The following is a 287985-nucleotide window of genomic DNA, read 5'->3' as shown; positions in this document are numbered from 1 at the left end:
CAACATTTGCCATTCTACAAATGCGACGAAAAGACATTATGTATGGCCAGAGGCCGCTGTCTGCATGGCCATTCACATGCAGGATCACATTGAATTTGGGCAGACAGTAAAGAAACAGTGGAGCCAAATAATGGTGGACCATTCCTTTATTAAAGTCTCACACTGGAGAGAAGACAAGATGGAGCTGGAGTAGACGGACGTACCAACACCCACCTCCCAGAACCAAAGTGGATTACAAACTAATTTTAAGAACTATCATCTGGAAAACCCAATTTTGGACTAAACTAAGAAGACTCTTCAACCAAGGAACACTGAAGAAGCCACACCAAGACTGGTAGGAAAAGCAGAAACACGGAGAGGCTGCCCAACTCCCCAGAGCAAACAGCAGCCGGGAGAGACTCGTGTTGCGGGAAGTGAGTTTAGCAGAGAGGGGAGGGTCCTGAGCCCCAGGAACAAAGCCCCAGCCTGCAGCCCCAGAGCCCAGAAGAGGCGTAAGGACAGTATTTAGCTGCAAACAAGTCAGGATACTGTTTGTGAGAAAGAGTCTGATTTCTCAGACCCAGGATTCTTCTTAAAGGGACCACACAGAACACCTCTCTCACAACCACTCACCTGGGGCTCTAGGGGACAGGGAAAGAGGAGAGTACCAGAGTAGCAGGAAGAGAGTGTAATCTAGGAGGCACAGGGAGAAACATTTTGGGAGATAGCCACCCTAACCCCTGGGACAAGTCATTCCCCAAATCTGAAGTGAATATTTCCCCCGGAAACAGCAATACCAGCAAAGGGAAGCAGGACACCAGCCAAACAAGCTCCCCCCGTGGCACTCAGAGCAGAGTTGCTTAGGAGGAGGGAGCTTTCGGGTCTACAGTAGTGAGTGTTAGGGTCTGAACTGCAGCGCCCCCACCCATACGGCTGAGGGCTCGACCGAGGGTGGGCAGCGGTGGGATGCAGAGGCGGGGTTCTGTCGGCAGGGGCGGAAGCCTGCTGGCCACCACTGGGGTCACCTGTGAGCTCAGCCTTGCCCTGCTGGAGAGGAGTAGGCGTGCAAAAGCGGTCAAGCCCAGCTGCCAGCAGCCTGTAATCCAGCCTGTGGGAGAAGGGCGGGAACCCTGGAAGGGGTGGAGATCTGCCCTTGAGCAAGGGCGCAGGAGCTCAGCCTTGCCCTGCCCGCGGAACCCAGGCTTGTGATCTGACTTGGGAGCCGGCTCCTCCCACGGGGGTGGACCCAAAAGCCCAGAACAGGTGGAGTTCCGCTACTGAGCTGAGCGTGGGCATGCAGTTCTGCCCTGCCGGGTAGAGCCAAGGCTAGCAGCCGTCCCACCAGTGGGCTCCCCCTGCAAGGGCGGGGCAAAAGCCCAGAAACAGGCAGAGTCCCGCAACTGAGCAAAGGTGCTCGCCACTGCCCTCAGGGCCGAGCATAACGCCACCCATGAGGGTAGGGTAAAAGCCAAGGCCACCAAGACTTGTGCACCCAAGCACGTGATCACAGCCACTCCCATGAAGGAGAGGTGAAAACCACAGCAACAGCCCCAGTGGGCAGGCACCAGCAACACCCAATCCCAAAAGCCCTAAGCAGCAACAGAAGAGGGGGTGGCGGGCCTGCAGACAGACCATACCTGGGGAACAGAGGCCATACCCAGTGGCCAAAACCTTTACACAGAGAAAATGCGAAGGCAGAAAAATGCAACACAAGTGAACCAAGAGAAATCCCCAGAAAAGGACCTAAACGAATCAGATATAACCAAATTACCAGATGCAAAGTTTAAAATAACAATTGTTAGGATGCTTAAAGATATTAGAAGATCAATAGATGGTCATTACAAAAACCTAAATAAAGAATAGCAAATATAAAAAAAGGACATTGAAATAATAAAAAAGAATCAGTCAGAAATGACAAATACAATATCTGAAATAAAGAACACAATGGAAGGAATTAAAAGCAGAATGGATGAAGCAGAGAATCGAATCAGCGAGTTAGAGGACATGATAAATAAAGGCATGGAAGCAGAGAAGAAAAAAGAAAAGAGACTCAAAAAGTCTGAAGAAACTCTAAGAGAGCTCTGTGACAACATGAAGAGAAATAACATCCGCATCATAGGGGTTCCTGAAGAAGAAGAGAAAGAACAAGGGATAGAGACTTTGTTCAAGCATATCATAGCTGAAAATTTCCCTCAATTAAGGCAGGAAAACATCTCACATGTTCAGGAAGCACAGAGAACTCCATTAAGGAGAAACCCAAAGAAATCAACACGAGGACACATCATAATTACAATACCAAAGCTAAGTGATAAAGAGAAAATATTAAAAGCTTCTAGAGAAAAAAGGCTATCACCTACAAAAGAGCCCCCATAAGGATGACTTCTGACTTCTCAACAGAAACACTTGAGGCCAGAAGGGAATGGCAAGAAATATTCAAAGTAATGTAGAACAAGAGCCTACAACCAAGACTACTTTATCCAGCAAGGCTATCATTTAAAATTGAAGGAGAAATAAAAAGCTTTACAGACAAAAAAAACCTCAAAGAATTCACTGCAACCAAACCAAGGCTGCAAGAAATGCTAAGGGATCTGTTGTAAACAGATCAAAGGAGAAAAAGAATATAGCAAAAGAGGAACACAGTTTTAAAGAATAAAATGGAAATAAACAATTACATATCAATAATAACCTTAAATGTAAATGGATTAAATGATCCGATCAAAAGACATAGGGTAGCTGCGTGGATAAGAAGACAGGACCCATACATATGCTGTCTACAAGAGACACACCTTAGAACAAAAGATGCACATAGGCTGAAGATAAAAGAATGGAAAAAAAATATTTCACGCAAATGGAAATGAAAAAAAAGCTGGGGTAGCAAAACGTATATCAGACAAAATGGACTTTAAAACAAAGACTATAGTTAGAGATAAAAAAGGTCACTACATAATGATAAAGGGAGCAATCCAACAGGAAGATATAACCATTATAAATATCTATGCACCTAATATAGGAGCACCTAAATATATAAAGCAGACTTTGATGGATTTAAAGGGTGAGATCAACAGCAATACTATAATAGTAGGGGATTTCACTACCCCATTAACATTATTAGATAGATCCTCAAGGAAGAAAATTAACAAAGAAACAGCAGGCTTAAAGGACATTTTAGATCAACTCAAATTAATAGATACCTTCATAACCTTTCACCCTAAAACAGCAGAATATACATTCTTTTCAAGCGCTCATGGTACATTCTCAAGAATAGACCACATGTTAGGGCACAAAAGCGGTCTCAACAAATTTAAGAATATTGAAATCATATCGAGCACTTTCTCTGATCACAATGGCATTAAACTAGAAATCAACCACAACAGAAAAACTGAAAAATACTCAAACACTTAGAAACTAAATAGCATGCTATTAAATAACGAATGGGTAAACAATGAGATTAAAGAAGAAATTTAAAAATTCCTAGAAACAAACGATAATGAGCATACATCAACTCAAAATTTATGGGATACAGCAAAAGCAGTCCTGAGAGGGAAGTTTATGGCATTACAGGCATACCTCAAGAAGCTGGAAAAAGCTCAAATAAACAACTTGACCCTACATCTAAAAGAACTAGAAAAAGAACAGCAAGTAAAGCCCAGAGCTAGTAGAAGGAAGGAAATAATAAAGATCAGAACAGAAATAAATGACATAGAGGCTAAAGAAACAATACAGAGGATCAATGAAACCAGGAGCTAGTTCTTTGAAAAGGTAAACAAGATTGATGAACCTTTAACCACATTCACCAAGAAAAAAAGGGAGACGACTCAAATAAATAAAATTAGAAACGAGAGTGGAGAAATAACAACTGACATAACAGAAATACAAAATATTGTAAGAAAATACTATGAAGAACTGTATGCCAAAAAACTAGACAACCTAGATGAAATGGACAAATTCCTTGAAACATATAACCTCCAAAAATTAATCTGGAAGAATCAGAAAACCTAAACAGACCAATTACAACAAATGAGATTGAAACAGTTATCAAAAAACTCCCAAAAAAGAAAAGTCCTGGGCCTGATGGCTTCACAAGAGAATTCTACCAAATATTCAAAGAAGAACTAACTCTATCCTTCTCAAGCTATTTCAAAAAATTCAAGAGGAAGGAAGACTTCCAAGCTCCTTTTATGAGGCGAGCATAATTCTGATTCCAAAACAGGCAAAGACAACACAAAAAAAAAGAAAATTATAGGCCAATATCCCTGATGAATTTAGACGCAAAAATCCTCAACAAAATATTAGCAAACTGGATCCAGCAATATATGAAAAAAATCATACATCATTATCAAAAGGGATTTATTCTTGGGAGGCAAGGCTGGTACAATATTCGCCAATCAATCAATGTGATTCATCACATAAACAAAAGGAAGGAGAAAAACCTTAGATGCAGGTATTTCCGTAGATGCAGAAAAAGCATTTGATAAAATTCAGCACCCATTCATGATCAAAACTCTCAGCAAAATGGGAATACAGGGAACATACCTCAACATGATAAAAGCCATCTATTACCATCCCACAGCCAACATCATACTCAATGGGCAAAAATTAAAAGCAATCCATCCCCTTAAGATCAGGAACAAGGCAGAGGTGCCCCCTTTCACCACTCTTATTCAACATAGTTCTGGAAGTCCTAGCCACAGCAATCAGACAAGAAAAAGAAATAAAAGGCATCCAAATTGGAAAAAAAGAAGTAAAACTATCATTATTTGCAGATGATATGATATTGTATATAGAAAACCCTAAAGTCGCAGTCAAAAAACTACTAGACCTGATAAAAGAATTCAGCAAGGTGGCAGGATACAAAATCAATACTCAGAAATCAGAGGCATTTTTATACACTAGCAATAAACTGTCAGAAAGAGAAATTAAGGAATCAATCCGCTTTACCATTGCAACCAAAAAAATAAAGTACCTAGGAGTAAATTTAACCAAGGAGACTAAAGACTTGTACTTGGAAAATTACAAAGCATTGATAAAAGAAATCAAGGAAGATATAAACAAGTGGAAGCATATACCGTGCTCATGGTTAGGAAAAATAAACATCATTAAAATGTCTATATTACCCAAAGCAATTTATAAATTCAATGCAATACCTATTAAAATACTAATGACATACTTCAAAGATATAGAACACATATTCCCAAAATTTATATGGAACAAAAAAAGAACACGAATAGCCTCAGCAATCTTGAAAAGGAAGAATAAAGCAAGAGGTATCACACTTCCGGATATCAAGTTATATTATAAGGCCATTGTACTCAAAACAGCCTGGTACTGGCATAAAAACAGGTATATAGATCAATGGAAGAGAACTGAGAACCAGAAATAAACCCATACTTTTATGGACAACTGATATTTGACAAAGGGATTAAGAGCATACATTGGAGTAAAGACAGCCTCTTCAACAAATGAAGTTGGGAAAATTGTACAGCTACTTGCAAAAAAATGAAACTATACCACCAACTTACACCATTCACAAAAATAAACTCAACATGGATAAAAGATTTAAATGTAAGCCGTGAAACCATAAGCATCTTAGAAGAAAACATAGGCAATAAGCTCTCTGACATCTGTCGCAGCAATATATTTGCCAATTTGTCTCCACAGGCAAGTGAAACAAAAGGCAGGATAAACAAATGGGACTGTATCAAACTAAAAAGCTTCTGCACAGCTAAAGACAATAGAACAGAATAAAAAGACAAACTACACAATGGGAGAATATATTTGACAATCCATCTGATAAGGGGTTAATAACCAAAACTTATATAGAACTTGTAAAACTTAATACCAGGAAGACAAACAATCCAATCCAAAAATGGGCAAAAGAAATGAATAGATACTTCTCCAAAGAGGACATACAGATGGCCAATAGGCATATGAAAAAATGCTCAACATCACTAATCATTAGAGAAATGCAAATTAAAACCACAATGAGATATCACCTCACACCAGTCACAATGGCGCTCATCAATAAAACAACACAGAGTAAGTGCTGGCGAGGATGTGGAGAAAAGGGAACCCTCCTGCACTGCTGGTTTGAATGCAGACTGGTGCAGCCACTGTGGAAAACAGTATGGAGATTCCTCAAGAAATTAAGAATCGAACTGCCTTTCAATCCAGCTATACCACTGTTAGGAATATATCCCAAGAACACCATAGCACTGTTTGAAAAGAAGAAATGCACCCCCATTTTTATGGCAGCATTGTTCACAATAGCAAAGATCTGGAAACAGCCCAAGTGTCCGTCAGAGGACGAGTGGATTAAAAAGCTTTGGTATATATATATATATACACTATGGAATACCACTCAGCCATAAGAAATGATGACATCGGATCTTTTACAACAACATGGATAGACCTTGATAACATTATACTGAGCAAAATAAGTAAATCAGAAAAAACTAAGAACTATATGATTCCATACATACGTGGAACATAAAAATGAGACTCAGAGACATGGACAACAGTGTTGGGGTTACAGGGTCGGGGGAGGAGAGGGAGGGGGTGGGGGAGGAGAGGGGCACAAATAAAACCAGTTAGAAGATGAGGAAAGACAATTTTATCAATGTCACCCCATCAAAATTAATAAAATAAAATAAAAAGTCTCACACTGGCCAAGGAGCAAACAGGCAGGGAAAACACTTCCCTCTCATTCAGGGCTCCCAAAGCCACTGATGCATTCTTCAGTTCCACCACCAGGAGAATCTTCTCCGTTTCCTCCTGGAGTTAAAGGCCCCACCAGTCTTAGTGGAGCTCACAAAAGCCCCTCAGCTCTGGTTCCCCATCTGCACACCTTCTCTTTCCCTGCTAGCATGGCTTCTTCTTCAGCACTCTGCATTCTCTCTCCTCTCACTCTGCAAACATGGCTTCTTCCCCCTTCTCCTTCTGCTTTCTCTCTTCAGAATTTTCTGGCGCCAAACCTCTCCTCCAGCAAACGTTAGAAAAACAATGGCCCTTCCCAAGCCAGAAGGTAATTTGCAATTTCACAGACCACATATATCTGGTGCTGCTCAGCCCCCAGTGCAAACTATAAGCGAGCAAACATAAAATCATATTTTACAAACTTATTAGACCAACACATAGTTTCCAAATGGGCACTTAAATTTAAGGCATGAATAAAAGACTCTCCTCCATGTCTTCTTCCCCTCCACACCATGCTTGCTTTAGAGAAGTTTCTGGCTCATCATAATGCAGATGTCTCCCCACAAGGCCACACAGGGAGGATCACTGTCTGTCTTTTTCCTCTTTCTCCCAGCAAAACCCGACTATTGTGCTGTCCGCAGAAAGCCAGAACCTTCAGCACATTTTAACATATACAACTCATTTAGGATTACAGAATCATAGACCAAAACATTTGAAAAGGCTCAGAATCTCTATTACAGTGTGAAAAACTTCAGAATACAAATTAAATAGCGTTGAGGTAATTTGGAAATACACAGTCTCGTATTCTTTAATAAACTTGGCACAGGTTTAAAGCCTTAAGCAGTCTTTTCTTGGATAGTTTCACTTTTATTCCCCTTGGAGGCAGCTGGTCCCTCCTTTGGTCTTGACCCAGGGTCACTGTCCTTTCTTGTATGGCCTACTATCATCTGAGGCCTCTGAATTTTACTTCTACAGGTTTCTTAGGCTCCTAGAGAGCTAGGATCCTTTCCAGCCTGGGTCCGCCAAGTCAAATTCTCTGCACTCACATGGAATCTGTCTAAGTGTGGGCTGAGATCTTTCTGATCAGTCTTCCTAGGGAGTCTGCGCAGGCACAATTTACCTGAGTTAAGCATCCTCCTATAACAAATAATGTTTAGTCTTTCTGTATGGCCAGTAGCTGCGGCCACCATCACAGCTGCTTGGCCCATGCAGGTTCGCATTAGATTCGGACAGATGGTAATGAAATAACAAAGCCAAGAACTGTTGGGCCATTACCTTTAATACTAGCTTGCACCCAGCGGGCAAGTAAAAACACACACTGGGCTCCAAAACCCACTCATTCAGTGCTCACAAAGCTACTGACTTATCCAAATTTTCTAGAATCAAAGGTTTCTAGCTCACTAGCCTTATTCACCTCTGTTCCTCATCTCCTTCTCTCTGCACAAACTGGCTTCTCCTTTAACATTCCACCATCTTGGGTGCTTCTCCTGGCCTCCTCCACGTGATCTTTCTCTGCTCTCCTCCCTGCTCTCTCCTCTAATGCTAATCTCAGGAACTGAGACAGAGCAAGCTCCTGGTCTGCCCCACTTTATAGTGTAGAAATCAAAACCTTTAATCCAATATACAAACAAAGAAGTCTCTGATACAAAGTCACTTATCTGAGCATAATGGGATTCCTCATGAGAGTGCACCACCTCACATCAAAAAGAGTGGGAAAGGCTTAGTCCTAAAACCAAGCCCCAGGCTACAAGGATCCTGCCTGCCCACAGCCCGCCCCCAACACACATTAATACAATCACATCCATCCCAAGCAAGAAGGGCAACCAATACCATCACCTGGGCGACTGGTTTCCATGTGGGCAGCGCCATCTTTAACAAAGTGAGCATACTATATTTTATCTGCCCAACACTTTCTCTTAATTATTTTACTTTTCTCCTTTCTTCTTATGCTTCACATTTTTGAAGAACTTGTCTTTTCACTGCTCTCCTTTTCACTCCTGATCAAATACACCAAAGTTTTCCCCACCACCACCCTTGACTCCAATCACAGTTCCCATGAATACGCCCAAGTTCAGAGTGCATCCTTGGACGTGTAATCTCTGTGTGACAGTTGAACCCTTATCACAGACTCTTTGGCCCAACAAAACATGGAGAATCACATTTCCCAACTTAAGTGCAGATTTGTAGCAGCTTTTGTGACAGCCACGTGTAATAAACATCCTTAAGGATTTCCCAGATCCCCTTGGATCCTTTCTTCAGAAGACTGACCATGAGCTGCTGAAGACCCTGCTTTCCTTATTTTTTTGTACAAAGAACCAGGAATGCCTGAGAGGCACTACATTCCTGTGAAAACCCATAGCCAAGTACTGTCTAGTGTGGGAGTTTGACAGCCCGTTATTTGCCTCAAAGTGAAACAAATCTGAGATGTTATTTATGTTCCAAAGTACGTTGTGGAATCGGTCTGAGGCTGAGAAGTCACCTGGAATTTCTCTCTTGCTTATTTTCTCCCTCCTTTCACTCCTGCTTCCTCGTTCCTTTACCTGCTTCTCCCGGGAGCATATCCTTAATAAATCTCAAAGGTTTACACATGCATCCCTATCTCAAGCTCATTTTCTGGAGAATTTAATTAAAGAGTGTGTTGGGCAGATAAAATATATTATGCTCACTTTGTTAAAGTTGGCGCTGCCCACGTAGAGGCCCATCACCCAGGTGATATTAATGTATGTTGGGGGTGGGGGTGGGCTGCGGGCAGGCAGAATCCTTGTAGCCTGGGGCTTGGGTTTAGGACTAAGCCTTTCCCACTCTTTTTGATGTGGGGTGGTACAATCCCATCATGCCTCAGATATGTGACTTTGTATCAGAGACTTCCCTATTTTGTATATTGGATTAAAGGTGTTGATTTCTACACTATAAAATGGGGGCAGAACAGGAGCTTCCTCTCTTAGTTCCTGAGATTAATATTAGAGGAGAGAGCAGAGGAGAGCAGAGAAAGGCCATGTGGAGGAGGCCAGGAGAAGCAGTCAAGATGGTGGAGTGTTGAGTGAGAAGATAGTTTGTGCCGAGTTTGTGCAGGGAGAAGGAAGGAGATGGGGAACAGAGGTGAATAAGTCTGGTGAGCTAGAAACCTTTGATTCTAGGAAATTCGGATAAGTCAGTAGCTTTGTGAGCACTGAATGTGAGTGGGTTTTGGAGTCCAGTGTGTGTTTTTACTTGCCTGCCGGGTGCAAGCTAGGATTAAAGATGATGGACCACCAGTTTTTGGCTCCATTGTTTCTTTACCGACTGTCCAAATCCAATGCAAACATGCATGGGCTGGGCTGCTGTGATGGTGGCCCTGGCTACTGGCTTTACAGAGTTCATACCATAATAATATCAACATTAAATTGGAATTGACCCCCTGATGTAAAGCCAGAAGCCGTGGCCAGGGCCACCATCACAGCAGCCTTCTGGCCCATGCAGGTTCGCATTGGATTCGGACAGTCGGTAAAGAAACAAAGGAGCCAAAAGCAGATTGGCTGTCATCTTTAATTCTAGCTGCACCCAGCGGGCAAGTAAAAATACACACTGGGCTCCAAAACCCAGTCACATTCAGTGCTCACAAAGCCACTGACTTATCCGAGTTTCCTAGAATCAAAGGTTTCTAGCTCACCAGACTTATTCACCTCTGTTCCCCATCTCCTTCCTTATCCCAAATACAAACTCTACATAAACTGGCATCTCACTCAGCACTCCACCATCTTGGCTGCTTCTCCTGGCCTCCTCCACGTGGCCTTTCTCTGCTCTCCTCTGCTCTCTCTTCTAATGATAATCTCAGGAACCAAGAGCCCAAAATCCCGTTTTGCCCCCACTTTATACTGTAGCTTCACAACCTCTAATCCAATATACAAAGTAGGGAAGTCTCCAACCCAAAGTCACCTTCTGAGGCATGATTGGATTGCACCACCCCACATCAAAAAGGGTAGGAAGGGCTTAATCCCAAAACCAAGCCCCAGGCTACAAGGATTCCGCCTGCCTTTAGCCCACCCCAACACACATTAATATCACCTGGGCGACGGCTTCCTCGTGTTATCTTTAACAAAGTGAGCATAATACATTTTATCTGCCCAACACCCTGAATTCTGCAAAACTGATCATTTCAGATTTACCAAAAATTGGAAGGAGAATACTTGTACTTCTATTCCAGCTCCCCAGATTTAGAAATAAGATTCTATTTTGTTAATTTCTTAGAGTGTATTATTTTCTTGGGTGATAGCTTCTTTTAAAACTCATGACCCATTATGTATTTTTAAGAATCAAAGCTTAATCTGTGTGAGTTTTATTTTTAGTATCAATTACCAAGAAAAAAAAAGGATATAATTTGTACATATAGTAAACTGAATACAATCTCTTGACCTGAATCTTTGTCTCAAATATTCTGGATTATTTTTCTTTATGCTACATGGTTTAGAAATATGATCAGTTCCAGAAGCCATTTCAAATAAGTGGCTTTGGTTTAAGTCAAACTTTAACATGTTTCCAAGTTTATTACATAATATTTAAATATATTTATATACTATTTTACATTTTATATTTTTTCACTTAATGTTATATCCTTAAAGATTTTTTATGTTACAAACATATTTTCAAATACATCAAAATCATATTGATACATTTTAATGGTATATTTTAATTTTACCATTTTTTTCTGAATATAAAAATAATAAACATTTTAAAATTTGTGTATAAAATACCTGAAAGAAGCCATGGCTGGATAGCTTGATTGGTTAGAAGGGGTAGTCAACCTTTTTATACCTACCACCCACTTTTGTATCTCTGTTAGTAGTAAAATTTTCTAACCGCCCACCGGTTCCATAGTAATGGTGTTATAAAGTAGGGAAGTAACTTTACTTTATAAAATTTATAAAGCAGAGTTACAGCAAGTTAAAGCATATAATAGCAATTACTTACCAAGTACTTTATGTCAGATATTTGCTAAGTTTGGCAGAATAAATCTTTATAAAACAACTTACGATAATTATATCTTTTTATTTATACTTTTTTTGCTCCACTCCCGCCCACCATGAAAGCTGGAACGCCCACTAGTGGGCGGTAGGGACCAGGTTGACTACCACTGGGTTAGAGCATTGTCCTGAAGCACAGAGGCTACCAGTGCAATCCCGGATGAGGGCACATACAAGAACATTGCCATTCCTGTCTCTCTCCCTCCCTTCCTCTCTCACAAAAATTAATCAATATATATGTATATATATATTGATTATATATATATTATATTATATTATCAATATTAATCAATATATATGTATATATATATACATATATATATTTAAATCTGGAAGGAAATATACTAAAATAGTATATTTAATATGGAATATTTCTTTCTACTTGTCTATATTTTTTAGATTATTATAAAATATTTTATTTTAATAATAATAAATTTTAAACACAATGTGGACAATAAAATCAAAGAAAATATAAATGTTTAAAAGGCAAACTTTCTACACTAGCCTATTAAAAAGCTAGTGTAGAAAAAATTCTAGATTATGACTGTTTATATTGAAAATCACAAACTATATTTACTCTAGCTCCTATATTGCCTAATACTTGAGCACAATATGCATACATTATATAAATGATATTTTATGGTAAAAAAATATATAGCTTTTATTTATTTTTGTGTTCATTAACTGATGGGAAGATATTTCACAGTGAGCATCACTGGAATATGAAGAAGGTTGTTTGGCACTTATATTACACATAGAAATTTAAAATTATTATGCATATATAAACCCCCCCAAAAAATGAATATGTACTTACATAAGCAGATTGAACATTAAACAGAAAGAAGATATAAGATTTAATATTTGTCTTCCCTAAATGCAAGCATCATTACAGTAATGATTTATGTTTGAGATTTATACATCTCATCATAATTTGGCTATCATTTTAAGTGCTTTACATACTGTTGAGTACCTTTGACTTCAATTTCAGACTCATTCTTCAAATGCAAACACATCTTAATCCATTCAAAAGAATGTAGAGATTTATTGAGCTAATTTAAGAAATAGAGCATTTTTACTGAGAGTTGTGTTCTCATATCAGCACTAGGTAAATAATGACTTAGTATTGATGTAAAATTTTTAGTCATTTGTAGAAAAGGTCCCACAATTATTTTTCCCTTACATTTATTTCAAATAAGTTAAACATGTGATGTCTATTTACTGACCCTCAAAAAAGCACTAAAATATCTAAAATAGCAAAATATTACCAAACCTTAGCTCCCCCTCAATTTTCGTTTTTTTTCTTTTTTCTTTTTTCTTTTTTGGTATTTTTCCGAAGTTGGAAACGGGGGGGGGGGGGGGGGGGGGGGGCAGTCAGACAGACTCCCGCATGTGCCCGACCGGAATCCACCCGGTATGCCCACCAGGGAACAATGCTCTGCCCATCCAGGGCATCACTCTGCCACAATCAGAGCCATCTAGTGCCTGAGGCAGAGGCCACAGAGCCATCCACCCAGGCAAACTTTGCTCCAATGGAGCCTTGGCTGTGGGAGGGGAAGAGAGAGACAGAGAGGAAGGAGCGAGGGAGGAGTGGAGAAGCAGATGGGCGCTTCTCCTGTGTGCCCTCGCCGGGAATCGAACCCGGGACTCCCACACGCCAGGCCGACGCTCTACCACTGAGCCAACCGGCCAGGGCCACCTCAATTTTCACACAGTAATCACTGTCATAGCATTTCTCTTGTCCAGATGTTCTGTCTGCCAAAAGCAAACTTTGGCAAAAATGGGCATAATTCTCAGTAATAATTTAGACAAAGCTTCATAGAAAACAACAGGTTGATTTAACATGAGACTGGCTACCATAGAAATAGGATCCAGATAGTCTGTCTTGGGGGGTCTGAATAATAGAATAACTGTCAGTGTGGAGTGGACCCATCTGGATTTAGGTTGAATTGTAACATTGCTTTAAGATCTTTCCAAATGCATGAGCTTGTGACTATTCGTGGAGGCAAGCCTTCCATGTCATCTACAAAGTTAGACCTCTACAACTTTTGCTTTATGGAAAAAGTAAGACAAATTTACTTTTCAAGCAATGATTTAAGAAGAAAAACTATTTACGAGGTTCTAGATTGTGACATCTTGCAATGCAAGGTACAATAAAACAAATGAGTTTTTCACCTAAGAGGTAGTTTTCATTGATTCAGATTAAATATGTATATTTATATATATGCACATGTACATTAATGAGGAATTTGAGATGAGTTAATGTTTTAATAACACATAATTAATGTTGTCTTGCATGAAGTCAAAACAAGAAAAATCAGTGTGAGTGACCTTTGAATTGAAAAAAGGCAGGCTGAAATGTCTTCAGTAATTATTTTGTCTACATAAAGTCTAAATCAATGAAAGAGGTTTCAAAGTTCTTTTACAGAATCCATAAGACAAAATACAATTCTTGAGCAGTGAAATCTTGGGAAGAATTAGGGCAATTTATTTAGACTGAAATACGACAACTAGTAATAACATTATTCTAGTTATAGTCAGCATGCATATCCTGCCTTTGCCAACTTTATGAAACAATTAAAAACAAAAGCAGAAAACTTGTTCTTGAGTTATTCTAGTAATTCTGATCAGCTCTGAATAGTCTAAAAACATGTAAATTTTTTCCTAAGATATGTTTCCATGCCCTTTATTTATCAGCTAGTAAATATTCCTTATATTTACATACTAATTAATCTTCTTTCTAATTTTTCAGAAGTATGAATGGCAATTAGATGGGCTGAAGATAGTGCCAAGCTTTTCACACTGTCCCTTATTTATTAATCATATATACGAAACACTGGAGATATTTCCCTAGTTACGAGCAGCACTTAAGTTGAAACCCTGGCATGGGCCATTGCCTCAGGGATGACACGTAAAGCACCCCGGGGACCATGCATTTCTGCCAGCACTTTAAGGCCCATTGGAACATACTTTTAGCTTTTGCTGTTTGTTCAAATATAAGCACATAAATAGTGACTTTTAGCTCATATATGTCTTTGCCAATTTCCTTTGCCCTATACCCCTCTCTACTACCCCAGCTGCCTCTCCCAAGTTTTATCTGAGGAGTGCCCTTTATTGCCCTGGCTGCCCATCAAATTTACCCAGGAAAAGCCAAAACAAATAGCACTTTTGAGAGACATTACAAAATGGCTGTCACTCTGCCAGAAGTTTCAAGTAGGGGTCTCGAGGGGTAAGTTGAGTCTAACATACCAGACTTTCTGGAGCTCTCCACTACCTGAGGACAGATACTCTTCTCATAAGCAGAAGGTGAGAATAATTTCAGGATGACTTTTCTGACTCATTTATAGAGCTTTCCTTGGCCTCTGAGTATAAGAAAGGTAAATACAACATTCCTTAAAGAGGAGACTAGTGTAAATAAATGGCTTCTCAGTCATACTGTTATAAGGTTCAAAAAAGCTGAAAATTGATATTGATATTTTGGGAGGAAAGGTCAGGCTTTCCTGTCCTGTCCCTCCTTTAGGGAGGGGAGGGAGAAGAATGTAGAAGTTTCTGGCTTGCAAGAACAATAGGTCACTCAGTTTTAAATCTAAAATAAAGGTTAACTTAGAAACTTCTCTTTCAATAGAAGGCAGAATTTACATACCACTTTGCATTGATTATTGTTCCTCCCCCTTCCTGAAATCTTGAGGGTAAAATACCTGTAGGCTAGTGAGGGAGATGAACCCTGAAAGATTTGTAAACATCTTTGATTGTATTACCTTGAGAGTCTTAATGTTTCTGTGTATCCCCTTGTACCATGATGTCATGCTCCCCCCACCCCCACCCCACGTATTGAGCAAGGGTATATAAACAGCCCCTGAACTATTTTTGGCACTGCACGATTTGGGTTTGCAGATGCCTTGAGTCAGCCATATGCAGCTGGCATATTAAAATTTCCTCCTCTAATAAAACTCTTCTGTTGGGCAGTGTTGGTCAAATAAGTTTGTAAATATGATATATATGTTTGCTCACTTATAGTTTGCATTGGATGTGGAGGGACAAGCTGTAAGCAAGCAGGTAAGCCTTTCCCACCCTTTTTGATGTAGGGTGGTGCACTCTTATGAGGAATCCCACTATGCCTCAGATAAGTGACTTTGTATCAGAGACTTCCTTGTTTGTATATTGGATAAAAGGTTTTGATTTCTACACTAAAAAATGGGGGCAGAACAGGAGCTTGCTCTGTCTCGGTTCCTGAGATTAGCATTAGAGAGGAGAGCAGAGAAAGGCCATGTGGAGGAGACCAGGAGAAGCATCCAAGATGGTGGAGTGCTGAGTGAGAAGCCAGTTTGTGCAGAGTTTGTGCAGGGAGAAGGAAGGAGATGGGGAACAGAGGTGAATAAGTCTGGTGAGCTAGAAACCTTTGATTCTAGGAAACTCCGATAAGTCAGTAGCTTTGTGAGCACTGAATGAGTGAGTTTTGGAGCCCAGTGTGTGTTTTTACTTGCCCACTGGGTGCAAGCTAGGATTAAAGATGATGGCCCACCAGTTTTTGTCTCCGTTGTTTCTCTACCAACTGTCTGAATCCAATGTGAACCTGCATGGGCCAGGCGGCTGTGATGGTGGCCATGGATACTGGCTTTACATCTTCAAAATTCATCTGGACTCGGTGTCTCTACGTAAACTCGATGAAATGAGGTACAGTGCCTTTCAGAATCTGGGGTGTGGTACTTTATAACAATACCAGGAAGGCAATAGCACTCCAGATGCACTGTGTTATGCATGGTACCATATTTTTCAGTAGTGTAAGACTTTACTAACAATGTAAAACCGTAGAGGGTTTTGACATGTAACCCATTTTAGAAGAATTTATCTGATGACCTTTTTTGTAGCAATAAACCTGTAGCAGAGCTAATCACAAAGGCCACTTCTAATACACCAGAACATATGGGTGTCATCTCTGTAGAACACTGTGCCCAGGAACTAACTTCTCTGTTCTTCAACTTTTCCTTAAAATGAGCTAATGGCAGTGTTATAAAGTACTGCACCTTTTGAAAGGCACTATACCTCACTTCATCAAGTTTACATAGAGACACCCAGTCCAGAAAAGTTTTGAAGAGTTTTATTAAAGGAGGATATTTTAAATATGCTGGCCGCATATGGCTGACATGGAGCATCTGCAAGCCCAAATCGTGCAGTCCCAAAAATAATTCAGCAGCTGTTTATATAACCTTGATCACACATGGGCAGAGGAGAGCATGACATCATGGTACAAGCTGACAACATTTGTTTAGGGCATACACAGAAACGTTAAGACTTTCAAGGTAACACAATCAAAGATGTTTAAAATCTTTCAGGGTTCATCTTCCCTCACTAGCCTAGAGGTATTTTACTCTCAAGATTCCAGGAAGGGGGAGAAACTACAGCAGGGGTCGGGAACCTATGGCTCGCAAGCCAGATGTGGCTTTTTGTTGGCTGCATCTGGCTCACAGACAAATCTTTAATAAAATAATAATAACGTTAAAAATATAAAACATTCTCATGTATTACAATCCATTTGTTTCCTACTGCTCATGTTCATGGTTGCGGGTGGCTGGAGCCAATCACAGCTGTCCTCCGGGAAAACACCAAATTTTTATTGGATAGTGTGTAACATACATGGGTTGTTGTATGACTTTCATGGAATTACATTTTAAAATATGTGGCATTCATGGCCCTCTCAGCCAAAAAGTTTCCCAACCCCTGAACTACAGCCAATGCAAGGTGGTATGTAAATTCTGCCTCCTATTGAAAGAGAAGAAGTTTCTCAGTTAACCTTTATTTTAGATTTAAAACTAAATGACCCATTGTTCCTGCAAGCCAGAAACTTCTACATTCTTCTCCCTCTGCTCCCCAAAGGAGGGACGGGACAGGAAAGCCTGACAGGTAAGCCTGACCTTTCCTCCTAGAATATCAATATCAATTTTCAGCTTTTTGGTACCTTACAACAGCAGTAACTCATGAGGTTGTAGTAAGAATTTAAAGCATTAATACATGTAAAGCTGCTAGAGATTTTCACATAGAAAGTATAAGTATAGCTATTATTATTAACTTTCTATTTTCCATGCCAGCATGACAATTGGGAAGTCATAAATCAAAGTCTTTCAGAATTTACATGAAATCATTACATTTTACATTATAATGCAAAAAGAAGATAACAAGACAGCCTTGCAATACTCCACAGGCAAGCACTATCTGATCTGTAAAGAGCCAGGCCTCTGCTTCCTGACCCTGACTCTGCAGCACTGTGAATGTTTCTAGTAAACAGAATTCAGTTCGGCTCATGGCTGAGTCCTGCCTTCAGAGTCATAACACAGGAGTCTTTGAGAGACTCAAGCAAGATTTTGTTATCCTAACAGAGTTTTCTTATAGGGAGATATTAGAGTATTTTTTCCCTTCTCTCCTTGAGTAAGAGGGAATCTCTGACAGTGTCCACGTCTCCGCCACGGCTCCAGCTCTTGCTAGACAGATCACCCACCTGCAGACCTGCCTCCAGAAATCACTTGCCCACGTCTCATTTTTGGTATTATTTCCAGCCTGCATACAACTTCTGTTTTCTGGTCACCATACAGTTATCTGTTGTCCTTCCAGTATATGGGTGATTAGAGCTTCTTTCAGGAGCCTTCACCCACCCTTGTTTGGTTCCTCTGTTTTCCATTACCTGGGTGATCAGTTTTCTGTATTAACTCAATCTATCTGAAAGATTAAGGCTAGGTGCTGAATAATAGAATACTCACAGAGTTGATAAAGTAGAACACTTCACTTTGGCAAATGTAAAGCCAGTAGCCACGGCCACCATCACAGCAGCCTGGTCCATGCAGGTTCGTATTAGATTCAGACAGATGGTAATGAAACAACGGAGCCAAGAACTGGTGGGCCATTAGCTTTAATCCTAACTGGTGGGCAAGTAAAAACACACACTGGGCTCCAAAATCCACTCATTCAGTGCTCACAAAGCTGCTGACTTATCCGAGTTTCCTAGAATCAAAGGTTTCTAGCTCACCAGACTTATTCACCTCTGTTCCCCATCTCCTTCTCTCTACACAAACTCTGCACTAACTGGCTTCTCACTCAGCATTCCACCATCTTGGCTGCTTCTCCTGGTCTCCTCCATGTGGCCTTTCTCTGCTCTCCTTTTTCTTCTCTCTCTTCTAATGCTAATCTCACGAACTGAGAGAGCAAGCTCCTGGTCTGCCCCACTTTATAGTGCAGAAATCAAAACCTTTAATCCAATATACAATATAGGGAAGTCTCTGATACAAAGTCCACCCCAAATCAAAAAGGGTGGGGAAGGCTTAGTCCTAAAACCAAGCCCCAGGCTACAAGGATCCTGCCTGCCCACAGACCACCCCCAACACACGTTAATACAATCATGCCCATCCCAAGCAATCACCTGGGTGACGGGCTTCCATGTGGGCAGTGCCATCTTTAACACAGTGAGCATAATACATTTTATCTGCCCAACAGCAAAGAACAAAGCTCACTACTTAATAAATTACTTAAACATTTAAAGGCAGGAAATTTTATCTCTCATGAACTTTCAAAATAATTTTAAATAATGCTTAAACTTTTGTTATAAAGATAAAAACTGCTTATTTTAGAAAAAGTGGAGAAGTGTCAAAATAAAACTTTTTTTAGTTAGTATTGCTACACCTCTCCTATATAGTACTGTGTACTTCACAGTAATATTTTGGGTGGGGGACAGGTTTTGAGCTATTTTAGAGATAGTGTAGATTCCAACTTAACATTAATTCTGTTGAGCTTAAGAGAGATGAGAAGTAAAAGAGTGAGGGTCTATTATTAATCAAGACTCATTTGGTTCCTCTCATGCTAAAAATGAAGGGCCAGCAGAAAGCAGTGCCAGTTACTAAGGAGGAACAAGCAGGCTTTATAGTCCCAAGCTTTCTGCTCTCATGAAGCAAGAAAACACAGGGAAAGAGAGAAGACAGTTCCTTTCAGGGGCAGAATGAGTATATTCCTTTGGTATATACACTGAGGCATCCCACTTCATATTCCATCATAAGTAATTCCCAAATATTTTCCCTTCAAAGTATATCGCCTAAGCTTTCTCTTTTTATCCATGAACACAGAGCACTGTTTGTACACTGCACTTATGAATATCAGGTTGTCCTCTGGCCAGTTGGCTCAGTGGTAGAGTGTCAACCTGGTGTGTGGATGCCCCAGGTTCAATTCCCAGTCAGGGCACACAGGAGAAGTGACCATCTGTTTCTCCACTCCTCCTCCTCCTCTTTCTCTCTCTCTTCCCCTCCCACAGCCATGGCTTGATTGGTTCCAGCAAGTTGATTGGCCCCAGGTATTTAGGATGGCTCCTTGGCCTCCACATCAGGCACTAAAAATAGCTTGATCATAGAGCAATGGAGCAATAATAGCCCCAGATGAGCAGAGCTTCATCTCATAGGGGGTTTACTGGGTGGATTCAAGTAGGGTAGCATGTGGGGTATGTCTCTCTGCTTCGTCACCTCTCACTTAATAAAAAAAAAAAGAATACCAGGTTATGCTCATAAGACTTTACTTAAATCTTACAAATCAATTACATTTTTCATGGGAATTGATACATTTCAAAGACCTCAAAAATGTAAATTAAATATTTAAGAACCACTGAACTTGAAAGTTTCCCTCTAAAAATGTAAAATATTCTAGAATTTGAAAGAATGTAAAGAGTTTATTATATCTATCATTTAGCCAACCAAGAAGGTCTACATACAAACCAACAAAAATTACAAATTTATTTATAAAAACCATCATTAAAATGTATCACTCAACTCCTTTTTATACTTGCTTTCTTGATAGTCAGTGTCTATTCTATCATCTTAGATTTCAGAAGGGATCAAACATTGAATTACCACTTTGTTCTCAAAGGAAAGAACTACCTTACATTTTACAGAGTCTGCAGACAGCCCGCTATCTGTGCTGGAGGCCAGAAAAGAGTGAAGTAACCGCATTCCCCTGTTAGTAAGGCAAAGTTGGCTGCTGTCTCTTAATGACTGAATTCCAAGGCCAAATAGCTCTGCAATTTCTTATTGCATAAGCCTTAGTCCTGTGGAGCACATCTGAAGTGTCCCTATTTCTCAAAAGATTTAAAATAATCATATGTTTTACCGTTTTCTACTACAGAGTTTAAAATCAGAATACATTATCAAAGCTATCTCAGTTTGATAATAAAGTATCATAAAGCATTATGTTATCAACAAACTGGCCAGCATATTACTGAGAAAAGATAATATGGCATAGAGTACTGGCCATGTTTAAAAGAACCCAGTTTAATTATATTGCTTAGAAAGTTATGGAAATTTTGGTGGTAGGGTGGGAGTCGGGGGATGAACTGCCCTGGCCACATGGAAGGTCAGGAAAGAGAAAGCTAAAAGTCAATGCATCTAGGCCTAGAATAATTGCAAATATTCTGTGTTTTCCTTCCATTGCATCATTCTCTACTCTTTTGCTCTTTCCTTTGAAGTACAGCCTGGTCTCAGTTGTGCAATGAGTAATAAGAAAAAGATCTGTGCCTCAGCATGAACTAAAGGGGTAGTGAGAGCAGCATTTCCTTCCCCAGGTCTGGATGGGCAGAGTGGCCATCTCAGCAGCAGCTAAGGAAAGGAGAAGGAGGCTGAGTGGATGGGGTTTGCTTCTAACCACCCTGAAGCAACCAACTGGGAACCTCTCAGAAAGAGCTGAGGCTGTGGATTTCTGGCAGACTGAATGGGAGCTCAAACCAGTGTGGTTGGGGTTGCATTTACTGTATTTCCCCATGTATAAGATGCTCCCATGTATAAAATGAACCTTAATTTTGGGGCCCGAAATTTGGGAAAAAAAATGTATTACATAAAGTAATTGAACTCAACTTTTAATCATCATAAAATTAATACAACTCCTCATCACTGTCCAAACTCCCATCTATTAGATTGTCCTCATCCATGTCTGATGACGAATCACTGTCTTCAACAATGAGCTCAAAAACAACCATGAGAAAGCAGGAAATGCAAGTAAAAAAAAACACAAAAAACTACAACCACTGTGTAAGACGCACCCAGTTTTTAGACCCCAAATTTTCCCCCAAAATGTGCATCTTATACTTGGGGAAATATGGCATATTTATATTAAATTTAAAGAAGATTAATAATAATTCATAGGAGACTTAGGTAAGAGAAAACTATTAGTGAATTTTATGGATTTTAATTCAATACTATATGTTAATTCAATTTTTTATGTACAGGGAAGAAATTTATAGACAGTGTTCTTGAGGGAGTTATAATCTACAATAAAAATTTGAAACATAAGGAGGAAATCATAACAGCCTTAAAAGTATCCCAGAATTTTATGGGAGTACAGAAGAAAAAAACTTATTTGTAAGGTGGAGAGTCAGTAAGATTTAATCTGATCCACAAATAGGCAGGAATGATATAAAGAAAAATCCAGGTGACACAGATCTAGCTATAAAACCCATTTTCATCTTGTACCAGATAGGATTTGTGTTCAGTCATGAGCAACAGAAAGCCCAATGTATAAGCTAAGCAAATTAAACTTCAGTAGCAGACTGTCATTTAAGTCTTTGGCTAGAACTATGTGAAAAGGCTCACTCCTTGCTATAAGGGAGGTTGGGATATGCAGTTTTTTACTTTCTGTTTTAGTTAGTCACACTGTTAAGCCACTTCTTCCTGGTCACCAAAAAACAAACAAACAAAAACCAAAAAAAACAGTATTCTGTAAAAGAAAAAAAAAAGGAAGAAAGGTTATGTGCCACATACCACTTATAAGCTGTGTAACCTAGGGTAAGTATCACTAATGTTTGGAAATGTCAGTTTCTTCACAGAGAAATAGTTATAATAGTATCTTCCTAGTAGGTGTTTTGGTAATGATTAGAGATTGTGTATTTATATTTAGGATGTTCAGTATGGTCCTGACATGTTAGGGGGTGCACGGACATTTTGGAAGCTACACGGTAAAGTGTAGCTGCTGTTATTGTTTGCTTGTCTGGCTGTTTGTTTAGTAAGTTGGTTGATTAGATTCCTTTAATTAAAAATTGAAGGAGGAGTCAGATTTCAATAGGTAAATGTTAGAATAATAAAATTTTAGATAAAGAAAACAAGATTGCAAAGACATGGAAATAGGAAAAATATGTTAGAAAATTTAGAGTGTATTCAGGAAATTCTGTATAGTTTAGGAAGACTATCATCCATCCATGTCAAAGAGAAAAAGTGGATGGTACAGCTAAAAGTTAGGCTGGAACTGGGAGATGAGTGTTGGGGATGGGGGGTGGAAGGGGGTGTAAGAGTGAGGGGGAGGAGTTTGAACACCTTGGCAGAAAGTTTGGAACCACTGAGGTTTTCGATGCAGGGATTAAGTCTGAGCTGTGCTTTACAATAACCACTTTGGTAGCAGTAAATAAGAATATATTTGGGAGCTGGAGAGAAACCAAAGCAAAGAGAAGAGTAGAGGGGACTAATTTATATCTAAGCAAAACTTAATACAAAATAGAAATAAGATAGTAGCAACAGGATAGAATAAAAAAGACTCAGGAGTCATTTTTGGAAGCATTAATTACAGACTTTGGCATCCAAAAGAATATCAAAGGTTAGGGGAGAGACAGTGCCAAGGCGGTGAGCTAAACTTTGAGGTTAGCCGGGGAGAAAGAGGACTGCCTAAAAAAGAGAGAGGAGAGACTAGAAAGGGAGGCTAAAGGTGAGGTGGGGGCACGGAAAAATACCGAGACTAAACATGTTTATTCACGTTAAAAAGATATATAAAAATGGTTATATTCTATGGGGTTGTTTAATCCCTAAAAGGAATTTTCTCAGGCAAAGTAATGACTCCGTAACAGCTAGATGCCTAATCCTAGTCATGCGCTACTCTGGCTGTGTGGGGGAGGGAAAGGACACCACCCTACACACAACTGCATTAGCATAGAAATAGTCCGAAAGTATGCAAAAGAGTTTCTGAAGGAAATTCCCACTCCTTATTCTCTCACTCTCATTAAGGTGCAACATTATTACTCTGGAAACACTTGGGCACGACTGCACTTCCTAGAGGCAGAAGAATGAGTTAACTCACCTCTTTGGTATCTCTTGAAACGTTCAGACCATGTGATCATGGGCTCTGGGCTCAGTTTCAGCACTTAACGGTCACAAAAGAAACCCAGCGCCACAGCAGACAAGAATCACTGCTGGAATCAGGCCCTTTGTCAGTCTGCGGAGCACAGAGCAAGGGACATAAGCAGTCTATTGACAGAATTGTTGCTTATCATTTTTAGCACCAGACATTTAAAACTAGGCAGGAAACACCTTTGAAAAATGATAATCCCAAGCAATTTAGAATTAATAGGGTGCTTTTATCATCATTTCTGGAATTTTTGGTCATTTAGATGCTAACATTGCATATAGCCTCAACTTATCTAAATACATTCTGAAGGTGGCAGAAAGGGATAATTAGAGTCTAGAAACATATGTATTTTTGAAGAATTATTCTAAAAATTGTTTTAGTAAAATCTTTTATACAGATACAATTTTTTCAGTAATTATTTGTATTATTTTAAGTAAAATATTTCAGTAAAATGTTCATTTTAAGTTTTATAAAACTCTTTTTAAATATCATATGTGTTTTCTTCCAATATTTTGGTTTGCCTTAGAGATAATTGTTTCTCCTTAAATGAAGTCACAGGAATTTACTACAGTATTTAATTTGGTACCTGCTGTGCCTCGGGCACTTAATTAGCACTGACGAAAAAAAGCAGAATTTTATTATAGTAAATTATCTCACTCGTAAACTTGTAATATGCAATTAGGACTAAAATGGTTTCGGGAGTCAAAGTGGCTTTACATAAATTCATATTAGAGGGCTGAATGATTGGTGTAAAGTCAGGGGCCGCCGCCACTATCACAGCCACCTGGCCCATGCAGGTTCGCATTAGATTCAGACAGTTGGTAATTGTTGGGCAGATAAAATGTATTATGCTCACTTTGTTAAAAATAGGCGCTGCCCACGTGAGGCCATTGCCCAGGTGATATTAATGTGTGTTGAGAATTGTTGTAGCCTGAGGCTTGGTTTTGGGATTAAGCCTGTCCCACCCTTTTTGGTGTGAGGTGGTACAATCCTATCATGCCTCAGAGAAGTGACTTTGTATTAGAGACTTCCCTATTATGTATATTGGATTAAGGGTTTGGATTTCTACATTATAAAAGGGAGGCAGAACGGGACTCGGCCCTTGGTTCCTGAGGTTAGCATGAGAGAGCAGAGAATAGAGCCAGCAGCGGGAGGAGACCACGTGGATAAGGCCAGGAAAAGCAGCCAAGATGGCGGAGTGCTGAGTGAGATGCCAGTTTGTGTAGAGTTTGTATCTGGGATAAGGAAGGAGATGGGGAACTGAGGAGAATAAGGCTGGTGAGCTAGAAACCTTTGATTCTAGGAAACTCGGATAAATCAGTAGCTTTGTGAGCACTGAATGTGACTGGGTTTTGGAGCCCAGTGTGTATTTTTACTTGCCCGTCGGGTGCAAGCTAGATTAAAGACTATGGCCCACCAGTTTTTGGCTCCATGGTTTCTTTACCGACTGTCCGAATCCAATGCGAACCTGCATGGGCCGGGCGGCTGCTGTGATAGTGGCCCTGACCCTGCCTCCTGGCTTTACAGTAATGAAGCAACAGAGCCAAGAACTGGTGGGCCATTGTTGGTCAAATAAGTTTGTAAATGTGATATATATGTTTGCTCGCTTGTGACTTATATTGGGTGTGGGGGACAGGCTATAAGCAGGCCAGGTCGTTGTAGCCTGGGGTTTGGTTTTGGGACTAAGCTTTTCCCCACACCCTTGAATGATTGTATTATCTGGGTGGTGCACTCTCATGAGGAATCCAATTATGCCTTGGATGGGTGACTTTGTATCGGAGACTTCCTTGTTTGTATATTGGATTAAGGGATTTTGGTTTTCTACACTATAAAGTGGGACAGACCAGGAGCTTGGACACACAGTTCCTGCTATCACAATTGCAGGGGCTTCCCTGATCCCTTGCCCTTCATGGGAAGAGCTAGTTTTCTGCTTTTCCCTTGTCTTCTTTTGTGGTTTGCCTGTCTTGGTGAGACACCAATAAATAGGATGGCCCCCCGTCCTCTGACTCCGCCATTTCTTTATCGTCTGCCCGAATCCAATGGGAACCTGCAAGTGAATGGCCACGATGGCGGTTCCTGGCCTTACAACTGGCGTAGTTTCCGGCAGGATTCAGAGATTGGTATGGAGCCACCACCCTTGATGGGTGGGATAGAGTACTGGTTGCTGCTCTGGCTCCCCATGGCTGTCCTTTTAGGGGCCATGGGCTACATGTTTTTTACTCAAGAGGAAACTGCCCGAGGTCAAAAGCTTCAGTATGAATTGAAAATAGAACGGCAGAAAAGGCTGGAATTGGAGCGAGCACTGGAGAAGGAATTACGGGTTCGTGAGTTGCAGTTTACCCTGGAAGTTGAACGTGTTCACCGGCAGTTGTTGGAGAAACAACTGCGGATTCAAGAGCTCGAGTCTCAGCTTCTGGCCAAAAGCCAGCAGCCACAGGAGCCTAAACGGTCACTAAAGGAGCAGCAGCATCCGTGCCGGTGGATTGGCTTTGAGTCAGCGGGAGCAGGCGCTTGCGACTCCTCTTCTGAGGATGAGAAGGCTCAGGCTGAAGCTGCCATACGCACACTGAGAGCCCGACCAGTTGTCGCCAAGAAGGTAAAAACCCAGCAACAAAGAGTCCCTCAGGGGCAGCCACAGCCTCCAGCCCAGGTAATGGAACACTCTGTGGTCCGGCCCTATACCCAGGCAGAGCTGATGGAGTTGGGGGCACAATTTAGGCAGAAACCTACTGAATCCCTGGTAGCCTGGTTACTACGATTATGGGATATAGGGGTGGATGGCATCATGCTCTCCGGAACAGAGATGGAGAAATTGGCCGCCATTACCACACACTCTTCCTTGAGGCAGCGTCTTCAGAACTGCCATGGCAACCCAGGAGACCATACCCTATTAGAATGGGTGATGGCTGCCATTCGTATGGTCTGGCAGAATGCTGGAGAACTGCCGGGGGCAATGAGTCGGTGGCAGTGCTACAGTGAGTTAGTAAAGGTCCTTCGAGAACTAGGTATGAAGAATGCTGTTTTCAACCCTGGGTCTCGTGGGCCAGACGAGGAAGTGTTTACGGCCAAAATGAGGGAATTTGTCCTTGCTAGCGCCCCGTCAGCCCTTTTTGGGTCACTTGTGGCTATCTTGGGCCCCTATGTGGGGCAGCCCATCAATGCAGTTACACAGATGGTAGCAGATTTGGGAGAGCTGGAGGCCGCTCGGGATCATAAAGCAGTGAGGGCTGCTGCCTATGTTTTCCCCCCAACTAACAAGGGAAACGGGCCTGTAAAGGTTACCCGAACACAGATGTGGGTAGACTTGATTGCGGCTGGAGCAGATAAGGGGAAATTGGATGGCCAGTCTAATAAAATTCTTTTGGAGCTTTGGCGGCAGCTTAAACCAGAACAGAAGTTCCAGCCACTGAGACGAAAGGCCCCAGCAGCTACCAATAAAACGTTTGGTGCGCGCACAGCTCGGTTACAAGATTATATGATAGAGACGGTGTTGGGCGGATAAAATGTATTATGCTCACTTTGTTAAAGATGGTGCCGTTGCCCACGTAGAGGCCATTGCCCAGGTGGTATTAATGTGTGTTGGGGTGGGCTAAAGGCAGGCAGAATCCTTGTAGCCTGGGGCTTGGTTTTGGGATTAAGCCTTTCCTACCCTTTTTGGTGTAAGATGGTACAATCCTATCATGCCTCAGAGAAGTGACTTTGTATTAGAGACTTCCCTATTATGTATATTGGATTAAAGACTATGGCCCACCAGCTTTTGGCTCCACTGTTTCTTTACCGACTGTCCGAATCCAATGCGAACCTGCATGTGAATGGCCACGATGGCGGCTCCTGGCCTTACAATTGGCGTAGTCTGTGGCAGGATTCGATACAGATTGGCAAGGAGCCTTTGAGTGGTGGAGTAGAGAACTGGCTAGTGTTAGGGTTCCCCATGGCTGTCCTCTTGGGGATCGTAGGCTGGCTGACTTTTACAGCCATGTGTGAGGAAACCAAGAGCTCTGTGGAAGAGGCTGCCTGGGACCTGCAAACTGAGCAGCAGAAGGAGCCGGAGCAAACACAGGAGAAACCGATCCTGACCCTGGAGCTGAAGGAAGTGCTGGAGGAGGAGGCCGACCAGGCTTGCGAGATTCGCCTGGAAATGGAGCAAACACTGGAGGAGGATTCAGAGGTTCGTGAGTTGCCGATTGCCCTGGAGGTTATGGAGAGCCAGCAGCGGCGGGAGGCCAGGGCTGAGGCTGAGGCTGAGGCTGAGGCTAAGGCTGAAGCTGAGGCCAGGTCTGGAGCTGCAAGGTCTGCGGAGCAGAAGGCGGCAGTGGCCCGGGGTTCGAGCCCGGCAGTGGGAGCTGGTGTTTTCAGTTCCTCTTTGGAGGATGAAGAGAATTGGGCTGGAGTTGCAATCCGCAGTCTCCGGAAGGTGAAAGCGCAGCTGGAAGGAGCACCTACTTCGGCCCTGGTAGGTCCGCGATTTTGGGAAATAGGGCTGGCCATGCTTTCCAGAGCAGAGATGGAAATGCTGACTGCCATTGCCACGTGCCCCTCTTTGGGACAGTGTAAAACCTGCCAGGACGGCAGGAATAAGGGGGGTGGCTGATGACCCACGTGCGTGGACTGATTCCTGGACTACGACCGGAGTGGGCATTGGCTCCTTTGTTGGATGGACTTACGGATTACGGATTTTGGACAATGTAAAATACCCTGATGGGGGTGGGGGGTGGCTTTGCTGGAAGCGCTCCCCTACCCCGGGAAGCTTTTCCCGTGGCTAGAAAGAAGACCGAGGACATTTTGCGCTTTGGGCTAAGTGCTCAGAGACTGGTGAAATGTACCTTTGTAATTGTTGAAACTGTATGATTTTTGCTGTTGTAATCTGTGTAATGTTCAAATTTCCTTGCACAGGAATGCTGGTGATGTAAATTGTGGGTAGTAAAGTGAGCATAGGGGTGGATTGTTGGGCGGATAAAATGTATTATGCTCACTTTGTTAAAGATGGTGCCGCTGCCCACGTAGAGGCCGTTACCCAGGTGGTATTAATGTGTGTTGGGGTGGGCTAAAGGCAAGCAGAATCCTTGTAGCCTGGGGCTTGGTTTTGGGATTAAGCCTTTCCTACCCTTTTTGGTGTAAGGTGGTACAATCCTATCATGCCTCAGAGAAGTGACTTTGTATTAGAGACTTCCCTATTATGTATATTGGATTAAAGACTATGGCCCACCAGCTTTTGGCTCCACTGTTTCTTTACCGACTGTCCGAATCCAATGCGAACCTGCATGGGCCGGGCTGCTGTGTTAGTGGCCCTGGCCACGGCTGCTGGCTTTACAGACGGCCGAGGGAGAGGGGAACTCCCAAGACCCACTGTACCAGTTTGAATAGGAAAAAGGCCGAGGGACCCGTCTAACGGGGATGGGCGGGGACCGGAGGCCACATGTGGAACTGGCTATTCACTGGTCCCCTTCCAATGTACAACAGGTGTTGGCCTTGGTGGATACAGGTGCAGAATGTTCCCTTCTCTATGGAAACCCAGAGCGGTTTGCTGGGACCCCAGTGGCCATTGACGGTTATGGGGGCCAAACTGTTCAAGTGAAGCCAATAACTATTCCATTGGGGATAGGGAGACTGCCTCCTAAGCCATATAAGGTGTATGTATCTCCTATTCCTGAATATATTTTGGGGGTAGATGTCTTGCAAGGACTGTGGTTGGAAACTACAGCTGGGGAGTTCCGGCTGCGGATCAGGGTTGTGAAGGCAGTATTGCGGGGACATGCATCACATTCCCCTTTGCAATAACCCGTCCCTCGGCATGTGACTAACACCAAGCAGTACCGCCTGCCAGGTGGTTATGAAGAAGTCACAGGGACAATCCTTGAACTAGAAAAGGTGGGGATCATCCGGCCAGCACACAGTCCTTACAACTCCCCAGTATGGCCTGTGCGCAAAGCAGATGGAACCTGGAGAATGACAGTAGATTACAGGGAACTTAATACTTAATAAAGTTGTTCCCCCTTTGCACGCTGCTGTTCCTTTGATAGCTAACATGATGGATCGGCTAAGCCATGAGTTGGGGACATACCACTTTGTGGCAGACTTGGCCAATGCTTTTTTCTCTATTGATATAGCCACAGAGAGTCAAGACCAATTTGCCTTCAGTTGGGAAGGGAGACAATGGACCTTTACAGTGTTACCCCAGGGCTATTTGCATAGCCCCACCTTGTGCCATGGGCTGGTGGCTGCTGACCTGGCTAAATGGAAACAGCCAGAGATAGTCCGCATGTACCATTATATTGATGATATTATGCTAACTAGTGATTCTCTTTCAGAATTGGAGCAAGCAGTCCCTACCCTGCTATCCCATTTGAAAGCATGTGGCTGGGCAGTTAACGAGAACAAATTACAAGGACCTGGGTTATCTGTTAAATTCTTGGGAGTTGTCTGGTCGGGTAAGACAAAAGTTATCCCTGACACAGTTATAGATAAGATTCAAGCCTACCCCATGCCCACTACGGTAAAACAGTTACAGGAATTCTTAGGTTTGTTGGGGTATTGGCGAGCATTTATACCGCATTTGGCTCAGTTACTACGCCCCTTGTACAACCTTATTCGAAAGGGGGTTCGCTGGGATTGGACTGAGCAGGCGCAAGGTTCATTTGCAGCTGCTAAGAGAGCTGTCAAGGTGGCACAGGCCTTGAATGTGTTTGATCCTGCCAGGCCCTGTGAGCTGGATGTTCATGTAACCTCGGAGGGGTTTGGATGGGGCTTGTGGCAGCGGACAGAGCGCCTACGGCAACCTATTGGATTTTGGTCCCAATTGTGGAAAGGTGCTGAAGTTCGTTACTCATTAGTAGAGAAGCAGCTGGCAGCTGTGTATGCTGCCCTCCTGGCAACTGAGAGTATTACAACCACAACACCAGTTACAGTCAAAACAACATACCCTATAGCTGGATGGGTGAGAGATTGGGCAACTAAACCACGTAGTGGTATGGCCCAAATGTCTACCCTGGCCAAGTGGGGTGCCTATCTGCAACAACGCTGTGCTCTTAGCACCAGCCCATTGAGGGCAGAACTGCAGGAAGTCTTGGGTCCAGTCACCTATGCGACTTTAGAGTCAGGTGCAACTGGGGCTCAGGAGGCAGAACCTGAGGTCAGTCCCTACCAGGAGGGGCGGGTGCCCATCCCCGAAGATGCCTGGTATACTGATGGTTCCAGCAGGGGCCAACCTGCCAAATGGACGGCTATCGCCTTCCATCCGGCCACTGAGACTATTTGGATGGACACGGGTACAGGCCAAAGCAGCCAATGGGCAGAATTAAGAGCTGTTTGGCTAGTTGCCCATAATGAACCTTCACCTCTGGTGATCTGTACTGACAGTTGGGCTGTCTATCGTGGACTGACCCTTTGGATTGCTACTTGGCACATTAACCAGTGGATGGTAATGCACCGTCCATTATGGGGTCAGGTCATATGGCAGGACTTATGGGAAATAGGACACCAGAAGCAGGTGACAGTATATCATGTCACAGGGCATGCCCCTCTAGCCCATCCTGGGAATGATGAGGCAGATACGTTGGCAAGGGTGCGATGGTTGGAGACTGCACCTGCAGGTGATGTGGCACAGTGGCTCCACCGGCGCCTGCTCCATGCAGGACAGAAAACTATGTGGGCTACGGTTAAGGCTTGGAACTTGCCTGTGTCCTATGCAGAGGTACTTGCAGCCTGTGAGCAATGTGCAGTATATTCCAAGGAACACCCTCGGAGACCACTGGTGTCACCTGGACAGATCCAGAGGGGTCATGTCCCACTGACACGATGGCAGATAGACATCATTGGACCCTTACCAAAGTCAGAAGGGTACCAGTATGCAGTCACTTGTGTAGATACTGCCACCGGGCTGCTTGCTGCTTACCCCACTCGTAACCCTGACCAGAGGGCAGTCATACAGGCTCTGGACCGCCTGAGTGCTGCATACGGGCGACCGCTGGTCCTTGAAAGTGACAATGGTACCCACTTCACTGGTTCAACGGTGAGGCAATGGGCTCAAAAGCTGGGGGTGGACTGGAAGTACCATGTTCCCTACCACCCCCAGGCTGCTGGTATCATTGAGCGTTATAATGGACTCTTAAAGCAGGGACTGCGACAGGAGGGGGGCACCGGCTCTCTTACTGGATGGACACGCCGCTTATGGACAGTACTTCGGATTTTGAATGAGCGACCTCGACGGGGAAGCCCAGCTCCAGTAGAGGCCCTCCTGCATCGGACAGCTGCCCCTATTCAGTTGCAGATACGCACCAAGGACATTTTACTCAAGCCAGGTTTCGGACAGCAGGGCAACGTGCTCTTGCCTGCTCCAACAGCCCTTCTTAAAGGACAACGGCTTCAATGGACTTGGCCCTGGACTGTACAGGCCCCCCATCTGAGATGGGTGGCCTTGTTGGCACCATGGGAAAAGGGGTTAGAGGTGGACCTCCAGTTAACTCCTTGGGCAACCAGCACCTGGCCACCTAAGGTAGAAGTGTATTATCCCTTGAGTGCTCAAGGGGACAGCATTTTGAAGGGCACCTTTGTAATTTCTTTATGGCCAATAATGAGTTCCCCTATTTTACTACACATAGAACCAGCAGATGCTGGTGTATTGGCCAATAAGGTTTGGTATGCCCGCTCAGGGCGGCCTCTGGTGCCAGCTACGGTGCTGTCTGCAGACAAAACTCTGGCCTGTATTCTGCCAGAGGGAAAAGATTTGCCTCTCTTGGTGCCACTGACAGCTCTCTCATTTCGCCCATAGTTTTTGATCTGTTAATCCTATTGCTGTAGTTGGTACTATTTCTGTTTATGCAATGTATCCTACTCCTTGCACAGTGACCATCATGGAAGATGCCTGTGGTTTAGATTGTAAAGCGAGCAAAAGGGATGGAATGTTGGTCAAATAAGTTTGTAAATGTGATATATATGTTTGCTCGCTTGTGACTTATATTGGGTGTGGGGGACAGGCTATAAGCAGGCCAGGTCGTTGTAGCCTGGGGTTTGGTTTTGGGACTAAGCTTTTCCCCACACCCTTGAATGATTGTATTATCTGGGTGGTGCACTCTCATGAGGAATCCAATTATGCCTTGGATGGGTGACTTTGTATCGGAGACTTCCTTGTTTGTATATTGGATTAAGGGATTTTGGTTTTCTACACTATAAAGTGGGACAGACCAGGAGCTTGGACACACAGTTCCTGCTATCACAATTGCAGGGGCTTCCCTGATCCCTTGCCCTTCATGGGAAGAGCTAGTTTTCTGCTTTTCCCTTGTCTTCTTTTGTGGTTTGCCTGTCTTGGTGAGACACCAATAAATAGGATGGCCCCCCGTCCTCTGACTCCGCCATTTCTTTATCGTCTGCCCGAATCCAATGGGAACCTGCATGTGAATGGCCACGATGGTGGTTCCTGGCCTTACAGCCATCATCTTTGATCCTAGCTTGCACCCACCAGGCAAGTAAAAACACACACTGGGCTCCAAAACCCACTCATTCAGTGTTCACAAAGCTAGTAACTTATCCGAGTTTCCTAGAATCAAAGGTTTCTAGCTCACCAGACTTATTTACCTCTGTTCCCCATCTCCTTCCTTCTCCCTGCACAAACTCTGCACAAACTGGCTTCTCACTCAGCACTCCACCATCTTGGCTGCTTCTCCTTATCTTCTCCATGTGGCCTCTCTCTGCTCTCCTCTCTCTGCTCTCTCCTCTAATGCTAATCTCAGGAACAGAGAGAGAGAGAGAGAGAGCTCCTGGTCTGCCCCACTTTATAATGCAGAAATCAAAACCTTTAATCCAATATACAAAATAGGGAAGTCTCTAATACAAAGTCACTTATCTGAGGGATGATGGGATTATGTCACCCCACATCAAAAAGGGTGGGAAAGGCTTAGTTCTAAAACCAAGCCCCAGGCTACAAGGATCCTGCCTGCCCACAGCCCACCCCCAACACACGTTAATACAATCACGCCCATCCCAAAACAATCACCTGGGTGACGAGCTTCCATGTGGGCAGTGCCATCTTTAACAAAGTGAGCATAATATATTTTATCTGCCCAACAATTGGAAATCTTTTTTTTTTTATTTTATCTCATCTTTTTGAATTTTATTTTATTTGAGAGTATAGATCCCATGAGCTTATGGTACTTAACCTTAAAGTGTTCATCTGGTATATGACAATATACCAGATATATATTTGTGACACAGCCTTAAATTGGCAGCTGTCTGGAGTAAAACTAACCAGTTCTCTAGCCTCCTCTACATTCACGGAATTACTCAGACTTTGACTCTCACTCTCATGTTTCTATCTCTTAAGTAATAATGTCTTGAATGTATATAGGACTTTCTTGTAGAGTTCTTTTTACCTAAATAACAATAAGGAAATAAGAGGTATTTATTATAATTGCCTTCTACATTCCCATAACCACATATGTATTTTATAGACTTAAACAGTGAGTGTTAAGTCAAGGTCATCCAGTTAGAGATTAATTTTTTAACACAGAGTCTAGTGTTCCATTCATTAGCTTATCTTTATAACCTTAAAATCACACTCATCATGTACTATAAGTTTAAACTTTAGTGTTAGTCTCTGAATCAAGGTACCATACCTTATAAGCAGCTTGCCTAAGAAACCCATTTCCTCAACACACAGCACCAAGTTAAAAGAATTCAAAGAAATCGGATTAGGTTACTTTCAGTAATTCTCATTATGACCTGCTAAATTAAATTACAAATTGAAATGTAGCTGAAATAACTCTGTAACTGGTGCTGTTACGGCTAATAGAAAACTTTCAAACTCTAACATTCATCTCTGGACCATTTCTTTACATGAAAGTGTGACATCTGTAGGGCTAAAATCTTGCGTTTGAATTCTCCTGAAGAAAAGCACCAAACTCAGAGAAGTGCAGGATGAGGATGGGATTTCAGTTTGTGCTATTCCAGTTAGCACCAATTTCAATTAATGTTATTGATCTTCAGTTGCATTCCAGAATCTATGCAAAGTCCCTGCATGATCACTATGACATTTAATTTTCCCTCAAACATGGTGATGGAGGCATGGCAATTCTCACTTCACAAAAGATGAAATTTCATGATTCTGAGACTTAAATTTGGCGTTTTGTCCACCAGCTTAATTTAAGAGTCATAAAATAAGTTGATGTTACCTGCATCTCGCGTTGAAGCCCAAGGATATGCTAGTATATGATGAAATTTTAATATTGATCATAAGTTGGTTAATGCTTTTATAAATCAGGCTGACATTATTAGCAAACAGATGAACTTATACTTGAATAAAATAAAATCTCACCTGGATTATAACAAGGAAATGGACTGTGGAATTTTATATATTTTTGTATTGTTTATTTATTTGTTTTAAAGATTTTATTTATTGATTTTACAGAGAGGGTTGGGAATGAGAAGTAGTTTCTTAACTCTAGCTGTTCATTGGTTGCTTGTCGTATGCGCCTTGACCTGGCAAGCCCTGGGTTTCAAACCAGCGACCTCAGTATTCCAGGTCAGTTCTATATCCACTGCACCACCATGGGCCAGGCTATTTCCATATTGATTAAATGCCTATTAGAGTAAATATTATTTGTAACTAGAAAAATATAAGAAAATTGTGGGAAATATTTTATTAGATTTCTTTAAAATTTGGAAATGTGTATTTATTTTAATTTGATGCTGGGCCTCTTATATATATGTGGTAGAAATTAATAATAATAATAATAATAATAGCAGCAAACATGTATATTATACTTACTACATGCCACCTATTCCTGTGTGTGTGTGTGTGTATATATATATATATATGTATATATATATATTAACTCATTTGATTCTCATAATAACTTTTTGAGCTAGACATTATTATTATCCCCATTTTAGAGATGAGGAAATTGCAGTACAGAGATGTTCCAAATTCACACAGGTAGCAATTAACATACAATTCAAGCAGTATGCCTCCTGCAAATTGGCCTTTTAACTCCTACTCTATTTCTATATATGTTTGAACTGCCCAATAGTCTAAGTTCAATGACTTCTTGGGTAATATATCATTTTATTGTTGCACATGGGTACTGAAATACCAAATTTCTAATCCTTACCTATTTTAGCAATCGGAAAACCAAATTATATTAAATTTAATGCATATTTATTGAAATTTTGTTATATACCAACTAATTTGCTGAAATCTTAAAATATAGTAGCTGTCTCTGGGCAACTGAAGTGGTAGAAAATAGAAACAAAAAAAATTCTTTGCCTGAATTCTTTATAAAGCAAAGCCTACCTGTGACCGGGACTGAATTAAGTATAAATTGTTAATATGCAGGAGGCATACTGCTTGAGTTGTATGTTAATTGCTACCTGTGTGAATTTGGAACATCTCTGACTGCAATTTCCTCATCTCTAAAATGGGGATAATAATAATGTCTAGCTCAAAAAGTTATTATGAGAATCAAATGAGTTTATATATATATATATAAACTCATATGTATATATATATATATATACACATATACATACAGGAATAGGTGGCATGTAGTAAGTACAATACACATGAGTACGATCTCAGTGGACAGGAGTTAGGGACGGGAGAATAAAAGATGAATGGTGGAAGAATTAATTAATGGATACGGGAAGTTGGTCACTGCTCTGGTTGACTAGGTATTCTATCCCATGGGACACTCTGCGGAAAGCATCCAGGACACCTGGCTGAGGGAGGACAATGCCCATCACTTGCAAGACAAGGAAGCCCTGAAGGATTAACTCCCCCACCTTCAGGTGATACTAAGTGTGTGTCCGGCAGGTTCCCAAAGGCACTCTGCAATATCAGAGAAGTGCTAAGGCAGGAATTTAAGATGTGGGTCCCAGGCGAGGCACTGTCAGTTTGCAACTGCACGAAACTGGTCAGGGCGCTGGAGGAACCAGTGAGCGCTGCCAAAGCTGGACTCGTCAGTGAGGCTTGCGGGATTGAAAACTGCACAGGCTGTGCTTGCTCAAGGCAACAGTGAACAAAGATAAGTAAAACATGTGTTTTAGAAAGTGATAAGTGTATTGGTAAACAAAAAGAAAATAAAGCAGTTTAAGGAGATTTCATGTGGGGGAGCGGGGAAGAATTAGGCTGAGGTTTTTTATGTTTGTTTGTTTTTTACAGAGACAGAGCGAGAGTCAGAGAAAGGGATAAATAGGGACAGACAGACAGGAACAGAGAGAGATGAGAAGCATCAATCATTAGTTTTTCGTTGCGACACCTTAGTTGTTCATTGATTGCTTTCTCATATATGCCTTGACCGTGGGACTACAGCAGACCGAGTGACCCCTTGCTCGAGCCAGCGACCTTGGGTCCAAGCTGGTGAGCTTTGCTCAAACCAGATGAGACCCCGCTCAAGCTGGAGACCTCAAGGTCTCGAACCTGGGTCCTCCGCATCCCAGTCCAATGCTCTATCCACTGTGCCACCGCTTGGTCAAGCAGGCTGAGGTTTAATTACATTGGTCAGGGTGGCCCTCATTAAGACGGAAATATTTGACCAATGACATGAAGGAGGTGAAAGAACAAGCCATGCAGTTAACCGAAACTTAAAAATAACCTGAATACTATCAATTATTAAAAACTCTTGGGCCTGGCCTGTGGTGGTGCAGTGGATAGAGGTCGACCTGGAACGCTGAGGTTACCAGTTTGAAACCCTGGGCTTGTCCAGTCAAGGCACATACAAGAAGCAAGCAATGAACAACCAAATTGAAGCAACTATTAGCTGATACTTCTCAATCCTCTCGCTTCTCTTTCTGTAAAATCGATAAAGAAAATCTTAAAGAAAAAGAACTATTGAATAATTTCCTTCTGTAATCTTTTCACTTTAACATTTGTGGTTGGGGAGAGATTTTAAGTGTTCATTAAAACCTATAAACTAGATTTCAGTTTAGTTTTCAGTCATTAATTTCTTTTAGTTTATTCTGGTTTTGTTTCTTTCCTGTCAAATGAGGCATGTGTCATTAGGTCTAGGTAAGAAATTAAGACTGACATGGCAGTAATATAAAAACTATGCTTCCGGCTCAGACCTCACCCTTAGACTGCAAGCCTACAGATACAGTTGCTCATTTAACCTCCCACTTGGATGTCGGACAGCTCACCATGTCCTGATATCCCTCCCACCCCTAAGGTGCTCTTCTTACTTCTAGGTTCAGTACAATTCCACTTTTTAAACATTCAATACCAAAATCTTGGTGCCTTCCTTGATTCTTTTCCTTCTCTTACTTTCTTTTTTTTTTTTTTTAATTTATTTTTTACAGAGACAGAGAGTGAGTCATAGAGAGGGATAGACAAGGACAGACAGGAATGAAGAGAGATGAGAAGCATCAATCATTAGTTTTTCATTGCGCGTTGCAACACCTTAGTTGTTCATTGATTGCTTTCTCATATGTGTCTTGACTGCGGGCCTTCAGCAGACCGAGTAACCCCTTGCTGGAGCCAGGAACCTTGGGTTCAAGCTGGTGGGCTTTTTGCTCAAACCAGATGAGCCCGCACTCAAGCTGGTGACCTTGGGGCCTCGAACCTGGGTCCTCTGCATCCCAGTCCGACGCTCTATCCACTGCGCTACCGCCTGGTCAGGCTCTTTCTCTTACTTTCCACTTCTGGTTTCCTGATGTCTCTAACTTCAAAATATATCCAGAATTTGGCCACTTTCAAACAGCCAGAGGCTTGGACTTTCAACCACCATTGTCTCTCATCTATTTTACTATAACTGCCAATGTTCTTATTCCCCCTCGCTCTCCCCTTACAGACTGTTAAAGCTTACTTCAGCTTATGCCAATTCTCACATAAAAGCCTCCAATGGCTTCCTGACCTGCCCAGAGTAAAAACCAAAGTCCTACTGGAATCTGCAAGGCCCTGACTCTTCTGACACCTTATTTCCTGTCTGGCCTCATCTCCCACCCTTTTCCTGTCCAAGCAAGCCCACTTTCTATGCATAAGCCTTTGAACATGCTATTTTTATTTTCTGCCTGAAATGATCTTCTCACAGGTATTGGATGACTAACTCTTTCAATTTCTTCAGATTTTATCAAAAGCCTTCTCAGTGCGGCCTCCCCAACCCTCACCCCACGGAGAATAGCACAATTTCTCCTACCCAAAACTTCCTGTTGCTCTTCTGTTTCTCTGTTGTCCCTCCTTCCTTATCACTCTCATTTACTGTCTGCTTCTGCCACTAGCACATTAGCATCTGAAACTGTGCCAAAAGCATACCATATGCTCAATTTTTACTGAATAACAGAATAAACAAATGGTTTCAGAGGCATTTATTGGTCACCAGATAGTTACGATGATTACAGTACAAATTCAAAGAAAAAGACAATGCTCAAGTTTCGACAACCAAAATGTAATTTTTTAGCTAGTCAATAGACTGGACTATCAACATTTTTGGGGAATCAATTTTTTTTAATTTCTTTAGCTCCTATTAATATACTAAGAACAAGGTTGAGCAAATTGAGTGCCAGTGTTTTATTATAGATAATAGAGAAGAGGAAACCCATGATCTGGCATCAGCAAGCTTTTTTTGGGGGGTGGGGGGATGGACAGCAGAAAGCCTTTCCCTTTCAGGAGTGGTGAAATTGGGAAGGACAGAAGCAGAGGAATAGCCCTATATGGATAGCTCAGTTGGTTAGAGCTCTTTTTCTCCTGAAGCACAAAGGTTGCTGGTTCAATCCTGGATCAGGGCATATACAGGAAAAAATCCATGTTCCTGTCTCATTCTCTCTTCTGCCTACACCTCTCAGAATTAAAATTATGGCTGGTGGAATATTAGTTAGGCTCAAAGGAGAGTCAAAAGTAGATCTTTGACTCTCTGATCTTTCATTTAGTCCCCTGGGTATAGGTTACCATTAGACCAGCCTCAGATACTGGGGCAAAGAAGGAAAGTTGGAAGTGTGGAGACAGTGGAAGAAAGTGGTTCAACTGGTGGTGACAATGAGGAAACCAAAGCACTCCTTATCACAAAGAATTCCCAGGGGGCACTCAGACCAGAGAGCCAGAGGGAGACATACTCAGAACAAATGAGGGATCTCTAGTGTTATCTAGGATCAACACTGGATATAATTAAAGGAAAAAGCATTAGCTCCTAATTTAGTCAAGATATATAAATTATAATTTCCTCACCACAGATTTCCCACTCTCATGAACTAGACCAGTCTGACCAAAAATTTGAGGATATCAACTATTGCAAACCCAAGAGCCAGACCAGCAGAAAGACCACCATGAAGCATTCCACTCCCTCCGTGAAGATCTTAATGTTTCCCCTCATCCAGATGCCCTCTGATAAATTAAGTAGGCACAGACAAATCATTTCGATAAAGAGCTGATTTTTGAATTGACTAAAATTGTTCTAACAAGAAATAGAATAAACTGGAAGAAAAGAGATACCTTGGATTGGCAAATTAAAATTTTGGTCCTTACCCCAAGTAACCCTACTGAATAAACTGAGTGCTCAGGAAAATTTTATCAGTTATTGATAAATAAAAAGCCAAACATTCTTTACACATCTGTATAATATTGAATTTTCTACCCTACAATCAGAGCAGATACATCACCCTTTACCTACCTAACAGTTTTGAATGAAAATACTAAGTCTCATCCAAAATCAAACTACTTAATTCTTCATGTGTTAGTTCACACTGAATCAATTTGGGGACCAGATAGACTCTCAGCCCTGTCCAGTGTCTTAGAGACTACACTCCTGAGAAAAGATATGTAAACATAAAAAATAGGTTTTTAGAATGATGAAAATATTGGCTCCAACATAACCATGTAGCAACTACAAAATATATATGTAGAAAAAGAATATACATATAATTTAGTCTACTTTCTTCTTCTCCCATGGTTCCATGGAAATTCAGGACATACTTTCCTCAATATTACTCATGCGGTCAACCAATATCCAAAGCAGAAACTGACACCTGGAAGTGTTTTCAAAAGGAATACCAACCAAACATATGGTTGTGTGACTTCAGATAAAAGAAAAGAATCAAAATATCTCTTAATAAATGTAATACTTCTAAATGAAAATATTTTCTTTGAAAACAATGTTAAATATCTTGTTTTTTATTTGACGGCAGTTTCTTTTATTATATCTATGTTTATTTGGGAAAAACGAGGTCAATGTCATCTATAACAGGAGCTATGATTTTGCACTGAGCATGTAATAAAGTATTTTAACCTGTCATCTGCTGAATCTAATTGCTATTTTTAAAATAAAAAATAAGGAGTTACATCTTGTTGTTATTTTTGTTTGTAGTAACTGATTAAGAAGAGTTTCCTGAGTAAGCAATTAAGCTAATGACATAGTAATTACTTAAATTATAGACTGGTGTCTAAGACCCAGTGGAGAAAATTGATGGTCATGAAGACTTACTGACTAACCAAGAACTATTTTATCTACCTAATGATATCTTTCTACAGATTAAGACAGGCACCAGTTGGCTCAGTGGTAGAGTGTCGGCCTGTGTGTGGATATTCTGGGTTTGAGTCACAGTCAGGGCCACAGGAGAAGTGATCACCTGCTTCTCCACCCTTCCCCCTAAATTCTCTCTCTCTCTCTCCCTCTCTCTCTCTTTCTTTCTCTCTCTTCTTCCCACAGCTATGGCTTGAATGGTCAGAGCAAGTTTGCCCTGGGAACTGAGGATTAATCCGTGGCCTCAACTCAGATGCTGAAATAGCTAGATTGCTGAGCAATAGAGCAGCAGATGGGCAGAGCATTGCCCTTTAAGGGCCTTGTTGGGTGGATCAGGTCGGGGCACACACGGGAGTCTGTTTCTCTGCTTCCCTGCCTCCCCACCTCTCACTTTAAAAAAAAATATTTTTTTTACTGCTCTATTTATTGTTCGTACTGACCACATTCTACACTTGATCTTTAATAATTTTCTTGCTTTTCTCTTGGGCCAGTTCTCACTTACACAATTACAACTGCTCCTAAATATATAGTAGAATGTCATACTCAAAAGGCATCCTCTCTTGAGTTTTTTTAATGTAAAAATGATAAGAAGTGAATGCAAATATCAGAGTTAACAATGAATTTACTTATTGGAAAATACTCTTGCAAATTTAAGACAAGTAAAAAAATGACAAATTACCAAGAAATAGATATGGTGGTTTTATGTTCAAACAGACTAATAATCAAAATTAACCAGTAGATTTAGAGAAATACAATATTTACTCTCATTTAACATTACAAAACTTTACAAGACCAATAGCAAGGTAATCATCAAATTTTCAATATTTCCTTTATAATTTTACATTTATTTATTTATTATTTATTCATTTTAGAGAGGAGAGAGAGAGAGAGAGAGAGAAAGGGGAGGAGCAGGAAGCATCAACTCCCATATGTGCCTTGACCATGCAAGTGCAGGGTTTTGAACCAGCGACCTCAGTGTTCCCAGGTCGACGCTTTATCCACTGTGCCACCACAGATCAGGCCTATAATTTTAAAAAGTGGTAGTTTAAAAAGAAAAGTTAAACAATTTTTATGTTGTAGTAAAATTTCAAAGTTAAAAAATTATCAGCTACAGTAAAATTATGAAAAGTTAGTGAAGCCTAAGTAAATTTAATTATATTTTTTATAATGTATCATTTTCAAAAAGTTGAAAACATAACTCTAATATGAATATAAAATGATCACGTCAACAATTTATTTTAGTCATTACTAAGGGAAACAGGGTATTAAATCTGGTTCCAGGCCCTGGCCGGTTGGCTCAGTGGTAGAGCGTTGGCCTGGCGTGCGGGGGACCCGGGTTCGATTCCCGGCCAGGGCACATAGGAGAAGTGCCCATTTGCTTCTCCACCCCCCTTCCTTCCTCTCTGTCTCTCTCTTCCCCTCCCGCAGCCAAGGCTCCATTGGAGCAAAGATGGCCCAGGCGCTGGGGATGGCTCCTTGGCCTCTGCCCCAGGCGCTAGAGTGGCTCTGGTCGAGGCAGAGCGACGCCCCGGAGGAGCAGAGCATCGCCCCCTGGTGGCAGAGCCTCGCCCCTGGTGGGTGTGCCGGGTGGATCCCGGTCGGGCGCATGCGGGAGTCTGTCTGACTGTCTCTCCCCGTTTCCAGCTTCAGAAATAATACAAAAAAAAAAATCTGGTTCCAGGACAAGAAGTACCAAAAATTACTAGTAGGGGTCTCAAAACATATTTTTTCAGTGAGAATAAAATGCTTTCTAATTCACTTAAATTCACAAATATACAAACAAACAGTCTCCTAAGATTTTTGTTGAAAACAAAAGAAGATTGGTTTCATTTCATCTTAAAATGTGTGTATAGCATATATGTTAAAAACCATATAAACCACCTGACCAGGCGGTGGCGCGGTGGATAGAGGGTCAAACTGGGATGTGGAGGACCCTGGTTCGAGACGCCGAGGTTGCCAGCTTGAGCACAGGTTCATGTGGTTTGAGCAAAAGCTCACCAGCTTGGACCCAAGGTTGCTGGCTTGAGCAAGGGGTTTCTTGGTCTGCTGAAGGGCCACAGTCAAGAAAATATGAGAAAGCAATCAATGAACAACTAAGGCAGGGGTAGTCAACCTTTTTATACCTACCTCCCACTTTAGTATTTCTGTTAGTAGTAAAATTTTCTAACCGCCCACCAGTTCCGCAGTAATGGTGATTTATAAAGTAGGGAAGTAACTTTATATATAAGCAAAGTAACTTTACTTTTACAGCAAGTTAAAGCATATAATAACAATTACTTACCAAGTACTTTATGTCAGATTTTCACTAAGTTTGGCAGAATAAATCTTTATAAAACCACTTACGATAGTTAAATCTATCTTTTTATTTATACTTTGGTTGCTCCACTACCGCCCACCATGAAAGCTGGAACACCCAGTAGTGGGTAGTAGGGACCAGGTTGACTACCACTGAACTAAGGTGTCGCAACAAAAAACTGATAATTGATTCTTCTCATCTCTCTCCATTCTTGTCTGTCTGTCCTTACCTATCCCTCTCTCTAACTCTCTGTCTCTGTTAAAAAAAAAAAACACCAAAAAATGAACAAACAAAAAAACCCATATAAACCTACTTGCTGAGAGGTCAGCTAATCTAGAGTCAAATAGTATTGAACAATTATTCAGGCCGGAAAATTAACTTCTGCAAAGGATTTTATAAAGAATTGCAGATTGCATTTTTAAGAGCCTCTTTTAATTCAAATATATTTGTGTGTGTGTGTGTGTGTGTGTGTGTGTGTGTGTGTGTGTGATGTGTTGTGTGTCACAGAGACAGAGATAGGAACCAATAGGGACAAATAGACAGGAAGTGAGAGAGATGAGAAGCATCAATTCTTTGTTGTGGCATCTTAGTTGTTCATCAATTGCTTTCTCATATGTGCCTTGACTGGAGGGATATAGCAGAGCAAGTGACCCCTTATTCAAGCCAGTGACTTTGGGCTCAAGCCAGCAACCATGAGGTCATGTTTATGATCCCACGCTCAAGCCAGCAACCCAGCACTCAAGCTACTAAACTCGCACTCAAGCTGGATGAGCCTGCGCTGAAGCCGGTAACCTTGGGGTTTCAAACCTGGGTCCTCTGTGTCCCAGTTCAACACTCTATCCACAGCACCACCACCTGGTCAGGCCAGATATACTTTTAATTGATGTAATTGACTATTTTATTCTGAAATTAAGAAACCCAACCTTCAAAATTCATATCAACAAAGTTCACCTGTAAGATCTAGAAATTTGGATAAATATTTCCCTCCTCAAAAGACCTAAACTACAATGAGCTGCCTGACCTGTGGTGGCACAGCGGATAAAGCATCAAACTGGAATGCTGAGATTGCTGGTTCAAAACCCCAGGTTTGCCAGGTCAAGGCACATATAAGGAGCAACTACTATGAGTTGATGCTTCCCACCTCTCCTCCCTTCTCTCTCTCTCCTCTCTCTAAAATCAATAAATAAAATCTTTTTAAAAGCCTGCCAAAGAGTGACATTACTTATAGTCTAAAAGCTCTAGAACACATATCAGACCAATTTTCTGGGCCTTTGGTTTCACCTAGGAAGTACAACCCTTGTTCCTTCATGGTGGACTTATCAGAATTAATGGAAGGAGATTTGGTCTTATATAAGACACTTTCAGGTATGGTCTTGGCTACACAATCAATTTATTCAATTATGTTGTGGTAGAAAGGAGGACAGATTCTTACTGAACTGGAGCAATTAATTATATTTCCATAATAAAACTAAAAGACTCAGGAAGGTATTTGTTCTTGAATTCTGAAGCCTCAGGAAGAATAAGTTACCATTTAAAGAATGGTTTACCTCAATTTGAAAAAAACAGATTATACTAAATTGAGGGCTAGAGAGAGATCAGGAAAAAAGGAAAAGAATTTCTTCCACCCTAATCAGAAAAAAAAAACACTAAAAATAATATCAACATTTAGATTTCCCTTCTATTTCAATCCTAGGTATCATATCAGGTCAGCAGTCTTCTTTCATGAAGTTGTCCCCATCAAAACTCAAAATGTATTGATAATCCTGACTCAGTCTTTTAGTACCATCAGACAGTAGTTGTCTAAGCGGTGACACTTTAAGATCCATATCTAACATTCATAAATCTGTATGTTGAGCCTGACCAAGCAGTGATGCAGTGAATAAAGCATTGGACTGGGATGAGGAGGACCCAGATTCAAAACCCCAGAGGTCTCCTTGAGTGAAGACTCACTAGCTGGAGCATGGGGTCACTGGCTTGAGCGCGGGATTATACACGTGACTCTATGGTGGCTAGCTTGAGCCCAAAGGTCGCTGGCTTGAGCCCAAAGGTCACTGGCTTGAGCAAAAGGCCACTCTCTCTGCTGGACCCCTTTCCCCCCCACCCCCTCACCCCCGTCAAGGTGCATATGAGAAAGCAATCAGTAAACAACTAAGGTATAGCAATAAAGGATTGATCTCATCTTCTCATCTTTCTCTCTTCCTGTCTGTCTGTCCCTATCTGTCCTTCTCTCTGACTCTTTCTCTGTCTCTATCAAAAAAAATAATAAGTCTGTATGTTGAAATATCAATATTTAAGAGTATATAAGGCCCTGGACAGTTTGCTCAGTAGATAGAATGCGGGCTCTGTGTGTGGACTTCCTGAGTTGGACCCCCAGTCAGGACTCACAAAAGAAGCGACCATCTGTTTCTCTTCCCCTCCCCCTTTCTCTCTTTCCAGGGGTGGGACTCAGCCGGTTCTCACGGGTTCCGCAGAACTGATACCTCATTTTTTGTTAAGTTCAGCGAATCAGTTGTTAAAATGGCACTTGTAATCAGAGTTCTAAGGTGGGCGCCTGGGCAGTCACTCAATGTGGAAATTACAAATTTATATTCCTTATTTTTTCTTTTTTTCTTTTTTTCCTTATTTTTTCTTAATGCTCATCTGTGCAACAGCGTATTTGAAACAACCATAGTAATGTTCATTTCTTCCATAAGTAAGGGAGTGGGATTCTACTCCTACAGTGAAAAGATGGTTAAGGATAAATCACACTGCCAATAATGCTTGGATAAATGTGAAGAAAATTACAGTACAAGTGAGGATGCCAATCAAGAAACAATATAGAAATATCTTAAATAACAGTTTTATTGTTTTTGTCAGGTATTATTTAATATTTTTCCATTAATATTTTATAACTCTTTCTTATAACATAATCTAGTTTTGTGTACCTCTCTTATTATTCTTATTTAAGTATTAAATGCATGAAATAATAAACTAACTTTTGGTATGTTGTTTTTTTATATTTAAAATGGTCGTTAGGGCACAGAACCAATTGTTAAATTATTTGATTCCCATCCCTGTCAGTTCCTCTCTGGCAGCCCAGACAGTGGCTCAATTGACCCTCGGCACTGAGGATAGCTCTGTGAATTCGAGCATCTTCCCCAGACCAGCGTCTGTCTCTCTATCTCCCCTCCTCTCACTTATAAAAGAGTACATGGTTCAGTCTGTATTTGTTTTCTATTGCTGCATAATAAATCACAAATTTTGCAGCTTAACACAACATCCACTTATCTTAACAGTTTTCTGGGTCAAAAGTCCTGGTGAAGCCCTGGCCGGTTGGCTCAGTGGTAGAGCATCGGCCTGGCGTGCAGGAGTCCTGGGTTTGATTCCCGGCCAGGGCACACAGGAGAAGCGCCCATCTGCTTCTCCACCCCTCCCCCTCTCCTTCCTCTCTGTCTCTCTCTTCCCCTCCCGCAGTCAAGGCTCCATTGGAGCAAAGTTGGCCCGGGCACTGAGGATGGCTCTGTGGCCTCTGCCTTGGATGCTAGGATGGCTCTGGTCACAACAGAGCAATGCCCCAGATGGGCAGAGCATCGCCCCCTGGTGGGCATGCCGGGTGGATCCCGGTCGGGCGCACGTGGGAGTTTGTCTGACTGCCTTCCCATTTCCAACTTCAGAAAAATACAAAAAAAAAAAAAAAAAAAAAAAAAGTCCTGGTGAGCTCATTTGGGTTCAATTCTGAGATAGATCAAGGTTTTGTCTGGGTAAGACTCTCTGGAAGCTCTGGCGGGGCGTTTCGCTTCCAAGCTCATTTAAGTTGTTAGGGCTGAGGTCTTGCAGGCTGTCAGGGTCCACTCTGCGCCTAGAGGCTGCCTGAATTCTGAATCCTTCTCACACTTTGACTATATCCACTTTGTCTTCTGTGGCCAGCTAGAGAAAACTTTCTGCTTTTAAAGAGCACTTGTGATTCAATTAGACTCCGGTAAATATTCTCCTTACTTTAGCTTAACTGGTTAGTAATCTCAATTATCTCTGCAAAATCCCATTTGTTATGTAACGTAACATAATTAACAGACCTGAGAGTCATCACCAGGGGTACCCAAACTATGGCCCCGCGGGCCACATGCGGCCCCCTGAGGCCATTTATCCGGCCCCCACCGCACTTCCAGAAGGGGCACCTCTTTCATTGGTGGTCAGTGAGAGGAGCATAGTTCCCATTGAAATACTGGTCAGTTTGTTGATTTAAATTTACTTGTTCTTTATTTTAAATATTGTATTTGTTCTCGATTTGTTTTTTTACTTTAAAATAAGATATGTTCAGTGTGCATAGGGATTTGTTCATAGTTTTTTTTTATAGTCTAGCTCTCCAACGGTCTGAAGGACAGTGAACTGGCCCCCTGTGTAAAAAGTTTGGGGACCCCTGGTCATCACATTCACAGTCCTGAGGATTAAAAGGGACATCATGGAGGCTGGGGCAGGGTAGCATTTTAGGATTGTGTCTACCACACAACCTTTTTCACAAGATCTGAGATAGACTTCTCTTTCTTGTTAGCCTATAGTTTAGCAGGGGTCTCAAACTCGCGGCCCGCCCACCAATTTTGTGTGGCCCGCAGACTAATCAAACTTCGTGGATTAGTCTGCGGGCCAGTCAGCGGGCCGCACAAAATTGGTGGGCGGGCCGCGAGTTTGAGACCCCTGGTTAAAGCAAACCCTTCAGAGAAGGAGGAAAGGAATGGAAAAGCCTCATGTTAATTATATGACTGGATGTTTGGGATTACTTTATTATAATAACTAACAATAATTGAATGGAAAAGAGTAAAAACCTTTATTGGGTTGTTAGGTATAAATATTTCATATGGAACTGTTTGTTTCTTTTAAGAAAGAGAATATATTGATAATGTGGGAATTGACAATTCTACCTAGAAATACCTATTATGAGTGTTACAAATAAATTACTACTTCATATTTTCACACTCAATGCTCCTTATCTATAAATGACATTTTCAGAACCATTAGTGGCATCAAAAATATTAGTGTGGGAGATTTTTATGTTTTGTTTTTTTACAGAGACAAAGAAAGAGTCAGAGAGAAGGATAGACAGGGACAGACAGACAGGAACGGAGAGATGAGAAGCATCAATTATTAGTTTTTCGTTGCACGTTGCAACACCTTAGTTGTTTATTGATTGCTTTCTCATATGTGCCTTGACTGCGGGCCTTCAGCAGACCAAGTAACCCCTTGTTTGAGCCAGTGACCTTGGGTCCAAGCTGGTAAGCTTTTGCTCAAACCAGATTAGCCCGCATTCAAGCTGGAGACCTCGGGGTCTCGAGCCTGAGTCCTCTGCATCCCAGTCCGATGCTCTATCTACTGTGCCACCACCTGGTCAGGCAGATTTTTATGTTTTATACTAGTCTTAAACCTTTCTCAGTAACATGGAAGATGCTGAATTTGAATACCAACCTCTGTCCCAATTCACAGCTTCCCTTCTCCAGCACCCTTTCCGCACTGCCACAAAAAATTTTAAAGGGGAAAAAGCATTTTCTTTTTCTTTTTTTGAGTTCTTGCTTATTATTGTCACATCAAATCATTATTTCTTTTGAAAACCAATCAAGCAACAGTAATTTCTCTTGTGAAATAGCTTCTTTGTTAAAAGAAAGAAATGTTGTCCCCAAAAACTTCTATTTTTTAGTCCTTTGTTCTCTTCTTTTCTTGTCTGTGTCTCTCATTTTTAATTCACAGTAGTATTATCCCTCCACATCAACCACAGAGCGCAAAATGCCCTACATTGGAATAGCACAAATTCTGCTGTATTATTCAAAATGTTTGAAATGCTCATGATTATTGAGACCCCACAGGTAAGAGGTGCTTTGAAGTATTCATATGCCTCTTCAAAGATGATGCTATCAATTACACTCAGTAGAACAGTGAACAGTAAGTTATAACTCAAACATTGTTGATGAAACTACATAATCCACTTACAGTTTTGCACCCTACATTTTTATGACTCCTGCCTAGAATTCATGGTGATTAGCAATCAGGAAACAAAGGGATCCACATGAGGCAGAAACCAAAGTTTCATGAAAGAATAAGTAGCACTGGACTTCCCATTGTCCTTCCCTGGTCATGTAGATGCTAAACCATTGTGTGTGATAAGGTGCCAAGGAATTGCAAAAATTGTTAACATTAGTGTTTTAAAAGGAAGAGTCAGGCCCCATTACCCTTCCTTTCTGAGGAAGAAAAAACAAGAAGAAGAACTTACAAGGGCTAAAGTCAGCTAATCATACTTTAACTATAGTTCTCTGGAAGGACTGACGCCACTTGCTAGACAGAGCAAAGAAGATAGAACTTATCTGAAAACTTCCTCTTCCCCTTCCTAAGAGCCTTTAGGAGGCAATGTTTACATATCTTAATTAAAAATTCCTACACTGGCCCTGGCCGGTTGGCTCAGTGGTAGAGCATCGGCCTGGCGTGCAGGAATCCCGGGTTCGATTCCCGGCCAGGGCACACAGGAGAAGCGCCCATCTGCTTCTCCACCCCTCCCCCTCTCCTTCCTCTCTGTCTCTCTCTTCCCCTCCCACAGCTGAGGCTCCATTGGAGCAAAGATGGCCCGGGTGCTGAGGATGGATCCATGGCCTCTGCCTCAGGCGCTAGAATGGCTCTGGTCACAACAGAGCAATGCCCCAGATGGGCAGAGCATCACCCTCTGGTGGGCATGCCTGTTGGATCCCGGTCGGGCGCATGCGGGAGTCTGTCTGACTGCCTCCCCATTTCCAGCTTCAGAAAAATAAAAAAATAAAAAAAATCCTACACTAATCCTAAATTTTCCTCCTGTCCTGGAGTCATGAGAGTGATATATACCTCCAGACAAAGGGATCACGAGCTTACTCCCCTTGCTGGAAAAAACCTGTATTCTGTAACATTTTATATGCTTTCTAATAATCATCCTTCTAAAATTCTTATATGTACAAAACTTGTAAATTAAGCAAGCGGGTTTCCTAATAAGCTAGCCCCAACACTTTTAGCAAAGGTAATTTCATTTAGCTTTTCTCCTTATTGTAAACTAAACATTTCATTTCCCACTATTATGGCGACAAGGATAAGTAGTAGATCCTAAAAGATCTGGGAATGTCTTTGTCGAGTATGTAAAACATTTATCACTACTGAGTTATCTTGTGGTCTTAAAGTATAGGAACATCTTTCCTTTTAGATAAATGTTGTAAGCTTATTAGTAAGTGACTTTTGTACCATGCTCCCTCTCCTTTTCCCCTCAACTAGTATGTGGTCATGTCTATATAACCAGCCTCAGAGCTAGATTCTGGGCTGCATGATTTTGGTCAGCTATACCCTGTGTATGTTGCCAGTTAATGAATAAAGCTCCTTCTGATATTTCTCCTACAATTTATCTTGATGTCACTATGTAACCTGTAGATTACGCTACTTTACAACAGTAGAAAACAAATAAATAAATAAAAACTGTTGTACCCATGAGATTTTTTAAAATTGAGATTTACACACAGCCTATCCTTCTAAACTGTAAAAATAATTACAAACTCAAAGTTAAGAGATATTATTTAGTCAGAAGAGTCCTTATTCGGTGTCACTTGAGGTTTTACAATGAGCCATTAAAGAAACAGACCTTGCTTTCTCTCAGATGGTACTTTTCTTACATTAAAAAAAAAAGCTGACATCCTTTAAAAATAAAACATAAAAATTAAATTAAATAAGATTTACACAATAAAAACATTAAAGAGAAAGTTTGATATGGCATATTGACATGACATATTCACTCTATCTGGATTGGCACATTTTTTTGTAAAGGATCAGAGAGTGAATATTTTATGCTTCAGAAGTCATACCATTTTCATAGTAGCAATTGCTTAATTCCTTTATCCCATAAATACAGACATAAGATACAAAAAAATGAGTGCATTTGTTCCAAAACACTCTCATTATTGACATTAAATTTTTAATTTCATATAATTTTCACATAGTATTATTTTTCTTTTGCTAGTTCTCAACCATTAAAAAAATGTAAAAAAGTCTTTCTATGCTTGCAGTTTATTGAGTCCTCCAAAGTGCTTTTCAAGCTTGTATCTTGGAATTCTGGGGCAGGGCATGGACTCATGGAACACCGCAGACACAAACTCAACCTCTTTTTAAGGTTGATAAGAATGAACAATAAGGCCTGACCAGGCAGTGGTGCAGTGGATAGAGTGTTGGACTGGGATGTGGAGGACCCAGGTTCGAGACCCCAAGGTCGCCAGCTTGAGTGCAAGCTCATCTGGTTTGAGCAAAAGCTCACTAGCTTGGACCCAAGGTCGCTGGCTCTAGCAAGGGGTTACTCGGTCTGCTGAAGGCCCGTGGTCAAGGCACATATGAGAAGGCAATCAATGAACAACTAAGGTGTCGCAACGAAAAACTGATGATTGATGCTTCTCATCTCTCTTCGTTCTGTCTGTCTGTTCCTATCTATCCCCCCCCCCTCTCTCTCTCACTGTCTCTGTAAAAAAAAAAAAAAAAAAAAAAGAATAAGAAGTCTACCATCATTTCTTGAGTTCTTATAGGAAAAAGTAATGTCAGTAATTGTCATTATTATATTTGTCACTCATTTTTAAGTGTTGTTAGTACTTACTTCTTACAAGTCACTAAGATAGGTACTTTGGGTGCCTGACATCAAGGGTTTATACACCAAAAAAGAACAAGGAAATACAAATAAAGACAGTACAAGACAGCCTGTCCAGGAAGTGGCACAGAGAATAAAGCATTGGCCTGGGATGCTGAGGACTCCCATCTTGAAACCCTGAGGTCACCATCTTGAGCGTGGGCTCACCAGCTTGAGCCTGGGGTCAACAGCTTGAGCGTGGTAACATAAAATGACCCCATGGTTGCTGGCTTGAAGCCCAAGGTTGCTGGCTTGAGCAAGGGGTCACTTGCTCTTCTGTAGCCCTACGGTCAAGCACATGTGAGAACACAATCAATCTAAGAACTGATGCTTCTCATCTCTCTCTCTCTCTCTCTCTTCCTGTCTGTCTGTCCCTGTCTGTCCCTCTGTCTCTCGCTAAAACAAACAAACAAACAAACAAAAAACAATACAAGACATAATAAACTAAGAGATTATGCAGCTAATAGGAAAGCAAGAACATGTCTGTTTGGGGATGGGAAGTAGATTTTAAGAAAGCTACTGGAAGGAGGTACAATATGATCTGGGCTTATAGGAAGGGTATGATATCAATATTCAATATTGAAAATGGAACTTCTAGTTATAATTTAGTTAATGAAATTGAATGAAAAGCCCTGTGCACATGTCCAAATTCTCTCTTAACAAGTGGTACTTACCCACTAATAATCTGTGAACTGAAATATTAGGATTCACAAAGAGAAATACTATAGGCACCCTAAAAACCCTGAAAAGCCTATGAATATTCACAAAAATTACCAGTAATTACTAATTACTAAAAACAGAAAAATCCATCCACCTTTACATTCAATTCAATTCAGTATCTAAACCAGTGAATTTCCAGTTTGTGTCTATCTGCATAATACTTCCACTGTGTTTCGATTTGGGCTGTGAATTTAGTATATATAAATAGCACTAGTTATGTAAGGATGTTTGTACCTAACAATAACAATAAACTAGCTGTTGAGTAAATAGATAAATTTTTCCATTTGTTTATTGTGCATTTGACTTTGTTTTATGCATTAGAAATATTCTACTGAATGCTCACAAAAAATCTGATATAATTTTTTTTTTTTTTTTTTTTTGTATTTTTCTGAAGCTGGAAACGGGAAGAGACAGTCAGACAGGCTTCCGCATGCACCCGACCGGGATCCACCCCGCACGCCCACCAGGGGCGACGCTCTGCCCACCAGGGGGCGTCGCTTTGCCGCGACCAGAGCCACTGTAGCGCCTGGGGCAGAGGCCAAGAAGCCATCCCCAGCGCCCGGGCCATCTTTGCTCCAATGGAGCCTTGGCTGCGGGAGGGGAAGAGAGAGACAGAGAGGAAGGAGAGGGGGAGGGGTGGAGAAGCAGATGGGCGCTTCTCCTATGTGCCCTGGCGGGAAATCGAACCTGGGTCCCCTGCACGCCAGGCCGACACTCTACCGCTGAGCCAACCGGCCAGGGCTGATATAGTTTTTTAATTGACTTAGCAACATTTCAGAGCTGCTTAAACACTGAAGAAAGTTTATCCTAAATATTGTTAAAATACATTTAATCCTAGCATTTATTTTAAAAGCCCCTTTTACACCAATATTATATACATTCTCAAGGTTTGCCTACATTTCCACTGACATGTTTCTCTAAACCAGAGAAGGTAAGTAACCTTTAAAAAATCTGATTCAGGCCCTAGCCGGTTGGCTCAGTGGTAGAGCGTCGGCCTCGCATGCAGAAGTCCTGGGTTCGATTCCCGGCCAGGGCACACAGGAGAGGCGCCCATCTGCCTCTCCTCCCCTCCCCCTTTCCTTCCTCTCTGTCTCTCTCTTCCCCTCCCGCAGCAGAGGCTCCATTGGAGCAAAGATGGCCCCGGCGCTGGGGATGGCTCCTTGGCCTCTGCCCCAGGCGCAAGAGTGGCTCTGGTCGTGGCAGAGCGACGCCCCGGAGGGGCAGAGCATCGCCCCCTGGTGGGCAGAGCGTCGCCCCCTGGTGGGCGTGCCGGGTGGATCCCGGTCGGGCGCATGCGGGAGTCTTGTCTGACTGTCTCTCCCCGTTTCCAGCTTCAGAAAAAAAAAAAAAATCTGATTCAAATCAGTCACCCTATTCAACAGTGATAGCAATGCCAATTTTCTACAAGCACTTTTTTAGTTCCATTCAAAAAATTTTTAGATGTATTTTATTATGATGAAGTTTAAAATATTTTCTAATTTCTCTTTTTATCCCCCAACTATTTAGAAATGTGTTAATTTCCAAATACTGAACATTTTCTCTAAACTTCAGATTGTTACTAATTTCTAGTTTGATTCCATTGGAATTAGAGCATATACTTATTGCAAATCTTTTAAATACACTGAGGTTTATTTTATTAGCATATGGTCTATACCGGTAAAAATATCATATACACTTGGAAATGTGTATTCTGCAGTTTGGGGGCAGATTGGCCTTTAAATGTCAATTAGGTCTTAATGTTTTACAGTGTTGTACAGATCATTTCTTTCCCTCTCTCTCTCTCTCTCTCTCTCCCTCTCTCCCTCCCTTCCTCCTTCCCTTCCTTCCTTCCTTCCTCCCTCCCTCTCTCCCTTCCTTCTTTTATTTATTTATTTTTTGACAGAGACAGAGAGAGGGACAGATAAGGACAGATAGACAGGAAGGGAAAGAGATGAGAAGCATCAATTCTTTGTTGTGACTCCTTAGTTGTTCATTGATTGCTTTCTCATATGTGCCTTGACCAGGGGGCTACAACAGAGTGAGTGACCCCTTGCTTTAGCCAGTGACCTTGGGCTACAAGCCAGTGACCTTTAGGCTCAAGCCAGCGACCGTGGGGTCATGTCTATGATCCCACGCTCAAGCCAGTGCACCCGTGCTCAAGCTGAGGTGCTTGTTCTCAAGCCAAATGAGCCCACGCTCAAGCCAGCGACCTCATGGTTTTGAACCTGGGTTCTTTGCATCCCAGTCCAATGCTCTATGCATTGCGCCACCATCTGGTCAGGCCAGATAATTTATTTCTTTACATTTTTTTGTCTAGTTAATTAGAACTAAATATTATCATCTCTCTTCCTTTGCCCCTGTCAAGTTTTTATAGGCACCATGCAAATAAGCAAGCAAACAAGCAAAAGAGAGAGAAAGAAAGAAAGAGAGAGAGAGAGAGTGAAAGAAAGGGAGAAAGACAAGAAAGCAGTAACTAGCTTTAGAAGAAGTTTAAAAAAAAAGAGAGAAATGAATCATACACTTGTTGAAATATGATATTTTGGTTTTGTGGTTTGGTTTATTTGGTAAAAAGCAGGTACAGTACTTGCTGGAGTATTTCTTAACAATAACAACAACAAAACTTCAACAAAGAGATCAAGGAGAGCCACCCTTGCATTCTCAGCCAAACTTCTCTTAGGTTAAACCAGCCAAACCTTTTCAAGTGGAAAGCGAACAGGTTTGAAAAGGAGGGTGAGGATGGAAACAACTGCACAGAATTGGAAGACTGGGTACCAACTTCCTCGTTCTTTCTCTCCAGACTGAAGCAAACAGTTGTTGCTCATCCCTTATTCTACCTTGTCAAGAATAAGCACATTCTGCTTGTTTCCCTGTGTGCTTAATGGAAGGGTGGCTGAATCATTCTAATCCTCTTGAGGTCCCACCTCTGACTGACCTGGCAGCATGGCAGCAGGGGCGAGGACGGGTGGGTGGGGGTGGGGTTGATGAAGTAATCTTGTTGCTCCTTGTATCACTTTTAAATGATTCAGTCTTTTTCCAAAAATTGTTCAGATTTTCAGATTTTTATCTCTACTGTGGCCTCTGGGCATATACAGCCTTACGTGAACTCATGGAGAAAAGAGACAATGGTGCAGAGATGCACTCGATGCTGTCCTCTGGATTCTGCTGGGCCAGGCTGATGCCTGTACTTGTTGCCACTATGATGCAACAGAACATTTATTGCATTTGAGGCATCCCCATTCACAGGTGCTCTTTGTCCTGACTCCAGGCCAGTCTCTGTTAGCCCCTGGGCTCTCTCAATACTTTTGTGTGCTTCAGCCAAGAAAGACTGCAAGAAGGAAGGAGCATTGTGTTGAGCTCATTTATCTCACCAATTTTTTATACCAAGGTCATTCCACTGCACCTCAGTGGTATATCACCATGCTGGCTCCTTTCAGGGGTCTCAGAATACAGGACACATGCTTAAGTGTTTTCAGGCTATCTTATATTTATCTGTTTCTAATACATTTCCTTTTCTGGAATGTCCATTTTTGAAGAGGGGAGATAAGGACACAGAGATCTTATCATCTCCCTCTGTCTCTATCAGTTACCATCTTCCCCTAGGCTGGGAAAGCTAAATTCTCTACTTTTCTTCTCTGGCAAGCCATTCAATGTAGTCACAGCTTCTTTCTTCAAGGAACACTTAGTCTGTTAACTTAGGCTCAAGAGTACTATTGTATTTCTCTACTCAAGGGGAGAAACTCTATAATCTGGGCATATCAGGCATGTGCTTAAATGGAAAGTGCTGTATCACTGGAATCTGGAATGACTAAGCATGAACACACACTGGTGTATAGTGCCAAATATAGCCTTTCTCTCTCTCTTTCTCTTTCTCTCCTCTATCCTCCCTTTCTTTCTTTCTTTCTTCCTTCCTTTCTTTCTTTCTTTCTTTCTTTCTTTCTTTCTTTCTTTCTTTCTTTCTTTCTTTCTTTCTTTCTTCTTTCTTTCTTTCTTTCTTTCTCTTTCTTTCTCTCTCTCTTTTTTGACAAGGAGAGACAGGAAGAGAAATGAGAAGCATAAACTCATTGAGGCACGTTAGTTGTTCATTGATTGCTTTCTCATATGTGCCCTGATTGGGGGGGGGGGCGCTCCACCTGAGCCAGTGACTCCTTGCTCATGTCAGTGACCTTGGGCTTCAAGCCAGAAACCTGGGGTTCAAGCCAGCAACCATGGGGTCATATCTATAATTCTACACTCAAGCCCATTACCCCGTGCTCAAGCTGGTGAGCCTGTGCTCAAGCCAGAGACCTTGGGGTTTCGAAACTGGGTCCTTGGTGTCCCAGATCAATGCCCTATCCACTGTGCCACCACCTGTTCACACCAAATATAGTATTTCTATTACAGATGTTTAAAAGTTTCCAGCATTTGGGAATGCAGTGGTTTTTTTAAAGCTGGGTTAAATATTGTGGTAGAGACCATATAATTGATTCCTTTTCTCTTAAAACATGAGTGAGGTTATTATGGATTATGTGAGAATGGGAACTATAGTATTTAATAAATACATATTGATATGCCACAAGTAATTAAATTATATTCAGTGGTGGGATTCAAATAATTTCTTTTAACAAAGGCAGGAAGAGAGACAGAGAGAGGGACAGATAGGGACAGACAGACAGGAAGGGAGAGAGATGAGAAGCATCAATTCTTCACTGTGGCTACTTAGTTATTCATTGATTGCTTTCTCATGTGTGCCTTGACCGGGAGGCTACAGCAGACTGAGTGACCCCTTGCTCAAGCCAGCTACCTTTGGGTTCAAGCCAGCGACCTTGGGGTCATATTCATGACCTCATGCTCAAGACAGCGACCCAGCACTCAAGCTGGTGAGTCCGCACTCAAGCAGGAAGAGCCTGTGCTCAAGCCGGCAACCTCGGGGTTTTGAACCTAGGTTTTCCACGTCTCAGACCAATGCTCTATCCACTAAACTACTGCCCGGTCACACTCAAATAATTTAGCAACCAGTTCCCTGCCCTAATGACCATTTCAAGTATAAAAAAAGATATACCAAAAGGTAGTTTATTATTTCATGCATTGAATACTTAAATAAGAACAATATAAGAGGTACACAAAACTGGATTATATTATAAGAGTTTTAGAATATTAATGAAAAAATACTCAATAATTCTTGAAAAAAAACAATAAAACTATTATTTAAGATATTTCCATATTGCTTCTTGATTGGCATCCTCACTTGAAAATTTTTTTATCACCTATGGATGGAATGAACATTACTATTTGCACTTAGAATACGCTGTTGAACAGATAAATGTTAAAAAGAATCAGGCCCTGGCCGGTTGGCTTAGTGGTAGAGCGTCGGCCTGGCATGCGGAAGTCCTGGGTTCAATTCCCGGCCAGGGCACACAGGAGAAGCGCCCACCTGCTTCTCCACTCCTCCCCCTCTCCTTCCTCTCTGTCTCTCTCTTCCCCTCATGCAGCGGAGGCTCCATTGGAGCAAAGATGGCCCGGGCACTGGGGATGGCTCCATGGCCTCTGCCTCAGGCACTAGAGTGGCTCTGGTCACAACAGAACCATGCCCCGGATGGGCAGAGCATCGCCCCCTGGTGGGCGTACCAGGTGGATCCTGGTCGGGAGCATGCGGGAGTCTGTCTGACTGTCTCCCAGTTTCCAGCTTCAGAAAATTACAAAAAAAAAAAAAAAAAAAATCAGGTATGTAAATTTGTGATTTCCACATTGGGCGGCTGCCCAGGTGCCCACCTTAGAAAGAACCCTGATTACAAGTGCCATTTTAACAACTAGTTCACCAAACTCAACAAAAAATTAAGTATCAGTTCTGACAAACCGATGCAAACCAGCTGAAACTTACCACTGATTATATCTAATAAAAATCATATTCATAGTTATCACTTACTTGACAAATACTGAACACCTATGAATTGCAAGAAAATTTACATTTCTTTAAGTTTATGAATGGAACTGAATCTCTGTCAACCTTCCCCAGCCCACCTGGAGGGAAACCTATTACCAGCCAATTTTGGGGTTGCTCTTGTGCCAAATCCCATTAGTAAGAGCTGAACACATGAACTTAAGCAACCCAAGAAATTAGGAAAGGCCTATCTTTGGCTTCCTTTGGTCAATGGTGTTTCCGTAACTACTTTCTGCTCTGAGAGGACAGTGGTTCCCCAGTGTGAGCCAGGGGACAGGCCCACACTTTCTTTTCATGCCCTGTTTGAAGGCCTATAGGTGGAGGACTGTCAAAAACAATTAGAACTGTCACGCTTATGGAGCTTTCGTGTGAAACATGAAGTTGTACATTGAAGAAGCATAGAAGTATAAAATAGAGTACCCCCAGAACTTTATTATACCACTGTAGGAAGCATGTAGAAAGGATTTCCAAAGCAACATTATTTTATTGCCTTACAGGAAACACTGTGATCCTTTCAATGGAGTTAAGCTGCTATCAAATAATACTTGTTGATCTCCTGCCTTATTGGGGTTGAACAAGTCTATTTAAATCTCTGATAGTCATAACCTAAAATATATTTCCTGACCACTGTAATGATTACAAGTTACTTCCTGCCCCCAGGTGAGGAGGTTGGAAACATGTTTTAGTTAATTTAATTTTGGTGAGGCATACACTACTACTAAATAATAAATGCTTGCTAAATATTAGATTTAGTTATTTGTTCATTGCCATTATAGACAAGGTGATGTGAACCAAATACTAATAGATTTAAAGACTGAGAGCTTGAAATATTTCTGAAAGTTGGGAAGATAAGAGATTGGTAGGATAAATGAAGATATTGATTTCAAATGTTAGCTATCTATATTATTCAAAAATAATGATTTATTAGTAATAGAAAAAGTGTGAACACAGTGATGAACTCAGATTTTAACTTGTAAACTATTGTAGATAATTTAAATATCTAATATATTAAATAATTTAATTTTTTGTAAATGGAGATGAAAAATTGGGAGAACCAGTAAGTGTAGATTTGCGACCTATTAAAAACAGATGCTAGGTGAAGCCATGAAAATGAATGAGTTTACTCAAAAGGTGTATATAAAACTGAAAATATGGGTCCAGCATTAAGATTGAGACCATAGATGAGAAAAATAAAGTTAGCAAAGATATTTCCATTCAGTTAGCAATAACCTTTAACTGTCTGCCAAACAAGTGTGGAAATGCTAGGGAAAAAATAACATAAATTATTAATAAATTTATGTCTTCTTTCTTATAAGTGCTCATCAGCAAGAGAACATATATTATTTTCACCATCTGTCTTCATGATCTTCTTACTGAGGTAGGAGGGGAGGAGATGCTGTTACGTTGTTTTGGAAGGTAATGCCCATCAGAGATTTAAATGGATTTGTTCAAGAAATAAGAAGCCATGTACACTGAATTTAAGTAGCTGATTAACCCAAGTCCATTGATACCTAAGCTGTGAAAGGGGCTGAGATTTTTTTCAAATGGCAGGAGCCATGGAGCTATTCATGAACACAATAAAATGATATGAAAAGGTTTTCCAGAGGAAGCCTTTGGGAACTGATAGTGCATCAAACTTGCTAACAGTGGAAAGACAGGGGACAAGGGCTATCCACTAGCTCACAATGAGGAACCACTGTCCCCATAACAGCAGAAACCTGAGCAGAAAGGAGCTATAGAAATATCACTGACCAAGGAAAACGAATGATGCTTTCTAATTTTCTTGGGTTGCTTAAATCCATGTGTTGTGCTTCGACTAACAGGACTTTACCTGGGGGTAAAGCAGTGTTAGACTGGTGATGAGTTTCCCTCCAGGTGGGCTGGAGAAGGTTGGCAGGGATTCAATTTAGTTTCTAAACGTTTTAAATGTAAATACTCCTTAAATTTATAAGCTACAAAAAGTGAACTAAGATATAATCTCTGCCTGAAGAAAAGAATAATGTCTGGACAAGTATAATATAATAAATGTTATGTACAGGGTGCAAAGAGAGAAGAATATCATTGCTTAAGAAGAGCATAATGAAAAATATCAAAAACCCAAGTGATGATTATTAACATGTTGTAGACTGCAAGTGGCAAAAAGCCTTTGTAAATTCGAGGCTTAGCAAAAGGCTAAGTTCTCCTCCCCCCCCCCCACCTCCATATTGGCTATGATATTGAGTATTTGCACCCACTTCACTTGCTTGCTTAAGTTGCTGGAAGTAATTTACATGCCCTTCCTCTCACTCTTTGTTTGTTCAGATGTTGGTTGATTTCGCTTGTGCATGGTAGGGGGACTCCTGTTTATGCTTTGGGAGAGTTCCTGTTTTTGCCTCAGATGTGTAACTTTGTATCAAGGTCTTCCTTATTTGCATATGGCTATAAAATAAAGCAAACTGGGGCTATAGGGCACTCAGATATTGTCATCAGCATTGAAGAGGCCTCCCGATCCAATCCTTTTTTCTTAATAGGTCTGTTTTCCTAATTCCGCACTGTTCTCCCTCAAGACACAGAATTATGAGCTGCATTGGTCCATGGCAAGTGGTGCCCAAACAGGGACTTGAGTACAAGAAAACTAAACTGAAAGCAGGTGATGGAACTCCCCAAGTGAAGTGTGCACAGTGAGTAAAAAAGTTTTTTGGGGGAGTATAGTTGGGAGTAGTAAATTATGGGACAATTAAGGTCAAAAGTAGGGGACCTTTTTGTAAGAATAGTTATGCAGCTAGAATGCTTTTTACAATATATTCAAGATGTGTGCTCCTGGTTCCCAGAGGAGGGAATGGTTATTTCTGCTACAGGGGAGCAAGTAGGTAAAGTTCTGAGAAGGCAGTAGTGCGAAGAGACTATGGTAGGAGGAATGAAAGTGGCAGTCTCTCTGGAAGTTGGTGCTGTACTTTGTGGCTTGGGGGCCAAGGAACATAAGACAGTGTGGCTGCCTCTGATTCTCTCTGGCTGTTTAGTCTGCTGCTCAGCTGAAGTTGAGGTAGGGGAGAAATCCCAGCATAGTCAACCTGAACTACCGGTTAAAGCAACTGTAGAATTTGAGAATGAATAGGAGACTCGGGTATTAGGAAAGTTACAGCTTTTCGTGTTATGGTCTGATTTTCTTTAATGTTTTAACTACAGTCCTCTGAACTATCATTTTGGTTCTTTCTTATTCTTTGCCTGGAAATTGAGGCAGGGCACCTGTGTTGGATCTGACTATAGAAAATATCCCAGCAGCTGCCAAGAAAATTTTCTTGGAGAGATTTTGTTTAGTCCCATCCTTCAGTCCCTCTATCAGAAAATGCCTTAATATCAGGCAGGCATCTTTCTAATCTCTAATTCTTCTTTCTGTTTAGTCTTTGTTTAATGTTGTCTAAAATGTGTCTGTTTTTAAGGCCTGAATTAAGTTCTTGCATGCAAAAATTGGAAATGCTGGATCTAATATTGAAAAAATAAAATGATTTTAGAACTTGTAAGGAGCGCTCATTTAAATTTAAATAGAATAGAATGCATATCCTTAAGACTTGCTAATTTGGTTAGTGCATTGCGAGGTGTGTTCAGAGTTAGGAGCCAAATAGCAATTCAGGTATTAGGATTAATCAAAGTTATATGTTATATTTGTGTTTTTGTGTACAAATTGTCTTGTTTATGTGTAAGGCTACACTCAGGTAGGCAAAACAAAGGAATTGAGCAAAATTAAGCAGGGCCCTAATAAGTCATTTCAAGAATTTGTCTCAAGCTGCTTCAGGCAGTTAGAAGAATAGTATAAGAATGCTAATTCTGCTTCTCAGGCCACATCCTGCAAAAGGGGCCCCGAGGAAATTGGGGATTTGGCTCCACTGATGCTGCTTATTGGATTCAAAAGATAGGTCAGGAATGCCCTGAAATAGAACTAACAATACAAGAGTGTAAATTTAAAGGACTTTTAGATACTGGAGCTGATGTATTTGTTATTGCTAAGCTACCTTGGCCTTTTTCCTGGCCCACTTATGCAGCAGCCACAGAATTACAAGGTATAGGACAGAGTAAATCTCCTCAACAAAGCTCTAGTTTTTTACAATGGGAAGATAAAGAGAGTCAATTCTGGACTTTTTCAGCCTTATGTGCCCCTTGGATTGCCAGTTAATTTGTGGGGTAGAGATATTTTGAAAAATATGGGAGCATTGCTTGTCAGCCCTAACAGTTTAGTCAATACTCAAATGATTGATCAGGGATTTTTGCCTACTAAGGGACTAGGGTCCCTGGCCGGCTGGCTCAGTGGTAGAGCGTTGGCCTGGCGTGCGGGAATCCCAGGTTCGATTCCCGGCCAGGGCACACAGGAGAAGCGCCCATCTGCTTCTCCACCCCTCTCCCTCTTCTTCCTCTCTGTCTCTCTCTTCCCCTCCCGCAGCTAAGGCTCCATTGGAGCAGCGATTGCCCGGGCACTGAGGATGGCTCTGTGGCCTTTGCACTAGAATGGCTCTGATTGCAGTAGAGCAATGCCCCAAGATGGGCAGAGCATCGCCCCCTGGTGAGTGTGCCGGGTGGATCCCGGTCGGGTGCATGCGGGAGTCTGTCTGAAAGCCTTCCCATTTCCAGCTTCAGAAAAATACAAAAAAAAAAAAGGGGGGGACTAGGGAAAGAATACCGAGGAATTCTCACCTCCATAGAAGTGGCACCCAATACCAGAAGGTGTGGATTAGGATATCAAAATTTAGCATAGGGGACTTGGTAGCTCCTGCTACCCCATTAATGCATTGTGCAGACCCAATTACTTGGAAATCAGATAATCCTATATGGGTAAACCAATGACCCCTTTCTCAGGAGAAATTTAAGGCAGCTGCTAGATTGGTACAAGAGCAGTTACAGCTTGGGCATGTTGAACCTTCTAATAGTCAATGGAATATGCTTATATTTGTTATTAAAAAGAAATCAGGAAACTGGAGATTATTACAAGATTTGAGAGCAATAAATAAGACTATGGAAATCATGGCTCCTCTCCAGCCAGGACTCCCTCTCCTACTGCCATTCCATGGAATTTTCACCTTGTAATTATTGACTTGAAGGATTGTTTTTTATTACTTCTTTAAGCCCTCATAATTGCAAGCATTTTGTATTCAGTGTTCCTTCACTTAATTTCCAGGCTCCAATGGAGCGATACCAGTGGAGACTTTTGCCTCAAGGTATGGCTAACAGTCCTACCTTGTGCCAAAAATATGTTGCTCAAGCTATCTCTCCAGTATGAAGGCAGCACCCTAAGGCATACATAATTCATTATATGGATGATATTCTTATTGCTCATCCAGATAAAGACATGGTGTTGACCGTTTTGCAACAACTAGAATATTTTTTGAAAGAATCAGGACTTTATATAGCTCCTGAAAAGGTATAGCAATCTTTACTTTTCTCTTATTTAGGACAAATTATTGAGGGACAACAAATTCATCACACAAAATCAGAAATCAGGTAAACAATTTCCAGAAATTATTAGGAGATATTAATTGGCTTAGACCTTCCTTGAAATTAACTACCAGGGAACTGAAGCCACTTTTTGATATTCTTAGAGGCTCAGCTGAACCAGCTTCTCCTTGGTTACTTACAACTGTGGAACAAGCTTTAAACCTTGTAGGAAAAGCCTTGCAACAAGCACAACTAAAACGCATAAATCCTGAAGAGTCAATTGCCTTACTAATTTGTCCCTTGAGTTACACTCCAACGGGACTATTGTGGCAAGCTTCAGGTCCTATTGAATGGATTCATTTAGCTGTTACTCCTAAGAAAGTTTTATCTTCATATTTTGATTTTGTTGCCTCCTTGATTATCAAGGGGCGTAGGTGACTTTTACAGCTTATAGGTATTGAGCCTCAAATTATTGTTGTTCCTTTTTCAGAGTCAACAACAATGGCTCTGGGAAACTTCCACTAAATGACAAATTTCTTTTGCAAATTTTACAGGCCAAATTGATTCTCACTACCCAACTGATAAAATAGTTCAATTTTCATTAATTACTACATTTGTCTTTCCTAAGACAATTGTTAATGAGCCCATTCCTGAAGCACCTATAGTCTTTACTGATGAGTCCAGCTTAGGAATAGCAGGCTTAATAATTGATGGACAAGTTTATACTGAAACAGTTGCCTTAAAATCAGTGCAAAGAGTAGAATTACATGCCATTATCATGGCTTTTCAGCATTTGTCATGTTTCTCCTTTAATCTGTATACAGGCAGCAAATATTTACTTATGGTTATTTTCACTATAGAGACTGCTGTTTTAGGGACAACCACTGATTAGGAACTATTTCAGCAGTTTCTTCTTCTTCAAAGACTTGTATGTCAACATAGAGCTCCATGTTTTATAGGACATATTCAAGCTCACTCCACGCTCCCTGGAGCCTTATAGCACAAGGGAATGCCCTTGTTGATCAAACTACAAAAGAAAATTATTGGAGCAACCATGACAGATCAAGCAATCTAGTCTCATACTATTCATCATCAGAATGCTGAAGCCCTGCATAAACAGTTTCAACTTTCTTGGGAAGCAGCACAATAGATTGTTAAATCCTGTCCAAGGTGCCCTATACTACAATCTGTTCCTTCATTTTGGAATTAACCCTCAAGGTCTCCTACCAGGACAACTTTGGCAAATAAATGTTACTCATATACCTTCATTTGGCAAACAGTCCTTTGTCCATGTTACAGTGGATACTTAGTCTGGATTTATAGTAACCTCTGCCAGAACAGGAGAGGCTGCTAAGCATGTAATAGCTCATTGTTTGTATATATTTTCTATTATTGGACTTCCTAAACTGAATAAAACTGACAATACTCCTACATATGTAGGAAAAGCATTTACTATATTTTGTCAAACCTTTCGAATTACGTGTATTTCTTATAATCTTTAAAGTCAAGGTATTATTAAAGTGTACCCAGCAAATATTTAAGGTCAATTTTAAAAAATATAAAAGGGGGAGTCATATCCTGGAATCATACCTTTTACTTTAAAAAGTTTCTTTTGAATGCTGATGTACAGGAGATGCCAACCATCTTTCTCCTGCAAACATCTACCCTCTTTTATTTGATCCAGCTAAAAACGCTGTTTTGTCTTTTTCCAAATAGCTCCAGATATATGGAAAAAGTTTATATAGGCAGATGAGGACCCTCAAAACCCTCAGCAATATCTTTTGAGCATGCCTTTTAAGGTCTATAATGACCAAGAAGCAGACAAAGCCCAAAAGAGATCAGGCAAAATATCAGCTCTTGGCATATGGCCTTAAAGGCTCCAATGCCCCAAAGGAACCTCATAGGATTCTAACTGGGCCCTGCTTCAATAGTGGAAAGAAAGGTCATTGAGCTAAAGCCTGCCAGGTTTGTCGGCCCCCACAAGGGCCATGCCTTTGCCATGGGAAAAAGGGACACTGGAAGGGGACACTGGAAGGTAAGCTGCCCCCTCGCTCCTCTAAGGGAGGGTTCAGTCTCTTCCAGCCCTGCTCCAGCCACCTGTGACCTAACCTTGCCCAGCTTGCTGGAGCTTGCCACTGAAGGCTAAAGGTGCCCAGGGCTGTTGGCCCCCCATCTTACGTCACTGTGGATGACCCTAGGGTATTTCTTCCAAGTAGCAGGTAAACTAATCTCATTTCTTATAGAACCAGGACCACTTACTATGTCTTGCCTGAATATTTGGGTTTTTATTCATCCCTCAAAGATCTCTGTTGTGGGTGTTGATAGTCCTATTTTCTGCTGCTTATAGTGTCTCCTTTATTTCTCTTACCTCAATGTCCCATGAGGCTGGGACCTACTCCTAATTTAGAGCTCTTTTTCTCCTTTTTTCCAACTTTTTACCTTGTTACAAATGTACCTTTGCCACCCGGCATAGTGTATCCCAATGTTCTCCTCATCACCCCACAACTGTAAAGCTCCAGGAAAAGACCCCCTAGGTTCATCTCACCAGCTTAAAGAAAACGGAAGCTCCATCTCCACACATGCCTGCAGATAGCTTTTCCAGTCTACCTGAATCGTTACCCACTAGAAGCAGCGGTCATTGGGACTTGGACGAGAGCTGCGAAGTATAGAAATGTGACAACAATTCCAGTGCCATGAGAATTTTTCCTGGATTCCTGCTCCTTGTGACAGCTCTTAATGGACTGAACTGGGGTTGGGTTGCATTTGCAGGGAATTCAGAATTATGATATGTCAGCATGGACTTGGTGAACATGTTAAGGACATTCAAAACAGCAGAGACTCTTTTATAGATCCTGTTATATTGGCTAAGAATTTGCTTAAAGGCTTTAATCCCTGTAATGTATTAGATTACTTGTTTGGGTATCTATTAGCATTGACTATATTAATTTTGTGTTTATTCTGTATTTTTTCAGTCTGCCTCCAAATTAAAATCTGGGAAACTAGGAAATCAGATGAGTGCAAATCTTAGCATACAAATTAAAAATAAAAAAGAAAAGGAGGATATGTTGTAGACTGCAAGTGGCAAAAGCCTTTGTAAATTCAAGGTTTAGCAAAAGGCTAAGTTCTCCCCCCCACCACCTCCATATTGGCTATGATATTGAGTATTTGCACCCACTTCACTTGCTTGCTTAAGTTGCTGAAAGCAATTTACATGCCCTTCCTCTCACTTTTTGTTCAGATGTTGGTTGATTTCGCTTGTGCATGGTAGGGGGATTCCTGTTTATGCCTTGGGAGAGTTCCTGTTTTTGCCTCAGATGTGTAACTTTGTATCAAAGACATCCTTATTTGCATATGACTATAAAATAAAGCAAACTGGGGCTATAGGACACTCAGATATTGCCATCAGCATTGAAGAGGCCTCCCGATCCCATCCTTTTTTCTTAATGAGTATGTTTTCCTAATTGCGCACTGTTCTCCCTCAAGACACAGAATTACAAGCTGCGCTGGTCTGCGGCATTAACATTTTGATATATTTAAATTTCTAGATGAATCTGATTTTTCTGGCCTACTCACCCTATCATCTTCTTGCCCACAACAGCAATAGGAGCCAAGGAGACAGGTTATTGTATTGTAACTGTAATTGCTCCTTGTAATTTGGAAATATGTGGTAGCTCAGAGCACAGACAGAAAGAGAATTCACCTGTTTTCAGATTGAATCAGATTCACTTCTAAAAATAAGATTCTAAAGTTTGAACTGTATTTTATTTGTATCTGGAGTACTAAAGAACCATACATCTTTTAGATCTCACTTATGATTGCAAACTCTAAGCAAGGGATAAATATAAGAGGAAAAGACTGGAGTGAAAACTCAACAAAGACTCCTGTGTAAAGCTGTAAAAAGAAAATATGCAAATTGTATATTTGCATTAAAAAAATTTATAGCCTGGCTAGGCGGTGGCGCAGTGGATAGAGTGTCGAACTTGGATGCGGAGGACCCAGGTCCAAGACACCGAGGTTGTCAGCTTGAGTGCGGGCTCATCTGGTTTGAGCAAAAGCTCACTAGCTTGGACCCAAGGTCACTGGCACGAGCAAGGGGTTACTTGGTCTGCTGAAGGCCCGCAGTCAAGGCACATATGAGAAAGCAATCAATGAACAACTAAGGTGTCGCAACGAAAAACTGATGATTGAAGCTTCTCATCTCTCTCCGTTCCTGTCTGTCCCTATCTATCCCTTTCTCTGACTCTCTCTGTCTCTGTAAAAAAATAAAATAAAATGAAAATTTTAAGTTGCTCAGAGCACATACTGACTCCTTTATAGTCTAATAGGGATTAAATTGTAGACCCCCATATCTGAAGGAGATTGAAATGAAACTGATAGAGGGAGACTAAAGAGGGGAAAGTTGGAGAGGAGTGAATTCTTTTTTTTAAAAGATTTTATTTATTCATTATAGAGAGGAGAGAGAGAGAGAGAGAGAGAGAGAGAGAGAGAGGAGGCAGGAGCAGAAAGCATCAACTCCCATATGTGCCTTGACCAGGCAAGCCCAGGGTTTTGAACCGGCAACCTCAGCGTTTCCAGGTTGACACTTTATCCACTGCGCCACTACAGGTTAGGTGAGGAGTGAATTCTTAAGAATACAGAATTGACTTACCTCTTTTGTGTCCTAGAATATGAATACTTTTACCTCATTGAGGAGAAAGTCTGGGATCACAGAGAAGGGGCAGAACACTGTGGGGAACATTAAATTTATGAAAGAGTGATGAACTCCTACTGCTATTACGCTTATTTTGTTCCTACTTTTATATAAATATGCAATAATTAACTTAAAAATAAAACAAAATCCCTGAGATGAATGATGAGCATTAAGCCATCTGATCTGAAAGACAATTCCCTGGTGCCACTGGCTATTTTTCTTTTGTTGATTTGTTGACTATTTTATCTTTACATACAACTGCACAATTGTAGTCAACCAATCTAAGAGATAGCAGTTATTTAAACTGTAAGTCACCTCCTTGTGCTGTTCCTTGTTGTTGTTGTTAAGAGATAGAATAAAAAAATTGAACCTAGCCTAACCAGGTTGTGTCTCAGTGGATAGAGCATTGAACTAGGGTATGGACAACCCGAGTTCAAAACCTCGAGGTTGCCGGCTTGAGTGCGGGCTCATGTGATTTAAGCAAGGCTCACCAGCTTGAGCCCAAGGTCACTGGCTTGAGCAAGGGGTCGCTCAGTTTTCTGTTGCTCCCCAGTCATGGCACATATGAGAAAGCAATCAATGAACAATTAAGGTGCCACAACAAAGATTGATACTTTTCTTTTCTTTTTTTTTATTAATTTTAATGGGGTGACATTGATAAAATTGTCTTCTGTCACCTTCTAACTGGTTTTCTTTGTGCCCCTCCCCTCTCCCAACACCCTCCCTCCCCCCCCACCTTGTAACCTCAACACTGTTGTCCATGTCTCTGAGTCTCATTTTTATGTCCCACCTATGTGTGGAATCATATAGTTCTTAGTTTTTTCTGATTTACTTATTTCGCTCAGTATAATGTTATCAAGGTCCATCCATGTTGTTGTAAAAGATCCGATGTCATCATTTCTTATGGCTGAGTAGTATTCCATAGTATACATATACCAAAACTTTTTAATCCACTCGTCCTCTGACGGACACTTGGGCTGTTTCCAGATCTTTGCTATTGTGAACAATGCTGCCATAAACATGGGGGTGCATTTCTTCTTTTCAAACAGTGCTGTGGTGTTCTTGGGGTATATTCCTAACAGTGGTATAGCTGGGTCAAAAGGCAGTTCGATTTTTAATTTCTTGAGGAATCTCCATACTGTTTTCCACAGTGGCTGCACCAGTCTGCATTCCCACCAGCAGTGAGGGAGGGTTCCCTTTTCTCCACATCCTCGCCAGCACTTATTCTGTGTTGTTGTATTGATGACCACCATTCTGACTGGTGTGAGGTGACATCTCATTGTGGTTTTAATTTGCATTTCTCTAATGATTAGTGATGTTGAGCATTTTTTCACATGCCTATTGGCCATCTGTATGTCCTCTTTGGAGAAGTGTCTATTCATCTCTTTTGCCCATTTTTGGATTGGATTGTTTGTCTTCCTGGTATTAAGTTTTACAAGTTCTTTATAAATTTTGGTTATTAACCCCTTATCAGACGCACTGTCAAATATATCCTCCCATTGTGTAGTTTGTCTTTTTATTCTGTTCTTATTGTCTTTAGCTGTGCAGAAGCTTTTTAGTTTGATAAAGTCCCATTTGTTTATCCTGTCTTTTGTTTCACTTGCCTGTGGAGACAAATCGGCAAATATATTGCTGTGACAGATGTCAGAGAGCTTACTGCCTATGTTTTCTTCTAAGATGCTTATGGTTTTACGGCTTACATTTAAGTCTTTTATCCATGTTGAGTTTATTTTTGTGAATGGTGTAAGTTGGTGGTCTAGTTTCACTTTTTTTGCAGGTAGCTGTCCAATTTTCCCAACACCATTTGTTGAAGAGGCTGTCTTTACTCCAATGTATGCTCTTACCCCCTTTGTCAAATATCAGTTGTCCATAAAAGTGTGGGTTTATTTCTGGGTTCTCAGTTCTGTTCCATTGATCTATATGCCTGATCTTATGGCAGTACCAGGCTGTTTTGAGTACAATGGCCTTATAATATAACTTGATATCCAGAAGTGTGATACCTCCCGCTTTATTCTTCCTTTTCAAGATTGCTGAGGCTATTCGTGTTCTCTTTTGGTTCCATATAAATTTTGGGAATATGTGTTCTATATTTTTGAAGTAAGTCATTGGTATTTTAATCGGTATTGCATTGAATTTATAAAATGCTTTGGGTAATATAGACATTTTAATAATGTTTATTCTTCCTAACCATGTGCACGGTATATGCCTCCAATTGTTTGTATCTTCCCTGATTTCTTTTATCAATGTATTATAATTTTCTGAGTACAAGTCTTTAATCTCCCTGGTTAAATTTATTCCTAGGTACTTTATTTTTTGGTTGCAATGGTAAAGGGGGTTGATTCCTTAATTTCTCTTTCTGACAGTTCATTATTAGTGTATAAAAATGCCTCTGCTTTCTGAGTATTGGTTTTATATCCTGCCACCTTGCAGAATTTATTTATCAGGTCTAGTAATTTTTTGACTGCGACTTTAGGGTTTTCTATATACAATATCATATCATCTGCAAATAATTATAGTTTTACTTTTTCTTTTCCAATTTGGATGCCTTTTATTTCTTTTCCTTGTCTGATTGCTGTGGCTAGGACTTCCAGAACTATGTTGAATAAGAGTGGTGAAAGGGGGCACCTCTGCCTTGTTCCTGATCTTAAGGGGATTGCTTTTAATTTTTGCCCATTGTGTATGATGTTAGCTGTGGGTTTGTCATAGATGGCCTTTATCATGTTGAGGTATGTTCCCTATATTCCCACTTTGCTGAGAGTTTTGATCATGAATGGGTGCTGGATTTTATCAAGTGCTTTTTCTGCATCTATTGAAATTATCATGTGGTTTTTCTCCTTCCTTTTGTTGATGTGATAAATCACAGATTGATTTGCGAATATTGTACCAGCCTTGCCTCACAAAAATAAATCCCACTTGATCATGGTGTATGATTTTTTTCATATATTGCTGGATCCAGTTTGCTAATATTTTGTTGAGGATTTTTGCATCTAAGTTCATCAGGGATATTGGCCTATAATTTTCTTTTTTTGTGTTGTCTTTGCCTGGTTTTGGAATCAGAATTATGCTCACCTCATAAAAGGAGTTTGGAAGTCTCCCTTTCTCTTGAAATTTTGAAATAGCTTGAGAAGGATAGGAGTTAGTTCTTCTTTGAATATTTGGTAGAATTCTCTTGTGAAGCCATCAGGCCCAGGACTTTTCTTTTTTGGGAGCTTTTTGATAACTGTTTCAATCTCATTTGTTGTAATCTCCATACTGTTTTCCACAGTGGCTGCACCAGTCTGCATTCCCACCAGCAGTGCAGGAGGGTTCCCCATTCTCCACATCCTCGCCAGCACATATTGTGTGTTGTTGTGTCAATGAACACCATTCTGACTGGTGTGAGGTGGTATCTCATTGTGGTTTTAATTTGCATTTCTCTAATGATTAGTGATGTTGAACATTTTTTCATCTGTCTATTGGTGATCTGTATGTCCTCTTCTGAGAAGTGCCTATTCATTTCTTGTGCCAATTTTTTTATTGGATTGTTTGTCTTCCTGGTGTTGAGTTTTACAAGTTCTTTATAAATTTTAGTTATTAATCGGTCTGTTTAGGTTTTCTGATTCTTCCATATTAATTTTTGGAAGATTATATGTTTCAAGGAATTTGTCCATTTCATCTAGGTTGTCTAGTTTTTTTGGCGTATAGTTCTTCATAGTATTTTCTTACAATATTTTGTATTTCTGTTGTGTCAGTTGTTATTTCTCCACTCTCGTTTCTAATTTTATTTATTTGAGTCCTCTCTCTTTTTTTCTTGGTGAGTCTGGTTAAAGGTTCATCAATGTTGTTTACCTCTTCAAAGAACCAGCTCCTGGTTTCATTGATCCTCTGTATTGTTTCTTTAGCCTCTATGTCATTTATTTCTGTTCTGATCTTTATTATTTCTTTCCTTCTACTAGCTATGGGCTTTACTTGCTGTTCTTTTTCTAGTTCTTTTAGATGTAGGGTCAAGTTGTTTATTTGAGCTTTTTCTAGCTTCTTGAGGTATGCCTGTAATGCCATAAACTTCCCTCTCAGGACTGCTTTAGCTGTGTCCCATAAATTTTGAGTTGATGTATGCTCATTATCATTTGTTTCTAGGAATTTTTTAATTCCTTCTTTGATCTCATTGTTTACCCATTCATTATTTAATAACATGCTATTTAGTTTCCAAGTGTTTGAGTATTTTTCAGTTTTTCTGTTGTGGTTGATTTCTAGTTTAATGCCATTGTGATCAGAGAAAGTGCTTGATATGATTTCAATCTTTTTAAATTTGTTGAGACCGCTTTTGTGCCCTAACATATGGTCTATTCTAGAGAATGTACCATGAGCGCTTGAAAAGAATGTATATTCTGCTGTTTTAGGGTGAAAGGTTCTGAAGATATCTATTAAATCCAGTTGATCTAATATGTCCTTTAAGTCTGCTGTTTCTTTGTTAATTTTCTTTCTTGAGGATCTATCTAATGATGTTAATAGGGTATTGAAATCCCCTACTATTATAGTATTGCTGTTGATCTCACCCTTTAAATCCATCAAAGTCTGCTTTATATATTTAGGTGCTCCTATATTAGGTGTGTAGATATTTATAACGGTTATATCTTTCTGTTAGATTGCTCCCTTTATCATTATGTAGTGGCCTTCTTTGTCTCTAAATAAAGCCATTATTTATCTCTAAATAATGGTCTTTGTTTTAAAGTCCATTTTGTCTGATATAAGTATTGCTACCCCAGCTTTTTTTTCATTTCCATTTGCGTAAAATATTTTTTCCATCCCTTTATCTTCAGTCTGTATGCATCTTTTGATTTAAGGTGTGTCTCTTGTAGACAGCATATGTTTGGGTCCTGTTTTCTTATCCACACAGCTACCCTATGTCTTTTGATTGGATCATTTAATCCATTTACATTTAAAGTTATTATTGATATGTAATTGTTTATTGCCATTTTATTCTTTAAAACTGTATTCCTCTTTTGCTATATTCTTTTTCTCCTTTGATCTGTTTACAACAGGTCCCTTAGCATTTCTTGCAGCCTTGGTTTGGTTGTAGTGAATTCCTTGAGTTTTTTTTTTTCTGTAAAGCTTTTTATTTCTCCTTCAATTTTAAATGATAGCCTTGCTGGATAAAGTAGTCTTGGTTGTAGGATCTTGTTCTGCATTACTTTGAATATTTCCTGCCATTCCCTTCTGGCCTCAAGTGTTTCTGTTGAGAAGTCAGAAGTCATCCTTATGGGGGCTCCTTTATAGGTGATAGTCTTTTTTTCTCTGGAAGCTTTTAATATTTTCTCTTTATCACTTAGCTTTGGTATTTTAATTATGATGTGTCCTTGTGTTGATTTCTTTGGGTTTTCTTCTTAATGGAGTTCTCTGTGCTTCCTGAACATGTGAGATGTTTTCCTGCCTTAATTGAGGGAAGTTTTCCACCATGATATGCTTGAACAAAGTCTGTATCCCTTGTTCTTTCTCTTCTTCTTCAGGAACCCCTATGATGCGGATGTTATTTATCTTCATGTTGTCACAGAGCTCTCTTAGATTTTCCTCAGACTTTTTGAATCTCTTTTCTTTTTTCTGATCTGCTTCCATGCCTTTATTTATCGTGTCCTCTAACTCGCTGATTCGATTCTCTGCTTCATCCATCCTTCTTTTAATTCCTTCCATTGTGTTCTTTATTTCAGATACTGTATTTGTCATTTCTGACTGATTCTTTTTTATTATTTCAATATCCTTTTTTATATTTGCTATCTCTTTATTTAGGTGTTTGTAATGACCATCTATTGTTGTTCTAATATCTTTGAGCATCCTAACAATTGTTATTTTAAACTTTGCATCTGGTAATTTGGTTATATCTGATTCATTTAGGTCCTTTTCTGGGGATTTCTCTTGGTTCATTTGTGTTGCATTTCTTTGTCTTCACATTTTCTCTGTGTAAAGGAAGGTTTTGGCCTCTGGAGCCCACTGGGTATGGCCTCTGTTCCCTAGGTACAGTCTGTCTGCAGGCCCGCCATCCCCTCTTCTTTGCTGTCTAGGGCTTTTGGGTTTGGGCATTGCCGGTGCCTGTCCACTGGGGCTGTTGCTGTGGTTTCTGCCTTTCCTTTACGGGAGTGGCTGTGATCATGTGTTTGGGTGCACAAGCCTTAGTGGCCTTGGCCTTTGCCCCACCCCCGTGGGTGGCGTTATGCTCAGCCCTGAGGGCAGTGGCATGCATCTTTGCTCAGCTGCGGGTCTCTGCTTGTTTCTGGGCTTTCGCCACGTTCTTGCAGGAGGAGCCCACTCCTGGAACGGCTGCTAGCCTTGACTCTACCGGCCGGGCAGGACTGCGTGCCCACGCTCAGCTCAGTAGCGGAAATCCGCCTGTTCTGGGCTTTTGGATCCACCCCCATGGGAGGAGCCGGCTCCCCTGTCAGGCCACAAACCTTGGTTCCATGAGCAGGGCAAGGCTGTGCTTCTGCACCCTTGCTCAAGGGCTGGTCTCCACCCCTCCGGGGTTCCCACCATTCTCCTGGAGGCTGGATTACAGGCTGCCGGAAGCTGGGCTTGGCCACTTTTGCATGCCTACTCCTCCCCAGCTGGGCAAGACTGAGCTCACACGTGAGCCCAGTGGCGGCCAGCCAGCTTCCGCCCTGCCGACAGAACTGTGCCTTCATGTCCCACCACCGCCCACCCTCAGGTGAGCCCTCAGCTGTGTGGGTGGGGGTGCTGCAGCTCAGATCCTAAGACTCACTACTGTAGCCCCAAAAGCTCCTTCTGAGTGCCGCAGGAGAGCTTGTTTGGCTGGTGTCCTGCTTCACTTTGCTGGTATTGCTGTTTCCAGGGGAAATATTCACTTCAGATTTGGAGAGTGACTTATCCCAGGGGTTAGGGTGGCTGTCTCCCAAAATGTTTCTCCCTGTGCCTCCTAGATTACACTCTTCTCCTGCTGCTCTGGTCCTCTCCTCTCTCCCTGTTCCCTGGAGCCCCGGGTGAGTGGTTGTGAAAGAGTTTTTCTGTGTGGTCCCTTTAAGAAGAATCCTGGGTCTGAGAAATCAGACTCTTTCTCACAAACAGTATCCTGACTTGTTTCCAGCTAAATACTGTCTGTACACCTCTTCTAGGCTCTGGGGCTGAAGGCTGGGGCTTTGTTCCTGGGACTCAAGACTCTCCCCTCTCTGCTAAACTCACTTCCTGCCATGCAAGTCTCTCCCGGCTGCTGTTCACTCTGGGGAACTGGGCAGCCCTCCCCACGTTTCTGCTTTTCCTACCAGTCTCAGTGTGGCTTCTTCAGTGTTCCTTGGTTGAAGAGTCCTCTTAGTTTAGTCCAAAGTTGGTTTTTCCAGATGATAGTTCTTAAAATTATTTTGTAATCCACTTTGGTTCTGGGAGGTGGATGTTGGTACGTCCGCCTACTCCAGCGCCATCTTATCTTCTCCAAGATTGATGCTTTTCATCTCTCTCCCTTCCTGTCTGTCTGTCCCTCTCTCTGTCTCTGTCACACACAGAAAAAATTGAACTTAAACTAGGGTAAATGTTCTAAAAATTTTCAGGTATACTTGTATGTAATATACAGGTATATTCTATTTGTAAATATATATGGGTATAAGCTAGGTGCTTAGTTTTGGTTGAATAGAATCTCCAGTTTTATTCCTGCAATAATTAACTTAATAACTAAACAACATGAATAATTGTTAGGGGGTAGTTTCTGGCTGTATTAGAGTCATTTATAGCGGAAGCATTTTCATAACCAGTGACAAACAAAAGACCAGTTGTCTTGGCCACACATGATACATACCAGAATTGACCTGTTTTCCTTGTGTGGTTTTTCACATTCTGAATCACAATTATTCATAATTAGGTTAAGTACCAGTAATTATAAGTGACAGATACAAATCAGTTGTGGTATAACTATGACTCATTTTCTTATGTGTACCTTGCATAAGCAAGAATCTTTAAAGAAACGTTTGACTCAAAAACATCTACCTGGATTTATCACTAAGTTGACTTTACCTTTAATTTTATAATGAATCATTGGAGTTAGACAGCTTTGCTTATTTATTCAGTAAATAAATAAGTAAAAATATAAGACAATATTTGCATAACCTCGTCCTCTCAAGTAGATAAGTACCTCATGTTTTGCAGTACTACATCAAGAAAAGTCATCCTAATTTCTCTCAAAAAAGAAAAACTCCTGTCTCATGTGTATATAAAATACTTTATAAGTACAGTCATTTATGTATTTTTGTTTAATGTTATCTTTTTTTTTTTAGATTTTTTATTATTCATTTTTAGAGAGAGGGGAGGGAGAGAGAAGGGGGAGGAGCAGGAAGCATCAACTTGCATATGTGCCTTGACTGGGCAAGCCCCGGGTTCTGAACCAGCGACCTCTGCATGCCAGGTTGACACTTTATCCACTGCGCCACCACAGGTAAGGCATTTTGTTATCTTTTAATGAAAAAATGATTAATATTATAGAATTTCTTATTGAGAAGAATAACAATTAGAAAGAAATCTTTAAGTGTAGCCACAAATTAAAGTAACACAATTTCCTATATTTGGACAGATCCAGTATTGCGACTGGTGGATGGAATTTACACTTCTTGGCAATAGAAATCCAGCAAATCCCTATTTTACAGGGTAGTTAAAAAGGACTAGACCTCTCTTCAATACTGACTAATAATTTTGGTAATAAAGCAATGCACATAGAGACTTCTCTGATTTTTAAAAAATAATTTTTAAACTCATTCCACAGTAAAGGTGAAAGGTATGTTCTTCAGGAAACAGACAGTTATAGAACTCATCTGAGGCACTAAGTCCAGAATTACACAATAAAAGTTCAATAACATGTTTAATTTAATAGGAAATTGGAAAAGAATAAATCTCATTTGTTTCCATTTTGTCTGAACAAACCCTCCTTTACTTAAATATCTTACATAAAGGCAAATATAGCTATATAATAAAAATACATTGAAATGAGAGTGAAACAAATTTAAAAAGAAACACTAGTGAAAGATCTGTCCTTTATTTTTCAGGGGTCATGGCCTTCTTTTCCTATATATGAACTGCTATGTGTCAATATTACTATTTGTATATAAAATAAATAGCATCTTCTAATAGAGTCTATTATAGTTCTGTGCTACCCACTTTACATTTGTTAAAGAGATACCACTGGCTCATTTTTTATTATGAAGTGCTTTCTACAAAAGTGATTTTAGTTTTCTCATTATTCATATAAAAATATTATTCTATAATATTAGCCATACTTATTATTTTTAATTTTTACTATTAAATAATGTTCACAAAGTGCTTTATACAGTGCTGGGAAACTAGTAAATCTTTACCATATGAAACTTATTGCTACTGTGAAAATGAATAAAGGAATAAAGGAAACCTCATTTAAAATGGAGTCAGGAATGCTCTCATGCACTATAACTCACTGCACCTTGTAGACTCCAACAGGTAAAAGCTTGCTTTACTACTGTGGCAGGAGAAAGGAAGATTTTCACTTTGCAGAAACAATCAGAAGCCACGACTCAGCCAATGGGAAGCCATAACACTTCAAACTCCTGGTTTTCTCCAAAAGAAATTTTGTTCATAACAACCCCTCCCATCTTTCCCCTTTTATGAATAAAAGAAAGCTCCTCTCCTTTGTTCTCTAGCCTATGGTTTTGCTATAGCTTGGTTGTCCTGAATTACAGTTCTCTGCTGTTCCTGAATAAACTCATTTTTGCTGGTAAACAACTGGCTATTTCATTTTTTATAATAAATTTTCATTAATATTAATGGGGTGACATTAATAAATTAGGGTACATATATTCAAAGAAAACATGTCCAGGTTATCTTGTCATTCAATTATATTGCATACCGATCACCCAAAGTCAGATTGTCCTCCATCACCTTCTATCTAGTTTTTTTTGTGCCCCTCCCCCTCCCCCTCTCCCTCATTCCCCACCCCCCGTAACCACCACACTCTTGCCCATGTCTCTTAGTCTCGTTTTTATGTCCCACCAATGTATGGAGTCATGCAGTTCTTGGTTTTTTCTGATTTACTTATTTCACTCCATATGATGTTATCAAGATCCCACCATTTTGTTGTAAATAATCTGATGTCATCATTTCTTATGGCTGAGTAGTATACCATAGTGTATATGTGCCACATCTTCTTTATCCAGTCTTCTATTTTTTTTACAGTGATTAAAGCATTTAAGCAAACTCTTGGCCAATACAGCAAGAATCCATAAAAGAGTAGTGTCCTTAACATGTTTACCAAGTCCAAGTTGGCACCAACACCATGCCAAATCCCTGCAAATGCAACCCAACCCCAGTTCAGTCCGTTAGGAGCTGTCACAAGGAGCAGGAGTCCAGGACAAGTCCACATCCAGGAAAAGTCCGTATGGCACTGGAATTGTTGTCACAATTCTATACTTTGCAGCTCACATTCAAGTCCCAATGACCTCTGCTTCTAAGTGGTAATGATTCAGGTAGACTGGAAAAGCCATCTGCAGCATGTGTGAAGATGGAGCTTCTGTTCTTCTCTGCCTGGAGAGATGAGACCAGGTTGCTTTTCCCTGGAACTCTGTGACTGTGGCATGGTAAAGAGAACCTTGGGATACACTAAGCTGGGTGGCAAAGGTAAATTCATAATAGAAGTTGGCAAAAGGGGGAAAGAGAACTCTAAATTAGGAGTAGTTCCCAGCCTGAAATATGAGTGGGGCATTGAGGTAGGAGGAATAAAGGAAACACTATATATTAAACCAGGGGTCCCCAAACTATGGCCCATGGGCCACATGCGGCCCCCTGAGGCCATTTATCTGGCCCCCATCGCACTTCCGGAAGGGGCACCTCTTTCATTGGTGGTCAGTGAGAGGAGCATAGTTCCCATTGAAATACTGGTCAGTTTGTTGATTTAAATTTACTTGTTCTTTATTTTAAATGTTATATTTGTTCCCTTTTTTTTTTTTACTTTAAAATAAGATATGTGCAGTGTGCATAGGGATTTATTCATAGTTTTTTTTTTTATAGTCCAGCCCTCCAATGGTCTGAGGGACAGTGAACTGGCCCCCTGTGTAAAAAGTTTGGGGACCCCTGTATTAAACAAAGCAGCAGAAAATAGGACTATCAACACCCACAACAGAGATCTTCGAGGGAAGAATAAAAAACCTGACTATTCAGGCAAGACATAGTTAAGTGGCCCTTGCGCAAGTGAGATCAGTTTACTTGCTTCTTGGAAGAAGTACCCTAGGCTCGTCCACAGTGTCGTAGATGGGGCTGATGACCCTGGGCACCTTCACCCTTCAGTGGCAAACCCCAGCGTTCTGGGCAAGGTTAGGTCATAGGTGGCTGGAGCAGGGAAAGACTGAACCCTCCCTTAGAGGAGCGAGGGGAAAGCCTACCTTCCAGTGTCCCTTTTTCCTCACAGCAAAGGCATGTAAGCCTGGCAGGCTTTAGCTCAATGACCTTCCTTTTCACTATTGAAGCAGGACCCAGATGGAATCCTATGAGACCCCTTTGGAGCATTGGAGCCTTTAAGGGCATATCCTAAAAGCTGGTAGTTCACCTGATCTCTATTGGGCTTTTTCTGCTCTTGGTACCTTAAAAGCCATGTTCAGAAGATCTCACTGAGGGGTTTGAGGATCCCCATCCGCCTATATAAACCTTTTCTGTATATATGGAGCTATTTGGAAAAGGACAAAACAGTGTTATTAGCTGGATCAAATAAAAGAAGATAGTAGTTTGCAGGAGAAAAAGATTTGGCGTCTCCTGTTCATCAGCATTCAAAAGAAATTTAAAATTTTTTAAGTAAAAAGCATGATATGGTAGACCCCTAGGAGTTCCAGGATATGACTCCCCCCTCTTAAATTTTTTAAAATTGACCTTAAAATATTTGCTGGGTACACTTTAATAATACCTTGACTTTAAAGATTGTAAGAAATACCCATAATTCGAAAGGTTTGACAAAATACAGTAAATGCTTTTGCTGCATATGTAGGAGCATTTCAGTTTAATCCATTTAGGAAATCCAATAATAGAAAAAGGCATACAGACAATGTGCTATAACATGCTTAGCAGCCTCTCCTGTTCTGACAGAGGTTACTATAAATCCAGAAGAGGTATCCACTGTAACGTGGACATAGGACTGTTTGCCAAATGAAGGTATATGAGTAACATCCATTTGCCAAAGTTGTCCTGGTAGGAGTCCTTGAGGGTTAACTCCAAATGAAGGGACAGATTGTAGTATAGGACCCCTTGGACAGGATTTACCAATCTGCTGTGCTGCTTCCCGAGAAAGTTGAAACTGTTTACACAGGGCTGCAGTGTTCTGGTGATGAATAGTATGAGACTGAATTGCTCAATATGTCATGGTTGCTCCAAATAATTTTCTTTTGGGTATCTTGATCAACAAGAGCATTCCCTTGTGCTAAAGCTCCAGGGAGCATGGAGTGAGCTCGAGTATGTCCTATAAAACATGGAGCTCTATGTTGACATACAAGTCTTTGAAGAAGGAGGAACTGCTGAAATAGTTCATCAGCAGTTGTTCCTAAGACAGCAGTCTTTATAGTGGAAACAACCAAAAGTAAATATTTGCTGTCTGTATATAGATTAAAGGAGGAATATAGCAAATGCTGAAAAGCCATGATAATGGCATATAATTCTAGTCTTTGAGCTGATTTTAAGTTGACTATTTCAGTATAAAGTTGTCCATTGATTTGCAAAAGTGATTTGCCATTTAGTGGAAGTTTCCCAAAGCCATTGTTGTTGATCCTTTGAAAAAAGGAACAACAATAATTTTGAGGCTCAAAACCTATAAGCTGTAAGGGTCGCCTATGCCCCTTGATAATCCAAGAGGTGACAAGATCAAAATATGGAAGTGTATTCCATGGGCTATTAGATGGCTCAATGTGCCCAAGCTGTAGCTGCTCTTGTACCAATTGAGCAGCTGCCCTAAGTTTCTCCTGAGAAAGGGGCCATTGGTCTACCCATATAGGATTATCTGATTTCCAAGTAATTGGGTCTGCACAATGCATTATTGAGGTAGCAGGAGCTACCAAGGCCCCTATGCTAAATTTTGATATCCTAATCCACACCTTCTGGTATTGGGTGCCACTTCTATGGGGGTGAGAATTCCTCGGTATTCTTTCCCTAGTCCCTTAGTGGGCAAAAATCCCCGATCAAGCATCTGAGTACTGACTAAACCATTAGGACTGACAAGCAAGCTCCTGTATTTTTCAAAACATCTCTACCCCACAAATTAACTGGCCATCCAGGGAGCATATAAGGTTTTTAAAAAATCCAGAAAATATGGCCTAGCGTGCGGAGGACCCGGGTTCAATTCCCGGCCAGGGCACACAGGAGAAGCGCCCATTTGCTTCTCCACCCCTCCGACGCACTTTCCTCTTTGTCTCTCTCTTCCTCTCCCGCAGCCAAGGCTCCATTGGAGCAAAGATGGCCCGGGCGCTGGGGATGGCTCTGTGGCCTCTGCCTCAGGCGCTAGAGTCGCTCTGGTCGCAACATGGTGACGCCCAGGATGGGCAGAGCATCGCCCCCTGGTGGGCAGAGCGTCGCCCCATGGTGGGCGTACCGGGTGGATCCCAGTCAGGCGCATGTGGAAGTCTGTCTGACTGTCTCTCTCTGTTTCCAGCTTCAGAAAAATGGAAAAAGAAAAAAAAAATCCAGAAAATGACTTCTTAATCTTCCCAATGTAAAAAACTAGAACTTTGTTGAGGGGATTTACTCTGCCCTATACCTTGTAATTCTGTGGCTGCTGCATGAGTGGGCCAGGAAGGAGGCCAATGTAGCTTAGCAATAACAGATACATCAGCTCCAGTATCTAAAAGTCCTTTAAATTTATGCCCATGTATTGTTAGTTCCATTTCAGGGCATTCCTGACCTATTTTTTTAAATCCAATTGGCAAAATCAGAGGAGCCAAATCACCAATTTTCTTGGGGCTCCTTTTGCAGGATATGGCCTGAGAAGCAGAATTAGCATCCTTATACTATTCTTCTAACTGCCTGAATTAGCCGTGAGATAAATTCTTTTTTTTTATTAATTTTAATGGGGTGACATTGATAAATCAGGGTATATATGTTCAGAGAAAACATCTCTAGGTTATTTTGACATTTGATTATGCTGCATTCCCATCACTCAAAGTCCAATTGTCTTCTGTCACCTTCTAATTGGTTTTCTTTGTGCCCCTCCCCTCTCCCAACCCCCTCCCTCTCCTCCCCTCTCTGTAACCCCCACACTCTTGTCCATGTCTCTGAGTCTCATTTTTATGTCCCACCTATGTATGGAATCATATAGTTCTTAGTTTTTTCTGATTTACTTATTTCGCTCAGTATAATGTTATCGAGGTCCATCCATGTTGTTGTAAATGATCCGATATCATCATTTCTTATGGCTGAGTAGTATTCCATAGTATATATGTACCAAAGCTTTTTAATCCACTCGTCCCCTGATGGACACTTGGGCTGTTTCCAGATCTTCACTATTGTGGCTATTTCATTTTTAAGGATGACGCTATTATTTTCTTGACCTCTTTGCAGAAGACAGATGGCTTAAAATTGTTTAAAGAAATCCAAAGGATTCTTAAAAAGTGACTGCAAAGAAGCCAACTTAGAAGATTTAAATAATCCTTATAGAGTTTTTTTCTCCCCAGCGCTGGACAGTACTACAATTCATTATGCTTTTGTATTGTTCATGGTTGCATCAGAGCTGTTTCTACACACAGTTCTTTGAAGTGCTCAGTGTTTCTCTCCCAGCAGAGTACTCTGAGTGCAGCTATTATCTTCAGCACAGAGCTGGCCAAAGAAGACAAGTCTGAGTTCTTTAATGGAGTCACAGCTTGTAACATTAGTTGAATGTAAATGGAAATGTCTTAAATAAATATTCTCCATTATTTTTCTCAGGTTTTCAAATATGATATGGTTTTGTAAAAGTGGCTTTGCTCTTTTTCCCTAAAACTTTTCCCCATAAGAATCATAAATGTATAACTTGGGTCAGAAAGTGATATATGCAGGCTAGCCTCAAGTTCATTTCAATTTCAAAAGAGAAAATCTCTGCAGCATCTACGTAGCTAGTTTTTAATATCCTATGGTACAGCAAATGTGTTTGTGCCTTCTGAGGGTCATCATACTGACTAGTTTGCTCAGGTAACCGTCAATGGAGATCCAGAGATGACAGGCAAAATGATGGATGTTAAACTTGGGGAAGACATTGAGATGAGGAAAAATCCTGAGTTATGAGATTAAAAACATTACAGAGCACATCAACATCTATTTTAAGGCACCTCAAAGAATACTTTCATTTCAACAGAAACATACATAGCAATGAAAATTCATTAGAAAGAACATAATTCTGGACTTTGTCACACCACTTCTAAACATTACTGTACGCAGCTAAAAAAAAAAAAAAAAAAAGACAGCATTATTTCACTCACTCCTGAAATACCTGCTTTGAGAAGCTAACAAGAGCCTTTTGCCTTCTCCTGGGTATACATGAAATTCTCAAGGCTGTCTCCTGAATATTTGCTCAGTTACACATTTTTTAAATTATCATTTATAAAATGAACTTGGCCTTTTATATGGTATACACATCCCACTCTTGAATTTAGAGTTCTCCCTCAGTTCTGACATTTTATTCTTCAGTTTTATTCAACAAATACCCAGCCCCTTCAGACAGGCTCCATGTTGTCTTTCAAATCAAGATTTCCTTTCTAGTACTACTCATTAGGCAAGTTGTTTGCACAGTCAGGCATGCTTCTGTATCAGCAGTCATCTAGCCAAATTTACATCTATTGAGGCTTCTCTCCTTAGCACAGCTTCCACAGACTTCTTCCTACTCAGAACTGCTAGAACATTTGCTTCTGAGCCACGTGTTACACTTAAGAATACATTTGTGTATAGCTGTCACTTCATGTGTCTGTCTTACCATGCCCAGGAAAGGAAGTAAGCTGCTAGAAGGCAGAAACCTTGTTTTATCTTTTTCCCCTCTTCAATTTGTTAATTCTATAAATGTATAATGGACCTTGTGCATACTAAAATTTGTGTTAAGCACTGGGAATATTAACCTCCTTAAGAAATTCCAGGCCCTGGCCGGTCGGTTGGCTCAGCGGTAGAGCGTCAGCCTGGCATGCGGGGGACCCGGGTTCGATTCCCGGCCAGGGCACATAGGAGAAGCACCCATTTGCTTCTCCACCCCGCCCCCTCCTTCCTCTCTGTCTCTCTCTTCCCCTCCCGCAGCCAAGGCTCCATTGGAGCAAAGATGGCCCGGGCGCTGGGGATGGCTCCTTGGCCTCTGCCCCAGGCGCTAGAGTGGCTCTGGTCGCGACAGAGTGACGCCCCGGAGGGGCAGAGCATCGCCCCCTGGTGGGCAGAGCGTCGCCCCTGGTGGGCGTGCCGGGTGGATCCCGGTCGGGCGCATGCGGGAGTCTGTCTGACTGTCTCTCCCCGTTTCCAGCTTCAGAAAAATACAAAAAAAAAAAAAAAAAAGAAATTCCAACTACAGTTAGGAATCTCATAATCATTTGGTATAATCTCTCAATTTCTGTATCAGTGGAGACAAATGAGGGGCAATAAACTATTGTAATTTTTTTTATTATTATGGTTTTTCTCTGAGGTTCTCATATTTTGAGTCGCACTATCTGCTTAGACTGAAGGGGCAGGGCGGGAGAGGACAGGCAGATTAGGAATCAATATCTTTGACATGAACACCAAATGATTATGCTGCTGAGCAGGTATGGAGTCTTCTGCCATTGATAAACCCAAATTCTAGAAATGTCTCAGAATTATTGGTTTCTGTAACTGTGACCTTATCTAAATACTTATTTTTTTTTTATTTTAAGACAGAGACAGACAGAAAGGGAGAGAGATAAAAATATCAACTTGTAGTTGCATCAATTTATTTGTTTATTGACTATTTCTCATAGGTGCCTTGACAGTGGGGGGCAGAGAAGGGCTTAAGCTGAGCCAGTGACCCTTTGATCAAGCCAGCAACTGTGGGCTTCAAGTGAGTGCCCTTTGGGCTCAAGCAAGTGACCATGGGATCATTTTGAGATCTCACGCTCAAGCCTGCAAACCCGCACTCAAGCTGGCTAACCTAAGCTCAAGCTGGCAACCTCAGGGGACCTCAGCTTCCCAGGTTGATGCTTTCACTCACTCCCAAAACACCTATCCACTGCATCATCACCAGTCAGGCTAGATACTTCTTTAACCTCTGCTTTAAGTAAGATTTTATTAACACAACTAGTGGTCAATCACAAATTAAACATTTTTATTTATATTTAAATATTCTCTCTGTCCCCCTATTTAGGTATGGTATCTTACCTTTCTGAGAATCAAAATGGAGATTAGAATAGTGACCCTTAAAGCTTTTTGTCAAGATTGTATTTGAATCTTGACATATTTATTGGTGTAAATTATTATAGTAGGTATTTATCAAGTACCAAATAGTGTGTTTTGTTTAGGTCTGAATAATAATTTTTTTTTATTTATTCATTTTAGAGATGAGAGAGAGAGAGAGAGAGAGAGAGAGAGAGAAGGGGGGAGGAACAGGAAGCATCAACTCGCATATGTGCCTTGGCTGGGCAAGCCCAGGGTTTTGAACCAGAGACCTCAGCATTCCAGGTCGATGCTTGATTCACTGTGCCACCACAGGTCAGGCCAGAATAATAATTTTTATTAATATATTTTTATTAAATGCCTAAGTAGTAAATGTAAATAAATAATAAATAAATAGTAAATGTATAATACTAAATAGTAAACATGTAATATGATTATAATACTAAAATGTATGAATAAAATTAAATGTATAAATACAATGAAATGTTAAATAAAACAAAATGTATGATACTAATAACAAAAAGTTACCAGATCCTTTCAATGTTCCCATTCACTACCCAGGTGTTTTAACAGCTTCTCAGTCTATCTACATTTAATAACCAAGCCCCCCACCTCCAAAGAAAGTACCAGGTAGTTAATATAATCACCTATGAATTTTATTTTTTTAATGTATATATATATTTATTTTAAGATTTTATTTATTGATTTTAGAAAGAGGAGAGAGAGAGAAAGGGAGGATGAGGAGCAGGAAGCATCAACTTGTAGTAGTTGCTTCTTGTATGTGCCTTGATCAAATAAGCCCAGGGTTTTGAACCAGTGACCTCAGTGTTCCAGGTCGAGACTTTACCCACTGTGCCACCACAGGTTAGGCTCCTATGAACTTTTACACAATAAAATAGCTTTAGAAAACTTCAGTTAAAATAATTATAGAAAAATATTGCTCGTCTAAATGTGCCTTTATTTATGAAGACAAATAATATGACAAAAGTAAACAGCATTTTGATGTATTAAAAAGTAATTTATCCAGCCTGACCTGTGGTGGCGCAGTGGATAAAGTGTTGACCTGGATTACTGAGGTCACCGGTTCAAAACCCTGCACTTGTCTGGTCAAGGCACATATGGGAGTTGATGCTTCCTGCTCCTCTCCCACCCCCTCTCTCCCCTCTCTAAAATGAATAAATTAAAAAATAAATAAATAAAAAATAATTTATTCAATTATTCTTTTTCTTTTCTTTTTTTTAACTAGAGAGAGATTGAGATGGACAAACAGAGACAGGGAGACAGGAAGGGAGAGAGAGATGAGAAGCATCAATTCTTCCTTGCAGAACCTTAGTTGTTCATTGATTGCTTTCTCATATGTGCCTTGACCAGGGGATTACAGCAGACTGAGTGACTCCTTGCTCAAGCCAGTGACCTTGGGCTCAAGCCAGCAACCTTGGGCTTCAAGTCAGCGACCTTTGGGCTCAAGCCAGTGACTATGGGTTCATGTCTATGATCCTATGCTCAGACTGGTGACCTTGGGGTTTTGAACCTTTTACCTCAGCATCCCAGGCCGATACTCTATTCACTGTGCCACCACCTGGTCAGGCTCTAGTTTTTCTTAAAGGATTTCAAAATATATAGTTGAATTTGAACTATATATTTAAGTTCTTTGCATATTATAATTTTCTTATAAAATAGTACTTGTGGATAATGCCATCTGGTATAATTGATTATTTTTATGAGAGAAATTTGAGAAATATTTCAATCCATTTTTACTATATTTTATTACTTTATAGTCATGATTTATTTATTTTAATAACTTTAACCCAATATTAAAATAATTGGAAATAATATTATATTCCTTAAGTAACTTAAAAATAGTTCTTGGGCTGAAGGTAAGCTAAATAGTGTTGTGTTCTTTACAAGAATGTGGAGACATTAGCACAACTCTTCCACTAATTTGTGTGTGCTTGTGGTAATCCTATCATAAATTTAAGCTGCACTTTATTTATCTTTAAAATAAGAATAATTATGACTTCTCTTTGCCTTATATGCATGTCACATGAATTAATTACATTTTAAAAATATATAGAGCTCTTTACCATCTCACTAATAAATATAACAAATATCAAACATTATTAGTATAACATTAGTAAGAGGTATTCTCTTTCTTTATGGCCTACTTGAAGGTACCATATGCTATAATTTGCATAGTTAACAAAATCTCTTTTATAGACTTTTAACAAATTTTATTTTCGATAATTATTTTTTCATATTTCTAAGGAGTACTTTTATAAAAGAAAGTCACAATTTGGAGTTACCTACAACTACTAACTACTCTTGCTAAATAACACAGCTCTCTAAAACAAAGATTCTGAGATTTGGAGGATATATAAAACACTGATACCGCAGGGAAGGTATCGTCTCTATAACTTTCTTTATAACTTAAGTTTTAACCCCAATTTGACCTTTTCCCAAGGACTACTTTTACAGAATAATGCTTTGCATTTTAAAAATTTGGAAATAAATATGCAGTGGAGATCAACAATTCCAACAGTTGGATATTATAAAGGTCTTATAACATTGATATACCTGTGGCAAGATTGACAAGAATAAAAGACAGAAAAGATAAATGCATTTGTAATAAAAAATGTCCTGTGGCCCTGGCCGGTTGGCTCAGTGGTAGAGCGTCAGCCTGGCGTGCAGAAGTCCCGGGTTCGATTCCCGGCCAGGGCACACAGGAGAAGCGCCCATCTACTTCTCCACCCCTCCCCCTCTTCTTCCTCTCTGTCTCTCTCTTCCCCTCCCACAGCCAAGGCTCCATTGGAGCAAAGATGGCCCGGGTGCTGGGGATGGCTCCTTGGCCTCTGCCCCAGGCGCTAGAGTGGCTCTGGTCGCAACAGAGCGATGCCCGGAGGGGCAGAGCATCGCCCCCTGGTGGGCAGAGCGTCGCCCCCTGGTGGGCTTGCCGGGTGGATCCCGGTCGGGCGCATGCGGGAGTCTGTCTGACTGTCTCTTCTCATTTCCAGCTTCAGAAAAAAAAAAATACAAAAAAAAAAAAAAATGTCCCCTAATTATAAGTTTCTTAGAGACCAAACAACTAAGATATTATTATCATCTTTACATCAATAACTTTTGAAAAAGTAATTAAATTAGAAATTAATGTGAAAAAAATAAATTCACTTATAGAGAAATGGAGAAGCTTAAGAGCTTTGGTGACATCACTTAGGGAAGGCCATCTCAAGAGCCCCTGCCCAAGTTTTCCAGAAGCCCTGTAAGTGACAGCCCTGGCTCCCTCTCTGCATGTGAGATTGGCTAGTGTACTAGCACTTCAGTGTTCAAGTGTTGGGTTTGTGTAAGTTACACACAAAAATAAATAAAGGTACCTGTGGTGATAAAAATATAAAATAAGCAACAACAATCTAAAACATCAAGGTGAGATCGGGATAAAGTTATAAGATGATTATAAAGGATTCTAATTCTTATTTTTTCTTAGCTAAGATTTAGAAATGACTTTAATTATTGACTGAAAGTATTCAGAAAACAGACCTTGAAGAATAACTGCTATTCAATTATGGCTAACAGGGATGACCAATTGAGCTACTCATATTTTAGCAAATATAAAAAAAAAGAAGCCGATTTTTAAATGTGAGCACTTTTCAAAAACTGAGAAAATAAAGTAATTCAGAGATTGGTAAGTAGAGTCAACAGTATCAAAGGTTTTCATTTTAAGTGATTAGACTTTTCAGTTTCTTATGAAATTATGATTGTGAAATATAGCTATTTTGTTTTTCTAAAACATGCTCATACAGAACTTAATCTTCTGCAGGAGTGATCTGTAAACTCTTAATTGTTCAGATTCTATTCTGACATCAGCATATATATAGTTAGCTGCTTGACCTTTATTTTCAAAAAACATTTTTTAATTAACTCCTTAGAGAGAGAGGAACAGAGAGAGAGAGATTGATTTGTTGTTCCACTTATTTATGTATTCATTGGTTGATTTTTATATGTTGCCCTGATTGGGATGGAACTTGAAACTTTGGTATATTGAAACAACACTCCCAACTGAGTGGGCCAGGGCAGCTCATGCCCTTTGAAAAGAATGATGATACTTCTCTGAGTAGGTTTCCCAGATAAAGCACAGGATGCCCCCAAATTTGAATTTCTGATAGACTATAAATAAATTTTAGTATAATTAAATATCTTTGGTACATAAGTATTTCAAAACAATACTCACTGTTTATCCAAAATTCAAAGTTACTAAATCTGACAATCCTTATGCATTTTAGTTTTCTAATAAATTTAATGGATGATTTGAGCAGACAACCTCCAAAATGTTTTGCAGAGTTAACATTATACGATACATATTGGTTACAGTTAGACCAGGGGTACCCAAACTACGGGCCCGCGGGGCGCATGTGGCCCCCTGAGGCCATTTATCCGCCCCCCACCCCTGCACTTCCGGAAGGGGCACCTCTTTCATTGGTGGTCAGTGAGAGGAGCATAGTTCCCATTGAAATACTGGTCAGTTTGTTGATTTAAATTTACTTGTTCTTTATTTTAAATATTGTATTTGTTCCCGTTTTGGTTTTTTACTTTAAAATAAGATATGTGCAGTGTGTATAGGGATTTGTTCAGTCTTTTTTATAGTCTGGCCCTCCAATGGTCTGAGGGACAGTGAACTGGCCCCCTGTGTAAAAAGTTTGCGGACCCTGAGTTAGACTTTCTTTTCCTTTTTTTTATTTAGTGAAAGGAGGGGAGGCAGAGACAGGCTTCTGCATGCACTTGTCCAGGATTCAGCTGGAAGGCCCACTAGGGGGGGATGCTCTGACTGTCTGGAGCCCTTGTTCTGTTGCAACCCCAACCATTTTTTTAGCAACAGAGGCAGGGGTCATGGAGCCATGCTCAGTGCCTTAGGCCAACATGCTCCAATCGAACCATGGCTGCAAGATGGGTGGAGAAGAGAGACAGAGAGTGAGAGAGAGAGGCGAGGGGGTGGTGGGTGGAGAAGGAGATGGACACTTCTCCTGTGTGCCCTGACTGGGAATCGAATCCAGTACATCCACACGCTGGGCCGACACTGTACCACTGAGCCAACTGGCCGGGGCCTAGACCTGTTTTTTTATAGAGTACAGTCATTACTTCTATTCATTCACAATTCAAGCCTTGCAACATAGGAAGGACATCATACTAATTTATCACCATCTTACTGATGAAGAAACTAAAAATTACAATATTTTTCTTAAAATATTGGACTATAAATCCCCACAAATAAACTATGATAACTGTAAAATAGCTAACTTCACTGAACCGACTTGACTTTGAAACTTAAAGACATGTGAATGATGAAATCACTAGGTAATTTATTGTGCTTTTTTTTTTTTTTTGCTAGACTTCTATAGCCATTTTCAATTGAAACAAGGAACTCACAAATGGAAGAACTGTATTGTAAAACTACCATTAGCGTGTTCTATCGACTTCTTCTAACATTGTTAAAAAAAAGGTGAGATATTTCAGAAAGAATTGGAAAGAAATGCTTGGGTGTTGAAATAGTATTAGCAATAGCTCAGCTTGTTCTATAACATTGACAGATTGCAAAATTTATAACCTGCTTAAGAATCATGCCTGGAGCTAGCTATGAGGCAATACTTAATCCAAGTCAAAATATATTAAAAGGAAAGTAGCCTTACATCTGCCAGGTGTAAAACCATGTTTTACAAATAAAAGGTCACTGATTGTCATAACAGTTTGCTTACATTTATCTATGCAGTCAGGGGATTCAGGGGTTAAAATTAATATGGTAGTCCCTCCTTATTTAGAGGGGATACATTCCTCTACCCCAGTGAATGTACATAACCAAAGATAGATCCCTACTCCCTGTATACGGTGTTTTCCAAAAACTACATCCTTTTTCATTTAAAGGAAGTACTTTATGGCTTCTCTTTGGCATATTGGATTTGCCAGCATCATTAATTTTTTATAGAATTTTAAGACATTTTATTCTTATGCTTTGGGGCCATTATTAAGTAATATAGGAGTTACTTGAACACAAGTACTGCAATGCTGTGACAATCTGATAACTCTAGATGGCTACTACAGGACCAGTGGGTGGGGAGAGTATACATTGTGGAGATCATGGACAAAGGGACAATTCACAAAGGGTGGGAGGGAGCAAGACTGCTGAGATTTCATCACACTACTCATAATGGTGGGTGTTTATTTAAAATTTATGAATTGTTTATTTCTGGAATTTTTCCATTTAATATTTTCTGGCTGTGGTTGGCCATGGGTAACTGGAACCGCAAAGTGAAACCCCAGATAAGGGGTGGGTGGATTACTGTGTACCTAAAAGGTAGGCTAAGACTAAGTAATGCTGGGCAGCAAACTGCTCCAATATTTCAGTGGCCTTATCCAACACAAATTCATTTCTTGCTTATGCAGATTCTGGTGTAGGTCCTGAGGCTCTGCCCTAGGCAACTGTCCAGGGTCACAGTTTAGCATTTCAGTGCCCTTCAGCCCTATGCCACTTCCTTCTTAACACCCATTTCTATGTTTGCAGTAGCATAGAGTCAAGAACTGGTCCTTAAGTGATTCCACCAGAAAATGAAACATTTCATGTTGGCTTACATTTATCTACAAAAACAAGTTACACCACTATACCTAATTTCAGCGGTGTGGAGAATGTAATTCTCCCCTCTGCCTAAAACCAGAGGAAGACTGGAAAAGTTGGTGAATACTAAAAATGCCTTCAGTGATATGAAATGCTATGAAAGTGTACTATGTTTCAGATTAGGATAATGGAGTCAATAATATTACTAGTATGTCACAAATTAAGGTTGAAACTAATTATAAATTTAATCTTGATCTTGTGATTGAAAGTTACAGACTTTAAGTAGTTTCACTGTTACTCAATGTTTGCATTATTGTCTGAGCAAGCAACTAGTCATTTAGAGTCATAATTGATTCATGAAATCATTTAACCTGAGTTGTTTAAACACTATAAAAGCCAGACACATTTAAATGAATTGCTTTGATTAATAGTAATATTAGGTAAAATATTAAAACATGACTTTTTCATATATTTCCAATATCATAATCTAAATAAGCCACATTTTTTTTTCATATGTAAAGATACACTGAAAGGAACATATTATGCACAGGGAAAACTAACTACTAATAACTGCCCATATTAGACAAATGGCATATTACTAGGTATTTATTATATTACTTAGTTTCAGCAATTTTTTTGGTAGCTGCAATAATGAATAAATAACTAAGGGAGCATTTAGTCAAGCATTGCTTCTACCTAATAAGTTAATTTTTACCACCTACCAAATGTTATCCTGCCAGTGAGGTGAAGTGGTTAACACAGATTTGTTATTAGACGCTAATACTATCTAAGAGGCCTCTTACATGATACTTTCACTTAACCTCTCTACAGCAATGTGTTGAAATGTTTTTATCTGTAAACTGTAGTTTAAAGTTAATGTCTTAATTAATTTCACATTACTCTTTCTTTTTTAAAAAGGTATTTAAAAAAATATTTTATTTATTCATTTTTTTTAGAGGAGAGTAAGAGAAAGAGAAGAAAGGAGGAGCAGGAAGCATCAACTCCCATATGTGCCTTGACCTGGCAAGCCCTTCATGTTACTTTTTGAAAACAAACGTTTGGACCATCAAAATTGGCTTGCACCTTACAACAACTGACACTTATGATAATACAAAGCTATGCGAATATACCAGTTTGTTAGGTGTAAACAATCATCCTAAGAACACGCACGTGTGAACTAAAACTTACAAACAAGCACGCAGCTGTGTCTATGTGATACTTTTATTCTTCACTTCCAAGAGGTGAATAAGATCTATATCATTTGATTAATTTATAGTTTGTCCTCAGGAAATATTGTCCAGTCCATGTCACTGCTTTTACAGGAGCAAAGAAGAAAGAAAGATGCCTGTGAAGAAAGGACAAGTTTAAACCTGCCACTGACTAGATAAATCACAGTGACACAGGTAGACTTTTAACAGAATAGCAATCTTAGAGGTCAGGTTGAAGGAGAAAAAAGTGACCACCCTAGACGTGTTAGATCAGACCGCAGAGAGGGCAAGCTGCAGACCCTGTTCTACGACTTTCTCTCCGCGTTTCCGCAGCCGCAGGGAACCTCCCCGGGGTCGTCGCCGGGCAGGTACTCTCCCTTCCTCCCTACCTGTCCCGCAGGGTGCGCCGAGCTTTCCCAGGCGACGCCCTAGCGGTGGGAATGGGAACACGCCGCCTGGGAGTTTCCTTTCCGTTCGGCTTCCCCAGCTGGACCCCAAAGACCCGAAAGCCCTGGGAGAAGGAAGTCCCAACTCTGTACCCGTCCACCCCCGCCCCGTTTCTCCGGCTCGCTGCCTCTCTCGCTCCGATGCCGCCGAGCCTCGCCGCCACTTCTAGGTGGCCGTCCGGCGGAGGTGGCGGCGAGCTCCCGCGCTCTGGGCAGGGAAATGGGGCAGGGTGAGTGAGCCGGTTTGGGGAGAGGCTCCGCAGCGCCCAGCGAGCGCCCGGCACCCCGCCCGCGGGCCGCGGGGAGGCGCGGCCTCGGCCCGGCCCGCGCTGGGCTGAGCCCGGCGAGGCTGCGGCTTTCTCCTTCCTTTTAAGTCCCGCCCGGCTTGAGAGCCGAACGGCGAGCGCGGCCGGGGGAGGAAGAGGAGGGAAGGAAGCGGCGGCAGAGAACAGGCGAGCCTCTGTCTCCTTCCGAAAAGAAAGTAGGAGCCCTGGGTGGGAAGAGAGGAACCAGCTCTCCCCACTTTCCGTCGTGACAAGTTCTCCCTGGGCGTCTTGTCCGGACGCCCGTGGTGCGCTGCAGGAGTCGCGGCCGCGCCCGCGCGTCTGCCCCTCGGCCCGCTCCCCCTCCCGCCAGCCTGGGCAGCGCCTCTCCCTCCGCGGGAGGCGCAAATGGCTACCTAGTCAAGCCCACGGGGCGGGGGCTGCAGCGCCTCCTCTAGCCGCCGCAGCCCTCGGCGCCCGCGGGCTGGGCTGGGAGCCGGCGCCCGCAGGTGGAAGCGCAGCGCGGAGGCGGGCCCGCCCGGGGTTTGGGTGGCTCGGGCGGTCTCCTGACGCGCGGCCAGCCCCGCTCAGGCCTGGGGCAGGCGCGCGTCCCGCCCTGACCGGCTGGCCTCTCCCACTCCAGCAGTGACGCGCCGCCTGGGAGCGGGAGCCCGCGCAGCGGTCCGCAGGGTGATGGACGGCCGAGCCCCGAGCGTGCAGGACGCCCCGGCGGTGCCGACGCCGCCCGCCGCCCCAGCCGGGTAAGCTGCGAGCGCCGCACCGCCGCCCGCCGGGGAGGGCCAGGGCGGCGGGGCCTGGGGCGCCTTTACCTGGCCGGCGACTCGCTGCCCGGCCAGGGGCCTGCCTCTGGCCAGCCCACACGCGGCCGAGGAGGCTGCCCAGGGTGGGGGCTCTGATAGTTTCTCCTTGCTTTCCTATTGGGGCTGCTCTGAGTTGCCGAAGGGCAGCTGCATGCCAGGAATGGGGCGAGGAGTGCGGGAGGAAGAATTGTAACAAAGGGGCCCTTGTTGGGGCTCTGGAAGAGCGGCGGGCGATACCTGTAAGTGAGCTCATGAGAAGGGGAAAAAAAAGTTTCCTTGGACGAGAGCTGAGGCCCAGGCAAGTGAGCAATGTTAAGGTGACCAAGGAAGGGGCTTCTGCGGGCGGTTGGAGGGCGATGGAAGGGTGTGCCAGCTGTCAGCCCGCTTGACAGTTCCGGAACCGGGCGGAGTGCGCGCCTCTGATTGGGGGTGTGTGTGCCTGTGACCAATTGCTGGTGCCAAAGCCTAGCGCGAAGTCAGACTGCAAACAACCAGACTTTTCTTTGTATCCTCATGTGTTTTAGGAGAGATTGGAGGTGGAGGGGCTGTCACATGGTGGGTTAATATTAAATGAAGCCTGTCTTCCTGCCAGATATGCTAATATCACCTTGCTAAGCGTTTGGGTAAACAGTAATGAGAACAGGTAGTTGTGCAAGAGATGAGGAGAACCTGAAAAGAACCTTCGTTTTGGTACACAGTGAGGGCTTAACGTGGAAGCTCAGCGAGCTCCCGAGGCGGGAAACCCCTTTGATGTACTACAATTTTTCCCTCCAAGTTTCCCCCAACTCAGTTTTTTTCTGATAATCTGAACTCAGAAATACCCTAAAGCAGGGGTCCCCAAACTCTTTACACAGGGGGCCAGTTCGCTGTTCCTCAGATCGTTGGAGGACCGGACTATAAAAAAACCTATGAACAAATCCCTGTGCACACTACACGTATCTTATTTTAAAGTAAAAAAACAAAATGGGAACAAATACAATATTTAAAATAAAGAACAAGTAAATTTAAATCAACAAACTGACCAGTATTTCAATGGGAACTATGGGCCTGCTTTTGTTTAATGAGATGGTCAATGTGCTCCTCTCACTGACCACCAATGAAAGAGGTGCCCCTTCCGGAAGTGTGACGGGGGCCGGATAAATGGCCTCTGGGGGCCGCATGCGGCCCGCGGGCCGTAGTTTGGGGACCCCTGCCCTAAAGAGAACAGAAACATTCCAGAAAAGAGGCGTTAAGGAAAAATCAACTTTGTATCCTATGAATGAGAGTTGTACAGCTTTCCTGATTTAAGAGTAGAGAAGTCATTTTTCCCTGGAACATGACAGGCGTTTCCTTAGAAGCAGGTTACAGCATGTTTATTCATCAGAGACCATGCGAACATTGGCAGTTGTCTAGAGGAAACATGGAAAAGTCTCAAAGCAACATGACTAATATAAAAGATATTTAGTATAGTGCTTACGTCGTGTATGAATTAATTCTTTCATTTTGTTCCAAATTGTTATCTTCCCCCCTTTGAGCCTAGCCATATTACTGTTGACTTCTGTTCCTGTTCTTTCCCCAGTTTTCTTTACTGTTTAGATATTATCATATATTTTTTCATATAGTCTCAAATTAGGATATATGAGTAAAGAAGTACATTGTTAGAAAGATATTAATCATAATATCGTGATTCAATAACAGTTATGTTAATTGAAGATGAGACAGCATTCAGGAATACTGAGATATATTAAGGTACCACAAAATAAGATAGAATTAATTTGGTGGATAAAAACCCAGTATATGCCCATACAGAAATTACACTTATGGGTGTTTAGAAATCAATGAATACAGTACTTTCGAGTGAAATAGGTGAGATCAGTTGACTCTGAGATGAAGGAGTGGTAAGAGTTTTCTAGTGATAAGAATGACCATAAGTTCTTTGTTCAAAAGAATTTACAAAACTATTTTGTCTAATTTTCCAAATATAAAGAAAATACTTTTAAGGAATTTTGCCCTCCCCTCTCCAGATTGAAGGTGGGACATCTGCAGTGGTGCTTCATTATCATATCTAAAAGCACCCCACTGTGTCATTTTACCTCACAGTATTCCAATCAGAGAAGTCATCAGTATCCGAAAAGTGTAAACAAAAAGTCATTTCTCTACTTTGTCTTCTTTCACTAATCCATCTTGTACCTTGGCATATCCCAAGTGATATTGAATATTCAGTATTCAGCATTGCTTTTGTTGTTTTTCTCAAAAAACAAGACATTTAAAAAGTTTCAGTTGTGAGAAATACTATCTTAGGTTACAGTATTTGGGAGGTGGCAGGGAGCAATCTCAGTTAGTATGTTATAATAAATCATTAGGTTCGGGAAGAAAATTTCTTACTATAAAACTACTTAAATCATGACTCATTACTCTAATAACCTACAAGGCCTAGTTTAATCCTTAATCTTATATGTTACTGCTCTATAGAATTGCTCTGTAATTTTCCATGTCTTACTTTGCTGTAACAGATCATTTTAAAGAAATTTAGTGCAAGCCAGTATTTTATAAATGACAGTCTGAAGCCTAGAGACGCTGAGTGACTTTGCTGAAGTCCAATAGCAAATTAGTGGCAAAACGTTCAGGAAAACCTAGGACTAGTTTCCTAGTTCAATGCATTCATTGCTCTTAATCTTTTCCCATAATATATTTAAATTTCAAGGAGTCATCTGGGGTACCTTAGCTTTAGAACTACTAGTGCTTGTGATTTGTACTTGCCCTTATAGATATGCTTTAAAAAAAAAAACTCTTTGAAATTTAAATGTCAACAGTATAGTTGACCTTGCTTTGAGAAACCTTAAATTTTTATTTTGAAACAGATTTTCAGGAATGGTCAGGGGAAAAAAGCCTACTACTTTATAATTTTGCAGCTTTGGAGTTAATTGAAAGTGGTGTAAAAATAAGGAATGATTTAACAGCTGCTTTTCTAAGCTTTAATGGGGATATATTCACTGATTATATAAACTGTGTTCTTGGTATCTGACTTTTATTGACTACTTAGAAGTTTGAATGCCTTAGCTGAGGTTTTAACATGAGAATTACCTGGTGACCTTTAGTACTCATACCGCTGCTCTCACAGCCTTGCCTGTTCTGATTTGACCTGGCCTGGGATGAGGACATGAGTTTATAGCCGCTGCTCAGGTGATTCTAATATACAGCCAGCTCTGAGGATCTTTGATTAAGTAGATATATCAACAGATGAAGATGGAGATGAAGCCTGGAATGGAGGCTGCTATTAATCATTTTTCAAAAACTCAGCATCCTAAATTTTAGCTGTATTTTGCCTTTTAAAATTAAAGCTCCATTTAGGTGCTTTACAGTATTATTATTTTAAAAATTTGCTACTCCTCTTTGAGGAAGTATATTAACTCTATGTTACAGTTGTGGAAATTGAGGCTCAAAGAGCTTACCACGCTCAAGGCCACACGACTCTAAGGGGTGAAAGAGTAATAGAAATAAGGTCTGATTGCCAAGCCTTTGCTCTTCATCACTAGGCCTGTTGTCACCTAGTATGTTCGTCACCCGGTATAAGGGATGGCTATAGAATATTTTTATTTAAAATGGCTTTATAAATGCTTTGTCTTAAGATTTTAAAAATCATTTTTATAGTTCTTTATTTAAAAACTTCTACAAATTATAATGCATAGGAAACTCGATGCTTAGCATTTAAAAGAAATTTACATATTTGATTTATGTCTTTAGAATCATGTTTAACATTTCTATGTGCTTGAGATAATTTAATGTAGTAAACTGACAATCTTCTTTTGCTATGTGACAATCTGTGTTTATTTTAGCTATTAGGCAACTTTTAAAGTTATTTACAGTGTAATTTCAAAATTAGAATTTTTGATTGCCAAATAAGAAAAGTGAAATTGTTTATTAAAAGGATACTAGACTTTTTGGCTCATCAACCTGAGTGCAGGGTCGCTGGCTTGAGCGTGGGATCATCTACATCTCCTGGTTGGTGACTCGACTGGAGGCCCCTGGCCTAGGCATGTATCAGAAGCGATCACTGAGCAACTAACATGCCGCAACTACAAGTTGATGCTTTTCGTCTCTTTCCCTTCCTGTCTGTCTCTCCCCACCCCCCCAAAAAAAAGATGATAGTAGACTTTTTGTTCAAGGTTTGATTTCCTCTGAATGTGTTAGAGGGTAATTGAATAACATTATGACCTTACTCTGTTATTGAAATGCCAGGTTTATTTATATAATAATAAATTCCAACCTTCATGTTATTGAGACAACTACTTTCTTTTCATTAATTAGTCATAACCCGTGAGCCCTTATTTTATGTAAAATATGTTTTTGTAGGTGCTGGAGATTGACTTCTGATAATAAGGGCTTTGCTAAAATTATCTGTAACTATGCAGGATAAACAAACAAAGAACATAATGTATGTGAGGAAATGGTACTTTGATGATAACTTTAAAAACTTTATGTTGAGAACTGAAAATGCAATAGTCTGACTCCCTGGTCAGAAAACTATGGCCCAGCAAATTGTGTCAAAATGGGTCCTCTACATGTATTTTTTCTCCAATTTTTTTTGTTTTGGTAAAATACACACGCCACACAATTTACTATCTTAACCATTTTTAAGTGTAAAGTACAGTGGTATTAAATTCATATATATTATGTTGCAAATATCATCATCATCTACTGCCAGAACTCTTTTCATCTTACAGAACTGAAACTTTATACCCATTAAACAAACTGCCCTTTTTCTCTTCCCCTAGCCCTGAAAGCACCATTCTACTTTCTGTTCCATAATTTTGACCACTCTAGGTACCTCATATAAATGGAATCAAACACTCTTTGTCTTTCTGTGACTGGCTTATTTCATTTAGCATAACGCCTTCAAGGTTCATCCATGTTGTATCATATATCAAAATTTCCTTCCTTTTTAAGGCTGAATAATGATAGTCCATTGTACGTATATATCACATTTTGGCTTATCCATTTACCTGTCATTGGGCACTAGGGTTGCCTCCGTTTTTTGGTTGTTGTGAATAATGCTGCTAGGAACATGAGTGTACAAGTATCTCTCTGAGAAGTTGCTTTCATTTCTTTTAGATATATAGCCAGAAGTAGAATTTCTGGATCATATGGTCATTCTATTTTTAAAAATTTTAAGGCCCACCATACTATTTTTCATAGTAACTGTACCGTTTTACCATCTCAAAAACAGTGCACAGGGGTTACTTTTTTTTTTCCTTTCAAATATTTTATTTATTGATTTTGGAGTGAGACGAGATAGAGAAAGGGTTGGGGATAGGAGTGAGAAGCATCAACTTGTAGTAGTTGCTTCTCACGTGTACCTTGACCGGACAAGCCCAGGGTTTCAAACCTGCAACCTCAGTGTTCCAGGTTGATGCTTTACCCACTGTGCCACCACAGGTCAGGCAGGGGGTTTCAATTTTTGTACAGTCTTGCCAACCCTTATCATTTTTGTTTTTGATAGTGGCCGTCTTAAGGAGTGTGAGGTGAGATGGTATTTCAGTGTAGTTTTGATTTGCATTTCTCAAATGATTAGTGTTGTTGAGCATCATTTCATGCTTTTGTCAATTCATATATCTTTTGAATAATATTTAATTCCTTTGCATATTGTTTAATTGGTTGTTTACTTTCTTGGTTGTTGAGTTTCAGAAGTTCTTTTATATTCTGGATATTAATCTCTAATCCTCTACCTATTTTTGTAAAAACTTTTATTGGCATTCAGCCATACCTATCATTTGCATATTGTATATGACAGATTTTACGTTATAACTGAGTAGTCCAGACAGAGACTATATGGCCTGCAAAACCAAAAATGTTTGTCCTCTGCCCATATACAGCAAACGTTTGTTGCCTGACCTGTGGGGGTGCAGTGGGTAAAGCGTGGACCTAGAACTCTGAGGTTGTCTGGTCAAGGCACATATGGGAATTGATGCTTCCTGCTCCTTCCCCCTTTCTCTCTCTCTCTCTCTCTCTCTCTCTCTCTCCTTTCTAAAATGAATAAACAAAATCTTAAAAAAAAAGGAAAAATGAAAATTTTATTGACTGCCTTGCTTAACTAATGAAATTGGCAAATAAAATTGTGATTATTTAATTTAAAATTTATTACTAGAGGGGGACCTCTAAGTATTGAACTTAAAAATAAATTTGAACAAAGTAGTTTATATTGTTTGTATAAAGCAATATATATCTTTCAGAAAGAAATTTTCAGAATTGTGGTTAGTAATTGATATGTTTTTGTTTTTTTTTTACTTGCGGGGACTTAGGTTTGACCCCCTGGTAATAAACCTTGTGGAATTTTAACATTTATAAGATATTAGAATATATTTTAAAGAGAAGATCTAAACTTCTGTGCTGGAGAAACTTGCACAAAAACTGACTGATTTGTGGTTGGATGTTTAGAAACAGATGTGCTTAGGAGCTGGACCCAAGGTAGAAGGAGTTCCTATCTGGTTTTTGAGTCTTTACTTGTTTTATAAATTAAGCCAAATGGTATTTATAATTTTCAGCAAGCGTTTTTGTTGTTAAAGGTATTTCATATATTTAAGTTTTTAGTGTTCTAACATTAGTATGATGGTTGTTTTAAGACTTTTTCTTAATGACTTTGCTTTGCTAAATTTTTTCCCCATCTGTTACAGTAAAAACAAACTAAAACTATGGGAGAAAGAAGTTTCCCATGACTATTTATAAAGGGCCAAATGTCTTCAGCTTTGCATACAAACTTCACAGTTGAGGAATGAATTCCTTGGGAAAGGCTCTCAAACACTGACTGGCTTTTAGAAAATGCTAGGGTGAAATTGAATTATTATTTTTTTACATAGTTTAAGTTTACAATACCGTTTATAAATTTAAATAACTTAAAACTATTTATTGACTTTAGATAGAAATGAATTGTAGAGTAGTTTGACAAAAAGTGCTTTAATTGGGGTGGTCACAGATCAGTATTAAGACAATAAAAATAGAGACCGACTCATAGTGAGCTAACAGTTCAAGGGTGTTCAAGGTGGGTGGAGGGATTGAGCAAAAAACAAACAAAAGAGAAATAAAACTCATGGACATGGACAACAGTGTGGGGATTGCCAGGGTGGGAGTGTGTGAGATGTGAGGAAGTAGAGGACAGTATGGGAGGATGAATGGTGATGGACGCTTGACAGTACTGTGTATAGATGATGTGTTGTAGAATTGTGTACCTGAAGTCTATATATTTTGTTAACCAGTATTACCCCAGTAAATTCAATAGAAAGGGGGGAAAAAGAAACTTTCATAAAAAAAGAAAGAAAGAAAGAAAAAGTCACCAAAGAATGCAAAAGAAAAAAAAAAAAGAAAAATTTGTTTAACTCATAGAAATCCAAAAATTTATTACTATTTGTAACTTTTAACACATTTTAAATAGTTATAAATATTTGTAAAGATCAGAATTTCCAAGTTTCATAGTCAATAAATGAAGGTATTTGAGTTTCCAACATCTATGATGGACAGTATCCTGACTACATTTGTGTCTTTTCATGCTGTATAGCTCAGGGATATAACTTAGAGGCAGGCCTTCAAGAATTTAGTGGGAATAAACACAGCATACTATAGAATTGGGTCAGTTTCTTAACTGCCTACTCTCTAGGAAAAAAAAAAAAGCCCTATTAAGACTTCCAGTTTTGTGGTTATGAGATGGGAATGGATATTCTAGGTGAGCATGGAGAAGAATTATCTCTGAATCCTTCATTTGAATTTTCTCTTAATTATTCTTGTTCCCCCCTATTGGGACTTCCTGCCCAAATGAAATCAGAGCTTTAGAAATGATATAATTAATAAGAAAAATAAAAGGATGGAAGGTGTGTGTTAATAGGACAGAGATTTTTCTTTCTTTTTTTTTTTTTCCAGTGACAGAGTGAGAGTCAGAGAGAGGGATAGATAGGGACAGACAGACAGGAATAGAGAGAGATGAGAAGCATCAATTGTTAGTTTTTCATTGCGACAACTTGGGTCCGAGTCCCAGTCCGACGCTCTATATACCGCGCCACTGCCTGGTCAGAGAGATTTTCCTTTGTAATTGCATGGGACCTGTAGGAAATTACGTTGACAGAATTAAGAGTGAAAAATCTGAAATTTGTGGGATTTTATTTTTGAAAATAAAATGTTTCAGAGGCAAATATCTGAAATGGAGTTGAAAAATAAGCTGAGTTAGGGTAGTTTGGGTCCAAAATGTGGTTGTGCCTATAAATGAATGATTTTGACTTTCTTGTATGGTATTTGTTCAAATTAAGTATACCATTTTAAACTAACACCTAGCCTTTTCAAACTATTCCCAAAAATTCAAGAAGAAGGAAGGCTCCCAAGCTCATTTTACAAGTCCAGCATTATCATAATTCCAAAACCAGATAAAGATACAACAGAGAAAGAAAATTATAGGCCAACATCTCTAGTAAACATAGATGCTAAAATCCTCAACAGAATTTTAGCAAACCAGTTCCAGCAATATATTAGGTCATACACTATGATCAAGCAGCATTTTTTCCATGTGCAAGGTTGGTACAATATCTATAAATCAATAAATGTGATACTCCACATAAACAAAAGGAAGGATAAAAATCACATGTTGATATCAACAGATGCAGAAAAAGCATTTGATTAAATTCAGTACCATATATGATAAAAACTCTCAGCAAAGTGGGAACAGAAAGAACATATCTCAATGTAATAAAGATCATATTGAGAAACTTACAGCCAGCATCATACTCAATGAGCAAAACCTAAAAGTGTTTTCCTTAAGACTGGGAACAATTTTAAGTGGACACCAAGGGTGTCCACTTTTACCATTCTTATGTAACTTAGTATTATAAGTCCAAGCCACAGCAATCAGACAAAAAGAAGAAACAAAAAGCATACAGATTGGAAAGGAAAATGTAAAATTGTCATTATTTGTAGATGACATATTGTATAAAAAGAATCCTAAAGATTCCACCAAAAACTACTAGAGCTGATAAATGAATTCAGTAAAGTAGCAGGATACAAAATAAATATCCAGAAATCTGTAGCATTTGTGTACACCAATAATGAATTATCAGAAAGGGAAACTGAGAAAATCCTCCCACAATTGCATCAAAAAATAAAATAGGAATAAGTTTAACCAAGTATATAGAAGACCTGTACTTGGAAAATTATAAGACATTGAAGAGAGAAATAAAGACCCAAACATGTGGATGAATATACTCTGTTCATGGGTAGGTAGAATTAACATAATTAAAATATCCATATTACCCAAAGCAAGCTGTAGATTCACTGCAATTCCTATCAAGATACCAATGGTTTATTTCAAAGAACTGGAAGAAATATTCCAAAATTTTTACAGAACCATAAAAGACTTTGAATAGCCAAAGCAATCTTGAGGAAGAGAACAAATTTGGAGGAATCATCTGTGATACCAAACTATACTACAAGTCCATAGTAATCAAAATGTATTACTGGGATATAGATCAAAGGAACAGAATAGAGAGCTCATAAATCAACCACATCTTTATGGCTAATTACCACTTGATAAAGGAGGCAAAAGTATATAATAGGATAAAGATTTTCTATTTAATAAATGGTGTTGGAAAATTGGACAGATACATGCAAAACAATGAAATCTGACTGCATATTACACCATACAGAAGAATAAATTCAAAATGAATTAAAGACTTAAATGTTAGACTCAAAACCACAAAAATCCTAGAAGAAATTATAGGCAGTAGAATCTCAGATATTTTTTGTAGTAATATTTTTTCTGATATATCTTCTTGGACGAGAGAAGCAAAATAAAAAATAAAAAAATGGGGCTACAACTAAAAATGTTTTGCACAGCAAAGGAAGTGGAAAGAGACTCCACTAAATTGCCAGTGATACATGTAATAAGAGATTAATATTCAAAATTTATAAAGAATTTATAAAATTCAACACACACACAAAAAATCCAATTAAAAATGGGCAAGAAACCCTAAATAGACACTTCTCTGAAGAGGACATACAGATGGCCAATAGACATGAAAAGACACTCAGATATATGAAAAGCTGCTCAGTATCACTAATCATCAGAGAAATACAGATTAAGACCACTAGAAGATACCACCTCACACCTGTCAAAATGGCTATCATCAGTAAGTCAACAAACAAGTGTAGCCGAGGATATGTAGAAAACAAAACTAGTGCGCTGTTGATGGGAATGCAGATTGGTGCAGTCACTAGAAAGCAGTATGCAGTTACCTCAAAAAATTAAAAGTGGTTAATTAAAAAATTAAATTGCCTTATGATCCAGCAATTCCACTTCTGGGAATATATCTGAAGAAACCCGAAACACTAACTCCAAAGACTGTAGGTACCCCTATGTTCATTGCAGATTTGGAAGCAGCCCAAGTGCCCATCAGTAGATGAGAGGATAAAAAAACCTGTGGTACATTTACACAATGGAACACGACTCAGCTGTAAAAAAGAAGGAAGTGTTACCTTGTGCAACAGCATGGATGGATCTGGAGAGTATTATGCTTTGTGAAATAAGCCAATCAGAGGAAGAAAAGTACCGTAGGATTTCACTTGTATATGGAACCTAATGAACAAAATTAACTAACAAACAACATAGAAACTGACTTATGGATACAGAGAAGAGACTGAGAGGTATCAGAGGCAAGGAAGATTGTGGGACTGGGTGAACGATGTGAAAGGATTGAGCCAAAAAAAAAAAAAAGAAAAGATTAGACACTGATAAGAGGATGGTGTTTACCAGAGGGAAAGAGGGGAAAGGAGAGGTAGGAAAGGGTAAAGGGGGAGGGATAAATGGTGAGGACAAACTGCACACATGCTATTATTTCTGGAGAAATGGAAGTGAGTTGAGTCCAAGGGGAGTTGTGAGCGAGGAGCCTCAGCTTTTACAGCTGCTACGGTTGTGTATCAATTCAGATGTGCTGGAAAAACAGGAAATGGAGTTGCTAAAGCTGAAAATGGCTGCCACCCTGCCACTTGCTGGTCTGTTAAATGTGCCTTTGTTTCTCCAAGAATTAAGTCAACAGTAGTTAAAATAATTATAAGACCCATTGAATATATTTTCTCCTTTGTGCTAAAGTGGATGCAAGTTATGTGCAAAGAGGAAGTGTCAGATAGAGGAGCAATCCTTTGTTTCTTGTTACTTTTATGCTGGGTAGACAAGTAGCACTGCTTTAATAGAAGGAGGAAGGAGACAGGGTCACTGTCTTAAAGGATGCATCTGTATTTAGTGGTCTGAGGCAGTTCCCATTCCTCTCAGGTGTTCATGATTCAGTTATTATAGAGTTGGCTGCAAAACTCCTACAGGAAGTGTCAAAGGGTCATTTAATTTTCACAGAAGTGTTGTTCCAGATATGGGAGTGGTTTCTTCCCGTCGTTTGTTCCTGCCCAGTATACCTATTCACAGAGAGCAGCTAGATGCTTTAACTTAAAAAGGTGCGTATATAATACCCAACTATACATATACAATTTGATACTTTGTTTTGTATATAAATGTATTAAATGTATCTTGGTTGGGCATATAATATTTACTCCCTTTCATAGAATCCTTTGGATCAGCTTATGTTTTGACACTATTGCTTCATGGAAAAAAATATATAATTTCATAAATTGTGAAGAGAGAATATTCCTGGTACTTTTCCTTCTTTGGTTAGCCAGGTAGATGCATACTGTGCCAAATGGAATTGTAGAGAAAATTAATTTTTTTCTTGGGCTTGTAGATGAAGAGAGGAACAAGAAAATGGGCAAAATATATTCAATGAGTGGAAAATGAAAATCAGAACAGTCTCTGATGGTGGAAAAGGCAGTGGTGCTCAATGCTAGACTGTGCTGGCACTGAACTGGCAGTTTGAGGTTTGAAGGCTTTAATCTCATGTTCAGTTGGTAACTGGTACCTCTAGTTTGTGAAATACTTCTGTGACCTTAGGTTATTAGAAACCATTTTCTGTCAAAGACCACATATAACCTCTTCAAAAGTACCATACTGCTTTTTGGGGGAGAGCTTCCATCCAAATTAAATGGATAATTATCCTAAAGATAGTTCTTTACAGTGGTGTTTATAGGTCACATCCATGATTCATTCTTTTAAAATAGGAAATATATTCAAATGGCAAAAAATTTAAAAGAGAAAAATTACAAAATAGAGATCTCCTCCCAGCCCCTTGGTTCCTGCTACCCAATTTTTCTCCTAGAGGCAATCTGTGTTGCCAGTTCTGACAATTTCTGGTAGGATACTTTATACCCGTGATGTTCAATGGTAATGTAATGTGAACCACAAATGCAATTGAATTTTTTCTAAGTCCTACGCTAAAAAATTCAATCTAAATGATGGAATGGTTAACCTGACTGAAGTTCTACAAAACAAGGAAGTTGTCTTTAACAGGAAATATTTTACACTGTCATCTTTGAAATTTAAATTAATTACATAAAATTTAAATTAAATTTCTTAATCACACTAGCCTATCTTTGCACTGAAGAGTCTTTAAATGACCTGTCTGTTACCTTATTGGACAGTGCATCTCCTTAAAATAAGGAGCAAATTATGTATTTTCTGCCGCTTCTATACAGTTAGATCTGTTTTGCACCTTCCATTTTTACTTAAGACTATAACTTGAGAATTATTCCACCTAATTACATATGGGCTCTTCCCCACCCACCCCAGCTGCGTATTATGTCTTTGTAGGGATGAACCATGATTTTTTTTCTTTTTAGAGATAGAGACAGAGACAGACAGACAGGAAAGGGGAGAGACGAGAAGCATCAACTTGTAGTTGCGGCATTTTAGTTGTTCATTGATTGCTTCTCATACGTGCATTGACTTGGGGGGAGAGGCTTCAAGCGAGTGACCTTGGGTTCAAGCCAGTGGTCATGGGATCATGTTGATGATCCCATGCTCAAGTCGGTGACCCTGTGCTCAAGCTGGATGAGCCCATGCTCAAGCTGGTGACCTTGGGGTTTCATACTTCAGATCTCAGTGTCCCAGGTTGATGCTCTATCCATTGCACCTCTACTGGCCAGGCGATGATTTATATAACCAGTACCCAATTGATGGATGCTTGGATTTATTTTTCTCCTCTTTCCCTTTTGCTATTAAGTGGTCATTTTACAATCTGCTGTGCTAATAAAATTCCTGGTATGTTTGATTAAATTACCTGGATGGTGAAACCCTAAAAAAATGGGGGCCATATTCTTAACTCATTTTGTGTATGCTGCTGGGTTTAATTTAATTTACTGCTCATACCAAGATGCGTGATGATTAGTTATTGGATAGGTATTATTTGGATTTGTGTGAACTTGAGCAAGAGGTTAGGCCTGGCGATGCAGACCAGCAAAATACTTGTCCTCTGGAGTGGTCAAAGCTTGCTTATGCATAGTATCAAGCTGACTGTTTAACATTGATCTTTACAGCCATTACCCAATAAATTAAGCTACCATCAAATGCACCATTAAAGGGGTTGTAGGAAATCTTTCAGCACTCTATTATAACATTGCTTTCTTGGTTTGAGATTCTTTTTTAGCATTATTCTCTGCAGTAGTGCTTAGAAAATAAATACGCTTTTCCTTGATAGTGCAAGTAAAAATTCTAAGTAATGCCATTTCCATCTCAACCTTAGAGAAAACGGAACATTTGGTCATCTTGGGTAGGGTTGTTTAACAGGACATATGTGCTATATTAAAACTTACAGCCTAAATATTCCCGTTTAAATAATGATAGCAGAGTAACATGTAATTTATAGAATAAGTTACAGGTTTTGAGAATGAAGCACTTATTTGTTATAAGAATTCTCATTTGCGTCAACATCCTGAAATCTGAATTGTCAAGACTCCTGCGTTTTGATTCTTCTATTGGTATAGGAAATTAGCCTTTTGATGTGAACATAATGGCCAAAGAACGAGACCAAATAATAAAGGGCATTTTCTCCCAGCTCCTGAAAGAGATTGAGAATTTAGAGATAGCATTAATGAGAGAAATTAGATTGTCCAATAGGTACTTAGGAAAGAATAATCAGTGTGAATGCTTCTTCCCAATTTTTTTTTGAGAATTACACTTCAGAACAGGTCCTCTTATATGATAATAGAAAACAAGTTTGTTTGTTTTTCTTTTTTTAAAGAATTCCTGCTACAATTTTCTTTTTATTTATTTTTTATTTATTCATTTTTAGAGAGGAGAGGGAGAGACAGAGAGAGAGAGAGAGGAGAGATAGAGAGAGAGAAGGGGGGCGGAGCTGGAAGCATCAACTCCCATATGTGCCTTGACCAGGCAAGCCCAGGGTTTCGAACCGGCGACCTCAGCATTTCCAGGTCGACGCTTTATCCACTGCGCCACCACAGGTCAGGCTGTTTGTTTTTCTAAGAATGTTTTTTGGCAACAAGTTGGCATTTTACATTGTCCTAAAATAAGAAATTACATGAGAATTCATCAGAATAAAACAAACAAAAATTATTTAATGTGTCATCAGGTGATACAGCATTTCAGAAAGTATTTTGAGGGAGCCCAACAATCTCCATTTAACTCTGTTGTCTACCTTAGCTGAACCAGTATACTTGGCTCTCAGGCATTTAACAGCATTGGTTTTGGTTTCAAATAAAACTGGTACAGCCAGGGGTCAGAATAGCACTCAACAGGCAGCTGGTGCACAATGGATTTGGAGACAGAAACCTGGAATTGAATCACTGCTCTGCCATTCACTGGCTTAGGTACTTTTTTCTCCTTGACCCTGAATTTTCTTTGTGGTGGAAAAAGATGATTACACAGAAGGAAAGTGTGGAAGTAACACCAGCACATAGCAGGAATTCAGTTTATATTTGTTGAATTTAAACATTACCTGCTTTGTTAGAAAACAGCCTTTTGTAATGCTGGCATGTTTATTGTCCTAATTGGAAAAGGAGTGAGGGAACACACCCCGTTCTCATTTTCCTCTTCTAGGAAGTGGAAGATGGGGTTGGTTTTCTTCATTAGTCCATTGTGGATGTCCCTGTGCCAGATGCAGCGGGATTGTTCTTGGAACGCTGGATACAAAATGGGTACTAATCTTAATGCAAATCACATTTCTTTTTCGAAGAGAAAAACGCCCCCTCTGAAATTAGGAATATGCTACCAACATGATTGTAATTCTGATTGTTTTCTCACTTTCCCCATTGTGAAAATTGCCTTATCTTTAATTATTTCACTTTTCTTCTGTGTACTATGAGAGAAACTCTTAACTGTATTTCTTTGATTTTGTTAAGACTGATATTCATCGATCATTTCTAGTTGTAATGTCAGACACAACTTCTTTTTTTAATATGTAGATTAAAATCAGATCTTCAACATCTTGTAAATAAGAAATTGAGTTGCATTTTACCATAAATGCTATAGAATTAAGTGGCAGTGTAGAAACTAATTTTTGTTATTGATAAAAGAAAGGGGAATCTGTAACTCCTGACTCCTTCATCCTTAACATCAGGGGAGGTGAGTGGGCAGCAATTTGTCCCAGGTTGTATAAAGCTGTGACTATTTGGTGGCAACATAATGGCATAGTCTGAAAATTAACCTTACACACCCTTGATTGAAAACCTTTATTAGAGAGAATACAGTTAACTAGTTTCACTTATTTATGTTTTCCTAGATTTAATTTTTTGAAATATTTTCCATATTCAAAACAAAAAAACTAATTCAAAATGTCTAAACATAATTAAGCTCTACTTAGTAGCATTATGAAAAATTTTAAACATCTGTGCACAGATTCCATGCTTGGAAATTTTTTTGAGCATTAAGGTGTAAGTAAATTTACTTTTAAATAGTGTTTTATTAGAGAGTATGTAAAATGATATGGAGACTTAATTGCTTCAAAGGTTGAATAAATATTTATAAATTCGTTCAACTATCCATTAATTAAAAGTATCTGGGTCACAATAATTTAAGAATACTGGGTGGTGGTTTGTATAGCTTCTAATAAGCAGGGAGCATTTGTTGAACAGTGACTACTCACCAGGTATGGCGTTAAATGTGTGACACACGCTACTGCGTTTTATAGTCAGTCACCACTCTGTAAAGTAAATGCAGTTGTCCAGGTTCTTCAGAAGAGGAAACTGAAGCTTAGAGTGTAACTTGTCCAGCGTCACATGGCCAGGCAGAGACAGAACTAAGAATGGAACCCGGATGTCATTTGAAATCCGTTTGCCTTGACCACTTTGCATTTGGGTCACCTTCCCTCACTCTCCCAAAATTGTCAAATATGGCAAAGTCAATATATTAATAGTATGAGTGACATTAAATAGGACTAAACACTTTTATTTTGGCTGTTTTTATTTTGTTTTTTTTTCTGATTACAAAATTGATAGGCTTATCACCAAATATTTGAAAGTAATAGAAATTACAAGGAGAAATAATCATTGTCTAGGCTACCGGGTGATAACAATTGTCGATATATGATTTGCATTTTAGCATTTACTAAAGTGCATTCTGAATAAGATACACATTAACATATTTTTTTGTAAAAGCAACTTCCATGGTCAAATAATTTTGGGGGGAAAGTCTGGGTTAAACAAAATAAACTCTTTTTTTAAACAAACTTAAACCCTTCTCTTAAGGCGTCTGAGGTTTTAATGTGCTTATATGCATAATGGGCTTCTAAAATAGACATATGGAAAGTAACATTTTTGAAATTTATTTATCAAAACACTGACTTTTTTTTTTAAACCAATAGTGTTTCAGATATACATAGTTTAGGTAATGCAGTGGATAGACTGTATCCTTTTAGACATTTAAGTAAGCATTTCGACTTAAACTACATATACTATTTTTATGTTCTTCAGGATCATATTATAGGCTATTTCAGTTATTTAAAACTCACCTGACCTGTGGTACCCCAGTGGATAAGGCATCGACCCTGAACACTGAGGTCACAGGTTCAAAACCTTGGGCTTGCCTGTCAAGGCATATATGGGAGTTGATGCTTCCTGCTCCTCTCCCCCTCCTCCCTCTCTCTCTCTCTCCCTCCCTCCCTCCCTCTCTCCCTCCTTCTATAAAATGAATAAAAATGAAATCTAAAAAATTTATTTAAAAATGATTTTTGAAATTGTATAACAAACCATATGTGTATTTGTGTGTCTGTTTGGTTTTTTTTAACTTTTCACCTGGTTGTTAAACATTTAGACTGTTTCCAATAAAATCATTAACCATAGGAGAGACTGAGTTTTAGGTTTGGGTGAAAGACGGCAGAGTCTGCAGCAGTGAGGAAACCACCCCAGGGTTCGTTAGAGCTGGAAACTGTGAAAGCCATTGAAAGTGTCAGAGAAATCTGCGATGGCTCTGTGACCTGCCATCAGGGAGAGACATGGAGAAGAAACGGACTTTCTTGAGGGGAAATAGGAGTCAGCTATTAGAATGAGGTGAGAAGTTAGGTGTTTGTGTGTGTGATTGCCTACTGTGGAAGTAACGCATTTCCTCACATGCAGCCTGTGTGGTCCCCAGGCCAGGCGTGGTCTCCTCCCAGAAACCCTGGGAAAGCCTGGGCCCCCGGGGAGTTCTGGTTATTAATCTTTGTTGTGGTCAAGGTGAGTAAGAGGGCTGTGAGTCTCATGCTTCCTTGAGGGGTGAAGAAGCTGGGCTTGGGCACAGGTATGGATTTGAAGGGAGGAGTTTTAAATTTGGATTAGTTGGGGAGGATTGGGTTTGAAGTTAATAGATAACCCATTGTAACAACAAGAATAACAAGAACTCTTCCTGAAAGAATCAATGGTTCACTGGTTTTTCTTTTTCTTTCAACAGATATTTATTGAAAGCTAACTATGTGTCAGGTACTGGGCTGGACCCTGGCAAGCTAGTTGTATTGAAAATATTACCATACAGTACATGGAAATTATATTTACTGAATAAAATCACTGTGGCTGAAATGAAAATGTGATTCAATCTTATTAAAAATATATATCTTTGAACAACGTCGAAAGCAGTATAAACAATACTCTCTCTGTTTTACAATAAGGACAGTTCAAATCTCTGAACTGCCAATTACTGTGCAGCTTCAAGTACTTTTTTTTTTTTTTTTTTGGTCTTGGTTACCATTATGTCTTGTTTCTCAGATGTCTTAATGAACCTTTCCAGATGTTTATGCGAATATAGAATTTGTAAATATGTATATGTGCCCTTTCCCTACCCCCAACACCTTTTCCCTGAGATTACCTCTTCTCATTGGACTATGGGAGGTTGCTAGCACTGACTTTACTTAGCCAGAACTAAGTATCTAAACTATCTTTCTCAGGCTGGGCTTATCTATGGCAAGACTGCAGAATGCTGCCCTCATTGGGGGCAGTGCATTGCAAGGTCCGGTGAGTTGCCAAAGGGAAAATTCCGACAGGGAATATCCAGCAGCCCAGGAGGCTTGAGAATCATTGCAATGGCAGCAAGAGGCGGTTGGCCGTGACCTAACCTTTCTGTGCCTGGGACTCCCAGGGCCCCACCTCACTGGGCCGGGGGCAGAGCTTCCAGTTTGCCATCAGGAAACAGTGGTGGTTATTCATCTGACCAGACTCTAGAAGTCACCTTTATTGCCTTAAACTCAGGACCTGTCTCTGGGAAGTGACAATCAAGAAGCACTGGGAATTGTCTGAGGGTCACAGATAGGCTTGGCGTTTCAGGGAGAACTGGTGTTTAATTTTGGCTCAGCCAGGTGAACAGTTAGAAAATTTTGCACAAATTATTTAACCTCTTTGTATCTGTTTTCTTTTCTTTTTTTCCCCCTGAAAATAAAGATGTATATCTCGCCTGACCAGGCGATGGTACAGTGGATAGAGCATTGACTTTGGGTGCTGAGGACCCAGGTTCGAAACCCTCAGGTTGCGGGATCATAGATGTGACCCCATGGTCACTGGCTTGAGTAAGGGGTCACTGGCCAGACTGGAGCCCTCGACCCCCACATCAAGGCACATATAAGAAAGCAGTCAATGAACAACTAAAATACGCAAGGAGTTGATGCTTCTTGATCTCTCTTTCTGTCTCGCTGTCCCTGTCTAACCCTCTCTCTAGCTAAAAAAAAAAAAAAGGTATATCTTACTCATAGGCTCATGGCTAGGATTAATTGGAAGTATTTATATTTAAAACCATAAAATATTGATACAGTAACAAAACTCATTGACTCTAATTTTAATTTAACTATTAAATATCTGTAGCTAAATTATCAAAGTTTTTGAACATCAGCCATATGAAAAGTTTACAAGATTGGTTTAAGTTGCCTACTCTCAATTTCTATTTAGTAAATCAGTAGTTGATATTTGGTTAAGGGTCACTGTTTTCCAAATCTAAATAATGCTGTTTTGTAACTCATTAGTTCATGGAATGTGATTCACTGTAAGCAGGTTTTCTGGCCCTTTTACAGTCATTAGAAAAGGTTCTACCCGGTAAGATGTGGAGATAATGAACACACAATGTGTATATTGTCAACTTTATTCCTTTTTCCTCTAGGAAAGAAAATAACCAGCTAACCAAATATGTTCTCTCACTGACCATTGTTGGTAGTGGCTCCTAATGAAAAGACCTTACCTTTGAGACTACAAGGCAGTTCCCTCATGTATGAGAAAACCAGATTTTTTATTTTGTGCCTTCCCTATCCATGGCTTGTGTGCACCCCATTTTCAGGAAACTAGAGTAGCAGAATACAGATTGAGAACCTCTCACTGTGTGGCCGCATATGTTTCACCTCTGTAAACTTTAAGTAGCCCTTTTACATTAAAAATGATATGTAAGATAAGAACCACTTCAAAATCATTGGTTGATAATATATGTCTTAAAAGTGATTTCTGTTGAGTAGGTTATACATTTCCTTTCTCAATCCTTGATGAGGTTAGTTCTCTTGACAGCAAAAATCCTCTTGGGTATATAGAGCATGAGGTGACATCTGCCTGAAGGTGTTCTGTCTCATCGAGCTTGTTGGTGCCTTCGACATGTCAGGCCAGATTCATTTCCACATGGATACTCACCCAGTTAAAAATTGTCAATGCCGTTGCTGAAAGGAAGGCAAGGCAAACATCTGCATTTTTTTTTTTCTCAGTAAGGTATCCCAACTATGTTACTGCTGGTCATAAACTATTGAAAATTGTTGAGAACCCTCAAGGTCACGGATAAAGAAGGTTTGATGATCATGCAGAGGGTATCTCACTATAGTGTGCTTACATGTTAAACTGGTGTGTTTTCTAATAAATTCAGGTGTTGTCATTGGAACTAGCTGTTATGGTATGAACACATTACAAATTACTATTTTGTGATTTCAGAGAAGTAGACGATTTTAAAAATTTGTCCAGCATTATTGAGTGTCCAGACGGTACTAGTATATTTTATAAAAGTAACATCATTATGCTCTTTGCATTAAATTGTTCTCAATAGAGAGTTTATAAAGTTAAAAAAACAAAGTCTAGGGCAAAGTATGCTGTTCCTCCCTCCCACAATCCCCTTTGCAATAACTAAACAAAAATATTTTTTTAATTTTTCATCTTTTAAAGTCCAGGATGTACTTTAAATGAGAGTCAGCAAAAACCTGGCTTCTTGGATCATAAACAGTAGAAACATATCAAGTTTCTAAACAATTGTTTCCTTCTCTACGTAATATTCACTTTGTGCTTGACACTTGCGCACATTTCCTGACATTGCGAAGCCTTCATTGCACTTTTCAGTTTTCGGTTTGATTAAAAAAATTATCACTTTCGACATTGTCAAACCCTAATGGTTTTCAGTCAGTAAGGTAAAATGATTATGATTATTTTAAATTTACATTTCTTAGATCATTTATGATGGTTGAGAAACTCTTAAAATGTTTAGTTTTATTCTCTTTTCTCTTAAAAATTCACTTCATACCTTTTAAATTTCTATATTCATCTTATTGATTTTGTAAAATACTCTTAATATGTACCTTGCTCTTAATATATACAGCTCATGTTTTTATGTCTTATGCTCTAAAAACTTCCCCAGTTTTGTCATTTTTAGCATTTAAGTTTCATATTATTTTAGAGACTGTTGCATGTGTTTTTCTTTGTCTGTCTTAGAAATGCATGTATATTTTAAGTGTTTAAAATATTTCCTTAATTTATGATAGCTTGAATATTTGACATAAACAAGTTTATTATTTTATAGTATGAGATAGGGTCTAAATTTATGAAAATACAATTGCCTCACATTATCTATTGAACAGTGATCTTTTCGTACTGCTTTGAAATGCCACCCTTATGATATAATAAATTTATTTTCATTCATGTGTTAGTGGGCTTTCCATTCAGCTCCATTGATTCTTCTGCTTTTCTATTAATCCAAAATTTTTACTTGTAGTCTGTTTCTCTATGGTGTGTTTTAAAGATCAAATGGGGGTCAAAATTAAAAAAAACGTTTTTTTTCTTTTTTTAAGAAAGTCTCCAGACTGCTCCCAGGCATTTGTTTTTCTATGTTGAATTTAGAATTAGGAATGAGAATTGATTGCTTGGGTTCACTTTCCATATAAATTTTTAGGGAGTTGGTATCGCTACTCTATTAAATTTTCTCATACAGAAACATGTCCCCAGCACTATTTTCTTCCCCTGATGTCTCACCTATCTGTCACAGAACACAGGATTTTACTGTTAGGAAAGTGTGGCTTCATAGGTGTCAAGAGCAAAATATCTTGAGAACTGCTGAATTAACCAGATGTCTTCAATTAAATAACTTGTTATTGTTACCAAATGCAGTAGTTTGCAAAGTGTGGTCCCTGATCAGCAGTATCAATATCAACTGGGATCTTGGTAGAAATAAAAATTCACAGATCCACTCCAGATTTACTTCATTGGAAAGACTGCGGGTGCACCCAGCAGTCTGTGGGTAAGCCCTCCAGGTGCTCCTGGTACTGGGGAAAGGCTGAGAACTACTGGGGCAGTGGATGGAGAGAGCTTTGGAGTCACACAGTATAAAATCCCACTTTAGCCTTTTACTCCAGTGTAATTTTGGTTGTTACTTACATATTTAAGTCTAGATATCATCATCTGTAATATGGGCTGTTATGAGAATTATCTATATCATAAACAAAGGTTTTAGATGCTGAGTAGCTATTATGTTTCAGATTGCTTTCTAATAAGCAAGGGCTGAACTAGTGCACAATATGAATACTAGTGTGGTGTCTAGGGGAATCGAGGGCAAGGTCTGGAAATTAAGGGGTGTTAATGGTTTTGATGGGTCTTAGATAATATGTGATACCGAGGACATAAAAATTCTATGTTTGGGATGGTAAGAATAAATACTTTAAGTTTTGTTCAGGTTTGCATTTTTTAAGTGGGCAGACACAATAGCTTATTATTATTGAAATCCTTGAATTCCATCTTTTTCTTTTAATGCTGATCTTGTATTTTATTTTTAATTATTTTAAAAATAATTTTTTAATTTTTCAATATTATTCTGTATTAGTGTCAGCTGTACAGCATAGTGGTTAGAAAATCATGTCCTTTACAGAGTGGTTTAGCCGATGTTTCAAGTATCCACCTGACAGCATACAGAGTTATTGTCAATGGGAGAAACTTCCAAACCTGTAAGAATTTTTATGAGTGTATTTGAGCCAAACTGTCAACAATTGCCAGGAAGGAAAGTTTCAACAGATTGCGAAAATGCTCCAGAAATTGGCGATTTTACCACTTATTTTATACATTAGGATCAAAGGGGAAGACATAAGAAGGTCACATGAAATCGGTGAGAGATTAGGGAGGCGGGAGGAAGCGAAGTGTGCAGAGGGGATCTCCGAGAGTGGATGAAAAGTAAAACTGTATATACTGAAACTTCTTTTACACAGGCAGGCATAATATAGTTAATTAACAGGTGAACAGTAACAATGAGGGCACTTGTTGGCTCCTGCTCTGGTGGGATGCCTGCCCTGAGGGGTCAGGAAAAGATGATCGCCCTTACATTCCCAAGGCATGTTATCAGGAACATTACTGTAAATGAAAAAGACTAGAAACAGGCTCGATTAGGATGAGCATTGACCTTTGTTAGAGAAATATACCTCCCTAGAACTTGACTACCCACCCTGAACCCCTGAACTGCCTTTTTTTTTTTTTTTTTTTTTTTTTTTTTTTTGATATTGAGTCAAAGGGACAGGCAGATAGGAAGGGAGAAGGATAAGAAGCATCAGTTCTTCGTTGCGGCACCTTAGCTGTTCATTGATTGCTTTCTCATATGTGCTTTGACGGGAAGGGGGGGCTACAGCAGAGTAAGTGACCCCTTGCTCAAGTCAGCGACCTTGGGCTCAAACCAGCAACCATTGGGATCATGTCCATGATCCCACATTCAAGCCAGCGACCCTGTGCTCAAGCTGGTGACCTCGGAGTTTGGAACCTGGGTCCCAGTCTGACACTCTATCCACTGTGCCACCGCCTGGTCAGACAAGCATGAACTGCTTTTAGTTAGAGAGTTTTAATTTCAGAGTATCCTGTGTGGATATTTTAGGTCTCTGAGTTTGCAGGGCCGAATGCAGGCCTTCTGGAGTTTGTCAGGTTCAGCATGTGGCCTCTTTTTGTCCACATTATCATATTGACTATATTCCTTATGCTGTAATTTACCTCTGTAATTTTTCAGTAACTATCAATTTATACTTCAAATTCCTTCATGTAAAGCCAGTACGGCCACCATCACAGCCGCCTGGCCCATGCAGGTTCTCATTGGATTCGGACTGTCGGTAATGAAACAATTGAGCCAAGAACTGGTGGGTTCTAGCTCAAAGGTTTCCAGCTCACCAGACTTATTGACCTCTGTTCCCCATCTTCTTCCTTCTCACTGCACAAACTGGCTTCTCCCTCAGCACTCCACCATCTTGGCGGCTTCTCCTCTCCTCCACGTGGCCTCTCTCTGCTCTCCTTTTAATCTCAGGAACTGAGAGAACAAACTCCCAGTCTGCGCTACTTTATAGTGTAGAAACCAAAACCTTTAATCCAATATATAAACAAGGAAGCCTCGGATACAGAGGCACTTATCTGAGGCATAATGGGATTCCTCATGAGAGTGCACCACCTCACATCAAAAAGGGTGGGAAAGGCTTAGTCCCAAAACCAAGCCCCAGGCTACAAGGATCCTGTCTGTCCACAGCCCGCCCCCAACACACATTAATATAAACATGCCCATCCCAAGCAAGAAGAGCAACCAGTACCATCACCTGGGTGATGGGCTTCCACATGGGCAGCGCCATCTTTAACAAAGTGAGCATAATATATTTTATCTGCCCCACGTTTAACCTTTTGTAAATTTTTTACTCAGTCCCCCAACCTCTCCCTTCTGACAACTGTCGGTCTGTTCTTTGTATCTAAGAGTTTGTTTCTAATTTGCTTGTTTTTTTATTTTGTTCTTCAGAATACACATATAAATGAAATTATATGGTATTTGTCTTCTGTCTGACCTATTTCACTTAACATAATTCCCTTTCATTCCATCCATGGCATTGCAAAAGTAAGATTTCATTCTTTTGTATTGCTGAGTAGTATTCCATTATGTAAATATACCACAGCCTTTTTTTCCCGTTTTTAAAATTTTTATTTTAATTAATTTTAATGCAGTGACATTGATAAATCATGGTACATATGTTCTAAGAAAACATCTCCAGATTATTTTGACATTTGATTATGCTGCATACCCCTCACCCAAAGTCAAATTGTCTTCTGTCACCTTCTATCTGGTTATCTTTGTGCTCCTCCCTTTCCTCCATCCCCTCTCTCTCCTTCCTCGCCCCCTCCCCACCCCCCAACCCTACTCCCTGTTACCATCACATTTTTGTCCATGTCTCTGAGTCTCATTTTTATGTCCCATCTATGTATGGGTTCATATAGTTCTTAGTTTTTTTCTGATTTACTTATTTCACTCCGTATAATGTTATCAAGGTCCATCCCTGTTATTGTAAATGATCCGATATCATCATTTCTTATGGCTGAGTAGTATTCCATAGTATATATGTACCAAAGCTTTTTAATCCACTCGTTCTCTGACGGACACTTGGGCTGTTTCCAGATCTTTGCTATTGTGAACAATGCTGCCATAAACATGGGGGTGCATTTCTCCTTCTGGAACAGTTCTATGGTGTTCTTGGGGTATATTCCTAAAAGTGGGATAGCTGGGTCAAAAGGCAGTTCGATTTTTAATTTTTTGAGGAATCTCCATACTGTTTTCCACAGAGGCTGCACCAGTCTGTATTCCCATCAGCAGTGCAGGAGGGTTCCCTTTTCTCCACATCCTCGCCAGCACTTATTCTGTGCCACAGCCTTTTTATCCACTAATATATTGATGGGCATTTGGGTTGCTTCCACCCTACATTCCATCATAACAATATGTTTGGGATTAAATTATTACAGTTCCATTGTTATATTAAATGAGATTAAAATTTCTGTCATATCTCTGTAGTTTAAAAATATCTAACATAGCATATTTCTAAGAAAACTGAGGAAAGGAAAACTAGAATATGCAAGTGAAATAAGGATTAATGTCTTCATTCAAATGATAGAGGTTAACATGATGGAAAAGTGAATAAATACATAAAACCTTATCCATTATTCTTGGGAATCTAGAAAAATATTAACTTACTGACATATTGATGAATTACAGTGTTCCAGGAACTGGGCTAATTAGTGGGCATAAAGTGATGAATCCGATGTAGATATGACTGAGGAACAGTTCACAGTTGGGTGGTAGAAATAGTCAAATGATGTGATGGCAAGACTGGGGCTAAAGGCAGAAATGGGTGGCTGTAAGAGTCCCAAGTGTTCGTGAAAGAGAAAGCTGGAGCTGATATTCAAGGACAAGTACCCTACCCTAGGTGAGGAATGTAGAAAATGCTGGAAGATCTCCCTCGGTGATTAGTTCTGCTTGAAGGCACCAGACATCCTACAGGGAAGGTGACTTGAAGGATGAATGGGTTTTTCAAGCCAGAAGAGGACGCAGATATTATAAATGAAGGCATAAACATACCCGAGTGCCCTGAATCTTGAAGAATATGGAATAGTCCAGTGTGAGTATAGCGTATGGACTGGGCAGGAGCAGGGGACACTACAGGTGAATCTGGACCCAATTGTGCAAGTTCTCCTAAGAGTATGGTAGACTGAAAGACCTTTTTAAAAAAATCTTGTCTTGGTTTTGGGGAAAAATATTTTATCAGTTGGTGAAAGGTCTTCGGGTCTTTCTTTTTGGTTTTTAACATATGCCATTACACTCATATCAGATTAGGAATTTATGTTAGAAATTCAGAGAAACATTTGTGTTACGAGTTTATGTTCAGATAACACAGCGTTAGTCCTATTCAGCCTTTCTCAATATTAAAGACTTGCAACCAAAGTTGATTAGTTAATCCCTACAAAGCCTCTTTCACCAATGGCTGTGGCATGGAATTATTCTTATTACCTGAAGCTCTCTCGTTAAGTGTGCTCTCAACATCCATATTCCCAAGTCTTCCCCACTGAGCCCATGGAGTTTTCTGATGCCTCTCTAGAATCCTGCCCTCAAGTTCTTGGTAATTTGGCTGGGTCCTGACTCCCCGGCTAGCTAATCTTTCCTCCTGTGGCCTGGATTTCTGTGGCCTTTGTAACCAGCTGTGAGCCTGCTATGAGTCAGAGAGACCCACTGGGAACCTTGACAACATCTTCAACCTCACTGCTATACATACCACAAGTGCCTTAAGGCTATCATGGTTTACCCACCAGATTATATCCCTTTATTATACTATAGACACTCCTTATAATCAATATTGAACCTATACTTAGTATGTTATAGGGGGTTATTTTCACTTTTGATTACACATGCTGGTCAACCCTTTTTGTCCCGCCCCCATTCAATCTGTTATTGGCTTTTACCCTGAGAGGAGAATTGGTATAGCATAAGGATTATAAATTGTTAAATCTTGTGGGATCTTAAACTAGAATTTCTTATTTTTTTAAATTTTCATTTCTTTATTTTCTAGTTTAGGCCTGGGCTATTTTGATAGCCCCTTCTTGACCCTGTGTTTTATTTTTTTAGATTTAATATACTACAGGGATATTTCCAAACCATAAGTCAGTTCATATCAGACTTGGCGTGCTCTCCTCCCAAGAAGTTTTTGAGCCTGTATAATAAAGGCCAGACTCTAACTGGCATTGGGAATGCGTGGATGCCTAGTCCTAACTTTCCTTTCTCGCCTCATCTCTACCATCTCCACATATTTCTTTTTCAGGCTTGGGAGGCAGACTGTGGCATCTCTTGAATACAGAGAATTTCAACCTCCTTGCTTTTGACTACTGTTTCCTCAGTGTGGAATTTTACTGGCCTAACTCACTGCCCTGAGGAATCTGCACATTTTTCAAGGCCCAGTTCCAAATTATACTTTCTTCTTGAACCTTTTATAGATCCTTGAACCAGATACTTCTTTTTCTTTCTTTTTGCTTTCATGGTACTTAGCCTCTAACTCAGGGGTCCCCAAACTACGGCCCGGCCCACGGGCCGCATGCGGCCCCCTGAGGCCATTTATCCGGCCCCGCCGCACTTCCGGAAGGGGCACCTCTTTCATTGGTGGTCAGTGAGAGGAGCATAGTTTCCATTGAAATACTGGTCAGTTTGTTGATTTAAATTTACTTATTCTTTATTTTAAATATTGTATTTGTTCCCATTTTGTTTTTTTTACTTTAAAATAAGATATGTGCAGTGTGCATAGGGATTTGTTCATAGTTTTTTTTATAGTCTGGCCCTCCAACGGTCTGAGGGACAGTGAACTGGCCCCCTGTGTAAAAAGTTTGGGGACCCCTGCTCTAACTCTTTGTCAGCATGCACTGTCTCCTATCTTGTTTTTTTGTAAGTTTTCTTTCTAAGTTGTTAGCTTCTAGAGAGATGTATTCCTCTCTTTATCCACAGTAGCATTTGCTCACATGTTTTGTCTGTGTCGGTTTTCAGTAACTGCTTTGTCTATATTAGGATTTTGATGGTGTAAGAAACATTACTTTTTCAGAGAGGCATAATGGAAAAACTTGTGTTTTTCAAGTAGTAGTCTATTTCTTCCAGTCCTTTTTTTCCTCTTGTACATGTCAGCGGCCTCAGAGTGAATGCTTGAAACTGGGTGAAAAGGAAAGTTTTGGGAATGGAAACACTCCCCTTGGACCTTTAGTTAGGGTGGCTACTAAGGCTTTGTTTGAATATTGCTTGAAAATAGATCATAATTCTTATTATTTCTTAATAATATTAATACCAAGAACTGTGACAAAGTATATTCACCTATACTTTCTCAACTAGTCCTCCCAACAACCTCATGGGGTCCATGTATTAGTTCTTTTTATACAGTAGGAAATGCTGAGGCTAATACAGTTTTTGTTTTTTTTTAAACTGAGATTAAGAGAGAGAACCAGGTTTTCAGGTTTGGTCTGTATGATTCCAAAGCCCACATTCTTTTTTTTTTTATGTTATTTTTTTCATTTTTAGAGAGAGAGAGAGATCGAAGGGGAGAGGAGCATCAATTCCCATATGTGCCTTGATCAGGCAAACCCAAGTTTTCAAACCAGCGACCTCAGTGTTCCAAGTCAACACTTGATCCACTGTGCCAACACAGCACAGGTCATGTGTGTGTGTGTGAGAGAGAGAGAGAGAGAGAGACAGACAGACAGACAGACAGAAACAGATAGGAACTGACAGTAAGGAAGAGAGATGAGAAGCATCGATTCTTTATTGCAGCACCTTAGTTGTTCATTGATTGCTTTCTCATATGTGCCTTGATGGGGGTGTTACAGCAGAGTGAGTCACCCCTTGCTCAAGCTAGTGACCTTGGGCTCAAGCCAGCAACCTTGGGCTTCAAGCCAGTAAATGACCTTTGGGCTCAAGCCAGTGACCATGGGGTTATTTCTGCGATCCCATGCTCAAGCCAGTGACCCCATGCCCAAGCTGGTGAGCCTGTGCTCAAGCCAGTGACCTTGGGCTTTTGAACCTGGGTCCTCTGCATCCCAGTCTGACACTCTATCCACTGTGCCATTGCCTGGTCAGGCAAAGCCCACATTTTTTATCATGATTTTTTTCTGTTTTACCTGAGCATTTGGGAAGTATGCATTTCTGACCCCACCTTCCTGCTACAGAGGTGAAATCTAGTTCATCTTCAAATCAGCTTACAATAGAGAAAATGCTATCAGTATGTGCCCTTCTCCAAACTAGTGCTTATCAATTTATGGATGCTTAAGATGTCATCAAGGTATATTAACCTATTAAGTTGAATAATAAATAAGAGAAAAAAAGTAAAAATGTAAACATTAGTCTAAAGACATGTATATCATTGATAGTCGATGGACGCACACCCAGAATGAATTTATTTTGGCTCTTTCTCCCAGTTGTGTGATTAGAGGGCTGGTGATGAAGAGAGCCTGGTGGAGGGTGGTAGAAGATTTCAGAGGACAACGAGAATTTACAGTTTTCTAGAGAAGGGGCTGATTTACTCTGAAGTGAAGGAAGAGCTGTGAACTGAGATAATTTTTTTTAAAATAGATTTTATTCATTATTTTATAGAGGGGGAAAGAGAGAGAGAGAGAGAGAGAGAAGAGGGAGGAGCAGGAAGCATCAACTCCCACATGTGCCTTGACCAGGCAAGCCCAGGGTTTCGAACTGGCGACCTCAGTGTTCCAGGTTGATACTATATCCACTGCGCCACCACAGGTCAGGCTGAGATAATTTTTGCATTATCTGTCTGCCTAGTTTTTCTTTACATGAAAGTACATGGAAGTTTGGGGTTTTCTTATTTTTTTCCCCCTCTTTCTTTTTAACCAGGTAGGACTTCATGTGAAGAATCTGTTGTGCTCAGAGGACTTTTGAATCAAGGCATCATTGTGGGAAAAACAAAGATTAGCAAAAGGGATACCTTATTTTATTGTCTATCAATAGTTATACATTGAGATAAAAGTGAATGGAAAATTACTAGATGTTATATATTCAATGAACCTTTGTTGAGCACTTACTATATTCCAAATTCTCTATTACAACTGAGGATAAGACAGACCCAATGACTTTCTCAGAGACATCTCAGTTGAAGACCTACCTAGCAGAGAATAAAGACCTTTTAATTTTACATATGACAACAAGGCTAATAATACAAAAATTGGTCAACATTTATGTAGACCTTATTAGATGCTAGGTCTTATGCTAAGTGTTTTAAACATATTAGAGCACTTTGTCTCTATGACAACCTTGTGTAAGAATTACTCTTTGTCCTTATGTATCAGATGGGAAACAAAAGCAAAAACCTGAGACAAGGAGGAACTTCCCCAAGATCATACTTGGTACTTGACTACTGTCATACACACATTCAAAATATGTACGATTTTAATATGTACTATGTAAAATACTTTCTTTAGAGATTAGTTTTCTAAAACTTCTAAAAACATATTTCATCTGCATGTTCTGACTTTGCCACACAGACTTAGGTCTGAATCAAAGATGTGCCAGTGTTTTATTGGATAAGTTTAGGAAAGTTAGTTAACCTCTCAGAGCCTCTGTTTCTTTGCTTATAAAATAGGGGTTAAGACACATTTTGTGCGGGTGTGTAAAGCATACCATAGTAGGACCCTAAAACCTTAGTACCCACTTCTTTTCCTCTGTTATTTTTTCATAAAAGGACTCAAAACAATCATGTGATTATATAAAAAGGTAGTACTGCATTTTTCAGGTTGACCACTAACAGTTTTCTTGTAAACAACTTGAGGGGTTTCAGCAACATAATAAGTTCAGTTGTGATGTTGGAGAGTAACCATTGGACTTGAAATGGGAAGTTCTGTTTAGTTTGCTGCTTTGATTTTCATTTCTTATTTTAAGAGGGATGGAAATGTTTTTATTTAATAATTAGCTCATGATTTTTTACAACTTGTTGATGCTTGAAAGGGCTACCAGCCTTGCAATCAGGCAAAGAAAAATAACATCCTCAATGTTCCATTCGGATGATGGGAGTCAGTTGCATAACAGGAATAATGCTGTTCTATTTCTGTAGCTAAACTGAACAACCATGATTCTAGATAAAAATCTTTCCTCGCCAATAAGCTTCTTGAGTGCCCTGTTTGACTTGATGATTTTGTAACATTTGGTTACCCCCCTGAGTTCTTTTGAAGGTACAAGGTTGTTTATCCAGTTTTTAAAATAAATGCATGACTACAAAATCTTTATTGCTGATTAAATGATGTCATATGACAGTATGGATTTTCTTTAAGAGATTGCTTTGTTTAGCTGTGCTGAAAAACTAGATTGAAAGTAGCAACTGAATACAGTGAATATGTGTACTGTGTTAAATTTAACATTTCTATCTACATCAATCCATTTGATGATATATGTATAGAATCACAATTAGAAGTATATGTTATTTTTTAAAATATAATTCTGGAAAAGTTGTTTAAAAGTCAGTTTTTTAAAATTTGGAAATTTAATTTTTGGTCTATGTACTGAAAGAAGTTGCTATTTAAAGGAAGCAATGGAGACATTTTTGGTGAGGTGAGTAATCAAGCTCTAATTTATTTGATGAATTTTATTAATGAACTTTATTTGGTTATGCCATATTTATGGGGAAAATACAAAAAAGACTGCTCTTGCCTACCAGGGAGTGAGCACAGTGGATAGAGTGTTGATCTGGGACACTGATGACCCAGGTTTGAAACCCCAAAGTTGCTAGCTTGAGCACAGGCTCATCTGCCGTGAGCTCAGGTTCACTAGCTTGAGCACGGGGTCACTGGCATGAGTGTGGGATCATAGACGTGACCCTATGGTCACAGGCTTGAGCCCAAGGTCACTCGCTTAAGCAAGGGGTCATTGGCTTGGCCAGAGCCCCTGGTCAAAGCATGTATGAGGTAGCAATCAATGAACAACTAAAGTGCCACAATAACAAATTGATGCTTCTTATCACTCTCCCTTCCTGTCTTTGTCTCTCTCTCTCTCTCATGCAAAGAAAAAGAAACAAAAAAGACTGGTTCTATCTTGGTATACAATGGGTAATACTTAATAATGGCTTTCTTTTTATAAGTTTCATTCTATATTAGAATAAATCTTGGTCCTGCTTCTTAATGTAAAAATCAACTAACAATTATTAAGTGCTTAGTATAAACTAGGCATTGCACTAAGAGCTTAACATGTATTTTATTTTTATAGCAAGACAGAGGTGGGTGCTAAGATACTTGTTTCACAAATGGAGAAATTCAGGCAGAGAGAGGGATTTGGGAGCAGCAGTGTGGACCTGTTCACATTTACTTAACCACTAGTCTACCATTGCCTCTAGTATTATAAAATGTTTGTTCACCTTTTTTTTTTTTTTTTTTTTTTTTGTATTTTTCTGAAGTTGGAAACGGGGAGGCAGTCAGACAGACTCCCACATTCGCCCAACCGGGATCCACCCAGCATGCCCACCAGAGGGCGATGCTCTGCCCATCTGGGGCGTTGCTCTGTTGCAACCAGAGCCATTCTAGCGCCTGAGGCAGAGGACATGGAGCCATCCCCAGCGCCTGGGCCAACTTTGCTCCAATGGAGCCCTGGCTACAGGAGGGGAAGAGAGAGACAGAGAGGAAAGAGAAGGAGAGGGGTGGAGAAGCAAATGGGCGCTTCTCCTGTGTGCTCTGGCCGGGAATGAACCTGAGACTCCTGCACGCCAGGCCGACGCTCTACCACTGAGCCAACAGGCCAGGGCTTGTTCACCTTTTCATGAAGATTTTTTTTTCTGTTTAAATGAAATTTATCTTTAGTATTTTATTTTAGAATATAAATAGATAATTAATACCTGGAAACTAAGTAGATTATAAAACTTAAGAAAGGGATAATATATGCCTTAGCCACTTCTCTGCAAAGATGAATATATGCCTTAGCCACTTCTCTGCAAAGATGATAAATGCTAGAGTACAGTAGGCCAGTTAATTCATTGAAATATGTTTGATAGAATAGTGATATGAAAAATGTCATATATATAATGCTTTTAATTTTGTCTGTAAAACAGAAATTCACAATTGGGAGGTATTAAAGTGTTCCACACTTCATTAATCTAGTTTCTTATATGAGTTGTCAGATATTAAATTGGTTTTGTTCTGTTTTATTTGTGGCGATGGATGTTGGTGAAAATAAGCCTAAGCGTACCCCTAGCTAGTTGTGATGTCTGATAAAAATGCTACCTCAGGAGATTATGAATTTAGATTAATAGTTGTGAGTCTGGAGTTTACTTGGAGAATAAATGGAAACTGTTTTTTCTGCTGAACTTTTGCAGATTGTTGTTCAGGTTCTTGTTTTATTCTTAATCTTCATTTGATGATAGAAACCTGGATATACCCTATTTTTCGCTCCATAAGATGCACTCTTTTCCCCCCAAAAGTGAAGGCGAAAATGCCCGTGCGTCTTATGGAGCGAATGTTCATTTTTTTTGGCTGCTGCAGGTGCTGCGCTGGTAAACATGTAGAATGAGTGCCAGCGGGAGCATAATCATACCCGCCACGGTGGCGTGGGGAACCCCAGCATCTGCTGAGTGATCTCCTGGTTTGGTTTCCACAGTTGCATGCAGCGCAGGAGGGAAGGCAAGTGACATTGTGTGGACACATTCATCTGGCATAATCCAGGGCAGATGTGAGAGGCTCGATGCAGCAGTGCAGGGCTGCGCTTCGGCTGCTGGAGCTCTCTGTGAAGTGCTAACCTCCCTTGTTGCCAGCCTAACAGCATTTCATTGGCTGGTTGGCTGGCTGGCTGGCAGATAGGGGAGGGGCCAAGGGTACGAGGCACATGCAGTGAGCTGGGAAGCTAGTGCAAGCACAGGGGCAGATGGAGCAGGCTGTGCTGCTCATCTCCATCGGTTTATTCCAGGTAGTTTACCTATGTAGTGACATTAGAGTAAAAAATAATTAGACTTTCTCTAGTGCAGTAGCTGGGGGGGGGGGGTATCCTGAATTAAAGAACAACAAACTGAATGGCTGGTCCTGGAGTCTAAAAGACTCTAGGGCCAGCAGATTTACTATCTCCTAGATCACCCATAAACACTCACCTTTTCTGGGGGTTTCACATTGCATCTTCGCAACTAAATCACGCTCCCAAGCCCAGCCATTCAGATAGGCTGGACCCCTGAGCATGCCTCAGACCACAATGGTACCGGGGATGTGGCATTAGCAATGCCTTAGATGGCACTGAAGATGGTATCATATATGAAAATAGGGAAGAAAGTGATACCAGTGATTGTGAGCAGCTGAGCTTCTTAAATTCTGACACTAGCGATGATGAGTTCCTGGGGTTCCCGGACAACTAGAAGAGTATTTAAACATTAAAGTCTCTTCTCATTTGTTAATAACAGTGCTAATGGTTGTTAATACTGCTGTTGAGTTTACATTGTTGAAATATTATTGTGGTATATTTTATTAAATATTTTAAGACACCGTTTGGTTCAGAATATTTTTTCTTATTTTCCTCCTTAAAACCCTAAGTGTGTCTTATGGTCGGGTTCATCTTATGGAGCAAAAAATACGGTACTTTTGGGGTGTGCCTTTTTAAAAAAATAGTTTTATTTAGACATTTTTAACAAGGACACTAGAGCACATAGATTTAGAGAAAATATCTCCAGAACATTTTGACATTCGATTATGTGTATACCCATCACCCAGAGTCAAATCGTCCTCTGTCATCCTTCATTTGGTTTTCTTTATGCCCCTCCTCTCCCTCTCCTCCCTTCCCCTATCCCTGGTAACCACTGCACTCTTATTTATGTCCGTGAGTCTCAGTTTTTTGTTTTGTTTTGTTTCTTTTTACAGAGACAGGGAGAGAGTGAGAGAGAGGGATAGATAGGGACAGACAGACAGGAACGAAGAGAGAGGAGAAGCATCAATCATTAGTTTTTCGTTGTGACACCTTAGTTGTTCACTGATTGCTTTCTCATATGTGCCTTGACTGTGGGGCTACAGCAGACCGAGTAACCCCTTGCTCGAGCCAGTGACCTTGGGTCCAAGCTGGTGAGTTTTGCTCAAACCAGATGAGCCCGTGCTCAATCTGGCGACCTCAGGGTCTTGAACCTGGGTCCTCCACATCACAGTCTGACGCTCCATCCACTGTGCCATCACCTGGTCAGGCGAGTCTCATTTTTATGTCCCATCTATGTATGGAATCATACAGTTCTTAGTTTTTTCTGATGTACTTATTTCACTTCTTATAGTGTTATCAAGGTCCATCCACGTCGTAAATGATCCTATGTCATCATTTCTTATGGCTGAGTAGTATTCTGTAGTATATATGTATCACATTTTCTTTATCCAGTCTTCTACTGTAGGGCTTTTTGGTTGTTTCCATGTCTGTGGACGTGCTATTTTTAAAACTTATCTCTTATTGATTCCATCCTCAATGTCTTTCAGATAGGAATTTTTAAATGTAACTTTATTTTCTGAAAGTCAGAAAGTGAGTAGTCAATGAACCAAGAACATTGAAAGAGAAACTGGTACATTTATTTGCATTTGGATATGGAAAGTCTAACCCAATATAGAACTCTCATCACACATGGTGTATTTTAGCGCTCTAATAAAGTCGGTCTTTAGATGTACTGTATTTCATTGAATTTAAGATGCCATCAAATTTTAGATTCACTGTTATTTTATGTACCAATAAAAGAAAAACTGCCAGTTACACTGGTATACTGTCGTTAACATTTTTGTTTATAAAGGCATAAATTATATATGGTTATATTTACCTATTTAGTATTTAGTTCTGCAAGTTTTGACACACATACACAATTACTAGGGAAAATGAAATATAGAACAATTCCATACACAATGTATCAATACTCATATTACATTTAATGAAATTAAAAGGGATTTTAAATGGATACATTTTCATTGTATCATTCTTGTGCAATCACAAAAAGGAACATATAAAAAAATAATTAAAATTTTTTCTTAGGCTCTTCATTCAGAGATTCACCTTTCTCTCAGACTCAGAGTTGTCAATGACTTACTTCACTCAGTCTTGTCCTCTGCAGTCAAGAGCATGGAGGAGGATACAGCACTTCTGGAAATATGCTCTACTCTTGCTCCAGGGCTTCTCTTTCAGGTTCTTTTTCAAGTGTTGTTTGTTTGCTATACAACTTTGGGCTACCATTTTCTTATTTGGCTAGCTGGGGCTTTTATTTTTATTTTTTTATTTTTATACACTCAATTGAGTGACATTCACTGAAAGTTAAGCAGCTTCTGTTTAAAGTCAAAATTGGTACTTGAAGCCTTAATGTTTATCTTTCTGGGTGCATGTAGTTATTGATCTTATCAGCTGTTAGTTGCTTTGAAATAGCTTCATATTCTCCAAGAGATTTGTCTGTTTTGTTTTGTTTTTGCCTCCTTTTGGTTTGCTTGTTTGACAGTAGCACTGAGGTACATAATTTCCTGGGGTTGATGACAACATGGACACAGCCACATGTGGGCATCCCTGCATCATGACTATCACCTGGGCGACAGCAACTCTAAGGTGCCATTGAATGTAAGACACATTGGGTTTCACACTTGTTAAAAATGTGAAAGAGCGTGGGGTGGTTACGGGGGCGGGGGGTGGAGGGAAGGAGGGAGAGCGGGAGGGGGAGGGGTACAAAGAAAACTGGATAGAGGGTGATGGAGGAGGACGATCTCTCTTTGAGTGATGGGTATGCAACAACTAAATGACAAGATAACCTGGAAATGTTTTCTTTGAATATATGTACCCTGATTTATTGATGTCACCCCATTAAAATAAAAATTTATTTATAAAAAAATGTGAAAGACTGTAGATTAACATTGGTGAAGTAGGGTATTGTGTCCATCACTGCACATTTTCTAGAGGTACACAGGGATTAGTTTGAATTTCTTTTTATAATACTTTGGGAGACATGTTTTGATTTAATGGAAGGTTGGTGTGGTAGCAAAAGTATTGGCCTGGTGCTTGGACAGATATGCATTCTGGTTCTGCATTTACAAACTGGTGACATTGTTAAATCAGTTTTATTTCCTACATCTCATTTTTCTCATCTGAGAAATGGGATGATAATGATACCTACTTCTGAGGATCATTACAATTCCATTTATCTTTTATATGGCATATGCTTTATTTGTTTTGTTTTGTTTTTGTTTTGTTTTTTGTATTTTTCTGAAGCTGGAAACAGGGAGGCAGTCAGACAGACTCCCGCATGCGCCCGATCGGGATCCACCCGGCACGCCCACCAGAAGGCGATGCTCTGCCCATCCGGGGCATCGCTCTGTTGCGACCAGAGCCATTCTAGCGCCTGAGGCAGAGGACATGGAGCCATCCCCAGCGCCCGGGCCATCTTGCTCCAATGGAGCCTCGGCTGCAGGAGGGGAAGAGAGAGACAGAGAGGAAGGAGAGGGGGGGTGGGTGGAGAAGCAGATGGATGCTTCTCCTGTGTGCCCTGGCCGGGAATCAAACCCGGGACTTCCACACGCCAGGCCGATGCTCTACCACTGAGCCAACCGGTCAGGGCCTGGCATATGCTTTATTATACAATTACTATTAGATTATTTTTTAAATAACTTGGATATTTAGACATTAACTCCACAGTGCTTTCCACAGTAGCTGTATCAATCTGCGTTCCCATAAATGCACAAGGGATCCCTTTTCACCACATCGTCACCAACACTTGCTGTTTGTTGATTTATTGATGATAGTCATTCTGACAGGTGTGAAGTGTGATACCTTATTGTGGTTTTTATTTGCATTTCTCTTATGATTAGTGATGTTGAGTATCTTTTCATGTCTATTGGCCATCTGTATGTCCTCTTTACAACTGTATTCAGTTCTTTTTCCCATTTTTAATTGGATTGTTTGGGGGTTCCTTTGATGCTGAGTTTTATAAGTTCTTTATAAATTTTGGATATTAATCTCTTATCTGCTGTATTGGTGAATATGTTCTCCAATTCAGTAGGTTGTCTTTTCATTTTGTTGATGGTTTTTTTCTGCTGTGCAAAACTTTTTAGTTTGATGTAGTCTCATTTGTTTATCTTTTCTCTCATTTTCCTAGCTTGAGGAGATATATCTGAAAAAATATTGCTATGAGAAATGACTGAGATTTTTCTGTCTATCTTTTCTTCTAGGATTTCTATTGTTTTGTCTCTAATATTTAAGTCTTTAATCCAATTTGAGTTTATTCTTGTGTATGGTGTATGAAGGTGGCCCAGATTTATTTATTTTTGCACATATCTGTCCAATTTTCCCAACACCATTTACTGAATAGACTGTCTTTGCCCCATTGTGTGTTCTTGTTTCTTTTGCCAAATATTAATTGATGTGGGTTGATTTCTGGGCTCTCAATTCTATTCCATTGATTTATATGTCTGTTTTTATGTCAGTACTATGCTGTTTTCATTACTATGGGCTTGTAGTATAGTTTGATATCAGGTAGCATTTCTCCAACATAGTTCTTTTTCAAGATTGCTGTGGCTATTCTGGGTCTTTTGAGATTCCATGCAAATTTTTGGAATATTTGTTCCAGTTCTATGAAATACACCATTGGTATCTTGATAGGAATTGTGTTGAATTTATAGATTGCTTTGGGTAATATGGATATTTTAATGATTTTAATTGTTCTTATCCATGAACATGGTATATGCTTCCACATATTTGTATCTTCTTTAATTTCTTTCTTCAGAGTCTTATAATTTTCTGAGTAAAGTTCTTTTCCATCCTTGGTTAAATTTTTTTCTAGGTATTCTATTCTTTTAGAAGCAACTATGAATGGTATTATTTTCTTGGTTTTCCTTTTTGATAGATCATTATTGGTATATAAAAATGCTACTGATTTTGGGATATTTATTTTGTGTACCTCTACTTTACTGAATTCCCTTAGTAGGCCTAGTAGTCTTTTGGTGAAATCATTATGGTTCTCTATATACAGTATCATGTCATTTGCAAATAATGAGTTTTACTTCTTCCTCTCCAATTTGGATGCCTTCTATTTCTTCTTGTCTGATTTCTGTGGCTAGGACTTCCAGTACTATATGGAATAAGATTATTGATGGTGGACATCCCTGTGTTGTTCCTGATCACAAAATACTTTCTAAATTAATCTTCTGATCTTACAGATGAAGGGTAGGGACCTCAGCATGACCCCCTAGAAACAAGGATTTTGCTATCTAGGAAAAGTTTATTATATAATGTGGAGATGATTCATCATCAGATTTATTATTTAATAGTAATACTTATTTTCACTTGGGTTTTATCCCAAAATAGTTTATATAAATGTTATTAAGCATACCTTCCAGAATATAAAAATATATAAATTTTATATATCTTTTAATTTTTTGGCTTCAACAGAAATCTGGGACTAGATTGCCTAAGGTTAACTTTTTCCTTAAAATTAATAAGTATAAATTTTATTCATGTTGTATTGAAATGATAGAATTTATCCTCTAAGTCAACAAAATACTGTTTTAGCCAGTATTTTAATGAACTGGTATTTTTTGAGAATGACATAGTATGATGATTGAAGAATTATAAGTGTAGCCAAAGAATTACAAGTGTGGTCTAATGTTTTCTCTAATTTACACTGGGACTTTTTAGTGAATGTTGTAGAAAGTACCACATTGTTTAGCTTTAAAAAGAAACATTGTTCTTATTCTTTAAGACTGTGAGTGAGGCAACAAATAGTTATTTCTGGTTGAAACAATTTCACTTAGTGATAGTCTCTTTCAAATGCAGTGACATAGAAAACACTATAAAATATTGTGTACTTTTGTGTTCTATACTTAACACAAAATTTCAAACTTCTAATAACAATAGTACACTGTACTTTAGAAAACAGAACTGAGAACGAAGAAGTAAGTAAATAATATAAAGTCAGAGTAGCCAAAGCAGATGTCACAAAATTTAATATTTTTCCTGAAGAACAGGAACATACTCCTTACTCAAACCTTATCAGATTCCATTTAACATTTTATCATAGCAGACATGACTATTTGATTTCAATACTAAAGTCAGATGCTTAAAGTAGTGAGAAACAAGTGAAGACAAACTACTACAAATGTGACACACTAATAGCAAGTAGTCACAGCTGAAAGAGAGGAGAGGAGACAGAAAAACCATTAGAACTAGTCTCTAAAACTCCACATGAGGGCCTGGACATCTCAGTAAACTTCCAAGCTGTGGACATAGCCTTTAAAATATTTCCCAAGAGCCTACAGCCATCAAACTAAGGTAAAATGTGCTTAGTATATTAAGGTTATAAAACTAATTATAGATTGGGCCAGAGAAAAACCTAATTTATTTCCGTAAGTATGTTATAAGAGACATTTTTTGTTCCGAAGATATTATTTAAAATAAAGTTTAAATAAAAACTACTCAACCACCTAGAAATAATCATCAAATTCTTCTAAATGTTATGGTAACAAAGAAGGAATCAAAATAACAATTATAGACTATTAAGAAAACAATGCTATTAAGCTGTACTCTGAATAAAATACATAGTATGTATACTATATTCTAATTATTAAAGTGGAAAATGAGAGAACATGAACTAAGAAATTCAACTGATGATGCTAAAACAAAGCAGATGACAGATGAAGGAGGTAAATGATAAACATATAAGCAGGAATTAATGACTGAACAAATATAGAATTGAGAAATGATGTAGTTATTTTTTTTGAGGGGGAGGACAACATAGCTCTCTTACGAATTTAATGAAAAAGAAAGAACAAAAATGTTAAAATGATATCTGAAGTTTTTATGTTATAAGAATAATAGCTACAACTTATAGTAATAGGTTAGGAATTCCAGATAAAATGGACAACTATCTAGAAAATATATAAATTAAAAATTTGAGTCAAGAATTGAATCAATCATAGAAGAAAGTTTGAAAAAGTTTCAGAGGGCTGCTGTCCTCCAGAAGCCTCTGGGATTAGTTGTAGAAGCTAACTCCTAAAGAATAGAGAACATTCACTATAGTTTTACAAAGCACACCAAAACTAAGAAACTTCTGAATTTATTTTACATAGTGAGCACATCTTTGTTGACATTTACCAAAAAAAAAAAGCACAAAATGAAGAATTAGGAGTAGTAGAGTTGTAAGTATGCAAAACTAAAAATGCAAAACAATTTAATTCATCAATGTATCATCTGTCATTGAATAGGATTATTGCAGGAATTCAGAAATGGCTTATTTGTAGAAAACTATTTATATATCACTTTAATAAATCAAAGGAAAAATAATGCCCACGTTTATGTAGTTTATAAGTGGCAGAACTAGGTCAAACTCAGTTTTGTGATGCCCAAGTTAGCCAATTACTATCCATGCCTGGGAAGTCACTCTTATTTCTCCTTACAAATTAAAATATTTATCCTGTACCTCTCTGAGATCATCTACCCTGCCCGAACTTTGAGTTTTAGCAAATGCTCATCTTAGTCATGCTGAAATGATACCATGGCAAGGGGCCCACAACCTTTTGAGCCAATCTTGGTCCATGATTTTATGGTTGTCCATTCATCCTGTGAATGTTTACTGAATGCGTCCCCAGGATCAGCCCCTGTGCTAGTGTCTGGGGAGACAGATCAGGAAGAGATGGTTTCTACTTAGAAAAGCTCTTGCTCATCAGTACTTCTCAATTCAAAAATAGTAATAAACTGGTTTTGAGAGCATATAGTTTTTTTAATGGTTATACTTAATTAGAAAACTATAGTATGTATCAATTTATGCATGTTAAAACAAAAAGTTAAGTTGATTAAAAATATAGATATATATCACATTTGTAATACACTAATGTGAAAACATTGACAGGAAAAAAGATTGGAAAAGATCAGATGATGTAATAAGAGAACTTGAACAGTGGGAACATTATTCTTTTTTTTTTCTTTTCATTTTTCTGAAGCTGGAAACAGGGAGAGACAGTCAGACTCCCACATGCGCCCGACCGGGATCCACCCGGCACGCCCACCATGGGGCAACGCTCTGCCCACCAGGGGGCGATGTTCTGCCCATCCTGGGCGTCGCCATGTTGCCACCAGAGCCACTCTAGCGCCTGAGGCAGAGGCCACAGAGCCATCCCCAGTGCCCGGGCCATCTTTGCTCCAATGGAGCCTTGGCTGCGGGAGGGGAAGAGAGAGACAGAGGAAAGCGCGGCGGAGGAGTGGAGAAGCAAATGGGCACTTCTCCTGTGTGCCCTGGCCGGGAATCGAACCCGGGTCCTCCGCACGCTAGGCCGACGCTCTACCGCTGAGCCAACTGGCCAGGGCGGAACATTATTCTTTATGTAACTGAAGTGCATGTCCTTAAAACTTCTGCTCTATAGTTACATATAATTCTTCCCTTTAGAGAGACAAAACATTAGTCTTTCTGCCATTTAACAGTTTTTCTCAAAGGATGGGTAGCTCCTCTCAAAAATAGAAAATAACTTAGAAGTGGAGAGATATTAATTAAATAATACGCGAGGCCAATAGAAAATATTATAGTTAATGATGAAATGTTAGTGGCTTTATCAATGAAATCAGAATTGCCTCCCATTTACCATTGTTATATAACTTTTTCCTGAAAATTTTAGATAGTGGGATTAGGTAAAAAAACCCCGGCAATGTGAGGTATGCAAATTTTAATGGTGTATCCTTTCCCACTTCCTTCCCCCTTCTTTCTCCCTCTCTGTCACCTTCTCTCTCTTTTTCTCTCTCTCTCCTTTTTTCACCCTTTTACCCTTTTGGTAAATAATCTACCTAATACCTACAAGAATCAAGGGAAAACATTTCAAAGCAATGAACAAGTTTAAAAAGTCTGGATGTAAAAGTTGATATGCACACATCTGTTAGAATGGCTAAAAGTCAAACACTGACAACATCAAAGGCTGACAAGGATCTAGCAACAGGAACTAGCATTCACTGCTGGTAGAAATGCAAAATAATACAACCACTTTGGAATACAGTTGGGCAGTGGCTTATAAAACTAAACATACATTATTTTTTATTTTCAATTACAGTTAACATTCAATATTATATTAGTTTCAGGTGTGCAGTGTAATTATTAAACATTTATATAACTTACAAAGTGATCCCCAGATAGGTGTTACAGCCACCTGGCACCATACATAGTTATTACAATATTATTAAATATACTTCCTAAGATGTATTTTACATCCCTATGACTGTTTTGAAACTGCCAATTTGTACTTCTCAATCCTTTCATTGTTTTTATAAAGACTCCCAACCCCCTTCCATCTGGCAACCATCAGTTTAAACAAACATTTTCTTAACCATACAATCTGCCATCACACTTGTTGGTATATACCCAGATGAATTGAAGCTTTATATCCACACAGAAACCTGCACAAGATTATTTATGTCCGCTTTCATCATAATGGCCAAAACTTGGAAGCAACCAAAATGTTCCTCAGTAGATGAATGAGTAAACAAACCATGGATTACCCATAAAATGAAATATTATTTAATGAAAATGAGTTATCCTGCTATGAACAGATGCGGAGGAAACTTAAATATATGTTGTTTAGTGAAAAATCCAATCTGAAAAGGCTCTCCACTATGATTCCAATTATATGGTATTTTGGTAAAGGCAAAACTAAGGAAATAGTGAAAAAAAAAATCAGTTGCTAGAAGTTCAAGATGGAGAAGAAAGAAGTGAATAGTGGAGGTATTTTTTTGTTTGTTTTTTGAGTATGGGGTTTTAGAGCAGTGAAACTATGCAGTAAGATACAGTAATGATGAACACACATCATTACATTTTTTTTTTGAAATTCACAGAACTATACAACACAGTGAATGAACCCTAATGCCAAACTATAGACTTTAATACTAATGTATCAATATTGGTTCATTAGTTGTAATAACTATCACTAATCCAAGATGTAAATAATTGGAGAATCTTGAGGGGTGGCAGAAGGTACATGGAAACTCTTTGTACTTTCTGATTAAGTTTTCTGTCAACCTAAAATCGCTCTTGAAAAAAAGTCAGTTAATCAAAATGAATATGGAAAAATTTTCATCTTTGTCCCTTAGCCACTTTAGGCCATTGTCATTTACTTCCAATTCTGTGGGCTCTGTGGGGGAAGGGCGACCAGGAGATGACTGACTGGTGTGAGAACGAGAATGTTATAACTTTCTATTAATATATAATTAATAAGAAGCAGAAGTTAGGCTGTATCGATAATTAAAACATTAATAGGCACTGAGGACATCAGTCACCCAGTTTGCTCAGCTTGTGGGTCTGAGACTTTGTGTGCGCTGGTGGAGTTGTACCATGGGAGGAGAGGTCAGTGTGTTGTGCTGGGGGCACCTTGCTAACCTCACGTGTTTATTCCTGCACATGGTAGTTTTCTTGTGCTGGGTAAGTATTTTACACGGGATATTATATATAAACTGATCTTCATGAAGTACAGGTATGCATGTCTGCAAAGAACTCCCACATTGAATATGATAAAAATGCGAGCATGGTGAACTACAAAGTAATAGCAAAGTTGAAAGTTACAATCTTAGTATATGCTTTTTGTCAGCTGTTCTAAAAAACAGCTTTGATAAGAACTGGTGCTTAAAAAGCAGTTATCAGACTACTTGAAGTTAAGATTTACATTCCCTTATACTAATAATATACCATTAATAAATAAAACATAAAATACTTGTTTTATTTTATCATACCTTTCAAAAAAATTTTAAAAATTTTATTTAGAAAATTAAATTTAAAGGAGTGACATTGATCAGTAAGATTACATAGGCTTCAGGTAAACATCTCTGTAACATTGAACTGTTGTTTATGGTTTGTACCCATCACCCAAAGTCACATCACTCTCTGTCACCATATACATGTCCCTCTATTCCTCTACTCTTATCCCCTCCCCTACAACCCCCTCCCCCGATAACCTCTTCACTTATTTATGTCCATGAGTCTCAGTTTTATATCCTATCTCTGTGTGAAATCATATAGGTCTTAGCTTTTTCTCCCCCCCCCCCCTTTTTTTTTAAATTTTAGTGAGAGCAGGGAAGGCAGAGAGACAGACTCCTGTATGCACCCTGACTTGGCAAGCCCACTAGTGGATGATGCTCTGCCCATCTGGGGCCTTGCTCCGTTGCTCAACAATCGAGTCTTTTTTTTTTTTTTTAAGTGGCTGAGGTGGAGGCCAGGAAACCATACTCAGCTCCTGAGGCCAACTCTCTTGAACAATTGAGCCATCACTGCTAGAGGAGAAAAGAGAGAGAGAGAGAGGGAGAGGAAGAGAAAGAGAAAGAGAAAGGAGGAGTGTGGTGGAGAAGCAGATGGTCACTTCTGTGTGCTCTAACCGGGAATCGAACCTGGGACATCCACATGCCTGGCTGATGCTCTACCACTGAGCCAACTGGCCAGGGCCAGCTTTTACTGATTTACTTAATTTTACTTTTAAAAAGTGAAAACCTGTGAATTTTGCAGTCAGCTTTTTTTTTTCACTGACTCAGTTCTGTGATCAAATAAGTTTGGAGGTTGGTGATCTGGTTTATTCCACTGTTTTTTATGCCTCTGGCCAGCTCTCCTCCAGTGCATTTTCCATATCAGCCGGGGAAAGCACTATTACATGCAACTCTGATTCTATTATTTTGTTGCTTAAAACACTTCCTTTCCATTCTTTATGCTAAGGCCCAGCTTCAGCCTGTAAGATAGGCCAGGAGGGACGCTGCCAACCTCTCCCCCTTTACCTCCTCTCACCCTTGTCCTCTCCTGTGCCTAGAACTTGCACCCCTTTCTTCACTAGACTGTGTCTTTCTCATATGGGTATGTTTGCACTGTTATTTTTTCCAAAAAGCCTTTCTGTCTGTAACCCAGGCGAGGTGTGTCTTTATGTAGCCCATTGCCCAGTCAGCTGGGCCTAGACTCTGGCTGTTTGCTTGTCTCCTTATAACAAACTGCAACAAGTAACTGTAGGACTTACCACCATGACTGTCCTAGTATGTGTGACACGAATTAGTAGTTAGTTAAACTGATTAAAGCCATGTTTTAGAAGAAAAGTGATATGGGAAAAAAAGGCCCTTTACAATGTTAATTGATAAAAGATATACTATTATAAGCCTAATTATCTCAAAATATATTAGATGAAAGATTATATACAGTGCTAGTTTGTTTGCCAAACTTTGTACTTAAATCTTTTATCACTTTTTAAAGACAACATCCTATATTGTTACTAAAAATATACTTATTAAATGGCAGGGAGATGTGCAATAACTAATTTTTAATGTAAAATAGTTAATATACATGTTACTTTCTAATTTCCTTCAAAAGTTTTGGTCCTTATTCTGTGATCAGGTTTAAGATCTATGATAAGGGCCCTGGCCGGTTGGCTCAGCGGTAGAGCATCGGCCTGGCGTGCGGGGGACCCGGTTCGATTCCAGGCCAGGGCACATAGGAGAAGCACCCATTTGCTTCTCCACCCCCACCCTCTCCTTCCTCTCTGTCTCTCTCTTCCCCTCCCACAGCCAAGGCTCCATTGGAGCAAAGATGGCCCGGGCGCTGGGGATGGCTCCTTGGCCTCTGCCCCAGGCGCTCGAGTGGCTCTGGTCGTGGCAGAGCGACGCCCCGGAGGGGCAGAGCATCGCCCCCTGGTGGGCAGAGCGTCGCCCCTGGTGGGCATGCCGGGTGGATCCCGGTCGGGCGCATGCGGGAGTCTGTCTGACTGTCTCTCCCGTTTCCAGCTTCAGAAAACACACACACACACACACAAAAAAAGATCTATGATAAGATTAGTAAGGCATTAGGTAGCGAGGAAAATTATTCTTGTATTTAAGGAAATATTTATGTCATAAAAAATTGAATTAAAACTTTATATTGTAACCTTTAACCCCTGACTGAAGTGGCAATTTCTATTCTTCAGAAAGGAAAAGACCATTTAGTACTACTAATCTCTTGCCTGATTATTTGATTTTGTACAAGTTCTAGTCATGTCTTCCCTTAATTATTCACTTGTTAGCCTTCCTTTTTTTTTTCCTCCCCTTCCTTTCTCCTCTATTTTAAGTTTGAGTATGATTTAAAAATATTATTCACAACTCATTGGTAGTAAATCTAATTGGATGTTTCTCATAGAATTGGCAGACTTTTAAAAAGTTATGCATCAAATTGCTGGTATTTCAAAGAATAAAATCTGTTGACATTAAAATAAACTTATTTCAGAATTCTGCTTTAATTTGTTGCAAATTTCCTATAGTCGACATCCCTGAACATAATTTCTGTTCTGACTTCCCCTATCAGCTTATCCAGTGGACCTTACTTGGAAAGTCAGCCCACACTGTCTGATGAGTGAGGCAGTGGAAGCTAGGCGCACAGCCTTCTCTCGCCTTCAGTGACCCCCACCCCATGCTTTTTCCTGCTGTACCGGGCCAAGTGAACTCAGTTTTTCCACATTTAGATCATCCCATGCCACAAAATTCATTGCTGGCAGGTGCGTGCACGTGTTTGCATGTGTGAATTGTTAAGCTTAGCCTTTAATATAGGAACATGTTTGGTCTATGGGTCTTATGTTGAGTATACCTGTTTAGTGCTATTATGTGATACCTTACGGAATTGTGATGAACGCTTCCCACGTCCCAGGCTCTATGCTGAATGCTAGGGAGTCTTACAAATACGGCTCTTGGGGGGTGTTTGGCAGATTTTTAACTTAATATCCCCACAGATAATACATTTTGTTTTGTCACTAGCGTTTATTTGTGAATGGTAATCTGCTGTCTAGATAATTGAGAGTTGATAGTAAATAACACATATGAAAGATGATAAATATTTTACATCTCTTTTAACAAAAGACTTTATTTAGTTGCTAAACTCTACATTTCTAGGTACTAAGCTAAAATAAACTTTTACATGTCCTTCAAGTGTAACTAGAAAGAATCAGGAAAATACATTATTATTATGTTCTTTTTTTCCATTTGAATGCTTAATAAATAAAACATTATATTCAGACCTGTCTGTAGAAGTTTGTAGTATAAACCAATCTCCCTTCAGCCTCTGGAGCCCATCGTTCTGCCAGAAATGTACATGTTCACAGATGATGGGAGTAAATGTGTTATTGTGTTGGTGCCTTCTCCTGTCCTGAATATTTTTATCTTATAGTAGAGTGAAGGCAGGAACAAACAGAAATTTTTGTCACAGTCCGGGTATCAGTAAGTTCTTTCTGTTAAAATTGTTGATTAACATAAGTAAAATGGGCTTTTTGGGGTGTGCAGTTCCAGGAATTTTTGCCCCCTGCACAGATTCATGAAAACTTCACCACGATCAGGACACATAACAGTTCCATCCTCCAAAAAGTGTCCTCTTGCTGTTTCCCTGTAGTTAGACCCTCCTCCATCGCTAATACCTTGTGACGACTGAGCTATTCTCTCACTAGAGTTTGGCTTTTTAAGAATATCTTAAAAATGGACTTACAGCCTTTTGAGACCACCTTTCACTTAGCATAATGCCTTTGCGATTCATCAAAATTTTCTGTGGGTCAGTCAGTCCTTTTTATTGCTTAGGTAGTGTGCCATAGTGCAGATGTACTACAGTTTGTCCATTTACTCACTGAATGCTATTTGGGTTGTTTCCAGTTTTGAGTCATTATGAATAGAGCATTCAAGTACAGGTTTCTGTGTAAACACGAAGTTTTCATTTTGTGTGTGTGTGTGTGTAGAAAAGTGATTGCTGTGTCATATGGTTTAACATTATAAGAAATTTCCAAATGATTTTTCAGAGTGGCTGTACCACTTTTCATCTTACGAACAATGCATGAGACTTTGATTTGCTCTGCATTCTCACCTCCACATAGTATTGCCCATATTTATTTTAGCCATTCTAATAGGCCTGTAGTGACATCTCATTTTGTTTTTACTGTACATTTCCCTAATGATACCAGCTGCTAAAAGCTTTTCATGTGATTATTTGCCATCTGTAGATCTTCTTTAGCGAACTAAGTCTTTAGCTGATTTTTAAAATGTGTTGTTTGTTTTCTTTTTAAATATTCAGTTATTTATATAGTGTGGATATAAATTTTTTGTCTAAAGTGATTTGCAGATATTTCCTCCCAGAGTGTGGCTTATGTTTTCATTCTCTTAACTATATTTTCTGGAGTGAAAGTTTTTAATTTCAAAAAACTCTAATTTATAAAATTTTTTCTTTTATGGATTGTTTTTTGATGTCTATTTTAAGAACTCATTACCTAATCACAGATCATAGAGAGATTCTCCTATGGGTTTTAAAAAAGTTTTAAAGCTTTGCATTTTTTATTTAATTCAAATTAATTTTGAGTTAGTTTTTGTTAAAGGTACAAAATTTAAGTTTAGGGTTTTTTTTGTTTTTGTTTTTGTATATTTGGTGTACAGATGTTCAATTATTCCCACATCATTTGCATAAAAGACTATCTTTTTTATGTTGATATTGAAGCTTTGTTAAAAAATAAGTTTTGTTTTGTTTTGTTTTTAACCTGTGTTGCTCTATTTTTGGTCTGTTTGTATTCCAGTGATCCTGTCTATCCATTTGTCAGTATCACACCATCTTGATTACTGTAGTTTTATAGTAAGTCTTAAAATCAAGTTGTGGGTTCTCCAGCTTGCTCTTCTTGTTCAAAACTGTTGTCTAGTCTCATTCCTTTGTCTTACTATATATTTTAGAATCAGTTTTGTCAATATATACAAAATCCTTGCTGGGGTTTTAACTGCAAGTTTGTTAAGTGTATAGATCAATTTGGGAAGAATTGATCTCTTGACTGTGTTGCATCCTCTAATCCATGAACATTGTATACTTTCCCATTTAGTCAGATCTACTTTAATTTCTATTCTCAGCATTGTGTAGATTTCAGAATACAGATACTGTATGCATTTTGATAGAATTTTACCTAAGTAGTTTATTTTTGTGTTATTTTGAAATTGTTCATTGCTATTTATAGAAATACTTTTGATTTTTGCAAAAGAAAATATAAAAGGTATTTTTCTTCTTCTTTCTGTAGATTAAGAGATCTTTCCTGCTTTCTGACCCTGAGCTGCAGGGTTCTTCTTGCACTCTATCTTTGTGTTCTTTGTCTAACTTCAAGTTTTGGGCTGCCTTGAGCCCTGTCTGTATAGTGAAGATAAAAATGGTTAACTCACTGTGAATTCAGTGGTAGTTTAAATTCTGGTCTTCTCCAGTCCACCTGCTCCAGTTTAATTTCAGAGTCCTCAAATTGTTGCTTCATGCATTCTGAGTTTTATAGCTGAATTCTATTGGAGAGACAGAGTAGAGTGCATTTATCCCATCTTTCCTACAACAAGACCCAAGATCAATTATTTGCAGAGACTGAAACTAAGTCTTTTAATCACATTTCAAATTGTTTGCTATTAGGCAATTCACCTACGTGTTGAGTTCTTGTAGCATTTCTCCCTGTTCTGCTCCTTGTCAGGAAAATTACATTGAAACTCTTTTCCCAAGTCTGAACAACCAGCTGCTATTTATAGTCTTAAAATATTTATAAGGGGAAAATATAATGTGTTTGGCTTGAGTAATTACAATTGAATATTTGATGTCTGAGGAACATATTTGTGACAATTTTCCTTAAGTAACAGTTATAGTTGTATCTGAAATTATATTTGTGTTAATTAGGACTGTTCCTGCTGACAACCCTGACCAACCTTAGAGAGAAATAAAGGATTCATATATTTTAAAAGGTGTGTGTGTAAAATAAATTGTGTGAAATTTTTTATTTATTCATTTTAGAGAGGAGAGGGAGAGACAGAGAAAGAGAGAGAGAGGACAGAGAGAGAGAGAAGGGGGGAGGAGCTGGAAGCATCAACTCCCATATGTGCCTTGACCAGGCAAGCCCAGGGTTTCGAACCGGCGACCTCAGCATTTCCAGGTCAATGCTTTATCCACTGCGCCACCACAGGTCAGGCAATTGTGTGAAATTTGATGTTATATAAATGAGAAGATGTAGAGGCAGATATTTAAAAGAACAAATAAACTTTCTTAATATCAGTAGGAGTCTCATATTATTTTTTATTCACTACTTTAAAAACTGCTGATTTGTCTAGCCAGAATTTCTAGTGAGAGCATTGACAGTTTTTGTGTTGAAATTAGGGCAAGTACATTTTCTTTTAAATTTGTTGGCTAATTTTGTGTTTAAAGTTTGTCTTAGGGATGCCAAGCACAAGCCAGTATAAGCATAGATTTCTGACTTCATCTTCAGTAATAATTGATCTTTTCAATGTAAATTTAATAACTCTCTAGTCTAATAATTTAGGGGTAGAGCTACATAATTTCAGTTTTAATCCGATTTCCCACAAAAGTGAATATATTCAGGAGCATTTGTATCTGCTGTCATGTGTTCTTGCATAAGAAAAAGAAAACAAAGGAAAGGTTAGCTTTGGGGTGAGGAAAAAAAGTACTCACCTGCATTTTCAAAAGTAGGTAAAGAATGTTCTGTGTTCCTCCTTGCTTTTCTTGGAAGGAAAAGATATCATAGTCCAAAAACATATAATCAGAACTTCTTGAAAAGACCAGCCAACAAAACTTTTCTGTTATGCCTCATGTTGCTGAAGGCTAGAAGTTGAAGGGAAGAATGGGTGCATGGTTATGGTGAAACGAAAGAGCATAGGCTTTGGAATCAGAAACATCTGGGTTTGAATCTAAGTTCTATCACTAAAATGGTAGACATGTTGCTTAATAACCGAAGTTTCTCCTCTAACGTACAGTTGATTTGTAGACTGGTTTAATGGCTTCCAAGAACAATTATAAAGGAACCCAAAACTTATGCCCCATGTAGTGGTATAGTCATTTGGAAATAGGGTCTTTATTGTACAATTGCTTTTAGAAAAGAGTAAGGCTTCACCACCTTCTCCTTCCCATTCTCTCTCTCTCTCTCTCTCTTCCCATCCCGCAGCAATGGCTCGACTGGCTCAAGTGCATCAGCCCTGGGCACTGAAGATGGCTCTGTGCGTCCTCCACCTCAGGTGCTAAAAATAGATCAGTTGTGAGCATGGCCCCAGATGGGCTGAGAATCAGCCCTAGAAAGGGGTTGCCAGGTGGATGCTGGTCGGGGTGCATGCAGGAGTCTGTTTCTCTTATCTCCACTCCTCTCATTTGGAAATAGAAAAAAAAAAAAAAAGACGTTGGTTTCCCAGACAGAAACTCAGCCTATTTTTAAGGTTTTTATTAATTATAATAAATTTATATTAATATTACTTTCTTATAAATAACACATACTTACTGTAAATGTTAAAAGATTAACAAGCAAAAATAAAGCAACATTCTTTTATCTAGAGATCATCTATTTACATTTCAATGTGTAGAATTCTGGATTTTTTTTATTTTTTTAGTGAGAGGGAGAGATGGCGGAGAGACTCTCCCATGGCCCTGACTGGGATCCACCCAGCCAGCTCACTAGGGGTGATGCTCTGCCCATCTGGCGCTGGCGCTCTGTTCTCAGAAACCAAGCCATTTTTTTAGCACCTGAAGTGGAGGCCACAGAGGACAGCCATCCTCAGTGCCTGAGGCCAATTGCTCGAACCAGTCAAGCCATGGCTGTGGGAGGAGGAGGAGAGAGAGAGAGAGAGAGAGAGAGAGAGAGAGAGAGAGAAAGGGAGGGGGAGGGGTAGAAAAGCAAATGGTCACTTCTCCTGTGTTCCCTGACTGGGAATTGAACCCAGTGCTTCCACACTCCGGGCCTATGCTCTACTGCTTATTTCCACATACATTTGGCTTTACCAAAATGAAATGCTATTTTGGTCATATTGATTTATCAACTTTTTTTTCTGCTAATACTTTTTCACCTTTCCATGTCAATTGATTTTTATTTTATGTAACACCCAGTTCATTCTCACATTGGCTCAGTTGCCTCTAAAACATTTACAGGTACTTAGGATTTAATCTGGGACTTTGCATCTGGTTATGACCTGTAAACTTCTTACTCAAGTAATGACAGTGACTTTTTCAAGTGACAAAGCCAGTTTGCCCTCTAAAATATTGGACATTCTGGAGTTCTCTGTTGCGTCATTTTGGTTTTACTAGCTTGTTCTTAAATCTGTGTATATGGAAAAGTTAGAGCTAGGTAACATGGATTAAAGTTAAAGGTTTCCGACTAGGAGATATTGTAGATGGCATGATACATTTCATGGCGTATCATGTCAGGAAGCACAATATCCCGAGGAACCACCATTCATTCATGTGGCCACTCCTTAATGTCAGTGCTTCTTCCTAAGTCTGCCAAGCCTATATTTCTTATATTTTGTATCACTACTTATTGAAAGTCATAATTTTTCAACCTGATTAAAACCTTATACATTTATTGTAAGAGTTTTTATGGTGTCTCTTGAGTGAAACTTTGGAATAATTTTTAAAGAAAAATGTACATTTTTAAGGTTGTCAATACACTATTTGCTTATCAGAGCTTTCTCAAAAATTAAGCATACATTATTTTAGACTTAATGTAGAGATCTTTGGTCTCAAGAAAATAATAAAGTATCTTAGATAGTTTAGATATGTGTTCTATATGATTTTTAAAAAATACATAGTATGGCAATTTAAACCCTGCAGTAGGCTATGATGAAGACAGTGCAGGTAAATGTAGAGAGAGTTCATTTAACTGAGATGGTTATTGCTCAGTCTATCTACCCCATGGGCAAGAAAGCTTTAGAAGATATTTGCAAAGGTAAATTTCATAAAACATAACACATAATGAAAACAATTAGTTGTAATTCCATGAAAAAATTAAGTGGCATTTAATTAGTTCTCCAAACCTTGAGAAAAGTGCATGTTTTTATTAAAACTAAATAGTATCATTTTCTCGTTGCAGTTTCCTTTCACTGTTTCTATCTCTGACTCTTTCTCTCTATAGATACACATTCCTCTTCTGTTGAATTTTCAGTTTATATCTTTTTAGCTTTGTGAGTGCTTTAACATTCTGTATTGCTGTTTAAAAATTTTTTTTAAAGGCTCTCCTTTTAAAATGTTATAAAGGAGTAACTTTGAAAGAAACATCTAGGGTAGTTTCCTTTTCAAAATAAACATATTTGATTACTTGATATGTGGAGGCAACTTTTCCCTAGAGATGAAGATGAGAAGAGTCCTAGAAGGAAGTGGGGTTAGTGAAGACTGGTAACTGTGATAAGTATTTCTCACAATTCACTCTTGTTTGTGTTGGCTCTTGCTGTTGGCATTGATGTAGAAGGCTTAAAAATTCATAGTCTTTGCTTTTCTTAACAATTCTAGGTCTTAAGCACTAGTACTGGGTGGGGAAAGGATTTGTGAGTTTAACAATGTCTTTTGCTCATATTAATATATATGATGTTGACTTAATAAGAAAACACTGGAGCAGCCAAGGGTAGGCAGATGGAGGTGTTTACATTTTTGCACCTAGGGGATGAAACTGCCCCGTGGTCCTGGGGAGTTCAGGTACTTGTGCCATACATGTACTGACCCCGAGTCCTGTCCTTTCTCCTCCATTCTGCTCTCCTCACATTGTGTTTAGAAGTGTGCACCAGACAGAACAGTGCAATTTGCCAAATGATGTGAAATCTGCTGGGCCATTACTGTGCTTAGTAAAGAGTCACTGAAATGTCAGGGTTTTAAATCTGGCATTGTGTAATTATTCATGGTGTGTTGGCATTTTTCCTCACCCGATTGTTGCCTTCCCTACCCGCCGCAATGCATGCCCGCCCCAAGCCACCTGAAATGAACTTTCATCTGTGTACTTCTGAAACTTCTTACCAGGGCCTCCCTCAGGTCTAAGTTATCTCCCATGCTCAAGGACATTCTTTTTACCCTTCGTAGGTAGCCTTTAGACAAGTTCAGTGTTCTTTGATCTTCCATCTGGAGAATGATTTACGGTATGCATAATTTATGCCTTACAATAACTGTAAGAATAGGTGCTGCTGTGGCCAGGATACAGGTGAGGAGGCTGTGGCTCAGCTTCCACCCTCAGTTGTGGGGTTTGGAGTTTTTCTTTCAAAGAGATTGTCACCTTAAAAGGCAGACACTTTTTTATTTTATTTTTTTTGCTTAACACAAAGAGCTCTGCTGTTACTTCCCTTAAATTCATTCTACCTCTTGTAAGTATGTATGACCTTGTGCTTGTAAATAAAAACCATATCATTGTTGAAAGGGGTGACCTAATTATTACTAAATAATTCAATAACTTACCTAAAAGCTGTTTTAGTCACCTGGCAAAACTATCATAATGTGAATTTTAAGATACTGTCGGTCAAATAAGTTTGTAAATATGATATATATGTTTGCTCGCTTCTAGTTTGCATTGGGTATGGGGACAGGCTGTAAGCAGGCAGGGCTGTTATAGCCTAAGGCTTAGTTTTAAGACTCAGCTTTTCCCCACTCCCTTCACTGTTGCCTGATAGGGGGTAGTGCACTCTTATGAGGAATCCCATTTATGCCTCAGATAACTGTGGCTTTGTATCAGAGACTTCCTTGTTTGTATATTGGATTAAAGGTTTTGATTTCTACACTGTAAAATGGGACAGAGGAGCCCATGCTGGAGGAGAGCAGAGAAAGGCCATGTGGAGCAGAGGAGAAGCAGCCAAGATGGTGGAGTGTTGAAGGAGAAGCCAGTTTGTGCAGAGAGAATGAGATGGGGAACAGAGGTGAATAAGACTGGTGAGGTATGAAGCCTTTATTTCTAGAAAACTTGGATAAGTCAGTGGCTTTGGGAGCCCTGAATGGAAAGGGAAGTGTTTTCCCACTGTGTGTATTTCTTGCCCGCCAGGTGCAAGCTAGTATTAAAGCTAATGGCCCACCAGTTCTTGGCTCCGTTGTTTCATTACCATCTGTCCGAATCAATTGCAAACCTGCCTGGGTCAGGTGGCTGTGATTATGGCCATAGCTACTGGCCTTACAGACACACAAACACATACAAATCTCAAAAATGTAATTGAAAGTTGCTTTTCTAATAAATGACCTTCGTGATTTTCATACTTCATGCTTGATTTTGAATTGTTGAATAGTTCCTTATATAGATGTCTTTCTTATTCTTTGATATATTAGGATAATTCTTTTTGTTTTGCATTTTATTTCTTGACCCATTAATATGGGAAGGGAATTGCACATATAACTTAATATGGAAACTATAAAAGCAAAAGTTTCTCAAATTATGTTTCCAAGTTGGTAATGATTTTAGTTGTAAGGGTCTATGCAAGACCATATAGATACCTTCAGGCAAAGCATTAGTATAATAATATCTAACTTTTTTTACTCTAGTATTTTTCTTCAAAATAAAATGTATGACAAAATTACATGTGAAATACTTAAAATTAAATTTTGGTAACTAAATATGTCACATTTGTAAAAGGGTCAGTTGTGGTATTGCTGGAAATCTAAGATGGTATGATGCCCCTTTTTAAAATTTATTTTTAAAAGAAAAAGCTGAAACATTTTAGGTTTTTGGTCTAAGTGAAAAGAAAAAAAATAATGTTTCCATTTATTTCTACAATTTAGATAGTATGGAAGTCACACAGAGGAATAAATTGGGTTTCAGAGGTTGGATCTTATACTCTACTTGGGGGATGGGTCAGGCCCATAAGGGTCAATTTAAGTTTCTGCCCTTGGTAGGGGGCTCTAGGAGTTTATGATCTCAGGATTGAATTTCGGAAGTAAGAAACAGAAATTGAGCTTGCTGGTTCTTTCTTTCCCCCAGGCTGAGTTGTGACCCCTAATTAGAAATTTAGTGAGTTTCATAGTAAGAATGTTAATGGGTGTAAACTGTAGGGTGTGTCTTTCAGTGGAATGTCTACTCCAACTGTAGATTCCAGGATATAGTAGGACTAGAAGGGGATTAACCCTGGGGTGGAGCTGTAGAGGTCATTTGATTTGCCTAAGTGTTGATTTTACTGAAGGGCAAGATCTCCACAGAGAAAGTGTGTATGCTCAAAAGTATGCTCTCTCTATACAAAGCATCAGTAAAAATTTGATGTTTCAAAAATTTAAATATTTCTAGATATCTTATTGAGCCAAAAATTTTAAAGTGACTACTTGAAAAGAGGTCCCCCCATGACATCTAATGCTTATAAAGACACTTAAGCCCTGGCCGGTTGGCTCAGCGGTAGAGCGTCGGCCTAGCGTGCGGAGGACCCGGGTTCGATTCCCGGCCAGGGCACACAGGAGAAGCGCCCATTTGCTTCTCCACCCCTCCGCCGCGCTTTCCTCTCTGTCTCTCTCTTCCCCTCCCGCAGCCAAGGCTCCATTGGAGCAAAGATGGCCCGGGCGCTGGGGATGGCTCTGTGGCCTCTGCCTCAGGCGCTAGAGTGGCTCTGGTCGCAACATGGCGACGCCCAGGATGGGCAGAGCATCGCCCCCTGGTGGGCAGAGCGTCGCCCCCTGGTGGGCGTGCCGGGTGGATCCCGGTCGGGCGCATGCGGGAGTCTGTCTGACTGTCTCTCCCTGTTTCCAAGCTTCAGAAAAATGAAAAAAGAAAAAAAAAAAAAAAGACACTTAAGTAATTTTAATAAAAAGACTATGTAATAGGTACTGTTCAGTTTGAAAGTTGAGGAAATTAAGGTTTACAGAGGTTAAAGAATTTGCCTAAGGACATATAGTGAGTAATGGAATTTAAATTTGACCCTAGGTCTTTTCAATTTGAGTTATATGTTTTTTAATCACAATCCTATTGTGAAAAGCTAACCATTTCCAACTCTGAGATAACCAAGATCCTAATTTTGTTTATCCAGGAGCCAATGGGAATTCATTTTGGAACTATATTGACTCCTTAGTTAAAATATCATCACTATCAACACTCAAAGGAATGTTTGGATTAAAAAAATAAAATAATTGAGCACTTATCTGATACTTTCTGATGTTTTAATGTAAATGTATATTATCAGTTTTTAGTTGCAGAACATAAAAGAAAAATTGCTGTCTTAAGCAGAAAACAATTTTTTTTTTTTTGCGAGAGAGAGAGAGAGAGAGAGAGAGAGAAGGATAGACCGACAAACAGGGACAGACAGACAGGAAGGGAGAGGGATATGCATCAACTTTGTAGTTGCAGCACTTTTGTTGTTCATTGATTGCTTTCTTATATGTGCCTTGACTGGGGGGGGGGACTCCAGCTGAGACAGTGACCCCCTCTGTTGGGCAGATAAAATATTTTATGTACCTGTTGCCTAGGTGATATTAATGCGTGTTGGGGGCGGACTGTGGGCAGGCAGGATCCTTGTAGCCTGGGGCTTGGTTTTAGGACTAAGCCTTTCCCACCCTTTTTGATGTGGGCTGGTACAACCCCATCATGCCTCAGATAAGTGACTTTGTATTAGAGACTTCCCTGTTTTGTATATTGGATTAAAGGTTTTGATTTCTGCACTATAAAGTGGGGCAGACCAGGAGCTTGCTCTCTCGTTTCTTGAGATTAGCATTAGAGGAGAGAGCAGAGAGAGGAGAGCAGAGAAAGGCCACATGGAGGAGAGGAGAGGCAGCTAAGATGGTGGAGTGCTGAGTGAGAAGCCAGTTTGTGCAGAGTTTGTGCAGAGAGAAGGAGATGGGGAACAGAGGTAAGTCTGGTGAGGTAGAAACCTTTGATTCTAGGAAACTTGGATAAGTCAGTAGCTTTGTGAGCACTGAATGAGTGGGTTTTGGAGCCCAGTGTGTGTTTTTACTTGCCCACTGGGTGCAAGCTAGGATTAAAGATGATGGCCCACCAGTTTTTGGCTCTGTTGTTTCATTACTGACTGTCCGAATCCAATGCGAACCTGCATGGCTGTGGATACTAGTTTTATACCCTCGCTCAAGCCAGCGATTTTGATCTCAACCCAGTGCCCTTGGGCTTCAAGCTGGTGACCATGGGGTCCTGTCTGTGATCCAATGTTCTAGCCGGTGATTTGGGGTTTTGAACCTGGGTCCTCAGGGTCCCAGGTCAACACTATATCCACTGTGCCAACACCTGGCCAGGCTTAAACAGAAAAGAATTTAATATGGGGAACAATGCTTATAAAAGTGTTGGCTGTTTGGAGTATGAGGGCCTAGGGCAGGCCTTCAGGAGCCATAATGGCATTGCTCTTACTTACCTGTGGCACTACTGCCTCTGCTCTCACCAGGAGAGGGGAGCGGCTGCGAGCACAGCTGTGGTCCAGGAATCACGATGACATCAACTCATATGGTGGCTTCAATGCCATGTAGTGAATGTTAGATTCATCCCAGGAGAAAAATGATACTCCCATGCTTTGTTAAAACTCATGAAATTAGTGACTGGACAATGGAGTGCTGCTGTAATAAAACCCAATGTCTTCATAACACTGCTTAGCTCATTTTTTCCTTCCTAATCTTTTGCCCACCTATCTAATTAGCAGACCCCTAGTTGAAAGGGAATCTGCAATAAGAAGTATATACTATATTTAGTGTTTTGACCTCTGTCATACAGGAAGGCACACAGGAGGGAAGTTGGTATGGAGATTGAGCACCAGTCCATTGTATGCACCGGACCATTAAAATAATCATAGCAATGGATGAGATCACACTTTGTTTCCATGGCCACATTTCTTGACCTTCCTCAGCCCCAGCCCTTACTAAAATGTCCCCTTTGACCTTTTGGTCATGTGTTCTGTGCAAGATTTTTTTTTTCTTTCTAGTGTTCTGAATTGGTAGATATATAAGTGACAATTTTTTGTGTGTTTGTGACAGAGACAGAGAGAGGGACAGATAGGGACAGACAGACAGGAAGGGAGAGAGATGAGAAGCATCGATTTTTCTTTGCAGCTTCTTGGTTGTTCATTGATTGCTTTCTCATATATATGTGCCTTGATGGGGGGGAACTGCAGCAGAGCGAGTGTCCCCTTGCTCAAGCCAGTGACCTTTGGGCTCAAGCTGGTGAGTCTGTGCTCAAGCCAGTGACCTTCGGGTTTTGAACCTGGGTGCTCTGCATCTCAGTTGACGCTCCATCCACTGCACCACTGCCTGGTTAGGTCAACATTTTCTTTTAAAATAATACCATTAGAAGGATGCTCTTTAGAAATAAATACTTGAGCAATACATGCAGTTTCACTTTTTTTTTTAACTTTGAAAATTCAGATATAACTAGTTGGGCAAGGATGCTAGAGCTAAACTCTAACTCTTAATCCCAGAGTACCAGAAAAAAGTACTAGCAGGTATAGCTCTAGGAGAGTGTCCTAAATCTATCATATCTCTGGGAGAGTAAGTGTTCTACAGCAGGGGTCCCCAAACTTTTTACACAGGGGGCCAGTTCACTGTCCCTCAGACTGTTGGAGGGCCGTACTATAAAAAAAACCTATGAATAAATCCCAATGCACACTGCACATATCTTATTTTAAAGTAAAAAAACAAAACGGGAACAAATACAATATTTAAAATAAAGAACAAGTAAATTTAAATCAACAAACTGACCAGTATTTCAATGGAAACTATGCTCCTCTCACTGACCACCAGTGAAAGAGGTGCCCCTTCCAGAAGTGCAGCGGGGTCGGATAAATGGCCTTAGGGGGCCGCATGCTGCCCGTGGGCCGTAGTTTGGGGACCCCTGTTCTACAGAGTACTTTTTAAAGATAAGCTACAGGGAATGAAGTATTTGTATACAACATGAATTTTACATATCTATTTATATACTTTTATTTCTGAGTGAAAAGTATTTGAAATAAGGATTTTCCTGGAGATTTCTGATGGGCATTTCTTCATTATAAGTCAGTAATTCAAGTTTTGGAAAAGAAATAATTTTTAAGGTAGAGTTTTGTCTTTCAGCATCACTTTTAGTTCAAGTGCCTAAAATTATCCAAAATTTACTTGGTTTCTAGAGAAAAGTAGAGTGTCCTCCAAAACACTTTTTCTCATTGACAAATTGATACTGTATTATGTTAACCATGTTTTCTTTTTGGGAGTTCCTTGTGTAGTCTTTCCATTTTCTTCTTTACTTGTCTTCTTGAAAGCTTTTATATTTAGTGAGCAAATATAAAGCACCAGTTTATAAGTTAAGAGAAAAAATTGAATAAAAAGTCTCTTTGTTCATGTTTAATTATAGAGTATTTGTGTTTCATATTTTTATCTTGATATTTATACTTTTATCTCCTTAATCTGTTTCCTCTTAATGCATTTGCATGTAAGGAGGAAAAAAAATACTGTTAAGCTGAAAAAAACAAACAAACAAACACCAGTTTGTTTTTTGGAAGTAGTCACAGTTATCTAATCAGCCCACCAGGTGTAGAACATCCATCAACTTAAAGGCAGGAAAGTAAGTAGTAGTTTTAGCTGAGAAATAATTCAGTTGCACTCAATTATTACTTATTTTAAAAACTGTTCTATAAAAAGGGTAATTGCAGAGATAATATCTGCAATTACAATATAGATTTTGATATAAGAAATTGGCTTGCTGATTATATGTTTTCAGGTAGATTTTTAAGTAGTAAATAAATTAATCTTATATTTTCACCTATTCTGAAATCTGAATAGAAATACTACAATGCTAAAAATATAGACTTCTGAAAATTAATGGATTAGCTATGCATTCGGCTATGCCCTGTGAACCTGTCACAAACACAACCTCACCTTCACACCTCCCTTGGTGTCTTCCTGTTATTCTGGTTCTTCAAGGACATTGCATTTTTTTTGGAAAACAGTCATTCTCCCGAGCACAGGGTAATATTAATATTGGCTTTTCCCTATGCCTTGTTTTTACTCCATGTTGTTCTGTATTCTTACAAGAGAGGATATAAATGATCAAGAACTCTCACTACCTCTTGGTACCATCCGGACAAATTCTCCATCATCTTTATAGCTGCCTATCCCCTACTAGTATTTTTCTCAGCCCTCTCTAATCTGTCACCACTACCTCCATTATTAATGTTGCTTAGTTGACTCATCCAGTCTCCTATCTTAATGATTTATTGTTTATTTGAAAATAAAATTCACCAAAAACCCCTCTATGTAATCTTACAAAGTATATCCCTGGTTATGAACTGAACGTAGCATACCTCTGAAATGATACATTTCAGAAATGCCATTCACTTAAAATTCTTATCCTCTTCCCTTTCCTATTAAACCTGTTCTGCTCTATATATCGTTTGAACATTTTTTAATTTTTCTAGTTATCTGCCTTTTCATGTATTATTTCTCTGTTCCATCTAAAATCAGGGTCAGTAAGTTTAACTCCCTTTAAAAGCTGGATCCATTATAAGTTTTCTGGTATCCCTAGACAAACTTGTTTAACATGCCACCAACCATAAAACTGAATCAGCCTAAATTATAGTATCTCTCATTTCAATTCTCCAGCAGAAATGTGCTATGAAGGGAGAACGTGGTCCTGGATGACCCCATGGCAGATTCTTTGAAAGGATCTCATATAATTTTTATAATCTCCATGGAAGTTATTATTATCACCTTTTTCTTGATTTAAAAGAAAAAGTGGTGCAAAGTTAGGTTTGAACCCAGGCTTTCTAATGAATGACAGCACAAAGGATTTAGGACTTCCAAATGTCACATCTGCAAATCAATCTTCCTTGGAGAAGAAAGTCTCCCCTGACTGTCAGAGATTCCTGGGCTTCACTCTGGACCAGCTTTAAGCCAGTCTCCATAGCAATTCCTATGGACAGAGCAATGCCAGCCTGTAATTGATTTGAGCTTGAGTTGTTGCCAATCACAGTAGTGAGATTGTAGGATTCTGCTATTTGTTTTAGGCCAGTTAGGGTCCATTTATATGGCTAGCTTATGGGAATTGGTCCTATCTAGTCACTTGGACTGCTAAATTCTACAAGAAGTATGAGGTGGATGCTGGGAAGCAACCGGCTAGAGTCTGTTATGGTGGCTGATATTTTTATTCAATATAAAGGTCTCACATTTTCAGATTCTAATCATTTATTTCACGTTTGGTTACATACATTTAGAAAACTAAATCTTAAGAGAAGATAGTCCAAAAGCAATTATGGAATGGTTTTGCAGGGAATACTTTCTTCAGAAGCCTCATATGGGAGTAGAGAAGGTATTATTATAGTAATTCCAAGTGGGTGGGTTTATGAGCTAGAAGATTAAGGATGAAAAGTAATTGAGACTGTAGGTGAAAGTGTAGCTCAGGTGATTCACCAAGTATTCTATGGTGAATGATAAGTAAATGAGGTTAGGATATTTATTTGAGAAGTCAAATGCCCACAGCAGAGGATGCAGGAATATTGAAAAGGTTCAAGAAGTTATAATCAGAGGATGGTGTATTAAAGTTTTATATTTCTGTTGTGGTGATGTTTCAGGCAATGGAAAAGTTCCTCTGCTGATGGAGGACAGTTTAAGACAGGGGTCCCCAAACTTTTTACATAGGGGGCCAGTTCACTGTCCCTCAGACCGTTGGAGGGCCAGACTATAAAAAAAAATTATGAACAAATTCCTATGCACACTGCACATACCTTATTTTAATGTAAAAAAAACCAAAATGGGAACAAATACAATATTTAAAATAAAGAACAAGTAAATTTAAATCAACAAACTGACCAGTATTTCAATGGGAACTATGCTCCTCTCACTGACCACCAATGAAAGAGGTGCCCCTTCCAGAAGTGCAGCGGGGGCTGGATAAATGGCCTCAGGGGGCCCGCGGGCCGTAGTTTGAGGACCCCTGGTTTAAGAGGCCACGAGGGAGGTAGGATGGCCATCAGTATGGTCACTGAAATTCACAGCAGTGAGGAAGAGTAAGTTTAATAGCTGGATATTAAATTCCTCAATGTTTATAGAAAGTGAGTTGGAGTAAAATGATTAACATCAATAAAATGGCACTATACCTAGATGGTGGAGCCCTTTGAGGAAAGGGCCTGGTTGTTAATGGACTAGAAAAATATGTTAGTTTGGAAGGTGTAGAAAGGACTCAGGAAAATGCTGACAGTGCTCCCTTTCCTGATGTGCGGAGGAAAGGGGGAACGAGATGACTCCATTGAGAAGTTGATGTTGGAGCTGGCATAGTTGAGGAAAAGGCAATGTACGCAGTAGGGCAAAGGGAAGTTATAATTGTGAGTATGCAAAGCACAGAGTTTATTCTTTTATTATTTATTAGTGATTGTATTATTTTTTCCATATTGACAACTGTAAACCTACTTTAGCCACACCCTGCACATACCTTCTTGGGAATTGGAGAGCAGTTGCACAAGTACACTAGCAAGTGGTATGGGTAGGGTTGGTGAGAAAGGCCCTGGGTGAGTGACAAGCTACTCTGGGCAGTGCTTATTGATTGTGGATCTGAGAGGGGTGGAGTTGCTAAATACTCTTCATTCAGGCTCTCGCTAGTGTGATTTATTTTTTTAATTGTTATCTCTGGCTGTTGCTTGAGCTGTTTATTCCTCCTAAATCACCCAATAAACTAAGCTGCTTCCTATTCTCCAAGCCCCATATACTCCTGCCTCTGTTCATACGCACATCTAGTACATTCATCCAGTTTCCCAGAAATGTCTCCCTTAGCCCATTTCAACATCTAATTTCCACATCCTGTAAGACCATGTTGACCTTCACCTCCTCTGGGATGTTTTCTTCATACTATGACCCATATATACACTATCTGCTTTATTTGGCATGCCTTAAGATGCTTTGTGCACATGTTATTTTGTGTGTGTTTGTGTCAGGACTGAATATTTTAGTACATTTCCTGTACTGTCTAGCACAGTGCCTAGCCCTTTGCATGTGGAAAATACCTTGTTGAATGTGGCAAAGAGACTCCAAATATAACACAGGAAGAGTTTCCTATAGATTTCTGGAGTTTTAACCCATGTGTTGAAATATTTCTGATCATTTACTCATGCACAGGCTCAACTTTGTTAACAAGAATTATTTTATACTCAGAAAAATTTTAAATTTTTCTTAAGACATTAATATTCATCTGAAAAATTAGATTTCAATGTCATGTCATTATTTCAGTCTCTGTCACCTTTAGCTGCCTATTTTATACCTGTCTGGTATAAAAATCCACCCTGCCCTATTTTGGGAGTGTCAGCATTTCCTCTATTTTTATTTTATTTTGTTTTGTTTTTAAGTGAGAGGAGAGGAGAGAGACATATTCCTGCATGTGCCCTGACTGGGATCCCCCATCTGGGGCTGATGCTTATATCAACCAAGCTATCTTTAGCACCTGAGGCAATGTTTGGACCAACCAAGCTATTCTCAGTGCCCAGGGCCAGCACGCAAACCAGTTCAGCCAGTGGCTGCAGGAGAGGAAGAGAGAGAAGAGGGAGAGGGAGAGAAAGAGAAGCAGATGGTTGCTTCTCATGTGTGCCCTGACTGGGGATTGAACCCGGGATGTCTGCATGCTGGGCCGACACTCAATCCATTGAGGCAACTGGCCAGGGCCTCCTCTATTATTTTAATCAAAGAAGACCACAGATATGCTCATGTATCAGATCCTCTTTTCTTCCTAGAGAATAAAAGTTAGATGTTAATTTTCCTTTCTTGGGCTTAAACACTATTGAAACCCCCCAGCAAATAGAAAGCATCATTAAAACCTAGGGTATCTGTATAAGGTTCATTTTTGCTACCATAGCAACTACCAGCAGTTACATTATCTCTCACTTTTTGAGCATCTAGCTCACATGAAAATGTTTGGTGTAATTTACCTTATTAACTTTTGCTGGAAGTTGTGGCCCTCATCCTGTTTCATCATGAAAAGCTTTGCCTATTGTTTATTTTGTTTAAAAAACAAAACAGAACAAACAAACAAAATCCCACCACTCTTTATATCTTTGACTAATTCAATTCATTTGTGGGATTTTCTAGAAGTATTCTTGTGAGTATCCAAATATCCTTTTATATCTGTGCTTTATAGTCATCGTTCAAAAAATCATTTATTGATGCTTCTAGTACCAATGGAATAGAAAAATGAAAATAATAAATTTCTTGCCCTAAAGAAATCTACCATGTGGAATTGAAATAGATAAATGCATAGTAAGTATCATGTAGCGTTTTTGTAGTCTGATTACCTGTGAATGGCCTTTAAGTGCTTAGTGAACATAGCACAGGGAACTAGAGTGTTCCAAAAGGAGATATAGGTAGAAGGTAGGGATGTCTTCTTAGAGGAGTTAACATTAGAACTGGCCTCCTAGAAACAACTGGAGATTTGGACATTGGATATGAACATACTACCAAGGAATTCAAGGAAGCGGCCATTTCAAATAATTATGCATGTGGATTGAGCACCTTCTGTGTGCATTAACAGTGTGTGAGAAATTTGGGTGAATAAAGAAATAACTGAATTATTCTTTAAAGGAAGGAACTTAAAATCTAGTTAGAGATACAAAATTCAGGTACATACAAAAAAAGAACAAAAAGACAGTCTAAGACTATAAGTACAGCAAGTGTTTTTATTTCATTTATTGATTGATTTATATTTACTGTGCATGTGAGCGGGGGCAGACAGGTACAGACAGGGAGAGTTATGAGAAACATCAGTTCTTCGTTGTGGCAACCTAGTTGTTTATTGATTACTTTCTCCTATGTGTCTTGACCAGGAGGCTCCAGCAGAATGAGTGACCCATTGCTCAAGCCAGCGACCTTGGGCTTCAAGCCAGTGACTAGAGGATCATGTCTATGATTCCACACTCAAGCCAGCGACCCCATGCTCAAGCTGGAGAGCCCACACTCAAGCCAGCAACCTTGGGTTTTGAACCTAAATCCTCAGTATCCCAGTTCAATGCTCTCTCCACTGCGCCACCACCTGGTCAGGCATATAAGCTAGCAAGTGCTTACCAAGTGACTTGTGCATGCTGTGCCTCTGATAATAGCCCTCCCTTCTTCAAGGATCTTAAAAGTCTATTTGAGAATATAACACATACGTAAATGACAACTTAGCACTTGAGTCTATAAAATGACAGAGTGAAGTTAGAAATAAGTGATGTAAACACTGTGAAATGAGAGAAATCACCATTTGAGGAGAGAAGGGATGCTTGAGAAGGTAATGCTAGTCTACGTGGACTGCCGCTGCTTCTGTCTGGACCCTAGTCTTGCCGCTGCCTCCTCATACCCTAGCTTGGCTCCTGCAGAGAAAGTATGACAATATCTACTCTCATCAATATTGTGTCATGGTTTTAACTTTATTCTTATCTCTTGCATACACTAGTAAGATGTCTCTTGCCATTATCTCTAAATGTTGGATGTGTTTGGAATGTCTTGGATGAATGAAGAGATTTTAGTGTGGATACAGGGCTGCCCAGCCAACGCCTGTCTTTCTGACACTGTTGATTGACTGAATGGCCTTTGTAAGGTTCTCAACCCACAACCCAAGATGTCTGCATTCTCCCTTTCTGAGAAACCTCTGGGGCTTTAGCATTTATTGTTATATTTTGTTTATATTGTAAAAGTCCAGAAAAACATGGTCATCATAAGCACATGCTAAAGGCTTAATCTTCCCTTTATATAAGAAAAAATGTGGAAAGCTAGACAATCTACTGAACTACTTATTAATGACATTTTAAACATAACTCTTTGGCCCTGGCCGGTTGGCTCAGCAGTAGAGCATGGGCCTGGCGTGCGGGGGACCTGGGTTCGATTCCCGGCCAGGGCACATAGAAGAGGCGCCCATTTGCTTCTCCACCCTCCCCTCCTTCCTCTCTGTCTCTCTCTTCCCTTCCCGCAGCTAAGGCTCCATTGGAGCAAAGATGGCCCGGGCGCTGGGGATGGCTCCTTGGCCTCTGCCCCAGGCACTGGAGTGGCTCTGGTCGTGGCAGAGCGGCGCCCCGGAGGGGCAGAGCATCGCCCCCTGGTGGGCGTGCCAGGTGGATCCTGGTCGGGCGCATGCAGGAGTCTGTCTGACTGTCTCTCCCCGTTTCCAGCTTCGGAAAAATACAAAAATAAATAAATAAATAAATAAATAAACATAACTCTTTGTTTTCAATGTATCTTTTCTTGGGGAAGTTATTATTTTTTAGATGATAAAACTGTACGTACTTGCAGTAGATTTTTAATATAATTGAAACATGATAATACTTTAAAGTTTTGTTAAACATTATTTAAGAATTGATGTATTAATACACATTACTTTTATATCCTAATTGTTATTATGAAGTATGACTAATCAAAAATCTACTTGTTCCATTAATAGCAGTCTTAAAATATCTTGTTTTTTAATTGTAGTAAATGTACATAAATTTTACCATTTTAACCATTTTATTGTATATAACGCAGTAGTCATTAATACATGTTCAATGTTGTGCAACCATCACCACTATTCGGTTTCAGAACATTTTCATCATCCCAAAAGGAAACCCATACCCACTAAACAGTCATTCCATATTCCCTCTCCCCCAGCCTCCAGCAACCACTAATCTGCTTTCTTGTTTTTCTGTTGTTGTTTTGTTTTAGTTTTAATTTATTTTTTTATTTTAGAGAGGGATGGAGAAAGAGAGAGAGAGAAACATGAGTCTTTCCTGTATGTGCCCTGACTGGGGATCAGACCCACAACCTATGTGCATTGGGATGATGCTCTAACCAACCGGGCTATCAGGCCAGAGTCTATTTGGTTTTTGATGTACTTTGATGTCGTACTTTGCAAAATAATGGAGATATGCTGTTTTGATTTTTATTGTTCAGTTTATATGATAATACTTTTCTATTGTTTATTAGACATTTTCTGGTCAGTTGTTGAGTATTTTTTTTAAATACATTGATCAATGTAGAGAGTTTATTTAGGAATGAGTGGCTCTAATTTAGAAATTTTATTTAATATTAAAACAGTAATTTTGTGAAAATTAAAAATAAGTAATAGTATAATAAAGGTCACATAGTTTCTTAAGTTTTCATAATATTGAGAATTGCTGTAATCACACCATCAATCATGTTTGTTCATACTTTTGTAAACTGTGGAAATCTCAAAAGTATTGTCTAAATAAAAAATAAGTGGTGACCTGTGGTGGCGCAGTGGATAAAGCGTCAACCTGGAAATGCTGAGGTCGCCGGTTCGAAACCCTGGGCTTGCCTGGTCAAGGTGCATATGGGAGTTGATGCTTCCAGCTCCTCTCCCCTCTCACCTCTCTCTCTCTCTCTCTCTCTCTCTCTCTCTCTCTCTCTCTCCCTCTCTCCTTCTCTCTCTCCTCTCTAAAATGAATAAAAAAATAAAGAATAAGTGGTGATGGACAAAGACTTGAGTTAGGGAGTGAACACATTATATGGAGTAAAGAGATGTGTTGTACAATTGGGCATCTATAGAATTGGTTTTAGATTTCCAATTCTACAACACATCTCTGTACACTGTACTATGTCCTGTATATATGTTTACCAGTGCCACCACAATAAATTCAATTAAAATAATGTGTTAAAAAGGATAAAATTCCCCCCTTATATTTTACTGGATAGTCTTTGAGTCTAATGAAAAACACCATTTAAAAATAAAGCTTTGTTCAGTTTTAAAAATTATATACATTGATAGTTAAATATTTTATCAATTATTTAGGAAAATATTTTTAGATTTTCCTCTAAAAAGCAGTGGTGAGGTTTGAATACCTTGATGTCTATTAAAAATAGGTCTATTTTTTTGGTTTTCCTCTGTGCATGTTGTTCCATTTCTTTTTAATGCTTTGAGTACAGAATACATATAGATAAGCTCTTTCACAGGTAAAACCTTTGAAACAAAATCATATTGGAAGATTTAATTTGGAGCATATTTGGAATTATACATAGTTGACCTTGAGTTTAGTGGATAAGATTGCAGGTTTGGAGTTGACTGCTTACGTTCAAATCCTGCCCCCAGTTGTACTATGGAATTACTGAGCTTCCAAATATGTTAGTCGTAATCCTTATGTATCTTGCAAATAAGCAGAGACCTGTTCTTGGGTTATTGGGAGAAAGAATGAAATAGTGTCCGAGAAGCACTTTAAACAGAGTCTTGTCTGAAATCTGAATGAACCTAATTTGCTGCTTAGAACCATGATGATGCCAAAGCATTATTATATTTAATTATTAAAATGTTAGGCCAACGTTTCTACAACTTGTTAGTAGCAATTATATGTTTAGTGACATTTTATAAAATCCATTCTCCATAGTATTGATGGAGTTTTATTTATCTTTTCATTTTGAAATTGGCCATTATTGTGCTGTTTTTGTCATATGGATATTAGACACCTAAAAAAAATAAATCTTTTTCATGAAAGTTGTCAAATCAACACAAAGAAGATAAATATCTGCTCTCCACATGGTATGCAGTGTAATCTACATGTATGGTGTTGAATCTAATTTTTTGTGCTTTTGATTGTAAAGTGGTGAAAATCACTTAAATAATGAAAATACAACATTATGAAATTCAGAATATTTCAGAGGGAAACATTATTCACTGCTAGTGAAATAATTCTGGAGGGGGTGTGTGTATTTAAAATTTTCCTAAGATGAAGGAAACGCCCAGGGGAAAATATGCACCTCACAGCCAGGTATTCTTAAAGGGTGTGTGTTCTCGGGTTTGACTAAGTGGAAGAGCAAATTATTGACTGAAAATTATATTTACTCCTTGCCCAGAGGCTTCACAGGGCGACAGCATGTCTTCATGAAAACACAGCATCTCCACTGTGTCTGTTGCTTACTTGGCCTTTTGAATTTCCGCCTTGCCTGGCAGAGAGACACTGCAGCACCACTCAGGGCAAACATCGTTTGGTTTCTAGATAGGACACAAAGCTGACAATATACAAGTGCTGTGGCTGCTAAAGAACAAGGAGTATGGCAGCTCCTGTTCATGCCTTATGGTGATAATGCCTGTGTCTTTATATCATGGGAGTCAGGAAAATAACATTTAGTTCTTCAATTAAGGTTTCATTCATTATTTTCTAAGAAGAAGCTACACTAGAAAAAGACCTTATGAAAAAAATGTGAAGAGTTTTCCATGTGACTCATGCAGAAGCCTTAAAAAATGTGTAAATGTGTGTATTTTTACATTTAAATTGACTAATAACTTTAAATTTTTAACTGATTTAGTTTTTTATTTTAAAAAGGGGAGAATAAATCAAATTAATTTCACTTTCAAAAATGTTTACGGCAAAGACCTGAGCATATGTTTTCTTTTGGGGCATTAGAACAGTCAGTGAGTATTAGCTATTTCCATGCAGGAGGCACCGTTCTGAGGACTTTTTCTATGTTAACTTACTAAGTTTTTGCAGTAACTGCCCCGAGTACACATTGTCACTACTTCGTTTTATAGATGAGAATCTGAGATACAGTGAGGGTCAAGACCTTGCCCTAGTCAAACGGCCTGTTAAAGGCTGAGCAAAGGATCAGTCCAGATAGTCGGCCTGTCTTTCTAGACTGCCGCGCGTTTAGCAAAAGTAGTACTTTGCTTGAATTGTAGGATGGGGGAGTCATGCTGTAATTATTGATCTAAACCGCAAAGGGAGTCATATTTTATATTTTAAAATATAACAAGAGCACAAGGCAAACTTTGTTCTCAGCAGGCCTCATCTCAGGCCGGCGTGCAACATGAGACTGTTCCCACAGATGGAAGTTCCCACATCTCCTAAATCTCTTACTCTCCATTCATTTCTTCATCTCCACTAGTGAAGCTCCAACATCTTCGCTCTTCTGTCCTTCCACAGTGAACTGTTGGGATGGTGGTCGGGGAAGGAACCCTACCTAGTCCTTGTGTTCTCTGCTGTAGGGACTGAAGGCGCTGGCTGGGAGAAGCCTCACAGTGGGCCCTCCTGCTAGGATGGACAGCCCTGTCTGGGACCGAGTGTCTGTGGGAGGATTCTGTTGTGAAGGCTGACAAGGTACCTCTTTCTCAGAATTTAGAGCCTCAAGAGGGCCAGAGTTTGAGGAGCCAGACAAACAGAATAAAGAAAAGAAAAACAAAGGTGCTGAAAGCTTTGAAGAGAATTAAAATAAGGTGATGAAATGGCAGCTCTTTTGCTATTTTATACAAGATCCGTGAAAGTCTTTATGAAAAGATAACATTTAAACTGGATCAAAGAATTCCAAGTTGTAATGATGAGCAAAGACAAAGCCCCTAAGACTGGAAGGGTTTATAGACAGCAGCCCTACAAGAAAACCAGTGTGCTTTAGCACTGTGGGCTGCTGAAAGGTGTGTGAGGGACAGGTAGGGCAAAGCCGGTTGGGTTGTATTTGCCGTGATGAGGCTTTTGAGATTCACTCTTAGAGCCGTAGGAAGCCTTTGGAGGATTTGAAACAGGAAATGAATTGATCGAGTTTATATTTTAAAATGATCACTATTGAAGCTTTGGGACGAGATTGGATTGCAGCGTGGGCACAGAAGCAGGGAGGTGATCATGGTGGTGTGGGCGGGAGGGACAGTGCCGTGCTCTGGGATGGCAGTAGTGGAGTGAAGTTCCTGGACTCAGCATCTGTTTTGGACAGCATGTATGTGGACATTGAGGGCAAGAGGGATCAAGGTTAAGTCTTAAGTTTTTGGCTTTTGGGGAACTGTTTTTTTTGAGATGGAGTTTGGTAAGGAAGGAGAGGTCAAGATTTTACTTTTGGCATTATCAACTTTAAGAAGCCCAGTAGATGGCCAAGAGGAGATGTAAAAAAAAAAAATGACACTAATACCCCATGTAGGGCGACCATATCATTGATTTTACAATCCAAGACACCTCTGAGTATAAAAAGGAGATGTGGTAGGATTTGGATTTAAATACCAAAGCAGGGATAACAGGCAACTTGGGACTCTCTTGGCAAACTGGAATATGTTCCATGTGGGGCTCTGTTTCCAGGCAAGGAGTTCAGGATTGGCAATATCAGATGTTTAGAATACTGCTAAGAAATCAAGTGAGGTAGCAAAGAGGTATGTTTTTCAATATCGAGAGGAGCATGAGTATTAGCGGGCTAGTCTCAGTGGGGTCAGAGGTGGCAGCCAGATGCGAGGGGACTTGTGAGCAGATAGGAAGTAAGGAATATGAGGTGAGGAGGACAGATGGAAACTCTAGACACCTTTTGAAGAGAAATCTTAGGGTATCTGCAGGGAATTTACCTGTTTTTCTTTTTATAAAATTAAATACCTAATCATATATTCTGAATTTTATTTTTATAGACCTAGCTTTCTTCAAACTATCATCTTACAAATATTTTTAAGGTTTTTCTTTGATATTCTACAGATGTTTTTCTTAATGCTAGCATCCAATGGTTAACTAAATTATCTAGTGAGATGTTGCTTAAATTTTTAAAAAATTCTGTATGTGCTGAGAATCTGAAAGCATTTGTAAATGTATAAAGGAGATAAAAAACATTACATTTTTTAAATATTTTAATTGCTTGGTAAGGAGCTACTTTTTAAAACCTACATAAAACACATTCTCTTCAGAAAAAGGACCAGTGCAAGTGTTACGTGATCGTTCCGGAATGATTTTGTAAGACCAGTGAATTCCTTCTTTTGCATATTTGCAAGAGGCAGGAAGTGCCTGGCACTTACACACATGATAAGCAGTAGAGTTAGTAATAGAACAGGACAGTTGATTGAGCGTTCTCTGAGAGTCAATAGCCAATGGAACGGTCCCATTTTAGAGAGACTCTGAAAGAATTGTAAGTATATATGATTTGTAAACTGAAGATAATTTAAAATTTTCTAATCTGCTTTTTAAAATAGTTAAATATTTTCTAATAAACTATTACTCAAACATTTTAATACGTATAAGGATTCTTTCAGTCAGAACTTTTATAAAAAAAAAGCTGAAGAACTTACAACTTCGTGACAATGTTTCAGAGTGAAAATTACAGAATTCATTTTGCTCGACACATTAAATGTATATGCAGTGATATAATTTATGTTTGTTATAGAAGAACAAAGTTAAGTAATATTTTATTTTTTACACTGGGTGTATATGAAATTAATTACTGCTGTTTATTCTTGTTTGATACCCTTTCAAGCTTTACCATGTGGTGAAGTTCCTTTCAGTTAACTTGAACATTTTAATACACTATACGATAATTACACTTATCTAGGGCATTCACTTTTACTGAGTACTAATAATTATCATTTTAAATACAAGAACCCTATAAAGGAGACTTTGGGTATTTTCTTCATTCAATATCAGAAATTAGTCAATGCAGACTCAGAGGTATTAAGTTACTTAACTGAAAAATTCAAACTAGAATTGAGCATGTTTATCCCGACTTTGGTGCTCTTTCCCCTATACCATTCTAACATGGGGCCTCTTTATATTAATATCCCTTTAGGTTCTGAGTGAAAATAGCATTCAGTTAAATTTACCTGTATTTAAAACAACAGCAAAAAACAAAAAACAGCCCTAACACAGTCCTCTTAGAAAAGGCTCTGAGTGTAATATTAACTCTGTCAGCATGAATCACAAATAGTAGATTGCTAGTGGAAAGTCTGGCTTGGCTGGTACTTGATTATATATGACTTTGTTTACTTAACTAACCGAAAACAAAGTAAACCTGACTCATCATTTTGCTTATAGTATGATATTGAATACTTCTTTTGTAAAAAATGTGTGTGCTACAACTTCATTCTCTTTTAAAAAAACACACTAACCTCATCCAGTAAGTAGATGCATGGTATTTTGTCATCTTAGATGAAATACAAAAATGAATCTTTTTATTTATGCTAAAATTATCACGTAGAGTGTGGATAATCAAAATTTTCCCTTTAATTGAAACTCTGGAGGTTTGGTGACTTAAAAAAATGATGAATCGAAGAAAAATGTGAGCTAACATTGTCTTGTGGTGGAAAGTATTTTTGTCTAGCTTTATTGAGATATAATTGACATAAAACATTTTTTTATAAGTTTAAGGTATAAAAGATGTTAATTTGATACATTTATATATTGCAAAAACGATTGCCACCATAGCTTTAGCTAACACTTGCATCACTTCACATAATTACCACTTTTTTTTATGATGAAAACATTTAAGATCCACTCCCTTAATGCCTGTCAAGTATATAGTACAGTCTTAATTACAACACCTGTTGTACATTAGTTGCCCCCAAACTTTTTTTATAACTGAAATTTTTTACTCTTTCACAAACATCTCCTATTTCCCCACTCCTTAGTTCTGGTCACCACTATTTACTCTGTTTCTCTAAGTTAAATTTTTTTAGATTTCATATATAAGTGATGCATAGAGTATTTGCATTTCTCTGACTTATTTCACTAAGTAAAACGACCTCAGTGTCCATTTGTGTTGTCACAGATGGCAGGATTTCCCTCTTTCTTGTGGCTGAGTAATGTTTCATATATATTCCTTAGTATTATACTGATTTGAATACTAATATAACACTAATAGAAATAGAAACACTATTCAGATATAACACATTTTTGTTATTGATTCATTGATTTATTGTTTAACACTTAGGTTGTTTCCATAACTTGGATACTGTGAATAATGTTGTAATGAACATGTGATACAGATATCTCTTTGATAGTCTCTTTTCATTACCTTTAGATATGTACCCAGAACTGGAACTGCTGGATCATAATATGGTAGTTTTATTTTTAATTGTTTTGAGAAACCTCCATATTATTTTCTATAGTTAATGTATCAATTTACCTTCCCACTAACAGTAAATGAAAATGTTTATTTTGAAAAAAAAGGAGAGAAAATGTTTCTTATAACATAACTTTATCTGTGCAGTGGATAGAGTGTCAGACTGGGATGTGGAGGACCCAGGTTCGAAACCTTGAGGTTGCCACTTGAGCACGGGCTCATCCAGCTTGAGTGCAGGCTTACCAGATTGAGTGTGGGGTTGCTGGCTTGAGTGTGGGATCATGACATGACCCCTGGCTTGAGCCCAAAGGTCTCTGGCTTGAAGCCTAAGGTCGCTGGCTTGAGCTAGGGCTCACTCGCTTTGCTGTAGCCCTGTCAAGGCACATATGAGAAAGCAATCAACGAACAACTAAGATGTCACAACAAAAAATTGATGCTTTTTATCTCTCTCCCCTCCTGTCTGCCTGTCCCTATCTGTCCTTCTCTGACTTTCTGTCAGAAAAACAACAAAAAACTTTAATATTTAAAGAAGTCTTTTTAGAAGTAATAAGATTATATAAATCTTAGAGAATGGAGAAGTAATATTTGTACCTACAAAAGATTCTAAGTGTTTAAATTATAAATCAGCTTGCCATTATAAAATATATCCAAAACTTGGAAAATAATTAGTTCAATAAAGTCAGAGTGGTTACATTTTTTAAAAGAAGGGCAATGTTTCTAAATACCTGGTAGAAATCTGACTTGCATAATTTAAATTTAGTTTTTCCTTAGAAATAAATACATGAGATGTATTTCAAATTTCACTCACAAAGAAACCTGGTGACATTTAAGGTACACAAACAATAACAGAAGAAAATGCAATTTCACCATATTTTATTTTTAATGATCAAAAGGATGTGTCAAGTTATTATCTCTGGTTGTTGCTAAGCACACACTGAGGATTAAAAACTAAACAAATCCATTTATTCATGTAGGTCATGAGGTCAGATAGTTGAGACTATAAATAGGCAGATTTAATGATGTCGATAATAAGGAAGAGGAGAATGTACATCTGGACTGTCTTATTTACTCTCACTAAGCATATGTTCTTTAGATAGCAAATTACTGAACCAGATGGAATAAGGAAAAAAGAAGGTAATAGTATTATTTAACACAAACTCATCCATTCAACATTGAGTATCATTATATTCCATTTTCATGTTTGAAATGATTATGAATTAATCTTTAGAATTAAATGTAGATGAGTGTTTTCTATAGGATCTTGGCATCATATAGCTATGGCTTTAAATGGAGGGTTTAGAAGCCTTTCTGTCACTCTTTAACCTTGTCAAAGGAAAGCAGACAGCTATGCATACAAAGACAAATGTGGTAGTTAGTTCATAAACCATATGATGTCCAACTAGAAAGTCATTCTTTCTAAGCCCTACTGTTTTAATCTTCCCACAATGCTGTGGCCAGTACCCAAACTGCTCCTCATTTTTTTTTAAATTCAGCCTATTATCAATTATGGCATAGAACACTTTAAGTTCTCTGAATGGTCCACTGATGATTATCATCAATGATTGTTGAGGTAACTTGCTTGCTAAAGGTGTTCACTTTTAGTATAAATGTACTTGAGTTCTTTTTTTTTTCCAAAAGAGAGAATCTAGAATACAATGAAAAATTTATTTAAATAACAAAAAAAGTGGATGCAGTATTAAATTGAATGGTTACATTTAGGTTTCTGAGAATTGCTTTTATAGAATTACATAAAGATGATCTTTGAATTTTTACAATGAGTTTGGGAAAGGTTATGTCGTTGGTCAAAGTTAGCTGTCATGTCTTGAAGTGTGCATATATCTCATCAAATTCATGAAAATAAGCAATAGTTCATCAAAATAAAATGGTTAAAATAAAGGATTAGGTTGGCTTTTGAGATAAAATATAAATAACATTCTTTATCTTTTCTAGTTTTTATTCTATACTTTTTAAATTTTCCTTAAGAAAAGTGTAGGAGATTAAGAAAATAAAATAAAAATAACATTAATGGTATTTATGAAAATGAGACAAAAGTAGACTGTTGTAATGATCTTTTCTGTAAGGTCATTGCAATGAACATATCCAATTGGTTTTTATTTTAGGATCAAAAACTAAATGTGTCATTTTTTATTTTAGCTTCCTTTTCTTGGCATTTGTAATAACAGGACCACACCTATTATACCAGAATTCTTGTGCTAAAATAGTTCTAGTGGCTTTGATATTTGAAGAGCTATTTTTGAACAAAATCTTTGCTAAGACTTAGTGCTATATTGACCACAGGTACTTGGCATGTTATGTATGCCTTTGTTTCTAGGTCCACCATTTCCTCAGGGAAAGTTTGCATAAGTGAGACCACTGTATATTTGTCATTTCCTTCTGCTGTTCCTGGGAAGGAAGAATTGCAATGGATTATACAGTATTTGTATTACTAAATTAACTACTGTTTTCTGTTACTGACAAAAAAAATGGTGCTGGAAATAACATTTCAGGTTGCCTAAACCAAACAGATGACACATAATTTGCTTTTTAGGATGTGGGTGATTTTGTCTGAAAAGACTAATTGTAGTTTAATAGATTATGGAGATGATGAATTAGTCTCTAGCATACAGATGTCTAATGTTTTGTTTTCTCCCTGGTGAGTCAGTGATTCTTTTAGTTGTTGTGTCAGAGAAAATAAAAAATTGTATCAATCTGTCTTAAAATAGAATTTTAAGATCTGGGATTGTTGTTTCATCAGTGCTGGGAATTCACTATGGGGGAAAGGAAATGAACTTGGAAATTAACTACCCTGGACTTAAAACCTAGATCTGCAGATGACTAACTGTGTCTGAGGACAAGTTAACTATCCTGTGGGGAATTTGTTCCTTACGCTATGAAATACAGATAACAATTAGGTTGTCTTAAGAAATAACTGTAAGGCATACATAGCTTCCTGCCCATTGTAGCTTTCAATAAATTGCACTATTGATGTTATTATGGGTGCTTCAACACTGCTTATTGATTGATCAAACTAAACAGAAAGGGAAAACAAGGCACATTTGGGTCTTTTTATTTATAGTTGATTAAAATTACATAAAAATTATTAATTTTTTTGAGTGTGGGAACTGTTGTATTTATTGCTCTACCCAGAGCAAGTGTAGGTACTTAATAAATACTTGTGTGGGAGTGTGTGGGAAAACTCATGTTTCCTCAACTTCTGGTTCAGTGTTTTTTCTGACATATCATTCATTTAAATCAGTGGTAGTCAACCTGGCCCCTACTGCCCCCTAGTGGGCGTTCCAGCTTTCATGGTGGGCGGTAACGGAGCAACCAAAGTATAAATAAAAAGATAGATTTAACTATAGTAAGTTGTTTTATAAAGATTTATTCTGCCAAACTTAGTGAAAATACGACATAATATGCTTTAACTTGCTGTAACTCTGCTTTATAAATTTTATAAAGTAAAGTTACTTCTCTACTTTATAAATCACCATTACTGTGGAACCAGTGGGTGGTTAGAAAATTTTACTACTAACAGAGATACAAAAGTATAGTATAAAATACATGCGGTAAGTATAAAAAGGTTGACTACCCTTGATTTAAATGAACTCATTTTAATTAATCTATGATTTGATCTTTTCACAAATAGGAACATAAAATACATACTTTTTTTGTGACAGAAACAGAGTCAGAGAGAGGGACAGATTAGGGACAGACAGGAAGGGAGACAGATGAGAAGCATCAATTCTTCGTTGTGGCGTCTTAGTTGTTCGTTGATTGCTTTTTCATATGTGCCTTGATGGGGGGGGGTGTAGGGGGGCTACAGCAGAGCAAGTGAGCTCTTGCTCAAGTCAGCAACCTTGGGATTGGAGCCAGTACCTTTGGGCTCAAGCAGGGACCCCTCACTCAAGCTGATGAACCTGTGCTCAAGCTGGCAACGTCAGAGTTTTGAACCTGGGTCCTCTGTGTCCCAGTCTGACGCTCTATCCACCATGCTACCATCAGGCAGAGAGCTTAATCTTAATACTACTTAAATTATTATTCTATTGGAAGAATCATTAGTATAATTTTTGACATGGGTGATCTGATCCATAGTGTGGTTAATTTATTGTCTTTTACTATTAGAAATGCTACAAGGAATAACCTTACCTATAACTCATTTTACAGTTTTAGCTGGTGTGTCTTTGAGATAGCTTCCTAGTAATAGTATTACTAGGTCACAGGGTAATAGTATATTTCATTGTGTTAGATACTGGCAAATTTTTCTCCGTAGAGAAAATCCTCCCTTTTGGCCTCCCCCCAGCAATATATGAGAGTGCTTGTTTTCCATTTCTCAACAATAGAGTATGTTGTCAGACTTTGATTTTTTTTTTTTTTTTTTTTTTGCCAAATCTAATAGGTGGAAAGTGCATCTCTTTGTAATATTGAGGATTTTTAAATTGTGTAATTACTTTTACTTTGTCATCAGAGATGCGACCTTTTATGCCAGTGGTCAGGAAGCTTTTCCTGTAAAGGGTCAGATAGTAAATATTTTACACTTTGTAGGCCCCACTGTTTCTGTTGCAGCTGCTTAACTCTGCTGTTGCTGCTTGAAAGGGTCCATAGATAATATGTAAACAAATGACTGTGCCAGCATTCCAATAAAACTTTATTTTAAAAATGAGTGTTGAACTGAATTTGGCCTGCAGAGCAGAGATAGCTGATGCCTGCGTTATGCCATTTCCGTAAATGTAGACAGTTTAAAATAGCCACATACTTTTACCAGGCTAGCTAGTTTGTTCTCAGGTAATAGACTGTGCACTTAGCATATCAATTAAATGAGACAGCTGAGACTCAGTGTGTGTTGGATTGATACTAGAACAAAAGTACAATGTCTCATAATGTAATACTCTTTCCCTAGTTCTCCATTGCCCCTCCTGGTTTGCTCAGGACACTGTTTATTGGGTTGTTTTTCATCCATGGTAGAGGAGATGAAAATACTGGCTAACCTTACATTGAAAGTACTTGTCCTTCTTCAAATGTGAATACTCATTGGGCTTTTATTTTGCCCAATGATGCTCTTTTTTTTTTTTTTTTTTTTTTTTTTTTTAAGATTTTATTTATTGATTTGAGAGAGAGAGAGAGCTGGGAAGAGGGGAGGAGCGGGAAGCATGAACTCATAGTTGGTTCTCATATGTGTCTTGACTGGGCAAGCCCAGGGTTTTTTGAACCACTGACCTCAGAACTCCAGGTCAAGGCCCTATCCATTGCACCGCCACAGGTCAGACCAATGATGCTCACTTTTTGCCAGCCTAGTGCTTAGCATTATCATCTCTAGCCAAGGAGCATGGTCAGGTTAGATTTACGGAAGGATTAAGCCTATGACCAAGGAGTCCCTTGAAGCTACGTTAAACAGCTGAACTATTTGAGCATAATCAGAAAATGATGGTAATTTTTCACTCAGAAGAATTTTTTTTTTCTGAGCCGAGAGCAAGTGAGCTAGCATTTAAGCTTGTAGCACCTGTTTATGATAGAGATTAGCAATCTTCCAGAAATAGGGTTCTAAGACTTGATTTATTCTGATATATCGCTACATTTCTTCTAGTCATAAGCTGGATGGGAGGCAGTGGGAAACTGTGATTCATTCCTCTCAGGAGAGGTGACAAAGGCAGAGTAGGCGCCCAATGTAAATGTGAAAACCATGGGTCTACAGGTCTTAAGAGGGGATAATTGAAGGAAGTCTTAATCAACTTCTTAGGTTTTTAACTCTTATTATGTTGTATATGGAGTAATGCCTAGGTTGATCTTTTAAATGTTTTTTTTTCTTAACAAAAGAATCTTTGTATAAAATGCCTTCATGCTTGTGTGTGTGTATGTGTATGTATGTGAGAAATTTGCCAACAATAATTACTTTTTACATAAAAGTACAGGTAAGGACCTTTCATGTACATTTTAAAATACAATCCTTGTCTCACTAGCATATATTTTCCCTATAAGCCTTTGCTTTAATATTACTGTATAAGGTTTTTTTTTTTATATTGACATTCTTACTTCTGTATTGATATATCAAGTTTGTGTTATGAATAATAGTTAGTATTTTTAAACAGATCAAAAATTTATTTGCATGTCACCTGTATTGCATTTCACTGTATCGATAGATGAGACCGTCTTTACTCTGTTATATAGTTTGTGAATGAGGTTTTGTGTAGGTAGGACTTCTTTGGTAATTAGCCATTAAATAGAACACTGTGTATTAATAGGAGTCATTTTTTCTTTCTAATATTTTTGCCTTTATTTTAATCTAGTGGTTGTCAGATTATATTGTGCTGGATCACTGATATATATCATCTGGACCCTTATGAAGATTCTATTTAAACAGATGCAATGTAGGCCCACCCTGGCAAATCTGTATTAAAAACAACTTCTATTAGGTCATTCTAATACGCATCAAATTTTGAAAATCACTATCTTAAATATATTCTTATTGTAATCTTTTACCTCAAAAATAGTTTTATTTGGAATAAGTTGCAAAAAGAGTGCAGAGAAATTCCCTGCCCTTCCGCTAAGCATCGCCCAATGATAATATCTTACAATACCACAGTACATTGTTAGAATATGGGAGGTGACATGGGTACAATATTGTTAACTTTGACCTTCTCAGATATCATCAGGCATTCTTTATTGTTGTTATTTGTTATTTATTTAGACTTATAATTCTATGAAAGTTGACTACATGAGCAGGCTTATGTGACAGCACCACAGCCTGAGAACAGAACTGTGCATCGCCACCATGGAACTCCCTTGTGTTATCACTTAATAGTCGCACCCTGCCTTCAGCCCTGGCAGCCCATGATGTGTTTCCTATGACCATAAGTTTGTCACTTTGGGTTCTTATATAAGTAGAATCTTACAGTTTGCAACCCTTTGAGACTAGCTTTTTTGTTTTCTAAGCATAATGCCCTTGAGATCAACCAAGATGTTGAGTGTATCAAGACTTCATTGGGGTTTTTTTTATTGATTTTATTTTTTAATTTATTCATTTTTATTAGAGAGAGAGGAAAGAGAGAGAACAGAGGGAGGAGCAGGAAGCATCAACTCCCATATGTGCCTTGACCAGGCAAGCCTGGGGTTTCGAACCAGCAGCCTCAGCATTCCAGGTCAATGCTTTACCCAGTGCGCCACCACAGGTCAGGCAAGACTTCATTGGTTTTTATTGCTGAGAAACACTCCATTGTGTGGATGCATCGCAGTTTGTTTATTCATTCTTCCAATGGACTATATTTGGCTTGTTTCATTTGAGGTCATTATGAAGAGTACATTCAGGTATAGGCTTTGTGTGGACATAAGTTCCCATTTCTTTTGAGTAACTACCCATGAGTAGATTGCTGGGTCATATGATATGTGAATATTTAACTTTATGTAACACGGCCAAACTGTTCCCAAAGTGGCTGTACCATTTTGCATTCTCATTATACAACCCACATATGAGAGATCCAGTTTCTCCACATTCTTGTCTGCATATTATCAGTAGGTTTTGATTGAGCTGTGTGGTGGTTTCTCATCATAGCTTTAAACTACATTTCCCTATGGATAATGATGGTGAACATTGTTACATGTACCTGTTTGCCATTCTTATATCCTCTTTGGTAAAGACTCAAATCTTTTGCCCAAATTGGATTCTTTTTTCCTTACTGTTCAGGGGGTGTAATCTGGATATAAGTCTTTGTTGGATATGTGACTTACAAGTATATTTTCCTAGTCTGTGGCTTGTCTTTTCATCTTTTTTTTTTTTTTTTTGAGAGAGAGAGAGAGTCAGAGAGAGGGATAGATAGGGACAAACAGACAGGAACGGAGAGAGATGAGAAGCATCAATCATCAGTTTTTCGTTGTGACACCTTAGTTGTTCATTGATTGCTTTCTCATATGTGCCCTGACCGTGGACCTTCAGCAGACCAAGTAACCCCTTGCTCGAGCCAGCGACCTTGGGTTCAAGCTGGTGAGCTTTTTTTCGCTCAAGGCAGATGAGCCCACACTCAAACTGGTGACCTTGGGATCTCGAACCTGGGTTCTGCGCATCCCAGTCCGACGCTCTATCCACTGCGCCAGCTCCTGGTCAGGCTCTTTTTATCTTCTTAACAGTGTCTTTTCACAGGGCAAGTTTTAAATTTTGATGAAGTCCTGTTTTCCAATATTTTAAAATATCTTTTATCGATTGTGTTTTTGGTGTCATATCTAGGAATCTATTGCCTAATAAATCTTGGTCCCAAAGATTTTCTCTTATGTTTTGATCTAAATATTTTATAAGTTTATGTTTTACATTTAGATCAACTTTATGTTTTAGTATTTCTAAACTTGGAGACAGTACTCCCAAGTAGTTCTTTTAGATCAATATTTAACAAAATCTATAGCTAGGAAAATTAGTTTGGAAAGTTAATTTAAAAGACTTTATCAATACGTAATGAACGTTATGCTTGAATATTGTTTTCTCCAACATACACCACTCCCCAACATAGGTTTAAAACTTCAGCAGAGACTAGTGACTAAATGCTGTTTAATATTTACCCAAGTACATTTTTGAGAGTAGATCATTGAGGTCATGACTTAAAAGCAACTTTTTACTTCATTTAATGGTCAGTTAATTTAACAGTGTGCTTTCTTGGCTGCCATATGCATACCCACTATTTAGTATGCATATATTTTAATAATTATAATACCCTCATTTAATGATTTTTAGTTTTTAACCTAGTATGCTTTAAAAAAATTGTAAAAACATTTAATTAAGAACATTCTTTTTGAAGACTTTATTGTTTTAGAGCATATTTAATATTCACAGCAAAGTAAAGCAAAAGGGATAAAGGTTTTCATTTATACCCTGCCCCCAAACATGTATAGCCTCCACAGTTGTCAATATCCCACACCAGAATGGTACCTTGTCATAATTGATGAACCTGCATTAACCCATCATAATCACTCAAAGTTCATAGTTTGTAGTAGGGATCATTCTTGAGGTAGTACATTCTATGGGGTTGGACAAATATGTATGAACCATATAGTACCATATAGAGTATTTTCACTGCTCTGAAAAATCTTCTGTGGTCCACCTATTCATCCCTCTCCTCACCACCTTAACTCCTGGCAACCACTGACCCTTTTATGGTCTCCAAAGTTTTGTCTTTTCCAGAATGTAATATAGTTGGAATAATATGTATAATAAATATTATTATTTTCAGTTTGGTTGCTTGCAATTAGTAATATGCATTTAAGTTTTCTTTTCTTTTTTTTTATAATGGTTTGATAGCTCATTTCTTTTTAGCACTGGAAGATATTCCATTGTCTATATGTACCATAGTTTATTTGTTCATTTATTTAATGAAGAACATCTTGATTGCAACTAAGATCTTATAAACTTACTTTTAGGGGTGAAAATATTTTTCTTTACATTCACTATTTTATTGTTTCAGAAAGCATGACAAGATAATCCACGTATAATTCTTGTCTTAAACTTAATCAGTAACTTTTGCTTTGAAATTTTCTAACTATCAAACTTCTTCAAGAAGTGGAAATAGCCCTGACCAGTTAGTTAGTTCAGTCAGTTAAGAGCATCATCCTGAAACAAGGTGGCAGGTTCGACTCCTGGTCAGGACATAAATGGAAGGAACAAAAAATGCATGACTGAGTAGAACAACAAATGCTTCCCTTCCCCCTTCCCTCTCTCTCCCTTCCTTTCTCTGTTTTTCTAAAAATCAAATGAAGTTAGCCCTGGACAGAGCGTGGCAGCAGCACCCGGCGTGCAGAAGCTGCCAGTTCAGCTCCCTGGTCAGGGCACACGCAGGAGCAGTGTGGTGTTCCTGTCTCGCTCTCTCCCTGCCTTTTTATAGTACGTATGGCTTTAACTTAATTCTCACATCACAAAGGAAAAAGAGGCCCAAGAAGTTTTACAAAGTTCTCTCCCATGTTTTTGTTAATCATTTTTTGAGTTTTAGTGTCAAATTTTTATCAAACTGGTTTTTATAAACCGCTCTCTTTCATGTCCATTGACTGCAAGGCAACAACTACAGAGTGAAAGAAACTTTCAGTAGATAATACTGACATTTAACTTATTGGGCAGAAGACTGTGCACAGAGTGAATGGAGCAAGTGAGCGCCGGGGTCTGTTTTTGAGTTTCAGTTAGTTTTTGAAAGGAATTATTTGGTAATTTCTATAAATGCATGGGTTTACTAGGTCCTAAAGTATTCCAAAAAGAATATTTTTTAGAGGATTCCCTACGTAAAACACTTGCACAGTTCTTGATGATTAGATAGCATTTAGTCAATTTAGATTTTTTTATAGGGTCCATTCAGGGTTTCTTTTGAAATTGTTTGATTGGACTCACTTTTAAGTTACTGGTATCTGAGGACCTCATATGGTAGGTATTTCTTTAATCTACCCAGTTTCTTTCTGTAGCATTGAGCACACAGTGGGTGCCCAATAAATATTGTTGATGTTTTGTGACTCAATGTTTATTTTGCTTTCAAGCCTGTTTTTTCAACTTTGTCATTTGTTTTGAGTAGTTTTTTTATCTCCTCCTTTGATATGCCCATTTCTATTAGAGGCTTTCTTTATCTTTCCTTTTGTTGATGTTTGACTTTAACTGTGCATAAAATAAGCAATGCCTATAAAATATTTAGAACAACCCTAAGACAAGCTGAAATTGCAGTGACATTTGTGGGGCAGATATGAGAAATTTAATATTTAATTTTAAATTTATAGATACACTTTCCTACTCTTTATTTTAATCTTAATGGTGGTTCCTTGAGTGTGTGTATGTGTGTAAAAGGAAGCCAAAATAGAATGGGGATTTGGATTTGAAATATTATTACTAAACTTTTGGACTACATTTAAGATTTTCAATATTTAGTGGTTCTAAGACTTTGCTGAATTTATGACTTGATTGACCTAACCAGTAGCCTCCAGGTGGAGTTTCAGAGTTTTTACAAAGTTCTTATGAAGGTATATCATTAACTCTAATTGAACACCTAATATATACATCAGGCATCATCTAGACCAGTGGGATTCAGATTTGTCTGTGCTTCAGAATAACTTGGGGAGATTTAAAATATCCCCACAAGCCAATTAAATCAGAATTTCTGGGTGTGGGATTTAGGCCTCAGCATTTGCTAAAACTTCTCAGGTTAGTTCACTATCTAGCCAAGTTTGAGAACCACTGGGCTAGATAGTGAATATATGTAATAATGCATTTTACCTTCTCAATAACTCTGTGAGAGAGGATATATTATCTGTAAAGCCAGTAGCCATGGCCACCATCACAGCTGCCTGGTCCATGCAGGTTCGCGTTAGATTCGGACAGACGGTAATGAAACAATGGAGCCAAGAACTGGTGGGCCATTAGCTTTAATCCTAGCCTGCACCCACCGGGCAAGAAATACACACAGTGGGAAAGCACTTCCCTTTCCATTCAGGGCTCCCAAAGCCACTGACTTACCCGAGTTTTCTAGAATCAGAGGTTTCTAACCTCACCGTCTCATTCACCTCTGTTCCCCATCTCCTTCTCTCTGCACAAACTCTGCACAAACTGGCTTCTCCTCAGCACTCCGCCATCTTGGCTCTGCTCCTCTCCTCCATGTAACCTCTCTCTGCTCTCCTCTCTCATGCTAATCTCAGGAACTGAGAGTGAGCAAGCTCCGGGTCTGCCCCATTTTATAGTGTAGAAATCAAAACCTTTAATCCAATATACAAACAAGGAAGTCTCTGATACAAAGTCACTTAGGGTGGGAAAGGCTTAGTCTTAAAACTAAGCCTTAGGCTATAACAACCCTGCCTGCTTACAGCCTGATCGCCACACCCCATGCAAACTATAAGCGAGCAAACATATATATCATATTTACAAACTTATTTGACCAACATTATCCAATTTGATTGACGAAATTTTTCCAGAGATTAATAGCTAATAAATACAGAACTAGGTGCAAACCAAGATCTCTGACTCATTTCTAATCTTGACCTCTGTTGGGCAAATAAGTTTGTAACATTTGTGCTATTTAGTTTTGCTTACTTTTATTAAAAATGGCATTGCTCATGTGGGGCAGCTGATTACCTTCATGCTTGGGAAGGGGCTTAGTATGCTAATGTTTGCTGATGAAGGGGTTATCCAGGGAAAAATTTAAAAGGAGGAGCTAGGAGGCCATTTTGGGGGAGGAGGAGACCATGCTGCAGGGAAAGAGGCCACGTGGTTGCAGAGGAGGCAGGCAGCAAGATGGTGGGGAGCAAAGGGGAACCAAGGTGGGAGCCTTTGGTTCTAAAAGAAACAGAAAGATTCTCCTGGTTGTGCAACAGGAGAACATTGTGTGGGTTTTGGTGCCCTGTGTGTTTTTTTTTTTTACTCGTTGGCCAGTATGAATCTAGAATAAAGGAAAATGGCTCATCATTTGTTGGCTCCATTGTTTCATTGCCATCTGTCCGAATTAAATGGGAACCTGCACAAGCCAAGCAGCTGTGGTGCTTGCCGCAGATACTATCCTTACAAACTCTATTAATAGCATTGGTGGCTAATGTGTAGATTTTTCCCTTTATATTTGCAAATATTTATCTTTTTTCTATCACCTTGTTCCTTTCTGGAATGTCTTCATGTTGTCACTGGAAGAGCATACTGTATGTATCTAGTGAGCTAGAAACTTATGTTTTCTCCTTGTCACCCTCCACACCTTCCACACCTTCCATACCTTCCACACCCTCCACACCTTCCACACCCTCCACACCCTCCACACCCTCCACACCCTCCACACCCTCCACACCCTCCACACCTTCCACACCTTCCACACCTTCCACACCCTCCACACCCTCCACACCCTCCACACCCTCCACACCTTCCACACCCTCCACACCCTCCACACCCTCCACACCCTCCACACCTTCCACACCTTCCACACCTTCCACACCTTCCACACCCTCCACACCTTCCACACCCTCCACACCCTCCACACCCTCCACACCCTCCACACCCTCCACACCTTCCACACCTTCCACACCTTCCACACCCTCCACACCCTCCACACCCTCCACACCCTCCACACCTTCCACACCCTCCACACCCTCCACACCCTCCACACCCTCCACACCCTCCACACCTTCCACACCTTCCACACCTTCCACACCTTCCACACCCTCCACACCTTCCACACCCTCCACACCCTCCACACCCTCCACACCCTCCACACCCTCCACACCTTCCACACCTTCCACACCCTCCACACCCTCCACACCCTCCACACCCTCCACACCTTCCACACCCTCCACACCCTCCACACCCTCCACACCCTCCACACCTTCCACACCTTCCACACCTTCCACACCTTCCACACCCTCCACACCTTCCACACCCTCCACACCCTCCACACCCTCCACACCTTCCACACCTTCCACACCTTCCACACCCTCCACACCCTCCACACCCTCCACACCTTCCACACCTTCCACACCCTCCACACCCTCCACACCCTCCACACCTTCCACACCCTCCACACCTTCCACACCCTCCACACCCTCCACACCCTCCACACCCTCCACACCCTCCACATCTACCCAAAAGAAAAAGTTGAAAACCAAATTATTTATCTAAAGCACTGTGTGTGTGTAAGATTTGACTTAGAACTGCCTAGATATAAATGGTTTAGATGTAAACTGTTAGTCTACCAACTTTCATAAAATGTGATATATTGTGTAGTTATTTCTTCTTTTTTTAAAAAAGGTACTTTATTTATTGATTTTAGAGAAAGAGACAGAAACATTGATCTGTTCTTGTATGTGCCCTGACTGAGGATTGAGCCGACAATCTTTATGTATTGGTGTAAAGCCAGTAGCCACAGCCACCATCACAGCTGCCTAGCTCATGCAAGTTTGCATTTGATTCGGACAGATGGTAATGAAACAATGGAGCCAAGAACTGGTGGGCCATCATCTTTAATCCTAGCTTGCACCCGGCGGGCGAGAAATACACACAGTGGAAAAACACTTCCCTTTTCATTCAGGGCTCCCAAAGCCACTGACTCATCCATCTTTCCTAGAATCAAAGGTTTCTACCTCACCAGCCTTATTCACCTCCATTCCCCATCTCCTTCCTTCTATCTGCACAAACTGCACAAACTTGCTTCTCCCTCAGCACTCCCGTCATCTTGGCTGCTTCTCTGCAATGCTAATTTCAGGAGCAGAGTGAGAGAGCCCCTGGTCTCCCTTATTTTATAGTGTAGAAATTAAAGCCTTTAAGCCATTATACAAATAAAGAAGTCTCTAATACAAAGCAACTTATCTGAGGCATAAATGGGATTCCTCATAAGAGTACATCATCTCACATCATTCAACAGTCAAGGGTGTGGGGAAAAGCTTAATGTTGAGAAGATCTTAGTATTAAAAGGGTGGGAAAGGCTTAGTCTTAAAACTAAGCCTTAGACGATGAGGACCCTGCCTACTTACAGCCTGTCCTCCCACACCCAATGCAAACTACAGTGTGTCCATAAAGTCATGGTGCACTTTTTACCAGTCACAGGAAAGCAACAAAAGACAATAGAAATGTGAAATCTGCACCAAATAAAAGGAAAACCCTCCCAGTTTCATACCTATTCAGTGCAGTTCAATGTGGGCTCACACACAGATTTTTTAGGGCTCCTTAGATAGCTATCCCGTAGAGCAGCGGTTCACTTTGGTCATGGATTTGAATTTAGTGAGCCACAGAACACACTGAACTTTCCTCTGTACCGTCCACATCTCGACTGGCTTGGCCGCCGTGGGCTGCTCTGCTGTGTACACGGTGTTATGTCATCATCTGCGCATGTGCACATGCTGCCACATCATCCTACAGAAACTGGGAGGGTTTTGCTTTTATTTGGTGCAGATTTCACATTTCTATCATCTTTTGTTGCTTTCCTGTAACCAGTCAAACGTGCACCATGACTTTACAGACACACTGTATAAGCGAGCAAACATATACATCATATTTGCAAAATTATTTGTCCCACAGTTGGGATGTTGCTCTAACCAACTGAGCCATCCAGCCTGGTCTAGTTATTTCTGCTATAGATATGTGGTTAAAAGACATAAGGTGCTCCCTTATGTCTTTCTGGGAGTAGACCAACTAAATCACAACAAAAGCTTCACCCACTCATGCTAATCTACCCTGAAATACCTGGTATTTCAAAAAAATTGTGTTATGCCTCTAGACCTCACTCTGCATAATTACTAAGTTTCTAAGAGTAAAGGGGAAGATTTGAGAGGGATATAACAAAAGTGAATAAACCAAAAGAAAAGTGCTGCAAACCAGCGTGGCTAGTAATTCCAGGTCCTGAGGGAGAACGGTGTGGAATTAAGAAAATAGACTTATGAAGAAAAGAGGATGGGATCGGGAGGCCTCTTCAATGCTGATGGCAATATCAGAGAGAGCCCCTGGTCTTTGCTTTATTATATAGCATAGACCAGGGGTCCCCAAACTTTTACACAGGGGGCCAGTTCACTGTGGCCCAGACCATTGGAGGGCCGCCACATACAGTGCTCCTCTCACTGACCACCAATGAAAGAGGTGCCCCTTCCGGAAGTGCGGCGGGGCCGGATAAATAGCCTCAGGGGGCCACATTCAGCCCGCAGGCCGTATTTTGGGGATGCCTGGCATAGACAATTAAAGCCTTTAATTCAATATACAAATAGGGAAGTCTCGCCTGACCTGTGGTGGCGCAGTGGATAAAGCGTCAACCTGGAAATGCTGAGGTCGCCGGTTCGAAACCCTGGGCTTGCCTGGTCAAGGCACATATGGAAGTTGATGCTTCCAGCTCCTCCCCCCTGTTTCTCTCTCCTCTCTTTCTCTGTCTCTCTCTCTCCCTCTCTCTCTCATCTCTAAAATGAATAAATAAATAAATAAATAAAAAACCAAATAGGGAACTCTCTGATGCAAAGGCACTCATCTGAGGCATAAATGGGATTCCTCATAAGAGTGCACCACCCCCTATCATGAAACAGTCAAGGGTGTGGGAGGATAGCTTAGTGTTGAGAAGATCTTAGTATTAAAAAATCTTAGTATTAAAAGATCTTAGTATATATTAAGAAATCTTAGTATTAAAAGAGTGGGAAAGGTTCCGTCCCAAACCAAGCCTTAGGCTACAACAACCCCGCCAGCCCACAGCCCGTCTCCCACAGAAAGCTGTAAACATTCATTCTTTAAGAAACCATTGAGCATACTTTGTAAAAGGTAATATGTTAATCAAAAAGTCAAAAAATTGGCCCTGGCCATTGGCTCAGTGGAAGAGCATCAGCCTGGTGTGCGGAAGTCCCGGGTTTGATTCCCGGCCAGGGCACACAGGAGAAGCGCCCATCTGCTTCTCCACCCCTCTCCCTCTCCTTTCTCTCTGTCTTTCTGCAGCCAAGGCTCCATTGGAGCAAAGATGGCCCGGGCGCTGGGGATGGCTCCATGGCCTCTGCCCCAGGCGCTAGAGTGGCTCTGGTCGTAACAGAGCGACACCCCGGATGGGCAGAGCATCGCCCCCTGGTGGGTGTGCCGGGTGGATCCCGGTTGGGCGCATGCAGGAGTCTTTCTGACTGCCTCCCCGTTTCCAGCTTCAGAAAAATACAAAAAAAAAAAAGAAAAAGAAAAAGAAAAAAAAAGTCAAAAAATTATGTTCATGATACCTGCCTCAAAAAACTTTTCTGGCAGATAAGGCGATTTGCATTGAAAACTATGCCATAAGACCCTGGAGTACTTTATATCCTTCATTGTCTTAGTTAGCTACCTCTTTATTCTTTCCACCATACTGTAAGTGCTAGAGCAAAAGGCCTGTGTCTTGTCTCTGGATTTTCTCCACTTTATCTACATAGTGTGTTGAATGTGTTAGATCCTCCACAGCCCTGCTCAGCTCTTGCAATCTCATGCACATGACTTCTTTTATGAAAACCAAGTTCCAAATATACTTCAATGCTTTTCAATAAATGAATCAAGTATTAGTATAAAAATATAAAGTGCTTTTTCTAACACCTTGGAGCTTGTTGAGGCCCGCTGAGAACAGGACTTCTAAAATGACAGATAGGTGTGAAAGGCTGTGTTCCAAGGCCATTTTTGCTGGCTACAAGTGGGTGGCCAGGATTAGAGAGAGCACACAGCTCTTCTTAAAATGAAAGGTGTTTATACTCAAGATGAAACTGAATTCTCTCTACACAAAAGATGTACTTATGTGTACAAATCAAAGAATAACGTGGTGACGCCTGGAGGCAAACCAGACAAAACCAGAGTCATCTCAGGAAAGGTAATTCATGCTCATGGAAACAGTGGATGGTTTGTGCTAAACTCAAAAGCCATCTTCCTGCTAAGTCCATTGGACACAGATCCATGTAGTGCCGTACTTCTCAAGCATTTAAACTTACTGAAATGTAGATAAATAAAATGAATTTGTTTTTTTTTGAAAAAAGTATGATATAAAAAATATAAACTAAAAATATAGTTCCTCAGTTACAACATGTTTTAAGTCCTCAGTAGCCACGTGGTTCCATACTAGACAGCAGAGTTCTAGAAGTTTGGCTGCAAAAGGAAGGAGTGAAATATGTAAAACAGTCCTTGGGAGAAGCAGGGAAGTGGAAGTAAACTTAATAGAGATCTCCACATTTGTGTGTGTGTGTGTGTGTGTGTGTGTGTGTGTGTGTGTGTGTGTGTGTGTCCTGGGGAGAAGGAAAGAAATCAAAGATGACAGAAACAGGATGTAAAATGTGGCTTTGGATCATTGGTCTGCATTGAGTGGAGGTGCACTTGGGGCGAAAACACTTAAATGATGGATGACTTGTGATAGAGACCTTCTCTTCCAGGTGTTCAAATGCAAACAATCCAAGTGTGAGAGAATGAAACCAGAAGCTTTTTAAAATTTCTTTTGAGTTGTCACTTTATTTATCATTTTTCCCTAATTGTGTATGCCAAGATAGAGGGAGGCAGTTGGAAGCAAAACTGTTTTCTGCAGCCTCAGAGGAGACCCCTTCCTGGTCAGCAGTGTTGCAGCACGGGAAAGGCTCCCGGCAGCGGGAGTCCCGTCCCTGTCATTCTTTCACCCGAGTATTACTTGTGAATTAGCTCAGCCCCTGTGCCCTGCTCCCAGTCCTCAGATACCTTATTTGAGATCGCTATTTTCAGTTTCTAAACAAAACCTATTATGCAAAATCACTTTGTGTCAGAGGTGGAAGGGGCCTGGGTTCATCTAGTCTAGTACTTGTATTTTGTAAATGAGGGAATGGAGGACCAGGAAGGTTAAGTGATTAATGTAAGGTAACACTAGTGGCCAGTTAGAACACTGTCAAGCTTTTTGATTTCTAATACATTATTTCCAAAACTCCACCTGGAGAAGCAGTAGCCTGTGTTGGTATGATTGGGCCGTTTGCACATTTGGTATCAGCATTCCTATTGAAATACTGTCGGGTATTATTCAGATGGCTCTTGTTAAGGTTATGGGAGGGTTTGGTACCAAGTTCTGTGTGCTTTGGGAAAAATGTCTTAAACTTTGTGAACCCCAGTTAAATGGCAATGACGTATGCCTCATGAAATTAAACGCAGAAAAAAAGCACCTGCGAAGTGCTTAGCAGATGTTCAATAACTGCTAATTTGTTTTCTCCTCTATCATCTGGCTTTGAGTATTCATGCTTTGTTGTTTATTTTGTAAGAGTGCTTCAGCTCTCAAAGAAGCTGTAATAGTGAAGACACTTCATCTGACAATTTAGGTTTGAATCTCCATTCTATCTCATAACTATATTCTTTAGCCTCACTGTGCCTCAGTGTCCTCATCTGGAACATAGAGATGGTAGTACCTACCTTACACAGTGCTGTGAGGATGAGGTAGTACATGTCAAATACTTAGGACAATTTTCCACAAATAGTCATCATTCAAGGTAAAATCGTATGACAGCTATGTGTATGTCCTTATTGGAACTTTGAAACTAATTTTGGGGACATGAAGGCACTAGCATTTTATAAGTGTTTAGTGTGATGTGCAGAAGACCTGCTGCTTCTTTATTAGGTGCATTACATCAAATGTACCTGAAAGATGAGTTCCATTTTTATTTTTTATTAAATCTATTAAAATATTTATTATTTTTTTTTCTTTTTTAAGAGAAAGAGGAATGGGGGGAGAGAGAGACAAATATTAATCTGTTTCTGTATGTGCCCTGACTGGGGATTGAACCAGCAGACTTTGTATACCAGGATGGCGCTCTAACCAACCAAGCTATCTGGCAAGGGCATAAGTTCCATTTTTAAAAATGAAAATGTAACACAGAATTAGGTGATTCTTTCCTCCTATTAATCGTGATTCTCAATGGATAAGGACAGCTGCAGCCAGGACATCTGAATTCTGATTCACAGATTGGTTACGTGACCTCAGGAAAGTTACTGAACATCTGGGAAAAATGAATGAGGTTTTTTTCCACTCTAGAAATTAGTCTGTTCCAGTTTAATTTCTAGTCCCATCCACCCCCCCCCCCCTCCAATAGGCAGAGGATTTAGAAACCTCCTGAGGATTAAATGCTTTTACCCATGTGGGTCTTTTTGTACTTCTTATTCCTCTGATTAGTCACAAAATAATTTGTATTACAAAAGTGTTTGATACTCAGCAACCCATGCTCTTACAATCCTACATTTTCATGGAACTGATATAACCCTCCCTTTCTTCTTTCTTCAGTTAAGTCAACAAACACATATAGAGCACCCTAAATTGTGCCTGTTAACGTTCTAGGTGCCAGCAGAGAATGAGACATTAAAATCCCAATACTTAAAGGATTTTTATTCTAGAGGCTAAGACTAAGTTATAAACAAGTAAATAAATAACAAGGATGGTATCAGATAATGAATGATAAATATGAGAAAGATGAAATAGGATTATGTGAAGCATATGCTGAGATGGGTTGCACCTCTTTTGAGTGGTTAGAAAATATCTCTCTGAGGAAGAAATATTTGATCTGAACTCTGAATAAGCTCAAGGAGCAGGCAATTTGAAGATCTGTGGTGAGGAGCATTTTGGACAAAGGGAAGAGCTGTGCAAGTCCTTCAGCTGTGGGAGGACTGGGTCTATTTGAAGAAGGTGAAGGAAACCAATATGAAATACGCAGAGGGCTGAAATAGTAATAAGAGGGAAGTTCAGAGGTTGGCAGATGCTAGTAGTTTCTTAGACTTGAGTACATATCAGAATCACTTGGAGAGTTGTCAAATGTGGATTCCTGGGCACTACCCCTAGTGTTTTTGATTATGTAGATCTGGGTGTTTGCATTTTTTTTTTTTGTATTTTTCTGAAGTGGGGAGGCAGAGAGACAGATTTCTGCATGTGGCAGACCAGGATCCACCTGGCAAGCCCACCAGGGGGTGATGCTCTGCCCATCTGGGCGGTTGCTCCATTGCAACCGGAGCCATTCTAGCACCTGAGGTGGGGTAATGGAGCCATCTTCAGTGCCCAGGCCAACTTTGCTCCAATGGAGCCTTGGCTGTGGGAGGGGAAGAGAGAGACAGAGAGAAAGAAGGGGGGGGAGGGTGGAGAAGCAGATGGGCGCTTCTCCTGTGTGCTCTGGCCGGGAATTGAACCCAGGACTTCCACATGCTGGGCTGACATTCTACCACTGAGCCAACGGGCCAGGGCCTGAGAAGTTGCATTTCTAACATGTTTCCAAGGTTCTGCTCTGAAATCACACTTTGATAACACCAGGCAAAGGAATTTGAGTTTTATTTCTACTGTACTAGGAGACCAATAAAGCAGTGTTTTTTAACTACCAGTCTGCGACCAGCTGCCAGAAATTTTGTGCTGGTCTGTGAGAGAGTTAACCACTCTGATGTTGTGTGAATATTATAGACCCAATGATCTTGGTTGAATTTGCTTATGCTCAGAGTGATTTCTGCTTTAGTGATCCCTGAAATAATTCTCCTTTTTTTACTGGTCCCCAAGTATAAAAAGGTGAAAACTACTGTAGTAAAGGATCAGAAATGTGATGTAATCTGATTTACATGTTTAAAGGATCACTCCAACTGCTACAGAAAAGAAGAGTCAGGAGGCTATTGAAGCTAGAGATTGTGTCTTAATTCCCAGGGTGGTAGCATAGGAGCTGGTGAGAAGTACACCGAATCAGGATAGTTCACAGGACTTGATAATGCATTGGAACTAAGAGATAGGGCTAAAGAGGAAACAAAATATGACTAAAACTTTTGCTCAAGTTAAGAGGGTGGTTAGTGTCATGTCATTTGCAGAGATGGGGAAGGTTAATGGGCGGAGGTTTGGATGTGAATAGACATTAGGAGTGAAGAGGAGAGTCAAGAGTTTTGGTTATAAGATACCTATGGGACATCCAAATGGAGATGACCAAATGAAATTATTGGGCAGATAAGTCAGAATTCAGTAAACAGGTCAGGGTTGGAGATGTGAATTTTAGAGTCATTAACTTGTAGATGGTATTTAGAGCCACAGAACATTTAGAAATTACATAAAGGTAAGAGGGCATTGGAGACTGAGGAATGGCAGTGAAGAAGGAATAAACTGTGTTGTCACACAGAGAAGTAGATGGAAGAGAATCCCAAACAGAGGGCTTGGGCAGCTGTTAAATGTGTCCTTATCAGAACTTAGGAACTTACTCAAATGTAACCAAGATTAGACAGGTAATTGTCTGTTAGATTTGGACACACATAGGTCATTGGAGACCTTGACAAGAGAAATGTCTGTCAAGAGTCATATAATGCCTTGGGTCTCTCTTTGTTTTCTTTCATTATTGCTTATCTTTTAAAGTCACTCGATATATTCACCCTGAATTGACTGTAGGCTCATCCAAAAAAAGAGACCTTCTGTTCTTAATTGCATTCCCTCTAGCATAGTGGTAGTCAACCTGGTCCCTACTGCCCACTATTGGGCGTTCCAGCTTTCATGGTGGGTGGTAGCGGAGCAACCAAAGTATAAATAAAAAGATAGATTTAACTATAGTAAGTTGTTCTATAAAGATTTATTCTGCCAAATTTAGCGAAAATACGACATAAAGTACTTGGTAAGTAATTATTATTATATGCTTTAACTTGCTGTAGCTCTGCTTTATAAATTTTATGAAGTAAAGTTACTTCCCTACTTTATAAATCACCATTACTGTGGAACCGGTGGGCAGTTAGAAAATTTTACGACTACAGAGATACAAAAGTGGGCAGTAGGTATAAAAAGGTTGGCTACCCCTGCTCTAGCACATAACACAATATTATGCCCACCATTGGGGAAAATTTTTATTTAACAAAATTTTCTTTTGTTTCGTTAAACTGAGAAAGAGAAGAGAGAGACTAAAAAATTATATTGAAAATTGGTCTTTACAGTTGAAATGCATAGGTTAGGGGCCATCAGACCATGTCAATTGTTTTGAAGAACTGCCTCAACAGTCATCACAAGGCGATTCTGTTTACTAGTCGTCAATACTGAGAGAAGGGGGCTGTTAAATTTCATTTGGGCCATTAAAATATACATAAAATGCCTATTTTAAGACTTGCAATTCCATTCTTATATTTTATTGCTAACATTGAAGCTGTATTTTTGTGTAGAACTTCTTTGTGTGAATCTCTGAGAATACTATATAAATATAGTAGACATGTGAGACCCTATTGGACTCTAGTAGCTTATTAAGGATGTAAGTATACCTCATATACGAATTAAAGCTTTCTATTTTTTTCCAAACTAAGAAGAGGCATTTGAGTAGATTTGTATTACTTTATTCTTTTAATTTCTGTAAAGGTGTTAATATTGACAGGGATGGAATAATAATTACCATGGACAAATGATTTTGGAGTGTTTTGTATAATAAATCAAATGATAAGACCAGTCAGTAATAATAGCAGGATGCCAACTGAATTCTGCATCATAATTGTTTTTGATATTTTAAATATATTAATGTATATTGTGAAAAGGTGCCTTCATTTTCATTATGAATATTGAGTATGATATTGAGATAATTTTAGTAGATAAAGCAATGATTTACTTAAGCAATAATTTACTGTGGCTGGTTGTTTTCAAGGCTTGATTAATGAATTTCTGTTCTGACCTAGAGAAAGTTCTGTCTTAAATATCTTTTCGGCATAACCTCCTCCTCACCTGCCTTCTGTGAAATTAGCTATTGTTTACTGTTAAAGTTAGGAGCCTCTGAGATGTAGAAACTGATAGTCAATCTAGGCCACTGGTGAAGAAGAGTTTATGTGAAAATCCCTTGAGTCAGAGAACTGCTAAAACATTCTTGTTTTGTGTGGGAATGTCGATGTCAGTTACTGTGATTTAAAAATAAAATGAAAACTAGTAAATTATAATTGTTACTGCATGTGGATGTAGGTTTTTTTTGTTGTTATTGTTTTACCATACCAAGATTTCTGAAACTTAGATTAGGTTATAACCTTTGGTTATTTTCACTGTATATTTGACTTTGGGTGACATTTAGTTTAATATTGTTATTGCTTCAAAGTATCTCAACCAAATAAAAAAATAAGAACATTGGGAGAGATATGAGTAGGTCAAAGGTATGTTAAAATCTTTGCTGATGAAAAAAAACATCAAATAAGTTAACAAAGTCTTAAAGTTACATAGGATTCAGGCCAAATCCAAGTCTCTACCTGGTATTGTTTCACTAGTCTATGCTATGTAGTCAGCAAACTTTAACCAGACAGACACATTCCTAACTTTCATATGAATGGATCACAATTGGGAACCAACATGTAATTGATCCCACAGGGCTCTGCTTGTCTAAATTCTACTTTTTTTTCGAGAACTGAGTCACACATTTCTTCTCTTTGAAATATATCCTGATACCTGCCTCCTCCCACCCCCCAAACTAGTTTCATCTTGCTTTCATTGTTCTGAATTTTCAAGATTAGCCATTTTTTGCTTTGTATTCATTATTTAATTATATCTTCCCTATGTGACTTCTATTTCATTGTGAAAGGATCTTGGTCTGATTCACACATGCTTTCCAATTTTCAGGACCAAAGGTAACAAATACTTTATTATTTGAAGTAATGCTAGGGAACATTAAGATGTTCTTAATAGCCCTGGCTGGTTAGCTCAGTCGGTTACTTCAGTCAGTGTCCTGAAATGACAAGGTTGCAGGTTGAATCCCCAGTCAGGGCACATATGAGAAGCAACCAATGAATGCACAACTAAGGGGAACAACAAATAAATGCCTCTCTCTCCCTCTCCCTCCTTCCCTTCCTCTCTCTCTCTCCCTCCCTCCCTCTCTCTCTCCCTCCTCCCCTCTCTCTCCCTCTCTCTTCCTCCCACTTCCTCCTTCCCTCTCTTCTTCCCCTTTCTCTCTAAAATCAATCAATAAAATAAAAAGATGTGTTTAATAAAAGTTCTATTTAAATAATATTTCAATTAGTGCTTTTTCCTGCTTTTTAAAGTAGGCTTATTATCTTCAGTAATTAGAGATAGGTTTTCACCACCGACTCAAAGAACCTTAGGCAATAAGACAGTCTCACATACCCAAAACATTAAAACTGTGAGTCAGAGGAGTTCACTGGAGTTTTCAGTGGACAGGAAAGAAGACATTCTAAGAAATTGTGACTCAATATGGACCTTGAAGGATAGATAAGATTTGTAAAGGCGGAGAGGATGGGGAGGGCATTCAAATGGAGACCAGTACGAGCAACATTTGAGGATGGGAAGGTGCCTGGAACAAGAAAGCAGGCTATAGGAAGATAATGGTGGCACCAGGAGGTACCTGTAAGACCTCCCTTCACTGCCAGGCCTTTTGAAAGCCAAGGTCACTGGGGACAAAGCTGTTCCTGCTGTTTTACCTCCCTGCCTGGGGCAACTGAAGTGGCCTTCCTTGTGAAACTTCTTAAAGCCCTGAAGGTCCTAGTTACACCTTGCTAATAAATCCATTATATGTTTTTTAATACTTACCTTTTAAAAAATAAAATGTAATTAATATTTAAAAAATCCAACACAGGTAATCCTGATACAAAATTCATTTTCTTCCTTGATGGTAAGAACTTTTTTCCTCTGCAAATTATATGCCTAAGTGCTTGCTCTGTGGCAGGCATTGTTTCTGAGAGTCTATACATTTGCAAACACCTGTGACACATGGCAGTGGAGACAGGTTCCTACTCCCATGGAATTAATTACTCTTTAATGGAAGCAGATAAAACCAGGGTATTAGTTGCTGATACGCCCTAAGGACAAAAGTAAAGCAGAGAAATATAGGTGTTAACTTCAGGGGGAGACCCTGTATAGAGGGCCCTGAATCAGGAATGTTCTAGGTATTTTCAAGAAAAAGGCAAAAGTCCTAAGATTGAAATGCAGTGAGTTTAGGGAGAAGGTGGAGAGAAGACTAGAGAGGCTAGAGGTCAGGGAGGACACATTAAAAATTCTAGATATTATTCTGGATAAAGTCTGGAAGACCTTGGAAGGTGTGAGAAGAAGGCAGCGATATGACGTATTTTGAAAAGATCACTCCAACGGCTTGGCTAGGACATGGATAACAGAATGTAACAACACTTGAAGCAGGGAGACCAGTTAGCAGCTTGAACAGAGATGTTTGGTGAACAAGACTGTTGGCGGATTCGGGATCTATGATAGAGTGTAGAGCTGGCAGAATTTATTGATGGACCGCATTGTGTATATATGAGAGAGGCAATTTTTGGCCCAAGCAATGGAAAGGATTGTAATTTCCTGGGATGAGAAGACTTGGAGAGTAAAAGATTTGGTTAGGAGAAGCTGGGAAGATTCAAGATGTAAAGTAGGTGTCAAAGTTTCAAATCTGGAGTGGAAAAGAAGAAGCTGAGTATTTGCTGTTAAAGATTTTCTTCATGGAGATTTTATGAAATACTTGTTATATTTATTGTAACAATTTTTTTTTTTTTTTTAATTTTTCTGAAGCTGGAAACAGGGAGAGACAGTCAGACAGACTCCCGCATGCGCCCGACCGGGATCCACCCGGCACGCCCACCATGGGGCGACGCTCTGCCCACCAGGGGGCGATGCTCTGCCCATCCTGGGCGTCGCCATGTTGCGACCAGAGCCACTCTAGCGCCTGAGGCAGAGGCCACAGAGCCATCCCCAGCGCCCGGGCCATCTTTGCTCCAATGGAGCCTTGGCTGCGGAAGGGGAAGAGAGAGACAGAGAGGAAAGCGCGGCAGAGGGGTGGAGAAGCAAATGGGCGCTTCTCCTGTGTGCCCTGGCCGGGAATCGAACCCGGGTCCTCCGCACGCTAGGCCGACGCTCTACCGCTGAGCCAACCGGCCAGGGTGTAACAATTTTTAAAAATTTATTTTGTTGCTATTGTAAAAGAAGTCCTTTTCCCCCCTTTCATTATACTTTCTGACTTCCTTTTACTTGTGTTTGCATAGGCTGTTGCCTTTAGCCTGTTAGCTTTGTACCAAGCCTATTTACCGAATTCTCTTATTTATAAAAGCATTTAAATTAACTCACTAATTCTTCTTCTCTTTTGACTTCTCTCTGGGATTTTACCAAACTTTTTCAATTCTAAGAAGTACCACTTTCTATCATGGCTCCATTTGCTTTCCTGTGTTTGAAATATCAATTGTTTCTTATCTTATCCTGTGTTTTTATTCATTCCCCATAACTCAAATCATGGTTCCCATCTGTAAAACATTTCTGGATTCCTAAGAAAGTTTCTCTTCCTATGAGCTTTAGCTGTACTGTTCACACACCGTATTAGAGCAATCATCAAACTTTGTTATAACTTCGTATATATCTGCTAGTCCTTCTGAGGCTCAAACCCTTTGGGGTAGAATCTGAGTCAGATTGTCTTTGTATCCTCAGTGTTTAGCTGAATCGGCCACATGATTGTCTGTTACAGGATAAATGTTTGTTGAATGCATGGGTGATCAAATTCTGTCCCTTAAAAATGTTTTGAAATTGGTTAAAGTTTTTCTTCATATAGATTTTACAAACTTGTTATATTTATTGTAACACTTTTAAATATTTATTTTTGTCATTATTGTAAAAGAAATCTTTTCTAAAGTTCAATATATCTTTGCAATTATAGTCCTTAAAATTAAAGGCCTATTATTTTAGAAAATTATTATAAATGTAAGAACTTCGCTTATGTTTTTTTGTTTGTTTGTTTTTATGATAAAGAGTACATAAAGATGGTTGGCTTTATGAGACCTTAAATTTCGAAAATACTGAAGAGCTCAATGTTATGTTGTTACTTACAAAGAACCCCTTTTACTTGTTTGATTTTTATTTTTGTCTCAAAAATATGAGAGGAAGGTTATAAATTTTGTATTTTTTTAATGGAAAGCAGTAGTATTTGTTCTTCCAAAAACAATCAGCCTTTTAGAAAGGTAACACTTTCTAAAACTCTTAACTTGTAAAAGTGTACATCATTAATTATTTTATATATTTTTTTATATTTTATTTTTTAACCCATCAAATTATTGAATTGGCCAATGTGAATTTTTTCAGGATGACTGCTACCTTTTTCTGTTATAAATCTGTTAAAGGGTTGTCCTAGTAAGTGACATTGAAATATATTTACTCGAATAATTATTTCTAACATTTTACATTGAAACAGAAATATATCACATAACCAATCACAGTTTATTGTTCATTGCTAAGTGGAGTGGGAAATACAACATGCTTTTTTTCTTGTAAGGAGTAATAAATGCAGGCAGAGAGATGAAACTGGTACTCAGAAAAAAAATGTTATATTTATGGAGTCTGTTATATGTTCTCTATAAGGAGAGACTATGTAAAGGGTTGGAGGAAGAAAGTAGTTTCAGCTAGACTTTGAAGGGTAGGTAGGGTTTATCTGAATGGAGAGATAGAAGACACTAGACTGGAAACAAATGGAGTGGAAGGCACAAAGTGAAGATCTATTATGAAGTATGGGAATGAGATCCTGATCTCCATCTTGAAATAGTAAGGATTTTTATAGCTAATCTCACTATTTTGCTATACTTTTGCTTTGCTTTAGGAGCACAATTAATTGAACTTAATGGAGGCAAATATCAAATCTCTTTGTTATCATGTTTTTATTACCAAATAATATAGGCATATTGTTGAGAACAAAATTAATTTCCGGATAAAAAGGCAAAAGATGTTCCTTAATTTTGTTATTCTTATTAAACTAATAGTTAACATTTGGTACACTTTTTCTAGATGTGGAAAAACATATGCAAACATTTTGTATATTTGTTAAAGTAGGTTATATTTGGAAATTATTTTAAATATATATATATTTTATTATGTATCTTTTGTTTTTATTTCAGAAGAAAACCAAAAGCCAAGGCACCAGTTCCTCCAGCCGAGACCAAAAACCTTGATGCCCCTTCAGCTGATGACTCTGTAGAATCCTCCGCTTTTGCCCCGGAACAGAAAGAAAGCATGATAGATAAAGACATCGAACTCTCAGTGGTTCTTCCTGGGGATATTATCAAATCTACAACTGTTCACGGCAGGTATGACAGAGCTGATGAAATACCGTGACTTCCTTTCTGACATTAAAACCCTCTGTTGTTATTTCTTGATTTTTTTTCTTTGACAGAACACTTTTATTCATCCCTCAGTTTGGTTATCTATTAAAAAAATAAATGCTAAAAGGAAAGGTAATAAATTTTTTCTAACAATGTTTTAATATTAATACTATAAATTTCACAGTATTTGTTAAGTCATTTAATAGGTTTTTAAAAAATAGCCTTTTTCAGAGGAACAGTCATAAGTTATACTGACTTTGTAAGTGAAACTTAGAAAAGCAAGCCAGTGACCTATAAGAAAACCCTTTCTCTTTCTTCCCAAATTACTCTTTTCTTCTAAGCTATTTTCTTGAATTTGAATTTGCAGAAGTTACTAACTACTCTTAAAATGTAATGTTTTTTCTATTTATCAAGACGAATAAATCTATCTTTGAAACAAGCATATTTTTTACACCACTGAGTAATTTAATTAACTTACTAAAAATGTGGATAAGTTTACTAGACATATAAAATTAAATTTTGACCTAGCAAGATGTGAGGATGTGATTTATGAGACTAATAATCTTTAATACGTATATAAAATTTGGAAAAATGGAATAAAATCAAGTGTAATTTTCCATTTCATTTTCAAATGGAAAGTTACATGAGTTGTGAGCTTGCTCTTGTTCTACCTTTCACTGTCAACTGCCCATTTGTAATCAGAAATCCTGTTTTAGAAATTTGAGCTGTTTTGACCTTAGTATAGTGTGTGTGTGTTTGTATGTGTATGTAGAGCAAAAGAATTAATGAGCAACATATTGGTTATTGCATTCTTACAGTGTAGTTTTAGAACAAACTCATTCCATGTAACCTTAATCTTAAAATTTATCACCAAGGTTACATATAACTTAAATTATTATACATGAAAATCATTGAAGTACAGCATTAGCAAAAATATTACTTAATGTTGTGTATTAAATTCTCATTAAATGTAAATTGCATTTTGCCACTTATTTTGTATTAAAAATAGTCTTGGAGATCATATACTGCACCATATTTAGGAAGCTGAAAACCTGTACCCGTCTTGGGTGGGCTTCCACTTGACCTGAGGCATGCCTCTTCTGGGTTCTTGTAAGTTAGACAATGCTATCATCTTTAATTCTTTTTAAATTAAACTTTTTTTGTTGTTGTATTTTTCTGAAGTGAGAAGTGGGAGAGAGTAGAGAGACAGACTCCCGTATGCGCCTAACCAGGATCCACCAGCCATGCCCACCAGGGGGCGATGCTCTGCCCATTTGGGGCGTTGCTTGTAACAGGAGCCATACTAGCACTTGAGGCAGAGGCCATAGAGCCATCCTCAGCGCCCGGGCAAACTTTGCTCCAATGGAGCCTTGGCTGCAGGAGGGGAAGAGAGAGATAGAGAGAAAGGGGGGGGGGGAAGGATGGAGAAGCAGATGGATGCTTCTCCTTTGTAACCTGGCTGGGAATTGAACCTGGGACTTCCACACGCCAGGCCAACGCTCTACTGCTGGGCCAACTAGCCAGGGCTCATCTTTAATTCTTGAAATAATAGCATACTACCATTACCATGATTTTAAAATAATTATGATAATGGATATGACTAGAGGGTAATAAAGACAACTTCTCTTATTTCTTTCCTCAAAGTAAGTTAAAAAAAAGTCATTATTTTTCTTAATTCTTCACTGAATATTACAGGTAACAATACTTTCATTACCAATACTCCAAAATTTCTCCCTGGATGTACCGCTCTTATGTTTATATTGCCATCTTCTCTGCCATCACCCTTCTGCATTCTTTAGATTTTTTTTAACTTCAGTGACTTCAGTATTAGAATCATGGTTTTCCTCTCTATCCTGTCAACCACCATAATTATTGTAGCCTTTTCCACATGCTACCCTAAGCTGACTTTTCTTCTGTTTCATTAACTCTCGAGACCTACATCTATATTCTACTTCCCCTGTCTACCAGGATGGTGGTACTTCATCACTGAAAGCTGACCTGCTACTGAGATCTTAGGGTCCATCTTTGAACACAACCTTCTTGACATCTAACTTATCCACTCTCTTTCTTAGTTGAATTTGTTCTTCATCCTCCCTATTAAGTCTAATTCATGACTGCTTTTCAGGTCGCTACATTTTTCTTCATATTTGACTTGGCTTCTGCATTAGTCATTTCTACTACATTTGTACTTACAAGGCCCCTCAATTTTCCTTACTCTCATCACCTTCCAGCAGCATGTTTCCCTCCCAGGTACCTAAGCCTGATTAATTTCCATCAATCAGCTTTCTGTTTCAGGTCCACTAGCTCTTGTTGAACTGCCTGTTTTCTTATCTATAAAAATGTTTTATAACTGAATTGTTGTTAGGATCAGTGCCTGGCACATACTGGCTTCTTTCATTTTCTATTCACTTCTTTCCTTAACCCCGTATTCTCTGTTTACCTGTCATCCTGAGATTAATCTGATTGCCCTCTGTTTGTGGCACTATCTTTGATACTAAAAACAAACAAACAAACAACCAAAACCAATTTTGTTTGGACAGCAATTCAACAATAAATTACGCAAGTCCAAACTACCAAGCCTGGAGATTGGGACACCTTATTTTCTTCTCCCCAAAATTCAGTAGGCTGTTTTCTCACTACTCCCTTCTGAATATGTTGAATTTTAACATCATGACTCTTTTTTCTACAGATACTCTACTTTTTCCACCTCCACACCTTTATGAAAGTTTTCCTGGGTGGAGTACCCTACCATCTATCTACATTTTCTTCAATTAGTTTATGTAGCTCAAGTTGCATTTTTATATAAAGGCTTCTTGATATTCCCAGATTGAACTGTTAACTAGAGCTTCCAAAATTTTGACACTTTATACTATTGATGGTTGTCATATGCCCTATGCTATAATTCATATATTGAATATATGTCATATCTTTTTGAATAAACCAAAAGATCCATGCGGGCATCATTACTTTTCTTCCTAGTGCTTAGCACAGTATCATGCAATGTAATTTCCTTTTAATAAATTTATTAAAATAAAGTGTTTCCCTAATCCTTTCATGTAGACAGAAATAGCATCTTAAATGGTGTGCTTTGAAGATATGCTTAGATGGGCTGGTTGCTTCCCCAGCTAAACAAAGATATTTTCTTTTTCCAGGTAGCGGCCAAGGCAAAAATATGCCAAATGAGAATGTCCCACATTCTGATTAATTTTTAAATTTTGCTGAGCCTCGACATTTGTTCTGAAAGTAGAATTTGTTTCGTATCAGTGTTTTTTAGCCTGGGCATGCTAGAGAGAGAGAGAGAGAGAGAGAGAGCGAGGAATGGAGAAAGATGAGAAGCGTCAACTCATAGTTGCATCACTTTTTAGTTGTTCATTGATTCCTTCTAGACCAGGGAGTCTCAAGCCGAGCCAGTGACCTCGGGCTCAAGCCAGTGACCATGGAGTCATATCTATGATCTCATGCTCAAGCTGGTGACCTTGCCTTCAAGCTGGGGAGCCTGCGCTCAAGCGGTGACCTCAGGGTTTTAAATTTGGGACCTCAGCGCCCCAAGTCGACACTCTATCTCTCCACTGTGCCACCACTGCTCTGGCCATACCCATGTTTATAAGAATATTCTTTATATTTTAAAGTTACGGTTGATGTACACTATTATATTAGTTTCAGATGTACAACCCTGTGATTGTACATGAATTTGCAGGTCATCCTTGCACAGGGGCCATGCTAATCTTTATATCATTCTAATTTTAGTATATGTACTGCCAAAGCAAGCACTGTGTCAGTGTTTTTATGAGGGGGGTTTGATTTAGGGACTTTATTTCTAATAGTCTTATAATTCAAGAATAACTCAGCTTGCAAATGCTATGACTAATGTTTTAATATTTTTATGATTAAAAATGGTTCTGTAGTTTTGAATATTTTAGGAGTTTGATTTTAGATTTCTTAGGAGTGATTCTAGATATTTTAGAGTACAATTTGGGATATTTTAAGCATGTAATTTAGGGCATCTTGAATGTTGCAGCTACTACTGCCCCATTGTTTGGGAAAAAATGTTTAATGATGACAACAACGACAAAAAATTTCAAATAGATAAATATGTTCTATTCCTGAAAAATGTTAGCTATCTAATATAAAGCTCTGTGATTATAATTTAAATTTCTTCATGGCTTTGTGAATATAAACAGAATAGAAAATGTTTCAATAGTATGATACAAAAATTTGGGGGAGGAGAAGGAAAAAGTAATTTTAAAAAAGCTAAGTGCATAACGTTTTCTTTGGTGCAAGTTCCATATGTCACTATAAAGGATCTCTAATATAATTTTGAGATCATTTTTTCTGAATTAGTTTAAATAATCCTTAAATTCTATATTTATGTTGATATTATTTCTATTCATTTCTTTTGATGAATAGTGTCAATATTAGACTAAAAAAATATTTAGAAAACTTACATGGCTTTATTTAATGTTTTAGATTTTTTTTTTCTGAAATGTATTCTTGCGATAAATTTTCAGAAAGTTCCTTTGTCATCTTGAGTTTGTCATGCAGAGGTATTCTCAGAATGTTCCATTCCTGAGGGTGTGAATGCCCAGTTTATCTTCAGGACAATGTACTTATTTGTATATTGACTTTTTTTCACCAAAGAAGTTTATTTAGATTAGGGAACACAATGAGGTTGGAGGTGGTAATAGACTTTATGCTCAGGGGAAAACTAAAAAACTTGTTGAGTTAGGTTGGCAGTCTTCTGCTGGCTACCATTCTTTCAGTACCAGTGCTTAGTGATACTGTCACTTCAGTGACCACAAGTCACCCCGTGTCTGCCATCATGCATTTGCAATCCTTTGCTTACATTGAGAGTCACTGACATGCCAACCTAAAAAACTCTTGGTTATTTCTGTGTCCTGACCTAGAGGATGGTTGGATTAGGGGAAGGAACAATTAAAATATTTTATTTTTACATACAGTGTACTGTAGTATAGATATTTATGTGTCTGTGTATATTTGTGTGTGTGTGTGTGTGTGTGTGTGTGTATATATATATATATATATATATATATATATATATATATATATATATATATATATACAGAGAGAGAGAGAGAGAGAGAGATACATAAAGATTTATGCATATACATCTACCTGTCTGTGTATCTCTGTGTGTGTATGTGGTGCTGGTAAAGTAAAGGGCCCTTTTCACCAGATGGGGCAGCTCTGTGACTTACTGACAGTGATCAGGAACAGATGCTGCTTTTGGAGACAAGCTGCCTAGGGGCTGCCCCACAGCCCTCAGAAAATGCTGCACTCTGAATGAAACAGCATAGGAACTGCTTTCCACCACCACTTGGGGAAAGTTTACTGTTAATGAAAATGAGCTTATAAGCTAATTGGTTATAACCTCTACAGAGAATAAGGAAATATGTGGGTACAAATTTATGTCACTCTGGGTTAGTACCTTATAGTCAGGAGTCTGCCCGGTATGTGAGAATTCCTCACTGAATAAGTCTTCATTCCTTTTTCCTCTTTTCTCTTTCTCTGAGACAAATTAAGTAACTTTCGGTTTGGGAAAGTTGATAAAAGCCTGACATTAATCTTCTCCGTTAGCCTACAGGAGAGCATTCTGTGGCCATACTAGCAAACTCTCTCTCTTACAAGAGGGAAGAGTGGAATCCACAACACGCAAATGGGAAGACGTTTCTCTTTTATGCTCCTGCTATACAGAGGCGTTTGTTTTACTTTGAGTAAATCCGAGAATGCCATGAATGAAAACACAAATAAAGAAAGCATAGAACTTGAAGTTAGAAAAACCAGGTCCTGTCGTTGACTTCATATCTTGCTCTGTGGCCTCAAGCAAATTACCTGAACTCTCTGGCCTTTCCCAATAAAATGACCCAGAGACATGTTGCATTGGACTAGTGTCCTGATTAGCCTGTCCAGTAGCACCAGTTCGTAGTGAGTGCAGACTAATATTTCCAAGGTTTTGACTGGCACTTGTGGGTCAGAGAATGAGCTCAAGAGCATTTTATGTGGAGTACAGTGCCATCTACTGGAAGAAAAGGAAACTGAAATATCACAAGATAATATACTAGAAAAATGGTGTTCTATTTTGTTTAACACCCTCCTGAACTCATTACTAGATGAGTAAATATCAGTAACAATAGGGAATATTCTAAAAATCCACATACTATCATTGGTAAATCAATTGGATTAATTAAAAGTGTGTAAAATATTTTCTTAGATACTGGGGAATATTTAAGGCATCATAATAAGGAATAATCTTATTCATAGAGTTCAACCCCTTATCAGATGCTTGAATTCCACCTATTCATAATAGTACTTATTATCATCATGAATCCTCATTTCTCTTTGACAGTTCCTATTTGTACCTATATTCCTGGAGTAATTACTCTAGTGCCCCCGTTCATTCTCAGGTATCCCAGAATAATTGCTAAGTTACACAGCCACTCTGTTGGTAAGTGATTTTGTTTAAACACCTCCAGGGTTTGGAAATTCACTGAGGTAGATGTTTATCTTGCTAACCTGAAAGCTCTTTGGTGATCCGTGACCTGCATTTGATACCCACTGGGATCTTTATAACACAAAAGTGGAAGTCTTGTCTCATGTAGCAGGTACCAAAACTAGGACAAGATTACCTCTAATATGTGTCACAAACTCAGAAAGCATCACCAGGTGATTTAGTCCTGTTCAATCTATTAAGTAAAATTGTGGCAGAGTGTTGTAAACTGTCTGTCCTATCCTGCATCCTAACTTGAGTGTTGTAAACCGTCTGTCCTATCCTGCATCCTAACTTGTGGTACCATAAGGCTAAAATATAGCTGAAGTAGTGCAGCTTTAAGAGTCAGGACATGCTAATCCTGACTGCTCCCTAATTCTATATATGCTTTTCATCATCTGGTCATGTAACTACTCTAACCTCAATTTTTTTCATTCATAAAAGGGGAGTTGCTTTTATGGTGTTTATGGACTCAGAAAATAGATATGAAATTAATGCAAGAGATTGTTACTTATTTCTGAAAGGAAGTGCAAAATCTCATAGGACTTTCTCTATTTCAAAGAAAAGTTTCTAAAGAGTCTTAAAAAAATAGATGCACTCCAGGAAACCATTATTTTACAAGGAAAAAATGTAAATAATATTAATGCAAAGAAGACTGTTTAGTAATATAATAAACCAAAATTCAAAGAAGACTCTGTTTCGTAGCTGAATGAGGAAGTGATGATCAAGTTCAGCCAATCCTTTCCAACTTTAAATTTTTGGCTCCTGTTTCACGTGGGTTGCTGGCACGTGCTCCCGCCATAGCAAACAGGAAAGCACGCATCCTTCCTGTGGCAGTCCCGTGGTCAGGCCCGTTCGCCAGCTTCTGTTAGGTGCATCAGCTCTGGATAATTATCCACAAACCAAAATTATTATTTTTGGTGGAAGTAATTTGGAATCTGGGTAGGTAACTCTAAACAAAGGTGATTTCATTTTCTGTGGGTTCACTTTGTGATTAGTCAGTCCTGAAAGCACGCCATTGGGTACAGGTTCTATGTAAATCGTAATGTCCTTCTTGGATAGTGTTATGGCTCCTTAATGGTAGAAGTAGGTAGACAGTAATTCTCACCCTCAGAATCATCTAGGTCAAGGCCACCTCTTCTGTGCTATTAGTGCCAAACGCCGAGGTTTCAGTTAAATGTTTCATGCATCTGAACTGGTCTGAGGCTGTTTTAGTAAAGGTCTTAACCTGACTTAATGCTTATATCCCATCTCTGTAGAGATATGATGGCTTTAGACAAAATAAGTCAAGTTTGTTAACTTAAAAAACAACCATGTTTTTTTAAAGCATGTGAACCTCCTCTCAACAGCTTTGCCTTTTTGTGGTCAGATAATATACAAAGATCGCAATCATACATGTCTGCTGTGTGTTTAGAATTACCTAGAGAGAAATTAGCACTGATTCCTATGAATTCCTCACTATGTATTAGGTCCTGGGAATAAAGATTGCTAAATGTGGTTGTTGGTCAAATAAGTTTGTAAATATGATGTATATGTTTGCTCACTTATAGTTTTCATTGGGTGTGAGAAACAGGCTGTAAGCAGGCAAGGTCCTTATACCCTAAGGCTTAGTTTTAAGACTAAGCCTTTTCCACCCTTTTAATACTAAGATCTTCTCAACACTAAGCTTTTCCTCACACCCTTGACTGCTGCATGATGTGGGGTGGTGTACTCTTATGAGGAATCCCATTTAGGCCTCAGATAAGTGGCTTTGTATCAGAGACTTTCTTATAGGTTTACTGGCTTAAAGGCTTTAATTTCTACACTATAAAATAAGGCAGACTGGGGACTCTCTCGCTCAGATCCTGCAATTAGCATTGCAGAGGAGAGGCAGCCAACATGGCGTAGTTCTGAAGGAGAAGCCAGTTTGTGCAGAGAGAAGGAGATGGGGAACAGCGGTGAATAAGGCTGGTGAGGTAGAAACCTTTGATTCTAGAAAACTCGGATGAGTCAGTGGCTTTGGGAGCCCTGAATGGAAAGGAAAGTGTTTCCCACTGTGTGTATTTCTTGCCCACCAGGTGCAAGCTAGGATTAAAGCTAATGGCCTACCAGTTCTTGGCTCTGTTGTTTCATTACCGTCAGTCCAAATCAAATGCGAACCTGCACTGGCCATGTGGCTGTGATGGTGGCCGTGGCTACTGGCTTTACATGGGGACTTCACGATTGCATTTCTAAAAAGTTACCAATGACACTGATGCTACTGGTTCATGAATCATACTTTTGAGAACAACTACACTAGACTACTCAGTGTAATGCAGCGGCCACTCACCACATGTGGCTATTTAAGTTGAATTTAAGTGAAATGAAATTAAAAATTCAGTTTGTTACTCCACTAGTTTAATGTATTTCAACTGCTCATAGTATTGATGTAAGAATGCCAACACCTACAGAAAATTTTATGGGAGTTTATGAGCCAGAGGACATCCCTGGAAGCAAGAGGTAAAAAATTCTCTGGAAAATGGCAGTTTTGCAGTTCTTTTAATTCATTTGAGGTCATCAGAGGGAAAGTAAGGAAGATTACATGAAATCTGTTGGTGGTAGAATAATGTTGGTCAAATAAGTTTGTAAATATGATATATATGTTTGCTCACATAGTTTTCATTGTGTGTGGGGGACAGGCTGTAAGCAGGCAGGGTCGTAAAAGCCGAAGACTTAGTTTTAAGCCTAAGCTTTTCCCCACACCCTTGACTGATTGCATGATAGGGGGTGGTGCACTCTCATGAGGAACCCCATTATGCCTCAGATAAGTGACTTTGTATCAGAGACTTCCTTGTTTGTATATTGGATTAAAGGTTTTGGTTTCTACACTATAAAGTGGGGCAGACCAGGAGCTTGCTCTCTCTTGGTTCCTGAGATTAGTATTAGAGAGGAGAGCAGAGAAAGGCCATGTGGAGGAGAGGAGAAGCAGCCAAGATTGTAGAGTGCTGAAGGAGAAGCCAGTTAGTGCAGAGTTTGTGCAGAGAGAGGGAGATGGGGAACAGAGGTGAATAAGGCTGGTGAGCTACAAACCTTTGATTCTAGGAAACTCGGATAAGTCAATGGCTTTGGGAGCCCTGAATGGAAAGGGAAGTCTTTTCCCACTGTGTGTATTTCTTGCCCGCTGAGTGCAAGCTAGGATAAAGATAATGGCCCACCAGTTCTTGGCTCCGTTGTTCCATTACCATTTGTCCGAATCAAATGCAAACCTGCCTGGGCCACCTGATGGTGGCCGTGGCTACTGGCTTTACAAATAAGGAGGGGGAAATCACTGACTGGATAAAAAGTGAAATGGGAGAGAACATTTACAGTAAATAGGGTAGGTGTATGGACAACAGGCTCATGTGCACCCTTAAGTATGGTTAGAGGGGTCTGGAAAAGAGGTTTACTCTGGCATGTCAAAAGATGTGTTCATTTAGATGCACATGATTTGCTTAAGGTAAAGATGAACCTTTTCTGAAGGGAGTTATAGAGCTGGGGTGTAACTACTCACCGTGACCTGTCCAGTTAGTAATTTATGTTTAGAGCACCCTGTGAGGTTACTTTCAGTCACTGAGCTTGTCAGATTTTCTTCACTATAGCTTTCCCATTCACAACAGCCACATGTGGTGAGAGGGTGCAGTATTGAACAGCACAGATACAGAGAATTTCCATCATTGCAGAAAGTTCTGTGGTACAGCAGTGCTCTGCAACATACACGGCATGAAGATAGATTCCTTTTTGCTCCCCACCCCTCACCACCCTGAATTGTATCCTCATATTTATTTATCAGTCCACATGGACCTTGCTTTAGTGTAAGAATTAGATACATAACTTTTTTTTATCATTTAAAAAATATTTTATTGAGAACACATTCTCACCATCTTTAAATAAAAAATAATTTTCAGGCCAACCAGATGGTGGTGTAGTAGATAGAGCATCAGCCTAGGATGCAGAGGACCCAGGTTTAAAACCCAAGATTGCCAGCTTGAACGTAGACTTATCCAGCTTGAGCTCAGAGTCACTGGCTTGAGCGTGGGATCATAGACATGACCCTATGATGTTGGCTTGAAGCCCAAGGTTACTGGCTTTATCCCAAGATCACAGGCTTGAGCAAGAAGAGGTCACTCGCTCTGCTGTAGCCACCCCCCCCCCCCCACTCAAGGCACATATGAGAAAGCAATCAGTGAACAACTAAGATGCTGCAATGAAGAATTGATGCTTCTCATCTCCCTCCCTCCTTGTCTCTCTGTCCCTACCTGTCCCTCTCTCTGTCTCTCTCTTTTGCTCTTTTGTAAAATAATAATAATAATAATAGTAATAATAATAATTTGCACTTTTATATCTGGAACTGCTCTGCCCTGGCTGGTTGGCTCAGCGGTAAAGCATTTGTCTGGCTTGTGGATGTCCCAGGTTCTGATTCCTGGGCAGGGCACACAGAAGTAGTGACGATCTGTCTCCCGAACCCTCTCCTCTCCCTTCTCTTTCTCTCTTTCTGCTCCTCCCGCAGCCATGGCTCAGTTGGAGCAACTTGGCCCTGGGTGCTGAGGATGGCTCCATGGCCTCTCCTCAGGTGCTAAAATAGCTCAGTTGCCGAGCAACAGAGGTACAGCCCCAGATGGGCAGAGCATCGACCCCTAGTGGGCATGCTGGGTGGATCCCGGTTGAGCACATGCGGAAGTTTGTCTCTCTACCTCCCTGCTTCTCACGTGAGAGAAAAAAAAAATCTGGAACCGCTCCGTCATTAGGACTTAATTGCTTCTTGGTCTACAAGGCTTAGATGTACTGCTAACTCTGCATGCTCTCAGTAGCCATGTCCTCTGTTGGAAATCTCTGTGCCAACCTCAGGGACTTCATTCCTATCAAATGTTTAACCACTTTCAAGTTTGCATGCACTGAATGGATGCTCTTATAAACTTGAGGAGTATGTACTTTTTCTAATCCAAGCATCTTTATTACATCTTTTCCCCAATAGAATCATCTTTTGTACCTTTTATTCTGGTAAAAATGCAAGCAGATAGTGGGCCCTTGCAAAGTTCCGGGGTAGCAGGAGGAGTGGGGACAAAAAAAAAAGTGAAGTTTTTGAGGGTGCTGTGAAACCCCACTATATTTTTTATGATCTGCAGGTGAAGGCTAAAACATTTTGGAATACTTGACTTGATAAATCTATGACAAATCAATCTATACAAACAAGTCTTCACACCTTTTGTCACAGCTGTAGTCTGCATGGGGACCTCTGAACTATTGAGCATAAAATCCTGGCCTGACCAGGCGGTGGCGCAGTGGATAGAGCTTTGGACTGGGATGTGGAAGACCCAGGTTTGAGACCCCAAGGTTGCCAGCTTGAGTGAGGGCTCATCTGGTTTGAGCAAGGTTCACCAGCTTGGACCCAAGGTCGCTGGCTAGAGCAAGGGGTTACTCGGTCTGCTGTAGCCCCACAGTCAAGGCAAATATGAGAAAGCAATCAATGAACAACTAAGGTGTCACAATGAAAAACTAATGATTGATGCTTCTCATCTCTCTCTGTTCTTGTCTGTCCCTATCTATCCCTCTTTGTCTCTTAAAAAAAAAAAATCCTGGTCATGAGCATGATGACTGTTCTCTGTATAGGCCACCAAGAGGAAGCTGAGCAAAGACCAATATAAAACATTTTATTCTTTACCAAGTGAGAGGAGGGGAGATAGACTCCCACATGCACCCCTACTGGGATCCATTCAGCAACCTCCAGCTGTGGCCATGCTCACAACCAAGCTATTTTTAGTGCCTGAGGCAGAAGCTCCATGGAGCCATCCTCAATGCCTGGGGCTCATACATTTGAACCGATTGAGCCATGGCTGCAGAAGGAGAAGAGAGAGAGAGTAAAGAGAGAGGGGCAGGTGTGGAGAAACAGATGGTTGCTTCTTCTGTGTGCCCTTACTGGAAATCAAACTCAGGACATCTACATACTGGGCCAATGCTCTACCACTGAGCTAACTGGCCGTGGCAATACATAACTTTTTTTGTCATCAGATGGCTAGTCAGTTTTCACAATCCCAGTTGTTGAAAATATAATTCTTTTCCAATATATTTAAAATAACATTATTGTGTGCAGTATTAAATTCCCATTTCTATTGGTGTCTGTTGCAGAACTTTCTGGTTTATTGAATGTATCTTTCTGGAATAGGAATCTTTTCAAGACAAAATTGACTTCAGGAATTACTGAATAAAGATTTGAACCTATAATTATAGTATGAGACAATAAAGTCATAAAAACATTTTGTGATTATTAGCTGCCATTCAAAGAGGCATTTTTATTAGAAAACATCTAGATTGTGTTGAGTTCAAAGGTCAGGTTATAGCTCTCGTCAGCATGAAACCTTTTTGCTATGAAATCTGGTATGGAGTGCAATGATTTGTTGATGTAAATTTAAGCCAAAATTGGTGATAGTTGCTGGCAAGCAAGATTTCGAATGCTTTGTAGAATTGACAGTTTTGCAGTTTCTTTTATGTGTATGAAATTAGGGAGGAAATCTAAAGAAGATTACAAGAAGGTAGGCGAAAGCAAGATGGGGATTGAGTTACAGGATAATTCTGTGTTCTCCTGATGGTAGTTATCCTTATTTCAAATGTGTATTTACCTAGATGCATAAAAGCAACAGGCAGGGATTGCTTAAGGCAAAAGATCTGCCTATTCAGGAATCTGTGATCTGGTCACCCTGGGAGGTAACATTCCATAGAACCACAGATTATACAAGACCAAATTTTTATACTATTCTTGGTCCATTATCCACCCTATCTTTAAATTAGAAAATTAATATATCACAGATAAAAATATAATAATTAAGGCATATCAGAAGGGTTAAATAAAGACTGTTAAATTGTTCTTACCTTTTTTTAAATAAACATTTCATGTGTTTTATTATTTTTTAAATTATTTTTATTCATTTTAGAGAAGAGAGACGGGGGGGAGATAGAGAAAGAAGGGGGGAAGAGTAGGAAGCATCAACTTCCATATGTGCCTTGACTGGGCAAGCCCAGGGTTTTGAAACAGTGACCTCAGCATTCCAGGTCAACACTTGATCCGCTGGGCTACCACAGGTCAGGCCTGTTCTTACCTTTTAAAGATGGAAAATATCTTTTGCTTTAAATGTTTGTATGTTTGTACATAAAGGGATATAAAATGATGGCACAAAAATAGGAATGAACAAAACAAAACTTGACACCAATATGTATTTTTGTTTGTTAAATTTTATTGTGTATTTCTAAAGAACTGAACATTTGAGTTTTTTAAATTCTAAAGGACTACACACTTAAGAAAACATGTTTGCAGTGTAAGCTTTAGTACTTTTATATGTATTTCTTGGCGCATTTTCTCTTTCTACATAAAATAACTGAACATATCATTATTTACTCTCAGACAATAGTGGACAGCACTCCATTTGGTTGACTGTGAAAGTTCTCTCTTCTTCCACCTTACTGAATTTATTGTATTTACCTAGACATTGCCTAATTCTTCTTAACCTTATTTACTATAAGAAAAAGAAGGTACTATTTCCAGGTGTAGAATTGGTGTGTTAACATCAAATTGCTCTCACATGTAGTACTGTGTTACCAAGATATAAACTTCAGTATATCATTATGCTAGTATTCCTGTAAGTGAAATTTAGTGTGTACTATCCAATGTCAAAATCTGGGCAGTTATGGAAAAATTTATATGTACGAGCATGCTAGGTCAAGAGGACATAAATCTTAAAGCAGCTAATAAAGACATAGGGAATGTAGTTTGAAGACTGGAAAATAATTCTAGAGAACATTTTTTACTGAAGGTCTTTGAGTCTTTTCTACTGCTCACAAAAATTAGGAGATATTTTATAGCTTCATATTTATTTTGAAATATCCCTTAAGTTTTGTGAGCAGTATAGTAGAGCATTAGATACATGAGAGCAAGTATGACACAAGACTTGTACTATGTCTCTAATGCCTAGAAAATATTAAATGTTTGAATGAATTAAGAAATCTGAACTACACACTTTAAGATTTTTATGTGTTTATTCATACAGATATATACTGTGCTTTTTAAAGCCCAAAGGGTAGTTGTTTTTGTTTGTTTGTTTTTTACATTTTTCTGAAGCTAGAAACGGGGATAGACAGTCAGACAGACTCCCGCATGCGCCCGACCGGGATCCACCCGGCATGCCCACCAGGGGGCGACGCTCTGCCTCTCCGGGGCGTTGCTCTGTTGCAACCAGAGCCACTCTAGCACCTGGGGTAGAGGCCGAGGAGCCATCCCCAGCGCCCGGGCCATCTCTGCTCCAATGGAGCCTCGGCTGCGGGAGGGGAAGAGAGAGACAGAGAGGAAGGAAAGAGGGAGGGGTGGAGAAGCAGATGGGTGCCTCTCCTGTGTGTCCTGGCTGGGAATCGAACCCGGGACTTCTGCACGCCAGGCCGACACTCTACCACTGAGCCAACTGGCCAGGGCTAGGGTAGTTGTTTTTAATGCTTTAGTCTTTTGGGAACTTTGGGATAGAATCAATTTGTAAGCTAAAGACTGCTAGCATTCTAAGTAATATTGGGAAAGAGCATCTGGTTTAACTAAGAGACTGCTCTTGGGTAGGTAAAGGATAACGTGAAGACAATTTGGCAGACAAAATACAGATAATTTTGAAATCAACATTTGGATCTACGCTCTTTTGAACACTACTGAGGACATTTTAAGAACTATAATTCTGTCTGCTTAAATATCAATAGCTAGATTTTTAAGCTGCTTTCACATATACTGTTTGTAGCCTTGTTTTATCTATGGAGGACAAGAAGCCTTAAGAAAAATTCTTGAAACAATGACTTTAACAGTTGATGAAATTGTTTTATAATAAGCATTATGCTTGCTTTACAGTAAACCTATGATGGACTTGTTGATATTCCTCTGTGCCCAGTATCACTTGAATCCATCAAGTTACACAATTGATTTGCTGTCAGCTGAAAAAAACCTGATTAAATTTAAGCCAAACACACCAGTGGGAATGCTGGAGGTGGAAAAAGTAATATTAAAGCCAAAAATTGTGGATAAGAAAAAACCTACACCTATAATACCAGAGGTAAGAATTTCACTGGAGATTTTGGTATTTTACGGCTAAAATACTAAGTTGATTTTTCAGTCATTATCTGTAATTCATTATAAATAAAATATGAATTGCCTTTTCTGGTCAGATTTGATGTGAACATGGCTGGCGTGTTTTCCTATATGACTTTGTTTAGGATTCAGTTGGTTATTAATCCTTGGGTTAGGTAGAATTTGAGGAATACTTTGGATTTTAGATGCTATAAAGTGATCTATATGACAGCATTAGAATCTGACAATTATGAATGATCTCTATTTTAGGATACTCTTTAAAATAGTATTTTATATGTAAAGGAAGATTTTAGAACCTTTTAATGACAATTCATTTGGCTCTTTCTTTCTCTGTCTCACACACACCACCTGCAGCTTCTTCCTTTTCCTTCTCTCTCCTAAGCTCCAAGGGCCCTTCCTTTGCCTCTGTCACTTGTTTTCTGAGCCCACATAGCCCAGATGGTTCGCTTCTTCTACCTCTGTGATTTTTAAAATAAACAACAACAACAAAAATTTATTGAAGAATTTATCAAAATAATTTTTTGACTTCATTTACTTGGTAAGTTGTGGTTATAATTTACTAACTTCTAATTATTGCTCATTTAAGCTACAAAATGGCTCAGTTTTCTGTAATGTATGGATTTTAAGCAAAAAAAATTTAACCATAATATTCTAATAACATTATTTCCTTATATAATTGTTCTTTTTCTATAAGCAATGGAGGTAGAAGCTTATGGGTTTCAAGAAATACTCTTTCATTGGGAACAACATTAACCATTTTTAACTTCAGAAAATATATAAAGGTTTTATATTAATAATTCATTTACAAATGACTTGAGTACATATATTTTCATATTTTCTTCATATTCTTCAAAAGCATTTTGCAAAGACAGTTAATTTTATTTTTACAATCCTAAAGCCTATTTGCTTTCTACAAAATGTTATTGAAAATTAAATATAAGGTCTACTGGAAAGGTCTCTCTGGTTTTGGAATAAAACAAAATACAAATTTTTCTTACTGTCAATAAACTTTATTAAATAATATAATTGCCATTATTATTAATGATTTCTTGCCAGCGTGAGGGTAATTTGTATATCCCATTTTTGAAAAATGTTTTATCTTTTGATGCAAAAAATTGAACCAGTGCTTGTTTGATATCTTCTTCATTTTTGAATTTTTTGCCCTTCAAAAAATTTTGTAAGGACAAAAACAAGTGATAGTCAGAGGGTGCTAAGTCCAGGGAACATGGTGGATGTGACAGACATGCTTCTGTAGCATTTCTTCCTTGTTGAAATTCGAAAAATTACAGTGGCGTAAATGAACTTTATCAGTAGCCATGGGTACACTATCGCTATAAGACTAACGTGAATTAACTTTGTTTAGTTAATTTGCTACATCAGTATGTATACATTAAGTGATAAAAATAGAGAGGCACACATGCGCCAAATAAACATGTACTTACGTGTTGAAACTTGTTGTGATAGAAATGGACAGAACTTTCCGGTAGACTTTATATTAAGTAGGTGTATGGCCAGGGGCCGCCATCATGGCCATTCACGTGCAGGTCCTCATTGAATTTGGGCAAATGGTAAAGAAATGGCGGAGTCGGAGGATGGTGGGCCATTCTGTTTATTGGTGTCTCACCAAGACAGGCAAGCCACAAGAGAAGAGGGCAAGAGATCAGGGAGACCTCTGCAATGCTGAGCAGAAACAGAGAGAGAGAGAGAGAGCACCCCTAGTTTGCTTCATTTTATAGTGAAGAAAATTAAAGCCTTTCAGGGGTCTCAAACTCAGGCCCGCGGGCCGCATGCGGCCCGCCCACCAATTTTCTGCGGCCTGCAGACTGGCCCACAGACTAATCCACGAAGTTTGATTAGTCTGCGGGCCGCACAAAATTGGTGGGCGGGCCTCGAGTTTGAGACCCCTGCGTAAGCCAATATATATACAAATAAGGAAGTCTCTGATACAAAGCCACTTATCTGAGGCCTAAATGGGATTCCTCATAAGAGTGTACCACCCTACATCATGCAACAGTCAAGGGTGTGGGTGGGAAAAACTTAGTGTTGAGAAAATCTTAGTATTAAAAGGGTGAAGAGGCTTAGTCTTAAAACTAAGCCTTAGGCTATAAGGACCTTGCCTGCTTACAGCCTGTTTCTCACACCCAATGCAAACTATAAGCAAGCAAACATATACATCATATTTACAAACTTATTTGACCAACAACAGTAGGATATTGGTCTCTATATCTAAATATGTATGCTATTTATTTAGGTGTAGATATTATTATTTATGCTATAGCATGGGATCATATGTGTCATTTCAGTTTTATGAATACATGTTAAGCTTTGAGGATCTGCAATCTGTAGATTTCACTTAGTATGGTCACATGGTTCAAAGTTATATTTATATATAGGATTTAATCCAGTTACATCAAAATGATCAGATGTGTAAAAATCTCAATTTTGAATTAAGTATCTAAATAAAGAATATTTTAATATTTTTTACTAATACATTAAAGTTAGCCAAAGTAGTAATAATAATAGTAACGATAGATAGTCACAATAGCTAATTTTTTTTGAAAAAATTGTCCATTGATTTGAAAGAGGAAGGGAGAGGTAGGGGAGGAGTGAGAGAGAGAGAAGCCTCAACTTGTTGTTCCATTTAGTTTTACACTCATTGGTTTCTTCTTATATGTGCCCTGTTGAGGGATGAACCCATAACCTCAGCAAGCCAGGATGATGCTCTATCCATTAAGCTACCCAGCCTGCTAATGTTGATTCATTGATAATTTAGTATGTGCCAGACATTGTGCTAAGTTCTTTATATGGATTATCTCATTCTTAAATAGCAAGAAGTTAAAAAGTTTTAGTGTTCTAACCAAAATACCCTTTTTTCTTGAGACACAGAACAAATTATTAAAAGATAAATATCTCTCAACTGAAGGATAGAATAAAACATTTAAAGTAAATATTTTAAGGAACAAAGCAAAAATATCCATGGTTTTTTTTTGGATTTAAATTTAGTTCTTTACACAGGTTATGAATTTAATCTAAAGTATTTAATAAGCAAACTATTTCTAAGAATCTGATTTGGATTTAGGAAGTGACATTAATCAAAAAAATTTTACACTAAAATAGAAAATATTTTTATTGTATGAATATATACTTGTAGATATCTCATTATTCTAGACATTGTAGAAAGTTTATTTCAGTAAATAATGTTATAACTATGGCTTTAAACTGTGTTTCAGAAAACTGTGAGAGTAGTGATCAATTTTAAAAAAACACAGAAGACAATTGTGAGAGTGAGCCCACACGCAGCACTTCAAGAACTTGCCCCTATTATATGCAGCAAATGTGAGTTTGATCCATTACATACACTATTGTTGAAGGATTATCAGTCTCAGGAGCCACTTGACTTGACAAAATCTCTTAATGACCTTGGACTGAGAGAATTATATGCAATGGATGTCAGCAGAGGTAAGGCTTTTTGTTTTATTCATTGACAGGATGTACATATATGTGTATGTGTTTGTATTCTGTTTATGTATAGTTTTTCTCAAGTTCACAATGGCACCTTAATGGATCCTGTAGACAGAAGTCAATACATGGCACTGGAAATAAGAAACGGAAACTAAATGTAACAATTTAATTTGATTTCGGCTTTTGAAATTATAATCAAAGCTTGTCTTTCTTAGCTGTGATTGTTTTACACTTTTCCATCTACCTATAGATATTTATTTTGGTGGAATATAACTTAATTCTTTGTGGCTTTGAGATTTAATCAGGAAATGAAAATTTGCATGTAAATTCATTATTGTTTTAATAAAGTGTGAATTACTGTAGTCTCACTATGATTTTGCCAGAGTCTTAATTATCATTCAAGGTTGGAAGTTTCTTGCTAAATATTTTTTTTAAGGTCAGCACCCAAAATCAACTGGCTTATAATATTAATCAGTTTAATTCCAAAAATTTCTAAATAGACATAGTTTGCAGTATTAATCTATAGAAAAATTTGAAGATACTTCAAATTTTATCTTAGATAATGATGGTTTGCATGACGTCGCATAGAGAAATGCAAGCTTATTTATTCAACATAAGTCTGTTTTATTAAGAGAAATAAAAAGCTTAGAAAAGGAGATAAATGCTTACATCTTCTGTACATAGAGAACTTCAAACTTTATCCTGAGGTTTTGGCTTTATGTAAATCCATAGACAACTATTTCAACTCAGTGATGTTATATACTTGAACAAACATCATCTTTTAAGTCAATTTACCCTCTTTTACCCCCTCCTCTATAGCCACTTCTGTTACTGCCTTCAATAAGTCATCCTTACAAGGTAAGACATATGAATCAGTAGAAACAAATCATAACATGAGATCTCTTCCTCTTGGGTAAATGGAAAATAAGCTTTTAATTTTATCTACTTTCTTACTATTGCTAATGTGTGCAAGATTTTAACTTAGGAAAGCTTTGTATTTTATTTCCTGAAAAACAATTTATTATGTCCTCCTTGATTTCTGAATTTAATACAGTAATTACATTTCAATTAAAAGTACATTTCAATTTTAAATTAATATTAACCTAAGGATGTGGGAAATATATTCTTTTTTTTTTTTTTTTGCATCTCTCCGAAGCCAGAAACGAGGAGGCAGTCAGACAGACTCCTGCATGCACCCGACCGGGATCCACCCGGCATGCCCACCAGGAGGCGATGCCCTGCCCATCGGGGCATTGCTCTGTTGCGACCAGAGCCACTCTAGCACCTGAGGCAGAGGCCACAGAGCCATCCTCAGTGCCCGGGCAAACTTTGCTCCAATGGAGCCCTGGCTGCGGGAGGGGAAGAGAGAGAGAGGAAGGAGAGGGGGAGGGGTGGAGAAGCAGATGGGCGCTTCTCCTATGTGCCCTGGCCAGGAATCGAACCCAGGACTCCTGCACGCCAGGCCGACACTCTACCACTGAGCCAACTGGCCAGGGCAATATATTCTTTTTTTTTTTTTTTTGGTTTTTTTTTAATTTTTCTTAAGTGAGAAGCAGGGGGCGGCAGACAGACTTCCTCATGCGCCCAATTGGGATCCACCTGGCATGCCCACCAGGGGGCAATGCTTGGCCCTTCTGGGTCATTGCTCCTCTGCAAACAGAGCCATCCTCAGCGCCCTGGCCAACTTTGCTCCTATGGAGCCTTGGCTGCGGGAAGAGAAGAGAGAGAGAGAGAGGAAGGAGAGGGGGAGGGGTGTAGAAGTAAATGGGCACTTCTCCTGTGTGCCTTGACTGGGAATCAAACCCGGGGCTTCCACACGCCAGGCCAGGCAGACACTCTACTGCTGAGCCAGCCGTCCAGGGCAGAAATATATTCTTGACACTCAGACAAGAAAAAATGATTTTGCTAGGATTTTTATGGTGCACAAAGGCTGGTAGTTTGATGATACCATGAAGGGATCTTAAGATTATTTCCACTGAATTATTATTCATAAGAATCAGGGTATATTTTCTGTAGGAAAATTTTGCAGCCATTAAGTTTTTTGCAAATATTTTGTAATACGTTGGAAAATGGCTTATGCTAAAATTAGCTTTTAAGCCATTTAAATGTGTTTAACACAATTGTAAACAAAACTTTTCCATGACATTTTTGAAATAAAGTACACAACATATTTTTATGGTGGTTACCTTTGGGTGGTAGGACTATGGGTGACTTTTCATTCTCTTTTTCTATATATAACAGAATTTTATAATAGAAATGTATTACTTTCATAGTGAAAACTTTATTAAAAATAGACAATAATAATAAAGTCTGGAAGTCTTCTTTCTCCCATTAAAAAGGAATTAGGGATAGGTTCAGATAGTTGATTACCATAATCATTACCACCTTACTAAATATATACACAAACACATGCACACACAAAATAAACTGTGCACATTTTTTATTACTGAATCTTCTTTCTTACTTGCGTTTTTCTAAAGCATAATGAGTTTCCCAATTCCAAGAATTAAGCTCACATAGTAATAATCCGATTATTTATTATTATAGCCTAAAATGAATAGCAAGCCTAATCAAAGGAAATTTTCTATGTAAAGTGTATCCTGGTTAATCAGGGGGCAGACCTTTTTTTTTTTTTTTTTTTTTTCTGAAGCTGGAAACGGGGAGAGACAGACTCCCGCATGTGCCGGACTGGGATCCACCCGGCACGCCCACAAGGGGCGATGCTCTGCCCACCAGGGGGCGATGCTCTGCCCTCCGGGGCGTCGCTCTGCCGAGACCAGAGCCACTCTAGTGCCTGGGGCAGAGGCCAAGGAGCCATCCCCAGCGCCCGGGCCATCTTTGCTCCAATGGAGCCTTGGCTGGGGGAGGGGAAGAGAGAGACAGAAAGGAAGGAGGGAAGGGGTGGAGAAGCAAATGGGCGCTTCTCCTGTGTGCCCTGGCCGGGAATCGAACCCGGGTTCCCCGCACGCCAGGCGGACGCTCTACCGCTGAGCCAACCAGCCAGGGCCAGACCTTTTAATTGGCATGACACGAGTTGTCAAACTCATTTGACAAGTGGATAGAGCAAATAGCTTTATCTGTCTGGAACTGACCTTGTACTCCCATGACAATAAAGAGATTGGAAAAGGTTGTCTTTGTGGGCTTTTTTTTTTTTCCAGCAAGAATATTCTGTTACTTGTACTTGGCTTTTGCTTCTATTTTTGCAATTCTCCGTGTATATAACCCAAAGTGAATTCCATATTTGACCTTATTTTGAAGGTGTTGAATCCTTGATTTCTAATACCACTTCCAGCCAAAGAAGTATGTATTTTGTTGACTATTAAATGTTATGAACATAACCATAAGACAGTGGAATTGGAAAATTAAGAAAGCTCCTTTTACAGTGTTAGAATCTACAGGGTCAGTCCAGTTGCTTTAAATACACCCATCTCGCCTGACCAGGCAGTCACGTAGTGGATAGAGCTTCAGACTGGGACACAGAAGACCAAAGGTTCGCAACCCCGGGGTCTCTGGCTTAAGCATGGGCTCACCAGCTTGAGCACAGGGTCACTAGCTTGCGGCCAAGGTCTCTGGCTTGAGCAAGGGGCCACTCTCTCTGCTGGAACCTCCTGGTCAAGGCACAGGTAAGAAAGCCATCAATGAACAACTAAGGTGCCACAATGAAAAATTGATAGTTCTCCTTTCTCTCCCTTCCTGTCTGTCTATCCTTCTGTCCCTATTTGTCCCTCTCTCTGTCTCTGTCATAAATAAATAAATAAATAAATAAATAAATAGATAGATAGATAGATAGATAGATACTCCCATTTTCTAATTTTAACTGATTTATCAGGGGCCTAGAATTTTGCATGCCATTCTTATAGCCTCTCTTCTGGAAACAGGAAACTATAGAATTCGAGTTGCTTTATATGTAAGCTCAACCCCCTGTTTTTCTTAGTGTTTAACTCTGACTTGCAGTGATCCCCGACATAGAGTATTAAGTGAAGACTTAGGGGTTACCCCGTATAGAGGATGAATGGGTGCTTGGAAATTACTTTACCAAAAATAATTATGTGAAATAATCTGGTTATATTTATTACACTGAACCAGCATGTGAATTTTTCATCTACTATACTTTTCCAACTAAATTTAATTATGTATCTATACTCAATTAGTAGAGGATTTTATCCTAAAATAAATAGTGGCATTTCTTTAAAAAGAGAGATTATAAATCAGCTTTAAACGGACACCAGTTTTACTTGTACCATTTAATGTCCATGTGTCTTGGTTTAAACTATTCAAACTCTTTGGTCACCTGGATCCTCAGGTATATGATAGGGTGATACCACCTGCTTTCATTTCTTTACATCCCCAAACTTAGAAAAAAGGCTCAGAATGATAACTTATGATATCTACCTCACAAAAATTTTCCAAGAAATTAGGAATATAGAAAATTTTTAACCATTTATATATTGATTATAATTGTTAGCACTGTCAGTAAACTCATTGTACCAAATGCATACTGTTTATTGAAGATTTAAAGCATCAGATTTATAAAGTTTTATTTTATGAAATGAAGTTCTCCTTTAATATGTTATTGAGGCAAATTGCATTAATTTAGTTATTGACATCAACTATCTTTGCTTTCCTGGGATAAGACCTACTCTTTTCATAATTTGATTTTTAAACATTCCTTTTAAATAGAGGTAGTATATGTTTACCCCTAAATAATTGGCATATATTTAAGATTTAAATTTATTTAAGACTATACATTAATCCCTAACTGCTACTTTAGTTATATCCCACTAGTTTCTGTGTATATATATATATATATATATATATATATATATATATATAATATATATATCTTACTTTGTTTCCTATATCACTAAGATTACACTGTGATTTACTATAAAATCCAAATGTTTCTTAGTAAAGGTGTTTTTTAAAAATTTACAGATCCCCACTCCATAAAGAAGTTTAATCTGTTTGTTGAATAAAGCAGGTCATTTATCTTATAGCATTTCCTACATTCAGAATGTTGCTAATTGCATCCCATGATGCCACTTAACATGTTTCTCTATAATATTTTCTATAATTTGATTGTTAGATCTAGAATATTGATCAGATTTGGTGAATTACTTCATAAGTGGTATTGTGTATTTCCATTAGCAGATATGTAATGACAAGTTACTTTTTTGATGTTAGCCATAGATAATTATTGCCTATATTTTAGTTCATTAGGAGTTGAAAGATGGTCATAATCTATTGCAAACATTCCTTTAATTATTAGTTGTGATATTTCTAAAACGAATTTCCCCATGTCAGCTGCTAGTCTATCTATGTATAGAATTCATTCAGAAAAGGCAGGAAAATGTGATCCTTTTCTTTCATTAGTTTTCAAAATGATGATTCCCTATTGTTACACAAAGATGAACCATGAGGATCAGTTGCTTTTTTAGTAAGAATATGAATGCATAGAACTAAATGTGTGTTTCACTTTATTGACTTATTCTTAAGATAACCAAATTTTTTGGACTTTTGCCAGTAGAAACCATATGAGATTGGTTCCTGAGGCCGTTTAATTTCACCCCAGTAGATTTTGATTGCTTTTCTCTGGTATGACTAGATACTCCCAGCTCATCTTGTATATTCTTTGGCATCAACAATCAACCACCCTTAAGCAATCAGAGTTTGTTTTAGTGGGAAGTGGCAGAAAGACTGGGCCAGGATTACTCAGCACTGCTGGAGTTGTTATTGTTTGTAGGCCCTTTCAGTTGGCATCAGGAAATAGATTTTGGAAAATGAAGTATTACATATGCGACCTTGAGGTTTGACCTTTGCCATTCTGATTAAAGTGTGGCTTTTCGATTTCGGTGCTGTTGACATTGGGGTGGGATGATTTTTTGTTGTTGAGGGGCTGGCTTGGACATAGTGGTGTGTTGAGCAGTATCACCAGCCTCTACCCAGCAGATACCAGTAACACATTTTCTCATCCTGACCCTAGTGTGACAACCAAAATAGTCTCTAACATTGTCAGATGTCCTCTGGGGGTGGGTGGGAATCACCTTCAGTTGAGAACCCCTGGCTTAAAAAAAATATCACTTATGAAATATATATCAAATACTAAGTAACTATAATAAATCATATTTTGGAGAATAAAATATTTTAGCTCTGACACAAAAATATAATTCAAAATAAAGAAACAAACTGTATAAGGCAATTTCGTATCTCATTTAATTAGAAGCTTTTTATGTTAAAATGTTAGTAATTGTTTATGGAACACAGGCTTTGAGTCACAAAGGATTGAGTTTGTCATAGCTCTGTAATTTCTTGATTACGGGCCCTGAGTTAAGTATTTTAGTTTCCGTAAGCTTCAATTTCCTCTGCTGTGAAATGGGAACAGTAATACTAATTATATCTGTTGCTTGGAGAATTAAATAAAATATAAGGTGCCTAGCAGAGTGCATGGTTCCTAGTACACCATAATTAGTAGCTTTTATAAGTAGCTAAAATTTTCAAAGGAAAGTAATTGAGAGAAAACTTGTAGATGAACATGCAACTCCATGTACAAAAAATCAAATACCTTTTTTTTTTATTTTTAGAGTCTTGCCAAATATCACAGAACTTAGACATTATGAAGGAGAAAGAAAATAAAGGGTTTTTCAGCTTTTTTCAACGCAGTAAGAAAAAGCGGGACCAAGTAAGTATTTCCTTATCATTTTACAAGATTTTTCTAATCTGTTTTTTGATCGTACGTGCTTTTTATCTTGAATTTACAGTTTGATTTCTTTTCATTCTTTATTAGACTGCAAGTGCTCCAGCAACTCCTCTAGTGAGTAACAATCGCCCAACTTTTACAAGGTCCAATACCATTTCCAAAACGTACACTTCAAACACCTTGCCATCAGATGCACCCAAGAAGAGGCGGGCTCCGTTGCCGCCCATGCCCACGTCTCAGAGCGTCCCTCAGATCCTTGCTCACACCCAGGAGAGGCCAGTGTCTTGTGTCCTGAAATCTAGGAGTGTGGATGAAACAGACAAGGTGAGTAATTTTGTTTTGTTGTGTTTTTTCCTTTGTTTTAGGATAGGTCACGGAACGCTCTAATTTCTCTCTCACCTAACTTGTTTTTTCCATAGAGTCTACTAATAAGGTTAGGAACAGTTATAAATAGTAACAGTGAATAAATAGTTACTAATAAGATTGATTCTGGGAAGAGATTCCCTGTAAATGTACGGTTCTGTGATGTAGTACAAAATAAATATATTAATTTTAAGTAGCTTTCACATTCAAGTAAATAAATCATCCATAAACCTTAAAGTGCTGGTCGATTAAGACCCAGGTAGAGGCTCTTGCTTTTATATATTAGGAATGAAAATGCTTATTTTTGAACAATTTTTTTTTTTTTAACAGCGACGCAACCTTTGTGTCACTTTCATGAGTTTCTAGCTAGATGTATCTTCTTGACCTTACTCAGAGATTGTCTGGAACATAGATACCCTATAGTTAAAAAAAAATCTTTATATGAAATATATTTGTTACTTTTAGATATTTTTATGTTCAAAGCACTGTTCTACTTGTACCTTTCCCCAAGCTTTCTTATTATTGCTCCTCTTTAATCCCAGATTTTCCTGAATTATGTTGTTTTGTGAAAATCCATTTGCAAAACTACTTTTTATCCCCATAAAATCTGTACTTTCCTTGCTATATTCCTGTGGACTATAACTGAAGTTTTAAGTAGATGTGATTGAACATGAGGCTGTGTATTTTGTTGCTTTTAATCAGACAAATGTTTTAAGTAACTGTGAGAGTGGATTTTATTTTGAGTTTTGAGATACTTTTTTTTATATCTAGGTGAAGGGTTTGATTCCTGTGGAAGTTTAGTAAACTCAGTGCTCAGATAGGCTTACTCTTCCCAACAACTAATGAGTATTTCTGTGCTTACTTTACTTAAAAAGAGGTAACTATTGATTTTAATTTTAATTTGTCATATGTTATCTTTAGAAAGTAAATAGCTACTCGAATAGATAGAAATGAATAAAAAATGCTTAAACTCAGTAATTACTTGGAAAATCATCTAGTAAGCTATTTTTAAAATTTCTGGTAGGATTCTCTTATCTACTGGTTGTGGTATAAAATCTCTTTTTATAAATTAGAAGGATAGTTACCTTTTCAAATGATTTAACAAGTTTTACTAACAAGTTTTCTAGGTTAAGTCCTTGGTAGTTGGGTAGTATTACAGAAGAGATGATTCTTGGATTCAGTTTTAAAATATACTGCTCACAAAAATTAGGGGATCAGGGAACGTGGAGCTACTCCAGTACTTTCATACTTTTGTATAATGCATTTTCACCAATGAAATAAAAGTTAGTTTTGCATCTCATTTGCATAATCAAACAACTGTCTTTGACTTGTCATTTGCTTTTCTGATGTTCTTGTTTAATGAAAAAAAAATCAAATGCTTTTTGTTTCATCACTTCATATTCATTTTTGAAATATTCCCTAATTTTTGTGAGCACTTATGTGTGGGAGTGCACTCAGCAGTCAAGAGAGTCTCTACTCAAAGATGCAAAATGTGAAGACAATGGTTTGCCTAGGCACGAGTAAGAAACAGAGTGAAACCAAGTGACATAGCAGACACCAAGTCAGGGTCACCACAGGCTTCATTTTGTCACTGTAATCCTTTTCATTTTTTCATAGTAAGTCATTTAAAAGTTAGCATTTCTAGGATTGTTTTCTATTTTTAATTACCATAAAACTTCATTATAAGGGTATAAATTATGATACTCTTAACTACCAGAGTCTGTTGTTTTCTTCATAAAGAAATAAATCTTGGCCACTACTCTCAAATCTTTATTCCATCCGTCCTAGCACAATCTATTCTAGTAAACTTCCTTTGTGGTTGGAACCCAAAGAGGTCTATGTTGTCTTTCTAATAGTCTACTTCTTACGATTCTAGGCTGCACCACCAATGACTTCACTGAAAGATATTTCTTTTGATTCACATCCTCTGCTCTATTGCTCTATTGCTTTATGACCAGTTGATGGCCCCATGTTAAGTAATCTTTTTTTTCTTTTTTTTTTTTTTAAGTATATTGCCTTTGGCAGACTAGACATCTTTACACAATTTTCTAATTAACATTTTTCTTTTGATCTGGCCATATGAATAGTTCTTTGATGTATTATTCAGTAGGGCCAGGATTATTTGTTTTTCCCTAGAGAAGCTGAAGAACCATTTTTTATTTATTGATTATAAAAATTCTCAACGATTCAGCTGTGTTTCTGTTTGTGTCCACATCCAGGCATATGTTCATGTGAATTCATGGCTTCCTACACATCTCATAACTTATTTAACTTCCTGACCATATTAGATGTAATATATGACCCCTTGATCTTGACTTTCTTTCTTCTTTTGTCCTGATTCTTTTCTGATGTTTCAGCTCTTTTTCACTTTTTTTATACTACTTTCTTTATCCATTTCCTAAATTTGAAAGTATACCTGAATCTTTTTATATGGATTAGCCTATATTTACTGCATTCTTTCAGAGAAAACATCTAATGCTGTGAATAGTGTCCCCCTAAGAGATATGTCCCAGTCCTAACTCTCAGTATCCTGTGAATGTGAACTTATTTTAAAAAAGCATTTTTGCAGATGTAAATAAGTTATGGACCTAGCGATGAGATCATCCTGGATTTAGGTTGGGCCCAAACCCAGTACTGGTCTCCTGATAAGATGAGGAGACACAGGTACAGAGACAGAAAGGAGAAGGCCTTGGGACAATGAGGCAGAGATTGGAGTAATTCTGCCACAAACCAAGGAGTCCTGAAGCTGGAAGAGGCATGAGGGGATCCTCCCCTAATGGTTTCCAAAGGTTATGGCCCTGCTGGCACCTTAATTTTAGACTTCAGGCTTCTAAAACTGAAAGAATAGATTTTTGTCGTTTTAAACTACCCAGTCATGGTAATTTGTTATGGCAGCCCTAAGAAACTAATACATCATCTTTGTAATTCTAATCCCAACATTTCTTTAGTTGTAGTTTCAATTTATAGTTGCTTATTGACTCATCACTACCTGGAAATCAGCATATTTCAAATCAAACTTTTTTTTTCCTCCCATGTGGAAAACCTCAGGATCATCTTTAATGTTTATTTCTTTTAGTTTTAACATCCAATTAGTGAGCGAGCAATCCTTCATTCAGTCTCTCCTCATGTCTCCTTGTCCCTTATTTTCAATCTCTCACCAAGGCAGAGAGTAAGAAGATCAGTACTTAACTTGTCTCCCCATTTCTTGTCTCCATAATAAAAAGAATTTGGCAAGTTGCTACATTTATATTTGTAATTAACACTTCCAACTTCAGAGACTTAGGATAGCCAGCTGTTACTTTCTGGGCATTCAAGGTCCTCTACAAACTGATCACAATTTTGGAGGGAAGATTATATTTTCCTCCCTCCCTCCCTTCCTCCCTCCCTTCCTTCCTTTCATCCTTCCTCTCATTCATTCATTCATTCATTCTTTATCTTCTCTTCTTTTCAGCTTTATTGAAAGAGAATCATCAAATAAAATTGTAAGATATGTACATGGTAGTGATTTGAAATATGTATACATTGTGAAAGAATTGCCACAGTCTAGTTAACACATCTATCACCTCTCATATTTCTCTCTCTCTCTTTCTAAAAGTATTTAAGCTCTACTGTTTTAGCAAATTTCACTTATGTAACAATGTTATCACTGTTAGCACCATGCTTTACATTAGTTCTCAGACCTTAAAAATCTTACAGCTGAAAGTTTGTCCCACTATACCACCCCCTCCTTATTTCTCCACCCCCCTGGCAACCTTTTCCACTCTGTTTGTATGGGCTTGACTTTTTTAGATTCCACATAAAAGTGATATATGGAATGTAGTATTTGTCTCTCTGTCTGGCTTATCTCATTTTATATTGCCCTCAAGCTCCATCCATGTTGTCACAAAAAAAGCAGGATTTCTTTCATTCTCATTGCCAAATAATATTCTATTGTATATGTATTTATATTTATCCCATCTTCTTTATGCATTACCATACATGTACATTAGGTTGTTTTCCATGTCTTAGCTACTGTGAATAATGCTGCATTAAACATGGAAGTGCAGGCATCACTTCAGTGCACTGTTTTTATTTCCTTTGCATACATATCCAGATTTTGGGATTGCTGGATCATATTGTAGTTCTAATTTTAATTATTTGAGGAACTTCCATACTGTTTTCTACAGTGACTGTACCAATTTAAATTGTCCCAATAATCACAAGGACTACCTTTTTTGCCACAACCTTGACAGCACTTACCTATCTTCTTTTTTAGAAATAGTTTTAAAAGATTTAAAATTGCAGATGACATTTAATATTATATTAATTTCAGGTGTACAGTGTAGTGATTAGACATTTATATGACTTACAGAATGATCACCTCAGTAAACTTAGTGCCCACCTGACACCATACACAGCTATTACAGTATTACTGAAGATATTCCCCATGCTGTACTTTATATCCCATAACTGCTTTTGATGATAGCCAAACTAACAGGTGCAAGGTGGTGTCTCATTGTGGTGTTTTGATTTGCATTTACCTCATGATTAATGACATTGAGCATATTTTTATGTACCTGTTGGACATTTGTATATCCTCTTTGAAAATTTTCACTTCCATCCCTTGCCCCTTTTTTTAAAATTGCATTATTTGTTTGTGTGTTTCTATTGAATTGCATGCGTTTTTAAATGTATTTTGGATACTAACCATTTATCTAATTGATGATTTACAAATATTTTCTCCTTGTCCGTAGGTTGCCTTTTCATTTTGTTGATGTTGTCTGTTATTGTACATAAGCACAATTTTATTTTTAAACTTTAATTTCTAATTATTTTCACTATGCTTGTAACTCTAACCAGAAGATATGACTTGTTGCTCATGCAAATCCTGTTTCCTGTCCTTTCTGAATGGAATGTCCTCAAGTTCCACCTTTTCATTTCTACTCACCTGTTTAAATCTCACCTATTCTTTTATCTGCTTCATGGAGAATTTTCTAAAGACTCCAACACAGAGTGATGTTACTTTCTCTGGATTTGTCTCTCTTGTGTCTTGGTATTAATTTATGAACATGTGGACGTATTATGTTTATATGATGCATATTTCTAAAGATAAAAAGGAAAATACAATGCGATTCTCCTTTTCTGTCTTTCTCCTAGCCAAATTCTTCTGCCCAGAGGCAATTATTACTAACAGCTTCTCATTTATCTTTCCAGACATAATCTATGCATATCCGAGCCGATATTCATGCAACATATTTTTTTCAGGTAGTCCTATACTATATGCACTATGCTATATATAACTCACCTTTTAATACATACTTATTAGTACATAAAGGACTTAACCTTTTCAAAGGCTGTACAACATTTCATTGATACACACACACACACACATATATATAAAATGATATGGGGTAAATACCCCATCCTGTAAAGATAAATGTTTATTTTGTGTTGTGTTTAAAGCTTTTAACTTTGTTAGTTTTCTTTCTTTCCTCTCCCCAACTAGAGGGCAGGAATTGTGTTCCCCACCAAAATTACGTAACATAGTGGGCATTCAGGAGAATTGATTAGTAAACTTCTAAAGCTTTTACACAGCTGCATATAGTATGTACAGTGAGAATTTCTGTCACACAGAATATCATTACATTTTTGTATTTTATGTGTATATGTGGTAAATTTTCAGAAGTACATGGATAGCTTAAAAATTGCTTCCATTTTCTTTGTAGTAATTGGTCCAGGTAATTCTAGGTAGTATTTTTCTTAAGGTTTTACAGAAAATGCAGAATTTTGCAATGTTGTATTGAAATGTAGTATATATTACATAGTACATATAAATGAAATTAATTCCTGAATTAAAGTTGTTTATATAGCCAGATATAAAGATTCAGAAAATTTCACAGAGCTATAAGTTTATGGGTGAATTTTACTTATTTTTACTGTTTTCTTATCTTAAATTTAAAAACAAAGATAGTTATTATCACTGTAGACATTTTATATCTATTTGAACAATGTAATTAAGTCCGTGGAGCATATTAGATACATTCTTATTCTGTAATTTTTATGGTTTAGGAAGTAAACCACAAGGGTGCGCTGTTTAACAGAACTACAGCATTCTGATTTTTCTAATTTTTTCCCCCAAAGCATCCTTTAATAAAGCAGAAAAAAATACTGGAAATAGTTACATTATACTAGAAATAGAAAATGCTCATCTCTATGGATGAAGTACCAAAAATAGAGCTAGAGAGATAAATAACAGTGATGCATAACAACGTGATTTCTAATTAGCACAGTTTTATTCATTTTGAGTTTTATTTCATTTTAGTGTTCTTTTTAAATAGTCTTTGGTATGATGTTTGCCTTAGGCTTATGGATAAATCAGTCTATCTGCAGCATGGAAAAAATTCTGTCAACAACATCTATTTTATACTTTCTGGATGTCTGTATTTAATAATTTGCTTCATTCTTCTAAGGTATGTTTTAATGCTCGCCAATTATTTGAATAGTGATTTGGGAGCTTAAACTGAAAATAAATCAACTGAAACTATTCACATGAAAGGCTGTTGATTTTCTGAGCTAAATCTGGCAACCAATTGTGCAGTTTCCAATGAGAATTCAATGAAGATCCACGTTAGTAAAATAATTTATCCTAACCTTTTTTTGAAACATTACTGCATCTAAAATTATTTTATCCCCCTAAAGAATATATTTTAAAGACTACATAGATTACTGTCATTGCTACAGTGTTCTTTTCATGTCCCTAAATTTTTCTACATTTTATTTTACATGATTTCAAACCTTGTGTCATTTTCCTTATCAAGGAGAATATACCATCTTCACCAGAAATGATCAGGCTGGCTTTAACTTAGCGGTTCCTCTGAGTCAAGTTCACTTGTTACAAATGATCATTTGGAGAGGAAAACTATCCAACTAGAATTTTTTAGGCAGTTTTTGTTGGTACTTTTTGAACATTATGTGAATAGAATTTTGCCTAAAGATTTGGAATGCCATTTGTGTCAACACAAATGTCCTAGTTGGCTCATGCTGTTATTTACATGAACTATTGTATGAAATGTATATAGTTATTTACAATAAGATTATATGCATATGTTTATTTACAAAGATTGTTATTTATCTCACACATGACAGAAGTCAGACACGTGACATTGACTAGAATTGAAAATGACTTAGAATTCTAGAATTGAAACTAAGTTCAGAAACCCAGTTTCTACACAATATCCACTAACCAAGTGTCTGTGAAATGTGGACTTAATAAGATCAGTGTCCAAAGGGTGTCCTGGTATTATTGACAATTAGCCTTTTAACACTATTTTAGATTTGAAGAAAAGGAAGAATGTTGGACAGAAGCTGTATGTAATCTTGACCCTTAGAATTCACAGAACCTTTGAGCGAATTCTTCAGTTTTGCACATTTGGTACAGCACACTTAGAGTTATGTGTATCTATAATAGAAAGCAGCTTTTCCCAGGCTACTAATATGGTACTTTTTTTTTTTTTTTAGGGTGTTAGCTTTGGCAGGAAACACAGTAAGGAATTAATTTGATTGGGTTTTTCACTTGGTCTCATTTTGCATTCTATTGCAGACAAACACTCAAATATTGAGAAATTGAAATACTTTTGCCATCAATTATTATGCAAGTGAAATTTAATACTTGGAATGTTACTTTTTTGATGACTGATTTAATTGTTTTAGAAAAAATTTTGACGTTACTCATCTTTTACCCAATTTTATCTTTTAATATTTACTGTGGTTTACAAGCAGATGATAGATGGTTTAATGTTTATGAAATGTGCTAGCATATATGTGATCTTAGTTTCATTTAATGAGTTTTCTAGTTTTATACAGAGTTATTAGGGTGGTTGCAATAGAGTATTATATTTGTAATCTTTAAAAAATAGCTCTCTTTAGTTTTTTCTCTATATAACATTTGATTTCCCTCTCTACTTTTCCGCTTTATTTATTATATAGAAAGTGGACCACACACATAATTCTACAATTGCCTAGGAACAGTGGTTGCCATGACATTTTCAGTTTGATATATGGGATACAGCTGTCTGTACTTCCAAAAATATGACTTGTTTCATTCAGTAGAGAAATGTACCAGCACTGTATAACATATAATCTCCTTTCCCTTTTAAGGCTTTCACAGATATAAGATAAACTTTGTCATTTTAGTTTTCATCAAATTTTCAAAGGTTCATATCACAATAGAGAAAGTGATGATTAGTGCTTATGTGGCACTTACTAATGTTTCAGACAGTGTTTTAAGCACATTACTCATTTAATGTGCACAAAAATCCTCTGAGCCATTATAAAGTTAAATTTTAAAGAACGGTACTATTTTAAAAAAAGGTGAATTTTGAAATGAGTGAATTTCTTTTTTTTTGTACTACATAGTGTATAGAAAAGCTGTGCTCTCTGAAGTACATACTGAGTTAATAAAATATCGTTAAAAATGTGTTAGGAGTCTTTCTTTAGAAGTTCTCATAGAATGAAATTTATTTTGTTTCCTACCACTGTGATATTTGGGATCTCATGGGGGAGACATGCCTTTTGCTGCTAGCCAGCATATATTAACAGAGGCCAGAGCAGAGAGCAGACCTGACTTTGGAACCACAGTGGGGTCACTAGAATAATGCCTGCTCTGCAGCTATGACTCCCTTGCTAAGATGAACTGAGCTGATCCTAGTTTGTTCTCATGATTGCTACTTCACTCTGGTAGAGGGCCAAACTTCAGTTAACCTGTAAATGTTTAGGATTTTCCTACCATGCCCCTAGACACCTCTTCATCTTGGTTACTGTGACCTCACCGAACCATGGTTACCACCATCCTCAGTCCTTTAAGCTTGATCCTGAGCTCTGCCTTCTCCTGATTCATCTTGCCTTTTTACATTCAAGATGTACTACTGACTTAGGCACTCACCTTTGGGCATTTAAAAAATGGTATAGGTAAGGGATCATCAGTAGTAAGACTTGGTTATATGCTATTCTAAAGTATTGTAGGGTTGATGAAATGAAAGCACTTGTTGCATCAGGAAAAGAAATGTAAAAACCTTACAAGGGTATAATAGGTTGTAAAAGTGTGTGTGTGCATGTGTGTGCGTGTGTGCACACGCGCGCAGACGCGCACGTTTTCTGACATGACTAGAGAAGAATGGAAAGGAAGTCTATTATGGCAGAAGCCCTAGCCTGGCTTGAGAGACAATCTTGGATTCTCATAATAAGTCTATTAAATTCTCGTCATTGTTATTTATCTCACTGTCTTCTTCATCATCTACCTGGAACAAGCCATTGAATTTCTTTATGGCTCGAGTTTCTCCTCAGTAGAGTAAGGTTTTTTGTTTTTGTTTTTTTTAATATATTTTTCTGAAGCTGGAAACGGGGAGAGACAGTCAGACAGACTCCCACATGCGCCTGACCAGGATCCACCGGCTCGCCCACCAGGGGTGACGCTCTGCCCACCAGGGGGCGATGCTCTGCCCCTCCGGGGCGTCGCTCTGTTGCGACCAGAGCCACTCTAGTGCCTGGGGCAGAGGCCAAGGAGCCATCCCCAGCGCCCGGGCCATCTTTGCTCCAATGGAGCCTTGGCTGCGGGAGGGGAAGAGAGAGACAGAGAGGAAGGAGAGGGGGAGGGGTGGAGAAGCAAATGGGCACTTCTCCTGTGTGCCCTGGCCGGGAATCGAACCCGGGACTTCTGCACGCCAGGCCGACGCTCTACCACTGAGCCAACCGGCCAGGGCCTAGAGTAATGTTTTGTAAATAAATTTCCAAATGTCTCTTTCAACTCTAGTATTTTAAAATTATTTTTTTTGTTGTCTTTTAAAATTAACCTTTAAGGAAATGTAAGTACTTGTTACATAGACCTTTGATTTGATCAGTGTAAATCAAATCGTCCTGATACTACTCTTCTGAGGATTTTTAAACACTAAAGCAACGTTTTCAACTGCCGATTCATAGACTAGTGACAGTCCACCAGAAGTTTTGTGCTGTTTCACAAAAGAATGAACCACTCTGTTGTTATATGAAGATTATAGACCCAGTGATCTAGTCAAATTCACTTATGCTCAGGGTAATTGCCACTTACCAGCCTGTATCATTGAGAAGAATACTATTGAGGTTGTCTTAGATATCTTAGGAACTTGTATACTCATTTGAACAACCTTTTGTACCATGCATAGCATTTACAAATTATGCGCAATAGACAAAAAGCACCCAAACTTATATAGTATTCAATGCATTGTACATGTGGTATTTGGAAACCAAGTTCCAGCTTATACTATCATGTGCACTGTGATAAAACTATCTCTTGCATACTTTTGTTTCCAGCCTCCTCCCTGTCTCAGTAGTATACATTTTTATATGCTTGCACAAAGAGCCATGCATGTACTCACCTGTTTGAAATGCGTCTATATTGTTTGCAAACAAGTTATGTGTTTTAGTGTCATTGTGCTGTAAATTTTAAACTCCACAAAATGTTTTGCTTCAAAATCAAAAATAATAGTCAAAAGAAAAGTAGTGATGACTTTAAAGTAAACCAAGAACTAGTACTTCAAATCTAAAAGAAACAGTGAAAAAAAATAGGCATTCATAATTTAGAAGGTGCAACAGAAACAAAAAAAAACAAAAAAAAAGAAAAGGAATTTTGTTGGGCAGTACAATAAGGAGTATTTAAAACTTGCTTTCACTATAGTATCTGGTAGGGAATTATTGCCTCAGCCCTTGTATGTAGTATGTTCTGAAATTCTGTCAAATGATGTCATGAAACTTTCCATACTTACTCATCATTTGCATTTGAAGCATAGCAATCTTATTGAAAAGCCACAGGATTTTTTTTTGAAAGATTACACAACCAACTCAAAGTCAGAAAAGTCAAATGAAGAAAATGATGATGTGACAAATTGCTGCTTTGAGCTTCCTATTTAGCTGCCCTTTGAATATTGAAAATGAAAAACCATTCAATATGGTGAAGAATTAGTAAAGCTTTACATCTTAGATATGACTTGAACATTTTGGGTCCTCAAGCCACACAAAAACTTGAGATATGCCACTTTCAGACAGTACCATTCAGAGAAAAAATGTTGATATGGCCAGTGATATTAAAAAGCAAATTATAGAGGGGATAAAGAAATCGAAATCTTTTGCCATTCAACTTGATGAATCAAGTGATGTGAGTTATATTGATAAAAAAGGCTTTGGGGAAGAACTATTCTGTTATCTTGATCTACCTGGTCAGACCACTAGTTCAGAGATATTTAATGCTCTTAAAGAGCACTTTCAAGAGGAGGGCTTAGACTGGGGAAAATACAGTGTCGGACTGTGTATGGATAGTGCTATGAGCATGACTGGACATCACTCAGTGACAGCTGCAAAAATAAAGGATGTTGTGCATCCAGAAATATTACCTACACGGTATGACTCACTAGTAGCATTTAGTTGCACAGAAAGTTTCCTCTGAATTGAACATAGTGTTAAATGACACAGTGAAGATCACTAATAATATTTGTAGTGAAGGTTTGCACTCCAGACTGTACCTGACACTATGTGAAAGCATGGTTTCACAACACTAGCATCTTCTCTATACAAAAGTGAGGTGTCTCTCAAGAGGAAGGGTTCTTTCATGCCTTTTTTTCTCTTTCATGCCTTTTGACCTGAGAGAAAAAGTGAAACAATTTCTGCAAGAGCAACACTCTGTATTAGTATAGCTTTTGTTGGAGAAAGAAGGGATGGCTAAGCTTGCATATATGGCAAATATGTTTAACCTCTTCAACGAACTAAATATTTTTCTTTAGGGGTTAAACAAAAAACATTTTTACATTAGGAAATAAGATGGATGCTTTCAAAAAGAAACTCTTCCTTTGGAAAAGTAAAATACAGGAAGAAGATGTAGAAACATTTGTTTTTTAAAGACTTTTTGGTTGCTGCAGACATGAGCCAGAAATTCATATCTAAAATAAATCAACATTTAAGAGCATTAGTTCAAAACTCTGACCACTATTACCTTGGAAATGAGGATCTTCATAAAGGTAATCTCTGGATCCATAACCCATTATATGGACTTCTGCTCCCTTAATCACTATGAAAAAGAAAACTGATATTTTTATTTTTGATGATGTCACTCTGGTGTCCAAACATAAAATGCAGTCATTGTCACAATTTTGGATATCACTGGAATGGGAATATCCATCTCTTAGTTACAAACCTATTGAATTTTTAACCATATTTTCTACTACCTACTTGTGTGAGAAGACTTTTTTATTCCAATCACCAAAAAAGACCAAGCATAGAAACCAAATGGGTGTCAACGCAGTGCTCCGTCTCAGAAACAAAACTGCGGCCTCGATTATCAAGTGTTTTGTTTTGTTTTTAAGATTTTATTTATTCATTATAGGGAGGGGGGAGAGAGAGAGAGAGAGAGAGAGAAGGGGGGAGGAGCAGAAAGCATCAACTCCCATATGTGCCTTGACCAGGCAAGCCCAGGGTTTTGAACCGGCAACCTCAGCATTTCCAGGTTGACACTTTACCCACTGTGCCACCACAGGTCAGGCTATCAAGTGTTTTTGCAAAGAAACAACAGCAGGTTTTGCACTAATTTTACTTGAATTAAATATTGCTCTCTAGAAATTTCAGTTGCATTTTATTTAAAAATATATATATTTTTACTACTCATCTCTTTATTGTAGAGAATTTTCATTTTATAGAATTGTAACTAAAAGATGGACACAATACTAACAATGGTTTTTATTTCTGCCTTAGAGGTCCCCTAAATAATTTTATTTTCAGTGCTCCCCAAGTGTAAAAAGGTTGGAAACTACTGCCCTAAAGTACAATAGCAAAATGAATCACTGACAGTATTCTACCTCAACTCAAGACTGGAACACAAAGGTCAGCACAAGTGCTTTGGGCATCACTAAAAAGAGAGAGGAGAGGTAGCAGATGCTATCATTGACTAAAGATGTATTTAAGACTGGGTGATTTTGAGAGAAATCGAGTGGCAAGCACAGTCACTCAGTATCCTCTGAAGGAACCCAATTTTAGTGAACCCCACATGTACAAATTACAAGGGGTACTGGTATTTAGACACGTAGAAGTGAATCCAGCTCTAATCTTATTGCCACCTCTAATAAGAATTTATTTTGGCAGATTGATAGGAATACCCTTAAAAATGGCATAATAGCCTGACCAGGTGATGGCACAGTGGATGGAGTGTCGGACTGGGATGCAGAAGGACCCAGGTTTGAGACCCCGAGGTTGCCAGCTTGAGTGTGGGCTCATCTGGTTTGAGCAAAGCTCACCAGCTTGGACCCAAGGTCGCTGGCTTGAGCAAGGGGTCACTTGGTCTGCTGAAGGCCCACAGTCAAGGCACATATGAGAAGGCAATCAATGAACAACTAAGGTGTCGCAACGAAGAACTGATGATTGATGCTTCTCGTCTCTCTCCATTCCTGTCTGTCCCTATCTATCCCTCTATCTGACTCACTCTCTGTCTCTGTAAAAAAAGGAAAAAAAAGGCATATTAGGTGAATGCTTATACAGTATAAATTTAAGAACTCTGGCCCTGTTCCTTCTTTCCATAATTATAAATTTTATCTGAAATGTCACCCCTATTTCTTTATACCCCTTCATTTTCATATGATATGATTTTTCTTCATCTAAGTTGAGCTGCACAGGCTAAGACTCTCAGTGCTATCCCTGAAAAATACTAAAACAGGTTTATATAGAGAATAAACAGTGGAAAATATGTAAATTCTAGTTGTGAGGGCAACTGAAATATGTAAATTCTAGTTGTGAGTATAGGAAGTATACTCAAAGGGGAAAAGAGTATAGAACAAGGATAAATTGTCCTGGCCTCACAAAAAGATAGCATTTTATTTTAAAAATAATGATAAACCAAGGAAGAAACTGGAATGTATGCTTTCACCCAATACAAGCCAAACTGTGTATGCATGCATCTGTGTTATAAACAGGTATGCTCCAATTTACAGGGTTTTACCCCCTTTTTTCCTCATCGACATATGCATTGTTTGGACCTCATATTATATCGTGCTAATTTTATGATAAAATTAATTATAAAAATGATTTAATTTAAAAATTGCTTTCACAGCTTTACCTATTTTGAAAATTTAAAACAATACATCATACTTGTATTACTACACTGACTATGTTATAAAAATTATATGTTTTAAAGTTTTGTCTAAGTTGTAAAATTATGTTAGAAAGCATTCTTCCACAAGGGTTAAGAGTTACAGCTTGACCTTCAGTTACATAAAAATTTAGCCACTGGGGTATAATTCATAGTAAATTAGGACATAGGTAAGGTCAGCGGTAAGATATTTAGTAATTATTTCATAGCGTTTATTGAGAATGTCCAGGTTGGAGAAAGATAAGAGTCAGTTCCTTAAGAAGATAAAAAGATATCTCTGAATTTGAAGACAATTTTAAAGGAATGCTTCGGTTCTTTCCTTTACTCCCACCTCTTCCCACATGTGGACATCATATCACAAACAGAAATAAAAAACCCAGAACTTCTAATAGAAACATTAACAATGTGTTTGAAGTTGGCCACTGTATTTCCACCCTTTTATTCATTTCCTTTTTTTTTAATTTTTCTATTTGTATTCTTTCAATTAACTCTTATATTCAGTATATATTTATTCAAATAACCCACTTATCTTATAACTCAACTATGATTAATAAGTGATCTAATAACTAGTACAGAGCTAGTACTCAGTAAATCTGTTGACTGCCATTCAATTCTATTTTCTTCAGTAAAATTAAGTTCCATTTTGAACCAATGAATTCTGATCTGAGTGTGAATTCTCAGGGATTAACTACCTGGCATGGTTTTCAACTTGACCTTGCCACTTTCGCTAGTTTATTCCTTTTCTCTGTGCAGTATTTTCCTTTTCACAGATCATAAAATTTAGTGGTATGCATTCCTGTTAGAGATGCAGTTTTCTCCAGTGGCAAGCAGCTTTAGTGATTCTAACTAAAGTAAATAACTGAGTATCTAATATTAACCAAAGTGTTTTTCCCCTAGAGGCTGACACCTCTCTGTTTTCTTGGTTTGTAAACCCTTTGGACTTAAAATAATTTAATCTCAACTTCTTGTTTTGTTTTGTTTTGTTTTGTTTTTTCATTTTTCTGAAGCTGGAAACGGGGAGGCAGTCAGACAGACTCCCGCATGCGCCCGACCGGGATCCACCCGGCATGCCCACCAGGGGGCGATGCCCTGCCCCTCTTTGGCGTCCTCTGTTGCGTCCAGAGCCATTCTAGCGCCTGAGGCAGAGGCCACAGAGCCATCTCCAGCGCCCGGGCCATCTTTGCTCCAATGGAGCCTCGCTGCGGGAGGGGAAGAGAGAGACAGAGAGGAAGGAGAGGGGGAGGGGTGGAGAAGCAAATGGGCTCCTCTCCTGTGTGCCCTGGCCGGGAATCGAACCCGGGACTCCTGCACGCCAGGCCGACGCTCTACTGCTGAGCCAACCGGCCAGGGCCTCAACTTCTTGTTTTTAACATTTCAGTTTTAAGCAATTCATTCACTTTAGTTCACATTATGAAATATTTCAAATTTATATACTATAATATACATCCATGTACCCATCACTAAAATTTACACAATTGGTGTTAAATATTTAGGTTTTATTAAATTTCTTTTATGATGAAGCTGCCTGAGGTGACTTTAAAGGTAGAGTTTTTACACAAGTGAATTACACAAAATGCTTATGTAATGAGCTAATCACAAGTTCCTCAGTGTTGGGGGCTGCAGAGTTTTAAGTTTTATTATGACTGAGACTAACTCTAATAGGACTCCCACCATTGTTGTCACTGAAGAAAAAGTACAGTTTTAGAATAAATACCTTCTTTATCCATACTTTTTATGCTATAGTATTAAACCATAATTTGCTTATTTTATTTACAGATTACTTTCATATACTTTACAATAGACAAATTATGTGCAATCATATTAGCTAATATAGATTTAGGGGTCATGTACTGTGCTAGGCACTGTGCTAAGTTTTTATGCATTATCTCACTGAAGCTTCCCAGCCCCTTTGAGGTATCAGTACTCTAACTTTTTCCACTTTATAGATGAGGAAGCTGATGGTTGCAGAGATAATGAATGCCCTGGTTCCTGGTTCAAGCCCTGGCATTGTTTCCAAAGCTCATTTGTTTGGTAATCATTACACTGGGCTCCCTTCCACCTTGAAAACCCTCTGAAGCCTCTTTCTAGTTAGACAAGCACACACTCAAAATTACTGCGCATCTCAACACTGACTTATGTCGAGGGGACTATTGGGAGACTATTAGGAGAATTCTCCTGAAGTACATAGAAAAAACTTAAGAGTTTAAGAATGCTTCTGGTTAGACATCGGTGGCCTTCCTTGCCTTTTCACTCTCGCTCTCTCTTTTTTTTTTTTTAACATTTGGGATCTCATGATGTGTTTATTGAAATAACAGTGGTAGTTTAGCAAATCTGCTTCTAGCAGTAGTTACTATTGGGTCAGGAATCTCTACCATATTGTGTGCTAGATAAGTGTATTCTACTCATATCCCTCAGCACACACAAGTTTTTGGCTACAATATATTTAGAAACTTTTAGATCTTCTATCTTAGATTCTCTTTCTTTTTCTGCAGGTTTTTACCTGAGAAAAGGATGTTTGCAGTAGACCTTTCTCAAGGCCTGGGGATTCCTCTACTTTGGTCTTAATAGTGATATTTTGAGTTAACACAGAATAACTCCAAGTTTGATTTTTTTTTATTACCTTAAATTTCCTTGGCTGCTCTTTAGCTGATTGAAATTCTTTTCTAAACATCTCTATCTTTTTTTTCCTTAATGGAGAGTGAGAGACAGACATGAAGAGAGAGAGATGAGAAACATCAACTTGTACTTGTGGCACTTTTTAATTGTTCATTGATTACTTCTCATATGTGCCTTGATTGGGAGGAACAAACCAAGCCAGTGACCCCTTGCTCAAGCCAGCAACCATGGGATCATGTCTATGATTCCATACTCAAGCCAGCAACCCCACGCTTAAGCTGGACATGCCTGTGACCTCAGGGTTTCAAGCCTGAGACCTCAGCGTCTCAGGTTAATGCTCTGTCCACTGTACCACTGCCTGGTCAGGCTCTAATAGTCTCTTTAAACAAACAAACAAACAAATGCTTTCTTCTCTGTCTTAAGGGACAATAAGAAATATATATTAAGCTATTTCCTTGAATGCTAACACTGATATCAAAACTGATATTCCAGCCCTGGCCAGCTGGCTCAGCAGTAGAGCGTCAGCCTGGCATGTGGAAGTCCTGGATTTGATTCCTGTACAGGGCATGCAGGAGAAGTGCCCATCTGCTTCTCCACCCTTCCCCCACTCCTTCCTCTCTATCTCTCTCTTCCCCTCCTGCAGCCAAAGCTCCATTGGAGCAAAGTTGGCCCCGTCGCTGATAATGGCTTCATGACCTCCACCTTGGGCACTAGAATGGCTCAGGCCACGGTGGATCAAGGCCCTAGATGGGCAGAGCATTGCCCCCTGGTGGGCATGCTGGGTGGATTCCGGTTGGCCACATGCAGGAGTATGTCTGACTGCCTCCTCACTTCTAACTTCAAAAAAATACAAACAAAACAAAACAAAACAAAAAACCCACTGATATTCCTCTCATTAATTAAACTGTTGCTGATTATCTAAATTCACCACTCTCATTCCTTGAAAACTTGCATTTGGCCCATCTTACATCAATTGTTAAATTTATATTTTTGTCACAAGCTTAATAAGTTTTAACTATTAATTACAACATGGAATTTAGTTATGACAGGTCATATAGTTTACCTGCCATCACTCAAATAATCATGTTCTCTTCCCCTAATGTCTTTATTCTTAGTCTCCTTGATCCATTTACAGCTCTAGAAATACACATCCATTTACTTTCATGATACACAACATGATAAGGGTGATAAATCTTACAGAATAAGTTATAAAACATGAGCTCTACCAAAATGTTCAGGGCTTCACCCTTATAAATGCTATTGAAGTTTTTTAGTGTTTGTGAAACAGAAATGTGTTGGTTTTTTTTTTTAACAGATTTTAAATTCTTTACCCATAGAAATATAAATATCCTGTACAAAAAAATTAACTTATTTTAAAACCTCTAGAGTGATAACTGAAATATATGAGTCTACTTTTATTCTGTCTCTGAGTTATGATAGGTTCACATAAATTTGTGAGTCTTTGTATATGATGTGTCTTTTTTTATTATTTCTATGCTGTCTGCTTTATTATATTATAACCAAAATTTAAGAACCCTAATTCCCAAACAGATACTGTTATCTGAGAAATTTATATTGTAACTGCTTTTATCAGGTAGTAGGAAAAACCAATAAATCACAATGATTGGGAATCTGACCTAAAGGGGAAAACAGATTTTTATGATAGACCTCATGAAAGCCATCAGTCAAAACATGGAAAATTAAGTTTTCAGCATAGAACTAGGAAGAAAATCAAATTCTTCCATTGCTTTCTGCATTCAGCAATTACTTATTGATCACCTACTGTGTTCTTACTGATAAACTACTTCTGTGATAGGAAGGAGGCATGATTTAATAGGGTTTTACGTAAGGAAATGCATCAAGAAAGAAAATGACATGTACTGCTTTTGATGTTTATATCAATGAAGTGCCACATTGTTTCAAGAGTATTTTTGGTCTTTTGTCTAGTGACTGCTAAATTTATTACTTTTATAAATAGCAAACGAAAGTTTCAGAACACAGTTATTGTATACATAAGTAAGAAGGTTTTTATTTAAACTTTATATTCTACTCGAAGTGATGTTTAAATATTGCCCATCCATCACTACATTTCTTTCTCAGCTAATGTATTCTCAAGGGTCCTTTTCTCTATTATTTTAAAAGCCCCAGTAGCAATTGAGGGTCCACCCCATGCCCACTGCGGGTGGAGGTGACCCTCAGAGTTAATCAGAATTAGCTTTAGTGACTCTCAATCAAAATTCGGGTGTGGGTGGCAGGCTTTAACCCTTTTCTAGTTTTATTGTAGAGAGGTCTGAAGAGTTCTGAGACGGGACCAAAATAATGAGGGGAGAGGAGGTTGGTGGGGTGCAGCTTTGTACCAGCTGGTATGGAGGAAGTTTAATGGTTAGACTCCAAGTAAGGTTGGCCGGAGCCACTTGTCCTGCCTTCTTTGTTAAGAGGAGTTAACCTTACTAAGAGTAAGGTTCCATCAAGTGCCTGCTGCTGGTACTAACTCTACTTTTGTTCTTGTGAGATGACCTAACACAGCTGGCAGTGATGACAACTAACTCACATTTTCCTCTTTGGGATCAGGCTTCCTTTTTTTTCTCTGGCAGAAATATTACAAAATTACAACATAAAGTAATTTGCTATATTTTTCTTGGTGTGTAGCAAGGCATAAAGACTGAAAAAAAATTTATGAACTAGTTTGCTTCCCTTAGGATACTTGCATGTTCTCATAACTATTGGAATGATGCAAACTTTAGGTACTTTCCCAGTCCAAGTTTATCATGTCCTTTTTTAGAAGAAGGTGGTATACCCTTCATTATGTCCTTTATTCAACAAATATTTATTGAGAAATTTTTGTGAGCCAGACATTGTTACAGAGCTATATAGCAGTGAGCAAAGTAGGATAAAAAAAATTACTGCCTTTGTAGTCAACCCTAGTGAAAGCAAATAATAAACAAGGTAAATAAGCCAAATGTATGGTATACTTACCAAGTATTTAGAGAACTATTAAACGCTGAAGATTGAGCTGGGAAGAGGGTCAGGAAATAGTGGATATCAAATAGGAACTCATTGAGAAGGTGGCAATTGAGAAATGGCCTGAATACAATGAGAGAGTAAGACATTAAGTTATTAGAAGAGCATTCCAGGCACAGACAACAGCAATTGCAACCAGCCTGAAGCAGGAACACTCCTGGCATGTTGGAGAAGCTACATGCAAGCCAGTGTGGCTGGAGTATAGTGAGACCCTACATACCAGGAGTGCAGCTGGTCAGAGAGAGCTGGGCATCAGGCTGTCAACTGCCTTAGAAGCCGTTAAGAGGTCTCTGGCTATTCTCTGCCAATTGGGAAACCATTAGCAAGTTTTGAATAAAGTGACCTAATCCAAGTTAACATTTTAACAGGATCCTTTTGCTGCTATGTTGAGAAAGAACTGTAAGGAAGCAATGTGGAAGCAGAGTGCAATTAGCAAGTTCTCAATGACAATTTGGACTATGTGGTAGCATTGAGCTGGATGAGCCAATAGGCTGATACTAATGTGAAATGTGAGAGAGAGGAGAGGATGGTGACTCCAAAGTCATAAATGAAAGAATTACCTGTGCTTTATTGAAACAGAGAAAACTATGAGAATAGGATTAGTTTTGACAGAAGAAGGAAAAGAAGAGGGTTATCAGGATCTCAGTTTTCTTTCTTTTTGTGTGTGACAGAGACAGAGAGAGGGACAGATAGGGTCAGACAGACAGGAAGGGAGAGAGATGAGAAGCATCAATTCTTTGTTGAGGCTCCTTAGTCTCCTTAGTTGTTCATTGATTGCTTTCTTATATGTGCCTTGACTAGGGGATGGGGGGCTGCTGCAGAGCCAGTGACCTTTGGGCTCAAACAAGCCATCATGAGGTCATGTCTATGATTCCATGCTCAAGCCAGGGACCCCACGCTCAAGCTGGTGAGCCTGTGCTGAAGCCGGATGAGCCCGCACTCAAGCCAGCAACCTCAGGGTTTTACACCTGGGTCCTCCATGTCCCAGTTCGAAGCTCTGTCCACTGCACCACCGCCTGGACAGACAGACTCTCATTTTTAGACCTTCCAAGTTTGAAATGCTCTTCTTAGACATTAACTGGAGATCAGATAGAGGCCCTGGATGGAGGCCTAAGTTTGGAATTCACTGACATATATAAATATATAACATGTAAAACTGAGGGGACCAAGGGGATTACCAAGAGAGTGAGCATAGAGACTACAGCGAATGTGCATGTCCAAGAGCTGGGATGAAAAGTAACCAACAAAGAAAACAGAGCTGGGGTTCTGTGAGAGTGAGGAATGTGGTCGCCAGGAAGTAAAAAAAAAAAAGATTCCAAAAGAGTAGGCAGCTCTGTTTAATGCTGCTAACAGGTCAGATAAAGTAGTTTTAACAAGTACCCCTGATTTAGTTGTAGTGGGGGTCCTTGATGGCTTTTAAAGAAATAGTTTCAATGGATCAGAGGTTTGGGTAATCTGATTGGAAGGGTTCACACGGGAGATGAGAAATTGGAGATAAAAACTATAAATAACTCTTTCAAGCAGTTTTGTTGTAAAGAGAAAGAGCAAGGTGACATGGTTATGGGCCAGGTGATGTGGTTCTGGCCAGCCTGATGAGGCAGGATTGTCATAGGGCTTGCTGACAGCTAAGTGCTATGAGTGTGGGCATTCATTAGCTGTGCAAAGGGTCAGTAACCTCCAGTGACATAGAGATTTTTGAAATGTTTGTCATTGATATATTAGTGCTAAAAAGCCAGCTCTCTTAATGTACAAATATTCTTCCCTTTTTACCTCTTATTTTATGTCTAATATTTTTACTTGTTTTTTTTTTTGAAAGTCAGTTTTTTTTTTGTTTGTTTTTTTTTTTTTTGTTTTTTTTTCATTTTTCTGAAGCTGGAAACAGGGAGAGACAGTCAGACAGACTCCCGCATGCGCCCGACCGGGATCCACCCGGCACGCCCACCAGGGGCGACGCTCTGCCCACCAGGGGGGCGATGCTCTGCCCATCCTGGGCGTCGCCATGTTGCGACCAGAGCCACTGTAGCGCCTGAGGCAGAGGCCACAGAGCCATGCCCAGCGCCCGGGCCATCTTTTGCTCCAATGGAGCCTTGGCTGCGGGAGGGGACGAGAGAGACAGAGAGGAAAGCGCGGCAGAGGGGTGGAGAAGCAAATGGGCGCTTCTCCTGTGTGCCCTGGCCGGGAGAAAGTCAGTTTTTTAACTGTATTGCTTAGATTTCTTGAGAAGGACCATATTTTATTTTCTTTACATATCCATCTCGTAGCCCAGCTCCTGGCACATGGAAGACTCTACAAATGTTTTTTAAATGAATGACCATTATGTTCTGTATTGCCATATAATGTGTTTGAGGTAAAGTCAGTGTCTTCCTAAAGTTTGCTAGTAATTTCTAAGTAGAGATTTTGTTTGGTCATTTTGTTTTCCATAGAGTTCCTGTGGAGCAGATGTAGTGAGGACGGGCTCTCTGAAGTTCAGTGGTACATCCAGTGGGAATTCATCTTTGAAAAGGACAAAGCGAAAGGCACCTTCCCCACCCTCCAAAATACCCCTGCATCAAAGTGGTGAAAATAGTCACGTGACTGGTAATGTTCTTTTTCCCATTACTATCACATTTGTATCACATTTTTTTAGTATAGACATTAGGAATGATATAGGTTACAAATCATGTCTTTTAACAATAATACTTAAACTTAGGATTTTAGTTAAATTTTAATAACAATCCCTAATAATCTCGCTTAATTACCTTTTAAAAATCTGCAACATGACAAAATGAAAAAGTTATGCAGCTCCATTAGGCTAATATGAATCTGTGCTAATTTGTAAATCTGTTCAGAAAGATCCAGCCATTTCAGGACTGGCTACATGTGGAAATGGAAATCTAAATAGATCAGTAAAATGGCTATCTCTTTCTGAATTACAAAAAAAATAAATTAAGCTGCTATGGAGTTGTTTCTTTTGTGAATATGATGTGCTGTTTCTGTGTTCTGTTTCTTTTGTGAATACGACCTGTTTCTAAGTCGTGCTGTTTCCGTGTTCTAGCCCCGCAGTCAGCACCCGTAGTTCTTACCCACGGCGATTCAGGAGCCAGCTCTCCAGAGGGGCTGGCAAGCCCAGGTATGTACGACACCTCTGCTCCTTATCATGTGATTATGGGAAGAGATCTTTCCTGACTGTTGAGGAATGAATCAAGTTATAATGCTGTGTTTATGAAAGGGATCCAGATGCTTGGGCTCCATTTTCCAAATTTTATATTATGAAGTTGAAAAAATTTTCCCCTAGGTTTTAGAGTATGAAATGGGCACAAATCAAAATTTTTGTTCTGGTACCTTGAGTACTTTCCTGACCAGATCTCCTGTTTTCTCCTGTGTAATATCAGGTCATCAGTTATTAATATCCTTCCCAAGAGTAATGACACATGTTGGTGTGTGTTCATAAGAAAGTTACATGGAAGTGTAAAGCACCATTCCTCATGCAACTGTCCCTGGTATGAATTTAACATACAAAGGGTTCTAATCTAATAATAAAAATTTGTTATTATGAAATATTTTCTATTATATGTTTGGAGTCTCTCTCCCTAAATGAAATTCCAGTAAGAATAAAGTAATTTTATCTAATACTGTTTGCCAGTATTTTTAATAGCTAATAGCTACTTGTTAGTAGCTATATTATGAGTATGATAACATTTCTTAATCCTTAGACTTAAAGTTAGATATATAAAAATGAATGACAAGCTAATGATGTCTAATTAAAAATAGACTAGTATTATGCCAGTAATTTAGCATGGGGATAATTTGATAGGTATGAAAATTACTTAATATAAACTTACCTAATTTTTACAATTCATATTCACAATACAGGAAGAACTCAAAAGCACCCAGATGCTCCCGAATCTTTAATATTTAAGTGATATTTAGAAAATTGGGATTTTTGACAGATCATACACAAAAATTCTTCTTTCCTCTGTAATTAAAAATGTTACCATTAGATAACTAGTAATAATTATTCTTCACTTTTATCCCAAATGATATTAATACTGTTTGTTTCAAAAATGAAATTTATTAAGTTATATCAAACTATATAAGTGAAATGAGAAAATTCTGAAGTATTGGAAAGGAAAGTATAACTATTCAAACTTTGCTGGATACCTCTTTCTCTTTTCTTTTTTCTATTTTACCTCTTCTTGTTTAATGCATAAAGAATTGTGAGCTAACAAACCTGATTCTTTCTGAAATCTCTCTTGGTCTCTGCCTGCCTGAACTCTGTTGTATTAAATGCCATTTCCATAGAGTTTACTTCTTCGGCAGAAGCCTCACTTAGCCCTGGGCTCCCCAGTCATGAACAGCGCATTGCGCCCCAACTGGCCGACGAAGTCTCTCTCGCGGAGTGCCCCGGAACCCCCGAGGCAGCCACAGCCTCTCTGAAATGTAGGTGACCAGGCCTTTCTTGAGATGTAAGATGAATAAAATGAGTGGTTCTGAAGAATTTCAGTTTCTCTTCTATTTACCCTTCTCCTCTTATGGCAAACAATTTGAACTTTATTATTTTCAATGTGTAACACGTAACTATAAAAAATATATTTATGTTTTTCCTTTCTTGAAGTTCTCTTTTATAACCTATGGCTTATTGTCTATAGTATTGCTTTGGTTTGGGATTTTTATTTTAAAATTCTTGGAATTATTTTGTTCCTAGATAGTAAAACTTTATTAGTTAGACAATACTTGAATGTTATTACAGATATTTTGCTCAATACTTCAGTGACTCAGAAAGAGTCCTTATCACCTCAAACTAGTATTTAAAGTTAGTATATTATCACAAAATTTTGCGGCCAATTTGGAAAATAGTTTGGCAAGTTTGTTTGGTTTTTTTAAAATAAAATTTAAGTGTTTGTTTTCTATATGACCCAGCAATCTCACTCCTAGGTATTTTCTCAAGAAAAATGAAAATCTTTGCGTACATACAAACTTCTATTAATTATTATAGAATTTTTTAAAAAAAATTTTTTTATTCATTTTAGAGAGGAGAGAGAAAGGGAGAGAGAGAGACAGAGAGGGAGAGAGAGAGGAGAGAGAGACAGAGAGAGAAGATGGGGAGGAGCAGGAAGCATCAACTCCCATATGTGCCTTGACCAGGCAAGCCCAGGGTTTCGAACCGGCGACCTCAGCATTTCCAGGTCGATGCTTTATCCACCACAGGTCAGGCCTAATTATTATAGAATTTTTATTCATCATTGCCAAAAACGGGAAAATACCTAGTGTCCCTAAAGTGAGGAATGGATAAAAAACTGGTTGGTGCATACATTGGAATACTACCACCTACCCATAAAAAGGAACAAATGATTAATTCATGCAACAACATGGCCGAATCTCAAACGTATTATGTTCAATGAAGACAGCCAGATTTACATGGCTAGATGCTGTATGATTTCATGATATACATTCTTGCAAAGGCAAAAGTTTAGGGATAATGGTGACTAAGGGATAGAGTTAAGGGGAAGAGTTGATCACTAAGGGGCATGGGGGATATTGGAGGTTGATTGTCGTAGATACAATATTGTAGACATATTGGCGTTATAATGATTATTTCACATGTTATGATAAAGCAAGATTTTTCAAAATATATATATTTTAAAAGTAACAAGTTTTTAGAATATTTTTCTGTTGAATAACCTATTTTTAAATTTACAATAAAAAAACCATTAAAATTCTCCATATTTGTTTTTTAAAGAGTACAAATAGGATACTCTTCTATTTGCCTAGAGAGAAAATTAAATAAATATATTTAAGTACTTTATTCTTCAAATATGTTTAAGCTTTTATTAATTTTGCAAATGTTCTGATAACTATAATTCAATGTTCTGCCACCCCCCCCTCCCCTGATTGTACAGAACTAAAAATTAAACTTTGTTCAGCTGCTATTCTGGAAGTGGAAGTATTGAATTTTATTTAAATAAGCAATGATCCAGAATCTCATTTTTTAGTTTTAACATTCACAATGAGTGTAGATATTAACTGCTTAGAATGTTTTCTCTTTTATACCATTGGCCATTTGCTGATACTAAGGAGTAATGATAAATACATTGTTAGGCAATAAAGTATTCATCACAAATATTGAGAAGCTGCACACATGCACACACTCACATTAAACTGATATGGGACAATCTTTAATATATAGTAAGTGGAGAAAAAATGTTAGGTGAAAAACAACATCATGTGTAATATGCCTCCATTTATATTAAGCCAAAATAAAAAGAGAGAAAAAAACATATGAGCATGCATATCTGCTTATATAAGTTCATTGTACTTTCGATAATATATAGAAAAAAACTGTTAAAGAAAGCTGCCTCAGAATCAAACTGGATAGTAATAAAAATTCATTTTTACTGTATAACACTTATTTGATTTATATTTTTAAAAATCATATTATGCATCTAAATCAGTGGCTTTTAATCCTGGTTGCATATAGAATCACTTGAGAAGCCTTAAAAATTCTAATTTAAGCTGACTGGTGGTGGCTCAGAGGATAAAGCATTGACCTGGAACACTGAAGACCCAGGTTTTAAACCCAGAGGGCTCAGGCTCACCAGCTTGAGGTTGCCAGCTTGAGTGTGGGATCATTGCCCTATGGTCACTGGCTTGAGCCCAAAGGTCCCGGCTTGAAACCCAAGGTCGTTGGCTTGAGCAAGGGGTCACTGTCTTGGCTGGAGCCTCCATCGCCCGCCCCCCCACCATCAAGACACATGAGAAACAGTCAGTGAACAACTAACCTGACTCAGCTAGCAGTTTATGCTTCTCATCTCTCTTCCTGTCTCTCTCTCGCTTGCTTAAAAAAGAATTCTGATTAACAGGTGTGGACTAGGATGTGAGTATAAGTATTTTAAAGGGCTCAGATAATTCTCAATTATAGTAGTACTGATAACTACTGAGTCATTTTACAAGTGTACTTACAGACAGTATAAAAATATTCTTTTCATTTACATTTAGAGGTTTTCCATGACTGTAAAAATTATTGAAATTGAAAGATATATTCTTAAATAAAATATATAACTTGAAGTTTGAGTTTAAATAATGCCTTTCTTTCTACTATGAATAAAATTTAGAGTGATAGAGCATATTATTTTTACAATTATTTGTGTCTGAGATAATCTGATTATGTTAGCATAATTATTCACCATTAGAAAAGTATTTCACTATTAGTTTTGAACTGGAATTATAAGAATCCAGCTAATTATTATTTATAAAAATTCCTTCTTTGACAAGATTATATAGCCTGAATGAGGCAAATTAATACTTAGGATTATATCTTCATTTCTTTGTAGCTGGAATAAGCTCTGATTATAGTCTTGAAGAGATAGATGAAAAAGAGGAACTGAATGAAGTTCCGAAAGAGAAGGCTGAAAATATTTCTGGGAAATCACAAGATATTCCTTTTGGATCTACTGACATAATAAATACACTGAAAAATGATTCTGACTCAGCCCTTGGCAATGATACTGGAAAGTCCTCACAAAACTCCAAAGAAGAAAAACAAGAAACTAGAAACACAGATGGACAGTAAGTAATCTGCATGCCAAAAGTGTTGGTGACAGTTTGTTTAATTAATACCAGTCTTCTGAAATACAGATCTTATATTTCAAATGCAAATAAATATAAACGTCCCTTTAGTGTAGACTCTGTCCCTTTTACCGTCATTATAAGAATTTTTAACAAAGTATTTACATGTAATTTTATTTAAATAAAACCACATTCAACAGTTCTGATAGCTCTGTGACAGATAAACCATAACATGTAGTTATTTATATGATTTAAATATAATGTATAGCTTTATAATGTATGTATTTTACCTATTATTATTTGACCTAAATATAACAATTAATTTAAAATTTCTCCAAATGTTCCTTAAGGATTTTCACTGACTGCTATACAAAACAATACAAAAACATACATATACCTGAGTATTACAGTCAACTTTATGATAAAGAATGCATTTTTCACTTGATCCCATGAATTAAAAACTATAATACCGTATACTTGCATTATATTAGAAATGCCAAACCATGAATAAAAATGAAATCAACTAGGCAAAATAAACCATTTTTATCAGAGTTTTTCTATAGTTTTAATGGGATTGTCTCCAAATTAAACTCTTCTATCACCAATAAAATCCAATGAGGTCAGTCCACATCCTGATTTACCAGAAGTTGACCAGGCCATGTTATGCTAAGTGAAATAAGTTAGTCAGAAAAAGACAAATGCCATATGATTTCACTTATATGTGGAATCTAAAGAACAAAATTAGTGAATACACAAAACAGGAACAGACTAAAAGATACAGAGAACAGACTGATGGTTTCCAGAGGGGAGGGGCTCTGGGAGACTGGATGAAAAAGGTAAAGGGATTAGACGTACAGATCGGAAGTTACAGAATAATTCATGGGGATGTAATATACAGCTCAGAGAATATAGTCAGTAATATCTCAATAACTATGCATGATGCCAGGTGGGTACTGGAAATACCAAAGAGAGGGATACTTTTTAAAGTATATGATTGTCTAACCACTATGATTATGCGCCTGAAACTAATACAAAATAATATTGAATGTAAAATGCAACTGAAAAGTAAAATGTAAAAAAACAGTTGACCATGCCAGATGCAGGACTAAACTATTTTATTTATTTGAAAGACAATAAAAACAAAAAGACATTTTTGGGAAAAGTGTTCATTTTACCAAGTTTTTTGTGTCTTTGTAACAGGGCACCCATTTGAAAGCTAATGTTTCGTAGAAGCACTTCCCCTCGGTTGCATTTTTGTTTTTGCTATTACATTTTCAGTATCTGGCAGAAAAAAGATGATTATTTCAGCCCATCTGTCATTGGAAATTATTTCTCACTGCATGTGTATGTGTTTAAATAGTATCAGTATATAATATTCAATATCATGTTTTGCAGAGGACCACACTTGATGGTACATAATGCAAGTAATGAAGAGAGGGTAGTTGACAGTGTAAGAAACTTGGAGTTGTTGGGCCCAAACCAAGAGAATGGTGAGTTCTATAAACACTAATAGCCAACACTCTCATAGCCCTTACTAGGTGCCAAGGGCTATTGTTAATGTTATTTTATATATATATATATTTATATATATATATCTATATAATATATATATATATAAATTCATTTAATCTTGTATATTAGCTCATTTAAGGGAATTATTATCTTTAGTTCCATTTTACAGATGATTGAGCCACAAAGATATTATGTAACTTATCTGAAGTACCACAATTAATAAGTGGTGGGCCTCAGATTTTAACTCAGGCAATATTACTCCAGAGTGTGTTTTTAATGACGTGTGTGCCCCTTTTGTCATTGTTGTTAAATGTTGGCAGTTATCTGACCTAGATTTAAAAGATATATACTCAGTGCTTCTACTTGTGATCTGTTTCTCTTTTTTTCATTCTACTGACTCCTTAGTCCAAGTCTGTTACTTCATGCTCAAGTTGCTATACCTTAGGTGAAACTCGTCTGTCTGGTTTACATCTACTTATGTAATGCTTTTTACCAGTATTTCCCATTACCCACCTCCAAATCAAAACGTCTTCTCTTCTCATGATTGTACATCTCTAAGTTCTATCATTAGGCCCATGTACATTTTTGTCTATGCATGGAAAATTATTCAACCTGTCTTTATCCATTCAACTACTGTTCAAATACTGCCACTTCACTTTCCCTGTATTTTGTCACTTAATTACTAGAGGCCATATAATTCTCTAGTTGATTCCTCAACAAGATTGGAAAGTCTCGGAAAAGAGAATATATCTGATACTTGTTTGAATTTCTCAAAACACTTAGCAGAATACTGAGATATTTTTAAAATATATACTTTAGATTGAATTTCAGAAAAAATTATACTATATAGAATATGCAAGGAATACACAATGGTATTTTAAGGGGATATAAGGAAGTGCCTTATGAATTCTCATAGTCCAATTTATTGTGTTAACATACAATAGGTTAAGATTCTTAACAAATTTAGGGATGGATATATATATATATGGATATATATATATATATATATATATATCTCCAGATACTTGGATAAAACCTTCATTGTCCCAATGTCATAGATAGATAGATGATAGATAGATAGATAGATAATGTATGTCATTTTATGTATGTCATACATGTTGGTTAATTTAAATGTATATGTCTCTAATTCATTTTCCTCGTAGTAGTGTACCAGTATTTTTTAACTGCTGGTCTATGGACTGGTCCACCAGAAAGTTCATGCTGATCCATGAAAGAGTTAACCACTCTGATGTTGTATGAAGATAACAGACCAATTGCTCTTAGTCAAACTTGCTTATGCTCAGGGTGATTTCTGCTTTAGCAGTCCTCGAAATAATTTTCCTATTTTCACCAGTCTCCACGTATAAAACGATTGAAAACCACTGCTTTATACCATCCTGAAATGCAATACTTAGAGGATCTAAAAGTATATAATTTCCCCATTCTTTTCCTCTTGATTCAGTTTTTCACAACATATACTATGATGGCAATAGCATTTCTATTGAGAAATCATTATATGAAAGCTGCTTCCTTCTCTTTAAAATCATAATCAAATGAGCCATGGCCAGATATCTCAGTTAGTTAGAGCATCATCCTGACTGGCACCATCCCCAGTCAGGGCACGAACAGGAACAGATTAATGATTCTCTCGCTCTCCCTCCCTTCCTCTCTTCCTCTTTCCCTCTCTTTCTCTCTACCTCTCTCCCTCCCACTCCCCCCAAAAAAAAGACTCAATAAAAAAAGAAAAATACTAAAACCATAATAAAATTAAATAATTTTGCTATTTTGGCATCAAGTTAGTGCTAGGGTCACAAGTACACTTATGTAATAATACTTATTTGCATTTGCACGTGATTTGCAATGATCTTTGTCAACTTAAGGTACTTTTTAAAATAAATAATTTTTATCTTTAGAGGAGTTTTGTTCTGTTTTCTACTTTTTTTTATCTTCCCTGCCTACTCATCTAAATCATCCTTTCATCAGGTGGATAGTACAAAAATATACCTTCTCCCTCTACTGGCTATTCTTGAAAAAAAATGGCCTTACCATTCATTGACACTAGGTTAGCATCATTATCAGGTATGTTTGACGATAGACGAGATAATAAATTCAGTAGTGATGCTATGTGTCCAAAACTGACAACCATTTGGAATAATCATGAAATTTTGATGAGAAATTCAGAGTTTAGACAATTATAAAGTAGGTATAACCCAACCAAAAATGTGAAAAATAGAAATTTAGATTTCTAAGCCAATAAATTAGAGTTTGTTACAGAGGATTTAATTTAAAATATATTTTTACGTTGATAGACTTTCTTTTGGAAAATGTTTCTATTGTGTAACTGGGATAAATCCATGGACAATGAAAAATAAGAGAGTAGCAAATACATTTGGACTCATTTCCTGGAGCCAGGGACCATTTCTTATACTTTTGCTCTTATAGAAGCATTAAGAATGGTACTTTGCATACAGATATTAAAAATACTTATGAACCAAGTAAGTAAGAGCATAGCAGAAATGAGCCTCCTCCATTGTTCCTGACATATGTTCTTAATTCTATAAATTATAAAAGTTAATAATTATTTGTCAGTGAGAAAAGTCACATAGACAATGTATATTCTTATAATCAATTGGGTTTTATTTGGGAAGGATTAAAATAAAATTATATATTTAATATAGGAACCTTGCAACATAATATAAAGCATAACTGCCATAACCAAATAATTGTACAATTAGCCAGGATTTAAAAATATGAAGTTTTTTTTGAATTGTATACAAGTTTACCTGGCAGCATATTTTTTTTTTTTTGGCATGGATATCTTTCTTTTTTCTTCTCTCTCTTTTTTTAAACAAAATAATTACTTTAAATATCTCATGACATTATAGGCAGTGAAACTGATGTTTACTTTATACATGAAAGTGAAGGATGATAAAACCAGAGAGAAATACTTGACATCTTTTCACGATTTGACTCCCAGAGCCTACGTTTTACTTGTGCTGTACAAACTACCATATTGAAAGAGAGGCCTCTGAGGATTTTGAAGATGAGAGGCTAGCTGATAATTCAGGAGAAATGATTCTTCTGGGCATTTAACTAGAGAAACACAGTATATAAACCAGTCCCTTTGCTCAGAACTAGACACATGGAGCACACTCATAAACCCAGGTTTCTGTCAGCTCTTTGCATCCTGTTTTTGGTTGGCAACTGTTGCTTTGTTAATCTAGACGCTGGCAAATGATTTTTGTTTTCAGGAAGTCTGAATTAGAATTAAGAGGAAAAGTAGTACAGGGGAGAGGGAGGTTGTTTTCTCTACTTGAACTCTGACGTGAGAATGTGAGAAGACTGGGGTGTTTCTTCCCAAAAGAAAAATAAAAAAACACGTGATTGTTTTTAAGTAGTTGAAATCACCAATATTATTACTGAAAACACAATCCTCTTTAGTGAAGACCCTTAATTACCTACACAATCAGTTTAGATTCTGTTTTTACTTCAACTCTTAAAGGTCATGTTTCTGCTGTCTGCCTTAATTAAAACTGGTAACATTTCCTGGCATTGCTTCTCCTTTAATGTTCTGTATAAAATGTAAATATACTAGGGATTATTAAAAAGACAAGGAGAATCAAAATAAATAAAATAAAAATATATTTTGAATTTGTCAATTTCTTTTGTCATTCTTAATGACTTAAATAGGAAATCTTTACTTACAAGAAACAGCAATATTCTACAGAGTGCTTGCTCTGGGTAGTATCCTATCCTAACAAGCATGTTACATAAGTGATATATAAAATATATAGTTGATCCTTGAACATCTTCAAACATGTGTTTAAACTCCAGAGGTCCGTTTTAATAAAGATTTCTTTCAATAAATACTGTAGAATTGTTTTCCCTTCCCTGTAATTTTCTTTTTTATTATTAATTTATTGTGTTTACATAGATTCTAATTTCACCCGTGTTCCCCAGTACATCCCCCCTGCCCCCTCCCCATAACGCCCTCCCCCCTTCCCTCCAGGATTTGCTTTTCTGCTCTCATCCCATCCTATCAGCCTATCATCCCCTTTCCCTCTGTCCGCTTTCCTTCTGGATTCTTTGATCCCACCTCTGTCTCTATTCCGCTCTTCAGTTCATATTGTTCGTCAGATTCCTCATATGAGTGAGGTCATATTTTATTTTTCTTTCTCCGCCTGGCTTATTTCACTTAACATAACAGTTTCCAGTTCCATCCATCTTGTTGCAAAAAATAATATTTCCTTCTTTTTCATGCCCCCATAGTATTCCATTGTGTATATTTACCACAGCTTTTTAATCCAATCGTCCACTGACGGACACTTGGGCTGTTTCCAGGTCTTGGCTATTGTAATCAATGTTGCCATAAACATGGGGGTGCATTTCTCCTTTTCAAACTGTTCTGTAGTGTTCTTGGGGTATATTCCTAAAAGTGAAATGGCTGGGTCAAAAGGCAGTTCGATTTTGAATTTTTTTGAGGAATCTCCATACTGTTTTCCACAGTGGCTGCACCAGTCTGCATTCCCACCAGCAGTGCAGGAGGGTTCCCTTTTCTCCACATCCTCGCCAGCACTTATTCTGGGTTGTTTTGTTGATGAGCGCCATTCTGACTGGTGTGAGGTGATATCTCATTGTGGTTTTAATTTGCATTTCTCTAATGATTAGTGATGTTGAGCATTTTTTCATATGCCTATTGGCCATCTGTATGTCCTCTTTGGAGAAGTGTCCATTCATTTCTTTTGCCCATTTTTTGATTGGACTATTTATCTTCTGGTGTTGAGTTTTACAAGTTCTTTATAAATTTTGGTTATTAACCCCTTATCAGACGTATTGTCGAATATGTTCTCCCATTGTGTGGTTTGCCATTTTATTCTGTTCTTATTGTCTTTAGCTGTGCAAAAGCTTTTTTGTTTGATATAGTACCATTTGTTTATCCTGTCCTTTATTTCCCTTATGTGTGAAGATAAATCAGCAAATATATTGCTACGAGTAATGTCGGAAAGCTTATTGCCTATGTTTTCCTCCAGGATGCTTATGGTTTCATGACTTTACATTTAAGTCTTTTATCCATTTTGAATTTATTTTTGTGAATGCTGTGAGTTGGTGGTCTAGTTTTATTTTTTTGCAGGTAGCTGTTCAATTTTCCCAACACCATTTGTTAAAGAGGCTGTCTTTACTTCATTGTATGCTATCACCACCCTTGTCAAATATCAATTGTTCATAAAGGTGTGGGTTTATTTCTGGGTTCTCTGTTCTGTTCCATTGATCTGTATGCATGTTCTTATGCCAGTACCAAGCTGTTTTGAGTACAATGGCCTGGTAGTATAACTTGATGTCTGGAAGTGTGATACCTCCCACTTTATTCTTCTTTTTCAAGATTGCATTCGGGTTCTTTTATGGTTCCTTATGAATATTTGGCATATTTGTTCTATATCTTTGAAGTATGTTCTTGGAATTTTGATAGGAATTGCATTGAATTTATAAATTGCTTTGGGTAATATGGACATTTTAATGATGTTTATTCTTCCTAGCCATGAACATAGTATATGCTTCCACTTGTTTGTATCCTCCTTGATTTATTTTATCAATGTTTTATAATTTTCTGAGTACAATTCTTTAACCTCCCTGGTTAAATTTACTCCTAGGTATTTTTGTTGTTGTTGTTGCAATAGTGAATGGCATTGTTTTCTTAATTTCTCTTTCAGACATTTTGGTGTATAAAGATGCCTCTGATTTCTGAGTATTAATTTTATTTCCTGCCACGTTGCTGAATTCATTTATTAGGTCCAGTAGCTTTTGACTGCGACTTCAGGGTTTTCTAGGTACAGTATCATATCATCAGGAAATAATGATAGTTTTACTTTTTCTTTTCTAATATGGATGTCTTTTATTTCTTCTTCTTGTCTGATTGCTGTGGCTAGGACTTCAAAAGTATATTGAATAAGAGTGTGAAAGGGGGAACCCCTGCCTTGTTCCTGATCTTAAGGTGATTGCTTTTAACTTTTGCCCATTGAGTATGATGTTGGCTGTGGCCCTGTCATAGATGGCCTTTATCATGTTGAGGTATGTTCCGTGTATTCCCACTGTGCTGAGAGTTTTGATCATAAATGGGTGCTGGATTTTATCGAATGCTTTTTCTGCATCTATTGATATTATTATGTTGTTTTTGTCCTTCCTTTTGTTTATGTGATGAATCACATTGATTGATTTGTGAATATTGTACCAGCCTTGCCTCCCCAAAATAAATCCCACTTGATCATGATATATGATTTTTTTCATGTATTTCTGGATCCAGTTTGCTAATATTTTGTTGAGAATTTTAGCATCTAAATTCATCAGGGATATTGGTTTATAGTTTTCTTTCTTTGTGTTGTTTTTGCCTGGTTTTGGAATCAGATTATGCTCACCTCATAAAAGGAGCTTGGAAGTTTTCCCTCCTCTTGAATTTTTTGAAATAGCTTGAGAAGGATAGGAGTTCTTCTTTAAATATTTGGAAGAATTCGCCTGTTAAGCCATCTGGCCCAGGGCTTTTGTTTGTTGGGAGTTTATTGATAACTGTTTTTATCTCATTTGTTGTAATCAGTCTATTAAGGTTTTCTGATTCTTCCAGGTTGATTTTTGAAAGATTACATTTTTCAAGGAATTTTTCCATTTCCCCTACGTTGTCTAATTTTTTGGCATACAGTTCTTCATAGCATTTTCTTACAATCCTTTGTATTTTTGCTGTGTCCATTGTTACTTCTCCACCCTCATTTCTAATTTTATTTATTTGAGTCCTTTCTCTTTTTTTCTTGGTGAGTCTGGCTAAGGGTTCATCAATCTTATTTACTTTTTCAAAAAACTAGCTATTGATTTCATTTCATTGATCCTCTGTATTGTCTCTTTAGTCTCTATGTCATTTATTTCTGCTCTGATCTTTATTATTTCTTTCCTTCTACTTCCTGTAGGTTTTACTTGCTGTTCTTTTTCTAGTTCTTTTAGTTGCAGGATTAAGTTGGGTTTTTTTTAGCTTTTTTCTAGCTTCTTAGAAAGGTGTGCCTGTAATGCTATGAACTTCCCTCTCCAGACTGCTTTTGCTGTGTCCCAAAAATTTTGAGTTGTTGTATGCTCATTTTCATTTGTTTCAAGGAAATTTTTTATTTCTTCCTTGATCTCATTGTTGACCCAGTCATTGTTTAATAACATGCTGTTTAGTTTCCAAGTGTTTTTCAGTTTTCCTATTGTAGTTGATTTCTAGTTTTATGCCATTGTGGTCAGAGAAGATGCTTGATATGATTTCAATCTTCTTAAATTTGTTGAGACTTGTTTTATGCCCTAATTTGTGGTCTATCCTAGAGAATGTACCATGAGCACTTGAAAAGAATGTATATTGTGCTGCTTTAGGGTGGAAGATTCTGAAGATATCTAATAAGTCCTGTTGATCTAGTGCAGCGGTCCCCAAACTATGGCCTGTGGGCCGCATGCGGCCCCCTGAGGCCATTTATCCAGCCCCCACCACACTTTTGGAAGGGGCACTTCTTCACTGGTGATCAGTGAGAGGAGCACAGGATGCATTCGCAAAGCACAGCATCGCTCACGTACAGTACTACTTCCGGTGATGCAGGATGCACGCGTCACAGCTCCAGAAGCGTGTCATATCACTTGTTATGGCTAGCAGTGACAAATATGGAACCGGACATTGACCATCTTATTAGCCAAAAGCAGACCCATAGTTCCCATTGACATACTGGTCAGTTTGTTGATTTAAATTTACTTTTTTTTCATTTTAAATATTGTATTTGTTCCTGTTTTGTTTTTTTACTTTAAAATAAATATGTGCATAGGGATTTGTTCATAGTTTTTTTATAGTCCAGCCCTCCAACGGTCTGAGGAACAGTGAACTGGCACCCTGTGTAAAAAGTTTGGGGACCCCTGATCTAGTGTATCCCTTCATTCTGTGTTTCTTTGTTAATTTTCTTTCTTGAGGATCTATCCATTGATGTTAGTGGGGTATTGAAATCCCCTACTATCATAGTATTGCTGTTGATCTTTCCCTTTATGTCCATCAAAATCTGCTTTATATATTTAGATACTCCTATATTAGGTGCATAAATAAGTATTTACAATAGTTATATCCTTCTGTTGGATTGCTCCCTTTATCATTATGTAGTGACCTGCTTTATTCCTTACTATAGCCTTTGTTTTAAAGACTATTTTGTCAGATATAAGTATTGCTACCCCAGCTTTTTTTTCATTTCCATTAGCATGAAATGTTTTTTTTCATCCTTTTACTTTCAGTCTATGTGTATCTTTTGTTTTGAGGTGCTTCTCCTGTAGACAGCATATGTATGGGTCCTGTTTTCTTACCCATTTAGCTACCTTATGTCTTTTGATTGGAGCATTTAATCCATTTACATTTAAGGTTATTATTGATATGTAATTGTTTATTGCCATTTTATTCTTTAAAGTTATATTCCTCTTTTACTATATTCTTTTCCCCCTTTGTTCTGTTTACAACAGGCCCCTTAACATTTCTTGCAGCATTGATTTGGTTGTAATGAATTCGTTGAGTTTTTCTTTTTGGTCTGGGAAGCTTTTTATTTCTCCTTCAACTTTAAATGATGGACTTATGGATAAAGAAACCTTGGTTGTAGGCTCTTGTTCTGCATTACTTTGAATATATCTTGCCATTCCCTTCTGGCCTCAAGTGTTTCTGTTAAGAATTTGGTGTCATCCTTATGGGGGCTCCTTTGTAGGTGATAGCTTTTTTTCTCTAGCAGCTTTTAATATTTTCTCTTTATCTCTTAGCTTTGGTATTTTAATTATGATATGTCTTGGTGTAGGTTTTTTTGGGTTTCTCTTTAATGGAATTCTCTGTGCTCCTTGAACTTGTGTGACTTTTTTCTGCATCAATTTAGGGAAGTTTTCAGCTATAATTTCATTGAACAAGGTCTCTAACCCTTGTTCTTTCTCTTCTTCCTCAGGAACCCCTATGATGTGGATGTTTTTTCTCTTTAGGTTTTCACAGAGCTCTCTTAGAGTTTCCTCAGATTTTTTGAGTCTCTTTTCTTTTTGCTGCTCCGCTTCCGTGCTTTCACTTATCTTGTCCTCTAAGTCACTGATTTGATCCTCTGCTTCATCCAGCCAGCTTTAATTCCTTCCAGTGTAATCTTCATTTCTGATATTGTGTTTGTCATTTCTGTCTGGTTCTTCTTTATGATTTCTGTGTCCTTTTTGATGCTTTCAGTTTCTTTACTGAAGTATTCATTACGTCCATTCATTATAGCTTTGAGGTCTTTAAGCATCCTAAAAATCATTATTTTATACTCTGCATCTAGTAATTTGATTACTTCCAATTCATCCAAGACTTTATCAGAGAATTTATCTCGTTGAAGCATATGACTTAAGCTTCTCTGCATACTCATTATTCTCTATGACTTGTAGGCTTCTTCCAGCTGCGATCTCCTTACCTAGTAGAGCCTCTTTGAAGTCCTGATTTGTTTTCTTCTCAGTTTTCTTAACTCAGTGGTAGTCTTGTTTACTGATCTGAGCAGGGGGCTTATTTGGAGCTGTATCCAGGAATGAAGTGGGTGTAACCTGAGACTCTGAAGGCCTGATCTGGCTAGTTTCTCTCCAGAGTCAGGGTGCTTTCTCAGTTTTAGTAGGGGGAGGTATATCTCAGATCTCCATGGAGACCTGAGTTACTACCCCTTCCTCCCCACTTCCTGTTTTCAGCTGTCTTGTTGCTCTGATTAGAGTTGGAGAGCTTTCTGGAGGTGGGTCACCCAGAACCACTTTAGGCTTGTGCTTTGTTGAGGGTTCAACCCCTCCCCCAGCTATGGCCGCCTCTGCACTGAATGAGTCAGTTTCTCAGGTCATCCCATGCATTCTTCTGCCCATCACCATCTGTCTCTCTCTCTCCCCCACTTTCCTTTTGGAAGACAAGCCAGCCCTCAGCTTACCTCATTTCCAAGTCCTCAGGCAAGTGGCTGTGAGCAATATTCTCTGCTCTTCTCCTTGTAATGAGAGCCCTTCTGTGCTCTCAGTCTCACCCCACCTTTGTTCCTGGAAGCAGGGGAGACCCACCGCACCTCGGCGCTCCCTACCAAGCTTGGTGTGGCTTCTTCTTTGCTCCTTAGTTTTTAGACCTGTTCTTTTAATCCAAAGTTGGTTTTTCATACTGATTGTTCCTAAATTAATTTGTAATCCAATTTGGTGGTGTGAGCTGGTAGTCTGTGCATCTGCCTCCTCCACTGCCATCTTGGTTCTCCCCCTATGATTTTCTTAATAACATTTTCTTTTCTCTAGCCAACTTTATTGTAAGAATACAGTATATAATACATGTAGCATACAAAATATGTGTTAATTGGCTGTTTATGTTACCAGTCTGGCTTCTAGTCAACAGTAGGCTATTAGTAAAATTTTGTGGGAGTCAAAAATTATATCTGGATCTTTAATTGTGTAGAGAGATCGGCACCCCAAATCCCATGTTATTCAAGGGTCAACTGTAATATGTATTTTGACCTTTTCATATCTGAGCAAACTGAGGCTCAAATGGTTAAGTAATAAGTTGTGTTCACAGAGATTATAATTAGTCAAGCCAGGTTGCAGATGGGTTCCAGACTTGGGTCTCCATGACATCAAAGTCCATGCTGTTGTCTATAAATGCCATTATCTGCTTTTATATAACTAGGGAGCTAAAAGTGTCCCTGTGGAATTTAAACCAACCTATTCTACTTTTGGGGAGGTAAACAGAGATTTTTCTACTTTTTTCATATACTTAACTTTATGATTATCTTTTGTCTTTCAGTAGATAAAAATGAAGTAATTGTCATTTCAATAAACATGGAAGATAATATGAAAAACAGAGTGAGGAGAACAGAAATCAATGAAGGAGGTGTTGCCCAAAATAATAATGTGGACATGGAAGTTGACAGATTTCAAGCACATAAAACTGAAACTGCCAGAAGTAACAAGGAAAATTGTCTCACTGCTTTATCAATGCAAGGCCAAAAACTGCATCAATCCAGTGCAGAAAAGACAAAAATGCAAGATGCAGCAATTCAAACAACTCCTTCCTGTAACAATTTCAATGGGAATCACTCACATCATCACCACCTGTCTGATTTGAAAGTTGATGAAAGTGTGCAAATTGCAAGTAACAACAAAGCAACTCAACATTCATGTTTAAGTCCACAAGATTCTGTAGATACCTCAACAGAATTCAGATTTCAGGGCTCCCTAACTGTACATTCAGAAGATCAGCTCACCACAAAAGGTCCAATTTATGCACACGGTAATGATGTTCTTTTGTCTCCTGTAGATGGGATTAATAAAAATTCAACTGCTTCTTATCTAAAGAATTATCCACTTTACAGACATGACTACCATCCAAAGCCAAAACCTTCAAATGAAATTACAAGAGAATATATACCCAAAATTGGGATGACTACTTATAAAATAGTGCCTCCCAAATCCCTGGAAACATTAAAAGACTGGGAATCAGAAACCTTGGGGTATGAAGATTACCAGGATATACATACTTTAGGAAAAAAACACATGCATGATACTGTGAAAGAAACTGCAATCCAAACAGAAGATCTTGCTATTTCTGAAAGCCCAAAGGAGCCGCAGATAGACCTTAAAACCAAGCCTACCCTGAGATCACAGCATCAGGTGCACAGTGTGGAGAGTGTGCACCACAGCGCCCTGGAAAATCCTCTGAAACCTACTCCCAGAATGATGAGAGACACTGGCACAGCTCCTTTTGCACCGAATTTGGAAGATATAAACAATATTTTGGAGTCAAAACTTAAATCTAGGGTTTCAAATCCCCAGACCAAACCAAGTTCTTTTTTCTTGCAAATGCAAAAAAGAGTTTCAGGTCACTATGTAACATCTGCAGCTGCCAAGAGTGTCCACACTGCCCCTAATCCTTCTCCAAAGGAACTACTAAAGAAAGAGGCAGAAAGGGACATGATACCTCCCCCAGAGCAAACTCTTTCTTCCATAAGTACAACAACTCACTCTCTTCCACAGCCAGATGTTAAAAACACTGATGATGGCATCAGCTTTCAGAAGCCACCTGAAACCTCTCCTCCTCCTGTAGCTCCAAAACCTGTTTCTCTTCCCCCAAGTCAGTTAGCAGCATTAAATCTGAAGACTTTGAAAACTTTTGGTGCCCCACGACCTTACTCAAGCTCTGCTCCTTCGCCGTTTGCCCTGGCTGTAGTGAAGCGGTCACAGTCTTTCAGCAAAGTGCGTACAGAAACATGCAGTGACGGTGCATCTGCCCGATCTCCAACTGACACAGAGGCAGAGAAGAGTCTTTTTGTAAGTAAATTTGTGGACGTCCCACAACGAAGTGTCAGTAATAAGGTAAATGTTACCTCTTTAAAAATAAGGGGTTCTTGCTTGACCAGGCAGTAGCGCAGTGGATAAAGCATCAGACTGGGACACAGAGGACCCGGATTCAAAACCCCGAGGTCACTGACTTGAGCGCAGGCTCACCAGGTTAAGTGCAGGGTCGCTGGCTTGAGTATGGGATCAGAAACATGACCTCATGGTCGCTGGCTTCAACTCACTTACCCTGCTGTAGCTCTCCTGTCAAGGCACATATGAGAAAGCAATCAATGAACAACTGAGGTGCCGCAATAAAGAGTTGATGCTTCTCATCTCTCTCCCTTCCTGTCTGTCTGTCATTATCTGTCCCTCTCTCTGTCTCTCTATCTCTGTCACAAAAAAATAAATAAATAAGGGGTTCTTGTAAAGTACGGTTTAAATGGGGGTTAATAAGCATGTTTATATGTTTGTGTATTATTTAAATCTGAATTTATATTAATCTAATATCAAACTACCCACTATCAAAACATACAATCTGATCATTCTCAGAATTGTTATAATTCATATAACCTGATTGAGTATATAAGGTAATCATATAATTATTTCATCAGCAAATATTTTTATTTAAAATTTCTTTGCTCATACATTTGTATAGTGTACTACTAGTTTATAGTACTGACTCTATTTTCTTGTGTGTTGCTTATCTCAGTTTATTTGTAACTTTTCTAGATGTTCTGGTTTACTTTATTTTTTCTCCAGTATACATAATTACAAAGAAGTTTTAATTATATAGAAATATAAATAATATTAAAGCCTAGATAAAATAAACAAGTATCTCTCAGGTATACATTTTCTGTCATATATACTTAACCTTAGTTTAGCAAACATTTTTACATATAAATAATTTAAATTAAAATCAGAGTTTAAATATGTAATTTTCTTAATTTTCCATTTTGTTAATTCACTGTTAGCTTTTCCAGTTGTGTGTATATTCACCAAACTATCATTTAACCACTATATTATCTTAATAATTTACAAAAAAGGAGGTATTTGTTGACTTCCTGTTTGCTAACTATTATAATTTGCCTGACTGTTTAACTAATTGAAATAGTTAAAGGAGAGGATGAACTTCACAGTATTATTTTGGAATCAAAATGTAATTTTTAAAAATGACTTTGTGTGCTTTTACTCTGAAATTGTTTAAAGAATACTTCCATATTGTGTGACAGTTCCAGAAGTATTTTTTTACTTTTTCAAACATTCATAGAATAATAGAACATTAACCATATTGCCAAGTAAAAATTTCCCATAATTAGTATATGTGCTGCCAAAGCGAGCACAAAAATTTCCCATAATTTAAATGCAGTATTTATCTTGAAGAATATTTCTTCATGTACTTCACATTTATGTTCATTACTTTGATATAATGTCAGGAAGAGATATATGAGATTAATTCTGTACTTGGAAACAAAGCCTGTGGTTTTTTTTAGAATGAAATACTTTTCCTAAACAACAGAAGCTTAATTGAGATAATACCATTTTTGAGCCACTGCCTGAGCTTTGTTTAGCTTATCATTTGTATAGATATTTATTTGGCAGTTTGAAAAAGACATAATTCAAATTCTTTTGTAACAGTTGCCAGTTAAATTTGTTACTAAATCTTCATTCTTAAGAAGTTTAATATTTTAATTTTTAAATTTGGAGATTCCTAATATTTATCTTTAGTCTTATGGGAAAAATAAAACATTGCCACTCCCTCTGACTTCCAAAAACATAAAACAAGCCACTACATGTAGCATAATCATTAATATTTCATTATTAGACCGTATGTTAGGTGCAACCAATGTAAATTTACCAATATTTGTCTATTTTGTACCACCAAATATAATAATTTCAGCTTGACAGTGGTGGCGCAATGGATAGAGTGTCAACCTGGGATGCTGAGGTCCCATGTTTGAAACCCCAAGGTTGCCTGCTCAGGTGCAGGCTTGTTAGCTTCAGCACAGGGTCACCAACCTGAGCCCAAAGTTCGCTGGCTTGAGCAAGGGGTCACTGGCTCACCTTGAGCCTGCCCCAAACTGCCACCCCCATCAAAGCATGTATGAGAAGCAATCAATGAACAGCTAAAGTGATACAACTACAAGTTGATGCTCCTCATCTCTCTCCTGTCTCTCTCTCCCTCCCTTTCTCTCTGTCTTTCTCAATAATTCACAACCTAATATGTTGAAACAGGTTATTTTTTAGTCTGTGGAATATTTTTAATTCGTTCAATTTTTTTAGCTATTCCTATTAGAGACATCAGCTTATTTGACTCAAGGACAGTATAATTATCCCTATGTTTATGAAACAAAGAGAAGTGCCACTTCTCTTTCTTAGCCCCCTTCCTAGTCTAGAGAAGGAAATTAATACCCTCTTCCAGCTGAGCTCTGGCAGCCACGATAATTCAGTGGGTGAGGAAATAGAGCTTTGTCTAGAAAACCAATGTGGCAAATGGTGATTCTTAAAGAATGATTGATAAAGAAAAAATATTGGAAAATGGCCCATTTTTCACTTGGTCTTCCCATAAACGTTTTGCATTTATTGTTTTAGGGAAATAACTCTGCACATAATGAACAGAATTCTCAAATACCATCTCCAACTGACTGCCCATCACTCACCCTTAAAAGGCAAAGTTCTTTAACATTCCAGAGCTCTGACCCAGAAGAAATCCGACAGAGTTTGCTGATTGCAATCCGCTCTGGAGAGGCTGCAGCCAAGTTGAAAAGGGTAAGTTTTCTTTATCAGGTGGATGACAGTGGGTGTATTTTCAACATTGTCGAATTAATACTTAGGGGAAATTGTTTTCTGGCTTTTAAACTTGAATAGGAAAGATGTCAGACATTCTTTTATGTCAGGGGTCGTTTTTGAAGTATAATCTGAGAGCATCCAGAGTCTTACACATACTTAGAAATATGTAAGGTCTGTTTTGCATAACGTGGGCCAGGTGCAGAACATGTCTTTTGCTCATTATTCTGTAACTATATATAGAAAGTCCCTGAACTCTTATCTTAAGAAGTTGTTAGCCCAATGTGAAAAGGTTCTTTCAAAAAGAAAACCCACCTGGAAACACTGAGGTCGCCGGTTCAAAACCCTGGGCTTGCCTGGTCAAGGCACATATGGGAGTTGATGCTTCCTGCTCCTCCTTTCTGTCTGTCTGTCTGTCTGTCTGTCTCTCTCTCTCTCTCTCCTCTCCAAAATGAATAAATAAAAAATATTAAAAAAAAAAAAAAAGAAAACCCGCCCTGTTCCAGAGAAGCTGCACTGCTGATAATAACCTGCACGTTTCTACTCACAGTTCTAAGGTAATCAAGTTACTACCATATATGGGATTAGAAGGGGGAGGGAGAAGAGAGAGATATTTTTATAGGTGGAACCAAAAAATGCAGGGGAAACCTAGAGAATTTAGATGAGACATAATGTAGAAATTCAAGTTGCCATAATGCCCTGCCAGAGCTGTTTGGCTTATCTGTTCTGAGATGTGGGAGAGCTTAGGGATAGGAGGTGTGCTTCTCTTGGCAGATGCCAAGCAGCTGTCGCAGGGAGTGTCCTCCCTCTGTCACCCCTCCCACTGAAAGAGGACGTGGGAAAGCCCAACGCCTGGCACCAGCACTTGGCCTTCTCATGCTGTAGCCTCCCTAAAGGTCTTTCTTGTTTTCCCCTTTGTCGCCTTGGTTGCAAGTTTCCCAACAGTTAAATAAGAAAAGTAGGCATTATTCCACTTCCTCCATAGGCATTTCGTTTTGTAAATTCCTTCTCTAATCATTTTAGAAGCTATTTAAAGAAAAGTAAGTGACTTGAGTAAAACCCTGAGCTCCACAGAGGGGAATCTGGGAAGCAGCAGGAATGCTGCAGAGTCGAAGGAAAAGGGAAGGCGTGTTGGGTCATGTGCGAGGCTGGCCTTGCGCTCTGGCCGGTTTCCTCAGTGCATTTCAGAGGAGCTGCGAGTGACAGCATTCTGACGGAGGACTTGGTGTGTCCTTCTGTGTACACAGAGACACAGCAAAATGTTGTGTGTTGTGAGGAGCGGAGGAAACGTGAAGGAATAATTCAGGTTGAATTTTGTAGATTACCTGTAGCCTGAATTTAGGTGCCAGGCAGCAAGAGAATTTGGTAAAGTTTTGCATAGAAAAATTGGTACTTCATGGGTCATGACATTCATTTTTTGTGTGTGAGGGGGAAAAAGTCCCTATTAAATCACACATTCTCATGACAATATTTTTATTTTTAATCTTGTAAATTAAGGATGTGTTTCAAATATATCACTTCCAATCTAAAGCATTCTCAAGTCAGTAAATTTGACAAGCATTTTTATTTTTATTTATTTATTTATTTATTTATTTATTTATTTATTTTACAGGAACAGAGAGTCAGAGAGAGTGATAGATAGGGACAGACAGACAGGAACGGAGAGAGATGAGAAGCATCAATCATCAGTTTTTTTGTTGTGACACCTTAGTTGTTCACTGATTGCTTTCTCATATATGCCCTGACCGTGGGCCTTCAGCAGACCGAGTAACCCCTTGCTCGATCCAGCGACCTTGGGTCTAAGCTGGTGAGCTTTTTTTCGCTTGGGGTCTCGAACCTGGGTCCTTCCGTATCCCAGTCCGATGCTCCATCCACTGCACCACCGCCTGGCCAGGCTTGACAAGCATTTTTAAAGCACATAAGTATCAAACGTTGTACTAGATGCTAGGGAGAGAAGACTGTACTTTCAGGAATCATTTCTCTAGTTCGTTACTAGATGCCAGGGAGACAAGAATGAGTACAAGGAAGCCTCTGCCCTCCGGGTGCTCACTGCCCGGGACCGGGAAACTGGGTGCATCAGGCCCACAGAGGAACCAAGTGACTCCACAGGAAATGATTGCAGTGTCTCTCTACTTAGCCACTGGAGATATAATCAGTTTCGGTGAACTAACTAGAAAACAGTGTGTTAAGTTGGAAATGCCTTTTAAGCCAACAGAATTGTACAGGCAAGCAGCTGTCTGCTTAGTGTGTTACGGGCCCTGATTTGGCAGACTCTTCACATATAAAACTCCTATTGCTTCCAGAATGAGCTGGATGTGAACCAACACAAAGAACAGGCCTAAGTGATGGTCCTATAATTGTGTCCTGTTTATAACCTATTACTTTGGGTTCTATTGATTTTAAATTTTATCTCTCTCAGTAGGTTATAGATAGCTCCAAGTCTGTATAGTGCCAGCTCCTAAATTTTGTTTAATGAAAATCCCTTACATAATCCATTTTATTCTATTTAGTAAAGTTCACAATAGCCACACTTCACAATCAGTTTTCACTTCTAGTTATATACACTAAAAATGTGTGTACTAGCACTCACATGTAAGAATGTTCATGAAATATTGTTTGTAAAAACTTCAAAGAAATATAGCCTTAATATCCAAAACTAGAATAAACAGTGTATTCAAAGACTGAACTATCGTACAGCAATAAATTGGACCAAATATAGCTAAATGCAACAGTATTGATACATATAAAACATATTTGCATAAAGTTTAACAGCATGCAAAACTAAGTTATGTTCTTTAGTGATACATGGTAGGTGGCAAATTTTTTTAAATTGAGTTTTAGCAAGAGAGGAAGGGAGACAGAAAAAAATATCGAGTTGTTGTTCCACTCATTCATGCCGCCATTGGTTGATTCTCGCATGTGCCCTAACCAGGGAGCAAACCTCTAACCTCAGCATGTCGGGACAGTGCTCCAGCCAGCTGAAATTCCCAGCCAGGGCCAGGTGGCAATTATTTTTAAATGCAAGGGGTAATTATAACAATCCTTATAGCCATTATTTCCAGAGGGGAAAGCCAGGGGTTGTTAGGAGCTTATTAAAGCAGGACAGAATCATAATTTAAGAGGGAACCAAAAAACTAGTCAAGATAAATATTATATTAAATATTTTCTAAATATCCAAATTAATGCAAACTTTATGATGAATAAAATTTTAGAATGTTAAATAAAGACAAGGCCAGCAGGGAGGGGAAGTATTCTCTCTCTTCACCTGGGTAGTGAGTTATATACAAGTGTTTGTTTGTTTTCCTTGGGCTATTTAAGTTCATGATGCTTTTTATAAATGTATCCTATTTTAAAAAATCACCAAAGGTGGAAGAAGTAGGCACTTAGAAGGCTCTAATTTCTTGTGATATTTGCTTAAGTCCCATATTTCTGTCCTGTACCAAACATTTCTCCTGGTTTGTTTTAAATTCTAACATTTTTTAGTAGAACAGTTATAGTGCCAAATGATATCTCTAGTAATTTTGACAGTAGGTTGAGATTGTTCATCAGAAAGTTGGCTCAGGGCTGCCCTTTATTTTGGCACCAAAATGATCAGTTTAACTCGAGGTATTAACTTGCCTTATGGCTTTGGTTCATACTGAGCAATTAACCTTCATTATAATTGTTGGTTCACATTATAGAGGAATCGTTGATTCCTCTAGTGTAAATGTAGTCATGAACATGCTGTATCATTTTCATGTTTCTTAAGGTTTTTCTCATACCTTACTTGCACTCAACCCCCTACAGTCACAGATACTTGTCTTCAGAAAAAGCATTAATAATTCTTGCTTAGGGCCCTGACCGGTTGGCTCAGTGGTAGAATGTCGGCCTGGCGTGCAGAAGTCCTGGGTTCGATTTCTGGCCAGGGCACACAGGAGAAGCGCCCATCTGCTTCTCCACCCCTCCCCCTCTCCTTCCTCTGGAGGCTCCACTGGAGGCTCCACTGGAGCAAAGATGGCCCGGGTGCTGGGGATGGCTCCTCGGCCTCTGCCCCAGGTGCTAGAGTGGCTCTGGTCGCAACAGAGCGACGCCCCGGAGGGGCAGAGCATCGCCCCCTGGTGGGCAGAGCGTCACCCCCTGATGGGCCTGCCGGGTGGATCCCGGTCGGGCGCATGCGGGAGTCTGTCTGACTGTCTCTCCCCGTTTCCGGCTTCAGAAAAAAAAAATAATAATAATAATAATAATTCTTGCTTAGTATGTTTGATATTAAAAATTATATATGAATCATCAACTTGTTTTGAGAACATAAGATAAATTAAGTAATTTATTTCTTTTGACTTGCATTAACACAAGGACTTCTTTGGGAGCTTCCAGTTCTTGATGGTGCTTGAATTGCTCAACGTTATTACACTATTACTAGTAGGATATGGATTATAATAATAAAGTCTAAAAATGAACTGACAGCTGATATTTCATACTTACTAATAAGTTTTCCTCACATTGTAAAACTTACCTTTGGCTAGATAGAAATCTTGAGGGAAGAAAACTAACTGGGTAAGTCACCCAGAAACATCTGGCTTGTTTTATTTAATTGGTTTGCTTTTTACTTACATTTTCTTAGTTTGAATTTGATCTATCAGGGTTTCAAGTTAGCAGCTCTTTATACACACACACACACACACACACACACACACACACACAAACACACATATATTTTTAATCTATTTATTTTTTGAGAGAGGCAGGGAGGGAGAGATAGGAACATTGAGCTGCTCCTGTTTGTGCCCTGACAAGGGAATCAAACTGGCAACCTCCATGCTCCGGGACAATGCTCCAACCAATTAAGCTATCTGGCTAAGGCTTAATTTTTTTTTTCCCCAGACAGAGAGAAGAAGGGAGAGAGAGGAGGGAGAAGGGAAAAGGGAAGCATTCATTTGTTGTTCCACTCAGTCCTGTATTCATTGGTTGCTGCCCATGTGTGCCCTGAACAGGGATCAAACCTGCAACCTTGTCAATCTGTGACGACACTCTTAACCAACTGAGCTAACTGGCCAGGGCTCCATATATTATTTAAATAAAACAAACAATAGTTTTATAGTTAATTCTCCTTATGGGAATAAGAAAGCTATGTGACTATTCCTGAAAATTCTTTGTCAAAAGACATATTCCCACCCTCTAAAAGTAACTGCTCTAGGTAGATTACAGTATAATCTTTCAGACCATTTTTGTAGTATGTAAACATTTAATTTTTTATAAAACAGAATCTTTGGTAAAACATCCATAAACATCTATCTCTTTGAAGTTCTCCATCTTATTACATATGTATCTATGCTATTCTTTTAAGGCTATGTAGTATTTGTGAATATACAAAAGCTTACTTGCTTCTTATTGGTGGACATTTAACTGAATTCTAACTTTTCACTATAAATGGTGCAACAATGAACATCTTTTACTTGTAGACATTTGGAGCTATCAGTATGTGTTTTAAAGGCTTTAAACAAATTTTCTCTTTTACTTTACAAAGAATTATGAGAACTGCAACATTTGCAAAAATTACAGGGATAACTTTTACACACAGAGATTTTCTGAACCAAGGTCACATAAGGAAAAGTCATTTACCTGAGTATTGTTTGTTGTCTATACTTGGAGAGAAATCCCACATGGTATAGATGAGGTCCTCCCCCCCCCCCTCCAGTGGCGACTTTCCTTCTTAGCTATTTAATTTCAGGTGGATAACTATCAATCAATCATTCTACTCCATCCTGGGTTCAAAAGAGAGTCAAGAAAATTGACTAGTTTAGATTACCAACCTTTGTTTAATAAAAGGCGATACATGAAGCACAAGGAAACCAAATCCAAACTAAATTTGTCAATTTTATTTTTCTTTCTACTAAATTATTCTGTTGCTAGGCGGAATCTGTGGCCTCTTGTACTTCAGTTCTGTGTAGTCAATTTATAATTTAGAGAGAAACTAAATTTTTTTTTTTAAAGTAAGAGGAGGGAAGATAATGAGACAGATTCCCGCATGTGCCCTGACCATGTTTACCCGGCCACCATGGTCTGGGGCCAATGCTCAGACCAACCGAGCTATTCTCAGCACCAAGGCCAATGCTCAAACCAGTCCAACCACTGGCTGTGGGAGAGGAAGAGGAAAAGAAGGGGGAGAGGGAGGAGAGAGAAGCAGATGGTTGCTTCTCGTGTTCCCTGATTGGGAATTGAACCCAGATGTCCATCCACTAGGCCAACACTCTATCCACTGAGCCAACCAGCCAGGGCCAAATTTCTTAAAGTACTGTCATGTTTGATTTCAAAATATTATACCAATTTACAATTTAAAATCCAAATGATATTTTTTGTACTTTTCTAAATAATGTTGGAATTTCAAGTAATTTAGGAAATTCATACTATAATGGTTTTTATTCACTTACATTTTGTAAATAGAAAACTTTGCCATACAATTTTAGAACTTATGCGTTTATTTACTGAAAAAAAATCTTTTCATTCTGCAGTAGTTTTTGCATAAGTCATAAATTTGACTTATTTGGCCCTTTATGTGAAAGCATTTTTAAACCAAAGCTTTTTTTCCCTTATAAATAAGGGTGTACCTGTGAGGGGAACTTCAAGTTAATATATACCATTAATACAAAAATAGTCAAGTCCATTGTTTTGTGGAATTCACTTTTTTTTTTACATTTTCCAAGACACTTCTGAGGAGCCAGAATGTATCTAGCTAAAAATGCTTTAAAAAACAGCTTGGCCTGCAGTCTGTTTGTACTCTTGTCCTTTGAGTTGATTTGCCAATTTTGTAAAGACTAAGATGTGTTAATGGATTATTTACCTTGTTTGTTGTAGAAATAACAACTCTCTCATTTTTAATTTCATGGTAGAGTGAACATTTATTCTTGATTATTTGTAGTTTATTGCATAATAATACTAAATGTTAGCATTTACAATTAAGCACAAGTTCAATGTAGTAATTGTTGAAAATTGAAAATTAGACAGCTGTCCCATTTTAAATCGATGGGTGTAAAGTATGTTTCTTTCTCTTAGGTCACTGTTCCATCGAATACAATATCTATGAATGGAAGGTCAAGACTCAGTCATTCCATGTCCCTGGATGCCCAGGACGGCCATTGAATGTTACCCTGCCACACTGCACGTCACCTCTTGAACTTCACATAACAACTTCAGACTAATGCAAAATGTTGGCAAATGTGTATATTCAGATATACACTAATATGTTATTACAATGTAAGAATTTGTGCTGTGGCTGTTAATGTCAAAAGAATAACCAGAATTTATAATTTATAGTATTTTTGACTTTTTTTGCCTTAAGAGCTGAATATTCTGCTTTAGAACTTTAAGACAAGGTTTTAAATGACTTTCACTTTTTTGCAAATGAGAAATAGTCATGTGTCTTTTTGATTACATATTCTCTTCAATGGTCTGAGACCAAAGAATAAATTAAGAATCATAGACCTATTTGTATGATACATGAATAATTAGGCAAACCTAGCTCTGACACTGGCTGCCTTCATGTCTCAGTTTAATTGCAAATATTTTTAAGTTATAGTAAAGCCTGTTTTGTGCTGAAAGTATGATCTAGATGATTAATGAGATCAAATAAGTATATTCAGTTCAAGTTTATTTCAATGGTGAATTGTTCAGTGTATAATTATCTTGTGTGTTCTTTGTGTAATTACAAAATCAGTGTCAAATTTATGGGAAACACATGGTGTTTTAATATTTTATTAACATGAAACACTTGTTTTTTTAATCTTTAGAACTTAAATTACACAAGGTAAATTTTAAATATTTTCTGTATATAATTATGATATTGTCACACAGATATTACACATTTTATGTGCCAGAAGCCTTAAAAATCTTCCTGTGAAAATGTTGATATATTGTGACAGTTATTTCACATTTAATATATAGAGAGGAATAGGGGTTAGTTTATGTCCATATTGGAAATCTTTAAAGACTACTTGGAGGTTCCAGAAATCTTGGTTTTAATTAAAATAAAATGATAAAGTCATTATGTAGTTCAGAGGCTAATATTCTAAATAATAATATATATTTACACTAAAGCTAAAACTGTTAAGCAAAACACTGCCTAATTTGTTGGCTTATAAATGTTCTGGGGTCTAGAGCTTGTTAATGTTCTATTCCTACTTTAAGAATTTAATTGCTCACTTATTCTAAAAGCTTTATTAAACAAGCTGATGTTAAGTTGGGTTTCACTAAAGCTACTGAGATAACTTCCTTTTTGAAAAATGTATTGATTTTTTCCCCCTGTTTAATAAAAGCAAGTTATATATTTGGGATGCTTTTTTTTTTTAATGTAGTTTGTGTCAACCAGCCTGTTTGTCACTTCATCTGATGAGCATATTTCTCTTAGCCAATAAACAAACAAGTAAAGTAATACCTGCCATTTATTAGGATCCTCTAGTCTCCATTTAAGCCCAGTCAGTAAAGCTCTAAAATGTATGATTGAAGCATGTAAAATGCTTAGCATAGTTTCCAATACCTGGCAAGTGCAGGGTAAGTGTTAAATGCTGCTATTTCTTTGAATTAGACTTGGAGAGACCTTCCTATGTTCTTATGTCATTATAACCAGTAGAGAGAGTAGTTACTTTTTGAAAAATTGTGTTTCCATATTTGATTATAAAATTGAATCCCTACCTCAAACCATAAACACATACATTTGAACTGGATAAAAGACAACTTTTAAAGATAGTATTAAATTTAGATGAATATATTCAATGTTTTCAGGTCTCAACTTGGGAAAAATTATTTAAATGTGATAAAGACACACAGTGATAAAAGATACATATTTAAATATATGAAAATTTTAAACATATATTTACATTACATACTATAGAAGTGAAAAAATAAACCACAAGGTGTTATTAATATATAAGGGATAATTTAGAAAAATGTAGAAGTTCCAAAAACTCATTAAAAAAACACCCTATAGAAACACGAACACTGAAAAAATGAAAGTATTTCTTACAAGAGAAAATATGAAAAGCCAAAAAACATGGCAAAATACTTTTTGCTAACAATCAAGGAAATACAAATTTAAACCACAGGAGTACCACATCCACCCATCAAATTAGCAAAAATGTATGTAAGTCCCAAAATACCAAGTGTTGTCAAGGATAACAAAGCAGTGGGAACTCTTTTTTCTGTTGGTGGGAAAATATACTGGCACAACCATCAAATTTGCAGTGTCTAGTAAAATTAAAGATTTCTTATTCTGTATTTGAAAGAAGTATGTGCATGTGCATAAGGAGGCATATACAAATATGTTTATGGCAGCCTGTGTATAACAGCAGAAAGGAGTTCTATCCAGCACTCAACATTGGTAGTATATTTATATGAAGGAATTCTTTTTTATTTATTTTTTTATTTAGTGAGATGAGGGGAGGCAGAGAGACAGACTCCCAAATGCACCTTGACTGGTATCCACCTGGCAAGCCCACTAGGGGGTGATGCTCTGCCCATCTGGGGCGTTGCTCCATTGTTCAGCAATCGAACTCATCCTTAGCCCCTGGGGCGAGGCCATAGAGCCATGCTCAGCACCTGGTACCAACTCACTCCAGTTGAGCAATAGCTGCAGGAGGGGAAAAGAGAGAGAGAGAAGCTAGAAGGGGAAGGGTGGAGAAGCATATGGTTGCTTCTTCTGTGTGCCCTGACCCACAATCGAACCTGGGAGCTCTACGTGCTGGGCTGATGCCCTCCCACTGAGCCAACCAGGCAGGGCTATGTGATGTAACTCTCTACAACAATTAAAATGAACAAACTAGAGGTATGCCTGTCAACATAGATACATCTCAAAAACAAGAAAAAAGTGCATGTCTCCCGTTTGACTCCCAGTCAGGGCACACAGAAGAAGTGACCATCTGCTTCTCTCTCCCTCCCTCTCCCCTTTCTCTTCCTCTTCCCCTCCCACAGCCAGTGGTTCAGTTGGTTCAAGTATGGCCCTGGGCCTTGAGGATAGCTCTTTTGAAGCACATCAGCCTCAGGTGCTTCAAATAGCCCAGTACTTGAGCATCAGACTCTTTGGGTTGCAGGGTCAGGGTGGGGAGCATATGCAGAAGTCTGACTCACTATTTCCCCTCCTCTCACCTAAGGGGGAAAAAAAGCAAGTTGTGAATTATGACAACAGTTTATATAAAAAGTATGAAAGATGTAAAATGATACTATGTATTATGGCTATATATATATAAAACAAAATACATGGGTTCGCTGATGTGAACCAAGAAATGAATATTTGATTGGGGAGATTTACAGGAAGCATCAATTGCGTTTGTAATATTTTGTGAACTCCTCTTTGAAACAAATACTTATGTTTACTCTAGATTTTAACACGTTCCCAATAGTTTATAATTAAAATGTTTTTAAATGATTACATACAGGGAATGTACATGACTATTAATACAATATATTCTGAAAAAGTTGTCTTAGCTACACTATTTCAGGAGAAAAATATGTGCTTCCCTCTTTATCGATTGAGAATAATTTTGAGGCAAGCAATTTCCATCAGGCATATCCACAAGCAACAGCAAAATTAAGATACAGCAATGATCAACAACTGAATTTCAATTTTCATATTAAATTTTTGGTAACGAGGCATTTTGCTTTTCCTTTTTTTTCATCAGGTTTTTTTTTATAATATTTTTAAATTAACTAGATTCTATATAAATTACAGAATATGCGATGAAATACCCTCTATTCTCTCTCCAGCATCCCACTCATGAGTGCCTCTCCAGAGGTAACCACTGTTAATATTTTAATATGTATTCCTATATAGGTGTCTTAAAGCCAGTGTATATCTACAGGTTTGTTTTGGGTGTCTGTTTTTTGTTATTACTGTTACTGCCATTAACATTAAAAAGTCATGCTTTACTATTTAGCAAGCTGCCTTTCATACTGGCAATGTTCTAGAAAAACCTTTCTTTTTACACATACAAATCTACCCTATAATACTTCAGTTTGCTGTGCTTCTATTATCTATTCTTGTTGTGATACACAATTCTGGCCAGAGACAAGATAGTTTTCTTCAAGTCACAGGTCTGCCACTTATAAGTCATGGGATCTTGGGCAAATTATTTCCTCCATGCCTCATTTTTACCTCTGAAAAACTGAATTTAATAATATACCTAATTCATCAGGAGTGGTTGTAAGAATTAAATAAATTTTAAAAGAATTTGGCAAGCAGAATTCATATTTTAAAACTATATAATTTATCATTTTATTTTTTTTAGTGAGAGGAAAGAGGTACAGACAGGATGTGATAGAGATGAGAAACATCAACTTGTAGTTGCAGCAGTTTAGTTGTTCATTGATTGCTTTCTCATACGTGCCTTGACCCAGGTGGAGGGTGCTCCAGCTGAGCCAGTAACCCCTTGCTCAAGCCAGCAACCATGGGGTTATGCCTATGATCCCACGTTCAAGTCGGCGACCCTGCTCTCAAGCTGGTGAGCCTTTGCTCAATCCAGATGAGTCTGTACTCAAGCTGATAACCTCAGGGTTTCAAACCTAGGTCCTCAGCATCCCAGGCCAACGCTCTACCCACTGCGCCACCACCTGGCCATCCTATCTATATTTAATACTACTATTTATTTTTCTAATATCTTCTCCATCCTTCTGTAGAGTGACCTTTGCTCCCATTTTAAGGCTGTATCTGGCCTGGCCACCAGGGATGATAACAGAATCTATACTCTACCCCCAGATCTAAGTCCTTGAATGAGACCAGTTGCTTGTGCCATTGACCCTTGAACAATACAGAATCAGTGGTGCCACATACCCCCAACCTTGCACAGTTGAAAATTCAACTATATTTCTGACTCCCCAAAAGCTAAACTACCAGTAGTCTACTATTGACCAAAAGTCTTACTGATAACATAAAGATTTAATTTACACATCGTTTGCATTTCTATGTATTTCATACTATATTCTTACAAAAAAAGTAAGAGAAAAGTATTATAAAAACCATAAGAAAGAAAAAATACATTTATAGTACCATATATATTGAATTGAAAAACATCAAGGTATGAGTGGACTTATGCAGTTCAAATCCCCATGTGCTCAAGGGTCAATTATTTGTCTATTGCCGGTTCATTTTCTACCCACTTCCAATAGAGACAAATACAAAAAGAGCTAAGAATCAAAGTCATCGTTTTTACCTTTGATAAATATCTTAAAAGGTGACCTGCAATTAGAAGTCACAATGAAGGTTTCCATAGACAGATTTTTTCCCCCTGAAATGATTTTTGATGTACAGATAGCTCCTATTTATTTGGTGCTTAAGAGTTTCCACGAATTTTTATTTTATCCACATATCGAACAGAAAAGCACACAAAGAGATTGCTACTTTACAAAGGTCACACAACCAGATAAATGGCAGAAGCCTAAACCTGATTTCCACTCTAATCTTTCCAATGGCCAAATTTTGCAAATGATAAAGAAGATGGTGCTTGATTTCAAGGGACATCAGAATAGTGACCTACTTATTCTGGATCATCAGTTGATTTCTTTTTCTTTTAAATGTTATTGTTTTCCTGCAAGTTTTCAGCCTTAACACCTCAGACTCTTCATATGGATAGATACATTTTGTTCATGGCAAGAAAAAATGCCACCATGTACTCCCTCAAAAGAACTTTCCTGACAGGTATTTTGAGAAGGATTGTGAAACATTCTGGTGATTTGTGTAACACTGTTGGCATTTCTGCTTCACAAACTGAAGAAATTCATTTGGACATCTTACAAATTACTCATCCTGGAGAAGAAAAAATGCTATAATTTTCAACATATTTATAGTTTTTAAAACAAGCAACTTTTTTACTTCACAATTTACTTTGCATGCTGATCCACTCCTTGTGCTAGATAATAATGATGGCCCAGATTCTGGACCTCACCTGCATTCACAACTTTTGCCAGGTGACTTCGCATATCCTTTGCAAAAAAGGACAAAATCTGTTTCCTCACCCAAAGAAGCAGGTTTTGTGACTAACAGGATAAGGTGAAGATGACACCAGGCCAGTTCGTAGACCAGGCCCCCATGGTCTCCTGTGTTTGCTGCTCCTCCCTGTGTCTGAGCTGTTGTGAGGAAGACATCTCTGGGCTAGCGGAATGAAAAGTTCAGAGCAGAGGACAGGAACTGCATGGAGCAGAGCTCCCAACTGAGGCCAGCCTAGAGCGTTCAAGAGCCAGACCCTCAGACATGAGCAAGTTCAGCCAAGACCAGCAGGCTCACAAAGTCACCCCCTAAGTGACTCCGACATGTGAGCAGTAAATGTTCACTCCCCAGCTGTGCCTCTGAGGCTCCATGGTCGGTTGTTATATAGCATTAGTGCGACAATAGATGCGATACACCATCTTAAATGTGTATACATATGACTATCCTAGTCACAAATACATTCAATGTGTTCACACTCACATACCTTACTTCCCCCAGAGTCCCATGGACTGACTACTTGTTAAATTCAATACAAATATACCTCGGTAACTCTGTCTAGCTCCCAACTAGTTCAAAACAATTCTAATTTAATAATTCCTTTATTATTTGTGGTGCAGAAATATTCTTTCTCCCTTTCTCTATTCCTTCTCTCATTATTTGGGGAGCTCAGATATCAAAGAGCTCCCTCAGAAGCGTTTTGGACACGTCGATTTTATAGACTTGCCAGAGAAAATGTCAGATGCCCATTTAAATTTGAATTTCAGAAAAAAATATGGGTTACTTCTTAATATAAGCATATCCCATGCAACATTTGGACATACTTGTACTAAAAAAATTAATCATTTAACCAGTGGTGGGATTCAAATCATTTAACAACAGGTTCTCTGTCCTAATGACCATTTCAAGTATACTAAAAAGATATACCGAAAGTATATCTTTTTATTTCATCCATTTAAGACTTAAATAAAAACAATAAAAGAGGTACACAAAACTAGATTATGTTATAAGAAAGAGTTTTAAAATATTAATGAAAAAATTTAAATAATACTGACAAACAGTAAAACTGTTATTTAAGACATTTCCGTATTGCTTTTTGACTGGTGTTCTCACTTGCAATTTTTTTTCAGCTGTGGACAGAATGAGCATTACTACGGGCGCTTAGAATACGCAGTTGAACATTACAAAAGAGTAAGGAATGTAAATTTGTGATTTCCACTTTGGGCAGCTGCCCAGGTGCCCACCTTAGAGAGAACCCTGATTACAAGTGCCATTTTAACTACCGGTTCACCAAATTTAACAAAAAATTAGGTATTAGTTCTGTCAAACCAGTGTGAACCAGCTGAGTCCCACCACTCCATTTAACTGAAATTCAAATTTAACTGGATGATCTGTATTATTTTCTTTGATAACTCTGGCAGTTCTATTTCACTGAAAATCTGAAAGGAGTAAACTAAAGGAAGAAGAAGCACACACTTGGTGCAGAAGAAAGAAAGCAGGTCCAGGCCCAGCAAAGTCAGACCCCGTGGTATTATGGAAAATAATCTTTGGTTTCTTTGATGGCTCATTATCAGGAAACCCTCATATAATGCACGGGGAGAAGGTTCATTGGGGAGTTCACAGTGAAGAAGTCCTTTGGATGATTTCTGTTCATGGGTTTTAGATACCTACAAGTTCTTGGGAAATAATATACTTAAGAAATTCCACATTATTATTATGATAATTGTAACAATTGCTAAATTTTGGAGAGAAATAGATGGGCTATAATTTATACATAGTTTTTAACATTTCTGCGTATTTGAAGTTATTCATAATAAAGTGGGGAATAAATTATTGAGACGCTCCTATTATAGCAACCAGCTGCACTATATACATGTGGAGAGAAAGAGACTTAATTTGTGATCATTTCTTTTTCTTCCACCAATTAAGAATATTTGCAAGTCAGGGGAGAGGATGTGATATAAATATTAATTTGCAAAAGCAACTTGCTGTTAGCAAAGTTTATTGAAAGGTTTTATGGTATAGTCTTACCTAAAAATAATACACTCCAAAATCTGATTGAACACACCATTATTTGTAAAAATGTAGCAAGATAAGAAAAGTCAAATTTAAGCACAATCTTTGCACCATTTACTCTGCTAGGTGACATTTGAGGTAAGTTTTATGCCATTTTACATTTGAGGCTCAGAGCAGCTAAGGAACTCACGTAGGGTGGTGCTGAAGTTAAAGACATATTTAATTCCATGGCCCTCATTTTTCTCCTGTACTCTGCTTCTGCTTTCCAGTCTTAAATTTGAACTTTTACAATCAATCTTCAAATGGATGTTGTTGGGGTTTTTTTTTTTTTTTTTTTTAATTTTTACAGTGAGTATCTCTTATAGAACACATCCCTAACCTTTGTAAATCTGATCTCAATTGCCTAACTTGGGAAAAATCAAAATGAGTGACTGGTAGTTTTCTGACACAGTTATTCTGCCATTTTGAAACATAAAGGATGGATGTTCATTTCGACTAGGTGTCATTGCAAGGTATTTTTCCCCACTGAAGAAGAAGGAAGGGTGTAGCCACGAAGTGTGAAATAATAAAAGCTTTATTTAGTACAGTGCTTCCCAGATGATATTCTCTGGTCCCGGGGATGGAGACCAGAGAAGTTGCATGGATGAGACCACGTGAGACATATTTAAAGGGTTGCTAGAGAGGTCGAACTAATATGATGTGGTGAAATTTCATTGGCTGATAGATGGTCGTTTTTTTCCCAAGGACTCCTGGGAAGTTTCTTTTGGCGCGTATAGTTGTGGGTGGTTCCAGCCAGAGTTCCCAGGTCTGGTTCCTTATGTGACCTTCCCCCAGTGCCCACCGACCTTAGAGTCATGACACACCTTCAGTTAATATTAATGGGCACCTTAAAGAACTGTGTTAGGTACTAGAAGAGGATGGCCCCTACCCTCAAGAAGGTTACAATATAAACCACACCTTCCCTCAGTGAACTGACACATCACATCATCTCCACCATTCTTAAAGTTCCCTAAATTAATGTGTCTGGGAGCTCTTTTTTTTTTTTCTGTTCTACCAGTTGCTATGTGTATTCCTGCACCAGCATCACAATATCTTCATTACTATAACTTTATATAAACCTTTTTATATTAAGCGAAGTGAAGCCTTTTTCTTCCCCTTTTAGAATGTTTTGGCTATTCTGGGCACTATACACTTTGATATAAATTTTAGAATAAATTTGTTAAGTTCCATAACACATGTATGAGAATATTACAGACAAGTTAATGTTTCTGGCTACCAAACGTGAAGAATAGCTCAGCTTTATCAGTGATCAAGATCACAAGGATATATTCTTTGAACTTACAAAAATTCAGAAGTTTAATTATGCTAAGTTTTAGAGAGATTGTCGACCAACAGAATCTCCTATACAGTGCTGGTAGGAGTATAAATCGGTACAAACACGTTGGAAAACAGGATAGAGTTATAGAATATTTAACATTTGTATATACTTTTTTATCTCTCTAGATGCAGTCTCCAGCCTGCTCTGTGTTCTTAGAAGCTTACCTTTATAGACTGCACCGATTGTCTTCCTTGCATTCTGGCTCTGATTGGGCCCAGCCAATGAGGAAGACCCTGGCAAAACACTGAAGAGAATAGTTAAGATTAAAATCAGCATTTTTAGTGAGATCAGCTTCCTCTCTGCCAGGCTGCTGATGGTCTGAATTTTACTGAGAGCTGGAGCCCTGCTGGATAACCCTCTTCCACAGCAGCAGCGCCCTCAGTAACTGCTCCCTTCTCTTCAGGGATAGGGATGGCTAAGGTTCCTTGCCCTTTCTACTCTTAGTGTGCTCCATTGTCCTGTAATCGTTCCTTTATTGAGCTTTCCTCAGTTACACAATTTGACTTTGTTCCTGCCATGACCTTTATTGGTACAACCTAAAACTCAACAACTTCATTCTTAGGCACACACCCAAGAGAAACCAAAGTGGAGATGTTTTCCAGGAGACATGTTCAAGAGTCTTTGTAACATGCTGTGCACATTTCAGTAATAGCAAACAAACAAAACAAAAAGAAACAGCCCAAAGCCAACTGTGATGTATTTGTCCAACATAATACACTGCTCACAAAAATTAGGGGATATTTCAAAATGAATATGATGCGATAAAATATCCCCTAATTTTTGTGAGCAAATTTTGTGTAATTTTTACAATACAAAAGTGAAAATTATGACCATATGCAACAATATAGATAAATCTTAGTAACCAAATGTTAAGGAAAATATTTGGATGCAAGCCAGAAGGCAAAATATAACATAATAACCTTTTCATAAAATTAAGATATTCATGTATGTGCTAGAACTTTTAAAAAGTGAAGTATGATAAACACCAAAATCAGGACAGTGTTTACCCTTAAGAGCAAAGAAGCAGTAGGATTAGGGTAGGCAAGAAGCACATGGATGGAATATTGGTAGTATTTTACTAGTTTATGGTAAAAATTATATGCTGGCTTCAGAGATTAAAATCAACTAACAGGCCCTGGCTAGTTGGCTTAGTGGATGAAACGTTGGCCCGGCATGCAGACGTCCTTCCTGGGTTACATCCCCGATCAGGGCACATGTGAGAAGCGACCATCTTAAAAAATAATAATAATAATTAATTAGTTAAATAAAAATGCATAATTGATTACTGTTAAAAAAAAAAAAGAGGGTTTAGAAGGTCTGGAATTCCAGGTTAAGAATTTAAACTCTAAATCATCTGAATTAAGTTAAGCTGCTCAAAGTGGACAAACGCAGAAAATCCTTTGCCAAATCCAAGTGTGAACTGATGGAGTTCTGGCCCTAGGATCATGGCAGTGGCATCAGAAGATAATTAAAATGAAAAAGAAGCAGGACTAAGAATTGATAGTATTTTTGGTGGAAATACAAAAGGCAAAAACAAGTGAGAACAGTCTGACCTGTGGTGGTGCAGTGGATAAAACGTTGACCTGGAACACTGAGGTCACCGGTTTGAAATCCTGGGCTTGCCTGGTCAAGGCACATATGGGAATTGAAGTTTCCTGCTCCTCCCCCTTCTCTCTCTCTCTTCACTAAAATAAATAAATAAAAATTTAAAAATAAAAACAAGAGAGAACTGAAATATGAGGCCAAGAATTAATAATTGGGACTGATTTTCCACAACAGAATTTTTGAAACTATCTCTCTCCTCACTAAAATAGTAAATAAATAAAGATTAAAGAAAAGAAAGAGAGAGAGAGAGCTGAAATATGAGGCCAAGAGTTAATAACTGAGACGGATTTTCCACAACAGAATTTTTGAAACTATCACTTTAAATACAATCTTTTAAGGATATATGAAGAATTTTGAACCATTTGATGCTATCGCCGTAGTGACTAAATTTATACTAAATGATACTGAATGTTTTCATTTCTTGGGCTCTTCCCAGACCTTACTATTTACTGGGAATTGAAGACAAAAGCAAAGCTGTGACACTCTAAATCACAGATGGGTTTTAGCTACACCTGCTAAATCAGTTATATCTATGTAGCTGATATAACTTGTCCAAATTTGCCTGACCTGTGGTGGCACAGTGGATAAAACATCAACCTGCAATGCTGAGGTTACTGGTTTGAAATCGTGGGCTTGCCTCGTCAAGGCACATACAGGAGTTGATGCTTCCTGCTCCTCTCCTCTTTTCTCTCTCTCTCTTACGCCTCTCACCTCTCTGTCTAAAATAAATAAAATCTAAAATAAATAAATAAATTGTCCAGATTTGGTGAGGTTCTTCTTTTTTTTAATATTTTTGTTTGTTTTTATAGTTGGAGGAGTACCATAT

At 38.6% G+C, this 287985-nt stretch overlaps 1 protein-coding gene and 2 non-coding genes across 12 annotated transcripts; 2 read left to right on the top strand and 1 right to left on the bottom strand.

The window, feature by feature from the left end:
• The first annotated feature begins 53847 nt into the window (after positions 1 to 53847).
• TRNAA-CGC (transfer RNA alanine (anticodon CGC)) lies at positions 53848 to 53923 on the top strand. The gene has a single exon. It is a non-coding gene; the product is annotated as a tRNA-Ala (tRNA).
• Positions 53924 to 94275: 40352 nt separating this feature from the next.
• COBLL1 (cordon-bleu WH2 repeat protein like 1) lies at positions 94276 to 277521 on the top strand. Of its 10 annotated transcripts, none has more exons than XM_066345022.1 (17): positions 94276 to 94671; positions 95348 to 95465; positions 106882 to 106979; positions 198945 to 199133; positions 214520 to 214721; positions 217987 to 218215; positions 219038 to 219076; positions 224800 to 224897; positions 225003 to 225239; positions 247476 to 247629; positions 248087 to 248161; positions 249334 to 249471; positions 252363 to 252597; positions 253993 to 254087; positions 264902 to 266469; positions 269023 to 269199; positions 276247 to 277521. In XM_066345022.1, exons 1-17 carry the CDS (start codon positions 94436 to 94438, stop codon positions 276331 to 276333), a joined length of 3975 nt encoding a protein of 1324 aa, XP_066201119.1. In that variant the 5' UTR covers positions 94276 to 94435; the 3' UTR covers positions 276334 to 277521. The 10 variants fall into 10 exon arrangements, with proteins under 10 accessions (XP_066201119.1, XP_066201113.1, XP_066201112.1 ...); XM_066345016.1 differs by having other exon boundaries at positions 94421 to 94671; positions 249352 to 249471; positions 264905 to 266469; XM_066345015.1 differs by having other exon boundaries at positions 94421 to 94671; positions 249352 to 249471.
• Positions 202816 to 202919, bottom strand: LOC136379227 (U6 spliceosomal RNA). Its single transcript, XR_010746718.1, has one exon. It is a non-coding gene; the product is annotated as a U6 spliceosomal RNA (small nuclear RNA).
• Positions 277522 to 287985: the final 10464 nt, after the last annotated feature.

This window comes from Saccopteryx leptura, chromosome 7, assembly GCF_036850995.1.
Source record: "Saccopteryx leptura isolate mSacLep1 chromosome 7, mSacLep1_pri_phased_curated, whole genome shotgun sequence".
NCBI lineage: Eukaryota > Metazoa > Chordata > Mammalia > Chiroptera > Emballonuridae > Saccopteryx > Saccopteryx leptura.
Note: the sequence above shows the minus strand (reverse complement) of the source record. Positions and strands in the feature narration are given on the sequence as shown.

Coding starts and splice junctions, on each gene's coding strand:
- COBLL1 (XM_066345022.1), top strand. CDS start 94,436: ATGGGAACACGCCGCCTGGGAGTTTCCTTTCCGTTCGGCTTCCCCAGC. Junction 214,722..217,986: donor CTACACCTATAATACCAGAG/GTAAGAATTTCA, acceptor ACTGTGTTTCAG/AAAACTGTGAGAGTAGTGAT. Junction 219,077..224,799: donor CAATAAGTCATCCTTACAAG/GTAAGACATATG, acceptor TTTTATTTTTAG/AGTCTTGCCAAATATCACAG.